The 288,358-nt window shown below is 39.8% G+C and overlaps 3 protein-coding genes across 3 annotated transcripts in view; all 3 read right to left on the bottom strand.

Annotated features, from left to right (window-relative positions):
- Window positions 1-86,216: 86,216 nt before the first annotated feature.
- SMOC2 (SPARC related modular calcium binding 2) lies at window positions 86,217-234,240 on the bottom strand. Its single transcript, XM_086627135.1, has 13 exons — window positions 234,166-234,240; window positions 185,509-185,680; window positions 171,793-171,899; window positions 170,574-170,673; window positions 163,131-163,178; window positions 158,687-158,770; window positions 157,819-157,893; window positions 131,750-131,936; window positions 123,669-123,751; window positions 92,745-92,847; window positions 91,581-91,855; window positions 88,995-89,038; window positions 86,217-86,240 (listed from the first exon to the last, which is right to left on the bottom strand). Exons 1-13 carry the CDS (start codon window positions 234,238-234,240, stop codon window positions 86,217-86,219), a joined length of 1,377 nt encoding a protein of 458 aa, XP_086483261.1.
- Window positions 234,241-274,860: 40,620 nt separating this feature from the next.
- Window positions 274,861-280,714, bottom strand: LOC104371287 (sulfotransferase 6B1). Its single transcript, XM_009977612.1, has 7 exons — window positions 280,513-280,714; window positions 278,626-278,771; window positions 278,076-278,165; window positions 277,243-277,369; window positions 276,713-276,807; window positions 276,134-276,290; window positions 274,861-274,991 (listed from the first exon to the last, which is right to left on the bottom strand). Exons 1-7 carry the CDS (start codon window positions 280,712-280,714, stop codon window positions 274,861-274,863), a joined length of 948 nt encoding a protein of 315 aa, XP_009975914.1.
- Window positions 280,715-284,808: 4,094 nt separating this feature from the next.
- The window catches only part of LOC147529257 (sulfotransferase 6B1-like), a 3,744-nt gene continuing 194 nt past the window's right edge, over window positions 284,809-288,358 (bottom strand). Inside the window, 6 exon segments of the mRNA XM_086626016.1 lie at window positions 284,809-284,947; window positions 285,334-285,365; window positions 286,215-286,290; window positions 286,748-286,878; window positions 286,880-286,890; window positions 288,351-288,358. The exon segment at window positions 288,351-288,358 is cut by the window's right edge and continues 194 nt beyond it. Of these exon segments, the coding sequence (XP_086482142.1) occupies window positions 284,809-284,947; window positions 285,334-285,365; window positions 286,215-286,290; window positions 286,748-286,878; window positions 286,880-286,890; window positions 288,351-288,358 (397 nt within the window).

The following is a 288,358-nucleotide window of genomic DNA, read 5'->3' as shown; positions in this document are numbered from 1 at the left end:
AGTGGGACAGGTGCCATATAGGGTTGGTCAGGACTACTAAACCACACAATATTGATTTTTCTGTAATCTATTATTTCCATCTGGTTTTTACCTTGCAAATGATAAACAAAACGTAATATGAAAAATGTAGGCTGGATGGTGCTATTGCTAAACCTTTGTCACATTTAGACTTCCAGAGTTCACATCTTTGCCTGTAACATTTTAGATGGATGCCTTCTAAAATCCCGCCAAATGGCTTCTTGTGACTCTAATTCCTGTTTTGGTTTTAATTCTGAACTCCCTGGAGAAATAGACTGCCACTATGCAGAAAAGCAAAGCAGTAAGATAGAGAATGTCAAAGCTGTAGTGTATGCAGTGGAAGAAGTGCATACAGTCAGGATGTGACCTGAAGAGATTTCATAAAGGTGCCAACTTATACTTTTTCTGATGGTTCGACACTGATGAGTCACCCTGAGGTCTGATTGGTGGCTGATGAGAAAAATCAAGGATGTTCCTAATGGCCAAGTGTCAGTAAAATCAACAGCTCTCTGCATCAATATCCTTTGAAAGAACTCAAGGAATGAATCAATGAGTGATTTGAGCTGATCTGTACTCTTCAAGACTGATCTAGAACTGAGGCATTTAGCCTGGAAGCTTGATATTATGAGAAAAGAGAGGAGAAGAGGATGCTGTTTGATTTGTCTCTAATCCCACATGGCAAAGGTCAGAGATACAGAAGAGCCTGCTGCTCTTGATCCTCTGCAGGGAAATAACCATTTCACAGGCTGCATTTTAAAATGTTTCTATTAGGACGCTGACAGCTCCTGAGCCCTGGCTGCTATTTTGTGGCTTACAGATTTATGTGCATGTGACTGCATGCCTGTGTAGTCGCCCACCCATCCATGTTTCACCCGAGCTGCTTACCTGTCCAAGAGAAAGCCATCAGATTGCTAATCCTCATGGAGGTTTTCCTCTCATTTCTGCAGCATACTTCTTGTATATTTTGGGGTGCTGTCTCCTTCTCAGAAAGCGACGCAGGCTGTGATCAGTGCTGAGGCAGCAGCCCTCACAGTGTCCCCCATGTTGGTTTCTTTTGTCCATTCTTCCTCTTCAACAAAAAGAAGTGCATTGCAAACTTATGCTGAGTGACTTCACTTTCTGATTCAAGCCAAGTGTTCATGTTTCCAGTGTCCCGTGTAGGCGATTGCATTTGGATTGATCATACAAGGCACTGCAAAGGCAGTAGCCGCACCCTATGGAGCTGTGGCCTTCTCCAGCTTCATCTGTGCTGGTTGAGCAGGCTACCACCTCTCCCAGAAGCTGCTCACTACTCCTGCAGTGGGTTTCTGCTCCCTGCAATCTGCCTAGCAAGCTGTTTGCATGAGTGCTCTCTGACATGCAAAAAAAAAAAAAAAATCCAAAAAAGTCATCACAACTTTCAGTTTCAATCGTCTCCTTTTAGCTATAGCAGGTTAGGGGATGCTTGTGTGATAATGTCTGTTGAATTTGGGTGGTGGTTTTCAAGGCAGAAGAATGAGTAAAGAAAGGTAGATGAATTCATCAGCTGACATAGACAGTCCTAAGACAGTCCTTGTGCTCTTCAGGAGTAAGAAAGCTCTGTGATTTAATCATATTTTTAATTGTTCATTTAAACTGACCTTTCAATGGTTCCTGGACAAAGTTATGGCACTCCACTGGCTGGGACATGTAATTAGATGTGCATTTCTGCACATACTGATGTGTAATTATGGCATCCAATCATTATTACCCAGCTGGACTGAGTTGAATATAATGAACTTGATACCGGCTTGATATGAGCCAGCAGTGTGCCCAGGTGGCCAAAAAGGCCAATGGGATACTGGCGTGTATCAAGAATAGTGTGACCAGCAGGAGCAGGGAAGTGATCCTGCCCCTGTACTCGGCACTGGTGAGGCCGCACCTGGAATATTGTGTCCAGTTTTGGGCCCCTGGCTTTAAGAGAGATATTGAGCTCCTGGAGCGAGTCCAAAGAAGGGCGACCAAACTGGTCAAGGGGCTGGAAAATAAAACTTATGAGGAGCGGCTGAGGGAGTTGGGGCTGTTTAGCCTGGAAAAGAGGAGGCTGAGGGGAGACCTGATTACGGCCTATAAATACTTGAGAAAAGATGGTGGGGAGGTAGGGGAAGGGCTCTTTACATTAGTGACGGGTGATAGAACAAGAGGAAATGGGTATAAGCTTAGTCAGGGGAGATTCAGGTTGGATGTTAGGAAGTATTTCTTCTCTGAAAGGGTTGTCAGCCACTGGAATAGGCTGCCCAGGGAGGTGGTTGAGTCCCCATCCCTGGATGTGTTTAAGAATAGGGTGGATGAGCTACTTGAGGATATGGTTTAATGGGGATTAGGGATGGTTGGACTCGATGATCTCTAAGGTCTTTTCCAACCTAGAAATCTATGAATCTATGAATCTATGAACTAATTAACTAATTAACTCAAGGTACAGACCCTGCCTACAAAAGGCAGGCCATTTCTTCCTGGCTGTGGAAGATGCAACAGTGTCCTTGGTGCTGCAGCCCAGGCTGGTGAGCAACATGTAATATCTGCATGTTTAGTATGGAAAGCCTTCAGCATGCAGCTCCAGGTGTATGGATTCTAACAAAACTCCATTGAGCCCTGAATTTGTTAAATGACTGATTTGTACTCCACCCCCAGCAGCCACATGATGTGATATCCTCTTTTCCTTGCTGTGACCCTGTATGCCAGGTAAACACAAACTGATGTATCGCAGCTCTATCCATAGTCCTGACTAATTCCAAAGCATGAAAGAGGCTATGGCTCAGGGGTTACAGTGCCTAAAATGGCAGAGCTGAGGCTAATGTGGGATGTTTCTGCAGAGCATGAGTTTTAATAAATCTACTTTCCAATTGTAAGGTGTTAATTTGAGTTTTCAACATGCATGGGAGAAAAATATCAGTGGCTTTCTGGGTTGGCGTTTCACTAACCATCAAAATTTTAGATGCACTAATGTAAATGACACCCTCACAGAAGATCATACTGTAAGAGGCATAGAATAAAATCTTAAAAAAAAATAATTAAGGATACAGTTTCCCATTTCAAATAGATAAACAAATCCTGTGTCTTACTGACAGATGTTAGTGAGGAAAATCTTCCTATCTGAAAGGAGCCTCAGAAGAAACTCAAGACACATTGGTGGTAACTACCAAGGCATGAGAATATGAATTTACAGCAATGACAAGGGAGTATGTTTGATTGTCTGTGCCAGTGACCCCTGATTGAATGACTTTTTAAAGTGTTAAGTGAAAGAGAAGCTCTACTGGGCATACATTGTGACCTGGCCAAAATACAGACTGTGACAAACTATTCAAAATCTTTTGAAGAGAAAATGTGGGCTATGAACAAGCCGTTTCTTCCAAACAGAAAACTGATCTACTAAGTCAAAAAAGTTGTCAGAGAAATAGAGTGAAATGACTTCATGATCCAAGTCATGAAATTCTGATCCAGACTTCAATCTTCAACTGACTAGAGCATTCAGATCAGTGATTTTTGTTATGGAGGTGCTAAAGCATACAAGAACTCTGTTAACTTGTACCTTAAAATATTGATATAACGTATGTGATATGAGCTTGATGTATCACCTTTTGACAGAGCTTAAACGTTTCATTTGATTTGGTGTATGAGATTCCTAAATACTCAGGCATAAACTTCCTTATATGATCCATTTTCCAGTCATCATAAACTTACATTTTACTGTGAGCTATTTGGGTTTTTTTCAGGTTGGGACTAGTGACTGGGCATATTGTAATTAAAAAAAGCTGAAGTATTATTCCGCATTACTGAATCTGTTGAACTCTTTAATGTAAGCTGAGGAACTATATCTCAAAGAGAAAAGACTTTTTGCCTTTCAGTTGGAAGTTCAAAGTATATAGAAGGATTTTAAATGTCTATACACCCTGTCAAATGCTAAATCAAATGGAATAACCTTATGTACACATACTTTACAATCCTCAACAGCTTTCTGATCTCTTTCAGGATAAAGCCATAAAGCAAACAAAAGTTTCTTTCTCATCAGAGACACTTTCTAGTTTGAAGAGTTTCAACTCTGCATTCTTTTTAACACCTGTCTCCTTCCCTCTGCAGTTGTTTATACCTTGAAGTTAAAAATCTACTTGTTGAAAGTTTCTGAGCAAACACCAAAATATTAAAGGACTGCAAATTATAGTAAAATCTTACAGGATTAGGAAACTGGACAGAAATATAAAACTTGGTTTTGTTCCTTTCTATATTCTTTAGTGTATATATGCAGAAAATAGTCAATTAACATGTATATTTATAATCTATTTAATTATATTTTGTATGCAGCACTTCTATATAAAGAAAATACCCACATTTGCCTTCTGGCTCATGAAGAGCTATCATTAAAGCTTACTCCATAAAAAAAACTCATTCCCCAGTTATCTCAACCTAACACTTATTTATATCCCTGATCTACTTATTTGTACCATGTTATAAACTAAATGTCTTTGCGGGTTGATTTCTGTTTCATTTGTGTTTAGCTCAGGTACAGTATGACTTTCACCAGATGTGAGGACAGAGTCACTAATAGCCATCAGTATCAGTAATTAACGATTTTGTTAACTGCGATGGAATGAAAAGCTCCGGTAAATGTGTCCATGCATGGGCTAAGGGCAGCTCACTGATACTCCTGTGCACTCTAGCGTACTGGCCTGTGGAGACTTCTAGCTATAATATTAAAATTAAAAAATATTTTTTTTTTCTTAACTGAAGTCTGTTGTTTTGATTACTGTACAGTGCACCCTTGGGCATCCTTTCCTCAGGCACTGTTTTCTTGCCCTGCTACTGCAGAGGGGCAACTGAGGGACTCCTCTGCCTGTGCAGCAGCAGCAGTCCCCTGAGGGTTCATGTCCTTATCCCTACTTTGGTGGCCATAGTACCTCCCTTGGCGTATTGATCATTGCACATGGTTTCATGACTTCAGTATGTGAAGAAATCTACTGTTACGAGATGCTGGCACCCGTATTGGCATGACCTGCAGGGCTGCAAGTCTGCAGCAGGACTGGGCAGAGAATAGAACGTCTCCAGATCACCTCTCCCTACCTCAGCCACAAGACCATCTTAACACTGCAAAATATATATATATTAGCTTAAGCGGTCTATATTTGCTTAAATGATATTTATAGTATGTTTTCCTGTCTCCAGGGTTTTCTTTGCAGATTTTAATGAGTTTCAAGACTGTGAATATAAAAAGTGTAAAAATATGACTCACAGCCCTGACAACAGGATTATGACCAGTAATTTTATAACATCCTACATCAAATTCTGAATTAATTTGGAGTTAACATAGTGTATCTCATCAACCTTTGGCTGTACAGTTGATGAAAGCTGGAGTCTTTCCCACTCTGTGGGAGGTTTTGCTCTTTTGAAGGTCATTTCCACTCATAAATCACCCGTGTTAAAATGAAAATGACTTAAACATAATTCAAGCAGGGAATATTCTGTGATAGAAAAATAAAAGCTGTTTCAACCAATGTGAAAGCAGCAATTCTGTAAAACCAAAATGAAAGATTTCAACAGCTATGTCCTGTTACAGTATGTCAGCATCACGCAATACCACTACCGCTGACATGTCTTCTTAAATAATAAAGGAACAATATTGGCTAGAAAAATCCACTAGATTCTGAATTAAGAGCAAAATAAAAAAAATCAGAAACAAATGTTCTAATCCTTTGGGATTTTCAATGATGTTAATTATATTTCATTAAAAAGATTTTCTAATAAAATAGATTTTTCTCAGGGAAAAAAATATAATTTTAATATCATTTTAGTGTTGTGCTGGTTTTGGCAGAGATAGAGTTAATTTTCTTCATGGTAGCTACTCTGGCACTATGTTTTGGATTTGTGCTGGGAACAGTGATGGTAATACAGGGATGTTTTTCCTCTTGCTGAGCAGTGCTTACACAGCGTTAAGGCCTTTTCTGCTTCTCACCCCACCCCACCAGCGAGTAGGCTGGGGGTGCACAACAAGTTGGGAGGGGACACAGCTGGGACAGCTGACCCCAACTGACGAAAGGGATATTCCATACCATATAATGTCACACTCAACATATAAAGCTGGGGGAAGAAGAAGGAAGAGGGGACATTTGGAGTGATGACGTTTGTCTTCCCAAGTCACCACTAACCGTGATGGAGCCCTGCTTTCCTGGAGTTGGCTGAACACCTGCCTGCACATAGGAAGTAGTGAAGGAATTCCTTGTTTTGCTTTGCTTGTGCATGCAGCTTTTGCTTTACCTGTTGAACTGTCTTTATCTCAACCCACGAGCTTTTCTACTTTTACCCTTCCAATTCTCTCACCCTCTTCTCACATTCTCTCACCAGTGGGGAGTGTGCAAGTGACTGTCTGAGGCTTAGTTGCCAGCTGGGATTAAACCACGACAACTGTCTAATGTATACGTAACTCCAAGAGAAGAATTAAACAGTACGCAATTGAAAATCCCATCTGCAGTGCAATCACAATTTGTCATTCTCAACTTCCTTCATCTTGTAATTATCAAATATCTTTACCTGGGTCAGCATTAACCCTATCCGTGTGTATTAATCTGATGTAATTTGACAATGCAAATGTTGTTATTTTATTTTTTTTTATTAAATTTGTTGCAAAATCAAAAATCTGCTTTTGCTCAAATGCTTAAAATGTCATTTTTTTTCCAAAATGTTTAAAGAGACTTTTTGCTTTTAGTGTATTTTTCTGTGGTTTTATAGATCTTTTTTGTTTTAGTCAGCATTGTTGAAATGGTTTATGAACATTTTCATAAAAACTTAGTCACAGATTTATTTGATTTACCAGGAAAAAAATATTGATTTTCTTTCATATCATATGAAATAAATATATCATTAGCTATTAAACAATCTTTTGGTCATGTAATATATATGTAAAGGGCAACATGGTTATGAAAAATAAGATAATAATATCAATATTCTGTAGCTTTGGAAAAGGTGCTCTTAGGCTTTTCCACTTCTGCAAAATATAAAACAAAGAAACAAAAAAGCCCATAGTCTGTAATTCTAACATTTCATATGAAGATTACCTGTGATATTTCCACCATGTGAGAATGAGAATTCGTTTCTATATGGAATATCTCTGTTTAACTAGAGAAAATATACATGCATGAGAAAAGGCGACAGAATCATAAAAGACGACAAAATTTATGAATTTCTATGTATAAACATTGCAGAGAAATTAAATAATCCATGGAATTATATTTAATTTGTTAAATGTGGAGATAAATTACATTTGACAATGTAAGAGAGGTGTTAAATCTCATATTACTGTAACTGCAGTTACCAGATCGCCATTTAAAAGACAATGCAGCCTGTAGTAGAAGGATAAGAGGCTGGTGCTTGGCTTCTAGGAGTCATTTTGCATTCATTAAATAAATTGGAAAGACTAAACTGATTTGCATCATGTATATGATATTCATAAAATGCACATCTATGAAATTGTTTATCTGACCTTGTAATGATGCATGCCCACACAAGCAAGCAGTCATCAAATTCATTGTCCCCTGCCTAATCCCAAGTAAAAGAACAGAGGAACAGGACCAAAGTACTGCTGTTATGATTAGCAGGGATGCAGCCTTTCCCTCACCCACAAAACAGATCACCTTGTCGTAGAAGGAGATCAGACAGATCAAGCAGAACCTGTCTTTCATAAACCCCTGCTAGCTGGGCCTGATCGTCTGATTGTCATGTGCACGCCACGTGATGGCACTCAAGATGATCTTCTCCATAACTTTCCCCGGCACCAAGGTCACACTGACAGCTATCTACTTTATATGTTTATACCTGCATATGTACAAAGATCACTTAGATGAAGAACAAGTTTCCTTAAAAAAAAACCACACAAAAGAGTGTAAATGAAAACATGGCCATTCTAAGCAAGTCTGGAATAATAAAACTTATGAAACATCTGTGAATGGGTGCCTAGTGGTTAAACCATCAGTGGCCTGTTTGGGTACAGATGGCTGCTAACAACAAAACGATATTGTAATGGTGAACACCTGCATGCCTAGAGGCATCAGAGATACTTCAGAGCTTTGGAAAGAGAAGCAAGCAAATCAGCAGTGGGGTGGATTCAAGTAGGTGGCCCAGCACAGGGGATAAAACTCAGTCTAGGTCACTTACACTTTTAGGCTGATAGGGTAGGATTAATTAGCTGAATCTGAACTATCTAGCCTAAGCTAGTCAAATAAGGTCTCCCTATGACAGAGGAGAGATAAAGAAGAATTTTGTCAGGATCAGTACATTTAAACGTAGGAAAGGCTAGATAGCCCTTGACAGGTGCCCACCTCTCCCTTTTACCTTAGAAGTGCCAGGGATTGGCTTTGACTATATGACTGTGTCTTTGATCAATGAAAGGTGAGTGAGTTGAATCCCATCATGATTTGTGTTTGGCATGTATATGCTATTATGTGCCATAAAGAAACGTGAGGAACACTAGCTATCTGGAAGGATGCTGAATGTTACCTAAAGGATGGCAAACGGTCAGTGTGTTTTCAGAATAAAAAGATATGTTGATAATCTGTGTTAAGGGGTTTTTTCTTTTCTGAAAATTTGGAGAATATTACTCCCAAAATTTACTGCATACTGTTCAGTTCTGCAGAAGGATTCTCTTAAATCAAATACACTGACATTTTTAATGATGTGGAATTTTTTTAAGAGTCTTTTTAATTTGAGAGGTTCTTCCCAGATTGAGTATTTTAGGAAAATGAGGAGGGACAAATCCTACAGTACTTGAAATAATGTAGGCAAAATTACCATTGAATCCAGACAGGGCTGAGGATAGAATGTGGGATTTGGATGAAAGTAATGATCATTCAAGCTGCTGCTACTGGTGAAAGTATTTTCCAATACCTTCCTAGTTGCTTGATCTATTTGGTTTTGCATATTGCAAATTGTAACCATTGCAATGAGAAACTTGCAGAGCAAAGAAAAGCAGTGGGATGTCAGCCACCTCACAGGCAGGTACATACAGACTACTGTAGGAGTGTTTGCTAGTCGTCCAAATGGCACTTATTTCAATGTAAGCAACAATATTTCAGAAAGCGGAGCTTAATTTTTCCTCATAGACTCTTTTGACTCCCTTATGGATATGATTATTCCCTTGAAATGCCATTCATTATTTTTATGACTATTTCCATTCTCAGACATAAGAAAATTGAAGAAAATACACATAAACTGTAAGTGTGTTAATATCCAAGTTGACTTTTAACTATACTGCCCTGTTTACAAAGTGAAAGGAGCTTGCAACATTTCAAACCATTACTAGAGGCTCTCCATTTTCATTAAGGTGAGTTCACAATCAGAACATGCAAAGCATGCAAACATACTAAAAAAGCCTGCAAAAAATGTTCAAATATCCTAAAAGACTAAGCTACTCTTCAGGCTTAACTTTTCATTTACATTCTACTGTAAAAGCAGATGCAGATATGGAAGTCACTTCATGTGAAAATTCAGGAACTGGTGTCAGAGCTGAAAAATGCTCAGTTATATATATCAAATGGAATTATTCATGAATTTCAATGAGATTTATAAAAGAAAGTAAGTTATGAAGTTTCTATGTAATGCAGCTTTTTAATGTATCCAAGTACAACATTTCTTCATGCCTTTAATTATGTGCCATTACTTACATTATTTAGATTCCACATAGATCAGAAAAAAAATAGTGTTTTCATCCTTTTTTTTTGATTGACTTTAAATAGTTGAATAGACTGTGCATAAGGAATTAGAGCATGACATCTTTTCTTAAAGTGACATGACCGTTCGATGCTTTTAAAAATAGTGTAATTCTCTTGATGTGGACATTTCTGGTGCTGTAATATCTTTTTTTTTTTTAATGTACTGAAGCTCTGAGAACTTTGGCACTTTCAAATCTCCAGAGCTTAATATATTACCTTTTTTTCTTTTCTTTTTTTCATTTCATTTAGAGTGGGTTCACACACTCACTGAGTTTGGCTTTGGGACTCTGGTGTCATGCAAACCCAAAAACTCAAAGCAATACTCAACCATAATCATTAGTTTTCCATGGTTTGGAATAAAACAGTAAGTTTTCTTGGAGCTCGGAGAAAGGATTAACTTGACAGTCAGTCTATACTTTGTAAATTCAGCCTGAGTTCATTTCAAGGGTTGACAAAACTTGGAAAATCTTTTTGACAAATCTGGGACAAATTGAGGATTATGAAGACAACTCAAAACATACCCATCTCAAAAAGAAAAATAATCTCCCCTGTGTTTCCCTTGTCCCTCAAAAAGCCTCTAACAAACCAGTTGCTACAGAAAGAAGACAATTTCACATTGCTGTGAACTTCACAAAAAATTTACACTATTCATTCAGATGAGAAAGGCTTAATTATTCGTATGCTCTTTACAGTTTAACTGTTACATCTGTCCCACATTCAGCTGAAATACTTCTAATTCATGCTTATTTACATTAAAGGACATTCAGGCCTATAATTCAATGTCAATCAAATTGTATAAAATATCTCTAACTCTAACAAACAGGTCTTTATTTCTTTCATGTCTGAATGTACCTACCCATATTTGACCCCATTCAAGTCATTATACGTTTAAGTCTAAATCTCAAAAAAATTAATCTAAGTTAAAAAAAACCCTGAAAAATAAATGTCCAGTCTTTCATTATTTACATACTTAATGTTGTTTGATTCAGAAACCACAATATAAATATTTTCTTTTAAAAAAAATCTGTAAGTACCAAGATATATATAAATATTCTACAAAATGATTCAGTGTGTTTTCACCAAAAACAGATGCCTTGGAAATATTTGGCTTGCTTTTAAGAAAAACACTTAAATAATTTTTTGAGGTCTAGCCATCTATACATTGAAAGACCAAGTGCTTTCAGAAGAAATAGTTCTAAAATATATGTTTATACATATTTCATACATGTATGTGAAATAGAAAGTCTTTACTTAATATTCAGAAAATCCACTGCGGTGCAGGTGCACAGGACTTTCCAAAAAAGACTTGGGAATGAGATGAATTTACCTAAATGGCCCCTTTTACAGCAAAGTTTATTCTGCTGTTCACAGCGTCCTAGCAGCGCAGCAAATGCCTTCAATTCCCACCTCCTTCCAAGAAACTAAACATCTCCAAGCCCACAGGTCTGGACGTGCTCGCAGCCTCAGCCCGCTCGCACCGCCGGGAGAGGACGATCCGGGGAGACCGCCAGTGGTGCACCCTTTTGGCATGGGGGACGATGCTCGGGCTCACGGCTGTGCAGGGCTGCTAAGCAGGGAGATCGGCCCTAACTGCAGCTGGTCTTTCCACATCTGGGGGAGAGACTGGGTTTGTTGCAGCACTTGGCCAATATAGCAGGTGCCAGAAAGAAAAAAATGCATACAACTAAGCCTTCTGTTTGGTAATTGTTGATCTGGGTCAGCTGCTTGCTGAGGAGTACAGGCTTCAACTTGGCATCTGTCCTCAGAGCAGTGCGAGTCTGTGCCACTCAGCTTTGCTTTTTACTGGGATGAAACATAGTTCTAGTATTCCAGTGATTTAAATGTATGAGTTGTTTTCTTCCCCTGGCTTAACTTTCCTTAGTTTGCTGAGTTTTCCATGCTTTGGGAACACTAAATGATCTACACTGGAATGTGGTCCTTTGTTTTTATTATTTACTATGTTTATTTTTGAGGTAGCCATTTCAGGTCTCTTGCCACTAAGCTACAGCACAACTAAAAGGCCCTTATCCAAAAACACTGATTGAGTTAGGAAATGTGGGAAAAAATCACAACTAATTGTGAACAGATTAGGCGGGATTCATCTCTCCTTAATTTGACAGACTAAAATTTAGGTATCTTGTCTAAACTACTCCATCTAGGCTCCTCATCTCATCAGGGGAGAGACTTATCTTTCTCCAAAGAACAATTTAATTCACCATAGGTTGGGCAGCTAAAGTACATGTTCCTTATAAGATTCATATGTCTCCCTTTCATTTTTATAGGAAGCCTAAATGGCTAACTGAAACTAGATGCCCTTTTTAGGTGAAATGCAGCCCACCATTGGTATTTGTGTCTAACATGAACCTGGCACTCTCAAAGTTATTTCACTGAAGGGTTTTTTAATAACTCTGCAAGAAACAAATACTCTGAGCTGGCTAACAGCAAGCAGCCTCCACTACACAGAGAGTTTCAGCATAGTTTTAGTTAACACATTTACTTAGCTGTTGTGAAATATATGACTATACAACAGAGCAATTATAAAATGGCTTTCATGCAGAAATACAAATGTGTAAAGAAGAGATGTTAAAAACAAAGACAAATGAATACATGATGAATTAATTAGAAACAGATCACGCTATAGTGCTGTTTGGAAGGAGTGTTTTTCACTTGGTACTATTGATGTACTGAGGCCCACAAAGCGTTTAAACATGGGAGAAGCTTTCTAGGACTTATTAAGTTGCAGAAAAGAAACAAATAATTTAAAAAAATTCTTCCACTGCTGTTTTAGCTGAGTATAGTGCTCTTTTTCCGTACGTCTCTTAAATTAAATCCAATTACAAAGTATAAACAATACGTTTTACATGAAAACGTAGCGTATATGCAGAATTATTTGTACTGTGGAAGACAATGTGCCAGTACTTTCAGTGCAAGATTCAAAAGGTTTTTCTTCTAGTTTTGTTGGCAAAAGTAGTATTAGGCATGTACCAGGATTTAACCACATTAAGTTGAAATACTCTTGACTCAACTGCGCTGAAGTCAATGCAGATTATACTTTGTGCTCCTTTATTCTCAAGGTCCTTTGATATGCCAGAGGATGGCTTACTGCTCAGACCTCCTCTTCCAGAAATCAAAATAATGTTTTAGCATTTCTCCTTCCAATATGATAGTAAGTCCTGGATTTCCTTTTGTTAGCTCTCAAGGGTATGTGAGGCAGGAGCCTCTGCAAGTGACTTTGTCTGTGGCTGATTTTTGCCCACTGAGTTTTATAAAACATCCATTTCTAAACATTACACAATAGTGTACATTTAATTCCAGCTTTTGGGTAGAAGTCAAACATGAGAGTTTCTGGTCAGAGAACAGGCAGGATGGTTTCCTGGCAACTTAAACCATTTGGTTTTATAGTTAAAGTTCATAATATGTAAAAAGACTCTTCAACAATCTTAATTACATTCTTAGCAAGGAAAGAAAACAATCTCAAATACTTGGATTAAATCCTGGAAATGGACAGTTCTAGCAATACACTAGATAATCTCCCTAAAGTGGGTGAACTGTCGAACAGAACAGTGTAAGGAATATTATCATTTATTTGGCCATGGTCCTTTACCAGAATTTGTGATGTGTTACATGAAGAGCCCAAACCGCACAGCACACACAGTCGTTTGTAGAAAACTTTCCACTTCTTCGTGCTCTGAGACTAACATTGGGCAGAATTCTCATGGATTTCATGAGGCAGTGACAGCTGACCACAGATTTGGCTCAGAGATCAACTCTGTTTTTACATCAGGGTCATTCTTTTCTAGAGGGCATGTAAACATTTTCACAGGCATGAATGGAACTGGACACAAGAATATCTGGGCCATCACTCAAGACTAAATTACCTCTTAAGTGAGATGTGGAAAGAAGAGACTATTTTCCTCATTGTTAATATTACGGTGCATTCTTGCAGAAATCAAAGGGTCTCATTGCACTAGAGAAAGGCCATCCTGCAGAGAACTTACAATCTAAGTGACAAGAAAGGCTTGAAATTTACATTTCTAGACTCAGACATGGTCAGAAGATGTACTTCAGTGAATCCTACTAAATGTTGATGGCTCATTTAGCAAACGACAGCAAAGGCGGCTATCAAACTTGAGCTTTGTATTTGTTTTTGTACAGAAGGTCCAAATACTGAAACCTTTATATAGCAAAGTTTGCATGTAAATTAGAGGCAATTTTGGCCTTGCATTTCCAATAAGAAATGAGAACTTTGTCTGAGACTATGGCACCCAATTATTATTACCCAGCTGGCTTGAATTGAATATAATTAACTAAGGTACAGACCCTGCCTACAAAAGGCGGGCCATTTCTTCCTGGCTGTTGAAGATGCAATGGCATCCTTGGAGCTGCAGCCCAGGCTGGTGAGCAACAACTGGTGACCCCGATGTGATATGAACATGAGAGACCCTGAGGACAGCGACGCCAGAGCCAAAAGAGCCGGAGCGAGAGTCCTTTGGTGAAGAAGGTAAAGCCACAAGCTCTGACGCGATATTCGCAGGAGGAAAGCGAGCTGGAGTTGGAATGAACGGACTGGGTCTCTGCTCACTGCAAAGCCTTCTTGAAAACACCTTTGAAAACAAAAAACTGTAAAACAAAAAGGGGGAATTATGGCACCCAATTATTATTACCTAGCTGGCTTGAATTGAATATAATTAACTAATTAACTAAGGTACAGACCCTGTCTACGAAAGGCAGGCCATTTCCTCCTGTCTGCGGAAGATGCAATGGCATCCTTGGAGCCGCAGCCCAGGCTGGTGAGCAACATGAGACCTGTAAGGTGTAGTATAAAAACATAAAGAACTTGCAAAATCTGATCATCCTGTCTTCTTTTTGATCCAAATTCATATCAGAAAAAAAGCGTCTCATGGCTGTGTGTATGCATATGTACTTCAGTCTTAAAAGCTTTTAAACTCACAGAATAGCTTAATAGGTTGTAAATCCAGTTGCAGATTTCAGTCCGTTTTGCCAGAACAAGGTGTAGACTGCCCAAAGACTAATGCAATCCTATAGATTCTACGAAAATGAGTGTTTCCATAAATATTTAAAGAATCATTAATATAGCCAAGAGAGAGGCAGAAGATAGAAAACAAGTATTAAGTAATGATAGTGATCCCCGAGATAGTACATAGGTGTTGAATGGCTTGAATATGGTGAAAATTAGTGGGATTCATTTGACCTGTCTGTGTAAGATGAAAGCCAAGATGTGGCTTTAAATAGTTACTTCTTTGATGCTAGGTTTCTGACTTTACTGATGCCTGTCTCTTCGCATCATTCCTTGAGTCTATTGCTTGTTGCTCAAGCAGTGTGAGGCTGCTTAAACAGGTATTCTTGATCTCAGTAAAATGGAGAGAAATCAGTCCGGACCTAACAGCCCTGTAGGCTGGATGGTTTTGTAGCTGTGAGTATTCTCACTTTATGCTAAGCATAAGGAAATTTTGCCTAACCTGTACTTTTCTTGAAGATATTTCATCTTCTGTGAGCATGGAAGGGGAATGCATAAAGCTGCAATGTCACTTGGAAAAGCCTCAACAACTGAGGCCAAATTTGCAAGCTTTACAGCTGCTGGGAAACACCGGATTCAAGACGTCCTTAAAACACTGGGGAAAATGTCCTCTTCTTATACTACAAAGTTTACACAATTTCTGTCCCGCCTTGTTTGTGTGATTCAGACTCAGTTGCTGCTCTTACTAGCTGCCTTTATGGGTGGCATATCCAGGAATTGTGTGGGAAACGATCCCACGCAAGTAGAGGATAGACAAGACGACCTAGTATTTTTAAGCTTTTTTCTTCTAGCTGTGCTAGCTGACATCATTTGTGGTATGACTCTCTGAATTCCAGACTCTCTATATACGAGACACATGAGTGTACAAAATGTTTAGTGGACAAAACACAAAGACTAACCACAACCAAAGTCTGCCTCCTTAGGGTCTCTTTGTAGTCCATGGAGTGAGAGAAACGCTCCTTTGGGGGATATTTGAAGTAGACAGGTGTCCTCTGGAAGTGTCACTGCCCTCAGGGAGTGAATCTAGATAGACAAGGTTGCCAGGGCTAACATTAGGCTTCATGAATACCTTCCCCTAATGGTTGTTTTCAGTCCTTTTGATACACAAGAACGTTTTAGTCCAAAGAAAACCAGGGCATCTGGCCTTCAAAAAATTGCTCGTTAAAGGACTCTGAGTGGGTGCAGCCTGTATGGCCTGAAGTTAGAATGGGTGTCTGATAGATGAATGCTGTATATGGCATGGGAATTCCCAGAACAGCACGCAGGAAACATATTCATCCTAAACATCTGAAAAAGATTTGGTTTTTTTAATCAGTGGTTAAAAAGTTAGTTATTTTCACTCTTTAAAAGAAATAAAAACTGAAACTTGCTAATGCAGAGACTGACTTGTTAAATATAGCTTCTGGAGGAGCAGGTGTAAAGACTCATAATTCAGAAATTTTGAGGCCCTTTTTGACAATGCAACCCAGCTGTTGGGAATAAGCAGCTTCTGCACAAGACAGTGAGAGGTAGAGAATTATAATCAACCCCTAGTCTCATAGGCAACTTACAGTTTCAGATGAGGAGCATCATATACTGTGTAGGCAGGCCAACCTGGAGCCAGAGAGCATCATCAGTTATAACTTTCTATAAAAGCTAATTGAGTTCAACCAAGAGTTTCCTCCAGTTGATGCATGCAGGCAACTAGCAACACAGTATTTAAGTCCCGTTATCCTAAATTGAGACTTTGAACAGTTCTGGATGAAATTCTTCATCTTTAATTTATTCTTTCACAACCCTGTGTAAGGTAGGTCTAACATTGCCTCAGCAAGCATGAAACCAGAGACACACAGAGGCACATAGCTCGGTGTTTCTCTCATGCACACACGTGTAAATTGAACATCACAATATTAAAACCAATGGAGTAATAGATATATAATGCTCTTCTCTCCTGTGGTGGGAGGAGAATTGAGCCTTGCATAAATGCTCCAATTTCAATGTATATGTGAAACATGCAAGCTGATTCATATAGCTGTATCTGCCTATGTAGTGATCTAAGCTCGGGAGAATAAGCTGTATTAAACAACAGCCATTCTTCCTTCCTTCCATTTGAGGGAGCAGCATTGGTGGAATAGGATGACACCTAGGAACTTAGCACATCTGAGCTCTTCAGGGCTGGAAATAACAAAAGTAGAAGTCCTCAACACAATAAAAAATAAAATATTATTTAGGAAGAATATGATTAGGATTTTTTGGTGCAGTGTTGGATTTAAGTGTGCTTCCTTTTTTACTTTTATCTAAATCTATCTCTAACATAAATCAGAGCAAAAGGAAGCATGAAAATGTATTTTATTATCTGCACATCTTTTGTCTTGTATTTTGAATGTATTTCTCTGCACTGTTACTTGCTTGAACAAGTACTTTTCATTGTAAACACTTTTGATTGTTTATCTGAGCTAAATGTCAGCCAGTGCTATTTATTTATTATTTGCAACAAGAAATATACCGAATCAAAATAATGGCAGATGTATCTCAGGCAATATTAAAGGACTTTAAACTGCAACTGTATCCAAAACAAAAAGTCTACATTAAAGATAGAAACATATGGTTAATCTGTCACATCTGTTTAGTTAAGTGATGGATTTAATTACTTTTAGTCACCCGTGACTCTCATGAACTAGATTCTACTTAAATTTAGATTCAGACATTTTTTCATTTCTCTAAGATTTTTTCATGTATAAACAAGCTCAACATTGGCTTACCCGCACACATTTACATTTTTTGATTGTGTGGCCTTGAAGAAAAAATCCTGCATGTTTTATGCATGTTCATATAGTTGGCCTCCTTGTCCCACATGTAAACTGCAGCAACAGCTTGTTGAGCTGTGGCTTTCTTTTTTTCCATATATAGACTTCGAAAAGAATATCCATAACTGAAATCTTGATTTCCAGAACCATCTTTCTGGTAAGCAGAGAGGTGTTTTTTCTCATGCACCCCTTCTTCTGAGTATCTGGGATGGAAATATGTTTCTTTGCTGTTTTTTCCCTCTCCTCCACATCATAGTGGTAGTGGATGGAGCATGGAGACGCTTCAGCAGGCAAATGAAACTTCCAGGCAAAATTGCCCATGTGACTGTGTCTGGACGCTGACATAATAATCAGCATGAATTTCATTAAGGGTTACACTTTTGTGGATATGGTCTTTTATTCAGCCATCTCTGGAACGATCTCTCTCAAGCACAGGATAATGCAGGCTGAGCACATTCCTTCAGGTTTGACCCTTTAACTAACTATATTAGACGCAGAATGATTATTTGGTGGAGTTAATGCTACTGAGAGTTCTTCAAGATAACCTATTCCAGGGCATGGAAAAGCGATTTAAGCATGTTGCCAGAGCTTCTCTCCTTACGGTGTTGTCTCAGTGACCTTTGTTAACAGGCAGAAAAGTTTTTTTAAAGAACATCCACGTTTTCCAAATGTCCCAGAAATATGATTTACCATGTGTTCAAGACCACCATTGTCAATTTACAGAGAAAAGAATTAAAAAAATAAAGTGACTGTTTCACAAACTCTCAGCTGTGTCAAGGGCTCTGCAGTCTTCTATCACAACAGCAATAGACAGAAGCTGATCCATTCAGGTGGATGCTACATCTCACATGACACTTCACAGCTATAAGCAGATGTTGTAAGCAAGTAAGTTCAGAGTGCTTTGTAGTATTTTTCTCATCTAGTTTTAAAAACCTCAAATTTTAACTTTTTTACATTTGCTGTAACATTGTCTACATTTATGTCCACATTTTAGTATAATCGAGTATACAGTATATCTATTGTATAAACTATACCATCACATGCTGTTTTAAGTAAACTAACAAATCATAATTAGAATAATATCCGTGATAAAAAGATTAGAATTTGCTCTTTAAGAAATAATCCTCATTTGGAAAAAAATGTTTTATCTCATGCTAAATAATATCTCCTCCTTTTTGTCTTTTAAATATAACCTTTTTTATGGGCTACCTGTAATTGTAGTTTAGCCAGGTGGTAACTGGTTGCCACAGCCAAGCATTATCTGAACATGATTAGAACTGCTCAAAACTAATTCTATTGACAGTAACTGCATTATATGCATGTCAAACAGATACAATCGTGTTGAGACAGTTTTCTTTATAAACCACATTTATTTGTATCTGGATTCCCTCCACTGTCACTGGACTTACACAGTATTTAGAAAGTGAAAATCTGCAATTTAGATTCAGCTACTATGCTATTTTTGAACTATTGTTAGCAAATAATCCTTTCCACGCCCTTAACGTCTGTTGATGTAGCTCTTAAATTTGACCTAGATCCTTCAGTCTGTACTATGCATTTTCAAACCCAGTTTTATGCATCCAGCTTGAGCAGACTGTACACATAGTTGCTCTCTGAAACTCGACTGACAGAAGGCAGCCTTAGTTTATGAGATCAGAAGGAATCCAGGTTATAAAGAAACTTGCACATCCATTTAACATATGGTGGGCATTTTATCTGAGTATAGTCTCTTTAAAGTTGCTTAAGGAATGGAATTTAGGGACAATTTAGATCTTACTAGCTCTGCTAAAAGTATTACCAAAAGACTATTGGTAAGAGAAAAGGAGAAGCAAGGACAGTGGTTGTGGTTATCTTAGCGTCAGGATCTGTGATGGGAGCACTTAACGTGGTTGTTTTGCAAGATGGGAAAAGCAGTTGAGGCAGGCTTCTAAAACTACAAAATTCAGAAAGCGTTAGAAAGATTTAAAATGGGAGAAGAGAAAGCACTTAATGGACAAAGAGTCATTAGAAGAACCATGAGCAGGATCCTGCTCAAACATTTGATTTTTTGGCAAGGAAGGGGACAGAAGCCTTTTGACAGAAGATTTTAAAGTCACTTATAAACTAGCTTAGCCCATATCAAACTATCGTGGCTCGCAAATTAGCATCTTTGTATTTATACTCCATCAGAGTCTTTCTTAACCCATGAAGAGAAGACTGCTCACAAACAGTGAATGCTCAGAATGAGCACTGGACCACAGAAGGAACGGGAAACAAATGCCCAGGTTTTGTCTGTGGGGGAAAATAAGCCTACATATTGTCAGAAAATCACTTGTCAAAAATACAAATAAATTTTAAAAAAAGCGCCATTTAGATTTTTTTCTTCCAGACACGGTTAATACTGGCCTCCTATTTCAAAACAAAAGAAAAAACCCTTTCTCCACCAAATGGCTATGATCAAACTCATCTTCTATATTTAAGTGCAAAGATGTCCAGTTTTTGCTAGTGGGTTCTATGTATCCACCCCTGCTCTCCAATTTTGACTGTATTTTTGAATGAAGATTGTACCAACACCCGCTTTTGAGTGAGGAAGTCAGAGCTATACTTGCTGGGAATGATTAGCAAGCTGCTTTAGTTTTCAGTTTCATGTGCAGATTTGCATGTATTTACACAGCATATTTTTGCTTATTAGCTCTCGGATGGCTGGTGCCTTCCATATGTCCTAATAGAGGTGTGCAATGATGCTTTTAAACTTACTGTGATTTTTCTATGTAATTTTTTTCCCTGAGATTTCGTCTTTCTCTGATGCGACATTTATACTATGGGGATTTATTTGTTTGTTTCTTTTAGGTCAGAAGTCTGGCTCCTCTAAAAGTGGCTCTGACCATCTGGCCTTGCTTTTCTACCATTTTTCTCCTGATCAAATCATCATGGGTAAAGACCTGAATGTACTCTATACAATCAAAAATGTGTTTCATTTTCTGGTGAATCACTGTGGCTGCCAAACACAACCCAAAAGGCAGTCTGAGGAACACTGTCTCCAAACGCTAATAGAGAACATGCAGAAATGTTTCCTTAAGGCACCTGCCAGAAACGTGTTGATGCAGCACATGTAGAAAAAAATTTGGCAACAGTCGTTTCTTGGTTAGTGAGAAATATTGTCTTTACAGATATTTGCTTAATTTCTTTAGTCTGTCCATAAAAAAAAAGTCAGTCTTTTCTTTCTGCCAATACCAGTGAGTGTACCCACTCAGCTGACTCTTCTGGTCATTTTAATAACTCTTGGACAAAGTTTGCTCATTTATTTTGCCTCTGCTTAAAAATAAAATAATCTTACACAAGGCAGGAGTCACAGGCTCCTAGTAACGCTTGAGCTAGTAAACACTTTGCTGAAAGCTTCCTTAGTAACTCAGACACCTTGGCATCTTTAGTTGTTTTTTTTCCTTCCCCTTTCAGAGAGTGTACCTTTAGATAAAATCATCACATAATCACATTTTTAGCACATTGATGAGCCAATTAAGCTTCTGCATAATAGCAAACAGTGAACAAAAAAAACAAATGCAACGTGCCACAGAATGCTTCTTTAGGTGAGAACTGTCTATCCTGAATAGGTACAGGTTGTGCAGGAGAACTTCTCAGCACTCATGGCACTACCTGCTCACCTGGTTGGTTAAACATACTGATAGCATCTGTCAGGCCATGGTTATCTGCTGCAGCTTCCAGTAGCTAACAGCTGCCTCTAACAGCTAACCTAGGCCCCCATCTCCTCTCCCGCCTATCCTTTCTCAACTCTTTAGCCTTAATGGAACATGAAAAGGGTGGCTGACAGCAGAATGTGTTGATCTGAGTGAAATGTGGGTAGGAACAGCAGGCAAATGATTGCATAGTTGATCATCTTAGTGAACACCTCTCTGAAGACAAATTTAGTTTCATACCAATATATCCATAGCAGGATATGGCTGGGATGTATTTCTAAAATGATGTGACATTTTCTGCCATTTAAGGTCACAGATTAGTACAAGGAAAAGCACTGAGAAAGGTTCAGAGCAGAATTATCTGTCGATCTGAGTAAGAATGGCATCTGCAATTACTCATGCTGGGACAAAAGTCACAAGAACCATTAATCCTCACGCTTCAGGACATAATTGAGCAACAGCTGGAGTCAGGAATAATTTTCCTCTATGATAGATCATTGCACAATTTTATGTGTTAAGGGATTTTATGTCTACATTTGAGATGGACGGCACCAAGACAGAAGGTCAAATTAGATGGTCCTCTGGTTTGGTCTGTAGCAGTCATTATGTTTGTACACTGATACAGTCACTGTAACAAAGCCAAGCTCTCTCGGGCATCATGTAGGCGTTAATGGCTGCTTCTTCATTCTCCATTTTCCATCTGCTTTGGATAACCTGGAAATTAATAGCAGTTGAGTCTGTGGTTAAATCTTATACCAACAAGTGACAAAATGAGGATATGGAAGTGCAAGAGACCATGCAACAAATAAGCATCTTCCACATCAGCCTGTTTGCCTTTACCAGTACTCACTAATTAGTAAACACTCTCTATTAAGAAGACTCCTCTAGGGGGGAAAAAAAAAGTTTCAAGAGCTTTAGCTCACTTCAGTGCCTCACTGTGAATAGCTGTATCTCTATAATTAGCTCTAAGGCAAAGTGCTAGCAGGATTTTCATGAACCACAGAATGGAAATGACAGAAATGACAATTCAGATAAGAACGAATAAATAACTTAAATATAACAGTTATGGAGGTTCAGTCCTGCACTCTGCTCTTCTCAAAAGAAAACCTTGGTGATGTTGATTGTTCAGCTAATTCAGTATGCAACCTTCTGTGAGTTAGAAATGCAAATTCAGTGCTAGATAATTTGATTCATACTGATAATGCAAGGAAATTGGGAAAAAGAGAATTCAGTCTCCCCCAGGTATTTCCAGTCTGCCAAGTGTGCATGATTTTAGGATTTATATTGCCACTCTCATTAAGACAAGGGAGCTACAGCCTAGTCTGAACATTAACAGAGAAGGGATATTTTCAAAATCTGTCCCACTTCAGACTCACCTATTGAACAATTCTTTTAGCTTAATCCTGTCTTCTCTGTCTAGTCTGGGCAGTAACAACCAGACTTACTCATTGCCCAGTGTAAGCATGAGAAGCCTGAATGAAGTCAGAGGAAAGCTCTGTAATCATCTAGTATAATGTCTGCCTAGGTAGTCTTCCCATTTGAAGCTGATAGTTTTAGTCTCTACGTTTGCTTAATCAAGTGTTGCTTGGCTTTCATTCTGCTCCTTCAGAGTACAATTGAACTCTATGTAGATCATAGCATATCTGTAATAATAAAAAATACTTCTGAAACTATTCTTTATATGGAATATTTACACAGGGGATGACTTTGGTGTTTCTGAAGAGGTGAATTTAATCTCTAGAAAACAGCTATAGTTATGCAGAATGTACATTCTGTTATCATAGTAAAAGACGTGAAAGAAATTTTATACTATAGAAAGTTATTTACTGAGAAGTTTCTGAGTAACTTGAAGTAACCTTCCTCTGATAGAATAACAGGACAAACTGAAGGAACATGAATTTAAAGAATTGTCCTTGTACTGACTATCTCTTTCCAGAGGTTGCAGTGAACAGAAATAGAAACAAAGAAATTCAAAGAACTTGCAAATAACATAGATGTTTCAGTCATAAATCAAGTCACTTTACATTTATATAAGGCACTTTGTTCAGAATATTTCCAGGAAAGCTGTTGTGAAAGTCTGGAAATTGAGACTTAATTTATATGCTATTCTTAGTATTTCCAGGTTTATGTTTTTCAGAACTGAATAACTGATTGCTGGAGGAAAAGCATTGAGAATTTAAATTTAGTAACCTTTGAAATACCCTATAGAGGACATCTAATATAGACTATAAAATTATTTGTGCTGTAAATTACCTTCTCCAAGGAAGTAATCTACAGAGAAAGATTGATCAAATATAATAATGTTTAAATGAACATTTCTTTCAACATATCAGATACAGAGAAAAGGAATATTAAGAGGAAGAACAGTCCATAGTAAATTTTTTTTTTCCTCCCTGCCCTCTTCTTTTTTTAGCATTGTGGATGTTCGCGTCGTCTGTTCTATACTAGATACACACCTTGATATGTTCTCTAACCAGTTCTTGGGAGAGATAAAGGGAGAATGAAAGAAATGGGAGGAGCATAAAGTGAAAGATGGTCACATCGTAAATCAGAAACGATAAGAGGTTTTGGAGCTGTGGAAGCACAGGCCTAATACATGGGAGGTGCATTCTAACTGAAGCCTTGCTGTTTAATATCTGCACTATTTTCCACAAAAACTTCCACAAAAAGTGACACATAGAAAGAGTTAAAGTCAAGTCTATACCCCGTTGATTTATTTTTTTTTTACTTATACTTTGTCATTTGCATGTCATAGAATCATAGGATGGGTTGGAAGAGACCTTAAAGATCATCTAGTTCCAACTCCTCTGCCATGGACAGGGACACCTTCCACTAGATCAGGTTGCTCAAAGCCTCATCCAGCCTGGCCTTGAACACATCCAGGGATGGGGCATCCACAACTCCTCTGGGCAATGGGCACTATGCTGCAAAATCCTCCATGCTTTCCATAGTTCTTGATTTGCTCCAAGAATATTTTATTGCCTTTGTGTATTTTCTAATTATAAACTTCTAATTAGAAGGCTAAGTGGTATCTCCTTAAATTGAATTGTGATGAATAACTAACTGCATTAAGTTAAATCAGCTGTTTTTATTTAATTTACATATCACAGACTTTAGCGTTGAAAGGAGGCTTAAGCAGCTTGTATACAAAAAGCCAGGAGTTTTCAAGGAGGAAGATTAAAAAATTTTTACTGACATATGTTCTCAGGCTTTTTAGAAAACTTCAAAGAAAATGATTTCCTGAAATATTCTAAAACCCATGTCAGAGAGTTATATTACTGCTTGAATGCCAGTTTCTCAAACTGACCAAAGCCAGCTTATTGCATCCATACTTATTAACTTTAACCACTTTCATCACATTATTGATGCTAATCAGAACACTTTGTAATTAGCTAAAATAAGTAAATACCTGTACAAAACCAGAAATACATTATACGTCCAAATAACTATTCTGGTTTAACTCTGAAGAGAAGTAAAATGAAAAAATAAACCAGGAATAACAGAAATTCAATTATAATCTAGATATTTTTATTATTAGTTCTAATGATTTTCAATACTAATAATTCTATTGGGTAAGTAGCTAAAAATGGGTATGCCATTTGTGCTGAAAATCTAAATTTGTTGAGTCCAACACTGAAATAAGTGTCTTGAAAATATTTTGCAACTATGAAGAAACAGCCCTAGAGATAGGGCTCCATAGAGATATATGGATGGTATCCTTTTTCTTCTTCCTTTTGGCCTTGCTCATTAAAATATTCCCCATAAGGCTGGCTCTTACCCAAATCCGTACTGAGGCTCAGCTTTGTAATTCTTCCACTCTCAGACTGTAACTCTTGACCATGGTAATCCATGCCAATCACATTCACTACAAAAGTTCACCTGGCTTTAACACCTGCAAATCTTTCCTTCAGAAGGTGGAATTAGTGCTGTGCTATGGTCAGACAACTATCTTGAAGGAATTTAATGAAGAAATACAAAATAGTAATTCCAATAGACTCAAGGCTGTACACATCTACCTCCCTTCTTTTCCTAGGTCAGTCCTTTCACCTCGTCTCTCCCTGCTCTATAGTTTGGCTTCTTCTTAGCCCTATGACCTGTATTCTGCATGTCAAAGAAGGCATGCTAGAATCAGACAGCTCTTCCCTCTTGTGCCTTTAAGCCTACATGGACTGGTTTGAGCAGATCACTGATGACTGAAAGTTAGGGTGTAAACCAGTTGAAATGGTATTCTATACTCCCTGCATACCAACCCCTTCTTAAATTAATCCTAATGATAAAAAAAATATCCCAAACCTAACAAAAAAGTCATACAACCATATGGACCACATGATATAGTTAACTTAGATTCAGAACTGACTCGATACACAAAAACAAGATGTCTTTTGGAACACCGTAAGTAAATAGAAAACCACTATATGGAAATTATTTGTTCATCTATCATTGAACAATAGCTTTATTTGGAGTGGCTAATAGATGTGAGAGTTATGTTAGGCCTCATTCAGATTACAGAAAATCAATCAATAAAAAAAAATCGAGAGTCTTCACAACAGAGATGATTGAGCTTCCTGCGTCAGGAAGTTAGAGACGTGCTGCAGAAGATTTATGCTTGTCCTTGCTTGAACTAGCACATGTAAACCACACTAAGAAAATAGCCTAAAATTAATTAATTCTGAGTCTGTATGTGCTTCTTTACAAAAAATACAGTGCAAGTCTGAAAATTATGTAAAGACAGTTTAATGAAATCTAGCCTTTATCAGCTTGCTGTATCTCTGTGGTCATGTCCATGCTGAGCATTTTCCTTAATTGTTTTGTCATTGAAACAGCACGTCTACAGCTGCTGTGCAATGGTATATAAAAGGCAACCAAACTTTCATCATCTCTTCATCTCACCCTACTGACAGCAAGGCTGGATGACATAGTAGGAAGGAGGAACAAAGATGAATGTCTTCATGTCTTTGTCAGTATCCCCACCACTGCTTCTGCAGGGAGTGCTGTGTTTCTAAACTGGATGGAGAACTAAAAGCAGACAAAGATGCTCAGGTATAAGGGCCCTATCATTTGCTAGACCTGTGAACTGGCTGTACATAAACTGTTCCTGAACTGGAAGACATATAGGCTCTTTACCATGGCACTGTTACCATGAATCATCCTGTAGTCAGGCACTTACACAGAAGTGGGTCTGGACCTTACATGTGCTCACATATTTCTAGACTTTGTAGACGGTTTAGCATACAAATCCAAATTTTGTGGCAGAGTAGCCTGCTTTGATCTTAATCAAATTCTTGCCTCTGAATGTACTTGTTCAAAGAAATTGAGACCTGGACTTTATTCTCCTGCAAGACTCATTTCTAATCTTTGCAAAAGGGACAGAACAACTCAGGATTTTGATGGAGAAATATAATTATGTCCATTTACTTCTTGGCCTCAGCTCTTAGGAATAGCTCTTACTAATGTAAGGAGGATGAAAATTGTGCACACATTTATTCTGAGTTGCGGGACAAGAGGAAAAAAATTCAAAACTGTACTCTCTTTTACAACCAACTGGCATAAATTTCACAGTTTCCAAAAGTAATATAAGTTACTGATGCATAAACATATTGAGAATAGTCTGTGCTCTGTTTATTTCTGGTGGAATGATGAAAACCATTGAGTGAAGGCCAAGTATCAATCTTAGTCAGCCACACTGTGGTGAAATAATTGCAGCTTCATTGATCCAACTCAATCCATCAGTCACGTGTACTGTCCTGGTAATTAAGTATTTAACAATCTTTGTTCTTCTGCCACAAAAGGCTGTGGCAAAGCAGAATTTGGATCAGGCTGCCTTGAAAAAGAATAGAAAACTGTTTTTGTGATTATTTGCAAAAATGAATTCCTTATTTTCGCAAAACTTAGTGAAGCAATTATGCATTTCTGTGCCACTGCCAAAAATGTGGCACTTCGTTTTCCTCTGTTCAGTGACTGTTTTTTCTATGTAGGCATTTATAAGTGAGAATATCTACATAAGGGGTCTTTGTGTCTGTTGTGTCAATGGTTTAAAAAAAAAATATAGTATGTGGGGTGAGAGTAAAATGATTACTGTGAAAAGATTATCTATTAGACAGCAATATTGTTTGATCAGAGAAACTAGAGAAACTGGGTCCTTACTTGAAAAGGTTACAATGATGAGGCAGAGATAAACACATCCTGCATTTTAGCTTTTTCACACTATAAAAGAGCTGTGATGGTGTAAATGCCCCATTTCTGGCTATGTGAGGATCACTTTGCCAGAGAAGCTGTGAGTCAGACACAAAGAGTCTCTGGACAACATACCTGGGAAAGTGAGTGCAAGCATCATCTGCAGGGACATGAAACCCAGGCATATGCAGCAAATCTCAGCAACGACAGGGATGAAGCAACCCCAGGAGGCTGCTGCAGCTCAGTCTGCCTAGGTGAGAGATCAGGAACCAGGGATCACAGGGAGGATTTAAAGCTATTTTTGACTCCACTAGCCTGGCTTGAAAGCTCCTTGCAGTACAGTAGAGAAAGACACAAGAGGATTTGATGGAACACAGGGATGGAGTATTTGCAGGATTATGTTAGAATCATAGAATCATGGAATCATAAAATCATAGAATAGTTAGAGTTGGAAGGGACCTCAAAGATCACCTAGTTCCAACCACCCTGCCATGGACCGGGAAATCCTCCACTACACCAGGTTGCCCAAAGCCTCATCCAACCTGGCCTTGAACACTTCCAGGGATGGGGCACCCACAACTTCTCTGGGCAACGTGTTCCAGTGCCTCACCACCCTCAGAGTGAAAAATTTCTTCCTTAGATCTAATCGAAATCTACCCTCTTTCAGTTTAAATCCATTGCCCCTTGTCCTATCACTACACGCCCTTGTAAAAAGTCCCTCTCCAGCTTTCCTGTAGGCCCCCTTTAAGTACTGGAAAGCTGGAATAAGATCACCCCGGAGCCTTCTCTTCTCCAGGCTGAACAGCCCCAACTCTCTCAGCCTGTCTTCATAGCAGAGGTGTTCCAGCCCTCAGATCATCTTCGTGGCCCTCCTTTGGACTCGCTCCAGCAGCTCCATGTCTTTCTTTTGTTGGGGACTCCAGAGCTGAACACAGTATTCCAGGTGGGGTCTCACAAGAGCAGAGTAGAGGGGCAGAATCACCTCCCTCAACCTGCTGGCCACGCTTCTTTGGATGCAGCCCAGGATGCAGTTGGCTTTCTGGGCTGCAAGCGCACATTGCCGGCTCATATTGAGCTTCTCATACACCAACACTCCCAAGTCCTTTTCCTCAGAGCTGCTCTCAATCCATTCTCTGCCCAGCCTGTACTTGTGCTTGGGATTGCCCCGACCCACGTGCAGGACCTTGCACTTGGCCTTGTTGAACTTCATGAGGTTCTCACAGGCCCACCTCTCCAGCCTGTCAAGGTCCTTCTGGATGGCATCCCTTCCCTCCAGCGTGTCCAAAACACCACACAACTTGGTGTCATCTGCAAACTCACTGAGGGTGCACTCGATCCCACTGTCCATGTCACCAACAAAGATGTTAAATAGCATTGGCCTCAGTACTGACTCCTAAGGAACACCACTCGTCATTGGCCTCCACTTGGACGTTGAACCATTGACCACAACTCTTTGAGTGCCACCATCCAGCCAATTCCTTATCCACCGAGTGGTCCATCCATCAAAACCATGTCTTTCCAGTTTAGAGATAAGGATGTCGTGTGGGACAGTATCAAATGCTTTGGATAAGTCCAGGTAGACAATGTCAGTTGCTCTTCCCCTATCCATCAGTGCTGTAACCTCTTCATAGAAGGCCACCAAATTAGTCAGGCAGGATTTGCCCTTAGTGAAGCCATGTTGGCTGTCACCAATCACCTCCTTATTTTCTACGTGCCTTAGCATAGTCGCCAGGAGTATCTGCTCCATGATCTTGCCGGGCACAGAGGTGAGACTGACTGGCCTGTAGTTCCCTGGGTCTTCTTTTTTTCTCTTTTTAAAGATGGAGGCTATGTTTCTTCTTTCCCAGTCAGTGGGAACTTAACCAGACTGCCATGACTTCTGAAATATGATGGATAGTGGCTTATCAACTTCATCTGCTAGTTCCCTCAGGACCCGCGGATGCACCTCATCAGGTCCCATGGACTTGTCCACCTTCAGGTTCTTTAGATGGTCTCGAACCTGATCTTCTCCTACAGTGGGTAGTTCTTCATTCTTCCAGTCCCTGCCTTTGCCTTCTGAGGCTTGGGCCGTGCCGCTGGAGCTCTTGCCAGTGAAGACTGAGGCAAAGAAGTCATTGAGAACCTCAGCCTTCTCCATATCGAAGGTAGCCAGGTCCCCTGTTTCCTTCTGGAGAAGGCCTACATTTTCCCTAGATCTCTTTTTATCACTGACATATCTATAGAAGTTTTTCTTGTTGCCCTTGATGTCCCTGGCCAGATTTAACTCTATCAGGGCTTTAGCTTTCCTAACCTGATCTCTGGTTGCTCGGACAATTGCTCTATATTCTTCTTCGGCTACCTGTCCTTGCTTCCACCCCCTATAGGCCTTCTTTTTGTGTCCGAGTTGGTCCAGGAGCTCCTTGTTCATCCATGCAGGCCTCCTGGTGTTCCTACCTGACTTTCTCTTTGTTGGGATGCACTGCTCCTGAGCTTGGAGGAGGTGATCCTTGAATATTAACCAGCTTTCCTGGGCCCCCCTTCCCTCCAGGGCTTCATCCCATTGTACTCTACTGAGGAGATCCCTGAAGAGGCCGAAGTCTGCTCTCCTGAAATCCAAGGTAGTGAGCTTGCTGTGCACCCTCCTTGCTTCCCTAAGAAAGTTGAATTTCACCATTAGCTAAACAGATTTGTCAAATCCCATTGATTTAGTAGGTTTAGCACATTTTAGTGGTGAGATCTAATTTTTCTCTTTTGTTTTTTTCTAGTGTCAAACCTGTGCTAATGATTTGAACAGCAATGAGTCTCTTCATGCTTAATTTTTTTGGAAATACCTAAAAGAGACAGTTTGCTGTTGCATCAGTGCAGAGGAATCTTGTGTCAATTGCAAATTCACTGATGCTCTAGATATTTCCCACTGATTGACTTTCCTAATATTAAGAAAGACCCTACAGTGATACAAACCTCCTTCAGAATCCATGAGATAAATGAAGGTAAGTAAAACAAGCACTTACTCAGCACTTTTGTCTTTTTAGCAAAGGGTGAGTAGATAGGTCTTTCAACTCTGATGCTCAAATTCAATTCATTTATCTCCATTTCCATTTCATGCAAAGAGATTTAATTGCTTCATTCCTTTCTCCTGGAGCACAGCCAGGGTTTGTTTCCTGGATTGCTGAGTTACAATGTTCTCTTCTGTCTAAGAGCAAGACCAAGGGCAATAGTTCTAATACAAAGATGCTCTATTCTGTGGGAAAGAAATATGGAAAATACATTTGATTAGGACATTTCTAACTTTCTGTATCAAATATAGTGTATGTGGCAATATGGCACAATGTTAATCCCTAGTTGCTATCTCTATGAAACAGCCACTTACAAAATTTTTCTACTTCACCATATCATCATAATCTATCTATATATTTTATTTATACGAATGGATGTGCATATGTACTTATGTATTTCTGTGCTTTCAGCAGTTGTCTCATTATCAAATAACTACTTATTTGGGGGAGTTGAATTTATGACACTTCACACACACCTAATTTTCAGAAAATGCTGAGCATCCAGGGTTTGAGGCTGTAAGGCAATGTAATAAATTCAGCACTTAGAATTGCCAGTCACCTCTACAGATTTTAGCCATACATTACCAAAAGAAAGGCTTTTTTGTTGTTGTTTTTTTCTAAGTGCAAATAAATAGTGTCAGTTGTAAAAGCCCATTCCAGAGTGATTCCAAGGAGGAAATTGATACATTAATTTATGTTTTGAAAACATAAGAATGTGAAACCGATACTTACCAGGGATTTCTTGCAAAAGACTGAAATTTAGCAAATAATTGGTGCATCTCTTTCATAGTTTGGAAATAAGTTTTTTGGAAGACTGGTCTTTTTTATCAGAATGAAAAATGTAGAAAGAAAAACACTGATATGCTGATTCACATATCTTATTGTATAGCAGTCATTGCTTTTTTTTTCCAGCTATATTTTCTTGCTGGAGGAATAAACGACTGGGTTTAAGCTGGCACTTAAACGTATGTGCAGACAGGAGCTGCACACTGTCTTTCTCATGTCTTTCAAACAGGACTTTAAAATGGTCTTAACCTTGTTGTGGAACCTTTGCTGTAAGAAGTATTTTGGTAAAGCTGTACATCTTGCTAGGAAGACACAAGACATGGCTTTCCAGGATTTAAGTGTGAATCCAGAGTTCAAGCCCATCTCTTATGTTTGCCTCTCCCTGTTGCATTTAGAGATTCAATCAGGCCCATACATTTATGAGGCCATTCAGGCTTTGGTGAGGTTATGATTTGTAGTTTTTTCTCTTTCTGGGAAAATTTAAGACAAATTAATCCCTTCCTATTCCTTCCCTTCCCTGGTTTTGTTTGTTTTCTTTTTTTTTTTTTAAAACTATACCATATTTTAAAAGAACTTGGAGCCAAAGCATATCCATATCTCTCTACTAAGAGCCAGTAAGAGGTCCACAAAGGTGTGGGAGCTGCCAGTGACACTGTCTCTGTACAGCCTATGTGCCATTGCACTGCCTTTGCCACTTTGTTGTGTCTCCCATGTTCACTGACACTGAAGAAATTGTGATATGGCCAGGTTTGGTCTAAGTGGGACACCAATAAGTAGGGGACAGGCTTGACAGTAAGGTTGGTTTTGTATCTGACTAGGAATACCTTTACACCTACAGCAAGTGTGTTCAACTTGTGCCTGTACCTGCTCACATGCGGATCTCATCTCCACAGAAAACCACCCTCAAAAGCCACAGGAGGGATGAAGTCAAGGGAGTGATTGACAGGGTAGGGAAAAAGACCACAGCTGAAGAGCCTCTCTGCAATGGAAGACAGCAGGGTCACGATTTGGCCTGCTTTTATATCTCTTGTTCAGTATTTTTGCCAGGCAGATGAACTCCTCCAGGCTCACAGACCCCCACAGCCTTCCTGGAGTTGGGAGCTTGATCTCAGACTGAGTCATACCCCTTGTGTTCAGCCCTGGGGTTTAACCCAAGCATTGCATAGCTACTGAGCAGGCCAAAATGCATAAAAAGAAATAATTAACAGCTCAATGCACCTATGGGGATGCTTCTGTGCTCTTGAACAACAGAAGAAAAAAATATCCGAGGTTTGTTCTCCACGTATCATATGTGTATCCTGGCAGTAACTGTAGTACTGTGACTGCTTTGATGGCTGAATGGGGTTTTATAACAACTACAAGGTAGCCTTAAAAATCTCTGCATGACTTTGAATTACAGTAACTATTAAAGAGTTGACAGCATCTGTAGCAACAGATTGTACTGGAGCAAAGGTTCCAGCATGCAGAGGGAAAAGTATGTAAATGACCTCATTCCTACAGTTGATTATAACCGTTTTCAGGACTATCATAGGCTTTCCTTTTTGGATTTAATTTCTGATCCGCACATTACTTACATATTAGCGAGCTGCAAACTACAGATAGAATTTCTTTAAGCAGCGATACCCGTGCATTCAGGTAGCTTCCTCTCCATTTTGAATCTAAAGCTATCTTGTCTGCGGTTGCTTGTGAATTGAATTAGAGGGACAACACTCATTTCTGTTGTTTTCCTGTCTGATCACAGTGTTCTTGCATTCCTCTCTTCAGTAAAATATAGTGTAACCTGAGGGTCATTTTGGTGCTGCTCTTGCCACACATTCACTAGTGACATTTTCACAGTGTGTCCCCAAATTCTGGTTATATAGTCTGCAATGAAGCTTGTTTCCTTCAATTATTTTCAGCTACTGTTACCCAAAGAGTTAGTCTTTTCTAGTGATACCAATGCTTACAGGACAAGTATACTATGTAGGAAAAAAGGCTTCTATTCAATGGAGGAGGAAGATCATTGATTTGAGTCACATGATGAAATTGTTCATGGAGCTATTAACAAAGAATCCTCAGAATGTTCCACCAGCACCTATAACAATTCCCAGGTCAAAAAGTTTGGGAAAAAAGCTAGAGATAAAAACAAATTATTCTTATAGTACTCTAAAAAGTTGTGCTAACCCAAACACCCAATCCCTCATAGGCACAAACAGAATAAAATCCTTATTAGTGCTATATGGGGCTTTAACTCTACCAATTTCAGAAAGCTCAAAACAGTTCTGAACAAGATCAGCTTGCAGGAATAATTTTAAGCAGAAAATTATGAACAATACTTGGGAATTACTTAAGAATATTTTCATTTATTAGTCAAGAAGCTGCAATCCCATGATCCAAAAGGAAGGTCACACTGATTAGAAAAACAGCCTGCCTGAGAGTGAAAAATAAAAGCAGTTATTTAAAAATGTATCTAACTATTGGAAAATGAGGTAAATTGGCATAAATTAACGTAAAATAAGAATAATTTAAGACTTAAAATTGATTAGGGAAACTAAACACTGTAATGAACAAATATAATCCTTGCAGTATTAATCCTTTCTATTTGTCAATGGTAGAATTGTTAATTGCAGTATGAAAAGGACAGAACTGTTAACGAGACATGCTGTCAGATAAAGTTTAAATAGAACACTAAAATCAGAATTTCAACATTTTTCCACATTCAGTACATAAGGGAAGAACAGAGGCTCTATTCATACTTTACAGCTATCATAGAAAAATCCTAGAAAAACATCTTGATACGATTTTAAGAGGTTACCTAGTCCATTTCCTGAACCCCAAAATACCTTTGTCTTTCATGACAGCTGTTTGTCTAATGTGTTTTTACAGACCTCCAGCACTGAAAACTCTGTTGTCTCCTTCAGCAATTTGTTCTCATGTTCTACTATTCTTGCCCATATAAAGTGGTTTCCCATCCAACCTTTCCCAATACCTTTTATTTCTTGTTTCATATTAAGCCCACTGTTTATCGTTCTATCCACCATGGTCACCGAGAACAGATTATTCCTTTCATCCTTGCAAAACTCTCTTACTCACTTGAGCAGTCATTCTATCCACTTCAGTCTTCTTTTTGTCAGGCGAGACAAATCCTCTTATTTCATTCTCTCATCATAGGTCATGTTTTCTAGACCTCTGATCGTTTTCGTCACTCTTATTTGGACTACCTCCAACATTTTCACATCTTCCTTGAAATACACTGCTCCAAACTGAACTCCAGCTGAGGCTTTAACAGTGCTAAGTGAAGCAGAAGGATGATTTCATGTGTCTTGTCTTGTTTATACGTCCCACTCTGTTGTTAGCCTTTCTGCAACATCGGAACATTTCTGACTTGTGTTCAACTTATGATTCACTCATACCCCCAGATGAGCTTCTAAAAAATGGCCGCCATCCCGGTTTTTTATTGTTTGGATTTTTTTTTCCCCCATCCTATATCTGCGTGGCTGATTTTTTCTTACACGTTTTACTACTGAATTTCATCAAGTCTTCTTTTCAGACCATTTCTTCAGTTTGCTAAGATCATTTTAATTTCTGTTCCTATCCTTCTGGCTCTACTCAACTATAAATTTAATCAGCATGTTCTCTTTTCCCTCCTGAAAATCAGTCAGTCATGAAAATATTGAGCACACCTAGATCCAGGGCAGCACATGACTGCATATGTCCTGTTACTGACCGTGGACTGTACCAACTGTCTGGAACTGCTATCCATCTGATTTTGCATGCGGTGTATAATCAACACAAGATTTGTTCTCCCTAGGATCTTCATAAGACAATCAAAAACTTCATGAAAAGGAAGATATACAACATCAGGATAGGAAGATATACAACATCAGGATAGGAAGATATACAACAGCTCTCAAGGGTAAGAGGGCGCAGGAGGGATGGTTACTACTCAAAAAGGAAATTCTGGAGGCACAGGAGCAAGCTGTCCCTGTGTGCCGGAAATCGAGCCGCCGGGGTAGAAAACCAGCTTGGATGACAAAGGAGATTTGGGAATATCTCAAAAGAAAAAGGGATGTCTACAAGTCTTGGAAGAATGGGCAGGCATCCAGGAATCAATACAGGGAGGAAGTTAGGACATGTAGGGAGATAATCAGGGAGGCAAAAGCCCAATCGGAACTTAGACTAGCCAGCTCCGTAACGGACAACAAAAAGTCTTTCTATAAATATATTAATAACAAAAAGAGGGCTAAAGATCACCTCCAGCCCCTACTGGACTCAGGGGGTACGTTAGTCACTAGGGATGAGGACAAGGCTGAGGTCCTTAATGCCTTCTTTGCCTCAGTCTTTAATAATAAGGTCAGCAGTTCCCAGGTGAGCTGGCCTTCGGTGTCTGAGTGCAGGGAGGGAGAGCAAATCGAAGCTCCTGTGATCCAAGAGGAACAGGTCAAGGATCTGCTCCTTCGGCTGGATGCCCACAAGTCTATGGGGCCTGATGGTATCCACCCGAGAGTCCTGAGAGAGCTGGCGGATGTCATTGCCAAACCCCTGTCCATTATCTTTGGGCAGTCTTGGCTCACTGGGGAAGTTCCGCTGGACTGGAGGCTGACGGATGTTACCCCCATTTACAAAAAAGGGCGGAAGGAGGATCCGGGGAACTACAGGCCTGTCAGTCTGACCTCGGTGACGGGCAAAGTCATGGAACAGGTTATCTTGAGTGCTATTAATGAGCACATACAGGTTAACCAGGTGATCAGGCCCAGTCAACATGGGTTTATGAAAGGCAGGTCTTGCCAATCAAACCTGATCACCTTCTATGACAGGGTGACCCGCCTGGTTGACGAGGGAAGGGCTGTGGATGTAGTTTTCCTAGACCTCAGCCTTTGATACAGTTTCTCATAGTGTTCTGGTTGAGAAACTGGTAACTGCTGGCCTGGATAGGCACACCCTCCTTTGGGTTAAAAACTGGCTGGATGGCCGGGCCCAAAGAGTGGTGGTAAATGGGGCTAAATCCGGCTGGAGGCCGGTCACCAGTGGGGTTCCCCAGGGCTCAGTGCTGGGTCCAGTTCTGTTTAACATCTTTATCAATGACCTGGATGAGGGGATTGAATGTACCCTCAGTAAATTTGCGGACGACACCAAGCTGGGAGGCTGTGTCGATCTGCTCGAGGGTAGGGAGGCCCTTCAGAGGGATTTGAACAGACTGGATCGTTGGGCTGAGGCCAATGGCATGAGCTTTAATAAGGCCAAGTGCAGAGTCCTTCACTTGGGGTATAAAAACACCAAGCATCGCTATAGGCTCGGGGAGGAGTGGCTGGAGAGCTGCCTGGCGGAGAAGGACCTGGGGGTGTTGGTTGACTACCGGCTTGATATGAGCCAGCAGTGTGCCCAGGTGGCCAAAAAGGCCAATGGGATACTGGCGTGTATCAAGAATAGTGTGACCAGCAGGAGCAGGGAAGTGATCCTGCCCCTGTACTCGGCACTGGTGAGGCCGCACCTGGAATATTGTGTCCAGTTTTGGGCCCCTCGCTTTAAGAGAGATATTGAGCTCCTGGAGCGAGTCCAAAGAAGGGCGACCAAACTGGTCAAGGGGCTGGAAAATAAAACTTATGAGGAGCGGCTGAGGGAGTTGGGGCTGTTTAGCCTGGAAAAGAGGAGGCTGAGGGGAGACCTGATTACGGCCTATAAATACTTGAGAAAAGATGGTGGGGAGGTAGGGGAAGGGCTCTTTACATTAGTGACGGGTGATAGAACAAGAGGAAATGGGCATAAGCTTAGTCAGGGGAGATTCAGGTTGGATGTTAGAAAGTATTTCTTCTCTGAAAGGGTTGTCAGCCACTGGAATAGGCTGCCCAGGGAGGTGGTTGAGTCCCCATCCCTGGATGTGTTTAAGAATAGGGTGGATGAGCTACTTGAGGATATGGTTTAATGGGGATTAGGGATGGTTGGACTCGATGATCTCTAAAGTCTTTTCCAACCTAGAAATCTATGAAATCTATGAAATCTATGAAATCTTATGTGTATTCTCTGCTCTGTTACTGCATTAGAGAAAGAAATTAGGCATGATTTGTTCTTGGCAAATCCCTATTTGCTCTCAGCCTGATGAAATAGTTTCCATTTTGACAGAAGATACTAAACAAAAACTACTAAAACTTGACATTTCAACCAGTGAATAAAGGTTAACTCGCATCCAAGATTTTAAAAAGAGCTGGTTGACTGTCTGTTTAAATTGCAAATATTATTTTCCCGTAAGTTTGGAAAGAGTAGGGAAGTTCCAATAGAACAGAAAAATCCTAATCTTATGCCAGTATTCATAAAAGATAAATAGGACGAACCAGTATAATACTGGTCTTCTCAAACATTAGTCCAGCTAACTAAACAGTTGATGAAGGAGTTCATTAATAAAGATTGAGAGAAGGTGATAGAGGTCAAATAATATGGCTTTTATGGGTAAACGCATTTTCACAAAAGACTTTGTATTTTAACATAGTAACATTTTGATTGATAAAAATAAAAGAATTCATACAATACTGTAAAACTTTTGTAAAATGTTTGATATGCTAATATGTTCCACTTTATTTTTAAAAAAGCCAACAACAACAAAACTCATAATATAAAACTACTTACTTGAGTAATAACTGAAATGTGATTGTTCACAGAAAGTCTTCTCTGACTGGGCAGATTTCTGTGAGAGTCCAGAGAAGATGATCTGACACTAAATTGTTTTCCATTTGTATCAGTTTTCTGGAGAAGCATGTGAAGTAATTTCTGACAAATTTTCAGTTGATAAAATGATAATGGGAGTACTGATAAGAAAGAGGAAATTGTCTATGCAATTACTAGGAAATCAGAAGAGTTTTTAAAGATACTGCATATAAAATGCCTTTAAAGTAAAAAAAAAATTATCTTAGAATTATATGAATGTGTCAAATGTTTCATAGAGTCCTGACTTTGATCTGCTGGAAGCCATGGTGGTAAACAGATCGTATTGCAAGTCTATGGGTAAAGAATAGCATGTTCCATAACTGCATGAATAAGAATATATTGAGTTAAAACAAGGAGGGTTTTATTTCTGCTCAAGGAATTCCTGTATTTGGCACAGTTCTAAAACCAGCGTATCTGATTCTGGTCATTACATGTGTGGTTAAAACATGGGGAAATATGCCTTGTTCTTAGTCTCAAGAATTTCTGAGATTTATTTTTGCAAAAAGATAGTCAAGAAATCACTTGACTGGAGCAAAATGTTTAAAAAAATCCCTACTTTCATACAGTGAGAACTGTAAGATTATTATTCTCTGAATAACTTTGTCAAGCTTAGTGATTACAAATAGTATAAGGAAAAATGAAAATGTGTAAGTATATGAAATGTAAATATGTAAATAGTGTGTCTGCATACTAAGGGGAAACTGGCTAAACTTCTGATGGGTTTACAAAACTGGAAGAAAGTGTGGAAAATTAAAAACTACATTTACACTCCCTAAACCTTATTTTGCTATATAACGTGTATTAAGAAAGGCCTGAATTTCAATCTCTACAAAACGGAAATAACCTTTTATTTTCCTCATTTTTTTTCCATATTGCCTCCTCTTTTTTCAATGAGTTCTGCTACAGATTCTTACTCACTTTCAGATGTGCTCTTTCACAAAAATTAACTAACACAGATTCTTTAGTTTGTTTTTACAGTTTCTCAGATGTGCCTGTAGAGAAGGGGAGAAAGCTGGCCAAGGCACAAGCTCACTGTCAGTATAATTTGTACATTACTAATACATGTCTTGCACAATCTCACACAGGGTGAGCAATCAATTTGAAGTTGATTTTTCAGGCACCACAGAAATAAACTCCATACCAACTTGTGAAAAAATAACTGTAGAGATCAATAGTGATGGTATTTGTGCTCAACCTGTTAGCTTTTCCATACAAGAATGGATAATAACACCATCTCTGATGAAACCACAAATAGTGCAGCCCATTCGTTTAAATGTGCCACAATAAGTCATGTAGAGAAGTACATTCTTTGGAAACAAAAATGAGCTTGCAGTTTTTTCTAACCTTTTACAGACATAAACCTTAGTGACTTTCTGAGATTTTCCTGTAATCTGTCCTAATTATATATGTACAGTATGTTTTCATCATTAAGACTATGAACTAAACTTGTGTAGAAGGGTTTTTAAACTGCCAGTTTTGAAACAAAACCACATTGATATACTGTCAGTGTTCTCTCTGTTGAATTCTACTTCAATGCTTCATTTATGAAAGGCATATTTTTATGAACACTTACAACTTGCACAGGATTTTTGTTGTTCATTGTGACTTTTGATAATTTAGAAGAGTATCAGTTGCCAATTTTTATGGTTTCCATCTCATCAGTGTTCTTATAAGACATGATACACTGAAAAGATACTTCTCTCATTTACAGAAAGCTTTAAAATCAATAGATGAAGAACACTGGTTCTCTTAGAACTCCCAAACACTGCTGAGTCAGCTGTAGCTCTGGGAACAGGAGATATCATTGACTGATTAATCCAAAAGACTACTGATGCATTTTCACAGCAGAGATAATCCATTTCTGTGAATCATGAAAGAGGTATTAGGTTTTGTTTTCAAAGATAGCTGCAAAGGAGATGAAAGGAAAATACAGGGTTGGGCTGACTGACAAGATGACAGTATTTCCTATGCTGCTTGAATAGCATTCCATAGTTGTAATGTTAATCTTGGGAGATGCCTTTATTAATATGTTTGCAGTAGAGATGACAACAGAATGTCAAATAAATATCTCAAGTTAGACAAAGCCTGCTGAAGCTAGTCCTTAATGGGTCTATTCTTAACAGTTGATCATCCATTTAAAAACTGGAATTCACCAGCACAAAAGCTCTAAAATAGACAAGAAGATTTGATGGGAAATCTCTTCATTTTCACTATATCTAGGAGCTAAAATTCACCACAAAGTAAAAGAAAATTATTTTTTAAAATGGTCATCTAGGCTTTGGTGCATCTGAGCTGTTCCAAATATTTTGAATGAAAGTGAATGAACATGTGCCCAGGTCATTTAAATATACTTTTACATTCTAGTGTGCCATATTTGGCTATTCAAAAAAAAAAATCCCTGACCATTTTAACAGATGAGAGGTCACATGATACGTTTGCTGTTTGGGAAAATAGTGTATCTTTAATACGTGCCTGTCCTGGGACATCTGATATACATTGTATTAGATTTTAAAAAAAAAAAAAAAGTTATTGTTAGTAGGTTATGACTGAAGTTGAAAAGTTAAATGCTAGAAAGCCAGGAAAGAGAGATAAGGCACTTGGCAAATGGCTCCCACTGCTGCTGCCATCCCCTCCTTCTTCTCAAGCTATTGCAAGCTGAACATCTGAATTTCTGCTGTTTACTTAGTTTACATGGTCTCTCCTCTCCTCTCCTCTCCTCTCCTCTCCTTCCCTCCCCTCCCCCTCCTCTCCTCTCCTCTCCTCTCCTCTCCTCTCCTCTCCTCTCCTCTCCTCTCCTCTCCTCTCCTCTCCTCTCCTCTCCTCTCCTCTCCTCTCCTCTCCTCTCCTCTCCTCTCCTCTCCTCTCCTCTCCTCTCCTCTCCTCTCCTCTCCTCTCCTCTCCTCTCCTCTCCACTCTCTCCTTCCCTCCCCTCCCCTCCCCTCTCCTCCCCTCCCCTCTCCTTCTACAGAAGCAGATGTCTACTATCCTCTCTCATAAACAATAATAAAACAAGACAAATTTTTGTCTTACAAATAAAGAAAACATTTGCCTTTAGCTGTATGTCACCCTGTTTATTTCTGAAAGATTTTTGTAAACCAGAACAAACAATGACCAGATTTTGTAAAAAGTCCTTTCACACCTACCCAGAGGGCTAGACTGCTAGAACAAATTTGTCGGCATGGTATTGTAAAGTACGTTCCTGGAAGCTGCTGGGCCCCTAATCCCACCATTTAAAAGTACCAAACTGCAAAGCTGAAAGACTTGAATTAGATAGTTTAAAGTTGCAAGGTTTTAAATCGTTACAGACTAAAGTCTAACTACTGAAGAGAAAAAAATCATCCAGCCCTCCCTTTCTTGTTTGTACCCTTTGCCATGCCTGTCTACGGCTCTTAACCACTACAATCTCCACATCTGTCAAAAGGTTTTCTGAAAATGTCTGTACTGAATGACTTTCTACTGTAGCAATACATTGAAATGTATTTCTGATTTGAGCTGATAGTTTACATGCACATTTTCTGGAATGAACTTAAATAGTAGCTATCAAAATGCTTCTGTTAAACTTTTCATTTTCCAGATGTCTTTTTTATACAAGACAGAATTTTTTTTTATTTTTTATAAATAGTTACACTTTTCAATATCTTCTCTCCTCAGAAGTATAAAAGCTTAGAACTACCGGATCAAATTCAATTTGGAAAAAAATATTCTTTAGTAAAAGAAAAAGGAGATAAGAGAGGTGAGGTCAGTATGAAAAGTGGAAGATGGGGTAGAGGGGAAGTGACGATGTAAGTTTGAGATCATCCCTGATTATTTTCCATTCCTTGCATTTGAGTACTTTGAGATTTTGGCTAGGAAAAACATGCTGAAATGCCGTGACCAAAGCTGAAATTGTGGTATTTTTGGACAGAGTGCAAACAGTAAGGATTAATAACCTTACAAACCAGCTCTTTTCTCTTGATACTTCCAGTTTAATTTTGTGGTTCCAAGTTGCTATATTCTTTTCAGCTTGAAGATACACAAGACAACTATTGAAAGACTATATCGTATTGCAAACTAAAGCAATGCAGTTTTGCACAAGAACAATGTAAATGGTTATGATCTCATGCGCCAGGGAGATGTAGCTGTTGTATGGCAAAACTCTGAGAGATTACATCCCAGCTCTAATTTGAGAGCAGATGCCCACAGATAAATATTCAGGGCTTTATTACCTTTGTCCTTACAGCATCAGAGGGAATAATTCAGCTGTTATGTTACCAGCCATTTTGCCCAGAGCCTCGTCTCGTTTGACACAGCCAAGCTTGATATGTTTTGATGTATCTAGATGCACAGACATTTCTCTTCCCTGGACACACAAAACCTTTGTGGCTACATGTATATTAAAAAGAAAAAAAAAAGCTAAGGCCCATTCTCTGGCCCTGAGACTAAGTATGTTAGACTAGCCACTCCTATACTTCCAAAAACAGGCTGGCCACATCCACCTTGGTTATTGATAATGTTTGCTGGCCTGCACTTGCTCCTGACTGTGCCTAGTTATGTCCCAGGAGCTGTTCTGACAATTTCATAGCACAGGTGATCAAGGTTCAAAGCTTGTGCCCATCCTTGCTTATGCCCGTTTGATCTACCTTGTGTTTCTTCTTTAGAGCGGGAGGCAATCAAAATGTCATCAACTCTGAAGGATCGCGTCTGCTACCTGGATATAGGCACATGATTTATGGAACTTGGAGGGGGTGGGGCAAATAAAAAGTCACATATATTTCAGGGGTTTGTTTGTTTATTTCTGTGGTTTTTTAGATATCTAGGGAGATCAGAGAAAAAAAATCATAGAATCATAGAATCATAGAATGGTTAGGGCTGGAAGGGACCTTCAAAGGTCATCTAGTCCAACCCCCCTGCAAGGAACAGGGATATCTCCAACTAGATCAGGTTTCTCAGGGCCTTGTCCAACCTGGCCTTGAACATCTCCAGGGATGGAGCATCCACCACCTCTCTGGGCAACCTGTTCCAGTGTTCTACAACTCTCATGGTAAAAAATTTTTTCCTAATATCCAACCTGAATCTACCTCCCTCTATTTTAAAACCATTACCCCTTGTCCTATCACAACTGGCCCTCCTGAATAGCCTCTCCCCATCTTTCCTGTAGGCCCCCTTGAGGTACTGGAAGACCGCTATCAGGTCACCCCGGAGCCTCCTCTTCTCCAGGCTGAACAGCCCCAACTCTTTCAGCCTGTCCTCATAGGAAAGGTGCTCCAGCCCTCTTATCATCTTCGTGGCCCTCCTCTGGACCCTCTCCAACTGGTCCATGTCCTTCTTATGTTGGGGGCTCCAGAACTGGACGCAGTACTCCAGGTGAGGTCTCACGAGGGCAGAGTAGAGGGGGAGAATCACCTCTCTCGACCTGCTGGCCACGCTCCTCTTGATGCAGCCCAGGACGCGGTTGGCCTTCTGGGCCGCAAGAGCACATTGCCGGCTCAATTATCCTCACATATTGTTTAGCTCCTCTGGAAACAAAATGCTTTTGCTTCTGAGCACACTTAGTGAAAGCCAAAGATACAAGCTGCAAGAAAACTGAAGCACTGCTTACCCAGAATAGGTGTGCTCTCCCTTTCCTCCTTATATAGCCCCAGTTAAGGAGATTTGGGTTGATCTTTCCTTATTCTGTGATCAAGAACAGTGATATTTTTGAACTAAGGCTTGTCATGTGGTAGCAGAGTGTTTTTATCCCAGGCTGCTGAAGCTATTCGACTTACATACAACACTGAGGTGCCTTCTTTAGGTCAGGGTGACTATAAGTTACTGTGTTCTGGTTGGTACGATATGCTCTGCTGTTAGGAAGGACCAGTTTGGAGTCCCTGTTCTAGCTGAATATTTGAAATTCCAAACTGGTTATTTTTACAACTGTATGTCCTTTAAAAAAAAAAAGTTTGCATTTGCATGAAATTACTTTTCTGGATTTAGACTTGTTCTTCAAATTCATCTGAAGATAGAATTTGCAGTAAAAGTCCTCCTTCTTGCTGTCTTAAACATCATCTGTTATCACTTTCTTGTCCACACAACATACCTGAAGCCATTGGAGCACTTCATAGAATCATAGAATCATAGAATAGTTAGGGTTAGAAGGGACCTCAAAGATCATCTAGTTCCAACCGCCCTGCTGTAGGCAGGAACACCCTCCACTACACCAGGTTGCTCAAAGCCTCATCCAACCTGGCCTTGAACACTATCAGGGATGGGGCATCCACAACTTCTCTCAGCAACTTGCTCATGTAAGAACCGATTTGGGTTTACTGTGGTGGGTAAACAAGAATTGTGCCATGCCCAGGCTAAAGGTTCCCAAATGCCAAGTTGTCAACATGTTGTGCAAATTGTCAGGTGGCCCCAACTCGTTGCTTGCAGCAGGATTCTTGTCTGCCACTCTACATCATTGAATTAAACATACATTTGGCTGCCTTTAATGCAGTGTAGCAGTGTAAACAAGGGTAGTCAACAATATGAGGCAACAGCTATTTGCAGACCACTCCCAGTGCATGGACCATAGTTTGAGAACCACTGGCTTAACCAATGGTTACAAAGGGCTCTGAAGAAGTAATTGCTATGTAAGTGCTAAGTATTATTCTTATTTTGCTAGCTAGCAAAAACCAAAAAATAATGATATGATACACAATACATCATACTATACCGGAAGACATAATTGTCCTTGGTTTTGGTTAATTTTGTGGAATCAGAAACGGAGGGGAGCCATATCTTTCACTGCCCATAAAACAAGAACAACAGAAAGAGGGTTCAGATCTAATACACAATTGGTAAAGAAACACATATGAAAATGTCAGGGGAAAGGACACTTGTGAACAGTAACTGGCCAAGATTTGGATCCTACCAACCCCAGCTTGTCCTCCAGCAGCATGGGACCTGGGGCATCCCCCAATCCCTCACATGCAGAAGCACTTGCAGAGAAATCTATGCTTGAGGAAACTCGGAATCTCTGTCTCCTCATATAGTTGCTCCTCACCCTGGAGACTGACATTTACATTTACCAGCATATACTGGTGAAGATATTTTTGCCAATTAAGTTAATAACTTCTGCATTTCTATTTGATGCATATAATTTTCTATTCCAGAAGATTCCTGCATTGAGGTATAAGGGTTCATACCTCAACTCTGCCCTGAACATGAATGGTCTACATTCCCCGCTTTGCAGAAAAGGAATTGCACCGCAGAAACAAAGCCCAGATTTGCAAACTGGATTAGTCATTTCATTCTTTGCTGGATTCCAGTGTGTGGTAGGTGCTTACATATCTCTGAAACTTGAGTGATGGTCTGGGGATCACACAGAAAGCTACTGCGACTCCTTGGAAGAGTTCCCGGCTTTTCTAAATCCAAATTGAACAATCTAGCAGTGGGATATGTTCATTGTTCCCAGCCTTGATCCTTTAAATTCATATTAGTAAGCTTTTATTTGCAAGCAATAAGGCCAAGGAGCTCAAAGGTTTTAAACGTTGACAGCAACGATTTTACTGTAACCACAGAGCTACATGCCCTAATGCTATAAGGAATACATAAAAAAAAGGTATGACCTGTGATGAAATTATTAGTGTTGGCTCTGTGGTGGATGTACAGGGCAATATCAGAAATGATGGTTAAATGCTGTTTGCATACTGCACCCCTCCCTTAAGCACAAACCTCTAATAATATATCACAAGACACCAAGTCAGCATACAGATGTCTGATAATCAGTTATTTTGTGGGTTGTGTATGGCCTTGCTGAAAGTGGGTCCAATCCCACACAGGCAATACTAATCCTTGCAAATACAGTCGGAATCTATTTGCAGATAAGGGCAGGAGCAGTCAGTACCAGTTCAGGTTTTTATGATTATTTAAAAACCCAACAAAGATTCTGTAATCCCAGTCCTGCAATTACCGTCACACGAATGGAACTCAGTAATAATGCCTTATTCTTAAAGGACACTTTCCAGCAGTGCATCCTGAGTGGCCTTACAAAAAGAGACACATATCTTCACCCTTTTTTACAAGCTGGGAAACCAAAGTGCACAGAGATGCAATAGTACAAAATGAAAAACCAGTAATCCAGACAAGAATAAATCCCAAGCAACCTGATCCTGATGTGCTTTTCTCCAGCATAATGGGGAACCTTTGAAGAGCCATGCAGGAGTAGAGTCATGGTTTCTGCCTTCAAACCACAAAAATCATTATACTCATATTCATTAAATTCTATGCATCATATGGGCTCATTTATATCTTCAGGAATTGTTTTTCAATCAGCAGCTGTGAAAGCATTTTACCTATTTTTTTCAAAATCTGCCTGTGGAAGAAAACAACATTTACAGTTACAGAGACACCAAAAGTGGAGAGACATGAGTTCTGTCTTCCCTTACTCTTAGGCCCTGATTCTTCCCACATATGAATAAACTCATACATACATGAGGAGTCACAAGCATTTTATTAGGGTATTTCATACTTCAAACTAAGTCAGTGTATAAATGAGGAATATTATTCTTGTAACTCTGCTTACAACAACATTCAAGTGTTTCTGAAGTGACTGAGAGAGTCAGGGGTACAAGATCTACTGGAATTTGGAAGCTGTGCTCATTGACGCTTTTCTGCCATTTGTCTGTAAAAAAGCCACCCATGATTGAGTACAAGGTGGAAGAGCATGAATCACGTATTGGAATTTGTAGTTTTGAGTAAGTAGAGAAGATGTGGTTTGTTTTGTCAAAGAGGTACTAAATAGTGACTTCTGAAAACCACATTCCCCTCCCCTGCCCCACCCCAAAGTTATTAGGATTTCTTCCAATTGTCGTTGTAATGTCTGAATGCTTAGTCTGGCTGAAAAAATCCATTTAGTTTTGGCTAGGGTTTTCAACGGGAGCTGGGTGGCTCAGGCTCCCGGGAAACTCTAAGCTCTGATTAAAGTACTTGCACTGCAATCTTTTCTAGGACTTGGAAGCATTAGCTCTGACCCATTTCCCATGAAACTGGGATGAAAAGTCAGCTTTGTTTCACACTTTTGCAGTGCTGTCTGGTCATCTTATGCCTCTTCTATGCCCAGTACTGCAGATAGATACAATTTTTTGGTGACAGTCATCCTTCCGCATCGGGCTACATCTGTATTAGCTATATGGGTCAACTCATCCTACTCATAGCTATCAGTTCACTCCACTTACCCCACTTCTTCTCCAGGTCTTCCCATACCACATACCCGCAGCTGGAGGTTACTGTTGCATCTAACCTGTTTGCCTGAACTGTTTCAAAAAGGAGTGACCTTTCCAGGGAAAAGGAACAGTTCTTGTTTAGGAGATGTACCTAGCTGTTCTTTACTAGTCCCTGGCTGAAACAAGGCACAGGGCATTTATAGTCATGATGTCAGCACAACTGTGGAGTAATGGACTGGAAGCAGCAATTTTTTGGCGTGCACAAAATCACCTACATGTCACCTTTCCCTTGATACTTCACTAGCCTGGTTTTCTATGTATCTCATCTGTAGATAGTTTACATATATGTAGTGTACATACAGATATGTGTGTTTATTTTGTATATATATATATAAAAAAAAAGATACATATGTGTGTGTATATAGATACACGCACATATATAAAAAATATGTATAAGATTGTTTTTTTCAGCACACCAGTCAGGAAAGTTAGCCACAACAGAAGTGTCTTTGCTTAATGAAAGGAAAAAAAAGATAAATTGAAAGAACTCAAAATTGCCAGGCAGAACGGAAAATCTTTTCAGAAGACAACACAAGTGTAAGCCCCCAAATGAAAGGGTGTGTTGCCAGGAAAAATTACCTTTGAGCCAATGTAACAATGACAACAACATGCAGAAACCAGTAAGAAAACAAATACACAGAGAGTAAAAGAAAGGCTCTAAAGACTCAGAAAGAATAAGGGTACAAGTAGAACTGACAAGCTAACTGCTGTTTTGTAAACCTCTGAGCTGAATAATTCAAAAGTAAATCTGCTAAAAAACTGCAGATGTTTTAACATCAGTTCATTAACTTCTCTTTTCATGCACTCTCGCAAAAGATACAGAACTGAACCTGGATCCCTAAATAACACGAGTATCATCATAGAATCATAGAATCATAGAATGGCATAGGCTGGAAGGGACCTTAGAGATCATCTAATCCAACCTCCCTGTCATGGGCAGGGATGCCTCTCAACTAGACCAGGCTACTCAAGGCTCCGTCCAACCTGGCCTTGAACACCTCCAGGGAGGGGACATCCACAACTTCTCTGGGCAATTTATTCCAAAGTCTTACCACCCTCGTACTGAAGAATTTCTTCCTAAAATCTAATCTAAATCTGTTCTCCTTCAACTTCAACCCATTTCCCCTTGTCCTATCAGTGGACACTCTTGTGAAAGTCCCTCCCTAGCCTTCCTGTAAGTTCCCTTCAGGTATTGGAAGGCAGCTATTAGGTCCCCTCGAAGTCTTCTCTTTTCAAGGCTGAACAATCCCAGCTCCCGCAACCTGTCCTCGTAGCAGAGGTGCTCCAGCCCCTGGGTCATCTTTGTGGCCCTCCTCTGAACACACACCGACAGATCTATGTCTCTCTTATGGTGGGGACACCAGAACTGGACGCAGTATTCGAGGTGGGGTCTCACAAGAGCAGAGTAGAGGGGGAGAATCACCTCTCTTGACCTGCTGACCATGGTTCTCCTGATACATCCCAGGATGCAGTTGGCCTTCTGGGCCGCATGAGCACACTGCCAGCTCATGTTGAGCTTCTCATCTATAAACAACTCCAAATCCTTCTCTTCAAGGCTACTCTCAACCCACTCTGTGCCCAGTTTGTATTTGTGCCTAGGATTGGCCCAACCCAGGTGAAGGACCTTGAATTTTGACTTGTTGAAGCTCATGCAGTTAGCACTGGCCCAATTCTCAAGACTACCAAGGTCCTTCTGTACGGCATCTCTTCCCTCAAGTGAGTCCACGGCACCACACAACTTGGTGTCATCGGCAAACTTACTGAGGGTGCACTCAATGCTGTCATCCATGTCGTTGACAAAGATGTTGAACAGCACTGGACCCAGAACAGACCCCTGAGGGACATCATCAGCTGCAGGGAGTATCTAATGAAGAAGCAAAAGAACAAAGCTGTGGTAACACTCACTATCTATCTTCTCTGTAGGCTGGAGGCAAGCTAGCTCATGGTTCTTTACAATAGTCACCTTGCAGTGAGCTTTGAAAGAAGGGTAGCTGATGTTTAAAGTTCACACCTGAAGGAGTCCATTGAAAAGGAGAGAAGTTCCTACAAGTCCCACTGTGCTCGTATTCAGCTGGACACTGCAGACATTTCTCCACAGGCATCTAAGTTTCAGTCCCAGTGGACACTGAGGAATTGGTCTGGTAGCAGGGAATAAAGTGGCAATGTGGGCAAAGATATTAACAGCACCTTTCGTCATGGTGTGCTCCCTTCTCCTCACAGACAGGCTGCAGAGAGTTTGCAAAGCATCCTTATTGGCATGCTAACCTGACCAGCATGCTCAGGCCTGCAAGATCCTGTATGTTCTTGGAGGGTGTGTTTAAGTCTCTCCCTGCACAGACTATGAGTCTGGCCAAGGCGATGCTGACCTATCCCTGTATATTCTTTTTTTTTTTTCTTGTGCTGTGAAGCCTCCCCTGAGGGGCCGCACAGGGACTCAAAAGGTGTGCAAAAATATTGAGGCAATCTCCTGGAGGGACAGAGATACTTAAGGGGAAAGTATATTCCTTAGGCACCAGCAAGAGCCAGTGAGGCTCAGCAGCTGGTGTCTACCCCATGGACCCCTGAGCTCCAGCAATGACTCTTCCAGAATTTCTGGCTTCTTCCATGCTCTAGCAAATACCAATTTGAAGAAAATGAGGAAAAACACAGCCGTACTTCCCCTTAGGGGAGAATACAAGGTTTATTATCACCTTTAGTCTGAAGAATTATATTCTTATTTGAAACTCTTCTGAAAGGTGGAACCCTTTTGTGTCTGCACAAATGGTCTGGAAAGCTCATCGTCTGTTTCTTCATGAAAGTCTCAGGGATTCTTGCTTCTCTTAGGCCTGCATGTAACGTGATGTTTCCTCATGAAACTGTACCCTTGCATGTGTTGAACGCCTCCAAACCTCAATAGCTACTATTGGTTTGGGGCAAAATTATTAGAGATGAGGGATAGAAAACCTCTGGTTTTCAACCTGAATTATCTCCCCACCAAATCCAATAGCCTTCAACCGTTCAGCCATTGGCTAAGCACAACTTGCCTACATCAATGCCCAGTTCATTCAGATTATTGTTATTTTCTGTTTGTCTTTTTTTTTTCCTCAGGTCAGTTTAGATTCTCCTCTACTCTTAACCATACAAGCAGATTCTTTAACCTTCATATTTTTGTTGGCAACTAGTATGGAAATCTTACACACCCAGCCTCTTCTGAGCAAACCTCCAGGACAGGTTGTCATTGCCACTGGTATTTAACTGTCAGTGGCAAGTACTATGGTGATACATGAGGGACAGTAAATACTTAATTTGACACAAAACCTTACTCCAGGAAGGTTCTTGACATTCTGGCCCCTGTTAAATGCCTATGTTTGTTCCTTGGTAGCTGAAGGCCCTGCAGAATTCTGTATTTTCCTTGGAGTCAGATTTAGGAGGGACGTCTGGCTCATAGGCTGATTCAGGCTTGTTTTCCAAAGTTAACTTCATGTCATTTGGAATATATTATTCAAAAAATCACTAGTCTGAGAGAAAGAAAGCCTGAGAGTGATTAAATACTTTAAATAAAAGAAGACAAATAATGTGAGAAACTACCACTAGCCTAAATTTTACTATCCATTACATTTCATGTTGGATGATTTAATTAATGAGCTTGTCTGCAGCTAGTTCCATACAGAAAACGTCATGTGTTTCATTATTTATTTGCTCATTGGTGTGGTTTCTTTGTTTTGATTTTTTGTTTTGTTTAATTTTCTTCTGTACCCCCAGCCCACTGAAGGCGAAGTATGATGTTCAAAAGGCTGTTTATATTAAAAAACAACAACAAAGCAACAGACCAAAACCACAGTCCTGTGCTCATCTATAGCTAACAGTTAATAATAGATAAACAAAGTCTAATAAAATAAAAGCCTACATGGCCACTTGCCCAAAACACAAAACAAGTCAGATTTAGAGGTTTGGAAAAGCCAAGTCATTTATTCTCCAGAGCACACCTCTGGAGCTAAAATAATCACCAAGGAAGGGAAGTCACAGACCAAGTTTTGTAAAGAAGGTCATCCCACAAGATTTCTGAATCAGCCAGGCAAAAGCAGAACTGATTACCAAGCATACAAAAGAGCAGCTACATATTTCTGTTAAATAACTTTTTATTTACTCTTATGGTTAAAAATATTTTCAGAAGTGGCTAAGTGATGTCTGTATTAGGTTTGCATGGCAAGGTTTTGGTAGCGGGAGATCTACAGGGGTGTCTTCTGTGAGACGCTGCTAGAAGTTTCCCCTATGTCAGATAAAATGAACGCCTGCCAGCTCCAAGACAGACCTGCCACTGGCCAAGGCTGAGTCCATCAGTGACAGTGTTAGCAACATATTTAAGAAGGGAAAATAACTGCTGGGGGAGAACCTGCAGGTGGAGAGAGGACTGAGAATATGTGAGAGAAACAACTCTGTGGACACCAAGGTCAGTGAAAGGAAGGGCAGGAGGTGCTCCAGGCACCAGAGCAGAGATTCCCCTACAGGCTGTGGTGAAGATCACGAGGCTGGCCCCTTGTAGCTCATGGAGGTTAATGGTGGAGCAGAAATCCACCTGCAGCCCATGGAAGACCCCACACCAGAGCAGGCGGATGCTCGAAGGTGACCGTGACCCCATGGGAAGCTCATGCTGAAGCAGGCTCCTGGCAAGACCTGTGGACCTATGGAGAGAGAGAGACTCACTCTGGAGCAGGTTTGCTGGCAGGACTTGTGACCCCATGAGGGACCCACACTGGAGCAGTCTGTTCCTGAAGGACTGCATCTCATGGAAGGGACCCAGACTGGAGCGGTTCGTGAAGAACTGTAGTCCGTGGGAAGGACTCACATTGGAGAAGTCCATGGAGAACTCTCTGCCATGGGAGGGATCCCATGCTGGAGCAGGGGAAGAGTGAGAGGAGTCCTCCCCTGAGGAGGAAGGAGCAGCAGAGACAACATGTGATGAACTGACCGCAACCCCTATTCGCCCTTCCCTTGTACTGCTGTAGGGGAGGAGGTAGAGAAATCAGGAGCAAAGCTGAGCCTGGGAAGAAGGGAGGGGCGGGGGGGGGGGAAGGTGCTTTTAAATTTGGTTTTATTTCTCATTATCTTACTCTGATTTGATTGGTAATAAATTAAATTAATTTTTTGCCCAAGACGAGTCTGTTTTGCCTGTGATGGTAACTGATGAATGATCTCTCCCTGTCCTTATCTCAACCCACGAACCTTTCATTGTTCTTTCTTTCCCCTGTCCAGCTGAGGAGAGGAGTGATAGAGCAGCTTTCATGGGCACTTGGCATCTAGCCAGAGTCTAACCACAATGTCTTAACTACAAATAGGTAATCCGTTAAAATAAATTAAAGGTGAAGTGTATGAAGACTGGAATCTCCAGGCCAATCTAATCTCTTCAGTTTATTTTTTTTGCAGAATACATTATATTTTGAGAATAGAAGCCTGGGAGTTGGCCTACATAAGGTCTGAATACTGATTTAACTAAGTCAGTCTAGAGTTTGTATGAGAAAAGTCAATTAAATATATATTGTGCAATAACCTATTCTGGAATAATTTTCATTAGAAATGCTATTCTGAAATAAAACCCATTTTATTCCACAATCATTTGGATGCTGTTGAAGTGGTGGGTTCTGGTTGCATTCCTCAGTGCCAAAATGCACTTAAAAACCTCACTTTGTAATGTGCAAGAGATGGAGAGAAGTGGTTTATTGTTGAAGATCCTAGACAGATTACAAACATCACTCTTTATTTGCTTGTTAGCAGTTAATTGTCTATAAAAGTATCAAAAGCATGAAAAATATGCTATATTTTAATAGCTGTGGCTACATGGACTTGATATTGAGATGCAATCTCACACTTCTCAGTCTTTAATACTGGACCTAAACTGCTTCACTTCTAACCCATAAAATTATGGCAAGAGAGTCACAGAGATGCACATCCATAACAGGGAACAGTTTAAACTGTCTCCACCAACATAATTAAACCTATTCTGAAGCTATGCATAGGGACAGTTGCTGCCATGTCAGGAAATATGTCACCACTGCTCCTGACACGCTCTTGCTACTTCCACTGACTTATTCTTCAACCTTGGACTCATATCTCAGTCTTTCTGTTTCATAAAATGTACTTAACTCTATGAAATGGTTTAAAATTGCTTTAGGAAGGATATTGCATTAGGACAAAGTAGTCTGTATTATAAAATCTTCTCTTAGTAATGGCCTAGACAAATGTCCTGAGAATGGTATTGTTTTTTCTTATTATTGCACAGGGGTGTTGGGAGGGAGCAAAGTGTTTCTTAGTCCTGCTTATCTCAGCATTTCTGTTTCAATGCTACCTTGAAACAAAACAAAGGTGGCTGTGAGCCCAGGGATAAACGAAGCCAGACACAGACCATGGACAGTAGGTCAAATCATGTCAAAGACTTGATCATAATATATGCAGGAGAGAAGGAAGAGGATTTAAACTGGTCTAAAATCCTTTACAATCTAATGCTAGGCTTATATCAGTTTGTTTCTGCGATGTGAACTACTGAGAAGCATGTTCACATCATTTCTATCCATCATTTCCTGTTATTGATGTATTTATGGGGATGGTTTCTGAACGATGCAGACAACCATAGAAATTAGAGAGGAAAGAAGAAAAAGGACATGCTCTGTCCTTCGTCATCAGATGATCTTTCCACTATCATGTTAAGGAGATACTGCCTTTCTGTTAATTCACTTACTTTTTCATGTGTGGATGTCAAGGAACAGATTTTTGCAGACAACAACATGCTGAATTAATCAAAAAGTCATGCTGTGTAATGCAGAGCCTGTATTTAAAACTGGAAGCCCTAGGCTGTATATGAGGGAGAAACATCTTGCGTGTAGATTTTGGAACAAAGGTACACTCAGTCTGCCCTTGTGCCCCAAGTCTTCATTTGTCTTCAAAGTCATAAAAAATAACAGTCAAAAAGACCTCTGCCATCTTTTGCAGTTGCACCAGAACTGTTCAGAGAAATGTAATGAAATAATGTGATTGTAGTAAAGAACTGGAATATATTGTGCTGGAAAACTACCAGGTGAAGCCAGGAAGGGAACATCTGGGAGGAAGAGAGAGAGAGGCGTATCTTAAACCCTATTCAGTGTATCATGATAAAAAGCAACATTCAGAGACCAATATAGTTAATCCAAATTATTAATCTCGAAGAAGAGATGCCACTTATGGAAATAAGAGGAAAGTAAACATGCTTTGGACAAACACTAATTCTGACTCTATTGAAATCAATAGCAAAACTCTTATTGTCTTCCATGGGCTTGCATTTCATCCAAGGCACTCTTCCAAGTCTGCTAATGTGCAAACCATTTGGGCATGCAAAGAATGCTGAACTAGCAGCCTGTCTTTTAGCATTACAAAACTTCTACTTGCTGAAAGTAGAAGGCAGGTAAGATGAGAGGAAATAGCAAGTAATTTTGAGGGAGGGACTATTTAGAGGCAAATAAGGAGAAGGCAAAGTGGAAGAGGAATATTTAGTTATGATTTATGACAATACCGTGAGTAGATAAGCAGCTCATGATGATGGGGAAGAAGTGACTGGCAGTCACTTCTGTCCCAATGTCTTCACTGGGAACAGAAATGCAAGTGTGTGTTCAAGTGAGCTATTAATGGAAGTGTTAGAAGTCAGCACCTACAGTATCTGGTGTTCATGGTTTAAAACCAGTTTATCCATGGTGCTTCTTTCATTATACCAGATTAGAAAAATGCCAAAGTAACATTTCTCAGATGGCCCCAGCAGAAGTAAGTTTTGCCATATAAACAGTCATCCAGGTTCCAGATTAGAAAGTGAGGAGTGTGGTGGAAATCATTGTGAGATACATAAAAAATCATGGCAACATCCATCAGTTGTAAAAGTGGAGTGGGTTTATGTCATCTGCAGGCATCAAAATGCAATCAGATCTTTTCTGAGTCTCTTGGCTTCATATATTTCTTTAATAGATCATAAATACTAGCCGGTACATGTGGATCCTCTGTGGAGGGCAGAGTTGGGGATGAAGAGGAGGGGTGAAATGAATGCACTTGATTAATTCACAATAATCTTTTGGATCAGAGATCTGGTTGTGATGGAGATGCCACAGTTCTCAAACCAAGGAGGAATTCTGCATCTCACTGCCTCTCCATTACAGTCAAGTTGGATAAGAGTCAGACCTATTTTGTGTTAAGCCACAGTGCTGGCACAATTTCCTTAATTCTGGATAAAATTTTCCCAGGAAACTTCACTGATGTGGACAAGTCCCCAAAACACAAGGGTCATACATTAAAATACCCTTTGAAAATTTAGAATTGGGAAAAGGAAAGGAAAAGAAAGATGAGACACTCCCATTTGTCCTAAATGGATCCAAGAGTGGCTCTTGGGTTTGTTTTGGTTGGTTGGTTGGTTGGTTTGAGTTTTGGGTTCTTTTTTGGTTTGGGTTTGTGGTTGGTTTTTTTTTGGGGAGGGAGAGAGGGGGAAGACACAGAATGCAGTATTTTGTCTGTCCGGAAAAGACCAACTACAACTCAAGTGGCAAGTAAAAAGACCTTAATTATAGAAGCTGTTGGAGTTTTCCCTGAATTTTTTGCATCATTACCAATGATGGTTCAGCTCCTCTGATAGGAGCTCTGTAACAGATACAACGCCAGGTTACACTATATGCAACGTTATCTCAGTATGCTCAGAGGAAACAAGAATAGAAAAGATGTTAAAGTTCCAGCCCCAGCTGGTGCCATATCTACACTAGCACTCTAATGGCAGCACTATGATAGGAAAGAGAAAGAATTATTGCCATAAAAAGCCCTTTGTTTACATAAACCCTTGGAGAGTTCTGCAATGACGACATTTAGCTGTTGTTCTGGACACAAAGTCAGCAATGTCATTCTGGAACTGGACCATATACCAATAGGCAATAAGTTACAGAAGCTGGATACTGGGAGTGGACTTAAATATGTTTTTTAAGTGAGAAAAAAAAAAAATAAAAAAAAAAGAAAAAGAAAAGGAAAAAGAAAAAAGAAAAAGAAAGAAAAAGAAAAAGAAAAAGAAAAAGAAAAAGAAAAAGAAAAAGAAAAAGAAAAGAAGAGAAAGAAAAAGAAAAAGAAAAAGAAAAAAAAGAAAAAGAAAAAGAAAAAGAAAAAGAAAAAGAAAAAGAAAGAAAAAGAAAAAATCTCATTAGCCCCCAAAAGTTAAACTCTAACAGCCTGAAAGATCAAAGAAAACAGATCCATAGAATGGTAGAAAAAGAGGCTGAAAAGGAACATGAGATGATGTTTGCTCTATCCTCTTGCCTAGGTGGCAATCACTCATGTCTGATTCTTATCCACAACATCTACAGCCTGCTCTTTAAGACACTAAGCACCAGCTTTTCCTGTAATCTTTAGTCCTTCACTGTCTCTAATGCTGGAGAGGTTTCTGTGGTGTCAAATCTGAATCCTTCCTGCTACAGTTAAGTTCATCATTTCTGTTCCATTCCTTGGTGGAAGACAAGAACAATGCTTTCCTCCATAGCAACATTTGAAGTGTGTGAACATCACTGAAGTGTCTCTCTTCGGCTTTTTCTAGTCTCACAGACACTAAGCAGACATAATTCTATCAACCTTGCAGTCAGTTTACAATCTAATAATTGTCATTTAATGAGCTATAAGTAATTTCAGATACTTCACTGGGACAGTATGCCTGTTTTTTTTTCTGATGGTTTTACATTTGCATTTTCCCTGTTGAAAAGTAGTACAAGAATAACAAAACCCCTCTCCTTGTAGTTTGAAAGACCCATACAAACAAAAGAGAGAAATTGCTAACATTATTCACCAAAAAAAAACCCAACAGTTCAGCTGACTCATTAAGTACTGTTGAGATGTTGAAATCAGGGGAAAACTCTTTTAAAGCCTTTTGCATCATTTAATTGTTTCAAATGGGCTTCAGATAGTGACTTGTCAGGTCTCTCATGCACAAGCCTGGACAGCAGTAGCCCTGTTGCCTCCAAGCCTGCTTGTGTTGCAATGGGCAGACTGGTCACTGCCAGGCACAGTAGATGGAGATGTCCTTCCGTGTCCCTTTGACAGTTCAAGCTAGAAATGCCCAGGGCAGCAGCATGAAATTTTGAACTTTGCAGTGGAGCAGGGTCTCTGGGAAAACTATGCTGCCACTGTGGTGTTTAAACTGTCTGGATCTCATATGCTACCCTGGTAACATATAAATTGCTAAATTCTCCATTTCAGGCCTTTAAGAACCTATTTTTCAAATCCTGCTTTCTCCCCCAGGGTCTGTATGTACCAGCACAGCAGAGCAAGTATGTGTGTGGTTTTTTACACTATTTCATGATTTTGTTTCAAGCATCCCCATTCCCAGGTCTTTACAGGCTGCTTTTGCCAAATATTTTCCTATTTCCCTTTAGAAACAAACATTGAACAACCCAGGTTGGAAGGGACTGCAAAAGATCATCTGGTCCAACATTTAAACAACATTTCCTATTCCTCCTTTTACCATTTGCCAGTATTTATCTACCATTTTGCAAGTTGTCAATGATTATGCAAATCCTAAAAACTGCCCAAACAAATTCTGAAGTCTTTGTGGCACTTGAAAATAGATGTTAACAGGTAGTGGAAAATTTGTGGTAACGTGACTACCTACCACTGTGCAAAAGGCAGCGATGATTCCAACTTTACTGATTGCTGCAGAAAGACCAACCAAAAAACTTTCAAGTTCTCCAGCTCCTGGTTCCAGTAACCCAGTTGGCAGTCTGTTAACACAGTAATCAGCTGAAGAACTGCGTCTGGCAAGTTCCAGTGCCTTTGCTACTGTACAGTAATTGTGCTTACTAACTCTCAAAAATACTTGACTTTATAAATAACTGCTTCACTAAATGCCTATAATTTCTCTATCTGAGTTTGGGTGGAAATGAATCTTTGCACACAAACTATGTCATCTCATATGGCAGGCCAGAGTCCTACACCTTACAGGAGAGGTCTTCATTTGGAAAAAGACTTTTCCACTGTACTACGTCCTGGCTAGGGTCCTCCTTGCAATGAAGTGGTCAACAGGAATCTCCTTTGTTTATCTCTCCAGCCCCTATTCCTGTCTGAGCTTGCACTAGACCTCTGCCAGGCAGTTCATAATTGCTGTTGCTTGATTTCCTTGGTTAGACCCTTCTGATGAAGCATGCAGCAGAGGATGACTATGTCTTTGCTTGACACTCAGGTGTCAAGTAAAACAGTGTTAGGAGATCTTTAGTCTTAATTTAGGATTTTATGGCCTGATACCCTGGTCAGGACTATATCTGAATGCATCTAAAGTTCAGCCTAAAGCCCAAATGTGAGTCAAGAGTTGCACAATAATTTACTTGGATTTAGTTAAACTGAGGTAAATGTCCATACAGACTTGCTACCAAGATCATAGAATCATAGAATGGTTTGGGTTGGAAGCGACCTGGAAAAGTCATGGAGTCTGATCCCCCTCCCTGCAATCAGCAGGGACAACTACAACTAGATCAGGTTGCTGAAAGTCCCATTCAACTTGACCTTGAATGTTGCCAGGGATGGGGCATCTACCACTTCTCTGGGCAACTTGTTCCAGTGTTCCACCGCCCTCATTGTAAAAAATGTCTTCCTTATATCTAGTCTGGATCTACCCTTATCCCTTGTCCTGTCACTACAGGCTCTACTCAAAATTCAGTCCCCACAAGATATTTCATAAAATTTTTTATTTGTTTCTAACGCAGAGGAGGCCTGGCTTAGGCTGAATGGAAACTAAGTTTAAACTGAAGCAGGACAGGAGATCCACAGAGCGTGAGACCACAAAACACCAAAAGACCATGTCATCTGACTAGGCTTATGCGTTTTTAACAGTAAAATCATATATTCTGGAAAAGTCACACAGGATTCATTTGAATACTATAAAAATATAGAATATTCTACTTCCTTGAGTTGTACTGGGGCTGATGACTCTAAAATTTATGTCTTATTTCTCCATGTCAGCATCCTAAGGAGCAATGACCTTAGTCCTCCATGACCCTGCTCACCTCCAGGATTCCCCCCACCCTGCCCGTGGCCCAGGGGGGCACCCGGTGCCCCAGGCTGAGGCTGCCCCGGTGACTTTGTCTGCCCCGCTCCTGCCCAGGGCAGATTCAGGAGAGTAGTACTGGGCACTTTTTGCCCCAGGAAGATATCTCCTGCTAGTTAAATCACTTCTCTGTCTTCTGGTTGATCATCTAAGCATATTGTACTGTTTATTTTTCTCCTCACAAGGTGATCTCATGAGCGTTCAACTCAAATATTTTCATGCACCTTCTCTGGTTCTGAAAAGCCTTTACAAAGCTGTGAATATCCAAGCACACCCCTGCTTTCCTATAAACTGCACCCATATCAGAGATAGAAATAATATTACCTCTCTGTTCTTCTTTACAGGTAAGAAGCCAAAGGTCCTTTCAGAAATGGCTTCCCTCAGGGGCTCGTATCTTCCAGATAGACCAATGTAAAAAATACCCACCCTGACATTCATGTATGCTTGACTAATGTGTTTTAAAAGTCATATTGTTACTTTAAAAAAAGTGCGTTTTGCTGTGGATACAAGGTCCAGGGCTCAGTTTTCAAGTCCCTTTTATTCTCATTGTGCCTTTGTTAACTTTAACGGTGATGGCCTTAGGCTCCCAGACCTGGCAAATACAGCCAGCTTTTCATCTTCATAAAACTGAGCTGAGATTGTTCACTGACTTTTCCATTGTTTATTAGCCCTAGTAAATATTTGTGGGTGTCTCTATTCATAAACTATTTCATATTTGCAAAGGAGTCTTTCCAAAAGAAGAGAGGAGGAAAAACAAGGGGAAATATCTGGAATGCCAGCGGTAGCAGCAGCCCGTACAGTGAGTGCCAAGGCAACTGTAACGTTCTCTGTGGTGGGTCCATTACGTCTTCCTATCCTGTTCACATTGTCTTTTCTGTATCAACATCGCCAATTAAAACAAAGCCTTTACCTTGCAGCTCTATTTGCAAACAAGGTTAACTCAAGTTTATTTCTGGAACAGTTTTAAGCAGCCAAGAAACAGACAGACAATCCCAACTGTAGTAGATACTGTTTAAAGAAAGGCTCGGAGCCATTTTTTCTTGGTCCTGACCTTCCCATCATGTAAAAGAAAGCTGAGCTGTTTCAAGAGCATGCTCTTGTTTAGTATAGAGATTCCTGAGTATGCCATTCATAGTCTTCCAGTCTCTGGTGGAGATTTGAAAGCACTGACACTGCCTTTGCTGAGAATATATCCAAAGAGTCCCGTGGCTATGCTCATTTCTATGGCCTTTTAGATAACAAAAGTGTCATGCTGTAGATGGAAAGAGACAAAAAATGTGTTACTGAAAGCTTTGATGTTCAGTTTGGGCCAAAAAATCCACAGTAAATGTGGATATTGTTGTTGGGAAATGTCATCTTGATTTATCATTTTTGATGTTTCCTTTACTTTCGTTATTACCGGTCAGATTAGGTCTCCCAAAGCATAAAGTGGTATATATCATAGAGGATTCATCTCTTGTGCTACCACCCTTATTTTGGCCAGAGAAGACCAAGATACCCGAACCACAGCACCTATGTGACAACAACTCCAAATCTGATCTTGCTGGATTCTTTTTTTTTTAATAGAAAGTTCATTTTTCTATGTAAAACATATCCTTTTACTTCTGCTGCAGGTGACTTTTTTTTTTTTTTAAATAGTTCCAACAGAACATTTTCAGCTAGTCTCCACACTTTGCAAAAACCGTTATGCTTATGTTTGTTCTTTTCTGGCAAATACAGTTAAACTTTGGGTAAATTTTTCATCATTCTCTTTTGTCTGTGAAAAAATATGTGCCGTTTCTTTTAATTTTGATTTTCTGTTTATTCTGTATTCCTATCTAAAAGATGACTCCAATGGAGGGGGCCACACAGGAAGTTATAAAGCTAAATTTGTTATGCCAGTCATTTTAAATCTTGGGTAGTTAAATTATTACTACTAAAATTTTTTTTAATTCATTTAATAAAAATTAATCCTACTTATGGAAAGCAAAACAACTAAAATATAACCAAACAGAATGAGCTAGAAAGACCTTTCAAGAGGAACAAATGGAAACCTTTATTACATTTTTCCTTTTAAGCTTCTGTCACTCGACAAAACTCCCACAATGTGCTGTCCAGCACTGGTCCACACTGTAAATGTTAGCACACCACTGCTACCAACTGCTTGGTAGTTCAAAAGGTATGGGTTTATCCTACAGATTGAAAGGTCTGATGTTCTCCTTTCTCATATTGTTCAGGTTGGATTCAGCTATTTTTACTAGGTGGAAGTGCTGTTTTCACCTTGCTTTTGCTGAATAAAAAGTAGGAGATCTATGTGAAGAAAAAAATGATACTCAAAGAATATTGCAAGTGTCAATCCCAGCGCTCTCAGAATTAATTACTATCATGTCTTGACTATGGGACTAAATCACATCCTTCTGTGCATGCATGCACAATTACATGGGTTTACATGACAGCACACATGTTGCTTCTTGGAGATCTGGTTTTATCCACTGCACAGACAGCAAGGTAGAGAAGAAATAATTAAAAATATATATGTATATGCAAATGACATTTTTTACATGATTTAAAAATATTTATATTTTAAAGCACTGCTCTGGGACTCAGAGGACTCAAGTTCTCTTTCTAGCACTCTCACAAATGTCCTGTTCAGCAAGGCTATAATAATGCCAGCATTTGAGGATGTCAGAGTAACAGGTTGCATACCAACCTCAACCACAGTATTTCCTGATTTTTGCAATCTGTACATGGTACCAATGTCTGGCATTTTTGCATGATTTTGAGGGAAGGTGGGAAGGAGGGGAGGGAATATTGGGAGACAGAATTTTGGCAAGAGGTGTGCAAACTCAAATTCAGGAAGGTAGAAATGAGAAGCTCCAAGTCTCACTGTAGATCAGAATGGGAATAAAACACATTCATCTTCATCATCCTGTCCCTATTTATGAAACAAATCTAAGTCTCACCTCTAGCCACATAGTCTGTCTGCTTGGAAATATAAATTATTGTCACAGCTTATGTTGGCTTAAAATATTTTTGTTGCTCATGCTGAAAGGAGTCCTTTTAAAGAAGCCCAGGTAATATTTCTCTTCTTCATTATGTTCTCCTCCAATCTCTTTCCCAAGATGATAATATTTGTAACACAACAGTTGTCATTCTGAGTTTTTCATTACTTCTCTTGGGATAGCTGTCAATGCAAACAGCCAAAATCATGTAGCAGAAACTGCATCGCTGTTCTTCAAGAGAGCCCAAGTTACCAGCATGTGGTTCTCATTTGGAAAGACTGAGAAGGAGCAGTGTTCTCATAATAGCTTTGAACAAAAACATTTACTTGAAACTGAAGAGTACAGTGAGAGGTGATGGCCTTAAGAGTACTTTTTTCCACTTTTAAGTCAAAAGTGGTACAAAGAGATGAATTCATTTGCTAGCCTCAGTACCTGACAAAATATAGAGAGAGGTCTCCTGTATGACCTCTATTAGTTAAAGAAGCACAACAGAAAATGGGAGCATTTGTATCCATGCATCACGGTATCAGGTTGAATAAAGTGTATTTAAAGGTTGATAAATTTTAAAACAAGAAGTTTAATATTTTCCAGGCTGCTGCCGCACACAGCAACATTAAAACTATACTTATCTAATTGTCTTACGTACAGCCATGAAGCCACTTACAACATTCTCTAGTGTCTAAGCATGATAATAAAGTCATAATAAATGTTACCATTCCAATATGATTGATGGTTTCTATTTGATCTTTTTGGTTATACGTAAAACATCAGTCATAATTCTGAAACCTCCACAATGCTACTGTTTAATGTGAATGTAAATTCTCTCTGCTACAGAATATCATACGCACAAGTTTTATGTGCCTAATCCTTTTCTAGAATAACAAATATACATAGCCTGAGTTGAAAGAGTTTTATTGGCCAGCTTCACCATATGAAAGATTCAGCCCCCAGACCTAAGTGGGTTTGGTTTTCTCCTAAATTATAGGACTCAGAAAGCAGAAATGATCTGACAGAGTAAGTAGGCAGAGGAGTTTATATCACAGGTAGTTTACTCTTAATAGAAAAAATCAGTGACTGTGAAGTCCCTTAAGGAAGTTTGGCAAAATAGAAGGAAGTGTAGATCAGAACAGAAATTGTGGGAATTAGCTCTAGGACCTGCTACTGCCTTAAGCTTATGGCACTGGAATGTGTGAAAGAGGCGGTCTTGCTGGATATAATATTATGATTTCCTGACAGCAAAAGACAGAATAATGGAGATGTTTGTGAAGTAAATGGAAAGATTTGTAATATGTGGCAAAAAAAAAAATCGCTTCTTATGATGTAGAAGCAGAAGAAAGCCATATTCTTTTTTAAAAGAACCACATTTTCTGCTTTAAAAAATGGTGAAAATCCAAAAAAGTCTAACTTTTGTAAAGAAAGTTTGTGTTTCTAAGTAGATATCTGAATCTGCATTGAAATTAACTTCAGTATTAATAAAGTCTTCTAATAAAAAAAAAATCTGCCTCGAACAACTTAATTTGTTTTCTTTTTTCTTTCTCAGCGAAATTTCCCCCAATTTATCCAAATAAGGGTAAGAAAGTTTTAAAAATCTCTCTTTTTTTTTCATAAATAAGAAAATCGTTTCCCATGCTGCTTGTTTTATTCCATGTTTCTATTTTAATTGGGTACTTTTTAGTTCTTTGATTATAATGAAAAGGGAAGATTTTCAGCTTTCACAGAGATCAGAATTTCAAGTGACCATTTTGTTGCTTTTCTTAGCATTATTGTTTATTACTCAACTGACTAATCCCTTTTGGCACTAGCATAGATTATTTGCCAGGGCCATGGCTTGAGACGAGAAGTCAGAGAAAACCATATATTCTCTATGACGGTAGGCAGGAAACCTATTTTTCTTGTGTGGAGTTCCTGAAAGCAGCAACAAGCAACAGTTTCCAAAAGCTTTCCTGAATGTGCTGAGGCAGGGTGCAAATTCAAGCACATCCCACACAACTAAGATTGTCTAGTCAACCACCCAGAGTCTAACTTGCAGACGTCAGACTTGTAGAGGTTTATGGGAAGCTAGGCACAGACAATGGAAGCAAGGCAGGTGGTGCGAAATGGAGCAGATCTGTAGATATTCTGCCTAGTCTCTTTTTGAATTAACTAAAACAAAACTCTAACCACTACAGAACAACTGCTGAAGAAATAAATTACTTTGAATATAAGAAAGTCCAGAATCTCAACCTTTAGATGGATTCAGTACAGTATTTATTGGCCACTCAGGTCATTTTGCGGTTCAGGAATGTTATAAACTATGACAAACTAATAAATAATAAATGCTAATAAAACATGGTTTTGTTATTGAATTTTCTCTCAGTGTCTCACTGTACTGTCATGTACAGTCATGACTTTATTACGTTTCTGACACTCCATGAGACAGTATAAGTGCAGTTATCCCAATGGCATACAAGGATGGGCACAAAAGGTATCTTCAGACTACTAGGTATGTATTCAGAGGAGAAATCTGGGCAGAAGAAGGAAGAAGCACAAATAACTAATTACAGTCATGATAAAAAAACAGGCCTCCGCATAGGTTCCACTGGGAGGTAGAATAGGATGGGGTGGGAGTGGCAGCAGGGATTCCTGCCAGATGCGGGAAGCAGAAAGAGGACAATGCTGGCTCACTGCAGGATGCCTGTTTTCTTCCTACCAGTTTTGAATGACTGCCAGGAAAAGAATATACTCAAGAATATCTCTCCCTTGAGCGCCTGTGTTCCTGACAAGTATGAAATATAGGTAGGAGGGTTTGGCTATACCTTCAAAATGTAGAAGCAGAACTAGTCAAAAAGCATGAGTGTAATCTTTCTGCTAGTAAAGGGGATTTTGTCCAACAGTTATCATGAAAAATGGTTTAGGTATTTTGTTTTGAGGTTCCCAGCGGAAAGACAAAATATCAAATTAAGTCTCAAGCACTCCAAAAGTAAAACTTTTTTATTCTTTTTTTTTTATTTTCTTGCCCAGTAAAATGTTTGAAGTAATTTTTCCCCATCTTTTATTTTATTTTTTTTCTAGTGTGATTCCTGCTTTCTTTTGTTCTAATAGTTAAAACATCCAAAGGGAAAATAATACAGTTTACAGTCAGAAAGACTTTTTACATCACCTCTACTTCCAAAAAACTTCAGATTAGAAAATAATGCTCCATTTTGTTATTTGTAACATTTCAAGCTGAGAAAAACAACTCCCTAAGAAGGCAATGCTGTGACTAGAATAAGAGGAGCCAGATTGTCTGACTCTTCTTAATATGCAGAGAGCCCTCACAGGCTACCGGTGCGGTTGTGCCATTGCCTTGAACGAGGGACTAGGAAAGCGACTGCAGTCTTTTCCCTTTCTCACACTCCTGCCACCCATGGTGCAGAGTTAAGTTAGGTATCTTCAAAGAGAAAAGGTTCAAACAGAGAGACCATAAATCTAGCTGAAATTGTTCTCGTGGTGGTAGATTGTTAGCCTACTGGCACGCCACTGGGTTTGGCTTTGTTTAACAGTTTGGCATTCTACAAAAAAAGTAAATCAGGCCTTTAATTTAGACGCTAACTTTATGCCTTCAAGTTTCAATATTTTCATCCAAGACATTTAGAATATACCCATTATTTTTGCAGATCACATAACCAGATAGTACGAATAACAATACCACCTAATTGGCTTGTCTTTTGGCTGGAGCATACTTCTCTAGTCCTAAAGATTATAATAAAATATAATACGTGTTGATTGTTACACAAGAAAAGAATTAAAGAACCTTTGATACTACAATGGAGTTTTGTTCCTTCTGAGGTATGAAACTACTTATTCTGACACAAGTTTGTGGAGTTGGAGTTCAACATTGCCCTAATTAAACTAAACCTGCCATAACTTAATCAGAGCAGTGTTTGCAAGTGACTGGCATTTCTCCTTTGAGAGTAAACATGAAGCAATATTTCTCTCATACTCAAAGTCTGGATTTGACTTACTATGGATCAGGTTTCTGTGGCTGTTGTATCAAGCCCAAGTCTGACTAGTGAAAAATGTCAGGTTCTGCGCTATCTGTGAATCATAGGTCTCAGATTAGACTGGATCTCTGTTGCCCATATAAGTATATTGTATCTCCATAACAACGTAACAATTCTTGGCAGATTAGTAATAAAAAAAACCACTGTGCATGAATCTCTCTCTAAATGTGTCCTGGGAGAAGATCTGGCAGTTAAGAGCAAACATGCAACAGGAAAAGTGAACCATCAGTATAATACCAACACAGCTGGCATCTTTTATTTAGAGAAAATGCTATGCTTTCCATAGCGCAAATGCAAACAAGCTCATGAGCAGTTATTGTACTTCAAAAAAATTATCTTAGCAGATTTCAAACAGAACAGCAACAGAAGAATTAGGGCAACTGTTCAACACAAGGTATGGAAAGAAAGTATGGAGATGTTGGAAAGAATCATTTTGTTCCATCGTCCTTCTGTCCCAACAGAAGAAAGTTCGCATGAAATTTCTTGAAGCTTGATTTGGCTGGGAAAAATAGTTGTACAGTGTTCTCCATAGGCTGATTATGATTTCAAATTAATTATCTATTCAGAAGAATTAAGCAAACCACAGACAAAATCTATTAATTAGAATTTGTCGAAGAATGAAGGTGATATTTTCTAGCTCCACTTAATTATTGAAATGTAGTAAACATAGGCAGATGGAGAGGAAGGTAACGTGGACAAAAGAAAGCCAGGCTTCTATTTCATGGTGTCAGACTTACTCTTTGGGCAAATTCCATGACTACTTATTCTTTGTTTCTGTACAGAATGTAGCTATTCTTTTAACTGAATTCTGCTGAGCTGCTTCAGGTCTTAATTCGTTTCAAAATACATTCAGATTTTCTGATTGCTTACATGTTCTTGGCTTATGTGCTCCGAACTGCCTTGAGACTGAGCAAAATTTGGGAGTGAAATGGACCCGCCTTTTGGCAGATTACAATTAAATTGTGCCAGTTAATGTCATGTCTGAATTTGGTCCACTGTATGCAGAGACCTCCAGTACACTTGGCTAATTGTATTACAAAATCATAAGAACAGGACCTTGTGTGTAATACAGAACAGACCCACTCTTTCCGTATTGGGGAATGCTGAGCCTTGCCATCAAATTTTGTCCAAGGCCTGGCTGTACCCACCTAACAGATATAAACAGGTCTAGCTATGAATTACACTTGATTCTCCTTTTCCTCTGGCTCACACTTGCTGCCCTCTGCTACTCTTAAACCTGGCAGCTTTGTGGGGTAAATTGTCTTTAGTGTTCAATGATGGAATGAAGCTTGGAAAAGAAAAGGAGAGACAAAATGTTGTGGTTTAGTCCATCCAGCAACTAAACACCACACATCTGCTCGTTCACCCTCCCCCACTCCCAGAGAATAGCGAAGAGAATTAAAAGGGAAAAAGGGAAGGAGACTCGTGGGTTGAGAAAAGAACAATATAATAATAATGCTAATATAAAATTAAAAGTAATAATGATAATAACATATATATGTGTGTGTAATGATAATTATATATACAAACAAGTGATGCATAGTGTAATTCCTCACCACTGGGTGACCAACACCTGTCCCAGCCCAGCTAACAATCCCGAAACAGATAAGTCCTGACACTGCAATCCTGGACGAGCGAGAGACATTGAAAGGGAGAAAGAGAGAAGGAGCACTCCAAGAGTCCAAGAGTGAGAGATCGCAGAAGAGCAAAGGTCCTTCTTTCCAGTCAACTCTCGTCTATATACTGGGCATGATGTTTCACTATATGGAATGCTCCATCGGTCAATTTAGCCCTCAATCCTAAGTCTAAGTTCAAATCATAAGGGCAGTTGTGGGCCTTTTGTCCTGGCCATGCTCCCCCCTATCCTGTTGTGCTCCTGCACACTGGCAAGAACATGACAACCTGAAAAGTCCTTGAGGCCTCAGTGCCAACTACAAACATCAGTGCATTATCAACACTCTTCTCATAACGAGTCCCAGACTAAAACCAAAACACAGAGCTCTTCTAGCTGCTAAAAAGAAACCTAATTCTGTCCCAGTCAAAACTCGGACACAAAATCATGATCTATTTGTAGCAAGAAAATCATCATTAGGCAACTCAAGCACTAAAGTAGGTTTATAAGTGTTATAAAATACTCAACTTTGGAACCCAAATTGACATGTCCTTGTCCAGGTGACAAATCTCATGCCATGAATCGATTTGAAATTAATGCTTCTGTCTAATGTCCTTTCCTTCTCTAGCAAAGTGTATCCTCAGATAGTCCTTACTGAGGGAAAAAACATGAAGTGCAGATGTCATTTAAGAGAAATGACTAATTTATGGAGAGGCTTCTCCCTCCGCTGGAACGGCTGTATTGCTAGAACAGATACCAGGCATAGGATCTGTTCTTAGCAGTCATGGAGAATTTAGATTTCTTATTCACAAATTGAATTAGATACAGAAGAGTGATCAGGCACTCTAATTAAAACTAAAGCAAACCTAGCCCAACAGGAGATAAATCATGGGAAGTCTTAGCTGAATAGCTGAGTTCTGCTGCCTTCCAGTGGGTAGAAGACAATAGATCATTTCAAGTGAAAAAGTTTCTCATGTCAGTGGGTCAGTATCTTTAAAAAAAAATATAGTGACTTTTGATTAATGTTTCTTAGAACTTAGCTGAGTAGATTCCCTTCACTCTGGTTAGACAAACACCTTGTCAGCAACTAGGAAAGGTAACTTTGGCAGCAATGTTCTGGAAATGCTGTTATAGTCTAAATTCTCATTGATTTTTTGGGTCTGTGGGATGGTAGGAAAACAGTCATTTCCACTAGCCTAACAAAATGTGGGGAGAGATTTTTATCTAGAACTTTTTATCTTGAACATACCGGAAGTGAACATGGAAGCTACTTTTGAGGTCCTGTAGCTGAAGCACAAAGATGCCACATCCAGCCAACTCCCTGATGAGTTCATTTCATAATTTACACAGGGAAAACTAGAAGCTAGATCTCACTCTCACTGAAACCAGTGACAAATCATTTTCTCTACTGAGCAAGACAATTAGCACAGGATTAAAGCACTTAGTGCACAAGCTGAAACTCAGCTCTTCACAGGGCCAGGTGGAAGAGATATGTTTAAGTCCTCATTAAACTCTTATGGATTCTCATGAGATTGAAGTTGTTCACTTACCTCCTGTCAGTCCTGAAATCTTTAAGTCTCAGACAGAGAACCATTCTGACTTTCCTGGATGTAACACAGCATAACTTTGTAGATGTGAACAAAAGATTTGGCTCCACGAAAGTTATATCATACTCCTCATATATAATTCTTCACACTATGACAGTGAGAACACAATGTTTCTGAGGTGGCTAAAGTGTCTCCAAGGAAGCCCTGTGCCATGGCCTCACTGCTGCCACGGGATGGGAATGGGAATGAGATATTCCATCAAAATGGCTGAATATAAGAACATGTCTTCAGGTGACATATGTAGAAAGTACACATCTAGGACACATCCATTCTTAGAGTTTTAATACCAAAGAAATACACACTAGTGAGGGCTTGCCTACTTTTAAGGGTTAAAAAAAAAAAAAAAAAAAGAAAAAGAAACCTGAAGGCTCCAAAATAACTGCACAATAAGTTTGCAGTTGCATTGCACAAAGCCAGGAAGGAATGTTTTACTAACTTTACTGACTTAAACTGATCATCCTATGTCAGGTGATGGGGAAGGAAAAGAGAAAAACAGAAAAGGAACTGTTTGATTTTTCTTTTTTAGTTGAAAGGTAAGGCATTGTATGTTAATATTGGTTAGGAAAAATATGTAGCCACTTGAACAGTATATGAATGCTCCTTGCTGAAGACCAGTAAGAAACAACCTTTAAACCAACATATTTCTTCCAGAGTTGCTAAGTAATCATTACGAACACCTCTGTAATTCTAGTGTTTTAAAATTATAAGATCCTAAGCAGCTCGATACAGACCAAATTCTAAAGAACTGCTGTGTTACTATCCCCCTACAGCACTAACAACTGTAAGCTTGGAGGTAGTGTGCAAGCCAGCTCTCATTTAGTAGTCCTGTTTGGGAAATTATGCTTATTATTAATAAACGAAACAATAATCTAAACCACAACAGACTTCTGGTTTCATTTTATGCAATAAAAATCCTTTGTGAGCTAGTGGTAGTGCACTGGGACAGCAGCAGGGGGACAGATGCTTCATCTGGAGAAAAGCTTTGAAAGATGTTATTATCAGCACTTTCTGGCTAGCTGAGCTTTGATATTTTGCTATAAAATCAATCAGTGAATGCAAGTTATGCTTTCAGACAAAGAATTCATATTTGTGGTGCTAGGCACCACAAGAAGAGACCTGATTTTTGTTGAAGAGTACTCAATCATGCCTTTTGTAGAAAGCCTTTTGTAGAAATGGTTACAAAATCTGAGCATCACAGTCTGTCTTTAGGTAGTTGGTTTTGAGGGTTTGAGTTTGAAAATTTTTGTTCCTTCCTCTGAATTGTTAGCCAGGTTTCCTAAGCAAATGTGGTATGTTTATGTGTATTTCTAAAAAATTTTGAAGTTCTCAGACAATGTCAGGACAAAGGAGTGAGGATCTTCAAGATACTTTGCACAGGTCTCTTTAAAGTCATATGCTATTAGATAACAAATTCAATCATGCATGTCAAGCCATCAGAAATCAGGCCCTATCCACTGCCCATAGAAATACTGACTTTTTTTATAAGTCTCATTCCAGTATTTACCTGGTTCTATGTCTATTTACATAATTAGTTTCATGAAACTTGTTTAAACTTGTCCATCAAATGTCAGGTTCTTTTTACATTCTTGGGAAACGCATAAGCAAGTTAATGTAAGATGTGGGGCGAGATTCCCACCTCACCACACACGGGTGAGCCCAGATGTAGGATCTCGACTATTTAAATCTGCAAGCCCTTCCCAATGTGTCTGACTTAGTGCTTCAGTGAATTTGTTTGGTTTGCTGAGTTGCAGTGAAGGGTTGCTCTCAACAGGATCCAGGGCAACTTGGACTGCTTACTGGCAGGGAGCAGGGGAACAAAGAAATTTTCTTTGATCAACTCCATCTCTGTCAGTCGGCGGATCCCAGGCCAATCTCTCTAAGCTTTCGTGGCAACACAGTTACAGGTCATTGCGCGAACGCAGAGGAAATGAGAGGCAAAACAAAGATTCACAGTACCAGTTGAAACAAGAATGGCCAGTGTTTGTTTTTCCCACTTCTACCTTTCACCTAACAAGAAAAATAGTGCCATTGGACTTTGGTAACAACCAAATAGCACAACACTGTGCACATTTTTAATCTTCATTCACTTTAAAGAGAGGACGAAACAAACATGAAATCTGAAGTAGCATGCCTGAAACTAAACATTGGAGCCAATATTTCCCTCTGGAAAACAAACATTAGTAAAGTTTGGCAGATCTAAGTCCTACAAGTTAATCTCACCTCTAATTAAAAGTTATGTTGAAGAGTTCATTTTAAATGAGTGGCGTTAAAGGTACTCTACCTTTCCTCCTCTGTATTACATGTCTGTTTTGAAATCCACAATCTCTGAAAACAGCTTGACTGCTCACAGTCTGACTTCCTGCCATAGGGATCTACATAGACCCTTGCCCAGTCACTACTGCTCCAGGCTCAGCATTCTGGCTGAGTTAGTGAATATCTTCAGAGATACACCAGCCTTGATTTAGGAAGTGAAGTCCCCACAGAAGCATATGGAAAGTTTTTCCTACATCCTGCCTATGTAATTACTATATAACCATTTGGCTGTGACAAACTTTTAGCAAATACGAAGAAATACAGACGAACCTGGTGATATTTGCCTTGCACATCTCTGTGTTTGGGATCTGCAGTGATGTTATTTGATGAAGTGGTTGGTCTCTAGAGCTCTGAATAATTCTTCATTTCATTACATATGACCAGAGATAGATTCAAAAGGACATACAAGCACACGGTAATCTAGGCAATCAGCAGCGCTGCTACAGATAGGATAACACAAACCAGCAAATTGACTAGGCTGCAGTATCAGCTAATTTGCAAACTGGGAGAAATCAGATTTTCCAATAGACCACATGGCAGGACTGATTCTTTTCCAAGGTGTAAGAATAAGCATTAGCAGACGAAAATGAGTTGTATTGAATTCATGAGTAGTATTTGTGCTACCAATACTTTCTGTCTACAGTGGTAGCCTCAAACTTAGAGCTGCAGCTGCTCATGGTCCATGGTCTGTTTCTAAGAAATCCATGAATCATAGTCAAGGAAGTTCCCCTGTCAGTAGCTTGTATTAACTCAAAGAGAGAAAGCATCTCCTTTGAAAAAAATTAGAAGATTTACAAACTGAAAGAAGTTGGAAACTACTATTTTAGAAGTCTGTTGTCCTGTTACCTGCATTAGCAAATTAATAGGACAGTTGACTCCTGAAAGAAAAGACAAGCTGAGACAAATGGAAAAGGAACTGATGTAGATCTAACAAAGGAACTTCAAAATACCGCATAAAAGGATTATGAAAAAATAGCATTTGCCCTAAGAATGTTACAATAAAATTAAATATCATTCACTATATTTTCCAATATATGTACTGTATATACATATATATGTACATATATACACTACTATATATGGTACCGCCTGAATCCATATTTGAGTTACTAATCTGGTGGAGTATATGGAATTGCTTACTATAAAGTCACAAAAATATAACATAATTTCACATCTGCTGGTGCAAGAACATTAGATTCCAATCTAGAGAATCCTCTGTGTAGTGTTTTAAGTGTGGGACTTAACTATACTATGTCCCATGCTTGGTGACCCTAGTGACCATAGTAGGTGAGAGTTTACGTTTGAAAATGTAGATTATATCATTAAATTAGGAGGAAAACAGGATAATATAGGACAAGGGGCAATGGATTTAAACTGAAAGAGGGGAGATTTAGATTAAATATAAGGAAGAAATTTTTCACTCAGAGGGTGGTGAGGTACTGGAACAGGTTGCCCAGAGAAGTTGTGGGTGCCCCATCCCTGGAAGTGTTCAAGGCCAGGTTGGATGAGGCTTTGGGCAACCTGGTGTAGTGGAGGGTTTCCCTGCCCATGGCAGGAGGATTGGAACTAGATGATCTTTGAGGTCCCTTCCAACCCTAACCATTCTATGATTCTATGATTCTAAAATTGATCAGCACTGAGGGTGTCAGTCCATTGCCCAGGGCATTAGAATTGGCAGATGTAACTTCAAAATTTGCAAGGAAAATGCATTTTCACTGCAATGTTTCTGCTTCACTTATCTTTTTCCATGTGTTTCTTATACTCATAATCCTGTTTGAAATAATTTCTAGTGTTTTGCACAACATCTCAGGTCTCATCTCAGTTCATGACCTGGAAAGTTACCTAGAACTCGCTGCTACACATCTTGTATTTCAGTTGTTCCCAGACCGCAAGAGGAAAATATAACTAATCATGAATCTCCTGTGTGAGTTATGTGCTTGTTAGGCATATAAATAAACTAAACTTGCATCAAGTTAGGTGAGACAGAAGTTAATGATCCTTCACTTTTATTTTCTGGAAATAGCCTTTTCTGCCTTCTGGTGCCAACGCTCTTTGTCAAATCTGACCAGAACTTGTGCATAGCTTTTTGGGGGCAAGTTTACTATTCACCACAAACCTCACCACAAGTCTACACAGTCAAAAAGCTTTATGGCAACCCTTCAGTCTCTCTACTTTTGCTGAGAATTTCAGTATGAAACTGTTTTCAGAGTAACTAACTAAACTAAAGCTGAAAACCATTATAAAACAACCCATATTGATATTTTTTTTCTTCAGAATCAGTGCCCAAGACTTTCTAGAACACCTGCAACCCAGTTTCTGATGCAAACTGCAGATTTCCAATGCTCCTGGAAACAGATGTATGTATAGTTTGGGCTGCCAACCTCATTTTGTTACTCGAAACAGGTTGTCAGAAGACTAGTACAAGGATGGTGAAACTCAACTAGGATATAAGCACTGTGTATAATTTCTGTGGCCCTGTTCGGCATGATAGATTGTATCCACTATTAGAAACAGTGGATAAAACCAATTTGTTGATTGACCCTTAAATTTTAGATTATACACTTGCTTCTAACTTAGATTTCTTAAGATCTCTCACTAAAACTTATACTTTACTGACTTTTCGCAATACATGGATAAACATTTTTTCCTTCTGATGATGGCCTAAACCATTACATCAGTACAGATGTCGGAATTACACATTAGATACTTTGATTCTAGCTTCACCCATGAGAAAAAATATAATTAAACTTAGAAAAATATATCTGGTCCATAAAGGCAGCATTGCCTTGTTCTTGAAATCCCTATCTTGGATTCGCATACTACTCATTACTCAGAAAGTCAGCCAATAAGCACAGATACATTCCTTTGTATCTGGGGCCAACTATGCCCTTGTCTGAGGTCTTAGTGTGAATTGAAGTTGAACTAATGGTTGCCCTAACTTATTACTGGCAAACAACCATTTCTCCTCCCTGCTCATGGAAGCCAGTCCTTGCACACTTTTGCATTACAGAGCAGGTCCCATCTGTTTCATCTGTTTGTTCATGCCCATACTTATTAAGCCTGATGGAAAGGCTGCTCTGAGCCTGGCACCATTTGTAGGGATGGCTCATGCTGGGGCTTGTCCAGAGTCTCGCTCAGTCTCTGAACCCACAAAGCCATGATTTAAAGTGATGGCACTGGAGCCCTGCTTTGAAATGGACCCAAGCGCTACATTTAAACCCGGCACCTAACCAGATGTGCATTTAGCCCATCTAGCAGCACCCTCCTGACAGGTTTTTAAGGCAAAGAGCATAAGAAGGAACTTCACAGTGAATGGAGTATCACAGAATAACACACTAGCTGCACTGTAGGCCGAGCTGGAAGGGGAAACAGTAGCAGCACTTTGCCAGCAGTCTAGCTCACAGCCTGCACCCGTTGCGCTGTCAGACCCTGGCTGCGGGGAACTGGGCATACTCGTATTTCAGAGCACTTTAACTCACTACCTGCAAGAGCATTCGTATGTTGACTCTCACACAAACAAGACGTGATAAACTGATGCTTCCATTCCCTTCTCAAATCTGGCTTACTCTTTAAACCCACACTATGCTCATTAGAGTCCCAGGCTCTGGTCTTGAACACTGGCTTCATGTTCCCAGGGAACCACAGCACAGCTGGGCTGCACAGTGTTTTAGAGAAAGGTAGGGATCTTTATGTGGGAACAGAAATCTGACTATGTGTTAGGTTGTCTGAATAAACATAGGTTTTGCTATTAGCCACAGCTCTGAGTGTTTATTGAAGGCAATTCACAAAGGATATTAGACAGAGAGCATTATCTTTATATGCAGAAACATCTGTACACATTTTCCTGTAGCAAATGTAACATACTTCACTATGTGTTAAATGTTGTTCTTAAAAACAATGAATTGAAAGTTCACCAGAAGGCAAGCTTAAGAATAGCACAAGAAGGCATTTTACAAGTTTCCACACGTAGCTCTGCCTTTGCACTTCCACCTGGATTATTTGTATTGCACTCCTTGCTATCTTCAAAACAAAGGATGTCAGCCACATCCAATTATCTCATAGTTTTGTGATATATTACAACCACATGGGGGTTAGGACGAAAATAGTCAACTCCTCTGTATTTATGGCAGACGCACAAGACATTTCTTTTGTGAAATCCTGTAGCATGACAGAACCATGTAGTAGATCATCATGAGCTGAATTTTGCTCATGGAAATGTGTGTAAAAGATGATAAACATTAATAAACTTTGTGATATCATGAATTCCCTAGGAGAACTTAATTTTCCTTTTCCTAAAATAGATGGGGTTTTTTTGTTTTCATTATTTCTGATTTTTAAAGTAGCAATTAGTACAATTATGATAGAAGCTAAATATAATCCAAATGTATGAAGAGCAAAACGTGAAAATCCCATCAGCAAAGCATTATCATCAATATACCGATGCTTCATGAGATATCCTCTTAGGTCTCTCTCAACTGTGTTTTCTGTTGTCCAGTAGAAGATTGGCAACGATATTCAAGATAGAGAGCAATTGGTACAAGTGCGGTGTTTCACAGTGTAAAAGACTGTTTCAAGCCCACAATAAAAAAAAAAGATAAAATAACAAAATGAAAGATACACTAACAGTTGCAATCAACCAAGGCTGAGAGTTGGGGCTGTTCAGCCTGGAGAAGAGAAGGCTCCGGGGTGATCTTATTCCAGCCTTCCAGTACTTAAAGGGGGCCTACAGGAAAGCTGGAGAGGGACTTTTTACAAGGGTGTGTAGTGATAGGACAAGGGGCAATGGATTTAAACTGAAAGAGGGTAAATTTAGATTAGATCTAAGGAAGAAATTCTTCACTCTGAGGGTGGTGAAGCATTGGAACAGGTTGCCCAGAGAAGTTGTGGATGCCCCATCCCTGGAAGCGTTCAAGGCCAGGTTGGATGAGGTGTTGAGCAACCTGGTGTAGTGGAGGGTGTCCCTGCCCATGGCAGGGGGATTGGAACTAGACTTTTTACAAGAGTGTCCACTGATAGGACAAGGGGAAATTGGTTTAAGTTGAAGGAGAACAGATTTAGATTAAATCTTAGGAAGAAATTCTTTCAGTACGAGGGTGGTAAGACTTTGGAATAAATTGCCCAGAGAAGTTGTGGATGCTCCCTCCCTGGAGGTGTTCAAGGCCAAGTTGGACAGAGCCTTGAGTAGCCTGATCTAGTTGAGAGGTGTCCCTGCCCATGACAGGGAGGTTGGATTAGATGATCTCTAAGGTCCCTTCCAGCCTATGCCATTCTATGATTCTATGATTCTATGAAGGCTACTAAAGTACCTATTACTGGCTTCTCCCCTGTGACAAGACCCATATACTAACAATACAAACTAAAGACATATAAGTGAAAATATTTCTTAAGTATACTGTTTCATTTCTGTGGCTCAGGTTGTAAATTTTTAAGCAAAATCCATCAAAAGTTGTGTTGAAAATTAAAAGAAAAAAAAAAGCGGGTAGAGTAGAGTATGTGATGATTGAGTCTCTATGCTCCAGTATTCATTGGTGTGTTAGCTTCTAGTTAAAAGCAATGCTCAATGCTTCTGACTAAACAGCCATGGCATTTGGACCATCTCTTCACAGAGATGCCTGGCTCATGCTGATGCCTTGATCCCTGTTTTTTACTGTGAAGAAGATGCCAAGCCCTGGGAAGTTGCATGTCACACGTTTCAGGAGACGATGAACCTTTCATTCTATTTTAAAAAGGTAAAATGGAGCAGAGACTGTAGAATTTAAAACAGGTCATCAGTTTGGGGCAGTTAAAATCTCTGGGCTTTAAGTGATGTGGCAGACACCCTAGGGGTCAATCTCCTCCTCTTCACTTGGTCACTCTCCCACATCCTCCTCCAAGCTGTGTGTGGGCATGTAGCTGGATCTCTCCCTCTCTCCCACCTGTGCCCAGGTGAAGACTCTTCCCAGCCTCTCCTGAGAGCCATTTGAACCTGTGCCAGTTTGCTATTTGCGTTAGGACAACTTGTGATGGACTTGTTCTTTTACCTTCTTTACTGCAGCACTGAAAATCTGAAGCATGAGGCGGTTTTTGTCATGAGGAAAGGCTGAGGGAGCTGGGTCTCTTTAGCTTGGAGAAGAGGAGACTGAGGGGGGACCTCATTAATGTTTATAATTATGTAAAGGGTGACTGTCATGAGGATGGAGCCAGGCTCTTCTCAGTGGCATCCAATGATAGGACAAGGGGAAATGGATATAAGCTGGAACATAGGAGGTTCCGCTTAAACATGAGGAAGAACTTCCCAGTAAGGGTAACAGAACACTGGAACAGGCTGCCCAGAGAGGTTGTGGAGTCTCCTTTTCTGGAGATGTTCCAAACCCGCCTGGACGTGTTCTTGTGTGATCTGATCTAGGTGGTCCTGCTCTGGCAGGGGGATTGGACTAGATGATCCTTTGAGGTCCCTTCCAATCCCTAACATTCTGTGACTCTGTGTGATTCTGTGATTAGCTATTTTCCAAATTATTTTCCGGATGACTATTCAAGGCTAATGAAGTCAAACTTCTTGTCTTCAAGTCATTACAATATTTGTTACCTTGAAAATAGTTCTAGTCTGAACCTGTGATATTTTCCATAGGCTCCAAAGTTTTCTTGAACATATTTCTTGCACTCTGTTTCTCTTTTTCACACACAGATACAAACCTTTAGATTAAAGATTAAAGATTTTGAGAAGTATTTAAATAATTAGTTTTTAGCCACCCCAAGAGTGAACATAAAGGCAACCACAAAAAAAGACAATGAGAAACCAGCACTCTCTTATAGTTCTTTGCCATCAATGTGTTGATTAAAGAAAATGTTGAACTGTAGTGTATCAGCCAAGTCTGTAGAGGATCTATCGGTACAATGAATGAAATAAAAAGCTTGAAAAAATATATCTAATTACATTTTGCTTGCATCTTTGCTAATAAGAAATACAAAAGGAAGTTTATCTTTGTTGTGGTTCAGATTTCCTCATCCTGCTCAAATCTGCTCTTAATTTAGAAATATGCTGGTTTCTGTTTTCACATTTTCATTAAATGTTGCTTAGACTTCCTGGATCTAAAGGAAGCCTTGGGATTGGCCATGAAAACAAATGTCTTTTGGAACGAAGCATCGGAGCCGCTGGGATACAGAGGACCAAATTCGGACCTTATGCATGGACAGAGAAGCAATCCAAGGGTGGGCTGAACCTCTTGTATAGGTCAGAAAGTGATGCTGTGTGAGAGAGATGCTGTGCCCAGGAAAAGGAAATTTGGGGTCTCCTTTTCAGCTGTGTCCCTTCTGTTCTTTTTCTCTCTTGGGTGCCTCAGGCTTTTCCTCCTCATGAAAGTCTTACGAGCAGGTCTCTTTCTGTCTTTACTATTTCTATCCTTACCTTTGTGATGGTTTGATGTGGGGGGGCGGTCCTGGTGGCAGGAAGAGGGGATTTGTTCCCTGTGACTTCTCTGGTTTTAGAACTGGGTCAGACCTGGTTCTGGCCACCAGATCAGACTCCCATCCCCCTTGGGGTTGAGCCAATCGGCGCCTCTGCGAATTGCCCTATTTAAGCTGGGAAAAAGGAACCAGAAAAGGTGCTTTGCCCAGGAGTGAGAAGAGGGGAGGAGAGCTCTGCCCCGCTTCCCGGCTCTTGGCCGGGCAGCTGCCCGCGCCAGGCCGGCATCACCCGCTGAGGATGGTGGCAGCGGAGCCACTTGGGGAACTCGGGGAGAGCCCCGCTCCCGGGGTGCCCACTGGGCTGAGTTCACCCAGAGAGGACTGAGATCTGAGAGAAACGGCCACACAGACACCAGGTCAGTGAAGATGGAGCAGGACAAGGTGTGCCAGAGCTGAGTTTCCCCTGCAGCTGCTGGCGAGATGGCAGGTGGCCTCCCTACAGACAGGACAGACTCGGTGGAGCAGAGACCCACTCGCAGCCCGTGGAGAAGCCCACGTCGGAGAAGAGATGCCTGAGCCTGAGGATGGTTGTGAAGCATGGGCGTGACAAGGTAGAGATGCACTGGAGAGTCCATGGGACGACCCACGCCGGAGCGAGTGGCAACAACTCCCTAAGAATCCGAGACTGTGGTAAAGCCCGCACTAGAGGAATCCGAAGGGGAAGGATTGCATCCTGCAGGTAGGACTCACGCTGGAGAAGTTTGTGGATTTTCCTTGTGAGTAGGGGATCCACTGGAGCAAGGGAAAAGGGTGTAAGGACTCCTCTTCCTTTAAGAAAGGAGCAGCAGTAACAACATGGGATGAACTGACCTGTACTCCCCCATTCCCTGTCCCCCTGCGCCACTGGGGGAGGAGGTAGAGCCGGGAAGTAAAGGAAAAGGGGGGGTGGTGGTGTTGCTTTTAAGATCTGACCTTGTTTTCTCTTTATCCTCTCAAGTAACTGGTTTTGTTTCCCTTTGTTTTTTTAAATAACTGTTAATAAATTGTTTTGCTTTGAGAAATCCGAGTCTGTTTTGCCCGGGACCATGGTTGGTGGGTGTTTTCTCTCTGTTCTTGTCTCGACTCTCAGTCCCTTTATTATATTTTTCTCCTCTTCATTTCACTGGAGAAGGAGTGAGAGAGCAGCTGTGTGGAGTTTAGTTGCCGGATCGGCCTAAACCACAACAGCCTTCTTCCATTCCTCTTTCCTCTGTCATTCCTCCTCTTTTACCCTCTCCTCTCATTTCCACCTGCAAACTCTCCTTCCTCATTTGTTCTATCTGCTCCTCCTTCACTCCCACATGAGGCTTTAACACAGAGCTCTGGCCACCCTCCTCAGTTCCCCATGGTCTCTCCATGATCTTTCTTTCATTCCTCAACTCCCTCTGTTCCTCTGCCTAATTTTTTCTTTCCTCTCTCTTTTTAAATTAGTCTCTTTTAAACTGCATATTATTTTTTTTCCTTCCACTTCAGCATCTCATCCTTCATATATTTTGTCTTGCAAAATATTTCTTGAAACCTGTGTAAAGCAGCAACAATACAATTCAGGCTCCTGGGATAACAGCAGGAGATGGGCTAGACGCAAGCTTCCTCACTAGATGCTGAGTGTTTAACACAAAGAAATACACTACAGACTGAAAAGCACACCTCCCATCTGCAGAGCATTAAAGAGCTGATGTGTGCAGACACTGCTCCATCATATGGTGCTGAGCAGAAACAGGAATTGCTAGATGGGAGTTAACTGAGCACATGCATCTGTTGAGGGTTCACAGTATTTCTCAAATACTCCTCAGCTGAGACTTGCATTGACTCCCACTCAGTTAAAGCACAAAATTCTGTTGCTCTGAGTGTGGATTTGATGGATTAAGAAGCAAGAAGTTAGGGTTTGTCATTGATGACACAGGGCAGGAGTTTGCAGTGGGTCACAGCCCATCAGGGTGAAAATCTGAGCTATGGAGTAATATCCTGTAATTTACAGTGTCTGTCATCGTGGTTTTTCTTCTGTTCTTCTCGGTCTTGGTCCCACTGGTATCCCAGCCTGGGGTCCCAGAAGACTGAACCCAAGCTGCGGGTTCAGGAAGACTACCTGGGGAGCTATGTGACAACAGAGCAATAGCTGCTCCCCAGGTAATGGTCAAAGTAGGGTTTGGCATGCATCAGCCTTTGAGTGAAATGACTGGTAAAATACAGAGATATGCTAGGACATTATTTCAGGTTTGAACGTGTTTGCATTCAGTCCCATGGCAGGCTTGTTTTGCAAGGTAGAAAAGTGTCCTATATATTTCTGCAGGTCACTAATTCACACTGCTTCAATTGTGCTGCATAGATACAAACTAGTATAAATACCCTTACCCCTATTGTACTTTTTTTCATGTTTTGTGTGCATACAGTGCTAAATCCACCAGTTCATCAAGCTCCAGTCCTGTTAAAGGACAATGTAGCGTTTCTTTGCCTCATACAGGGATAGCAAGGTATTCAAAGACTGTAAAATGAGACTTAGATGAAGCATGACCAATTGATGTTCAGAAACCTGACTTCTTTCAACAAAAATGTTTTTTTTAAAAAAGTTTGGGGAAGAGCAAGAATGCTGCTACCTTTGACAATATCTAATTTTGAGATAAAATTAGCGTCAAATCCCCCTTTCCAGTGTTGACACTTCATGCTTTTAAGATAAAGGAAAAGAAGTTTCAACATAAAAATAACCACTAAACCAAAAAATACTTTTAAAAGTGAAATTTCATGGAAACCCTCAATCACATGAAATTGGTCAGTCACAGTTGAGTAAAAACAATGTTTCTCAATGGAAACTTCATTCACCATTTTTTTTTCTTTTTTTTTTTTCCTGACTGACTATTTAGAACAGATACAGGCATCTTCATGCATGTTCTTCAGGTATTGAGTGGGCTTTATAAATAACTTCTATTTGTGGTGTAATACAAAATTGCAACCTTTCACCTACAATCTCACAGACTGTGCTAATCTTTTATGAGTGATTTCCTTCATGAAGTACTCATTCAGCCAAGAATGGATTCCATGCCTGTGCAAAGAAGTATTCTGTGTTAAACAAGAAACAAGCAATCCTATGCATTGATTTGACGTCAAGCCAATTGAAAGAGAGTCTCCAGGGAAAGGATGCCTCAGATGACTGTATTTTATGGAAAAGATTGTTCACACGCACAGAATGGACTCTCATTTCACTATCTTCCCTTCCAATAGGCTTTGTATTCCAGCAATGACATCAATCAGAGGACAAAGCGTGTGATAAAATGGGGAAAGTGAAAATAGGAGAGGCAAAATATTGCATATATTTTTATTGCTAACCTAGAAAAAAAACACATAGCCTTCTCTCCCTGTCACCCTCCTCATTGGATGTTCTGGACAAATGCGTTGTTCTGAATGTTTTTCACATGAGCTTTTGTTTAAAGAAAAAAATAACATGCATTACTTATGCTTTTTAAACAAAGGACATATTTTCACTTATAAAACTTGAACTGAAACAATTAAGTGGGACAGAGTATAGCTTGTATCAGTAATTTACTATATTCATTCTAATGTTTCAGATACCAATAAACTTAGTTGGTTGCTATTTAATATCAAAGTAATTACTCTAAAATGACATCCATTTGCTATCCTAAAGAAAACAAAGGTAATAAATCTTTCACTTCCTGCATTAAAGACTCTTTCAGATCAGTTTCTTTAACCTAGTTATATAATATGCTAGTGTAAATATTTAAAAGAGACAACTAAATTATCTTTGACAGGGAAGATTTCTTAACCTTTATTAATCCATCTTTTATTACTACTGTAGAAGGAAAATATTAATTAAATCTATCAAATCTTGGACACACTTAAGTGTCTTCAATGATGCAATCTATATTTTTCTTTCTCCTTCCAGCTTTCTAGGAATGCCTGCTTTCTCCATTGACTTATGGAGGGCAAAAGTCTGGTTCAAATGAGAAAAGTACAGTGTATTCCTTGATTTATATGTGGTGAGTATTTTGTTCTCTTTTTATCCAAAATGACATTAGCAAGAAAAATTGTCATTTCAAGCAATCATCTAGGCCCCAGTTCTGCAAAATGAGGATCTGAAAACTCGGCATTTTGTTAGACTGGGAGAAGACTGAGAATGAAGTGATTTTTGTAAAACTGGAACGAAGTTGTCCTACTTGTAGGGCTGGGAACAAGATGAGAAAGTTAGCCAAAGTGTTGACAAAACATGCAACATTTCTCACTGTGTGGCCTGTTGACTAATGGACGTTGCAGCAGGCTGGACAAATCACTGAACACATACACATTTTTAAAACGTAATACTACTTACAACTCTATAAAAGCTCTAAAAGCTGTTCAGCAATAGCTGGAACTAGAACAAATACTGGTCAATGAGAAGCAGAATATAAGTAAGTTGTGCTTTCAATAAGAATAGTTAAAATTGAAAATAAATTGTTGCACATGGAATAGGATAAAAACTAGAACTAATTAATTACTGTGGAACTAAATAAATACTGGTATTGTACTGTGAGCCTAAGGGCCTACGCACATGGATTCCTTTTTGGTATAAAGGCCATGCTTGGTTACAACTAGAAGGGTCAAGATTTATCCGAGTTTAACTATCCTGTTGGTATACGGGAGGTACGGGAGCCCAAGGTGAACGTAGCAAGCTTTCAAGTGTGTTCCAGTTAGAGATCTGGACTCTAATATGAGAAATCGATAGTGCATATAGCCAAGTGGTGTAATAGCTGGAAATTGAAATGAACCACAAATGTGACGACACGGAAATACATATAATGATGAAATACCTTATGTTTCAGTCATTGTAGAGTCATTAAATGACTATCTTGTAGAAGTCTTTGGATACCTAAGAGAATGCCTATAGCATTCACTTGTGATTTGCCAGGGAAGTGACTAGTACAAATTTGCTTAATCACATACACTCCCAGTTTAAATGGGCTGCCATTGCAAACCATGGACGTGGTAAAATATCTGATTGTCTACATTTATGTTGTCTCTGAAGGCCACAGTGATGGAATTAGATGCTTCTTAGAAAATGCTGCTATTAACCATACCATGTCCGCCTAACCAGGTGCTTAGTATCTCTCAGGATTTGCCTCTTTCCTCGTTGTTTCCCATCATATTGAAAGTTGCCCAGCAGCTCACACTCACACCAAGGGGAAAAGTGTGATCTCCATCTGTGCCACATTGCACTTTTCTCTGAGAAGAGGCAAGAGACCAAGCTGAAGATATATGGAGACAGTAGTAACAAAGGATCTGGCCTCAAAATCACTATTTTGAGAAAGCAACGGTATGAATAAAGCATAAACGACCTTAGGAGAGAACTCAATAAAGGAGCAAGGGAAGAAAGGAAGATGGACACATGCGGTTTCTTGTAAACTTAATACAGTGAAGTGACTCTGTGTACCTGCTTCCGAACATGGCTGTGTTGTTGAAGAAAAAGCATGAGCATAGTTTGATAACATACTGACCTTTAATCTATAAAGAAGATTAAATTCAAAATTTAACAGTATAAAAGAATAACAACTACATTTTAAAACAAAAACTCAAGATAACACACAGTTGCATCTTGGTTCCTCCTGCTGCCAAAGCTCAGAGTACACAATTGCTGGGGTACAATTCCACTGCATACAGTGTTTCCTAACACCAGCATATGTTGAATTGAAACGACACACTTTTATTTGCAAAAAAGCTTTTCCAGGTACAAGCTCAAGCCAGGGTGCTATTATGATTACCTAGTCACATGTCAGATCCCACACATTATTTAAACAAACCAGAATGAAATCACTGCTTGCTACAACATTCCTGCCTTTTCATGTCAGTTCCTAGATGCCAGTAGTCCATCTACCACTGCATCGATCAACCCAGCTGCTTGTAACTCACACTTGTTTAAGAGCTGAGTCTTTTTTACTTGGGTCCCCTGCTCTAAAATCACATCCACAAGTTCTTATTCCCCTCAGGCACACATACAAAAAAGCATTGGGGGGAAAAATGACAGAGAAGTTATGAAAACTTGTGAGAACTTCCTTTAGACAGCAAGGAAAAAGCCTCAGGCAGGGGTGATGTGAGTAGCCTCTCCTGATGGCAACTGTTCATAATTTGTTCAGCTTTACCTCTAGTGGACCCCAAGACAAACCAAAGAGCTGATGGAGGCAGCCAGGTGCAGGGGAAGAAAAGGCTGGTCAATCTGTTTAGCCTTCCCTCTCTCTTTGTAGTTAGATTTACAATTCTGACCCATATAAACTCTGCTCCTGCTTTGCACTGACCACTGAAACATGCTTTTAAGCCCAGGCTGAACCAGCCTGGAGTGACATTACAATCCAACTTATTCCCTGTTGGTTTGCTGTATTAATAAGTCAAGTGAAAAACAGGGGAAAAAATCCTACTAAAACTTATAATGGAAGGCACCTCAAAAATGGATAAAAGCATACATTTTTCTACAAGTATCCTAACTGTAGAGTAACTGTTTTGAATCCATTAGTGGTTGCATTCTCATTGCATGATCTTTGGAAAGCATAATAATAATAATAAAAACAAAATGAAATAAAATATTGCCACCAGTGAAAATTCTGTTCAGTCAAAACTGCAAAAACAAGTCAACAGCAATTTACACACTTCCCTCAGTTGTTGCATATCTGAAACATTCAACACTGCTTGGACAAAATTGAGAATACAGTAGACTTTTCAGCATAACTCTACTTAAATGACAGTTTTGGTTAAGAAAAACAAGGCATACTATTGAAACCAAAATACATAGAATTGGGTTTCTATGCTACTGTTTGCCAAAAAGCTATTTTTAAAAAAATGGTTTAAATGCGAACTTTTACATCTCCAACATGTTTAACATATTTCAGACAACAAAAGAATACACATACATTGTATGTGATAATATTTCAAAACTAGCCATTACATTTTCACAGATTAAAAAAAAAAGTCTGTTTAAATATTTCATTTCTACAAAGTGAATTTACATTTTTAAGTACAAAGTGCAAATACTACAGTTGTTTTTATTGCCTTTTGGTGAGGAAATCTCCCACATGTCAAAAAGATCTGCCTTGCATCAGGAAGCTGTTCACCCTTGCTTCTTAGAAACTTGCTGAAAGAAAGTTGGGAAAATTTGCATTATTACTGATGTTTTCAAGTAATCAAGTATAAACATTTATCTCTTTTCCAGCAGTGTCCACATGCCACTATCAGAACAAGAGTTCTGCAAGAATATATATATGGGGAATAAAATCCCTGCTCTGTAGTCCTTCATGGTGTCTATGAACAAGGGTATGAGCAACATATTTACTATTTCTTACCTATAGTCTCTTTAAATCTATACCTGTCAAACACAGTTTTAGCAACTGCCTGGGGAAGTCCCTGGTGCGACATATCTTTCTATGGCACGTGATGTACAGGAATGGGCTGCTGGCCAAAGTCTTATGAACAATCTATAGTTTCCTCGTAAACTTTTTAGTAGGCTGCAAAAGACCCTCTGGGTCTCATTGGCAGTGTGTGTGCATGTACATGTATGTTTGTTGGACAGGGTGGAGCTGAGCAAGGGAAATATACCTGGCCACTACCCCAGTTCTGTCAGATCCATCATGTATTTGACCTCTTCTAGAGCAACCACAGCTGAGGCTCTGTATATTAGTATGTGTATCTATTATCTGCTTTCTTTCCGTAAGCTTCTATGTGTGTGTACACATACAGATGTGCACATGTGTAAGAAAAAAAATTCAGGCATACATGCCTAAGCACACACAAACAACTGAACCACAATAAGCTAGCAGAAAATGAGCTCTTGAGTGAGGCAAACCTGATCACTCCTTCTTAGATGGGTGGTTTCCTTTGAGTGGCTCCTACCCAGCCCAGTTGCTTTTCAATAACTTCCTTTCAAGCGAAAACTTTTTTGATGAAAGCCACCTTCTACATTCGCAGCCTTGTATTGTTCGAGTATGAAACTGCCAACAGACGGTTTGCTGAGCCAGCCTTAATTCAAGGCTATCATTTGTCAGCAACAGCTTTTAAAATAACTGGTGCTGAGTCAGCAAAATTATTAGACAAAATTAAAAAACATAGGCGTTCTAGGACACTTTTATTACAGATTCTGCAAGTCAGGATCAGATTACAAGAAACGGGAGAGAGCTTGTCATGCTTCAAGTGTAATGCACGTGTGCCAGTAATTGCTATTATATAATTAAAATAACCCCTTTGAATGTTTTTGAGTTCCGACAGGATAATTGTTTTCAGGCTGCCTTATTTAAAGCTAAAGTGATTTGTGGGGGGAACTTGAAAAGTTAAGACCACAAACATTTGTTTAAACAAACAGAAACTTATCACATCCCTCTAGCTGTGAGAGTATTTTATATTCCATCAAAGGCATGTAGGAGGTCTCTGGTAGAACCCACAACCAATGTTGAGCTTGCCTTAAGAAGTGTGAACCTAACATCAAACAAATCAGAGATAAAGCAAGTAACAAATTGACTAGCAACTATGAGAGGAAGATTTCTCTTGGCTTGTGGGGAGGTTCAGCCCGGGTTCAGTTTTAAACAAATTAATCTAGCCTTCTGAAAGATGGAAGACATTAACCACAACTATGATTTTGTGATATTTTTAGCCAAATTCCTATTTTTGCAGCTGTAGGGTTACCTGAGCTGTTCTTATAATATGTTTATATGAATATTTTTAAAAACAATTCATAATTTACTGATACTTTAGTGGGATTTAATCATTTAATTTCTCTAACTAATACAAAAGTGAGGCAAGAATAGTACAAAGATCATTCTTTTACTAGACTATTCAAATAACTAGCAGACCCACAAGTCCTTGTCCAGACCTATGCAAAAGTTCCGGGAAGTTTTGCCTATGTTGTCAAGAAAAGTGAATCTTTAGGATTAATGATTATGAAAATAGACACAAATGAAAAGCCCTTTTCTAACCTTTTTCCTGAGCTTCCATTAGAATTGCTCCTTTTCAATGTGCACCTTTCCTTGATTTAAAAATTCTGCTTTTGTGTCTTTGGTAGCTCTGAATGCCATGAATAGCCACACCACCATGAATGACATACGGTGGTGTTAGAAAAATAAAATCAAGACTTTGCAGAAAATTGCTGCAAAAACAAATCACAGATTACTTTGTCAGGGCTCTTGACATTTTGTTTGCTACAATCACTCTGCAGATCTAACCAATTTTAGTTTTAACATACATCAGCAGACTGATGCAAATCCTAGTACTTCAGCATTATTTTGCTCAGCCAGTAAAGGTATTTGAAAGTGACAGCTCTTTTCTCTATACTAAGATTTTAAAAGGTGTTTAAAACCACCATACAATAATTCAATGGGGTTTGTGAAATGTATAGATTTTCATAGGGCATGGGAAATGCATGGCTTTTTTCACAAAGAGTCATTTCAATCAAAGTTTTTGTCTACAGTATGACTCACAGGCAGCCTAACAGAATTCAGTTAAAGCAAAAGGTAAATGAAGATAAAGCAGTGCACATTTAAAAGTGTATGGGAATGCTGACATTCAGGAACGCAGAAGACTCACATGAGGGCTCAATGACACTCATTTAATTATTTCTAATCTAGATGGCAATTACACTTTACTAGGAACATCCACATTGCAGGCATAATCCACTTTGCATTTATGCATATTTACCCTGCACCTGTAGTTGACTAATTTAGCCCTCCTTAGATAGAACTTTAGTCAAAATTTGTTAATCAGAATGCTGCTCTGCATTTTCCTGGCAAGTCTTCACAATGGTAGATGAATGTAGTTGGAAGCTGCAATGATAACTGCTAAAACCCCAAGAAGTTCAGCTGGACAAGACAGGAATGGAGATGTTGCTCTCCTCAGCACTCACCTGCCTGCTTGATGAAGTGCTCTCAGTGTTGGTTTTAGGGGCTGCTACAGGAGGGAAAATAAAACATTATTAATATAGTTTGCAAGTTATATGTAGGATCCTGAAGAACTGAAGCCCTCATTCTAGTATTGTTTAGAGCAGGGTAACTGCAATTTATTTTTCAATAAATGAGGTAAAATATTTCAGATCTTTCACTGAAACATCCAATTTTTTCTTTCCTCAACACAGGTGTTGCTTCTATCATGTTGCACCAAAGTTGGATGACAGCATCTCTTGCCAGTTAATATGTGACATTTGCTTGGGACAGATTACATCTAGTCAGTGTTGAGCATTTCAAACTTATTAAATCTTTAGTAGTAAATATAGCCTATTATCCTTGGTGGGAAAGAAGCATGGACATGCTGACTGTTTAGAAAGCATTCACTTTGCTTTAAGACATTGCATATGAACAGCTCTATCAACCAAAGATGTTGTTCACATTTAATTCATCAAACAAGATTATCATTGTTTTTTAAGTTTCTTAGTGACAAAGTCCAAGACAGTACTCTAAATGAGAAAAAAAAAAAAAAAAAAAACCAAAAACCGGCTACACGAGACTGCCTGCTAATTCAACTTCACAAGCAAACTTGGGAGGCTAGGGAGGAACCCGGCCTCTCAGTTTTCCATGACAGTTTGTTAGTCAATCAAGCTGCACTGAGACAAAAGGGAATGAAACTGGACCTTGAAAAACCCTGCAGAAACTACCGTTCCCCTGAGAAAGTATGTTTTGCAGGTCTCTGGCTCTTATATTGCTTCAAATAAGTCTCACAAGGCACTTGGGGCTCAGACAGAATGATACAGAGCAGCCTCCTTATCTCAGCTGTCACACCTCAGGTGACAGCATCTCACCTATTCCTGCAAATACAACTCCAGCTTTAGTGACGTGGTGACTGATTTCTTTTGTGCAAGTGAAAGGATTATCAGAAAGGAGATCTTAAGTATCAAGCAGGAGAAACAAAACAAAATGCTGATATTCCAACAAAAGCAATTTTTATTGTTGTGTCTTTAAAAATATGTATTTCTAGGAAACCAACCAAATTATCTGGTTTAAAATTTTTTTTCCAACTGGATGCCATTAGTTTTTCAATGTAAAAGTTCTGAGATATTTTCCCCTTCCAAAAATTGCTGCTTACATTATTGAATACATTTTTTTGAGAAGATCTGTTAAATATCTCCAGTTACAGTCAACATATTTTTTTCTTTAGCTATATCTGTGTGTGATCTTCACATAATATCATGCCTCTCACAACTTTTTCTACTGAAACAGCAGCTTATGGGAAGCAGGAGAGTCCTAATCTTTGGTTTTTTTCCACTGAAATGGGCACAGGAAAAACTGGGTTTTGGTTTGAGTCTTGCTATAGCTTTTCTTTGCGTCCTGAAGCAATGGCTTCAGACCCAAATTTCATCTACAATAAGACCAAGGAGTGCCAGCTACTGTAGGACAGAAGTGTCCAGATATTAACATATGGAGTGCCATAATGGCCTCCACTTTAAGACACTAATCTGCCAAATAGTGTAAATGAAAAAGATGTTACATTTCGGTTTCCATATTTATAGTATAAAGATAACAAGTCATCCACTTTCATATACAGTTTTTTCACCTCCCTCACCTAAGTGAAAATTGAAAGGTATTATTGTTAGGTCCACAAAAAACAGAAAAAAAAATCCTGCATTCGATGTATTTGTTTTGAGAGATCTGTTTCTGTGAGACATAGACAATTTACTTTCTTAGCACAACATAGAGCTATTCCTTCTTTCTGCAGTATTCCCTTTCTAGGCTTGAATACAACCAATTTTGTGGAAATCAATTTATTTCTGATTGCATGTCCCACTTGACTTGCTTTTCATTTCCTACGACAATTTTGTTTTAGTGCCCTGGCTTCATTTTAAGGTCCCAAGCAAACAAAACAATTCGCCTATATTCATGTTCTACAGCTTCTTACAGTATGGAGATCTACTGTTGTTCTTCACAATTTTTAAAAAACATTCTTCTTCATTTTCAGGAGATATATGATTGAACTCTGAGGGGATCATTCCGCACTTTAGTTAGTTGTTCCCCTCTCTACCAGTTTGGCAGCAAGGTAGGATGGCTGTGTACCAGCAGTTGTTCCACCTGTTTGGCAGATGACCACATTCCTCACTGTATCTCTAAACCACATTTGATAAATTAGAAGTCATTAGAAAGCTCAACAACATGCTTCCTTCCCAGCAGAAATCCAAAAAGCACAGGTGTGATACTTCCATTCATTCAGGACATAGTACCATAATAACATTAAACTGAGTTTTTGATGACTGTTAATGTTATCGTATCCTCTTAGGTTTCCTACTGTAATACATTTAATGGTCAGAATCAACAGGAAGTTTTTGAATCAGAGCAAAGTGATGATTTGTCTACATGGAAGCAGCTTTCCTGCCATCTGCCCTAAGCATCAGCTGCATTAGCTACAGACAGGTGTATTCTTTTATTTTGTATACTTCTGACATACACAAATATCAGATTTCGTCAGCTTTAGAGAATTTCGTGAACAAGGTAGAAAAGGTTCTTACTATGGCGTTTCTTTGTTTCTGCTTTACCTTCTTCTTTTGTTACTCCCAAGCAGCCCATTAATTCTTGAACTGATAAAGACTTATCGTTGTTCACATCACAGTATTCCACAAACTTCTTCACACATTTTTTGGGTTTTGATTTCTTTCTTAGGAATCTCTTAAATGGCTTGATTTCTTTCTTGCCAATATCACCACTGGAATTTTTATCCAGCTGTTTGAAATACCAATGGACCACTCTCTCTTCCAAGGTATGATTTGGATCAGGCTCTGAAACCCTGAAACGGAAAACAAGAGTTTAGTCTTAATTCTGCTACATAAACCTCAGTTTATCCTTTTATTTCAGAATGATAAAATCATTGTCAGATGCTTTGTTACATAAACCCCCCTGCTTTTGGCCACTAGCTGCTTATAGCGAATCCCTCTTTTTTCGCTTTGGCCAACTGTATCCTAAATCTTACATTAAGGGCTAGAATCTGCTCTTCAGCACCATACTCAGAAACCAGTGCTTTCCCCTTTCATTTCCTGAAAGAGAGCAAAGTGAAGAGAGAAATAACAGAGAAAAAGAGTTTCATAGATGGCATACACATTAAAAAGCATAATATACCCCACTGAAGTAGGTCGACAGTCAGCGCCACCAAATAGCTAGGCTCCAGTTACAACCCATGATGGATGCTCTTAGAGATAAAACACCTAAATGTATTGAATTATAGGATAAGTTATAACAATAAATGCCACCTCCTCTTCAGATGGAAAGCACGTGACCTGCAGACACCTAAAGTTTGACAGCACTTACGCATTTTTAATTCTACCTGTGACTGTTGATAGCATTCAGTTGTTTTACAAGCAACTAGGCAAAATATGAATCAGGAAGGTAGCACACATTCATCAAGCAAAGCCTCAGAGGAGAACAAAGATTGACATGGTTGCATCAGCAGCTTCAAATAAACTCTAAGCCATGCTGCTGCTGAGAATTCAGCAATCAAGTGCAGATCTGTTTAGTGGACATAGTTCGCAGAGGTAACTTTAAGTAAACTCTCCTACACAGGTTCTTGGAAATTCACCTTTTGTGAAGGCAGAAGAATAATTACTTGTCAAAGCCCTCAACAATTCATTCACCACTGACACAATGCTTTTAAAGACACACAGAAAGGATCTGAAACCCACCGGCTAGAAGACAATGATGGATCAGAGACTGCGTGCACCATATCTGTGGACAATGCATCCAAAACACTAGTCAGGAACTCATTCTTCTTGGCCCCAGGACAACCTAGAAAATCAGATATTTTTTTTTCCTTGTTTCCTTTTTTGACAACATTTAAATTTCAACAATGGTTCAAGCTTAAAGATAGATGTGACTCCCTGTACACAAATTCCCATAAATTGTAGACAAGTTCATAACAGAATTCAAGACAAACATCTAAATTCAGGTAAATATATGTAACATAGAGCAGGAATATAAAAACATCCTTTTGAACCCAAGCCAGTGGGAATTTGATTTGCATACCTTGGGTCACTTTCTTTCAATTTTGGCCATTATTTTTCCTTCTTTAAGATATTTTTTCCATGGGTGTCACATTTTGAAAAGGACAGCTTTCAAACAACAGAAGTTTGTACATGACACAGATCATCTGAAACACCGACGAGAAGCCCATAGCACAACACTTCTTTCAGATTTCCACTTTTGCTCCTCTGAACTACCATTGGCTTTCTCAACACACTTTCTCTCAGTGCATTGGTTTTCCTCTCTGTAAAATGACAATCAACTCCTTTCCTCTTTCACTTTTCTCTTGGACAGAGGTTAACTCCCACTATATGGCACCTAGCCCAATCGGATGCTGTTGGTACTTTGGTTCATACTGTTCCTATGGTGATGCTAGATCATCTTCATAATTACACTCCCTTTGCCACAAAGCTCTCCTCTGAAAGAAACTGACAGCACATTTCAGAGGCATAATATATCAGATAAATATATACTGAAAGATCCACTCTTAGAGCAGTGCAGCTGGAGCAGATAAATTAATCTGACAAGAGCATGGATGTTGACACATGGAGGTTTGCTTATACAATACACCTGCTTCCTCTCCTCTTCCCTAGGCTGCTGAGCCAAACACCAAGTCTTCCCCTAGCCCTGTAATAGCTGAGTTAAACTCTAGGATGATCCACAAGCAGTGACATAGAGATGACAAGCTTGAAGCTGGAGCCCACGGAGGGACTTTCACAGACAATTCTGTGCTGGAAGCCTGCTTACCCACAATTATGTTCTTAAGTGAAAAGGGAAATGCTTTGAAGTGTTCTAGAAAAAGAAGATTAGTCAATCAGTAGGGTTTCGTTATTTCATTACACTTCTCAGTGACCTCTGGAGCAGGCAAGAGGATTATCTGAGCCTGAAAAGTCTCATCTTGCCCAGTAAATTATTTTTTAATACATCCCATGCTGATTCAAGGAAGTGAACCTGTGTTATATTAGCCCTTACCTGTGTTGCAGTAAGAATAGCTCAGCTAGTACGTATAGCAGTAGTACTCACTACATGCTATTGTCTAACACATGCATGCAGTTATGAGTTCCCTGTCTCTTATGCGTTTGCCTTTGGCACCAGAAATATTTTATTCCAGTAAAAGGCATTTACATTTATTCATGTAAAAGGCATATAACAGGAATTCACTGAAGGAGGTTTCACTGCACGAAAAGTACATATCTGATACTAGATGTCACTCCCCTAGATATGCTCCTCTTCCCTTAGCCTTTAACAATTTTTTTTTTCTGTTACAACTGGGAAAAAAAGAAAAAAGAAAAAGAAAAAACAACCCAACAGCTATGACTACAATCCTAAATTTAAGTTCAGTGAGACAAGCACTTGAAATTTTTCTGTAAGGCACAGAAATGAGAAGGGTGGCAAGAGATTAATAGAGAGGGACAGAAGACTATACCAATAGGTTCCTGGCAGCATTCAGTGCATAATTCAAAAGTATATTCTCTAGAGCAAAGAGTTTGCTGGTAAGTACAGCCCAGACATTGTGACTGTTTAAACAAATTGTGCATTGTGATTTAAATGAAGCCACACGATCTTGCAAGTCAGAAAAGCACATTTGCCCAGAGATAAGCAGGAAGAGCCCAAGCAGTTTGGATGCAGAAGGCGCATCCAGCCAGGTTAGCATGGCAACCTGCCTGAATCAAACAGCTAAGTCTCTGAGCAACCTACTAAGCTCAGCACTACATCTTTCTAGCAAGGATACTTGGCCTGTGGACCAGAGCTGGTTCTCTTCAAAGACAGGCAAAAAGAGGTCTGCCCAAGGCTCCCCATGTAGACCTATCTTAAATGATACAAGCTTTATCCATTTCATGCTAGGGTTGTGTTACTGTTATCAGGCAGAAGCCTGAATCCTGCTTCAAACATGAGTTGTGAATTGATACAGTGCTCATGGAAAATGTAGACAGTAATATCTCAGCGTATAACAATGCAGCGCAATATGGAGACAAGATAATTTGACTTTTTTTATTTCTTTGTCCTTTTTTGGATAGATAGTAAAGTTAACATCCAATTTGATTTAGGAGCTCCACCTGAATTTTTCGTATTAGTTATGAATGTGTTCCTGAAACATCTGGAAGAAACAAAAATGTATGCTTTAGGTAGTTGCCACTGCTGGCCAGTGTACATACTCAGCTGCTGAGGGTACATATGCTATGGATGTAGAGATCAAAATAACGACTTAGCTTGCTATTTATGAGATACAGCTAGGTAGGGGAAAGCATCAACTTCTAAATTCATAAGAAATCATGGGCAGAAAATTCCATAGTTTAAAGCTTGTCTCTGACTATTTTCCCTAAGATTAAGAAAGGTTTCTAAACGTGTACAGCATGAAGTTGCAATAGCTGCTGACAGCAATAGATACCTTCTCTTAGAAAAGAAATCTAGATGTTAAACCAAACACAATCGGTCGCTGTGAAACATTCTAAATTATAACTCCACTACTTAAAGTAAAATGACACCCTACAAAATCCTCACCAGTTAAGCACAGAGAAAATATTCAGTTTCTCTCAATTATAATTTTTGCTGATGTGTGGGCAATCATACAGCAATTTACCTCACAGTGAAATCTCTGTTCTTTGCAGGTGTTATTAACTCAGAATCGTTCTCTGGAGGCTTCACACTGAGCTTTAATTTTCAGCAAGCTTGCAGATGAAATGGCAAGACTGGGAGAGCTTTACCTTGATTGTAATGAATAATTCACTCTTAGTGGACTAAATACAGAAAGGGAAAGACTAGTCTCTTATGGGAGTCTTATGCTTCTCAATATGGTTTATGTGCTTCAGTTTCTTCTGCAGCTGCTAGTCCTGTGTGGATTTGACAGCTTACATAAATAATAATTTTTTGTTAAATGGCTGAAGTTGAAACCACATGGAGTTAACCTACAGGTTCAGAGATGTAACACAGAGTTGAGTGTTTGCTTTAAGGATAGTTTTACTCAGAGTAAATGTTAGACCAACAAATACATACCACAAATTACGGGAATATACAAACACCTCATTTCAGCTATAATATAACATTATATATCTCAGAGTACATGTGTCTTTCTATAAATATATCTACCTTTAGTACTGAGGATGGATTTTTGGAGTTAAATCTGTGGGGCAGTTCTCTATAAACCTTCTAAAATGTGCATCCAAGTGCCTTGGAGATCCCTGCTTGGTTGATAATAATCTACTACTATCAATCTTGGAATATTATCTTTTACAGCACATCTGAAGTGATGGCTAGAAAAGTATTTTGTTCATTTCTGTAAAAATTTGAATACAATAGATAAGATTAATTACTTTAAAAGGGAGTTTACATTAATCTTCCTGCAAGCAAGGAAACTATCTGGAGTCAGTCACTCAGTAATTAAAGGCATGAAAACTTCTAATTAGCAAATCTAAAGCTTCTTTTTATTCCCTATTTGTTAATATGAATATCAGGCTTAGCAATGCACTCAAATACAATGACCACTGAAATACCTCTGAAGATTACAAATAAGTTTTGATCTACCAAAAATCAGAATGATCAGAAATATTCATGTTTCTTTTGCAGCTTTGACTACATTGAAATGTAACAGTATACAGAAGAAAGAAAAATTAACAAAGTTTGTCAGTGCTACTGGTTATACTGGGAGAGCAGACGATATGAGGAAAATATTTTATCTTGGACTTTTTTTCTTTTATTCTTGGACATATATAGACAGTTCATGAGTTTATTTCTATTGATCCATATAAATCACAAGTTCATTTTTGTCTAGATATGCTGAGGGCCCTCAACATTTTTTTGAGGATTTCCTGAGCTCTTCCTGAGACACATTCCAGTAAAAAAGCCCTTCAAAAGATGAGCCTGGGAACTGAAATTTGTAACTCTGCTGGAGAATGAAAATCATGGCCTCAACAGAGTCAGTGGTTTTATGGCTCATTGCAGTTTTTTCCTCACTGCACCTCCTGGTAACTTCTCGCAAACAGTAATTATCTACCTCTTAGTTTCTATCCTAGAGGGGTTGAGCACATTATCATTTCTCCTTGTTAACATCCCTCAGGTATTACCTTTTTTTTTTTTCTTTTATTACCCTTTTTTCAATTTTCTTTTTTTCTCTGAAATATTCTTACCGATTAAAAGAATTAAGTTAAACTCAAAACCGAACTCCTTTTTATCTGTGTATACCCACATTCCACAAATAAAAAGTAGAACAGAACAGACGTTAGCTGAGGGGAGCTACAGATCCATTGCTTTGTAGGCCCAGATCTCTATGTCTCACAGGGAAGAAGTATTCTTTCTGCAGAATAGCAGGAAGCAGATTTCAGTTCTACACACATATTTAACTTTATTTTTCGTACTATTTTAAAATGATCTTTCTGTTCTAATTTCACGGGAGGCGGGGAACAAAAGAGTTAACAAAGGATGGTCTTTCAAGGCCCTACCCTTCAATCCCAGGCATTCATATCATACCAAAGTGCATTGAGTGGGATTTGCTGAACTTGAGCCTGCTGAAATGAGGTGTCTCACCCATAACGGTTATTTAAGCTCAGTATAAAGGAACCCATTCAGAAGGCATTCATTCCAACTACCTTAGACTTTTTCTTAGAATAGGATAGGATCTCCCTTAAAATGTATCTCTTCTTCCCCATTAGCTACTGAGGAAGCTCAGACAGCTAACTTACACTGCCAAGTGGTGCAAAACTGCTTGTGATGAATTCTACATGTATCTGTCTTTTAAGTTCATTTAGGCTCAAACAGCTCTGTTATTCTTTGGGTAAATGTGGGGAAAGAAGCGATAATGTTCACAGCAGAAACACGTATGATCCTATAAACAGTTTTCACAGGCAACTGAGTGACAAAGTTAGGCTAGGGCATTTTGATAGGAAAAGCAGTTCATTACATTCATTTCAGTTCTTGTAATATTATTGTTAAACAAGAAAAGGAGAATCAGAACATCACAGTGCAACACAGGCAATGTTAAACGACTAACTTTTGAGTACCACTTTTTAGTCTGCTTTTTCCTCCATGAGAGTTTGAAAGGGTTTTGAGAAGCAAATTTCTTGCTGCTAATGGTTCAGTGATGTCACTGAGAACAGGCAGGGATGAACCAGCTAGAACACTGTAATCATCTCAGATGTCATCCAAAACTCAAAACAGAACTTGAGAAGTTCTGTGGACCTTATTCTAAACATTCTCTTGTGGGCTCTTACCTTTCTAGTTTTGAGTGGGAACAGGAAAAAGGTCTGAAAACTCAGATGATAAAGAGCTCTTGCTCCTTTGCTGTCTAACTGGACACAAGGCAGTTGAAGTTTTTATTGGGTAATCACTGCCTACACAATATCTACTCTAGTTTTGGAGGTCAAAGACATTTCAGTATGTTGAGAAGAATATGAAAATCTGAGCATTTAGGTTCAGCCTGTGCCAATTCCAACTCCTTACTTTAGAGGCTTGTCACCTTACGTTTAACATGATCTGCAATACAGCCCTGTGGGCCCAGCTCCAGTGTAAGAAACACTGTATTTGTCCAAAGCGTTGGCGCAGTGACACAAGTCAATCAGCCCACTGATTAGGACACAAAGAGAAGAGTTTCAGGATTAAAAAAGAGTCCACAAATAGTCCAGAACAGAAAGGCAACTGGATCCAATTCTCAAAACGTTATGATTTCTGCTTTACATACCAAATTTCATGACTGCCTTTCCCTGAGATATACAGCTGGTACTTCTGACTGCAGTAACACATTCAACAAAAGCTTATTAAATTGAAATATTTTGGAATCCAGTTTTGTAGAGTATGGCAGGCGCCTGAATCTCCACATTATCACTCTCAGAGTCTTAACAATTAATAACCAATATTACTTAGGGAGTCAAAATGCAGTTCTTTTGAGTAGACATTTATTACTTCCAATTTACTTGTATTTTCATCATGTTGTTATGTTTCCTCTCAGGAGATGGGTATGAAATAACCATATTTAATTACCTCAATTTAAATATCCATTAAAAAGGAAAAGCTATTACAAAAAAAGTATGTTGTTGCAATTATGGAAGTGACCTCAGAAATAAGGTGCATAATTCTGGTCTCCTGCTGGAAATATTAAACTATTGAGAGTTGCTTAGTGGGGATGTTTTTTACATTACTTAATTAATCTAAGAAGCCTGCTCCTTGGAAAAGTGAATGAAAAACAGCCTTTTCTACAAACTGATGCTGATTTTAACCTTTCTAGATATCTCTTACTGAGACTTTTGCTATTGGAGGCATCAGCTGAAAATCCCAAAAGCATTCACTCTCAGCTAAAGCCACAAAAAAGCTCTCTATTCAGACACAAAGAACCAATGGTCATTAAAACAAAAAAGATGAAGGAAATTCAGAGCTGAGTAAGAAACTGTCAACCCAGCAGCACACATTTACATGAGAGCTATTTTCAAAGAGTCCCTGCCCACTGAGTGGTACCAGGTTTTCAGAGAAAAGAGCAGAATCTTCATGCCAGTCTGTGGTTCTTAAACTGTCATATCATGGAATGGACAGAGATGTAAGGCCAGCACTCTTTAACGATACTTTTCGGTCCCTCAAAGAGTATTACATATATGGCAGATTTTTTTCAAATGTACCTTTGAAACATTGTGATTTTATTTTTTTTTAAATACAAATGTAGGTGGCACGGAGCAACCCTGACCTGTGGTGCCCTGTGTCCCACAGATGCAGTGACTTGGTGTCTTTCTGTCCTGGAAATGAAAGTAGTGGCAGGATCATCAATTACGAAGCCAAGTCACTGCTACAAGGGCACAAAGCATATTGTTGGATGGTGTAGGATAAGCTGGAAAAGGAGATGGGGAAAGGAGGAGCAGAAAGGAGGGAAAAGATCTAGCTATATTGCAAACAGTCAGGTAAAGCATCAGAATTTTTACTCATGTTTATTTTGCTTATAGAGATACCTACAAGGACTGAATTTGAATTAGAAGACAAATTTTCATCAATGTTATCTGATTATTTTTTCTTCCTCCCACAAATGGCAAATGAAAGATTTAGAAATTGGATTTCCAACACAGAGGGAAGCTGGGAATAAGGGGAGGCAAGCATGGCTATTTCTTGGAACATTAACTATATACTGATTTTTAACTCAGAATGAGTTTTTACAGCAGTGATTAAGAGAGGTTTATAAAATGGAAATTCTGGAAGTAACTGAAGTGAAACAAGAGTCAGCAAGAAACACTAAAGTATTACTTGAACACTATGGAATGAACCAGTCCTTGGAAACCTGACATCACGAAAATCTCTCTCTCTTTATGTAGTAGTTAATTTGGGATTGGCAGTTGTGTTACCTTCCTGTACACTTTCCATTAAATGTGACAGATTTCCTCTGAAAATACCATTTCAAATTTCACTGGCTCATCCTTAGCTAAATAAAAAAGCTGTAAAATTACTAATACGAAAGCATAAATGCAGCCTTACAATTGCTAAGTATGAAACTTTTACAAGGTACGATATTATGCAAGAATGAAACACCCTTAGTTCCTACTGAAGGAAGAGGGCATACTATGACAGACTGAAGGCTCAGGCCTTAATAATTAGACACTATTCATTTAATTTAAAAATGAAGATCCACTCCTAATTCACTGTTACCCAGTTCATTTCTCCAGGGTTAACAGAGACAGATCTCTGTAGCTACAGCAGGTTTCCAAGCCAATTTTCTTTGCAAATTGAACTCTATTTGGAATGGATCCCCCAAGCCAAACACAATACTGTGTACCTCATTAAACCACAATAAACTCATGTTCAAGTAATGATGAGCTTGACTTCATACCACAAAAAGCAGGGGAATTCAGGGTTAATCATGACACCCTTAATTTGCAATTTACAGTAAGCACTGAGGAAATGAACACACAGCGCTCTTGGTAGCAAAGATCCTGCAATGACAGAAGCACGATGGAGTAAATTAAAGATGGACATGAATGTAATTATGGTTCTAAAGTGCCTGCCAGGAAGGATGCAATGCAGCTGACCTCATGTAAAATAGTTTACAGCGTGTGGTTTGATTACAAAGTGCCTTGGGTCACTTTACAGCAGGGAGATCCAATTACGTGATAGCACTCCATTATGGATTATGAGAACAGTTTCCTCACTGGACCACTACCGTTATGCTAGTTTCATTGTGCATAGCGTGGTCTGTTTCCCTCGTGTGCTGCACGTCCTGCGTTTGGTTAGGAACCCAGCTAGGAATATCCTGCAGCTACGCCAAGGCCTGGGTTTCCCTGTATTTGTGCAGAAGCCCACTCTGTCAGCTCCAGTAGAGGTTGCAGAGTTTAATGCTAATCGGATTGCCCAGAGTCAGTCACTTGGTATTAACAGATAGTATCTGATAAGGCTGAGGAGAGAGGCTATCAAAAATAAAAACCATCTATCTCAGGTTTACTGACCATGGGACTCAAGAGGAAGCAAAGAGAGCGAGGAATACCCTATCATACCCCTCCAGCAGTCAGGCTTGGTCTGCAAAATAATCATGACCTCATTTTATACCCAGGCTGACATGTCATGGACTGCTGCAAGACTGAGAAAATGTACACAATTATAGGAGTGGATGTGTCCCACCTCTGGAGCAGGCCATGAAATCTCATTTGTTGATAACACAGCAACAGCAACCCACGAAGTGGGGTCTCATGCATCTTGCTGTCTGCTGCTGCATAAACGGAGAGATAGAAACAAGACATCATATTATATCTTTGCACCCTGGGCATTGCAGGGGATAGGGGAAAATAAAATCTGAATGTACAACAGAGCATCCCAAATGCTCATACTCAGCAAAACTGAGTCCCTCTTGTACGTGTATATTAACCTGATTTCCAGTCATGCATTTTGCAATGGGAAGTGCTTGCCTGTTGGTGAATGGAACTGAAATAACGACTCTGATTATAATTCATACGCCCCACATTTCCATTCTAACTCTCCTGTGAATATTTATTTGGCATAAATATGCATGCTCTAATGTTGATTTAGGAAACAGCGGTCATTTTCTATCTCAAGTGGATGAACATAAAGCACTCTTATTCAAAATCAGAGGTCCACACTCCATACTTGGAGATACTCAACACTGCAAATTCCAACAGACACAGATTTTCAGTCCATGAATTTTATATGACTAAACTAAGCCCCCTACAAATGGCTGTAAGGTGGTTCACAGGCTGGATTGTCAAAAATCAATAGGTGGTCTACTGCTGGTTAAAATCAGAAGGCAGAAGAGAAAGTAATGAAGAAAAGATACTTAAACCTTTAAAAATGCCTGGGATTTGATTAAGAAATTCAATATGTGTGTGTGGATTACAAGGACAAGATAAACAGTTAAAATCCATCCATTTCTGTCAACTGATAAGCATATTCACAGAGGGTTTTGCACCAGAGTTCAATTACGTATGCCATCACAAAGACCAAAGCTTAAGTCAGAAAAATTTCTTTGTGGGAAGCAGAAAGACATGAATATATGGTAAGGGTAGTGAAAGGAGGAGACAAGCATGGAAATTACAGAGAACCAGGTAGAAAACCAAGGGGGAACAGAGAGGCATGGAAACCAGTGGGGGAAAAGGCTGCTTCAAGTTTCCAGAGAACTCAGATGGACAGCCTGCGCTCTGACACGGACACCTCTGGCAACACTGATGCTGACAGAGTATTAATCTTCCTCCCCCGTTCTCCTCCAAACAAAACTGTAGTTCACTGAGATAGCTCTGGCATTCACATAAGTAGGCTTCTAGGGGTTTTGCTTTCTCTGCTTCTGCCAAAGCCATGTGGATAACATGGCTGAATCTCTTTGCATCTTTAGCTGCATTTGCAGAGATAGAGTGGTTTTATATGTTCCTATTGCTTCTGGCGCTCGTGGTATGTGACCATGAAGTAGCTCTCTCTAGGTCTGGCCAGGAAACAACAATTATATCACGTGGAAAGTGTCAGGATTGGGTAATTTAGATTTTACTTTGGTGCAGAATGAGCTTCCCCCCTCCTTTTTGAAAAACAAAACCAAAAACAAACAAACAAACAAACAAACAAAAAAATCCCATCTTGGTCAAATAGCTTGGTGATGAGAGCACATAGCCGAGAAGAGGGAGACCGAGGTTCAACTCCCTGATCCAAACCAGACAGAGCAGGGAGTTGAAACCTGGCTTGCTGTTATCCCAGCGGAGTACCCTAATCTCTGACACTAGAGAGTCAGGTTCAATTCCCTGCTCTGTCTGGTTTGGATCAGGGATTTGAACCTAGGCCCTTTGCTCTTCAGCTGAGTGCTCTAATCATCGAGCTATTGTGTGTCCACAGAAAGGTTCCTTTTGTTGTGAGCAAACTCTTCAGAACAAAGAGAGTATCAGAAACCACTTCTTCTGCTACATTAAAACATTTTCTTCAGAAAAATAACAATAGCATCAGACTGCATAGCATGTTCTTTAAGTTAGGGCTTAACCCTGCATGGTGCAGAGAAATGCGCATCTTCCAAAAAGCCTGGCAAGTAGGTCTACAGAGTGCTCTTACTGGAATCAAATGAACTCATGAGCTTAAAGAAAAGCATAGGCTTCAGTGCCTTGCTGGATCGAGGCCACTGCACTTTGCACACTGAAGAGTCAAATTCTCAGTAAATAAGTTTTTTGCCTTGCATGTTTTGGACTCAAGGCTTTCTGCCTTACCAAACAACAGAGTTGTGGGAACTGATGCTTAAGTAGCACTTTATCATTTTGCCATACTGTAAGACACTGTTTAAATTTTTTTCAGCAGTGCATATACACAAGAGAAGCCTGTTGTTTGATATAAGAACTCATTAAGTCTGTTGGATTTTATTTTCTAACTGTAAGTCCATCCTATTTAGAATTCAGTATTTAACTTGTCTATTATTGAAAATAAATGTTTCACTTAGGAGACATAAAGAGGGTAGACAATACAGCTTTCAGTGGGATAAAGTTGAATTCAGAGCACAGTGGAAAAAAATAGGGGAGCTGGAGGGAATCAAACATTCAAACACCATGGGAAAGAGAAAAAAAAAAAAGGAAAAATCATTCATAAGGGCAACAAAAAGCATAGAGTACTTCAGTTGTTCTATCTCAATTTGATAGTTGTATTTCCGTTCACAACACAGAGTACAAGCTTCATTTCAGTGGCCTCTTTTCTTTTAATGAAAAAGGTTTCATTCAATTGTCTAAACTTTAAACTGAAAGGGAACTCAGGGTTATCACACAGTACCTTCAAAAACATCACCAAACTTTGTGCTTAATGACATGACTTAATAAAGCACCTAGGATTGTCTGTAATATTAAGTGTATCTTGTGTTGTTCAGATGCCTGTGAGCTGCTGGAGCAGAATCAATATGACCTACGAATTTCAGAGATGTGTAAAGATAGAAACATCTATCAAGACAAGGGGAGATAATGGGAGTTCCAAATTCAAGTTTTACAACATTTTTTTATTGTCCTTTAGTTTTTCTGGGGTTTTGGTGTTGTTTTTCTTTTGTACAAAGGGTCACTTTTCATCTCTCAAGTATTTGAGAGATTCCATTAATGCTGCTCATGTGTTTCGAAATTGTTACCAGGGAACACTGCAAAAGAATATAACTGCCTAGCTATCAAAGCACGTTTTGAGAATAAATTGTTCTTCTTTATGACAGGCATTTATCTGTAGCCTCTACTGAAAATATAATGAGTATAGAATGTCCTCACTTTATCTGTCCTCTGTTACAGTGTTCTACTTTATCTGTAAACAGAGATAAAACACAAAGAAGGCAACTGGCGGGTGGAGGGATTGGGGAATGAATCTTTTGCTGTTGAAGAAAGGAGTTCTAATATTGGTTTGGTTACAAATAAATTAACCCAATTAATTCCTACTTGTCTCCAAATTACAAATGTTACTAAGGGAAAATGCTGAATCTAAACAGCTGAGAGAGAAAATAAATCTGTGAGGGGAAATTTGAAATGAGCCTATGCACAGGGTATGAATCCTTACTTTATTAAGAAATACATTTGTAAATAAATACTTCAAAAAAAAAAATTTATTCCTCAGTATGAGGACTGAAACTGGGCCCACTTATGAGTGCCATCTGAGATACAAAGCATGCAAGGTACTCTTCTCTTCCTGCACAGTGAACAATCTATAGAAGAGAATCATAGAATCATAGAATCACTCAGGTTGGAAGAGACGTGGAAGATCATTGAGTCCAATTGTTAATCTAACACTGCCAAGTCTACCACTAAATCATGTTCTTTAGTAGTATATCTATACATCTTTTAAATACCTCTGGGGATGGCGATTCAACCACTTCCATGGGCAGCCTGTTCCAATACCTGCAACCCTTTTGGTGGAGAAATTTCTCCTAATATCCAATCTAAATCTTCCCTGGTGCAACTTGAGGCCATTTCCTCTTGTCCTATCTCTTGTTACTTGGGAGAAGAGATCAACACCCACCTCGCTACAACCTCCTTTCAGGTAGTTGTAGAGAGTGACAAGGTCTCCCCTGAGCCTCCTCTTCTCCAGCCTAAACAACCTCAGTTCCCTCAGGCACTCATCATAAGATTTGTTCCCCACACCCTTCACCAGCTTCGTTGCCCTTCTTTGGACACGCTCCAGCACCTCAATGTCTTTCTTGTTGTGAGGGGCCCAAAACTGAGCATAGTATTGGAGGTGTGGCCTCAACAGTGCCAAGTACAGGAGGATGGTCATTTCCCTCTTCCTGGTAGCCACACTGTTTCTGATACAAGCAGGGATGCCCTTGGCCGCTTTGGCCACCTGGGAACAATGCTGCCTCATATTCAGCCAGATATCAACCAATAGCCCCAAAATTTCTGAAATTCATTGTTGAAAGAGGGAAAACTTCAGCATCAAGACATTCACTGTACCCTACAATGAGCTCACTTTCTGTATATCAGCTGTATCTTCCTGAATTCAGAAAATGGCATAACATTACAGTTAGAGTAAGATCCAGTGAGTCTAATGTGTGATTTTTTTTCACCCTCCCTCTGGAAGACCAGATTTGATTTGGAACAAGGAGTCCAGGTTTAATATACCCATTCAGGTAATAGTTTCATGACAAGAAATGCCTGTCTCTCCTCTTAGATAAACCAGAGTTTTCTGACTTACTTCCCAGGGTGACTTTCCTCGGGCAGATTGTAAAGAATCAGAGCAGTGTGTATCTATTTACATTCCTCCTTCCTCCCCAGCCTTCCACATAAAGCGACTATCAAGTGAAGCCTACCCACAAGGCACTCCACAGCCAGATATGAGCGAGAGCTAGCAACAACAAAGCATTCACCCGAACGCATAGCTAGGTCTCCAAGCTTAAAGCTCAAGCAGCTGAGGAATTTGACAAAACAAGGTTTCACTGTAGAATAAACCATACAGCTTTTACTCTCCCAAAAGAGTCCTGCTTTCCCAAATAACCCTAGTTTCACCAAGGCACCTGCCTATGTCAGGGAAATTAATGAACTTCAAAAGTAAAAACAACTCGTGATCAACAGTGAGCCTTGTTTCTCTAAACATTGGAAATGTCAGCACCACAGCACTGTGCCTTCTTTTCTACCAAGTCATACAGGGAGCTGTAAATTAAAGCCCGATTCCTGGACCTTACATGTCCAGCGACTGCAATGCACATTAATCTCTTTCCTTGATTCAGGTGCCAAGTTTGCAATAAGGTTGTGTGATGCATGCCTTGAACCACAAGCTTCTCCAAGAGAATTGTGCACCCTGTTAAGACAGGGATCAAAATACATGTTTTAAGAAATCGATTTTTTATACAAACTTCAAATGAGTGGTTTTTTGTAATCCTTATTGGATTAACTTTTTCCTATTGACAAACATATCTAGTGCACAAAATGTTACATATAAATCCTGCACAGCTCACAGAATTAATGAAATGGGCTTGTAAACATGTGAGAGACAGATGTTGTGGCTCTGATTTGATTTTTTTCAAGAAGCGAGAACAACGGAAAATGAAACACAGCAGACAAAGCATGAAATCAACATTGTGTCAAAGAAAGGGGACAGTCAAAACAGAGAACATGATTTCCATCAGCTCGTAACAGGTTAGCAAAAAAAATAAACTTAGTTCAGCTTACCGTAGGAAAGCTTTACAGTTTCAGTAAAATTAGAGTAATTTAGGAAACAAAATCATTTTCTTTTTATAAGAGAGACTAGCTTCCTTTGATTCAGTAGGAACCAGACTAAGTTCAGTCAGAGAAACATATTTCCTTTCAAAATCCGACATCAGGATTGTATACCTTGTATTAATTATTTTTATCCATGACTTTGGTTCAAATCGATATTGCAATGTCAACGACATCTAGACATGAACTCTCCGTAGGTGCTGTTTATGTAACTTAGATTATCTTAGTCTCTACAGGCCAGTTGGTGTTCTAATTATGCTGAAGTATGCTTTGCACAAGCAGATAGGAAAACTTGGGTTCCACTAAACGATTAAAGAGGAAGAGAGATATTTACCAAAAGTTCTTAATTAACTAAGTGTCCTGGCTTACCAGGGCAAGAAACTTCATACTATATACAGAAAGTAGTCCTTCGAAATATATATAGCACAAGCTGCATCAATCATATTTTTTTCCGAAGCAATCTTCATGCTTTTCTAAGAGAAAAGACGTTGAGACATAGTTGTAAGGGCCGGAAAGTTAAATTTTCTCTCATGCTTAAGTAGACTCCAATTTGTAAATAGATCTGCATGACAAATCTAAAAGATCAGTACTCAGAGCAGATACAAAGGGCTGGAAAATGTGGCCATTTCTAGTGCTGTACATGGTAACCTACCACTCAGTAGCTTTAAGATGCACAGAAATCATTGATAAATGAAGAGTGTGGATATGCTCAAGGAGCCACATCGTATGTGCAGTCAACCTGATATCGCCTGAGGCTTTTGAGCTCACAGCATAGAGTAACTGTTCCCCTGGAGGAATGTTTCACAGAATAACCTCTAGGCAAACAATGCAAGCACATACATGTGCCTACAGGAAAGGTGGGCTGGTCAGAGCGGTTCATCCCACTTCTGGTACAGGAACAGTTCAAAACCCCTGTGAGGTCTCACTGACAGGAAAAGATACAAAGAGCTTATTCATCACATCTTGCCCTCAGCCCAGATTCATGCTTGGGCAAGCTGGCCTAGCCTCTGTCACATGTAGAAGGAGTTGATTGTCCCAACTCATCTCAGCACAGGCGTTCACACAGCTGGTGTCACCCCAATCTCACCTCCCACAGTCCCTCCAGAATCCAACAACTGAGCTGCCCCATTCTGGAGCAGGAGAGGAGAAGCAGAGGAATGAACCTCTGCTCAGATGTTTGAAGAGCAAAAGACATGACATCTACACTCCACATCCCAGCATCACTCTTTAGGAAATGTTAGTATTTGTGAGAGATACCTGGATTGTAGCACTGACACTTCTTGAAACCTTTTAACAACCCATGCTACTGAACCTCACTTATTTCTTCACTTCTGTGAAATAAAAAGCAATAAAAATACTAATGAAAATATCAGAGTTCTCTACTTTATACCAATCTCTTTGTAGGAAATGGTAAGTATACTGTCCTGGTTATCAGTGTCATTTGTATCACTTTAAACCCTAAGAGAACCGGTTATAATGAGATTATTTTCAATTCAAAGCAATGAATTAGAAGCAGAATTTGAAATGTAAATTTACAGATTAAATAAAATAAAAATCTTATTTAGATCAAGTAACTGTCAAGCATATCAATAAACTATTATTTACTAAGTGAATTACAAAGCTACTTTTAAGCAGTTATCTTTATACGCATCTGGATGATATCAACTAATGTTAGAGGAACACTTAAAAAAATTTCTGATAGCAAACCACTGTTTTCTTAAATTTGAATAGTACAGTCAACTTGAATAAGGCTAAGGAAAATGTTTATCTGTTTCTCTAAAGTATTTCACAACAGTTCATTACAAGCAGCAGAAACAGGATACAGTTCACAGAATGGGTTCGGTTCAATTCAACACATGAGAAAACTATAGATCTGGCTTCAATATATTCACAAGCAGAACCTCTTTAAGACTCTTTCATAGGAGAGTGAGTTGGGAAGCATAAGAGGATCTCTGTGTGTACACATAAGCATGTTAGTATAAACACACATTTAAACTTAAAGCTATGTAAGTTATCATATAAAAGCTCTTGATCTGTGTAAATCAGAAACACATTACTCCTGCATGGCGAAGCTACAAGCGCACATCACTCCAAACAAACACTAGTAGAAACTATACCCCAATGCACCTTCACAAACCCTGTACAAGCACATGTTATTTGGGGAAAAAAGAATCCAAAACTCTCTTGTATTAATATTTTAGAGTTTTAAAACACTTCAGTAGGAACTTTTTTTTTATCCTTCCAGCTCTTTCTTTGATACTGTGAATTCAGCTGTACAGATCTGAGAGGCAGATAAAAATTCTAACTAATAAAATACTTCTTTAAATAACTTAAAATTGACTTTCTGCATCCAAAGCCTAATGGATCAAGTACCAAATATACTGAAAAATTTCCAAGGGTAGAAATATCTGCTACATATCTTAATGGAAAAAGAGTAATCTTTTCATTGGTTCAGAGATCTTGTTTCATGACCATTTAAATATTACTTCTCCGAACTGAAATTAAGGGGATGGAAATCTCTGGTATACATGAAGGATTAACACTTTTTATTCACTGGTGATAATTTAGATGCACACACACACACATACAAAACTAATGGAGCTTTTTATGAAGTCTTCCTGCTTGAAATGTTGAAAATGAGACACACATAGGAATAATGGCAAGAGAGATTGTAGAACTGAGTGCGAAAGGAAGTTATGTGTCAAATCCAAAATGCAGTATATTCTTTTCACCACCAGATATATAGTATATATAACAGTTAACTACATAGTTGAATATGTCAGTCAATAGCTATGCCTAGATTTTGCTTTTCTCTTCAGAGAGCTAGCTGAATTTTCAAACTGTGAACAAATCTGCCAAGCTCTAACAAACATTTTCTGTTATAACTGTGGATGTCTACAAAACCCACCTAGGAAATCTTCGGTTATCAATACTTTTCCTCATTATAAAGTTCACAGCACAGAAGGGTCAGTAATGATTAAGAAGTCACTAAAAAAGCCAATGAATATTCACTCTGATTCTTAAATGAATTTGATTCAGTAACCTTTGCTTTGCATTTAACTGTGTTCCAAAGCTAATTTCAAGTTGGATCACTACCAGTAAATCTGGATTATGTACTCAAAGAACCCAAAATTCAGACTCATAAGGATGGATTCTGTAACTGTTCAGTTAGAGAACAGAAGTAGTACCTTGGGACTGAAAAACCTTCCATTTCCAGAAGTTCTGAGTGCCTGCATCTCATTTAGCAATCAGAGACTACGCAGCACATAGAATATCAAGGGTTATGGAAACAACCTAAACCTTCATCCTACCAACATTTATGCCTGGACTTAACTTTACAACCACATGTAAAGTTTCCCTTGATTTTAATGGGACTAATCAAAAGAAGAATGTGGGTAAGTGTTTGCAGGATCAGGGTTCTGTAGGTCATGAATTGTATTTTAGGAATATTTGCAATGAATTGCTTGTGGATCACTTACAGAGCAAGAGGCTTTATCAGAAGACATTTCTAGATAGCAAGCAAATTCAAGAACTTCACAGGCATAAAGAGTAAAATTTGTGAATAAATTATTTCCCAAAATTTTTCATGGATTTTTGCCATATGCTAACATCAGGAAACCATGAACAGTAGCACTCCTGCTGAGCTATAGAGAAGCAAATTTCTGAATCTTGTGAAGCATTCTGAATCCTTTGTAAGAATTCCCAGATGTTTGTATGGTGTAATTTCATTTCCTCCTCAAGGGCTCTCAGTTGTGGAGGCCTACAAGTTGTATTGAACCCAAGGAATAACATCATGTATTTGAAAACCATTGAGATAGTCTTGTATACACTGTCATCTTTGTTAACAAGAATATTTGTTCTACATCTCTCCACTGAGCCCAGAGAAACACATTCTCCTCTGTCTAAATACCTGAGGCAAAAAGAGACCTGGAGGAAAGCCAGCTGGCTTAAGCTTAGCCAGTGCAAAACGGAGGTGACACATGTTGGCAGACTGAAGCATTTTGAGGAATTGGCAGGAACTTTCACTGCCTCTTCAGTTCATGGCATCTGTCCACCCATTGTCCAAGTGCCTTTGCAATCAGCTAGACTGTAAACTTGCCAGGGATCATCTTGTTATTCTGTTTTTGCACAGTGCCCAGAACACTGGGATCCCAGACTGTACAACTATAAACTATTGTGATACAATTAACTACATGAAACAGGGAGATTTCCCAAACTCATCTCTGGTCCCAGGTTCTCCATATTAATAGTTGCAGGTATGCCTTCCGCTAGCTGTGACTGCACCAAGGCTTGCAGCACTTCCTCACCAAGACATAGCATGTAGAGTCAATCATGTCTTTGATCCCACATGACTAGGAGGACATATCCTGGCATCACCTTTGAGCCTTAACTGGAAACTCTGCTTCATGTTGATACTTTATTTTCTAAAATACAAACATACTCAGTGAGAGCATGCAACACTGGTGACCAGTTCCAATGGTTTTCTCAGGTAAGTCGTGCTAGTATCTAGAAAACATGAGCATCAAATATACTCTCTGATTACCAGAGACAGCCTTTTCCTCAAAAGTAAGTGAACAGAAAGATTAATGCAGCAGCCTAAACCCCCAATATTTTCTTCAGAAAAAATATACCTATTGATGTGAGATCAGAGGATCAACAATTTTGACTTCATCTTGTTCATTTTCCTTGACAAGTGAGCTAAACTCATTGCTTGACACTTTCAGTCATTACTCAGCAGCCAAAACTGCTGTTATTTCTATATTATACATTAACTTACTCAAAAGGTTAAGAAGTGGGAAGTCTTGCACCGGCTTAATTTTTCACAAGCCCTAACCCTATAACTCTGCCTGGATTTCAAAAAGTCACTGTTTGATACACACCAAAAATTACTAGAGTGATTCATTATCAGTACAAGGTTTTCAAAGTTGCTGGGAACTGAAAATCTCACTGAACTCACTGGAAACTAAGTGCTCATTTTATATGAAAATTAGAAAACTTCTCCAAGTGATTAAATGCAAAGAGTAAATGCCTAACCATCGTTGTTCTCTCTTGAAAATATAGTTACAGATATATGTTCATTCAGAAATGAAAACATTTTTTTTCCCCTGTCCACAGATTAAACGAGAGCTGTTTCTGCCAGACAATCAAGGAGAACTTGTATCCAAGTACGAAAACACAACAAAGCAAGATATCCATTTTGCAGAGAACAGCCTTACAAATCAATGGTATGTTTTTATTCAGTTTATACTCTATCAGATGAAAAAGGAGAAGCCGCATACCATGCATCTTAGAGGAAATAGTGTCTTATTATGTGACTCCCACTCACCGTCATGATAAGGTTCAGGTGTCATTTTTCATTATGATTACAGCCCTGGCAAACTAAAAGGTTTTCACCTTTTCCATTCAGTCATATGAATTTTTCCTGCCGTGTTTCAGTTTGTGAGATGATAATGATTGCAGGCATTCTGGCAGAAAACACTTAGCTTATTCTACATCAATCTTCCTCTCTTCTTTTGTTGTTTTTTCCGCTCCTCACCCAAGAACTGCAATGCAGTTGCCCGGAGTTATTATGAGATACCTCTCCCATGTCTTCACTGTACCAGAAATTATTTCAAGATTTTTAAAATGTGTTTCTTGAAGCTTAGTATCTTTAGAAAGTTTGTTCAATGAGGGCAAATATTTTAATCCCTTTTAGGTTCCAACGTGATCAAAGTTTCACTCTACTTATGCTAGGATTTTATAGTGGGCACAGACAATACCTCAGTATCTATAGTCATGTACTTGCAAGAAGCTGTTTTAAAAGGGTCTGAGGTATTTTTCTTGTAAACTTCAGACTTCTTTTAAAAAAGACAGTAAGTATCTTTTTTTTCTTAATACTTATATTTTCTGCAGAGCCCTTGCTAAAAGAAACAAAGCTATTTCACATTCACTGTTTTGCACTTTCAGATTTTTTTATAAGACTAATCCCTGCATCAAAACATTTTACATAAATTCATTTCATTCTTCTTTTTGGTACTAGAAAAAAAGAATAAAGATAAAAGGTGAGCAAATGTAGAAAGGAAGGGCTCACAGCTCTCAATTCTAGAGCATCTCTGTTTATCCCCAGGGAGAGCTAAATACTATGTGCCTTTGAGCAGCTGAATGCTGACCAATAGGAATCTCTTGAAGTACAGAGTATTAATCCATGCACAGAGGCTTGGGGCTTGTCATCAGTAAGCAGGGCCAAGCAGTTTACATGAAGTGCTAGTTTAAGGAGAATGAAATTTATTATTTCATTAGACTAAATTGGTTACAGGGGGCCATTAGTCATTCCTTTTCCCCTCCACTAACCCAATATCAACAGTGTAGGTAATATTCCAAATACTTGTCTTAAGTGAGATAAAGGATTATCTGAAAAAACATCATTTTTCAAACCCTTTTAGTATTGTCTTTCATACTCTATTAATATTGTCAGACTTATTTCCCTGCTAAAAGCACTTCAGAGTGAAACAGTGCAAGAAAAAATGTTGCTGCGTGACCCATCTCAGCTCTGCTTGTAGAATACTACAGCTGTTCATTTTCATGATCTGTTCAGGTAAGGTGGGAATTAAGTCATTTAACTTGAGCTATCAAAATATATTCAACTACTGATGTTAGCCATACTTGCTCCCTCTACAGTCAAATGGAGGCAGGCACTTCCAGAAAGAGATTCAACCTAAAACAGAGATCAATGGGACACAGAGACATAATTCTAGCACAAGGATCTGAACTCATTGAGTATTTATGTATCAAAATCTGTAGTCTACTTCTAGATATTACAAAAATGACGATTTGCTTGAATGGGTAAGAATGAATGCCTTGAGGATTTTTTTCCCCCTCTTTGGTGTGATGATTACAAGCCTATGATAGATTTTCCTGCTCTGCCAAGTATGGTTTGACTAGTTATGCACCCTGAGTTTCATCCAGGACAACTGTGTATTATATCTTCTTGTTATAGGCTAATCTGCCATGGCATTACGAAGTCTGTCCAAACCTTCACTGTCTTGCTAGACAGTATTTGCTTTTAGGTGAGAAGTCCACTGTCTTGTTCATTGTTAGTGGGTGGGTGTTAATGCCTCTTCCTATAAGCAGTTCAGAGATATCCAAGCAAAATTACACCACGTGGCGTTATGAACTGCTATATATAAGCACAAATTTATAGAGCAGTTAGAAACTCTTCAGTAAAAGGACAAAAAAAATATTAACCCCCTCTACATCAGCTCCATGGATTAACAATGCTCATGATAAGGGATTGTTATCCACAATGCTGTTATGTTTTTTAAAAGAAAAAGAAAAACATATATGTTCATCCAAAGCTTTTTAATTGCTGGATTTATAACACTGTACGCATTAAATTATTGATTAAACATATGTATCAAAATGTATAGATAAATTAAAGCTAAGAATTAAAATATCTTTCTGAAATGTCTTTTTTCAGCTTTACTGAAGTTTTATGGTGGAATAGGCTTGCCTTATTTTATTACTTGTCGCTGAGGGGAAAACAAATATGTGTTTATATATATATGTATGTATACATACATTCAATCCAAAATATTCATTTCCCTAGTAAAGATGGAATAAGAGGGTCCATCTTTATCAGAATCAATGGCAAAATCATCAAGTGCAGGGGCAGCATTTGTCTACATATTTATATCACTGATGAGTTTAAACCAACACAGATTCATGAGAGTCAGTGAAACTCTTCTGTGCACTCGGACTTAGAAAAGGCATTTCTAGGGGAAAAAAAAACGCAACCAGAAACTCATTAGGAGAGTGCTGGTGCAGACAAGTGACTGTATCTCCTAGGAGGTTGTCACCTCCCAGGAAGCCAGCCATACAGAGGAGAACATGCCCTTCTGGACACGTCCCCTGAAGGTGTCCCGCTGCAGGGACTTTCTCAGCTCCCACCAAGGGCAGGACCCAATGGCACAGAGCAGCACAGCAGGCAAGGCTGCTGTACTTAACAGAGGATTCGGCTGGAAAAAGAAGACAGCAACAAGTGAGGTGAGAAACAGAATTTATATTCTTTGGCATAGTCTCTAGCATTTTTTTTAATGCTGAGAAGCAAATGAAGTCAGTGTTTATTAGTCCTAATATAGCCTTTTAAAATAAACATAAAATTATAGGTTAATATTAAATAGTGCAATGAATGAAATGCTATTGCTGAGCCAGTAGCATCACCTTTAATTAGCCAGCTTTTCTCTTTTGCTAGCTGTGACACAGCTGTGTCTTTCACTGGTGCTTTACTAGTAACTCAAATACTTTCACTGTATTTTTTTTAGACAAATTCACACATAACTGGAAGTTACAGCAGCTTTTAAGTTATGTGCTTGAGCATTTTTTTGTTTGGGATATTAGTATTTCTGCTTTAGGCTGGGGGGAAGATATTGTTTTGTTAAGAAATGACTACAAATTGAGGCAAAAATAAAGCAATATGATGAACTGTGGCCAGATCATTATTAGTTAAAGACAGGATGGGGAGATGGACAGAAGAGGGTGTGCAGGAAATAAATGTAATCTGCAGAGCCTTGAAAAATAACTTGCAGGCCTTCCTTCCTCTGGAGCAAAACTGCCCACTGGGAGACTACAATCATGTAGCCAGACAATAGGGAAATAATACTGAAGCTACTAAATCCAAAAGCTCAAGTGAGGCAGAGTCCTCTTTGGAGGTCCAGCTGCTCTGAAGCCACACTGATGGCCTCAGGACTTAGTGCTGCACACCTCCCTCTTTATACAGAGGTTTGACCAGTAGACCTATGTAGTCTTGAGAAGTATTGCCTTAGCCAAACGTCCTCCCCAGGCCACCACTACTCAGGACTCAAATAACCTCTCATGTTGCAGAGTGGGCACTCTGACTGAGCCAGTGCTTGCCATACTACCCCACCATTTCCTCTTTGACACCCACATCTTCACCCGGTCAGTATCTGCCATTGCTGCCGTGAAGGTTCGCACCAGCTTTGCAGTAACATTTCCTGGTCACAGTTCGAATACTTAACTAGGCAGTATAGTATATAGGCTTCATATAGATCCTTTTTGCCAAACATCTCTTGGTCAATAAAGCAGTATAGGGCTCAGGACGATAGTTACAAACTCAGTCAAAACAGCCAGCAACATCAAACAGTTGTTTGACAACTCAGAGCTTTAAGATTCAATAGCAGAAAGGGATATTTTAAATATTAGCTCATGCAGCCAAAAAGCTGGTTACATCATAAAAATATAATCCTTTTAAATCACAGCTCAGTGGAGAAAGTTACATGCCAATTGACTTAGCAATCTCAAGTCCATGGGAAGGCAGACATATACATATTATCTGTATTTTTATCAGAAATACTCAATAACTGAATTGATACTTTTAAAAACAAGGAAATGTTTAATCATTTGCATGTTTAAGAATGTGTAGTAAGGTAAGATTATTTTCTACTTGGTGCTAGTACTGGACTCCACAGTGGAAATGAAGAACTGTGTGAAACTACAGCAAGCAAGATTAGGTAGACCAGTGGTGGTACCTCAGCATTTTAGCTGGGAAATAGTCTGGTACCTTCTGAAATCTGATGTGATCATGGTCAAAAGCAGAGCAACTGTAAAAGTATAATGGATCATACCTCAAAAGGAAAAGTAGTTAAGCCTCTATCTCTTTCTTTTTTTCAAAGATGCCTTTGAAGTAAGACACTTTATATGATGGCTGTTTGGCTGTCGGTCTTGCATCATCGTGGTTTGAGTGCTTCCAACTATTTATCTTTTAACTTTGGAAAAAGAAGATGCACTGCCAACAACCAAAAGCAAACTGTACTTATCCATGCATAATTCGCCCATAACTTAAATCATGAGTTTTGCTCCATAAAATATAAACTGTTCAGGGTCAGTGCTGGAATATGCCATCAGACACACAGTAAATAAAGTCTTTACAATAGGAAGAAAATTGGGCAGTTAGAACACTTTTGTTTCTCTTAAGCAACACAAATGTGAAATAAACAAATCAGTTAAACAACTCTCATGCACGATTTTCGGGAGAAAATATTAGCTGCTTGAATGCCGAGGTTAAACGAAGCTTATGAAGATCCATAGAACAAAACAATAGCTGAGAGCAGAGTCACTAGTAAGCTGTGAAATCAGAAAATAACCTGTAGTTCAACACAACCATATTTAAGGAAGAGTTTTAAAGGAATTTATTTTGTTATTAAGTAAGTTGGTTGACTATATAAGAGACATGCATCAAGACATTTCAATTCAGTAACATTTTAACATTCTCAACTTGACTTAAACTGTAGACCATCATGGTACCAACACAGCGATCAGCAGAGCTTAGGCCCTGGATGGAAAGCACTGGGTTTCGGTTTGAGGTTGCAGGGAGAAGGGGGCAGTGATGTATACTCTTGCCCAAACTGAGAATTCAAAATCTGTCTCACAGAGGCAGAGCAAAGATGCTGACTTTTCTAATTTGGATCCTCTTCTGTCACTGAATAAACCTCAGACATGAAAAATGGAAACTTACCAGATGCTTATTAACTCAGTGCTATCAAAACCCTAAAATACTCATCTTTTTGGAGAAATGCTCTAGAATCGAAAATTGTAATGAGAAGCATTTGAAGTGAGGCTTTTCAGAGAGCTGCGGAATTGCCAGGAAGGATAAAAATAAGAATGAAATGCTGATCTTATTTCACCACTAGAAATCTACAGTAACTTCAATGCAATTGATGCATTCTACTGGATTCCAGCCGGGTTAATTGAGATCAGCATCTCAGGAAAAGAAAATATTCAGCAATGAAGAGCTATGCTATTTTGAGAAAATAGAAAAAGGAGACATTCAGGACTTTTAGTAGATGGACTTCCAGAATCTGCACATTCACCCAAGACAGCAGATTGTATTACTGTTACAGTTTATAAGGCACTGTTATTTCCAAACCAGTTTCCCCTCACAAATTATCCTTTTGTATGAGAGGAAGTATCACAACTACAGAAACTTAAAAAAAACTACTATGTTAAAGAAAAGGAGACACTTAAAAACAAACTAAAATGAAATGGAACCAAAATTAATGGTCTGACTTAAAGCCACAAAACCATAGAAACCCAGTAAAGTCTGAAAATCCAGCTTGACATTGTGACATTGTGTCCCTCTCTCAAGCTTGTGTGCCTTTTACTCATTTGGATTTCCTTTTTTTTTTTTTTTTCTTCACAAAAGATAGGGGTACTTCTAATTAAAGAATGTTATGTGAGCAAAATCACATTTCCCAAAATACTTTTCAAATTTTTCCACTTACTTTTCAAATTACAGTCCTAGAAATGAAAAATTGTATCACAGGAGAAACAGACAAACTCCCAGGTTAAGTAATAATACAAAAATCTTAAACTATATAAAGGATTATCCAAAGTTTACCCAGTCCTCACACACAGCGGAGCCTAAAACAGAGCCTTCTTACATTTTGATGCATACTTTTTAAATAAGAAAAACATTTGCCTTTGAGGCAAATTAGATGAGTGGTCTGGCACTGTCTCAATATGCTATCATGTCTTGCTCTCTTACATATCAAAGTCTCTTTCTTTCTTCTCTTTCTCATAAAGGCAAGACTACCTTTATGAACAGGTAGCTTATCCACTAAGGCACTGGCCTCCAAAGTGGAGTGCATGTACCCCAGGGAGGGGTAAAAGACAATCAAATAGAGTACAGGAAGAAAATATTTTTTGTACTATTAATAAATAAAATTTAAAAATTAAAATTGTGTTTATTTCATTATTTTTTAATTTCAATATTTGGGGGTGTTTTACACTGTACTTAGTATATTAGCATAGTAGTATATACATAATTTTTTAATAAATACGTATTTATTGAGGGTGCGTGCAGAAAAATATTTTACTGATTATTAAATACTACTGAATACATATAATGTCTGAAAATACCTTCACCCATAGATCCAGTCTGAAAAAATACAGTTCCAGGAACTGATATTTCTTCAGCTTGGCTGAATTTGACCTATTACCACTCGTAATTTCAGGAAAATATGGGGGCACCTACACCTCATTCCATCATACTAAGTTTAGCTTAACTAGCTTTTATGCTATATACATTTTTAAATGCTCTTGACCAGCTTGTGTAGAAAACTGAATTTCTGTTTAACACACCAATTATCCAAAAGAAATAAACTATTCAAGATTCTTTACAGAATATGTCAGTTCATCACAGGTCATCCATTTCACTGTATAACACAGAGGAGAACAAAAGGTCAAAATATGAACATTTGGAAACTCTGACCATGAGAAAAGTAAAAAACCCTTCTGCTTCCCCAGTATGTGACATTCTCTAAACTCCTTTTTGGGTTCATTTTCATTATCTCGGAATAACTAGTTTCTGAGAAGGATCAAAACCACAAGTAACCTCAGAAAAATGCTTTGGCTTTAAAAAAAGGACTAGAAATCTAAGGGGAAGAATTATTATTATATAACTTCTAGTGCAATCTAACAGATACAGGTGGCTTGGATTGTTCTTACAAACATTAGATTAGCTTTCAATTTCAGATGCTTTATATTAAGCTACCCTTAGGATGTGACGATATATTCTTAGCTCAGTTTAAATCAGTGGGAATTTTGCCACAGACTCCAAGGGACCCTTACCTTCTACAATTTTGCCTTAATAAGATATCAGTGTTTGCCAAAAACTGCATCTTGATTTATTTGCAAATTACTGCTAAAAATATTTGGCTGAACATGTAATGGGTTCAAATTTTCAGGTGGTATAAATCAGTGTAGCTGCAGAACTACGCCAATTTAATACACCTGAGGATATACCAGTGGGTTTTATCCTATTCGTAGTAGTAAAATAATTGTTTTTAAATCTTCCTGCTTTACATGGCAGGCAGTCACAGTGGTTTCACCCAGAGCTACTGCATTTTTGTAGGTATAAGCTGCAAATCAAGCTAACCCATTCTTTCAAAAATGTATAATTTCTTGAAAGTAATTACACAATTAACCTACATTTTTAATTCAGTTCTGGCACCACTCAGCATTCAAATGGTATTTTTAAATTTAGACAACACAATGAAAACATGCCTTTGCAACATGGTTTACAATAGAAAAACTCCGAGCAACAGTGATTTCTTTCTACTAAAAACTGATTTGTATTAACCATTTGTGCAATTTTATGTGTTGCTTGTTAATAACTAGCCACATACGTGCAAGACCCCTTTTCAACTTCCTTTTTACAAAAAAGTATCTAAAGTAAACTCAATTCAGTTTTTACTTGATGTATTCTTTGTATTATAAGAGAAAATTTTGCCAGTTGAGAGAAAAGAGAAAGCCTTAGGAGAGTGAAAGAAAAATAAACACCTTAACACAACTGAAACTGTGAAGTAACTTCTTCCCTGTGCTCCTTCTACAGGCATGTACCTACTCCACGCTGCTGTAGAGTAGAAGAGGGAGATTTTCTAGATAACCTATAAGTATTTATGAAATGTTAGGAAATTTTGCTATTTGCCTTATTTTAAAATAATACAGAATATTTGCAAGTCAAAGATCAAGCAATGTAAGATATGGGAGAGCAAATCCATGTCATATATAATAATCTCTGATAATTATGAGCTCACATTGCTGCAGTGGTTTGTTGGACTAAAGCTCACATAAGGCAAAATATCATAAAGTAGAAAAAGAAATTCAAAAGACAATTGCCTAACTTAATGAAAATGAGTTTATCAGGTCTACAGCATGGAAAGTCCCTGTTAATTGTTTCACTTGTAAAGTATCTTGACTTTGGAGAAATCTTTACTGCTGTACTGTATAAAAGCAATAACAGTTTGGATAAGAAATAGATGCGTGAAATCTTAAAACTGTTCACCTGCTCATCCTCCCTCTCAGATTCCAGCTGGCAAATGAATGCTTCTTCAAAATTTTTAGCAAAAGGTAGGAATGACCAACAAGTGATATCTTCTAGTGCAAAACTTGTTTCTTCAGCTTCCACTCTGCTATATTCTCTTTTGAGTGCAACTTATTTTCAGTCAGAAAAAAACGCACATGAAATCAAGTAATTATCCAAGTCTGTAACTATGCAAGTGCAGTTTGAAATAAATTGTTGAAGATGGACAAGTTTCCGTTGGTTTCTTTTGAGTAAGGATTGTAAAATATCATAGAAAAGTTTGGGTTGGAAGGGACCTTCAACCATCATCTAGTCCAAAACCCCTGCAATAAGCAGAGACATCTTCAACTAGATCAGGTTGCTCAGAGCCCCATCCAAGCTGACCTTGGATGTTTCCGGGGATGGAGCATCTTACCACTTCTCTGGGAAACCTATTCCAGTCTTTCACCACCTTCATTGTAAAAAATTTCTTCTTTATATCTAGTCTGAATCTACTGTCTTTTAGTTTAAACCATTACCCCTTGTCCTATTGCCCTACTAAAAAATCTGTCCCCATCTTTCTTATAAGCCCCTTTAAGTATTGAAAGACCACAATAAGGTCCAAAATATTTCTCAAATTATCTCTGAAATACCTGATAACTTCCCTGAAGTTACAACAGCAGTAACTTCAGTAGGTACTGACTGATGAAATGATGGATAAACATCATCAAACTGAGTGTCAACAGAGGTATATATGCCACTAAGTTTCACATATCTGAGCATTTATGTGGCACGTATGATTCTTGCTGAACTCTGTAACCAGCTAAACAGCTGGAGAAAAAAAAAAAAAAATGGAGACAATTTGTTAAGAGCTGTGAAATTCATGCTCCAAGGTGAATTTTTAATGTAAATCGGCTTTACATGTCTTAGTATATATACATGTCAGTATCTTAAGTAACAAGCCATAATGCAGAGCAAGTACCTGTCTCCCACTCTCTCTTTCACAAAGTAATCAAAATCTACCTAAAAAACTAACCAGATTTTCTGTTAGTCCTTTTAGAAGGACTGTTGCCTCACTGCTTTAGTAGTTGGAAACCACTTTATAGCTCCCCAGTGAAATTCATTCAGGGTAGTTCTTATCTATTTTTCTTGTTCCAAAATTGTCATGGAGGAAAACACTTTCTCTCCCTCATGGTCTCGGAGGAATAATATCACCTCTGGATATTTGTCTCAATGAAGCAAATGCTAGCTGCCTTCTCTTGGAAAGTAGCTGCTTTTCCTGATATGTTAATGTTAGTTAACTTCTCTTGTGTATCTGTTTTCCTGAACACAGATGACCACAACTGTACCCATAGTTCCAGATAAAATCCAGAAAAAATAATAGAGCTACCTAAAACGGCATGCATGTTTCCTTGTCTGTCCTGTTTCTGTCTGTCTGTCCCATCATACCTAACTAGATATATTTTTGGGCCACACTTGTCATTTTTACAGCCACAGTAATTGGACAGCTTACAGTTAATCCTATGATTGACTTCTTTCTATGTAGAACACAACATATAATTATATATGGTATAATAATATATTATTCGTATTTCTTACATCTTTTCTTAATTGCACCTTGTAATTAAATTTGTTTCATGATAGTATTAATGTGTGCTTCATTTATTATGCATTTCAACACTGATCGGCATGTTTAGTTGAGAATTATTGTCTATTCTCTGGGTGGTTAAATGGAAATATTTTTCATGACACAAAAAATCTGCCCACATTAGGGTTGTGAAGTATTGGAACAGGCTGCCTAGGGAGGTGGTGGAGTTCTCATCCCTGGAGTTTTTAAAAAAACGTGTAGATTTGGTGTTGAGCAACATGGTTTAGGGACCCTGACAGTGCAGGGTGAATGGTTGGACTCAATGATCTTGGAGGTCTCTTCCAGCCAGATGGTTCTGTGATTCTGTTTGTGGTTCTTTACAATAGCTGAAAGTGATTCACAATTCCCTCATAACGTGCAATATCACTAAACCTGCTACACCTCAAGTTATTCAAATGTATTAAAAGGCCATTTCAAAAATGAAGCAAGTCATTTGATGACTTCTGTGTAGCTCAACTATTAGTACATAAGATCTCTCACACGCTTATAAAAGTATGAAAAAATGAAAAATTTAACACCAAAGTTTGTTCCTACAACAGAGAAGAATAAAATAATACTATTCTGAGGCAAACTGACAAGGGTACTCTTGGAAAAAAGTAAGTAGATGATAATTTTTTTAGACTGATTTGAAGATAGATGCCAATTTCCCATGGATTTTGCTAGAAAAAGGATTATGAAGTTTGGGCCAAGTTATTCTGGACATATTTGCTGACTTCTCTAGTGTGACAACAGCAAGGAGCAATTCCAGTATGTAAATGTGACTGCCTTTAAACTACTTTGAGTTTAATGAGCCTTACTTTCTCTGACAACATCCCAAGACCCATACTTGCACACACTGTTCCAAAGTCAAAGACTTCAGTCAATGACAAATCAATATAGCTATATCTAAATGATATATTGTTTTGATATAGGGTAAGAAATTGCTTTCTAATTTATTGCAGTAAATAAACAGAGCATTGGAATGCATGAAACTAAATTTATCTATTTCACTGACCTTGAAGCTGGCGCCCTTTGTACAAATCCTTTGTTTTGGTTGGGTGAGCTCTGGCACCATTATCACACTTAGGTTGTTCATATCTAAAGAACAAACAGAGAGAGAATAAAACCAGCCAAGGTTAATTGGATTTAGAACTAATTAATTTCCAATTGTGTAGTACAAACTAAACTTATATCTTCTTTTCTTCAGGGAATAACCTTGTTTTTCATTCAGAAAGGGCAATGCAAATTCATCTGCCTATTTCTCACTTACCTCAAAGACGCCAGCACATTTTATTCTCCTGGGGTTGATACCAAACTAAAAAACTCTGACCTATTCCAAAGCACATTCTATAGGGATGAAAACTGAGGAAGGAGAAAACTGTGAGGAACTGCTATAAAGTAATATATAACAAAAAATAATTTTGAAAAAACAGAAAAAAAAAAACCACAAAGCCAAAGTCAGGCTCTCCTCTCACCTACCAAATCAAAAAGCCATATCAATATGACAAATTCTGAAATCTGACAAGTGTTCACATTGGGAAACACTAGAGAAGCAGCTTGAAAATCACAGCAAGGCAGGTACTCTAGTCAGTTAGTACTGCAGCTCTAAAGCCATGTGCTACTGTATCTTCTCAAAAAAAAATTCGTTTACATGAGAAGCGTTAACCACGAACAGCTCACATTCTGAACAAGAGTGAAGAACTGACAGGGTTTCCAAGAGGAAGGGTCTTGGGCTGGAACAGCTTGAAATGGATTGGGAGAAAGACTGAATCTCCATCTACTACTGGAATATTCTGGTTCTTCTATTCTTCCTGAGTTTATTTAAAGCCACTTTGTTGGTCCCGCTGGTAAGAAGAAACTCTGCTATTTGTACTTCTAACAAACTTTGACTTAACACCACTAGCAATATCTTTTATGCAAGACCAAGAGGCATGGAAGCATCTGCTGCTGAATCCATTCTTTTTTCTCACAATGCCTCTATTGATGCATGATTTTTCACTCAGCTTGCTGAGAAATTTTACTTTTACTCGTTTTCCTAAAGTAGCTTGAAGCTGTAGAATTTAGTGTGTAGCATTTCAGAAAAAGTTTAAATTATCAGTTAAAAACACTTAGTTCCCCAAAATGACATTTACTGAGTAGCATACTAGAATGTCTAATTAAACCATACCAATCCAAATTTTTGGAACAAAATATTCTTTTTAAAAGCATTAAATGGTGGCTATGTCCTGGGTCTGGATCAGACTGCCCCTAAAAACAATACTCAAGTATTCTGACCTTAATTACCAGGTAGAATGAAAAAAAAAATCTTTTTTGATTGGAGTGCTTAATTTATTTCCACATCCTCTAATGAAACTGCCCACTGGCCCATCAAGTTTTGGCTGTTGCAAGAAGGTACAGTGTTGTTTCATGAACATGGGAGAGCTACAGGCACTTTTTTCCCCTAAAGAACAGCAGGAATAGAAGCTGCTTTGATAGCATGGGCCGGATTCAGACACCTGATGGATGATCACTTCAATCAGCCAAGAAAAGAGTGAAAGAGAAATACTCACTAATGCAGTATCTGGCAAACAGCCTGGTCTCTGGTTAATCTGATACCTGACTCTCCATTCCTCCTCTTCCGTTGTTGTTACTGCTCTGTGCCTACACTTTCTTTTTTGGCCTCTACTCTTCTACCTTTTTGGCTTATATTTTTGTTAAATACACATGTAGTTCCTCATATACAAACTAAATCTATTAAAGTCCAATGAGTGTTAAAATGCTATACTGTGAAAAGTCCACATTTAACTCTTTACAGCAACTGAAGAAAGACTAAATGAATCATTAGAAATTTACCACACAGGCACAGCCACACTAAGAACTGATAAGAAAAACACACTTGCCTCAGTTTTCAGGGAAAGAGTGGGAAAGGGATAGTATGTCAGAATGGAGCACTGTCAGGTTAAAATAATGTAGTCAATAGACATCCCAAGTTACTCTTCTGAATTTTAAAAGGGAAAGAATCTCTAGCAGTGAACGTGTATCTAGAGTCAACAAGAGCTTATGAAGACTGCTTTATACCTCTGAGCAGTCTGCTGAGAAGTACTGAGATTTACAGATGTACACAAAGCAGTGGAGAATGGAGAGTTTCACAAGAATTCTACAATGTGGGCAGCCTCATGAAGCAGCTGATTTATGTTATTTTTTAAGTTTGGAGAACCTTGTGCAAGCGGATTGGGCATTTCTTTGCCCATGATCCTAGTTGCCAAAACGTTGCGCGTGAGAACACGGACTTACGTCCCTACTGAACAAAAGCACTGAGGGTCATGCTATGTTGTTCAGGAGGCGTTGGAAGACAGCTGGTAAGGACCATACTGATAGACTTTCAGGGGGTCTGGTTTTGCACCCTTTAAATGCATTGCCTCCTTTTAGTCAAATGGATGTTTCTTCTAGGCTGTCATAAAAGCCAGCTTTATACCACAACTTCACCTATTTCTTGTTTTACTGTCTTAAACGTCCTAGAGTGGTGCTTCATTCACATATCTTTATTTTAACTCTAGAGATATATGGTTTTTTCCTGGAATATCTTCACTGACAAATGATTTATCTTTGCTTCAGATGACAGGACATTAGAAGGTAAATGAGTATTAATAACTTCCCTTCTTTTGGGGGGTCTCATTTAATGGGACTGCTATTTATTGTGGTATTCAGCGCCTGATGATATGACAAATTTCATCCTCATGAATGTATTCAAAACAAACAACATGCAAAATGCTAAGCTCTTCTGGCAACAGCTTCCCAGATCTGTATATCCTTTCACTGTTGTTGTCCCCTAGTGATTCGATCCAAATTTGCAGAAGAGAGATTCCAGAATGCAATGCATCCAGGAGTACTAATGTCGTCGGTTCCTGAAAGAGAGTTTTAACAGCTACTCTTCTAATATGTATTTTGCAGTGGAAAGCTGGAAGATAGCACACACGATTTTACATGAGCCCCTGGTTCTTTATACTAGGAAAGACTCACGTGTTCATCCTTTTCATTATATAAGCAAGAACTACAAAATTACAACTGCATATTTCTCATCATATTCTGATCCCCCTTTACTTCCCCCTGTTAGGGAAAAAAAGTTTAATTTTATCAACATAGAAAAAAAAAAACCAAAATAAAGAAATAATTAATAGGATTCCAGCCCACCTAAATCTTTCCCAGAAATGAGGTCTAGACACTCCTCTTAAACTCCAGGCAGTATTCCCACCTGCTTGTTTACCAGGACTGTAGATTCCTAAATACACCAGTCATTCTTTATTCAGTACGAAACTCCTAAAATTGAGTACTCTGCTTACCCATTTGTGCTCAGAAATGTCCTCTCTGGTCATATTACGAAATATTACTTCCTCAGAGCTCCACTGAGGACTCCACATAAATCCAGAAAAGCTGAACAAATTAAAAATGGTCAAGTCCACAGCAGCTGATCTTTTGAGAATTAGTCATCAGGCAGAGCACTCATCGAGCAAAAGAAAGATTTGTGTCTAAATCATATACATGAGATTGAATCCAACTTGTCAGCCTTCCAACTTCGGAGACAGGCAGCACAGTGAAAAAACTTCCTGCCATCCCTTCTCCCACACCTGAGTTACCGTGTAGTTGCAGAACACAAGAGGCCAGCAGACCAAAGAGGGAAAAAAAGATTAAGGCTGATTCTAGATCCATGGGTGATTCATGCAGGTGTTGGGAAGACCTAGTATTCCAGTCAGTGTGACAGTAGGAGCCAAAATCACATGCACTGCATGCACACTATAAATATGAATAGGAGAGAGAGCTGGTAGATTTTCAAGGATCGACACATCCACATTCATGAATGTTTCATCTGATGTGCAGTACATGGCAGGAAGCCTGCACAGATGAGTAAGGAGCATGTAACAAAATTCAGACATAAAAAGGAAGCATACGAAAGGTGGAAGCAGACAAGTGACACGGGAAGAATATGTAAACACAGTCCAAGTGTGCAGGGATGGCTTTAGGAAAGCAGTTTGCATGGCAGTTCATGTGGAAAAGCGCAGACACCCTGCCAGCTCAGGAGGTGAGTTTAATTGGTGGCCATCACTCTCTCAGAAGGAGTTTAGCTATGGTATCCACCCAGCAGAAAGCCATGTCCTCTCTACTTGCCAGAATGGCTGCGGCAACCCAGACAGAGCTCTCAGGAAAACACGCAGCTGTCCAGGTCTCGGGCTGCAGGCAGTGCTAGAGCTGGTAACAGATGGCAGCAGTGAGGACAGCTGTGTGATGTGTGACCGAGTGGACGACCTGCTCAGCCTGGTGGCAGAGCTGTGAGAAGAAGTAGAAAGGTTAAGGAGCATCAGGGAGTTTGAGAAAGAGAGAGACTGGTGGTGTCATGCTCTGCCCTCCCTGAGACAAGAACAGGAACCAGAAAAAAAACAAGATGAAGAGAATTCTGCATCCTCCTCCCACCAGGCTGAAGGCAGTAGTTTAAAGGAAAGGAGTGAACGGAGGCAAGTCCATGCTCAAGGCAGCAGGTGAACACCCTGCCTTCCCAGGTGCCTCTGTACAACAGGCATGAGGCTCTACAGGTGGAAAGTCAGTCAATGGATGCTGTGAATGATGGTCCATCTATACCAGAGATGTTGCCAGGGTCAGAAAGGCCTAATCCCCGTATCACAACCACCTCCACGATGAAGATGGGTAATAGTTGTAGGCGACTCCATTCTGAGGCGAACAGAGGGTGAAAAACAGTGATGTGTGACATTCCTCAGGGGTCAGTATTGGGACTGATGCTGTTTAACATCTTCGTTGGCAACATGGACAGTGGGATTAAGTGCACCCTCAGCAGGTTTGCTGATGACAGCAAAGTGTGTGGTGTGGTTGACATGCTAGAGGGAAGGGATGCCATCCAGAGAGACCTGGACAGGCTGGAGAGGTGGGCCTGTGAGAACCTCATGAAGTTCAACAAGGCCAAGTGCAAGGTCCTGCAACTGAGTTGGGGAAATCCCTAGCACAAGTACAGGCTGGGTGGAGAATGGATTGAGAGCGGCACGGAGGAAAAGGACTTGGGGGTGTTGGTGGATGAGAAGCTCAACATGAGCCGGCAATGTGCGCTTGCAGCCCAGAAAGCCAACCGCATCCTGGGCTGCATCAAAAGAAGCGTGGCCAGCAGGTGGAGGGAGGTGATTTTGCCCCTCTACTCTGCTCTCGTGAGACCCTGCCTGGAATACTGTGTTCAGCTCTGGAGTCCCCAACACAAGAAGGACATGGAGCTGTTGGAGTGAGTCCAGAGGAGGGCCACAAAGATGATCCGAGGGCTGGAGCTCCTCTGCTATGAAGACAGGCTGAGATTGTTGGGGCTGGTCAGCCTGGAGAAGAGAAGGCTCCGGGGTGATCATATTGCAGCCTTCCAGTACTTAAAGGGGGCCTATAGGAAAGCTGGAGAGGGACTTTTCACAAGGGAGTGGTAGTGATAGGACAAGGGGCAATGGCTTTAAACTGAAAGAGTACAGATTTTGATTAGATCAAAGGAAGAACTTCTTCCTTCTGAGGGTGGTGAGGCACTGGAACAGGCTGCCCAGAGAAGCTGTGGCTGCCCCATCCCTGGAAGTGTTCAAGGTCAGGTTGGATGAAGCTTTGAGCAACCTGGTGTAGTGGAAGGTGTTCCTGCCCATGGCAGGGGAGCTGGAACTAGATGATCTTTAAGGTCCCTTCCAACTCAAACCATTCTATGATTCCATGATTCTATGATTTTAGGAAGGCTTTTGACACTGTCTCTGATTACATTCTCATAGACAAACTGATGAAGTATTGGTTAGATAAATGAACAATGAGGTGTGTGGAAAAACAGCTGAACTTCCAGTCCTAAGGAGTTATGATGAGCAGCAAAAATTTCATCTGGAAAACCGTCACCAGTGGAGTTCCCCAGAGTTCAATACTATAGTAAATATTGTTTAACCTCTTCATTAATGACCAGGATGCTGGGACAGAGAACAATTTTAGCAAGTTTGCAGATGATATAAAATTGAGAGGAGTGGCTGATACACCAGTGAGTTGTGCTGCCATTCAGAGACACCTCAACAGGCTGGAGAAAAGGGCTGGCAGGAACCTCATGAAGTTTAAAAAAATGTAAATGCAAAATTCTCACACGTGGGGAAGGTTAACCCTCTGCACTAGCATGAGATGAGGGCCAACTAGCTGGAAACTAACTTTGTGGGAAAGGCCTGGGATTTCTGATTGACACTAAGGTAGTTATAAGGCAGCAATGTGCCCTTGCAGCAAAGGTGACCAACAGCTTCCGCTTCCTGGGCTGCATTATGAAGAATATTGTCAGCAAGTCAAGGGAAGTGATCCTTCTCCTCTCCTTCACACTGGTGAGACATATCTGAAGTGCTGGGTCCCGCTCTGGGCTCCCCAAAGAAGAGCGACATGGACATGCTGGAGAGGATCTAGCAAAGGGCTATAAATATGACTAAGAGACTGCAGCATTTGTCATAACAAGGAAAGGGTGAGAGAACTGGGGCTGTTCAGCTTGGGTAAGAGAAGGCTCAGGGAGGATCTTATTGATGTCTATAAATATTCAAAGAGTGGAAAATAAAGAAAACGGAGTCAGACTCTTCTCAGTGATGTCCAGTGACAGGAAAAGAGGCAATGGGCACAAAATGAAATATAGGAAATTTCATTTAAACCTAAGAAAAAGCTATTTTTTTAACTGTGATGGTGATCAAACACTAGAACAGGCTGCCCAGAGAGTCTGTAGATTCTCCATCTTTGGAGATATTCAAAGCCTAACTGGACATGGTCCTGAGCAATCTACTCTAGCTGGCCTTGCTTTGAGTAGAGGGGTTGGACTAGAGAATCTCCAGAGGTCTTTGCGAATCCCAACTATTCTGTGATTCTATAATAAAATGATACTCATAAAGAACTACAAAAAAAATCAGCAGAAGCCCTATTACCTGATGAGCACAAGAACATTATTTGGACTCAAATTAGAGAACAGGAACTAAGGCTCCATAAAATTATTTAAACTGTAATTCAAAGAAGGATTACCACTAAACCCAAGAAACAGTGAATAAAGCTAGGGGTGGAGAACAGAGGAAGAGCAGAAAAGGGAGCCTCTGGAATCTCTACAGAACATCTCTAGATCCTCCCACAACATGTGTACTGATCCTACAGTTTCAGAACCAAATTTGGACTGTTTTGTTTTGACAGTTTATGGATATCAACTTGCCAGAAACAGCAGATGGTCACTTCAGCTGGTACTGTAGTTGGCATGTTCTATCCTATGGTATAAACAGCTATCACAGCACTTGAAGAATACATGAAAAACACTCACCAAGAATATAATACTTTACAGCAACTTACTTATAATGTTTTTTCACAAACCTTATGCAAATGATAAAAAATGATTTAGCTTAAGCTTGAAAAGATTTCCTATTGCATCAAGATATCCATACTGCCCGCCAGCTTTATATGAGCTTCTGCAGCATTCCTTCAAGGGCCAAACCTCAATAACCAGCCTAAATAACATCTTTGGAAACTGATACTTGCCTTGCCTACATCTGCTTTATGTGGCTAACAACACTTTACCATGTATCCGGTTCAACTGAGATGACTGAACTCCAAGCTTCTATTAATAACACACTAAAATGATATTTCCTCTCCATGGGTTCCCAAGCAGTTGATCCATCAAAGCCAGTCATATGAAATAATTGAGGAGGTTGCTGGAAAAAAACCTGAACATTTCTGAGGTTGGACATGGTTTCTGTCATAGACCATCTTACTTGGTTCTTCTATATTCAGGCTAAGGAGTGTGAGTTTTCCTCTGGACTTATTAACTATCTGTTCCAAGCCTTGGCTTCCCACTACAAAACAGAAAGTGAAAAAGAGGACTAGAGCAGCAAAGTGCCTGTGACATTGCAGTGAAACAGTCTTTGGCCATCTGGAGATGGCCTGTAAGAGCCACTTCTTGTGGCTCTTAGAAATATTTCACTTCATCTTCACAGTGAAAGAAACCTAGATGATATAATTCCACTAGCAATAGAAACCTAGCTGCTAGTATATGCACACTAAGGCATCTTCTTACTACAGCTTTTGAGCACTGAACGTGTATTCCCTTACCTGGTTGATGTACCAGGGATGGGACGTCCCGTATCCACCAGAACACACCAGCAGTAGCCTGTGGAAGGATGGCACTGCACTGGTTTGTAGAGGCCACCCTGAGCACACTCTGGAATGAACACATTATCTTTCTGGGGCTGTTTAGCTTCCTCCAGGGCTGACTGAAGTTCTTGATCACATGATGATGCTTTTGGAAGGAAAAGAAAAAATACTGAAGAAGCTATACAGAAAGGACCCACTAGATTTATCAAACAGTTTTTATATCTTTTTTTGATTGCGTATAAGGATTGTATTTGAAGAGGCTTGCTACAGCTTAAATGCCAGCTACATTGGCTTATGCTGTGTACTGTTAGGAACTTTAGTTTCCTTTTCATGCAGCTGATTCACAATAGAATCCTAACAATATCTTGACATCCCCTTTCTTATACTAGATATAATCTACTGATAACCAAATACTTTCTCTGACACCTTAAAAAAAACCTCACCCACTCCACAGTCTCTAAACTACTGATTCTTTTCAGAGGGAACAGTAAAAACTCAACTTCTTAGGATTCCTTATATGAATTATTCAGCTAGATATTCATTTAAATGTTTATATTCTGCTCTTTCTTTCCAGTTTTGGAACAATCACTTCTTATAGTTAAAATTCTTCCACCTTCTTTTCTGACAATTCTGGTATTGGCAATGTATCATTTTCTCTGGAGACCAAAGACCCACAAGAAAAAGTAATACCTTTTTATCTCTGCATTAACAATATGTCCCAGATCTCTTCTGGATGTGAGAAAAGCTTACATGTTTACACATTTCACGCCTTTACGTGAAACTATGAACCACGGGGCAAAGAGCAGAAACTCTAGGGCCTGAGAATGCCAGTCAGTTGAAACCAATCAGCAAAAAAAAAAAAAATCCTTTGCTGAGGATTTTTGATCACTACTAAGCTGGTATATGTGGCACTGCAGAAATAATAAATGAGACAGACTACTCAAGCCATTATTTCTCTAGGAACTTTAAAGTCAATCTCCTATGATGTGAAATTTTGATGGTTAATATAATAGCTTCTGTATATTCCCGAACTAATCCAGTGAACAAAAATTAAATATTTGAAAAACAAGAATGTTGATAACAATAAGCACTCTACAAACACACAAATTACTGAAAGGAAAATTTCAAGTTACTAGAATTTGAATCAATAAAAGCTTCTCTTCAGTTAAAGAAAAGTCGGTTTAATGTTACCAAAAAAATCTGTGGGTAATATTTGCTCTTCTTTCAAGTCAGTTAAAGACTAGTGACACACTTGTTCTCTGAATCTCTAGCAGGATTTACTTCTTGATTTTTCACAGTTCAACACACAGAAGAACAAGCTGAATCCTGACTGGATTTTCTAGTGCATTTGTTACGAGTTTCAGCTTCCGTCTAATCTCATTTACTCTTATTCATAGGGTTCAGAAAATGCTTTGCAAATTGTAGACCAAAACTGATATAAAGTAACTAGTCGTGTCCGGAATGCTACTGCTCCTTGCCAGCTTCTTGCAAATGCACATGATCAATATCAGTAAGGATTCTGTTGCAAGGGGAAAGGTGGCAGGAAGTTAAACACCTTCACACTTCCAACAGCACACAATTCCATCTACATAATGGCCTAGTTTTCAAAACAGTGTATTTTGTTCCAATCCATGCAAAAGGTTTAAAAACCAACCATATCACTTGCTAACTTGATTATAAGGCACAGATGGCCTGTTTTTTCAGTTCTTTGGTTGTTTTCTTTTTTGCCTCTTTTGTTTCGTATGGTATTTGAGCAGGACAGCTAGATAAATTGATTGATTTTGCATGTGTTTGCCTTGATCTATCCACTGACATAATCAGAGATTGAATAGCTCTCAAAACACCAGTGTTTAGATAATAAACTGTACTGAGAGAATCAGTGTAGTGAAGATAGAAAGGCTCCTTTAAAAAAGGGAAATAGCTAATTATTTGCATGTTAAAACCTTCACAGAAATAGCTATGGTTTCACAAATTAGAAATCCATCACCAACATCATCTTAGAATAGTCAAAATAAATCTTTCCTTCAGTGAATCTGGATTATGATGATTATCAAGTTACAAAACACGACAATCCTGGAAAACACATCACTTAGCTTAGTTGTTCACTTTTTATGTTTTGTATATAATCAAGTAAAAAGGAGCAAAAGAGGTGAAGCAGCTGCAGTGAGAGGGAGGAAGTCATTACTCCTCTTGTAACTTTGCTAAATTCTTTTCTCATTCATACTGATAAACCTTGGGACCATTCCATTAGCTACTGTGACCTTCTCTCATTTTACATCCTCGTAACTAGCAACATAATCTGGCAGATGTGCAGGTATTATTATTTCCTGCAAACCCAGAGGAGCGATACATTTTCCTGCTCTCAGCTTTGTTTAGAAAATACATTGGCATACAGAGACTACATAGTCAGGTCATCCAAATAGACTAAACGTACATGCACAGAGAGGGTGTGATGGAGAATTCCCAGCACAGAAGCAGATACGGACTGTTTCAGCTGTGAGCATAAACTACACCACCTAATTTCTGGGCAGCTCTAGTTTCCACTGACTGAAACAACCAGCAAAGGGCTGCACCACTGGCTCAAAACCACTGGAGCCATGGGCCAGGGCAGCCACCTGCATTATGGTGGTTTAGGAGCAGGTGTTACAGACCTAGATAAACAGTCTTTACTCTCCTGGGTGACTTGGCAAGGCAAGGTTTTCTACAAGCTGCTGCTCAAGCTAGAAATTTGTCTCTTGTGCACTTGCTCAGGTTTGTCCTGGTCCTTTTTCCCCCTTAAATCCGGTTTTAAGTTTCGTAGGTACAGAGAAGCAGTATTATGGGAGAGATGTCAAAGGAGGGTGGTGGATGTGGCTTATGGCCTTAGGAGGGACAGTCAGAAGACTGATGGAACTTAACATTTCAAGTGAGACTGGAAACAGGACAGCTAATGACAGTAATCAAAGGAAGGTTTAAAGATAAAAAGGAATGTTCTTACTGGAAGAAGTCTATGAAAAACAGACAAAAAAGTAGGATTCATACCAAACACCAAGGTAAAAGTCCTGTACCTGGGAGGAGTCTAGTGATGAAAAGTCTGCCTTTGAAGAGCAGCATCAGCACAGGCATTCAAGACAAAAAAAAAAAACATATAAAAGAAACTATGGTATTTTCAGGAAGGACTTTCCCCTTCTTGGAACCCTTAATTTCTTACTCTTCCCCTACAGATGGGAAACTGTAACAAGAAGAGGAATCTATCATTAGTCCTGAATTAGTTGTCAGACAAAATGTAGATTATTTTTGACAAATTGGAAAAAAAATAAATTAGTGTGATGGACACCAAGTCTGGCATTTCTCTATGTGCCAAATCACTCAGCCTTATTACAAATCCGCTGAATCCAGTTCATTCATTTTATTCACCAGAAGTGCAGAGTAGTTTATTATTTTCCTCCCTCGCACAATGGCTAATGAGCTTCAGGTCGGCTACCAGGCAATCTGCTTAGTGACTGCCCAAGAGAGTCATTTCTACAGAGTCCAATCCTTTTGTACACTTTTGGCATGACCATTTGTGCCACCACTACTACTTCCCTGTTTGTTGTCCCCACTACAACACTGTAGAGGAGGAAAACTGCTCTAAAGTGCTTACTTATAATCCTGCCTGCTTTTCCCAGAACCAGAATATTTGTCCTCAGTGTAATTTCCTCTTTGAGGGAACCGTTCATTCCCTTTCAAACTTTTCTTTCAATTATTTACAAGAGGAGTACTGGAAAGATGCAATTGTAGCCTTGTGATAAGTAAGAGCTCTTATCACAGAGCTACCATACCGCTGCAAATAATTGCCTTTGTAATGTCAGAAGAGTCATGGTCAGCAAATGTTCATTTGCCAGGAGAACCAGTGATAAATGTCATTGACTTAGAAAATGTCAGACAGTTTGTCCAAACAATCTGACAACAACTACGATCTGGAACCATAACAGATGGATGCCAGAAGTTCATAAAATGAACAGTACAGAAAAAGATCTATGCCACAATAAAAGTAGGATAAATACCTTAATCGTTAAAATACATCAAACTTTCTACGGAATGTGCTACTACAATAACATTCCTTCTGGAAAGAGAAAAGTACTGACACTCCAGCTTCTTCTTTTCAGGGAATATGCTTACACTGTTGTTATTTCACTTAGTTCCTTCAGTTTTGTCTTGATGAAAAAAAGGATGTTTTTCCAAGCATGTTGGTTCAATAAAATAGTTAGACATGCCGAAAAATCCTTTCCCCATAGTCTACCATGTTAGCCAGCCACACTGTAGCTCAGCTAGGATCCTTAATTTCAGGTTGATAAACCTTCCTGAAGTTTCTACGCAAAACTGTGTTTTACTCTAGGTTCATAAGCGTTAGTGATTCAACACACAAATTTTAATCATGTAAGGAAACACACCTTTTTGCCTAGTTTTACACCAAGAGCCTTTGTACCACCCAATGACCACCTACTTACTCTGAAAAAAAAAAAAAATTAAATGATGAAGTAAAACTTTTGCTCACCACTGAGTTCAAAAACCTGCTTTAAATGTGACGTATGTTGCTTTTCTTATGTCATATGGCTATTCCATCTCTTCCCTTTTTACTTTAAATGTTAGTTACTAAATACACTTTTCCTGTTACTAAATACACTTTTCCTGTTCTGGTTCAAGATACCTTCATAGTCCATTACAAATAACCAGCTGAAATGCTGCATCTTCTGTCAACGAGACAGATACTCCAGCTAATGACAAACTTTGTGGATAAGTTTCATGTTTTGTATAAAATCTTGAGTCAGTTCTTGTTGCTAATGATCAATTCTCCCTAAAAAAAAAAAAACAGTCTACATTTCAATCAATCAAGTTAATTTACATGAACAGAAAAAGACTTCAATAGTAGTAGGGTATAACACTTATTATGAAGCACTATAATTTTATCATTTATTATTAAAAAGTCCTTATTTATGAAAGACTCGGTTTAGTCATCTCTGATAGGTTACTTAAATTGTTAATTAATGTTTACTAAGGGATGTACTGGAGGAAAAAAGAGGTGAGCTTTCTGGAAAAGTCGACCTGAAAAGAACATGTAACCTCCCATTTCTCTGTGGCATATATAAACACCAAGCACTGTATTATGTAAGTTATGATAATTATCTTGTTAAGTCTTGTAACCGGAGAGGTTTAGCTCCTTGTTTCAGAAATTCTGGCAATTGTTGTGCTGTGTCTTATCACAGCTTTTCCCAACACGTGGAATTTTGATGATTATAAATTTATTTTTTTTTTTTGCTTAAATGTGAGTTGCTGTATTTAGGTCTAAATTTCAGTGTGTTCTGCAGAAATGAGTTGTCAAATCTGCAGAAAATTATAAAGGCGTGTGTATGCTACTTTAACATTTCCTGCCACTATACAAACATTTCCTTCCAATTTCCTCAACCCCACAATGTGTATATGACAAACAGAATCCTTTCCAAGAAATTCTGTTTCCAGTTGATTCCTTCTCCCTCCTTTTCTCATTACCATAATAGGTCATGAAAGGACAATTTAAACAGCCTGGTTTCCAGGGTAAAGGGATCTTTTATTAGGGCTTGAAGCTCAATGTCACCTATAGAAAGCAGGTAACAAGAAACCTGTGAACAAAAACACTCCGAAAAGTGATACGCATGCTCTGGAGGAGTGCAGTGTAACATTAGAGAGAGTTAATATTGCAGTTCTCCCATGTTTCTGAGAGCGTATACAGAGTATATTCATGTCCACATTTCAGTATAGAGAGACTTAAATTGCATGACAATTTCTGCTAATTAAAATGTTACGCAAATCATCTGTCTGTCCTAGTTAATTAAACCTAATTTAGGCACCTCTTCAGAAGACTTCAAATATTGATTTACTCAAGTTCGGTGCTAGTTTATTTCAAAACCATAATAATTAGGATGCATAAACAGTCATCCTATTGACACCCATACAACCCTCCAACAAATTCACATCTCACGGGGATAAGAATTTTATCCATTTTCTTAGGATGAACCTTCCTTGAACCAGCGAAGTTAATAGGCCCTGAGGAAACTGATTACAATGTGTTCTTATATTTTCAACTAGTTTTCATAGTCTTCAAATTTCATTGAATGGATTTCCACTTACACTACACCAAATTGTATTTCCACATATGACCAAAATGTTCACTTGAGAAAGGCAGTGGGAAGTGGGATAATTTCTATTCAAGCTATGCTCTCCCTGCGGAAGAATTTACGTTGACTGGATGGCAAAATGATCCATTATAGCAGTAGCCCTGTTATTCCTTACTCCATCAAACATGCATCTTCAAGGTAAATGAGCAGGTTCTTTACCATTCACTGACCAATTCCATCACCCAGAATGCATCACATCTGTTCCTGCTATACACAGCATCCAAGGAAGCATGTTAGCTAATATAAATGAAAAAAAAATCCTTAAATTATTTCATTCTAGTGAAGGAGAGGTGTAACACCACAGCTTCATATTCTTTCAGTGTTTCCAGTCTGTGTTTAGACCTTCTGTAGCATGACAGATTTCTTCTCTTAAGAGGTAGATGAGGTGGTATAATGCAGTTTAAGATGTCAATCTCATACTCGTTATGCACACGAAGTTATTTTCTCATCCCTTATGGCCAGAGTATGGGCATCCCACACTAACCTCACTAACCTTTCTTAAGAAGCCCTCTTCTTACAAGAATTTGCCTGCCTGCCCTCTCTTGATTGTTTCAGATAAACTCATCTCTAACAGAAATCAAGTGCATCTCAATGCTACAAACAAATGCAGGAACAGCTTTACTCCTGCTACTAGATTCTTATAAAGACTATTCATAAAGCTAAATCAAACAAAGATTATTGCTGTGGCCCAATCTTCCCCTAGTCTTCCCCCAGCAGCAATCCATGGAAAAATACCCACCAAATTCCATGGACAATATATCAGTCCTCAGCTGAATATATTCACATGCAAGTATGTTTCCAATTAAGCCTAGTATTTGCTCATGGATCAAGTACTGATTGTAAGGAATAGGTAACATTAATAAACACTCAACCTTAGTCCCAACTTCTAGATGGCAACCAAAACCTAAGACTAGATTACAGTATTAATACTCATCTGGCGCCACATGTTTTGGTTTACATTAGGTTCAGATACATATCAGCATGAGGGTTCTCAAGGCCTGGAGAAAGCTGGCAACATTCCTACCCATACTTATTCTTGTTTGCAAAAACTTGTGGGAACCAAATATTTCAGGCCCCTTGTGTGCATTTGCAGAGTACTCTCAATGTACAGCTGATCACTGTTTAGCACTTTTGGAGCTTGGGTAGATGCTTGTGGCTAAACACAAAGCTCATGGCTTCAACACGGCCCTAAAGATTAATTTATGTACTTTACTCCACTGAACAAAGCAGGATAAATTACAGACAGATGCTCTCATTCATCTATGTGATTTCATGTGCAAAGACATTGTAAATACACAAGAAGGATCATCTGGAAATGTACATAAAGATCCAGAACACAGAAACAACCAGATCCCATAAATAAGAAAATATTCTTATTTAGATTGAATAAAACAGTAGGGTGAGATCTGTCCACTAACTTGATGAAAACTCAGAGAAGCTAGTCTTAACTCACAAGCACAACAGAATCTGAAAATATAATACTGTTTAAGTATTAGCATTTACTCCTCCTGTAGATAATTGACATGAAGTTAGTATAAATTAGATTATAAATCTGAGTTATTTCAAAGACGCATTTTGCATTCGAGCCAAAATGTATATTCTCAATATCCTGAGTTAAATATTTATTATACCATCTACAAAATGTGAGAAAGCAGTGAACCAAGAGTAGCACATTTTTGTTAAATCTTTAACAGCAGTGTGTGAAAATGATAGCAAGTCTTTGCAAAGCAGATTGCATTAGCCAGGCTTGATCCAAGGTCTGTTTACACCCTGCCCTCTATGCTGGATCTTTGAATGCAACCTTAACACAAATCAAAAATCCTTTTAAGCCAGCTGGTCAATCACATGGCATCAAGCTTCACAAGGACAGTGAAAAATCTTCTGGTCCTCTGAGGAGATGAGGCCCCTCATTCCCTTTTGCTTATGAGTTGAGGACATTCACTCAATTACAAGGCTGAACAAGGATAGCTCATCATCTCCGGGTGCTCTTGACTTTGTTAACTTGACTCCCGTAAAATACGAGAGGATACTGCCCCATCCTGCAAGGATACAATTGAAAGCAGTTATTTGCCAAATGGGATGAAAACTGGTTTTCTTACCCAAGAGGAAACATCAGTTGCTATTATTGCTAGACATGGCTGTCTCAGCCTTTCGAAGCAGAGCAGCACCATGGTGCTCAAACTGCAAAACCAACCAAACAAAAAAGCCACTGCCCAAAATTACATCAAATGTAAATCACTGACTTTTCCCAAACACAGTGGCTAGCTGGCCAGTTTGCTATAGCAATCTAAAGGCTCATTCATTAAACAAAATTGCGCAAAGCTACCATTCTTTCTTTATGAGTATATTGACCAGCAAATGTTAGTCTTCTGCCAGTGGAAAAATCTCTCATTTTTAAAGAAATATTTGAAGTGAAAATAAAGCTGGATCACTTTTTCCACAGAGCTGTGAAAATGAAAGTCTTTGCCAGGTGAGCTGAGGGTAAGTATTTGTTTGAATAGCTCTACTAAAAATTACAAAACAAAATGTGCAAGCTGGGGTGCCTAAATTCATACTTTGGCACTTAAATAAGTCAGCCAGCTTACAGGAATGTTTATCAACCACGCACTTCCCCTCACAGAAACAGGGGTTGTTTCTGTTCACCATTTGGGAAACTGAGATACTTACATCAGCGCCTGGACATGACTTTGGATACATGACCTTAGGAACCCAAATAATTTTAATTTCAGAGGTGTACAGTGGCATCGCTGGCTGCAGTTTGTGCCACATTACTGCCATTGGTCCACACTGCTAATGCTGTTGGCACCACGTAGTGTTTTCCAGCCTTATTGCTTAACTGCTGTCTGAGGTGGCTGCACTCCATCTATGCTTTATTTCCTAAGTAGCAGCTCATTTCCAACTACCTTACAGATAGTTCCACTGCGTAAATACTTACTCAAGAGGTAAACAAGATTGACATAAGAATCAAGCAATCTTTTTAATTCACATATTTGTGAATTTTTTTTCATAATTAATGTAATTATTGCATAATTCTTACATTTGTTTCACTACACCATCTACTGTGACTACGGTGCTTGCGACGTGGGCTGCAAAAAACAGCAATCTCAACTCCCTATATTGGCACGTGAGACAAAAATTGTCTCCCCATGTGCTGCCAGGGCACCTGATTGCTGAGGCGAGCCCTGGGAAAGCACAAGCAAAGTAGGTATCGCCATGTTCTGCCATGGTTTCTCCACAGAAGAAGGAGAACAACTCTAGGCTGAGCTAGACCTCCCTAGGTTCCCCACTCAGAGGGCTTGCCTTGTGCAGGCACCCTCTGCAACCTGCTCATGTGCTCTGCACCCCATCCATGTGTGTCCCACAGACTGTCTCAGTTCAGTGGTGCTGGTGGAAGGCTAAGCGATAAAGTGTAGTGGGATTTTTGATTGTTATATCTTCTCAGATTTCACTGTAATAATCTCAGACCACAAGGACATGAATCCTGGCTACTGACAGAGAAGCCAGCAGGAGGCAGCAGGACTTTTGACTGGTTTATGAGAACGTGATCCGAGGCACGCAGTTAAAAAATATGCAGATACATTAAAAAAATGAGACTTATTTTGCATTTAGGTAGTTCTCCTTTACATGTCTCCGAGTATCTCACAAAATGGTCAATATAACATGCACCTCTGTCTAATTCATAGCAGATTGGATGGGCATTACCGAATGGTAAGGATTTGGCTCTTGACACTTAACGGGAATATAAAGATTAAACAGGCTATTGAAACAGAAATTCTCCTTTCTTCTTCAGTGTTTCAGGGAGTGTTACTTTGACAGCCATAATGCAAAAGTTTATGTTACCATCATTCCCACAGCCTCTTCTGTGGCTAAGCAGCACGATTCCACCTCCGTGGCTCTCAGATATATACCCTTCAAACCTGCTTGATTTAAAAAATCTCAATATTTAAAAATCATACTAATGCTGATAATTGCACCCCTAAAAGCTAACTAATAACAGATTAATCAAAAACTGGCCACTTTTACACTGACTTGCTTTTCTTCATCTTTCCCAAGAGAAGGCAAGAAGCAGGTGGAAAACGAGCACACACATTATTGCTTATGTCTCTAATTACAAGAACTGTGTTGTGCCATGAAAAGTCTTTTAACAGCAAGAAGCAATTTCTGTAAAGTGTTGTCATCTGTTGAGTCACACTGCTTCCAGAACGCAGTAAGTCTTGTCCTCAGTATGAGATTCGAGAAATAACGTGAACATGAAGCCTGGTCAAAAGGTAACTGCACTGCTTTAACCCTGCACAAATCCGAAGGCTCATTTTAGATTAAATGCTGTACAGGTCTTTCTCCCCGAGCACACTATATCCAAACCACACTATTTACATGGCACGTAAGAAGTCAGGATTTGTAACAGGAGAGGTACGGGCTTCAGATAGAAGACTGTTTACTGATTTTGGACGAGTTATGCGTGCAATAAAGAAGATGAGCCAAAGAAGAGTAAAAGCCAATAAGAATACTCTAATACTAATACTATTTTAATATAGTTTTATGTAGCTCTTTCTTTTTTTTTTCTTTTCTCATATGGCCATGGTTAAACAGCTCAGTTAGTGCTTTGGTTTCAAGAGCAAAGCCAAATCTTTGGCTTGGCTTTACCTTCAAACTTTGAGAAAAAACAAGGGCAATCTGAATTAAAAATAAAAATGCTAATTCCACCCTATTTTCATCTCTGTTTTCAAAAATAAATAGTTCTCTGAAGTGTAGATAATGCTAAATATGGTGTGATAGTGAAACATCCCTATGCTTTTGAAGAATATCCTATCTTACTGAAAATCCCAGGCCACAAATTCTGCTCCTGTAAACTGGAACCGTTCTACTGTACACAGTAGAGATCACCAACAGAAAAGTCAGTCCCTAACTTATCCAGAACAACTTTAAAGGCTTCTTTGCCTTTGCAAAGTCGCAAAGCCAAAGACTTTTTGAACCAGTAAAATCAGAATTTTAAAGTGTGACTAATGATCCTTAATCCTTTACAATCCAGGGTCACTTTAAGTGCTCAGAAGATTATTAGTTTTAAGTGTTTAACCTACCACAGAAATGACCTGTAACAATGGAATAAGCCTTGCATAAATACTTCCTAACAATCCATTGTGTGTCAGAGAAAAGAGCAGGTTTCAGAAAGTGTTATTTTTCAGTGTTTGCTTAGCTTGTTTTCCCCAATATTTTCAACCTTTTCAGACCTGCTCCCATCCTCTCTCTCCACATACACATGCACATCTACCTCAGGCCTCATTTATTTTGAATCTCTCTACAACAGAGAAAATCTGAAGGACTGGTTTTGGCAGAACTGTTCAAATAAAACAGATTCTAAATATTTAACTTTTCCAGATAACCAGCATCACAGGAAACAGCAATGTTGGCGTTCAGTCACCTAATAAGGAAACGTTTTTATTATTGCTTACGTGAAGACAGTTCTGTTATTCTTTCTACATGTTATACATTGTATGCTTTGTTTTCTTTTTAATTTGGGAAGTTTAAAGGTTGTTGGATGCCTTGAAAATAACACAAAAGGAAGCTCAGTGCATGATGCTCCCAGGGGGCTGTGAAACTGTTGCAACCAGAGCTGTTGCTGATTAAATCTGTCTATTGTTATAAAGCATTCTGGGCCAAACCAATCAACCGCTGGCATAATTAATGAAGTCCACAAGGGACTTTAGTGGGACTTGTTTTCATCAATCAGAAGGAACAAACACAGGCTAAAGAAGAGTGGAAAAGTCTCTGTATTTAAAAATCTACTTGCCTTGGGTCACGCTTGTGAATAACTACAGTACACTCCCATAGCAAGTACCACTGAATGCTAGAAATTTTACCTCATATATGTAGGCTCATTTAGATAAAGATAACATGGAAGTGAAGACACAGGTTCTCCCTTGCATCCAAGTCGTGGGCATCCACTTTCTGCTTGTGTTCTACATATATATTTATTGCAATCATGCAATGGCAGGTACGGTTTGCAGAAAGAAGGGAAGGAATCTTTGAACTTGTCAATCAGTTGCAAGGAAAAAGGGTGAAAATCCAATATCATGATTTACATTACTGAAACAAAGAAATCAACAAATAAAACAAAAGGCAGAAAGTCTAGATTCAAAATTGCAACTGAGAGAAAGGGTTTATATTGTGCCTTTTCATTTAGATAAATGGAACTATTTCAACTCATTTTTCTTCACTTCTACCTCCTGTAATACATAAGTCTGTAAAGCTTCTTACTGTATTCAATAGACCTGTACTAGACGCTATTTCAACCATCTCTCTGCAAAAACTTCTTCTTCTGCTGGCATTGATCTGTCCAGACTGCAGCAGCCCTCCCAGAAGCAGAGGCAGAGTTAGAGCCCTGGAGTTCCTGGCTAGCTGCCACAAATGTAAGCAATGAAACCACACTGTCTCTCTGCGCTGGCTGACGTCAGATGCTTTCGCATACAACACTTTGTAGGCTGCTTAAGTCTCCTCATTGTCATCCTGAGGAAGTAAAATTGGCATAGAATATAGGCCAAGAATCTGATAGCACTGGTCATTCAGACTCACGGTGTTGATGTTATGACACTTGCATTGAGTTCTATTCGAAAAATACAAATGAACTTCCACAAAAAGCTCACAGCCTTGACTACAGAAACATTCTTACTTTAAAAAGCACTGGATTAATGATGAGCATATACCCCAGTAGCTTTAGAATTACACACCTAGTTGCTCCCCATGTTTGGTATCCTTCACTATGGATACCACAACCAGACAAGATATCCCTGAAACGGTCTCTGAAATCCTACATAGATGCGTAATGATACCTTTCCATGCTTATTCGATTTAGAAATCAAACTGTCTGTCCCATCCATTGCATTGTTCGACTGGCAGCTCCTACGAACTCTCAGCTTGTTTTTGGAGTCACTGCATTTTCAGAATACAATCTGCAAATGCATAGCGTGATCTACAGCCTTCATTCCTTGGTGTTCAATCTAGCCTTTGGCTGTAAGAGTCAAAAACAGAAGGTGGAAGAATAGAAAGATGAGAAATCAGTGTTGCAAGAAAAGCCTAAAACAGCAGCATTTGAGATTGCAGAATGATAGTTAAGCAAAAATGGAGAAACATGCAGTGAAGATCAGCTATTGACAGAAGAGAAAGCAGACTGCAGAGAAAGGACTGGAAACATAACAGGGAATAGTGTGTGCAACCAACAGTGAGGATGATTAATTATGCTAGAGATAACAGAGAGTCTGATAAAATTGCATAAGGCTCCAATAAAAGCACGTTTGAAAAAAGGTGAATTAAGCTTAAAGACAGTGTTCTGACCCACAAGCTTTCTTACTCAATTGTACAGGGGAAAAAAAGATCCGAAGGAAGGCATTTTTCCTCTAGCCTTGCTGTGAACAGGGGATGCTCCGTATAAAAGTCACATAGGCTCATTTTAACAAGTGTATTGAAAAGGTAACTGCACCATGACATCCTTGAGGCTAGCGCTATGGATAGTTAGGTGATATTATATTCTCAGACATGCATGAAGGTATTCATGAATATTCAATGCTTCTGAATATGACTTCAATGTGCAAAACACATCACCTCATCTAGAGAGAATGAAGTTGTACAGAAAGGTAATAAAGAGAAAATACTTTGTTCACTCTTTCAGCTGACAATACAAGTGGAGTAGCTAAGCCCTTGTGCTGACAGCACATCCATTAAAGTCGAGAGGAATTTCAGCTATGCAATAGCAGAAGGATTGGGGTGGATCGTCCTGTTATCACTGATCCAACAGACTGATCTACCACATACTAGCTACTTAAAGAAATTAGTGTGCACTGTGATTCCAAAAGAGGCAATAACATCATTGGTCCAATATCACTAATGTCCTCATTTAGAGGAAAATTAAAATAAAAATAAAAAAAAAAAACACCTCCAGGCCTGATTCTCTTCTCTCCTTATGAATCTTCCAGTGGTGTTACCCTTCTGACTGCAGAGTCACTCCTATTTACACTGCTCTGAGTAAAATGAGGCTTCATGCCTGCTGAAACTAGACCATCTCTTCATACAGTCATTTGCTATTATTGCATTGAAGTGTTTAGTTTAAGGGATGAACCACAGGATGTGTGACTATATTAGAAGTCACTGTTTCACACTCGGGATGTTGGTAAGGAAAGGGGGAAAAGTGACCTTTCAAGCCACTGACATTTATACTGATATTTTTGGGTTTGCCGCTTCTCTGTTGTATCAACTCAAAGGAACTAAAAATCACTTCCAAAAAATGATCTTAAATTGCTTTTTAAACCTGATCAGAAACTGCAAGAACACTAAAATTATAAGTCCCTTAAATCATGTGGGATGTAGCCTTTATTCAGCCAAACAGGAGAGCAATGAGAATAATGATTCAGTCATTACCTTCAGGCTGTAAGGGCTATTGAGATTATGGCTTTAGCTACATGGTGGTAGTTTTGGGAAAGTCAGAGACGAAACATCCAAGATCAGAAGTTACTTACACTTCTGCTCCCTGAACCAATTAGGTAAGTAAACCCAACAGAAACCCTACCTCCTTGCCAGCCGGAATAATTGGGCACAGTTGTGAAAGACGGGTGAACTGCACCATGACAGGGTGTGACGGTCATGAACCTCTGCAACTGATCACACCCCTGCCTCTGTTGAGAGCCTCCATTGTAATGGAGTCTGTGGATGAACACCCTAAATGACAAGCAAACATAATCAGACAGGATTAACTCTTGTCAGCCTTTACACTGATGTGAGTTTGCTCCAATATAGACCTGAAAATCCAGCCTAATGACTGAGGGGGAGCATTGCAGACACTGAACCCTTTCTGAGATTTGAACCTAAACAGATCTTGCAATCCTGAACTATTTTCTGCTTTCTTTCCAAAACTGACTTTAAGCTTTTGGGGGCACAAGAGGCATTAATTTTACTTCATACTCCTCTGCTCCTAGACCAAACACCAAACAGTCTGTTGCCCTCGTCTAACTGGGTGCACTGGAAAACAATTCAAGGGCATTACAGGTCACCCTCATTTGAAGAATTTATGGATTTATAATGCATTCTAGTCCAACAAAAGCTGCATCTAAGCAGTCATTCAAATAGAGGATAATAAAAGTCCTTTCCTTTTGGTAAGCTGTCTTTACTCACTGAAGGACAATAAAAGTGGTAAGTTTAAATAACATCAGGATCTCACTGGGAAACAATGGAACAAGGTAACTCACTGTTTTAGTGACGATAATATTTTTTTTTTCATAGGTTGTTATGTCTATAATAGGATTGGTTGAAAAATTTCATTGTGACCAGGTCTTTAAATGAATAGATGTTTTTCATTCAAAGTGTTTGTTTTTCATAAACTCCCTGATTTTTAATGAGAATAAAACAAAAACAAAACCCCACAAAAAGTTGTTTCTTGTGTTGAACTTCCCAGAGAAACATAAAATCTAAGATGCCTACAAGTTTTCTGAGATATCTCCGAGTTTTTAAAAAGGGGAGTCTATTACATCCTGTATGTATAGTCAGCCTGAGGACACCAGGCCTTGAAAAAGAAGGAATTAACGGACTTTCAAAAATACAGTTCCAACAAGGCATTACAATGACCAATCAAGATTTCGAGTTTTGAGCCAAAACTATTCAGCTTTTGAAGATTTTTTTGTTTGAATTTTCATCTTGAAAATACAATTTTTTAGCTGAAAATGAATATCTTTCCAAAAGAAGTTTCTTAAGACGTCATTTTTTTTCCATAGAAGGCTGAATTTTCAACCAGTTTAGTACGTTAAGCTTTGCCTTCTCTTTTCTCTTGTGTTTTGTACTGCGCCAAGAGAATTTAAGATCTGAAATTTAATTTACAGCCTTAATCTTATTTAAACATAGTTTTATTTGTGGTTGAATGCAGATACTTGGCCTGCCGTTCTTAAACTAAAACAGGTATTAAAAATAGTTTAATGAAAAACAGAGGTCTATCTCTTCAACCACTGCTTCTTCTCCAGTAACACAGAAATCTAGTGCATTATAGCAACAATAGTTAATGTTATTTCTAGGCAGTGTAGAGTGAAGGGAAAACAATGTCTAGCATTTATCTGGAATAGTCTTATGAGAGAGGACAGAGCATGATGGACAGGGGGGAGTGAAGTGCAAGACAGTATTAATACAATACTTGGGGTATATAAAGCATCTCAGAGATGTAAAGATCTCAAAGTAGTTTTACATACTTTAGCAATGTAATTTGACTAGAATAAGTTCCCTTGCGCCAATTAGGACCCTTGGTGTGGCTCTTCACGGGAAGGAGACTCTACACTGTCCCAAACAGAAAAGCTAGTGTACTGCATTAAGGGCAGGCTAGGTGAAAGGATCCATGGATGACAGCATTAACCTGCAACCTTAACAGTGCATAAAAGTAGATGCTGCAGTAAAGGCTTGGACTGATGCAATAGCTGCATTGCACACACCTGGCCAACGCACAGGTTTTGGAGTGAATTCCACTCCTTCCATAGAAGTCCCTGTAGGAGCTTAATTTATCTTGCTTTTGTATCAAATGGAAAATGCTAACGTTATTGATGAAGCCTCAAAAAGCTCCTGCATCACATGGCATTTTTTTTCAAGAATCAAAGGAAAAAGTCCAGAATTTATTGGAAGTAATTAAGCAATACATGAACTGTAACATGAGCTGTCAATCTTTTCAGGGAGTTTGTTCACAGGTACATGGTTTGGTAAACGAGAAAGTTGGAAGAGTCAAAAAGTCAAGTCAAAACCTTGACTCCAGCCACCAAGACTGATTCATGTTACATGGCTACCAGTCCTTCCGTGGTCCTTATTTTCATTAACAGCAGTCAGAGTTTTTTGTGCAGAACATGTTCCGATCAAGCAGTAGAATTCCACAGTTCATTTAAGATATTAACGAGAATATTTTGCAATAACTGGTTTTGGCTTTTTTTAAAACACTTCTTACTCAATTATTGGAAAGGTGGACAGTTGGTCATTGACCTATCCTTGTGGAAGAAAGAGAAAATTGTTTTTGTCAGAACAGTCTAGTCTGTCTTACAAAACCAGAATAATCTTGTCAGAACAGTTGACTGGATGACTTTGATTAAAATTAAGAGCAAAACTTGAAATTTTGATTTTCTTAATGTTAGCATTTTGAAGAGTTTTTATCAGCTCACAGATGAATACATAAGGAGTTCTTAACCTTGCAAAATGTAGGAGTTTGGTGGATATCCTTGGAATGACGGAATAACTTTCTTCACCATCTATATTCCAAACAAGGTTTCCTCTTGTTCAAGAGCATAACCACCAATTTACTGAAGTTTTGAAAATATGACTCTTAGAGCTTTCTGACATTGCAGGCATTATTTTATTTTGTAATAAATTTTTTTACTGGCTTGACTTCAAGAGCAGTATTGTATTATTAATATTTCAGAAAAAAAAAAAGAAAAAAAAACAGGACAATTGTTTAGATGTCAGTTTGCAAATTTATGTGATTTTTTTGTATCTGTCATTAAATATAGACTGTTAGCCTGACATCCCTCTTAGGATTTACGAAGCTTATTGATGCTTTCAGGATTATGCAATCTGATGTCTGGTAAACTGTGGAAAGCTACGGCTAGGTGGAGGAGTGCATGTCTGAAAACTAAAGGAGAACTTCAAGCAGGACTGTTGTGTCATTTACTTGCTGCAGAAAGTAATGTGATATAATCAAAAATGGTCAGGAAAGATTACTATCTTTTGGCATCAAATTTTAACACACGCAGTAAAATAGAAATTATCAACATAAAACAGATCTTTTCTTCTTTTTTTTTTTTCTTTTTTTTTTTTCTCCCCACAGTGAGTGTCCAATAAAACCCTGGAACATCCTGAGCATAAAGAACATCAACTGGATGTAAAACAGAACCCTATTTTTTGATGGTTTAGGATGGGAGGATCTTCCCTTGCAGTGGGAGGAAAAAACTGGAAATGTCACTGCTTGATCTTTATAAAGGTTTTGAACTAATATATAAAATTAAAATGAAGATAAATGAAAATGCTTGTGAAAAGCAATACTAAAGATAGGCCAGTACTATAGTAAGCATGATCCAGCAGCCTGCAAATTAATAATGTATCATAATATACAAGCACCGTGGGGAGGTCTGGAAAGTTTTAGCTTCTTGGAAGAGACTGAAAAAACTGAAAGAAAACTGCAATTTTCCTTTACAAACTTAGGACAGGCAAGGCAACGCAAGGCAATGCAAGGTAAGGCAAGGCAATGCAAGGCAAGTAAAGGCAAAAGGATTAAAGAGTATGAAGACTAATCTTTTTCAGAGGTGAAGCGGGTGAAGAGTACTGTTCCCTCTTTGTATAATAGCTAAATCAAGACTAGGATATCATTAAAAATTGCTACTGAAAAGTAAGACGAAGTTCTCCATTAAGAACTAAGATAACCATTTACTGATTGGCCCTAATGATGTGAACAATCAGTAGTTTCAAAGCCACCGCTTTTTCAGCTGCCAAGGAGTATCTTGAAACCAATATTCTAAAAGAATACTGCTCACACTATTCTGTTTCTTGACAGAAATATAACAAAAAAATGGAAGAGAGAAAAGAGAACTACTTCTTACTCTTAACAATACTTAAAAATAAACAGTAGGGGATATAACAAGACGCGTCTTAACAATGCTGGTTATATATTAAAATACAAATCACAAATTATAGTTCGCTCCAAATAATTGAGTTCATTCAGGAACTCATTTAGTGAGTTAGCAATCAAAGCCAATGCGAAGAGTCTGAGGAGGCCGTAAGACTGTTGGCCTGGAAGCTTCCAGTCCTCCTCTGTATCAGTTTTTCTTACTTAACTTCCTCACAATGCTTTGCTCTTTACCTTCTCTGCACAATTTGCTGAGATAACAGGCCAAACAATAAATATATTCTACCACCCTATATCTTCCAGCACCCACAAATTTTACGAAGCCCAGAAACCAGATCTGTGGCCATCACAAAACTTTCAGACTTCAGCGGTAGATGGAATGGAAAAAATCCTAATGCCTTTTCTTTTGTAGAGAAACGACCTGTAGATGAGCCCAAGCTATAAAGTTCACATTAATAATATCTGGATTTGATCTCATCCAAAATTTGGCAGAGACTGACTGCCCGTCTGTAATAGACTGTGTTCCCATTGACAGAATCCATGTATGAACTTAATAGCCAATTGACATGTTTGAAGAGTTATATAAAATCATTAGTTCTGCCTTCTACTTTCCTTTCAAGGCTTGAATTGAGGTTCTTAGGGCTCAATGTAATGCCATTTGAGGTATTCTGCCAGAACATCACAGACTTCCAGTAGACTGTCATATCTCCTAGCCCATGCAGATATCAGATACCTTAAGTCATATGAAGGCATGAGATATCTGTATTTCAGCAACATAGTCCCATGCTCTTGGTTTCTCCACCTACAGCCAATGGCTGTATTTATGAGACAAGTTCGGAAATGCAAATCCCATCTTTGAGTGTGGCTGATACCTCACCAATTGTTGGAAGGAAACACTGTCTTTAGGGGTGAAATGGGGTACTAATGGGGAAAAAAAAAAAAAACAAACAGTTTTTCCTATGTAATTCAGTGGTTTGCAATTAATGAAGCACTGCTACTCAGGCTACTTTCCTATGCAAATCTACTTTATATATTCATTTAAACTCAATTTCTGAGTGTCCAATATAGAAGTAATGCACTCAGAGTGAGTGGGACTCTTTGGACATATGTGTATATTCTGCTCTAAAGTCCTCACCTGCCCGCTGAATATAAGCAAATTTGAGAACAGAAGACTGGCCAGGGTTCTGTTGGCCAACACAAGACTCACTACGAATCCCTACTGAAAAATGAAGGCAACAAGCTTTTAAAACACCTTCTTTCCCCTCTTTCCTGTGTTCTTTTCTCAGTTTGCTATGATACTCATTTTGATTTTCTTCTAACTGCTTTCATACCTCAAATCTTCACATTTCGAAATAAGCCTAATTCAAAATAGTTCCAGAAAACTTCTAATTAATTTGTAATAAATGTGTAACTGGGAACAGGCAACTGGATCTTATTTTTTATCTTCAGTATATATTAAAAGCAACAGCTGGAAAATGCAACAATTAATGAGAATAAATACAAAGTCACTGAGCTGTTACTCATTTTCCTGTCTGTAAGTTACTCATTTTCCAATGCTTAGAAAAGAATGACTATTAGAATTAATGTGATTGGGCAGACACACAAATGCTTACATTTATTTCCTTTGAAAGAAAATGCTACTTTTGTTTTTTCATGCAGGCTTTTTTAACTTTAGGGCTAAGTTTTGCCGGGAAAGACATAGCACGAGGCCATTAGCCAGCTTCAGTCTGGAATGAACGTGAGCATTGGAGTACGGAATAAGGTTCATCTTGGTCTTCTGTAAGAAGGTGACTTTCAGGGAATGATCAGTGCACAGAGATCCCACTGGAACAATTGCCTCTGAGAAACAAAACAAAGCAATCTAACAAAATAGAAACCTCACTGACAACCAACATAGTTTCCATGTGAGAAAAACTCATATGTACAAACTCTTTAAAGCAGTCAGATGACAAGGCAATAAAAGCTGCATTCAAATCTTAGAATGTCACTGTCACATTAGACAGTCTCACTGGCAGACTTTGCCGTCAGATTCAAACTAAACAGACAGATAAACGCAAGGAACTATTTGGTTTAGATACAGACACATAATTACTGGTTACATTATCACTTTAAATTCTCTACTTTAGTCTGTTAAGAATGTATTCCCAGTAGGCGTTACACTAACTTTTTTCATTTGCATTTGCAGCCAGTCTACACTAGACTACTCTGTGCACTCAGCATTCTCCCAGCTGGTGTTTTGAGAATGAAACTCCTGTCCAGTTGAGTCCTGTGGGGCTAATTGATAAAATCTCGTAACAGATTTTTAAAGCCTTGAATCTGATGGTCTGTAGTAAAATGGCAGCAATAAAACACTACTCTGTTGTGTCAGAAAATTAAATAAAAAGCTATGTGTTCCTTCCATGTGCGCACAGCCAAAGCCAAAGATGAAGATGATTCTACATTACCAGAATACCCAGGTACAGCGGCTGAAATCTAGACACTCTTTTAGTCACTAAAGCCATAGTTTGAGGAGACGATGAATTCTGATTTAGGATTCTTCATTCTAGATGAAAAATGTCATAATCACATGACCCACTACTTTTTGCGTAGATGCGTTAAGAATTTTGACAACCTGACTCTGCCTCAGCAGGCTTTATGCCAGAATAGGGTTTCCTCTGGGCCAACTCTATTTTATGCTGGATCATGTAGGACTTGTCCTCTAGCACCTGCTTAAAGCACATAAGCATAAAGCTGGCAGAGAGCATGAAGCTGGCACAAGCATGAAGCTGGCACAAGCACTACATCACGTGTCGGCGTCTGATCCAGATGAACTCCTGGGTGAACTAGTAGTGTGTAGTCAGAATATGAATGGTTGTTCAACCACTGTCTGGGAGTTCCGCCATTGACTGCCAGGGGCCCTAAATTTCTACCCGCTCATTTCATGTGTTTAAAATGTAACATATGAATCAAAGTCAAGTTCAGTAAAGTATAAAGAAATGCGACAATTTCTTCCTGTTGTCTATTTTTCCAGTCATATCAGATTATCAACAAAACAAACACCAATTTTTCAATCACTTTACAATGCTTATTAAATAAACTACACAACTGATCAATGAACATATAAATCATTAGTGTTAATAATGCCATACTATTCAGTCTATAAGGAAACACAATACAAAAGTACTAATAATAAGAGACTAGAACTGAAAAGTAAATACATTAAACTGTATTGTGTCTTAGTCAATAATACGTTATTTAACCTTGGCTCTTTTAACTTGAATTATATTATCATCAGAATCTCTAAAGACCTTAAACACGTATGTAACTACATTCCAGATTATGGATGACTTTTTGCATCCTGTATTTGCAAAATTAATGACATTTTATACCGAGTATTATTTATTCTCATTCGTGTGGTGTACAGATTGTACTTAGAAATTACTCAGTACTTAAACAATTTTTTTTTTTAACATTAACAATATTATCTTACCCTATATTAAACTCACTCTATTTATTTTTCATGGAAGTGCTCCCACAACAAACTACAAGTTTAGCTAAATTCAAGATAACAAAATGAATCCTAAACTTCACTGGCCATTGTGAAAAGGATTAAACTACCCTTTCTTTGCCTATACTCAAACTCAAAAAAGGGCATTCATCCTTTGAAAAACGTCACACTTGGTTCCCAAGAATCCCACAAGGATAAAAGCTACTGGTAGAACAGATGTAGCAAGGAGAACCTAAGAGATCTACAGTCCAACCTGAGCTCTCCTCAAGGAACTTCATTTTTCCTGTTAGATGATGGGAAAGTATCTGCACTGTTATGTAGTGTTCTCCACCCACATCAAAGTTGCACCTAGCCCTGAAGCTATAGTAACTGGCAACTACTGAAGACATAGTCCAAAATATCCAGTTTCTTCAAGACAAAAACCTTCTGTCCTCTGGTCTTTATAAAATTCAAAAGCTCTAAAAGAATACTACCTGCATTTTAAACTGATTCTGAGGTGAGATAAAGTTCATCTAAAGTCTAGATACCTTCATACAGGCTAGAAGCCTAAACTAGTCACTGCACTCAGTGAGGTCCATCTATCTAGTTATCTAGCTAAGTACAGGTGTTGGCTTTACGATGAGGTGGGTTGCTCTCTGGGCTCCACTCACTGCGCTGTCTGCATCTCCACAAACTACAGCAGGAGTTTAGACACTGAGTTCACATACAGACAGCAGCGTGTAGGTGGCTACATTTGGATATCTTAACCAGAATCCATATAGTTCCATGTTCAGTTCCTTCAATGCATTTCTGTTTATTTTCGATAGCTGTTGCTATAATTCTTAATTTTTGTCAATCTGATGTGGTGAACCCACAATATTTTCTGTGAAATGGAGGAAGCAATGAGGAGTGCATGAGTAAAAAAGAAATACAGAAGAAACAAAAAATTCACAGAATATGTGCAAAGGTACCAAGGCATGTGTATAAAACATAATCTCAGCAAACACTATGCTATTTTAGCAACCAGATACATACCTTTTTTTTTCTAATTCTTGAAAGAAAAAGTCTTTACAAAAAATTTGAAAATCATCTTCAACATACAAAAAGAACTAAAATGGACATGTTTCTACCCAAATCCACCACTCTAAACAGAGCTATTGCTACATGGCCCGATGTTGATGGGGTTTTTGCCAGCAGTAACTTTGTCATCAAAAGCTAATAGGTTAAATACCACTCTACAGATGCCTTTAGCGAGCAGCAAAGGCCTACTTCTTTGAATCAACAAAAAGAATATGCACTAGAAGTCATTACAGAGTATAGATATGTAATCCAGTAATTTCATGCCCTGCATCTCTAAGTCTGCCAAATGTCATTACTTTGTGCTAAATTACTTTAGGCTTATTTAATCAAATGAGAGCACTGGATAACTAATATAAACTAGAATTTCCTGAGCCATTATTTTTTATCTTCCAAAACCTAAAAGCTTATGCTGATTTTACTGGCTAATTGTAACTGGCAGGTCATTTGCAGAGTAGCAAAAGCAAGCCACTTTAGGATGAGTACAATAAATTCAATGTATTCATTTGTGATCCTTAACTCACAAAAACATCCTCCTAAGGAGGTTGATTTCTCAGGTCAATACAAGTTTCCTTATGACCATGACTTGTTGACCATGACATAGTGGGACATATATTAAGGTAAAAACTAGAAAAAATAAAAGCAATACAGACTAAAATGGTCAGCTTTTAAGTAGGATGTTTGGAGTTTGCTGAAATTTTTAGCATTCTTATTTTTCTTTAGTTATTTTCTATGGGCAGGGCTAGGTCATAGTGTTACCTGTACCAGAAGAATTTCTTTGAAAGCACTTGGGTTACTATAGAACAGGAAAAGAAAATTTAGCCCGTTAACAATGAATTTGGTTTCATCTTTTGTTTTATAAATGCAGGTCATATGCCAACGTAAATTCTCCTCATTTTACTCAGACAAATGCATTTCAATAATCTTTCTGGTGTTTGTACGACCAAGTCTGAATCAGAGTTTGCTAAGCAAACTGAGTAAAGAAGACGTCTGTATTTATCCTTTATACTGAAGCCTGGGTGTCCAAAGGTGCTTAGTTTACAATCCAGTGGATTCAGTCAGGAGGTCCTTCCTATTCCATACACGTAGCAGCCCAGGGTTCATTTTCTGTGGATGTTCCCAAAAGCCTTGGCATCACTCTGAGTGAGAGGTAATAAGGGGAAAATCTAACCTATTTTTTTCAAGACCTTAAAAGACCTATTTACTGAGTATCAGTGAGGCTCAGCCACCAAAACAACTTATAAATATACAGTCATTGACACACATTATATTTTTGGAGTCTAGAAGAGAGGTACTGCCTAGCACAACTGGTGAAGACACTCTTTTTAGCACTTAGATTCATCTTGATTGATTATGTCATATTGCATACACAAGAGAAGTTGCAGCAGGGAGAGCAGTGGTCCCTTCTGGCACATCAGGTTTGCCTACAAATTAAAGCCAAGCTGGCTACATAGTGTCTGCTGACTTACTTCTGCTAGTCCGGGTATGGCACCACAGACTGTGGCATGTGCTAGCCCTGCAGAGATCCTCTGTACATAGCACAGTTGTGAGCAAGTCCTGTTGTTAGGAAATCCAGCACAGTCATGCTTTTGATGCTAATGTACCATGGGCTAGCAATCATAAGAAAGGTAGACTATGCTTCTGGTTTATCTTCCTTTGTAAATATGTCTTTAGATGGACAGAAAGTTAAAAGTTCCCAGTTATAAACACACCTTTTCTTTGGCATTTTTCTAATTTGTGGGTGTGGGTGTGTGCGTGCACACGCACTTTGGCTTCCAGCAGGTGCGTTATAAACGCAAGAATTCTTGCTTTAGATCTAGTCTCTAGCACTGTAAAAATTAAATAAACACTCCTAAAAGTGGCTTATTTCTATACACATTTTACACAACAGAAATCCCAAAGGAATTCTGTTCTTGCTAACACTGACTAAACAAATGACAGAATAAATCTCCAGCACACAAAGTGTTTGCTTCAAACTCTTGTCTACATTCTGTTTAAGGTCCTTTCCTTAAGTGCCTACTGAAGTATCAAGGAGAAGAAAAAGTATTAATAATTATTGCTTTGATGTTAAAAATAGTTTATATAAAGGAATCTGTAAACCTCTTAGTAAGGATATGTCTTTCATATGGTGACTGCTTGTCTTTTTAAATCCTTTTGGGCCTTAATTCAGTAAAATGCTTAAGCACGGTACCTGACGTAAAGCACAACCTCAATTTCCACTGGATCTGAAGTGTGCTTCTGAGTGATTTACTGAGTCGTAGCCTGTATCATTAATGTTTCCTTTCAAATTAAACATTTTTTCCATAGAAAAAGAAACCAGGATACTCAAGATTCCGTAAAGTTTGCTACACATCACCCCAAAAAATAAGAAAATACAAGTAAATAACAAAGAGGCAGAGAATTAGAGAGGATGCAAAAAATAAATGTCAGATCCACTCACAGACACAAACAAATGTAAGCCAGAGATTTTGTGGAGTAAGGTCAATTTACACCTAGTAAAGCCTGGCCAAAAATACGTCCATATAAAAGGAACATATGGCGCATGAGTCTACAAAATCATTACAATGCAAATCATTAAGTCACTATCATATGATGAGAGCAGAAGCATAATGGTTATTAAAATGGCTTTCACATAAATGCCTTCAGTTCTAACAAGGCTTAATGCATGTCTTCACAGGAGCCTTACCTGAGCTTTTATTAGTTTTGTTTTGTCTACTCTTTACTTGCTCAGTCCATAATGTAGGATAACGAGAAGCAATATCTAGAAAAAAAACAGCAGAACAAAGTTCGCAAATGTTACAATTTTTTTAAAAGTTACTAACAGCTGAATAGTAAGTGGCTACTTTTAAAGATACATGGATCTAAAAAATAAAAGGGCGCACTAATTTCTATTAGAAAGTTAAAATCTTTATATATGCAAAGGCATGAATAGTTCTTTCCATACCCAATTCATACAAAAAGTTGAAATAAATACTTGTAGACTAAAATTATGTTTAATTAGAATAAACATCTCCCAATGTGGACTCAAAATACGTAATAACTTCAGATTCTGTGAGATTTGCAGTGAGTGGTAAGGCAGCCACAATATAGGACTATCATTGCACGTAGTCTTTGAGCTTTCCACGTACAGAGCACTGAATTTCCCCAGAGGCAAATAAGCCTGACAAAACATCAACCTTAACATTACTAGGCAATATGCTGAAGACAGAATTTACCCTTTAACTTCCTTATTTGGCCATACAGTTTTAATCTGCACTCTAGCTCGAGTTTAAAACCTGTCTCTGCCCTGTGCAGTGACAATTAACATTGCTAAATAACATTGCTCTGTAACTACAACATCGCCTCAAAATCATCACATGAAATTCATTGCTTGTAAGTAAAGGATCTATTGTATTTGCTTTCTCTGGAAAAAGGTTCAGATGCTTTCAGTTTCTTGCAATTTCTTCCAACTGCTCCAGCAGTTACCTTAACTTTCAGGTAGCATTTGACATTGTGGTATATGGTTCATACTGCATAGTTCAATACTGTACTGTTAAATTCCAGTTGATGCTTACCTTCTTCATCACCTTGAGGCTGAGTCTCCAGCGCGGGAGCTGAGGCATCATCTGAATTCAGAATGGAAAAGATTTGCAAGGAGACTACAATTATGAGAGTAAGCTAAATAAGTGTACATACGTGACTGATACTAATGATTTGCACATAGCCCCGGCCGGTAAACAAACAATAATTTAAACATTATTTGTAGGTACTACACAGCATAGATATATGACATCTACAGACGAAGGATTATAAATGGATGGTTTTTGAGGTATGGCTGATGAAATGATTACAGGGTCTTTGATGAGGCATGAAGTGATCAGGTCACTCCCTGGACACTAACTCTTCATTTTTAATGCTGCATATTGATAACTACAGATTATAACTGATCAAATCAGCATTTCTAAAGAATTACATAAATGTATAGAAGGGGTAAGACCTGTGAAAGCAAACGCAGTCTGGGGTGAACAGGTGGCTGCAGACATGCTGACACCTTAAAATGAAAGGAGAGTTTCTTTCTGCACAGCAGGATCTATTTAACAGTCAAGCTGATTTTATAAGCAAGATTCACAGATTAAAGAACCACAATATTGTTTGCGTAGTTCTTATCCTCCAGTCAGCCATCTCCGTCCATCCACTACCAACAATCACTGCAAGAAAAGAGGGAGGAAAATTTACAGAAATGATAAGAGGATATGGATAATTTTAGATTCAGTAAAACACAGTGGAAGTAGTGCTGGAAAAGAAAAATTCAATATGAAAAATTATTTAACTTAGCATTCTGTGAGAAAGAATGGTACTCAAAGGCCAATCTTTACCTTATTACCTTTTTACTATTTAAAATTATTTCAGGTATTGGGTAAATATGACATAGTAGGCCTTGCCAGTATGTACTTTCCAGTCATTGCTGTTTCCTGTAGTTTGGAGCTAACTCCAAGACCAAGATGTCCCGCAGTGAACAGCATCTTCCGTGCAAAGGTTTTACTAGCATTTATCGCAGTTTCATAATTGATCTCAGACCAACATAGTTTCCAGATTGTTTTCCTGACATTTTCATAGAAGCTGGAACGGAAGGTAACTGAGAAGCTTCCTTTTGCATGTAGCTCTACTGGGGTAAAAGTGAGCAGCAGCTATAAGGCTAATACTCTACCTGTTTCCATTCTTTCTTGCTACTGCAATTCAGAAGTCTCCTCCCGGTCTCTTTGTTGTCACCATCACAGTTTTTTTTTGTAAATCTGTATTGTCTTTATGCAAATCATGCAGAGGATCTGGAGGCACTCTGACCTTCCTCTGGATGCCACAGTCTAGTTCGCAGCAAATACAGATACCAAGTAAACACAGATAGCAGGTAAAACCAAATCTGCAGCCATGGAACACTAACCTCCATGCTTTTCATAAAACCAAAGCAGCAGCAATAGAAAAATATTTTCACTGCAAAATGTTTTAACAAAAGCATAAGGAGACTTCTTTTAAGAATGCTCATTCGTCATGTTTACACAATGACAGGATACTTTGCTCGAAGATCATAGCAGGCTGTCACTTCTCATTAGCTTTGCTAACATTTTTGTGGTGTCCTCTGGGTGGTGGAATAAGACCATTGATTAATTTCAGAGAGGCCATCAAGTATCCTAGCGTACTGAGAATCAAGACATACATTTAGATCATCAATCAGTATGTGATTCAGAAAACCCAGATTTCAAAGGGTAGTTTATGGTAGGTAAATATATACCAAGAGTTAAGCCAGAAACTTGGTTTTGGGTTTAAATGACATTATTCTAATCATCTTTTGGTACACAATTTTATTCGTGACACATTTGATCTTATGTTATTACCTGAAATTTAGATATAATGCTGCAATTTTAGCAATTATCAAGCCAAACAAAATTAGTCTCTTGAACTTCGCTCAAGTAGCATTTAAAACAGTTTATGAATTTTTTTTTTTTTTCAAAAACAACTCAACAGACATTTAATGGTTGAGTTATAAAACTGGCCTCAGATTTCCCTATTCGAAAATAAAGAAAGAGTTTAGCTTTTGGTCGTCAACGAACCAAAGATTTGGTATAGGATATCTGTATAATATAAAAGATATTAACTGCACTCTAGAACTGGAGGAGCTACAACAGCTCTTGAACTACTCTTAAACTGTAGGAAGACACCCACATTAATTTTCTGTTTGCACTCTGTCAGGTACATCTTGTTTTCATAAAAACCTTTTGTGTTAAGAATGAAGAGGCATATGGCATTTTATTACTGTTCAACATTCAATAGAGAGTCACAATTGCAGTGCAGTCCATCTTCACGTTAATTAGGTATCTCACAGGTTAATTGCATAGGTCTTCCCAGCTGGCACATGCATATCAGTCCATGTGCTCACATTTAAACAGAAACCATTCTGTTTGCTGTCAGAGTTCAGTTATCAAGAACATAGTCCTGCAGTCAGCTAAGAAACAGAAAAAAAGGGATGTGATCCCATCTCTGACACCTGTGGATTTCAGACAGTCTGAATATTTTCCTTGGCTAGAGGAGGGAATTGCGGTGCCAGGGAAGATACATTAGGAATTATCTTTTAAGCTTTATTCCTGTTTGGTTTAATGTGAAAATTTGCAAACATGCAAACAGAGCTCCTGACCCCCAAAATCTGCAGCTGGAAATTTTCTTTCACTCTTGGAATACCCAGAGAAAGCGAGGTGCACAACTGCAACAGATATGGCCCGCTAGGTCATCTTCTCCTGTGAGTCTCTGCGGGACATCTTGGAAGAAGAGACTGTCTCAGGCTAAGTCTTTGCTGTCTCTTGAGTAGAGTCCTCAAGACCATGCTTGAAGGTCTGGAGTATGTCCTCTGCAGCAGTGAAAACGTCATGAATCTGCCTAGCAGGTATCCCCATCCAGGCACCCCTGGTTAGTCCACAGGAACACGCAGAGGAAAGACGAGCAGGGAGTTTTACGGTTATTTCAAAAACTACCGCTGTGACCTTTGAAGTTGAGCTACAAAATACTTTTTACTACACTAGCTGTGAAGCCGAAGCACAGCTCTTTAACTAAGATAGTTGATTCTGTTCACTACTCTGTGATGGTCTCTAAAGAGGTTGTGATGTTTCTGACAACATGACTTTATTTAAAGCATAAGGCAGTGACTGGCTGGAAGAAGGGTGGGGAGAGGAAGGTAGCAGCATCTGAGAAGAGCCAGGGACCACCTGGGAACCAGGTCAGCAGCCCTTCATGCTGCAGGCTTGTGCTAGACAATAAAAATAGGGCACGAGTAAAATGCAACTATGTCACTTTAGACTCAAATACATGTGAAGTGAAGGGAGATTTGATAAATTGTGTTCATTTCAGTTCTTTGTTCTATGATCATCCAGGGTTCAGCAGCTCAGCTGCCACAGTCGCAAACAAAAATAAAGGGTTCCAGACAAGTTTTATATATAGAATAGTTCATTCAGTTCAAAGCTGAAAATGAAAGTCCTGACCTAAAGCAAATGGGTAACTTAAGGTTAGTGGAACCCACAATTTGTCTGGAAATACATGAAGGAACAATTTTCCAGTACTTGTAACTATTAGCCTTTAAAGAAGTACTGATTTGCTTAACCTAACAGCACAATAGTTTATTTAAATGTTTGGTATATTACAATGCTGCAAAAGTTCCTATAAAAAAAAAAAAAGATTATATTTACAGTGCACCAAACTAAAGATAGTCATTATCATAGCATGAATATGAGTAACTTCTTTAAAATTAATTTATGTCAGTGTAACTGACAGCAACCTTTAGTACGTTATTTTTAGATAAATTTAAAACTCTTGTAAGTGTTTAAAGAGTGTAAGCTTTAATTTTGTTTAAAGCACAGACATCACCCTCATTTAAATCTACCAGCTATGCTGGAGTCTCATCAGATTTTGTCCTGCCAACAAGATATACACCATGATCTATCTCTAACAATAACAATCATCTGGCCATGAATGTAAGCCATCAGATGAATTAATCACATATAGAGCAAAGTGCTGGGTCCAAGATCACTCAAGCAGTGATTGTTATGGAAATAAAGTGAGGACTTCTGAGATTTTGGGACTGCAGAATGCTGTCTTTATCAAACAGACAGAATAATCTGTCCTCCAGGGCAAGCGAACAGTATGGGAAAATATTTCAGAGTATAGCTATGGGAAGAAAAGTTATTTTCCAAACAGCACAGAATAGAAAAGTCTGTAGGACCCAGATTAGCAAAACATAATGTCTATGCATATACAGACAAATACATGCATACATATATATCTGTTTATACTCGTAAGTTTACTAAATATCTACAATGTAGACATAAAATGAATAGCATGTATGCATGTATACATATTATAGATGCAGCCATATAATATATGATGACTATATATTGGTAATTTAAACCAATGGAAAATCACAGTGGTGTATCGCACAGATATTTTAGTTTCTATTTAAAGGCCAACTAAGATATTTACCTGTTTTCCCTGCACCTTCTCGTTGTGGTAGCTTCTCACTCACTGAACCTGCAATTGGAAAAAGGAATTAACCAGAAAAACATTATTTTCACTTTTAATATGTTTTCTAAGGAGCATAGTTCAGCTTTAATTATTCATTTCTGTTTATTACAGCAATAAATATCAGCAAATTCTTCCCTTGCAAACCAAAGATTTTAGCTTTGCCTAGCTTCTGCATTTGCGTACGACAGATTTACTGTCAGGCGCTACTTCTTGGCCACCATAGAACCTGAGAAAGAGATAACATTAAACACTACATAGACACAAGTGCAAGAACATGCTCACATGCTGCAAAGTCAACGTCTCCCTTCTCCACTGACCCAGCAAGGACAGGTCCTACAGTAAGACGCATCACCCCAGCACTACTCCCTCACCGTTCCTTGTGCAGGGCAGCACCTTCCTACACACAGAGTCTTGCCCATGCACCTCAGCTGCTCTGTAGGCCTTCTCCAGCCTCTATCCCAGACCTGGCTCATATTAAAAACTGCCCCTTTCTGCTTTAAATACCTGATGCAAGGCCCTCTGGAAACTCTACTCTGGTGTGGAAAAGGGTGCGTGTTGGGGGAGGCAGGGACAGCACCTTATTCTGAGTTTGAGCCTGAGCTGGCTGCAGGAGACATCCTCAGAGCTGTGGCCCTTCGGAAAGCAGACAGTAGTGGTGGGAAAGGAGTTAGGAAGTTGGCAGGAGACATGTTTCAACAGTTTATTCTACCAGCCTGGACTCCAACCCAGCATCCAGTCTTGATTCCAAATCATAAAGAAATGGAGAATCCACTGGTTTTCTTAGTAGTTTTTACAAGAGTTAGCTGTCCTTAGGGTTTTAAATAGAAATATTCCCTTGTTTCTCACTTATGTCTCATTATTACAACCGTTCGTAAGATTCTAACTCCTAGAGACTTCTCATCTTTAAAAGTGGTATTTTTCTCTCTGAAGAGAAAATTAAAAAGCATAATGTCTATGAATTCTTATCACATCATCTCTTCTTACATACACCTGTATTAATGGGGGGGGGGAGAGAAGTGAAAACATCTGACATGCTCAGAAGTGCGTGAAATAGTTTGGTTGTTAATTTATTTCCCTCTGGAATAACAAAATCCACTGGGTTTAAAACAAAACACACAAAAAAATCAATCCTTGCAGCACAACAAATCTGTTCTAAAACAACAATATAAATAAGAGAACCCACTAAATCACAGGCCTTGTTTACCATGCTGAACTGATTGTTACTTCAGCATGAAGTTTAGACACAGGAGTTTGCCAGAGGGAAGACAGTTAACATCACAAACTGGGCTTGCTGATTTTAAAGCCTGCATAAAAGAATACACAACAATGCAACCAAGCTGGTATTACCTTTGGACGGATTCAGTTTTTATACATCCATATAAAAAATATTCTACTTTAGACTTGTTTCCTTTTTTGGTGGTACTGTATTTTGATTGCATCATGTTTGAATCACTAGAAATTCAATATACTTAGGGATGCATCAGCATTAATTCAGACAGGAAAAAATAAAGCCATTATCATTGTAGGAATTACATCCAAGGGTGTTTGGGATAGCTTGCTCTAAATAGGCTGCCATACTAATCCATGTTGCTCACTCTGAAGAGGAGGCAGATTCTTACATTTACGCTAGCTGAAGACCGATCTGAGCTTTTTGATGCTTGGCTTGAATTTGATAAGAGGCTTAGCTTGAACTCAAATGAGATGTTCCAGTTTTAGAAAGTACTGCATACAAAATTACAGGTTTTTCTAATTGCGCTAAATACCAGTGACCCAATCTTTCCTCAAATTTCATCCAATTAAATTAACTCTGTAGTTTCTCAATTTAATTTTGATGCACGGGAGTATAATTTTAATTCTCTTGCAAATACAGAGATTTTAGGTCTGAGTCTCATCCACAGTAAAGTTTTACATCAATTTGTGAGTAGAATTGAGGTCTGAGCATGTGGAATTTGTGTGATGAACTGTCACTGATAGTCCTTTTGCACTAAAAGGAAAGTTAAGTAAAGCCTCAGTTGGACATCAGTGTTGTGTCTCTATGTACATTCAGAACAACTATTATAAATTGAACTTAAAGTTCAGTTTATACCTAATTGATTTAACACAGTGGTGAAATTTATACAATATTCCATATATTAAAACAAAAGCAGAAAAAACTTTCCAGTTAGCATCAACACCAAGATGCCTTCAGATTACTCCATTTGTATGTGAAATGGTGAGAAATAATGACTATATGATATTCAAGTACAGACAGCAAGAATTGAATTCTATTATCTATGCTTTGCTTGGTTTTTTTAAACCTAAATTTTGAAGGAAAATTGATGGACAGAGGAAGAGAGTGGCATTCACAAAGGCTAACTTTATCATAGTGAATCTATTTTCACTATGAAATTAGACTAATGCTATGAAAATTAGGATAACTGGGCTAACATTACTTTTTTAATAGTCTAACAAAAATATTTACAGGATTTCCTACAAAGGGCAATCTGTGCCTTTCACATAGTTGCACATGAAATTTTCAAATTTCTGCAGCAGAAACTTTTCTTTTCTCCAAACTGGGGGCGAGGAGGGGTTATTGAGCTTGTATCAATTTTTTCTACCATTTTCTGAATACGCTTGAGCTAGAAGTACTTCTAGCTTAAATAGTGATAGGAAGTTGCACTTGTAAGTTTCTAGGAAATTGCATCTTCAATACTCACGATGAATGCACACATTTTCAGCTAGGCAAGAAACAGAAACAGCAACTTATAACTTATTTGAAAGTTAGGAAATACAATCAGCTTTCAAGTTTTCAGTGTGCTGTAAACAACCAAATCACCACATAAATATATTTATGGAAGGGGACATGGCAAGGAGGGTTATCGATTCAGGAGCATTATTTTAACAAGAAGAATTTAGTACCATTCTAGTTTGTACATTTCCTTAGCCATCTATACATTTATGTTTCTAAAGAATTAAAAAAAAAAATGCAGAAATATTTATGCCTTAGTTTATTGCAAACCCCACAATTCTGCCCACTTTCAGTCTAACAACTTCTGAGGCACAATAAATCTTCCAGGGAATGTGATGTGAGTTTTGTGGCTTGTGATTTCAGCATATCTGTTTTCTATAGTTCTGATCATATGTCACTGGGCTTTAAAAGAAAAGGTGAGAGTCTACTATTACTCAGTTTAGATAATGAATTCTGATATTCTGCTACAGAATATTTAACACATAACCACTGAATGAAGATATCAAGAAACAAGACAGTAAACTTCCCATGTTGTTCCGTATTTCACATATGTGTGTGTCTGACTGTATTTATCAGCAGAGTACTATGTCTTAGGACAGAAGAACTAGAAAATTCAAGGATGGATGTTTTTCCCACCTAACAAAAGCAATATAATGTAAACTAAAAAAGTTTATTGCCTTCCCAAATATATTCATTTTCATCATATTGTCTGATGATAATACTATACAGACAGGAAGAGTTCTGAATATCTAAACATACCTGAGTTCTGGCTTTAAAAGATGATCAGGGCATCTTAATTGTAAGGTAGCAAAAGTACTGCACAGAATAATAAAACATTTGCTCGTACATCTACGATCTCACTGGCAGAAGCCCAGAAGAGTTAATATGGCATAAAAAACCTACAATAGATGAACATTTTCCATGTATTTTCCAATGATAACACCTGCTTCTCAATTTCTGTCCCATTTCCCAGGACTCAGTGCCTGTGGAATTTCTGCAGTTCCCTGTGGTGCTGATAACAGAGATGGGGAGTTGTAAAAATGTCTTTTTTATGTCTAGTGTTCTTTAGTGAAAGTATTGGGAGACATTCATCATTTTTAAGGAGCTTTCTTTTTAATGCTGTCATGGGAATGTGTTTGATTTACTTTCCTTCTCACCACTGCTCCTGCAACAGAGGAGATTATTTCCATGGAGTGGAATGGCACTCCAAGATTTATCATGTGTGTTTTAGCAGTACCAAGAGTTGGTGCAGGAATAACTGGAAAGGATGGAAGAGCCTCTTTCAGGTAAATATGTAGTAATTGAAGGAAAGGTTTTACATAAATCAGTTGGAGAGTCCTGCATTTTTTAATGCTGCTGATAACCTTCATCTTTCCACACCTTGTGCCTCTAGCGAAAAGATAGCTTCAATAAGAGCAACCAGAACACCACAATGAGCAAAAATTGGTTCATACAGCTAGTTACATTAAAAGTACACGTGACACTTTTCTGTTCCAGGACCCGAGATAGCTTTAGGAAGCATCATGTTATGCAGCTGACCCGTATTAACAGTTAGATAAACTTAGAGGTTGTTTCACCTATCCAATTTCACACAGTAAATGTGAAGCACGGATAGGGGATGCAATTGGGAAACCAAACTCCTAACTGCCCATCCTGAATTCTGTTCCATATATCCTCTATTAAAATCCAAGTTCTTCCAGATTGTCGTGCTTTTCTTTCCTATTTCTGGATATTCACTAAAGTCAAAGGCGGTTCTACTGGGAGAAAAAGTAAGGCAAGAAATTATCCCATAGTTTAGGAACAGCACAGTTGATTAGACATGTATTCAAACCTTATCTGAAGTTACTGAAGAACTAACCTAGAATTGAAAACAAACACTGAAAGAGAAATTTTCACACATTCCACGGTATCACATTTCCTAAGAGAAAATCATTACAAAAGCATGTTCACAATTGTCTCTACCTGCTATTTTGATTGTCTGTCCACGTTTTGCTCTAAAGGCAAAAGGTGGCAAAAACTGATACTGGGAGAAAACAGTCTGGCACATGCAAACTGAAAAATTTGCGTTAATGTCTTTAGAATAGCTATAGCATCATGCCTGCAGAATACACAGAAGCAAGTGAAAATACATAAACATGCTGATGTCGGGATGCCACCGCTACAGAAGATCTGCCTATCTGCAATATCAAAAAATAGCAAGGCAATGCCTGCCACGCAGTGTATTAGACTGACTAGGGACAATAGTGTTAAAGAAATTGCATCTCTGAAATACTAGTTAAGACAGGAGTACATCTACTTAACTTGATCATCATTCCTGTGCATAGTGGTACTGAAGGAAAAGTATGAAAGAGAATCAGTGGTGATCTGGAAAACATCAACAGTCCTTCTAGGGGAAAAAACTCTGTTATCCTAAACAGATGGCAATTTTGAACATATACTGGGAAATGGGTGCAGTTGTGCTTCAGGCTTTCGTTCTCCAAAATAAGAGCAAAGTTTTGTCTTATTATACCACACAACTTTCTGAGAAAATCTGTACCTGCCTTTTCTGCTGAACAAGGTTTCTCCAGACCTCTTAAAAAGCTGATCCTTTAGCCACTATTACTGCAAAATCCCCTAGCACCCTAAATCTATTTCCCAACTCTGCTCTAGCTGGACTTCTTTCCTGAGGGACAAAGGAGAAGTGGTGAGCAGTGAAACATGAGAGCACTGATACAAGCAGGGGAGGAAATGTGCAGAGATAATCCCAAAGGATCTCAGAAGAATTGGAAAATTACTCATGATTTTCCATGAGGTAAAATCAGACTCTGCATACTCACCTGGGCCCTGGAGCAGTCTATTTATCTCTGAGCTACTAAATTAAAATCAAGTGCTGCTCTTACCTTCTCCTTAGCATTTCTTTAAAACAAACTCCCCTTACCACCCCTTCAAAAATGAGCTGAAGTAGTCTGGCAGTTCATGTGCTAGGCACATGAATATACCTTTGAGAGGAACTGGGTCTGGTTCCCGTAGAGGTAGGATAATCCTCATCAATCTATTAAATAACCTGGAATTACACTGCAGCTTCTCCTTGATAATACTGAATACAAACAGAAGTGAAAGTACAGTATCTAACTCAGCAACATTTTGAGCCAAACATAATGCCATATGTTGTGACACATCTGCCAAACAATTACTTGTTGAACTTACTTTCAGCATAAGCATAACCCCTTTTTCACTGATGTCAGTGCAAGAGCAGAAGCTACAAATTGATATTGCAGAGAAAGCAATGAAGGTATGCTTTCAGAGAAGCCCTGGCTCTGGACATGCAAAAGCACCTCTGCTCAAGAACGCACTGAAGCACAAAAATGTTATACTAACCATGTGTCTTCTGAAGATGCGATCCAGTTATAAATAACAATCACACTAAAATTAATGCACATTTTTCTTTATTTTAAGGCTTACGAATATTTTATATTATTTTTCACAATTGACTGACATTCCACAGTGACTTTTCAGACTGGATCAAAGGATTAGTCTGAAGAGTACTTTCTGGCTAAAATTCAGCTACAGACAAGATGCATGGAAGATTCAGCAAATCATTTACACTTAAAAGTGGAATTAACTTTTTAGAATCTTTGTTGAAACCTTCTCAGTGGCCAAACATTGATATTGTGCTTGAACGATTTAAGTAGATCAGACCAGGTGAATTTCCTCAAAAGTCCTAATGCACTTTTTGTCAGCTTCATTTACCTTACAGGGTTAGCTTTTTAAGGCTATTTCTTCCGCTCTCTGACAGAGAATGGTGCTGCGGCACAAATAGAAATGCAATACATAGAACTCAAGTATTTTAAGAGCTATTTCTGTGCAATTCTGTCAGCCTCAAGGACGGTGAACAGCAATTCTGGCAAATGTTCATACACTGGTGATTTATATTTATTATCAATGTCAATGAAATAGGGTCAGAAGCAAATTCCTAAAATCCAGTGAACCTGTTAATTGTCCTGATGAAAGACAAAGGGCAGTACACATGGCAGAGTTTGATTTGCCAATTAATTTCTACAGGCAACGATTCCATTATGTTTAATGCTTTGTTTCATTTTTATTTCTCCTCTGGATTTGATCATTCATGAGATTTGCAGTGGGAGTTCTTGCACTGGGCTACGTTACAAATCAGGACATTCACACTCCATATTTTTTTAGGGAGTGGGTTTTTTTTTCTATTCTCTAAATACTTAAAATACCAAAAAGGCAGAGCTCTCTGAAATTTTTTGCAATGAATTGACGTGCAAGGGAGTTTCAACTTAAAGGACTACCTCAGGAAGTCAGTTGCACGGTTTCATATATTGACACATAAATATCATACAAATAACCACTGCAGAAAACTCCTTTAATAGCTAGATTATAAAACAATAAAGTAGATGGATCATAGAATCACAGGAAGGTTTAGAGTGGTAGTGACCTCAGGACTCTTGTAGGGGCTAGCTTAAAAGTCAGACCAACTTTCTCAGAGCCTCATCCAGTCAAATTTTGCAAATCCCCATGGATGGGGCAACCACAGCTTCTGCCAGCATCTGTTTCTATGCTGAACCACTCTTCCAGTGAAGAATTTTCTTCTAAAGCCTAATCAGATGCCACAGATAAACTCTACTGTTCATGAGACAACACCATAACCTGTCCATCCAAAAAAGTCTTACCTGGGCACCGGGGAGTTTTGTGGGCCACAGCAGTACCACTGATGGGACGACCGTTGGGAGTGACACACCAGCAGTATCCAGTGTAACTATGGCACTGAACCTGTCAGAAATTACATGAACCACGTGCAATTTGTCAGACATATGTCTGTTATCCCACAGTGTTCATGACACATGAGTATAAAAGACTAGTCCAGCACGCTATATTGACAAAACCTAGAACAATAAACCATAATGGATCTAATCTCAGTCCTACATATGATTCTTTAGCATAAAGAAGAGCTTCTTTCAAGTAAAGTGTGACAGGTCCTTCAGAATCCAATGGAAAACTATTGAAATATGTGGTTGTTTACATCCTATTTGAGAAGAGTGAGGTGCAGGTGCTATGAAAACCTCACAACTAAGTTTCTCAAGGGATGCATAAACTGTTCCTGAAGCAAGTAATCTGGAGCTTTTTTTCCACATAGAGAACATATTGTTCCACCCACTGAAGGAGCAGGACAGAGTGCTTCTGCCAGCATTATTCATATCCCAAGCTGTCAGAAAGGAAACTCTTGGAATTCCTCTAAGAAATCAATTGCATTATATTTCCTGAGAGCCAATATCACTTCCTTCACCATGCTTAAAATGAGGAAGATTGTCTTCTGCACAACTCTGCAAGTGAAATGCAGTACAGAGGCAGCAGAAGGTGATCCTGGTTGGGATACATATCACAGGGTAAGCTTCTAACTGTGTCCCTCTGAACTCCATAATCTAACCTAAGTAAAGTAGTCTTAGATCATACGCTTGTGCAGAAATTCAGCTGAGAATAGGTAAGAATCCTGCATGATTCATGCTTTAGCACTAAGATATGGACTCTGGTCACAAGATTTCTGGTTGGGATCAGGAACAGATCAGAAATTCCAAGCATTTTACCATCTGATGAGTATTCAGGGGGCTACAAGAATGACTCAGCTGCCTCAGCCTAGAAGAACAGGGAGTTTATCACATGAACAATGGTAACGTTTAGCTCTTATGCTGGCCAACTCTGAAAAAAAATAACAAGGACTTGGCACAAAACATGAATTTTCCTCCCATTTTTTAACATTAACATTAGCACTAGCACAAATTACATTTCATTTTGAAATTACATTTCACTTCTTTACATTTCTCTCTTCTTCGTGCTCTGGAAACACACATTCTAACTTTTCAGCCATGTAAGATACTGATGAAAAATTTCAACCTGACTGTATGTGCCATCGTCATTGCATTCTGGGATAAACACTTGTTGAAATTCCTTGCGAGCTTGTTCTTGGGTGTACTTCCTCTCAGCCACACATCTGGAAACATCTAGAGAAAGAGAGAAGACAAGTCAGTTGGATGATGCAATACGAAGAAAAGATAACCTAAATTTAAAAAAAAAGGAAGAAGGCTCTGAGACCCACATAAAGAGAATCAAAATTATAGTCAGGGAAAATGTACAATCACTAGCATTTTTTTTAGAAACCAAAACCAATGGAAGACAATAACTTCTGGGAAATATTGTCCTAATTCACCTCATTCACCTGCATGATAGTAACATTTTTTGCTGAGTATCATATGTGAATCATCAGCATAATCATGTTCTTCCTCTGACGTTTGACTGTCTAACCTGTGAGTCCTTTTGGTTCGCCCAAAAGTACTCATGCTGCCAAGCAGAGTAAACAAAACTGAAATTTTGCCACCATAAAGATGAGAGGCCACAAAGTGAAGCATAGAGGGGGAAAGATAGAACTGGGAGACGAGATGGATCAATTCCTGGAGAGACAACCTTGCTGCTCTAACTGCTGCCAAAGGGCAGAAGCCCAAACAGGGTTTCTCCTATCAATTTAACACGGCAATAGCTGCCACTTTGTGCCCCACAATATTATTTCAGTGCTGGTGGCAGCATCAGCTTTCTAGCACTTCAGGAAAGGCAAAGGAGGCAGTGGGAGTATAGCTGCCTTTTATTTCCTACTGTGAGTTTACACACCATTTACTTCAGACAGGCAGCGATCTCAGCTGTGACTACAGGTGTGCTGACCAGGCTGGTAAAAAAAAAAATATATACATATACTGTACAGCAGATAGGCTTGTTGGTGAGGTGATTAAATAATAATTTTGTACAGGCTTAACTCATATTATGCTAAAATTTACTATAACATTTTATGATTTAGACGTGGCACAAGTCAAAGCCTACCACATGGTCCTTTTTTGTCTACTGTGTGGTTTCTTGCACCATCTCCTGCGTCACTTGGTACTGGTCTCCATCCAAGACAAGGCAGTAAACTATGCAGCTTCAATTCAGTGGAGTTTCTGTAGCTTAATATTTCATATTGTCTAATACACATAATGCATTTCAATAAGGCAGCCAAAGGGTGATAAAAGAGATATACTATATACTTTTTTTTGTTTGAAGCTGCTACAAATTTTAGCATGTTGATGATGCAGAATCAATACTTCAGGATCTACTTGAGCTAAGCAATTTCAGGATAAATGAGAATACCAGGCAAGCTTAAGGTAGTATTAATGATTTCAAGATGTGACTGTAACATCTGAATTAGAATGATCTCAAGCATACAAGCAGAGAAATTTGCTGCTTCTGACTCCCTGCTTTGTTTAAGACTGTTTGACAGTAACTGGCGAGTTCCTTTCTAGGGCTAAAACAGTCCAGCAATTACCTGTGAGACAGGGGTGTTGTGGTGATTTGTGAATGTTTGTGCAGTTCTTATAAAGCATAGGGACAGGCTTTCTCATCCATGTAAGTTGCACATTGAAGAGAATCTGAACAGTGAGACAACAACGCTTTCACTTCCTCATTTGATACCAGCATATCTTGGCAGGGTTTTGGCATCTAACAATCCTCAGGAGCATATAGGTGAGCCAGCTAAGTTCCCAGTCCCCCAAGCACCCTCTCTGTGCCAGCATTATCCAGACACACATGCACAGAACCAGCATGGAAGCTTGGTGCTACTGCAGAAATCCTTTGTACAGGACGAATCCTTCATTGGTCCTCTCCACCCAGCTTTGGCCAACTCACCTGGCAACATTAGCATAAAAAATTCCCTTCAAGTCCTAGGGAACCTGGTGTGGAAGTGTAGCATAATGAGGACAGAAACCGGTCCTCAGCATCTGCATCCTGAAAACAAAATTGGGGCCCCTTAATTCTAATCTTCGTATTGATTTCCCTTCTGGTCTTGGATTTGTGTGCACTACTTCTGTGCATTAGTTTACTCTTCTCACAGGAGCATTATGAGAGTTCATGTTGGTAAAATGCCCAACAGTCTTAACAACTTTAATCGTACTATGCTGTTTCAAGATGGATATTCACAGAGATGCTTTACCTAAAACAGACAGAAAAGTTTGACCATCCAGAAATGTGAGAAAAATAATAAGGAACTGAATTAATTTGTACTCTGGTACTCTAATAACTTGTTTTGTCAAGGGAAAATTACAGCCAATGTACTACGCAGCTCAGGTAAAGTCTGTTAATGTATGCACTGCCAAAGTTTTTTGGGGAAAAAAAAGAAACATTCTCAGCAAGCTTCAGTGTCGTAAGCCTTCTTCTGAGCATGGTTTGGTTATACAGTACTTAATAACATGTGGTTTTAATGTAGCTAGTATTTTAACTGAAAATAAATCACTCCTTTGTTGGACCTCTGTCCTCGTTTTTCTAGAATGACATGTGGTTTAAATGTCTAAAAGGAAAAGTGATATAAATTCCATCACATAAGCTCTCTGGTATAGTACCAGCAGAGTTGTAAATTATCTCCAATATTTGAATTATCATAAAGACATGCCAAGAAGAAAGAGAAGTTCTCCAAAACTGTCCACCATTTGTTCCTAAACAGTCTGATGCTCTAAAGGCCTCCTATTTGTGGATGATCTAATATGCTTTAAAATCAACAACGACCAAATTTAGTGGAATATAAAATTCATGTTCGAAGTCTTATTTTGTATTATATAACAATAGAAACATTTTAAAGCCATTGGGCATTACTGTGTTTTAGTATACCCAAATTAAACCCATGAGGAAGATCTCCTATCAAGTTGGGCATCTGGAACTGTGTATAGTCAAAACATTATTGCTAGTTCTGTTTTTTTTAATTCACCAAGGTATTGCCACAGGGCAATAACTATGATACAGAGATGTGGTCCAAACCTGCTAGAAGAAATGTAATAGGGTGGTCAAGAAAAAAAGAAGACATATAAAAATTTTATTCCTCAGAATAGTAATGAACACTAGAGTATTAATTCAGAGGAGCTAAATTCCTTCCAAATAAAACATCATTGAAGCCAAAAGAAGTTATAATATTTTTTTTTAATAAATTTGTAAGATTACACCATCTGAGCATCTGCCTCTGTGTCCTGGTTGCAATACCTTCTAAATCTACTGGGTGATTTCAAACAAATTTTCCAAAGGAAAAGAAGAATTTAAGAGATTTAAGTGCTAGAGATTTATGTAAAATAACAGCTGAAAAAGGACAAGAAAATTAATTCTTGCCATGACTGGGAGAAAGGCTGAAACATGAACTCACATCAAAGTATCAGACGAGATAGAGGTAGGGAGACCTTACAGCTCCTAACAGGTGAAAGTTCACAATGGGTGAGATACTAATCCATAGGGGAATGAACCGTCCACATGACCAACACTCATGCTTTCAGTGAAGCCAAATCTGGGACTCGCTGTGCAAAGTCCTTTGAGTGCACCCAGACAATTCTTGTCTACACACCCCTCTGTGCACCTTGCACAAGTGTAACTAATGAAGATGACTGACGTGAATCTCAAATTAGTTTGATGACTGTAGGATGAAGTGGCTTGCCAGAAGGAGTTTTATAGGAATATTGACATCTAAGAGGATGCCAGTGAAATCTGTCACATACAGATTCAACTTTCCTCTTTATCTAGAACAGGAATAATTCAGGTCAGGAGGGACCCTGATTATTTTGAAATTAAGATGAAGAATGAAAGGTGGTGGAACTTCTCTGGTACCTCTGTGCTGATTAACCAGCCCACAGCTTTTATTTTGCTTATCATGGACCCTGACCAAAGCAGGTCAAACTCTTTTGAGCTGAATGGCGTCACACTGGTGACAACCAACCTGAGAGCAGAGAGGACTCCAAGTATGCAAGATTTTGGGAGGATGAAAAGCATTGTGCAACACTGTGCATCACTGGAACTTGACTTGTTCGACTGCTGTTATATTGGATTTCTAGCTCTAAAAAAAACAACCAAACAAACAAAAAAATTCTTTTTTTATTTTTCTAAAATCTGGTTTTGTTTAAACTTTTGGAACTATCTAGTAGAAAAAATAAGGGGCTTGAAACTGTTACAGGTTTCTGACTAGAATTCCCACTATACTTTATTTCTCTCCCTAGCATAAGTATTAATAAAGGAGCCTGCAGGCTCAGGCCAGAATCTGGTACATGACCTGGTTCTAAGACCTGTACAAAGCTGGCTGAAATGAGGCTTTATTTGCCTATACTCAGACAATGGGAAAAAATAATTTTGCAGATACATATGCGCAGCTGTAATTTTGCATTATGCCAATTACTGACTCAGTGAGACTTATCCTCTCAACTCCAGGCAAATGGGCTTTTACATCCCAGAAGCCTGTTGGGAAAAATATTCTCCTAGCATAGAAACTGAGCATTAAGATGCATGAGTTTACCTTAAATTAGCTCACTTGGACTGTATTAGCTGTCAAACTGGGTTGGAAAAGAGCTCGGTGCATTTTAGAACAGTACGTTGGCCAGTGCCTTGATTGTACCATTGTGACTTAGCACCAGACTGCAAAGGCAGCTAGAGGTTTTAGAAGACAAATACATCTTGGGGTGTATAACGGCAGACAACAACAGGTGCATGGGAGTGGACAGAAAAACACAGAACTGAGGAGATTACGGAGTTCTAGCTGTTTGGGCAGGTCTTTCTGAGTTGCCCTGGTGACAATTCTGGCTTCCAGAGGAGACCCGTGTCTGGAAGGCACAGGTGAAATATAAAGCCATCTTAATTCTATGCTAAGCTTCTATGTGCAACAGGTAAGATTGTGACCTATGAATTGAAGTATCGCTGGCACACTGCTGCAGGATCCAGAAGCAGGTTCTGTCACACATGACACCTGGGAGCACGGGACTCTGCAATAACACTGAAGTTAATAGGAAATTGCAGTATCCATGGAAATTCTGAAAACATAAATAGCCTCACAAACAGCACAGGACCAACTTGGAGCTACTTCCACTTTATGCCTTATTTCCAACAGTACAGCACCGAAAACACTGAGCTTTTGAGAAAAAAGGAAAATAACCATCAAGTTCAGCTCTGCTGGCTAATCCTTTAATAATATATCACACAGAGAGAAGTTTATTACTGCAAAGTAGAAGTTTATCTTTAAAACAATGACACAAACTCATCAAGGGTGTAAACACCATCTCTAAAGTGACATTTAATACAACTGAATTTACAGCAACTTTGGGGCTCCACAGGGAGATCTAACCCAGATTCTCTCATGGAAAAGTAAACAGCTTGCCAAAAGAATAGATAAATCTCCTTCAAAGATTTTGATTTAGTTCATCCGGTATTTCTTGGTTTGCTATATATTTCATTATGAATAAAAGTGCCTTTCCCAGTCTCAATACACTGAGCAGGCTTTGCTTGCTTTCAAAGAGATTACTGTGTGTGACATGGGCTCGTTATGTATTTATGCATAAAATATACTTCACAGTTTATTTAGTTATTTTATTATTGATGGAATATCCCGCTGAACAGATCAGAAACATTTACCACTTTGTTAAAACTGCTTATAAAGTGGTTAAACTTAATCATTTGAAGAAAAAGTTCCCTTGAGGGCTTTCTGCAAATACTTAGCTGTTCTTATGCTAAAGAGAAAGCTTTTCTAAAGTCACATGGATGTGAACAAGCAGACCTAGTATAGACACACATAATCTAAATACCTCTCACTCTTTCTCTGTGGGTTTCCCTTATCGTCCTTCCATTATGCCAGAATACCGATATACACTTACTTGCCCTTAAATTCAGAAATACACAGTGCAACAAGCTATTTAAAGTTAGCTATCCACCTGAGCACTTTACTGAATTGTCCTAACAATGAACCAGAATTTTTTTCTACTTCCATGTTTCTTTCCCACTACCATAACTTTTTGTTAACGGATAGTGATATGATGAAAGTCAAATGGTCTTAATTCGTAGTTAGTTTAGCACAAAAACATTTTATGCTGAGCACAAGACATTATTTGGTTTTTATATGGCATAAACTACTCGTAACATGAAAATTCTCTATGAAATTTGACAGAGGTCAATATATATTGCAAAGAACTGATCATGTCTACCAAGAAAGCATATAAATAGCTGTAGCCCCTAGTGATAGGAAACATATAGCAAGCTATACGTGCTCAAAGTTTCAGTTTCAAAGATACAGAGATTATTTGCCTCTTGGGTTAGAAAGCATGTCAGCACAGACATTTAGCCTGGCACAGCCATAAAATAAAGACTTGCTGCTTCGTGACAAGGGCTGGTTGACTCACTATTTATTTTTATTGCTGCATTCTGGATTCAAGCAAAACAGCAGAGCAATTTTAACCTAAACTCTTCTCTACTGTCATCTAACAGAAGCAGGCAGTGTGGGGTTTCTTTGCTGTGTTGTTTGGGGTTTTTTTTTTTTACATTTTGCAACCTCCCAGTAATTTAGATAACTAAGCTTCAAGATAAAATAAGGAATGCTGTGCTGGATTCCTTCTTGGCACAGCAATATTTCTCTTGATTTGCTAACAGTCACACTTGGAGAGACACAGTCTGACTACAACTGAATCCAATATTTGCAAGTAAAACTAAAGCTACAGCTTTCTGATTTTTTACATACCAAAGGTCAGACTAGTCTTTCTAAGCAGAATAGAAATTTGATAGTTTTGAGAGGTCTAATACAGGTCAATTTATAATTCTTGCACTGAAAATATGAGAAGACTTGCAACTATTTGTGGTTGCTAGTCTTCAGTGCAATATTCTTGCTTTAGCAGTAGCAGTTTCTATTTCAGTTGCTTTAAGATGTTAATTTTACATTAAATCTGAAACTTAAATTGAAAATACATGAGCAGAAATGAAAACTCCACAAAATGAAAAGATCACTTTCATACAATTGCAGTAGTGCATATTTGATTATAAAAAGATACCTTTTCTGTGCCTAAGAATGCTCTTATAAGCCTTGTTTATGTGCAGGTTGGCTTAGGCAAATTTTGCTTGGAGAAATACTACCAAGCAAAATTGAGTATTTTAAAAGAGGAGAAATTCCATCTCCAGCAAAATGTGGATACGATTTCAGTGTTACCTGTCCTGTGTTCCATGTACCAGCAGATACACTTTGAAGAGCAAAGGATATTTCACAAAAAATATTCCAAACATACTTAAAACTTTAACCACCCCCATTAAATATCTACTAGAAAGCATACTCAGAAGTCAACTCCTCTTGCTTTCAGAAACCACATAAATTATAACTTCTGTATGTTGATGCATTTTGTTCATGAAGATGTCAAATATTTTGCTTCTCAATTTAACACCTTTACTACAATGGCTTAATACATAAAGGTTTGATACATAACATAAATGAAGGCTCAGAAACAGAATTAGGTTGAGGCTGAACAGCGTTTGTATCAGGATTGTCAGCATTACAGTCTGGAAACTTGCAGTCATCCTACAGATTGAACGAAGTGCCTACAGTGAAAAAATATATATGAAGAAGGAGGAGACAGCTCCTAGCTAAAAGTATTTTAAGATAAAAATCTGCCTTACAATCAATTTTTTTCCCAACAAGTTTATTTTCAAAAAAAAAACCCCAAAAAAATCTGATACTACTTCTCAATACATTCTCATTTTAATATATTTTTCCCAAATAATAAAAAGCCCCTGCATCCTTCTTTTCATTTTTTTTTCTTTTTTCTATTTCATCGTAAAATATAAAGAAAAAAGAAAAAGGAGAGGAAAAAAAGGAGTAGTGATGAGCACAAGTGAAAACTGCTCTGCTCTCAATCTGCAGACTGTGCAAGCTCTCAGTGTGTGTTCAGGTTTATTTTATAGACTGATGCCTTGGTCCAGTCTCACTTTCACTCATTTCAGATAGAAAAAGAACCAAACCTACTCACTACATCTTTCCCTCTCAAAATAAAACATCTTGGGAGCATGTTCTGCCTCCCAAACGCAGCCCACAGGGCTGCCTTCCAGGCAGCAGGTGGAACGGCCAAACCAACATCCCTGCCCACATGCTGACCTAAGAGACGTGCTCAGGCACTGTGAGCACATGTCAAGCTCACACCTGGCTTGCAGGCAAACCTGAGCTTGAGGGCAGCCTCTGTGGGAATATAGGATAAGGAGTGCACTCAGAAACCATGCCCAGCATTTACAATCCAGTTCTTTAGCTAAGAGGCAACAGTAACATTTCCCCAAAGGATGCTTAGGTTCATGAATTATGGGACCAAGATTAATTTATGAGCCCAAAACAACTACTGCTCACTGATGTCCTCCTTTCTTTTCACAAAGGGAAAATTGTATCAACATGTTTAACCAAGGACAGAAATATACTTGATTCATAACATCTCAAATCCTCCGAGCATGTCCTTAATTCATTCATTAACTCATTGTACTAATTATTCAAATGAGTGAAACATTTCACTATGGCTGAAAGCTCCATTTTAATGAAACAAATGCTGGGTGTTTTTCTGGTTAAGGAAAGTAAATAGCAAATAGTAAAATACCTCTTTATGGGAAATTCCACTCATATTTTGATGTGCTTCAGTTTTTTATGTGAATTGTGAGAATGAAGATAGTACCTTTTGTTATGTCTATGATAGCCCATAAAAGAATGGCATTTTTAAACAGTCAGGATCTTTAAGATACCATAAATGAATTAAACTAAACATGAGCTATCTAGGGTTTCCAATGGAGAAAGGAGATCTACATAGTTATAGAAAAACAATGACACTACTGTGTGTGATGGCTATCCCTGGTGTGCTCACGAAGCAGCAAGGCCCTGCTGGGGCCACCTCTGCAAATACTGAATACATACTCTGAGTGTCAGACAGACTAAACGCCAAGCCACTCCTGACTTAAATACCACTCTGTGTAAAGCTGCTTACATTGCCTTTTTGAGTATGGACTGCTCAGAGATGTGTCCCAAGTCCAGTTTAATAGTTACCTGTAAACCCAGGTTGCTGCTACGTGTTGACAATGAAGTAGGGAAATATGATGCGAGTTGGCAGTTGCAATTTTACAGTGATCAATAATTTGTATCAAACCTCCAGCCATTAGAGAAGTCTTATTTTAGTGAAGTATCGGTAGAAAAGTCAAGAAATCCAAGCACCTCAGCTGGGATGTTTCAAGAGCTCTAGGTCAAGGCAGAGGCATGCTGTCAGGACAGTACATGAGACTTTATTTTTCCATTGATCACAATGTCAGAATTCTAAATATTATTTGCTTAACACATTCAGAATATTAGTCTCCAATGCCCAAATTATAGGCCTGGTATGTTCACTTGAAAACAAACTGAGAAAGGGAACAAGTATTCTTAATGTTATTTAACGAATAAGAAGAGAAAAAGATAAAAAGGTATGTTTGAGTGCATTATCCTGCAATGCTTGCAGACCACTTCCAAGGTAAATTTCAGTTAAACCAACAGGAGGTCCTCTTAGCTAATTCTAAGAGGGACATTTCCATGGGAGATAGAGGCTTTGTTGTTCAGGTGAAACATTCCTAGAAGCCATAGGCATCCAAAACTCAGTTACAAGCACTGCACATGCTCTTCAGCTTCTACCGGACAAGTTGCCTAAATCTCAGCAAACATTCATATAAAGAGCTTAAATGCTTAAATAAATAAAGATCAAACTACCCCAAATGAACTACAGTGCCACCTGTTCCAATTCACCCTTACACCATTAGCAAAACTGAACTGAACTGCTGCTGACCACTTGTCACTGTTCTCTTGATGGTCCATTTGAGAGAAAACTGTGGTCCCTCCACTAGACACTCCTGTTACAGATATTGCTCACTTCGAACAAGTTGCAATCAGCCAGTAGACTTTCTACCTTGAGACCTGAAGTTGCTGAGGTGGGAGATGAAAAGCTGTCCAACAGGACCTCTGGAAAAACCTCACTGATCCTGTAGGAAGATCTTCCACTAACCTAGCTAGGACTAAAGCTTGTTGTCATGTCAAAAAAAGGCACAGTTTCACTGAAAAAAACCTTCAATCCTACTCACTTCCACCTAGCATCAAAATTTCAGGTTTAAAAGTTAATACATGTCCTGTAAGAGCACCTAGGCTCAGTTTTCAAGTTGAACAGCCTTAAACCACTAAAAGAAGGTTGCTCTGTGTATACATACATATGTGCAGCAATACAGTGTCCTGGCACCGCTTAATTAATTAGTGTAGACATATCCTCCGTGTCTTTCTGACCAGTTTAAAAGCAATCATATTGCTTGTCCACTTCTTGTATGTTTTGTTTCTTTGGCTATGCTGGGCCAGATTTATTGTGACGCATTTGTGTGTGTGTGTGTGTAGTGGATCCCACTCACAGGTGACACTTTTAACAGTCCACCTAACACAATATTTCTCAGTTGTCAGCATATATGTATTTATCAGATTAATAATCTTGTTGCACAGTAAACGTCTGTGTCAAACAAGTGGCAAATCTCCAGAACTTCAGAGTTTAAATTTTGTTTGGAAAAGTATCCAAAAATGTGGATGTTCATCTACAGTGTACGCAGATTATTTGAGGCCTTTGAAACTGCAAAAGCAGGCTGGAAATTTTACAAGCTTGTAACTTCTTACAGTATTTCCAAGCTTAGCAATGGATTCCAGCACTGCCTGGAAGTGGACTGCAAAAAAAAAAAAAAAACAACAAAGATTTTGTAATGTCTTCAGAAAAGTCCACTATCAGAACAGTCTATTTTGATACTTATTACTTCAGAGGTGAGTTGTTTTTCAGAACTGAGGGAAAGGTTCAGGGTTCATTCATTTTCAGGTTTGTTTAAGCTGTTTTGATGCCTGCTGCAACCATCAGGAACTAGAAGGAAAGGAGTGCAAGAAATGAAAAAGGTTGAAATTCTGCCAGTTTTCTGTCATTTAGTTTTAAGATCTTAATATGGTTTCCTTTGCAATGCTAAAGAATTACCTGGGTTGAGCACTGTTGCTGTGAACAAAACTTGAATTAAGAAAGGAAAGCAAGCATATTTAAAGCAAGCTATCCCTTTGTAATTTTAGTATTGAAGTGATCAAAACCAAATAGATGAGACAAATGTTGAGAATAGATGAGGAGGAGAAAAGATCAATCCAAATTTGTCTTTCTCAGAAAAAAAACACACAGAGAAAGCAGTCATCAGTCTGGTGGTGGTGGTTCAAACTCCTTTATGGGTGTAAAAAGAAATCCCAGTTCCAAATGCACAAATAAAACAAGAAATGATGGACTCAAAATTATTCCAAAAAGTTGACAACAAACTGTCAAGGTGTTTAGGTTTCTAGTGAATAGACTGAACTGAAGAAAAAGCTGGTCACCATGTTTTCTACTAATTAAAATGGTACCTGGAAGTATTTGATTTTCAGACAAGAGTTTTATAAAGTGAATAGGGTTTTTTACCTGAGAAGAAGACAGAAGGAGACAGACACAGACTTAAGACTGCCTTTTCTGATCAATGATGGATGAATATCAGACATAGATTTAAAGTTGTGAATCCTGTACCAAGAATCATCTCTTTTCTCCCTTCATAACTTCTACATGCAAACATGCATGTTTCTTTCCCTTTTTCCTGCATTAGCAACCTCAAAACTTGTTTCAAAATCAATGTTTTCATGAGGGTAGCGGATGTCTGATTTTTTTGTGGGGACAGACGAACACTTCCAAAAGGATTTGCTTTCATTCCAACACGGAATGAAAACAAATTCTGAAACCTTGAAAGTTGCCCTGAAATGGAACCATCACTTTTTGGTTAGCCTTTCTAAAACTATCCTCTGCTCTTTGGTCAAGAATCACCTGCAACAATAAATTTCACCACTCAAAAGCAACTGGCTCAAAAGCAGTCTTAATGACTTTCTTCGCTCTTTCAGAAGAATGTTTGATGCGACTGTCATGAAAAGTAGCTCTAGCAATGCTAAAACTGAAACTGCAACTAGGCCAATAAATCGTCTTTTTCTTCTTTAAAACTTGTTTTTACAGCTTGCAATATTTCTGATGATTGCAGCCATGAGTAGGAATAAAGACATTGGTTACTTCAAAATTTAAGACTTTTGATTGAATAAGAAATATTATCAAAACGTAAAATTAAAACAGCACTGGTCTCTTGCTGATACTGATCAAGTATATTATTGGCAATCACGTGTCTATTGCCAATCAAAGGAAAAAAATATTTAAACATTAGAGTGATGTTTGCATTCATTTAAGTGAAAGTTTAAAAGCATCTGATTGATGAGGTCATGATGTATACTTGCTGTTAGCAATACTTAAGCTGTTTAAGGTGTCTAATTTCAAGTTTACAATTGTACTGACACACTATTCATTAATAAATAAACAGCAAATGAGCACTTCTCCAAACAGTAGTTGACTGCAGAAAATTTGCCAGCACTGCCGGGGACATCTTTGGCAGGGCAATTTAATGCATATTTATGGAAAAAATTTCTTGCAGATGACATTGTCAATATGGTAAGGAAAAAACAACAAAGAAAAACATCCTCTAAAACTAATTTCCATAAAAGTATATAATGCTGTAAAGTATAAAACGAGCAAACACAAGCACAATAATTTTCTCTATCATTCACAAGGGTAACAAAAGCTTTGGCTCAGGTAGCTTCATTATGTTATTCTTGTCCAGAAAAGTAAACAGACCCATCAGCTAATACAATGGCTTATTATGAAAGGGCTGAAGAACGAGCATAGTGTTTCATCTAGGCAGAAGATGAGACAGAATGTTTCTTTGAAGCAGTCTTGATGCTTCAGAGGTTTGCAGGAGCTAATGGAGAGAGATGATGTGGAAAATTGCCTCCTAGAGGTTGAATCAGTGTGGTCCCTGGGGTTTTCTTCCCCCCTCCCCATCTCTCTTTTCTGGACAGAGAGAAAGGGAAAGTAAATCTTTATGACCACTGCTATTCTTACATTTTAAAAAGATGATCATTTTGTTGTGAATCACGCTACGCTTCAGTAAGGAACTGCATTCACTAGCACCAGGCTACTCTAAAAGTGAAAAGACTTAATTGAATACTTCGTAAGTATTGGAACTGAAGTGTTAGGCTTGCATGTCACACAGTTTCTCTAAACAGAGGCTGAAAATAAAAGAGCGAATGATGTAGGTAGGAATAGCCATTTCACTGAAATTCAGAATTACACTATCTGAGAGTAAAACTGAAAATTTCAGTTACATTAAATAAAAATAATTTCAGTTACATTAAATAAAAAAATCCTATAATTTCTACATGTTTATGTTGGGAGATTACATTTTTTAAAAAAACACAAACCAACAGTAACCAGTTAGATATTTTTTTTTCCTCCCTCCAAACAAAGGATTGCAATTGGGAAACACAAGCCTGAACTTGACCATCTCTAACTCGAAATACTAAACTACAGTAGACAAGAAACTGAAGGGAGATCACAACCTTGAGAGTTACTCTGTGCCTGCCAATGATATGGTCATTCAGAACAAGGACCTAAGCTTACAATTTCCTTAATAGTGGTTTATTACAGTGTAAGTGGGTGCAGGAGCCATACTTCTGCTGATGGATAAAGATTAATTTATCTTTATGTAGCATATCACTATGGAATTAACAGGATGGATTTCCACCTACTTGGTTTTAGACAATTCTTCAAGTACAGCACTCCTAGTTTTTAATACATAGACATTTTCAAAAACTATTCTGTTATTTTTCATTACAGCGAAGAGAAATTTTGATTTGCTCACCTTTGCAGTTGCCCCGGTAGGCTATTTCCAGCTGAGGGTCTTTGCATTTTGCTCGCTGAAATTCACATCGGGACAGAAAAGTTCTTCCATCAGATGCACAGAGTGATTTCTGAGGGGAACCTGCACAATCCAGGCTGCATTCTCTGTCTTTGTCTTGATCCACTCTCAAAAACTAGAAAAAATGAATTAATGCTGTAGGAATGCTATTCCCATGTGAAAACTGCTCTGTGATCCCCTTCCCCAGAGAAGACATATAAATATTACCCAAAACTGAAAAGAAAGCTTTGCCTTTTTAGCCTATTCAAATAATAGCCGATTCATTATATTTGGAGTTATTCAGCTGCTGCTTGGAAATGGTAGTGATTGCAACACTTCTGTAACATACGCTAAATCCACTGTTGCAATTAGGAAATCTGTGAATCTCCTTCAACCATTATGAAACTGCAAACAGTGGGTTGGAGTCTTGAGAGCAAAACCAGTGATGCCAGAAACATTCTTCACAAAAAAATGAGACAGCAATGGAAACTTGTCTATTTTATCAGCTATGCATTATCTAGTCTACAACAACAAGCTGAAAAGTCTAAGATCCAAATAGGACTTTTAACATCAACGCTCATCTAAAATTATACCCATAATATGTCCAATAGCCTCCAAGCAAGAGGCCTGAAGAGAAAATGAGCAAAGTAGGAGAACCTTATGAAAAGCCTTATGAAACACAACAAACCATTTATTCTTGTAATGACCATCTTTAAAATCTAAACACTCCTCAACAAAATAGAAACTTCAGATATATTTTATAGTAATATTTGTATTTGTGCATATGCTTGCCTATAAAAATACATATCAAGACTGAAGAGGGAAATGCTATAACTTGCAATTTTTCCACTGACACCACTCTTACAACACGCATGATGGAGTCTCAGCTGCCATTCCAAAGTGTCCTACCAGAGCTGAGCAGAAAAGACAAAACGTGAACCACGGTGTGTGCAAAATAGTCTGGAGTCAAATAATGTTATTTAAATTGTTACCAGCTAACAAAAACTTCTGACTGCTGTTCTGAGGTTGGTCTGAGCCCTGGCATGTGTTCTTCATGGCTGCGATCCCTCAGGGGTGTCCCCACCCCAGCATGGGTTGCCCACGGGCCATAGTCCCTGAAAGCTGGTCTTGCACCAGTGAGGGACACCCATGGGCTACTAGGGCTTTTTTCTGAACTGGCACAGGGCAGTTTGTATCCTCCTCTCACACCAAAGAGCCCTGTAAAGCCCCTGCTACTCAAACCCTGTCAGTTCTGCCCACTGCACCACACTTTCCCCCTTTCTCAGAAATTCAATCTCACCTCCTCCAGAAGACAGTGAGTGGGTACAGGCTGATAGAAGTAATTTAGGTTTTTCCCATTATGAATTTCAACAGATGCTCCCCTTTCTACTTTTGCCACGAAGCCACACTGAACCTGGTCTAATCCCTCCTCCCCCAAGACTGCAGGCAAGGCTGATGAGTTTGGCATCATCCTTGGCCCTGTGAAAAGCAGGAGCTGCTCACCCTCAAATATGCCATCAAAAAATTATTCGGTTCTGATGCCACTGCATGCCAGCCAAAAACAAAGATAGTACTTTATCTTCTGAGCTCCTGAAAAGCAGGGACTAGGGAGGAGGTGAACTCAGTAAGTCCCCAGATGAATTTCTCTATCATTTTACTGTTTCTGAATAAGCACAAAATTAAGCAAGGCATATAGCTACCAGAAGATAATCATTCCTCTAAGCACAATGAGGCGTCTGACAAAAGGTCTTCATTCAGCTGAAGCACTGGTCTCATTGATGCTACTTCATCATCATAAACCTCGGACACAGAAAATTTTGAACTTCGGGTTAGAAACTGAGATCACCAGGAGGAAAATTTCAAGCAAAAAAGAAGATAGAGTAGTATTTGAGCAGGAAAGAGTAGTACAAGCTAAAAAATTCAGAAAACATTTGCTACATATAGTTTCTCTGCATTTTATTACACAAGAGAATGTATAAAGAGAGTCATACATCTCTGTAATCTTCATACTTAAACTGTGGTCTAATTGATTTCTTATCACTTAATGTGAGGAAATACAGATACCTTTCTGGAGACTATGCCTGAAAATAGAGAGACAATCTCAAAGGTATCATTTTAAAATAACAGTCATGTGGCTGGATTTTGACCAGAATTTTTATGTTTTAGTGGCACAGTAACATAAAAAGGAAAGCTTCCTTTTCTCAATGTTTCTTCATTTTTAACAATAATTAGCTTCAGAAGCAAATTACTCACAAATTACACACAAACCTCAAACCTTTATTCCTGGAATGTAGCTACAGAGCTCCAGAAGTGGGGCAGAGATGTTCCTTCCCTGCCTCCCTTTGGTGCCATTTTGCAGATCCTTTTGCTGACCAAAATTAATAATTAGCTGAGCTGAGTGGGAAGGGAGAAAAACTGAAGTTATCTTCCTTTACTGGCAAAATGAGCAATGGTGAAGCCAGGCTTCCATGACTCTGACCAATCTCCAAATAATATTGGTCTCCAGGGTCTGCGCAGGTGCCCTGATGAGCTGCAGCACGGAGGTCCCAGTGGGTGAAGTCCTCCAAGCCTCCCTTTCTTGCCTGGGAGGCAGCTGCAGGAGTCCAGGTTTAGGCCTAGCTAGGACTGTGAAAAGGACTTTTCAAGGAAAAATGGACCACATGGGGCCTCTGGCAGAAAAACTGGATCCAGTGCCCTCCTCTGCCTCAGACTTCCCCTGTGGATTTTGTGATGGCAAGTCAAGTGATCTCCCTCTTCCTAGTTTGTGAAAGATCTGAGTAGAGCCTTTCTGTGTGTACACTACCCCTCTGTAATGGCTAGGCACTTTGCCACCCTTAATTTATCCTCAGCAACATCCCTGTTGAGCAGAGAATTATTTTTCAAAAGCACAGGAAGGCTTCATTACCCACAGAAGATCATGCGGTAGAACAGCAAACCAAACCCAGGCATCAGGAAAAAAAAAAAAAATCACACAGAGCAACAACAGTTTAGCCTCTGTCCCATTTTTCTCCCAGTCTTTCCTCATCTTTTCTGTTTTGAGTTGTTGCAGGAGTTTAGATGGGTATGCCAGATCACAGTGGACAAACCACAGTAACACAGTGGACAGAAAATCCCCTTTATTGTCTGAGGAACAAAATCCAGTCCCTTGAGAGCGTGATAGTTCACAGATAAAGCTACATTTTAAAGGGCCTTTATCCAAAGAGTTTTATTTAAGTATTTTATTATTCCAAAGCCTTAGAGGAGATTAGGGTAAATTATGGGTTCAAGGATATTCAAGCAACCTGGAAAAGCAGAGGATGAAGACATACCCGGGAGACAAAACCACTTGAATAGCTTGTTGGTTAGCCAAACCTCACTGGAGAATTTGGGTTGTACATTTAAACAATTTCTACCAACCTAGGGTAACTGAGGGATTTAAGAGCAGGAAGGACAAAAAGGCAAGCAACTATGAGAAAAGATAGCATACAAGAGAGACTAGCAAATGTACTTATAAAAAAAAGAAAGTATGTGACTGACATCTGGAAAATACTCCATTATCATCTTTACTACAGCAGCATTAAGTTGAAATCAGCCTTGCTTGCTCACATGTAGCCAAAGGAATCGATAAATATGTCAAAACTAATAGAAACACTGAAACAAGCAAGGGCTATGGAATTTCTCATGGGATTTGGTATTTGTTTAAACAGGAACAGTCAGTGACACAAAAGCTGGGATCATACTGATGCACATCTTAGAGCTGTACTTTGCTGTGAAAATATTCCTTGTGATTAAAATGGGACAGTTTAGAGAGAGAAAGATGGTTCTAGATGGACCAGATGACTCACCCTGAATACCGGCTCATCTATTTTCATGTTTAAGTTCATTTAACAAACAAATATGTTATTGTACAAACATGTGATTCACTGAAAGACAAGTTTAAAGCAGCAGTTTTGTCGAATGCTGGTAGCAACTGAGATGAAGTCAATAATAGTTGACCAACCTGAACTATTTTGAACAACTAGCAAAACATGGACAATTATGGTTAAACCCTATTTAAACGCAAACCACTTTTAACAGAGAGGTGTTCCTGCCTCTAATAACACAGAAACCAGCCTAGTCAAGTTTCAGAAAATTATTTTCAACTACAAATTTGAGCTTATGCTACAGATTAACAGACATGGCTCCTGAACTGGATTTGCTTTAACTTATCTTCCGCTTTATATTTTAATGTCATAAGAAATTTTTACAGCCTACAATTTATTTCAGCCTTTCCAAAGCATTATACTTTACAACACCCAATTTCCAAGGGGCCTACTATTCTCTACTAGGCACAGCTTTAAATTCTCATGCAGCATTTCTGAGAAGAAAAAACAATAATGGGATTATATGAGAAAAATTCTTCATTATTATGTTTGCCTCAGTGAATAAAACCAGTCACTATAAACTGCATATACCCACTTGACAAATATAAGCGTTGATAAAATATTAATTACTCCAATGTGTTTCAGGTGTCATGAAATTCCAGTATTTTCCTTCGCTGTCTCACACACCAAAGGCTCTTAATACTGATTGAAACGTGCTCCCCTGTAGTGCCGGTGGTCCCAGTGATCTTTCATCCCTCTGTTACTGGAGTTTGGTAACACTAGAATTGTCAGAATACAAACTAGTAGATATCTGAAACCTTGCTTATAGTGAGGAAAATTAATTCTACTCTGTTTTCTGCTCTGCTTTATCTTTCAGCTTTGTTCTTCTCATTTGTTCCACATATGGGCTGTGGACAGTCAGGATGCTTATTTCCTCAACCACAAGCAACATGTTGCAGTCCGTGAGGAAGTTTTTTTAGTACCTCAAGAGCAGGCATTCGATGGTTTCTTTACTGTGCTATTAAACCATTTACCAAGATATCATGTCCATTAACTTGTTCACTACTATGGCATAACACATATCTTCTCTGTATCTTACACCATCCACTTTTATGCAGGTATTCTGCGTCATTCCTGCTGATCTACATCCTGCCTCCACATCACTGCTAGGGCAGAAAACGTCTTAAGGTGAAGGTAGTCACGTGCACATTTGCACATTTCCAATGCACAAATCTGGGATCCCACTGTCTATATTGCAGAGCAATTCTCCTTCCACCCAGATCAGAGTATACTGGGAGAAAAATGGTGTATGGCTAGAGAGTCAACAACTGGATACATCTACAAGCATCTTGTCAGTGCAAGAAAGCAGAAGAGTCAAGACTAGTCTCACAGCCTGATCATGGGAAGCAGTCATCTCTCTCTATTGGAGGAAAAGCTGACGGCAGACACACTTCGGCTGAGGCATAAAGATTAGTTATTGAATCTGGCTCACACACTTTTAAACAGTAACAGGAAGCACTCTACATTTCACAATATAGTGCACAGTTGTGGATTGCCTTTGGTCAGAGGCCACTGTCTGACTAATCTGAGCAAGGTAGGGGAGTGTTTCCCAACTTTTCTTTTTTTTCATTTGGGCTAGCTTAAATCTAAGAAAGTTTACTTGCAGTCCTGCAGAGACTCTTAACACAAACAGGCTGTACACAAAGCAACTCATAACTATGCTAAACCTATTTCTAATTTGCCCTCACGTAAGTTTTCCCACTACAGCTCCCAGAAACTGCTTCTTTTCTGTCTGTGGAGAGAAACATCATCCTCTTCTGTGAGAACGGGTTGGAGTCTGTGCACTAGGAAAAAGACCGACCTTCAAGTTCATGGATTTGCTTTGTTCATCAGAGGTTTTTAACCTTTCTTCAATTTATAGACCTCTACAATTTCCACTGTAACTATATACCCTCCACTGACACTAGGCATTTAAACATACTGACAACAGGTTTTTATTCAGTTATTTTTTGTAAGTGATATACAGACTTTCCCTCTGACCAAGTGAAAACTACTGCCTCAGAATCTAAAATGAAGTTCAAGCCTGCTTGCAAAACAGGAGAATAACAATTTATCTTGGGGAGCTGAGGGCAGAAGAGAAAAGATGGATGCTAGACATCACTGTTTTGCTTGGAAAAGCTTAGTGCAGACTACAGCTTTGAAAGGCAATTTCTTTATCCTGCATCTGGTTACTGTAAGATGTTGAATAGAACAGTCTGACTTCCCTGTTGCTGGCATGGGAGGTCTGCGAACAAACTATGGAGCAGCGTGCTCTAAAGTGGCTCTGTGCTTAGAGCTTTGTGCTGTTGAAAAATGTGCTGATTTACAGTGATTTATGTAGCCATGCTGTTTCTGTCTGATAGCTGCCTGAAGGGCAGATGTGGAAATCTCCAAGCTAGGAATATTTTGTTCCCTCTGGGCTCATCTGCAATGGGAAAATGAGTTAGACAATAGTAACGTATATGTGTGTGTGTGTGTACGTATACATGTACATGTGCATATATATCCACACCATTGTGTGTAAATATCCACACATGCAGGCTGTAATATGTAAAGTTCTATTCCCATGTCTATTTCAGGCAAAGGTAATGATGCTCAAATACAACATGCTACAGTCTGCTTTAGAGAGCACTCTAACCAGCTAGTCTGTCTCAGTTAATCTGCTTTATTAAAACGTCACTAATTTTTTCAATATGTATTTCATCAGTCTTCTGTCAAGGAATGAAGCAGAAGGTATGTTTACAGAACAAACCCTACTATCATCCCAATGCCATGGAAAAGCATTCAACCCTAGTGCTGAAACGTATGAGAAAATCTAAGTTCTCTTTATCCTTATTATTGAGTTATTTAGAAGAGCACTAGAAGATACCTTCAAAGTGACAACTCTGTATAACTGCTGTACTTAATCTGTCTTTAACAGATTATTTCACCTTGCACTGTCCCGCTGAAGCAAAACAGTGCTTCATGACTATTCCAGGACAAACCCAGAGCTGCCTACTTCAAACTGTGACCTCCTTCTTTGTCCAGACATCCACAACAACACCATTAAGGTTAAGCTTACATGGAAGAATTTACACAGAAAGCCATCACACACAGGACAAATCAGACACCATTCTGATGAGCTAGAATGTGCCAATTCCTGCTATTATAGTGGATAAGGCAGTTTGCACTTACAACAAAGAACCTCATCAAAATGTTTCTGTGTCTCTTCTCAATAGTAAAGTTTCTTGGTGTAAAATAGAATCTTTCCACTATATTCCACTACCAGACAAGTGAGCAGACTGTTGAATTCAGTGGTTATCTCAGACATCTAAAAATGAACACTTGTCCTTGAAAATCCATTTATCCCTGTTCACACAAAAAAAATTAGTATTCCAGCCACAATAGTGCAACTCTCCAGGGCAGCAAGCCATGATAATGATTTCATAATGTGGAGCTAGCTGCATGGACTAGAGAAATTAGAAATCAGCACCTTTAGGATAAGATTCACCTGATTTTGGATAAGATGGATCACATGCTAGAAACGTCCCTTCCACTTTATGAACCAGAGAGTCTGATCAACTAGCTCTCCTATAAATAATTGAAGTCCTGTGAAGAAACATTCAAAGTCCCAGGTTCCAGATGACTAAAACAGAGGTGGGGTCTAAGTTTCAAAAATAACTTTATCAAAGGTCTCCAGTAGGTGCCTGTGCATCTGCAGGGGCACACAAGAGGGAGAACTGTCTCTGAGCACACAAGAATTGTCTCTAACGCCTGCTGAGACACTGTCTATCGCAAAGGACCCTGTTGTGGGTTAGGCCGATCCGGCAACTAAACCCCACGCAGCTCTCCCACTCCAGTAAAATGGAGAGGAGAAAAATGTAATAAAAGAGCTGAGGATCGAGACAGGAACAGAGGAGCACCCACCAACCACGGTCCCGGGCAAAAGAGGCTGTTTTCTTAAAGCAAAACTATTTATTAACAGCTACCTAGAAAGACAAAAGCAAACGAAAATGGTTACTTGAGAGAATAACAAGAAAACAAGGCCAGATCTCAAAAACAACACCACTCCACCCCTTTTGCCTTCTCTTCTCGGCTCTACCTCCTCCCCCCAGCCGTGCAGGGGGGCAGGGAATGGGGGAGTGCAGGTCAGTTCATTCCAAGTTGTTACTGCCGCTTCTCTTAAAGGAAAAGGAGTCCTTACACCATTGTCCCTTGCTCCAGTAGATCCCCTACTCACGGCAAAAGCGTGACTCCTACCCGCTGGGGGAGCAAATCCTTACCCCATCGGATTTGCCCCAAGTGCGGGCTTTACCAGTCCTGGACTTTTAAGGAGCTGTAGCCACTCGCTCTGGCGTGGGTCATCAGCAAACTTTAAATGCGCTCCGGCGTGGGTCGTCATATCGACCTTCAATGCGTCTCCGCACAGACTTAGATGCATAAATGCGCCTCGACCTGTGCCCATGATTCACAACAGGCTCAGGCATCTCCTTTAACAAAGCACCTCCCCATCGGCAGGGGTCATCCCACGGACTCTAGATGCGTACCGTACTCAGGCTCTGGCATCTCTTCTCGACGTGGATCCTCCACGGGCTGCGAGTGGGTCTCTGCTTGCTCCACCGAGGACTGGTTGCAAAGGGGCCGCTTGCTAAGGGGGGACTCAACCGCAGCATACGTTCCGTTCCATCTTAACTGACCTCTCTGTGTGGCCGTTTCTCAGATCTCAGTCCTTTCTAGGTGAACTCGGCCCGGCGGGCACCCCGGGAGCGGGGCTCTCCCCGAGTTCCCCAAGCGGCTCCGTCGGGGCCATCCTCAACGGGGCGGGCACCGGCCAGGCCCGGGCCGCCGGCTCGGCCGGGCGCCGGGAGCGGGGGCCGTGCCCCCCCTCTCGTCTCCTTGCTCCTGGGCACATGCACACCTTTCCGGTTCCTTTGTCTCGACGTAAATAGGGCAATTCGCAGAGGCGCCGACTGGCTCAAGCACCGAGGGGGATGGGAGTCCGGTGTGATGGGCAGCTTCTGCCACCCGAACCTCCCCCCCCACTTCAAACCATGACACATTAAACTTCTGAACACAGACACTTCCCCGTTTCCCTTATTGTGTTTCATGAAACTCTTCCTGCATAACTTACACCACCAGACCTCTTTCCATGTAAACTTCAGCAAGGATGGTTGAAAGAAACAGCAATTTCACTGAGTGGGAAGGTGGGGTGTGGGGTTGTTGAGTTTTGTTGCTACTGTTGTTGTGGTGGTATTTCTTTTTTTTTTTTTCATCACTCTTGGGTCAGTACTCAAAGTCAGCTCCAAACAACCTATCAATTAGGACAGTGTTGTGCTTTACTCCCTCAGTGCCTGGAGTGCAGTGGAGCTCTTGGAGGTTCACTGCCAAAACTACAGTATCATCTTTTTATGACTGACCAGCACAGAAAATATTAAACAGGGCTGTGCTTTGATTGATATGTTTTGCTTTGGCATGTTATTTTTTAAATGTTTATTGCATTAACAGGTGTTTTTTTAAGTAAGCTCTACTTTGGTGTACTGATGGAGGGATGGCAGGGCTAAATGTCAGCACATCCATCATTTCTTTTTACTGCTGCTTCAAAAATGACTAAAAAAGGCAAAATATTTCAGTTGTGCAACCATGTAAACTAGGAAGGACTGAGCTGAAATTGAAGCAAACTGAGTGACACACGTTCTTTCCTGCTTTGAAGAAAGGATGGACATCAATTTATTATATACATGCAATCCCAAGTTCCATCATCACCATATCACAAAAAAAGATTCTTCTCAACAGCTCACCAACTTAAAGAGATTTCAGGTGATTTGGTGGCTTGACAGTATTTCAATATTTTTAATTTCCTATAGATTAATTATTTTAGGGGCTTGGGAGGCAGGGAACCACAACCAATTTAGAGAACAGTTGGTAGACGGGGAGTAAACGGACTCTGTAAGGGATTCAAAAGCACCACTTGAGCAGATTTTTCTTCTATTTATTATAACTTTTGATCAAAAATTAACTGAATTGTTTTGGTTTCTGGAGGCATAGGGGAAGTTACAGTAAAAGCATTCTGTGCTGTTTAAGCATTCCAAGTATAGTATACCAGGAATCACTACAAGAACAAGGGGTCCAAGATATCCTCCTTTTCTCTTCATTTGGCTTTGTCTTGAAAAGAAACTTCAGGGTAGTGCAATCATACCTCTTGAAGGGTTATACTCTTTAATAGCTTAATTCTAGGATCTGGTTCCATTCCTACTAAGGTAAATACACAGACTTCAATAGTAGCAGGTTTGGACTCCTATTGAGTAGCACTCAGCCCTGGTGAACCACCCTTTCAGAAAGACCTTTCACTGATTCGTTTGAATGCTCCTACAATATAGTCTTTGGAAGCACAAAGCGGTCACTCCAAATGAGTCATGCCAGAAGCTGCAAAGCCTAAGCATCAGAAACAATGTATGAACGATTTGTTGGCATTGTCCCCATATAGCTAAAAATGAACTAATGATCTTGATTTTCAAGACATGATAAACACTGTCAGTGACACTAAAACATCCATTATCTAAACATCCATTATTTGACTACGTTCATTCACTTCCAAGATTAGGAATCCTCCATATTTCATGAAACCACTCACTTCCACAAGATGAGCCCAGTGTATTCACTATAGATGAAAACAGCCCACACACTTAATACTGTAGATATTTAGAAGCCATAAAAGCGCACCACAGCAAGGACAAATAGATTGCAACTTTTTTTTTTCCTTCCAAAAAACTAGTTTACTTGGCTTTTCAAGGATCAAAAGATTTTTCTGTGATTTTTAATACAGTTATTTTAAACTCCAGTTTAATATAAAGAGCTGGTTTCTTTCATTTTGCACCAAAAAAGTTAAATGGTATCTTAACTTAAGGTATCAGTTTGCTGCATGTGTTGCCTGAAAACTGAACTGTAGATTGAGATGGAAAGCATGACAGTCCTAAGTACAGCGAGTACAGCACTGAAAGCAGCACTGCTAAAAATGTGGTAAAGGAAAAAGACAAGTCTTATCAGGAAGGTAGTGTCCTCTGTATATATGTACAACTGATAATTAGAGAGATCTCATCCTTTTTATTTCTTCAGTAAAGATATAGTTTTTCTTTCTCTGTGTCCAGTGGCATTACTTCTCTTGGTTTAGGAGTATTACCAGCAAAGTATAGGAGTTCAACAGTATCAAAATACACCTACGGATAAATAGACCTTGGGTTACCAGAGACAAAACAACCTACCAAACATTTATACTGAAACTCAAATTGAAAGTTTCTAATTTGAAGGCATTCTGTACTACAGTCCACTAATTTCTAGATGTGGCATGTGCCCAGTGTTCTGCATTTTTCCCAAGTCACTGGTAACTTTATGCCCTTCATTCTTGTGGTGTTGTTATTCATAATCTTTTTTTTGGCGGGTTGCTGTCATTTATATTGTTTCTTCTCAGTTGCCAGAAGTCACACAGGGAGAAAATAAACAGAGAAACAGTGGGATGCATTGTCTATGTATTGAATTATCCTCTAGTTTACTTAAGCTTTCCATGAGTACTGACCCAACTTTCAGAATACAACCGGGCTAGCACAACCATCCTGTTAGCCAGTTTTCTCATACACAGCTAATCTGCCTGGTTGATGTCTTTAATAACCACAGCTACAATTTGAGAAAATAGACACATTTTACTTTTTAATCTTGTTCAAAGGCTGCTCACATGAAAAATATTTTGGCTTCTAAAATGTTGAAAAGCTATTTTAAAGCACAAATAAAATCTAAGCCAGATCAACATTTCTATGTTTGAAGGGTTTATTTTAGGATTAAAGAATATCAACACACACCCTTAAAGTGTCTGAGGTAGCTTAAACCAATAAAACTAAGAGCAATGAGCTGTAACTCAAAATAAGAAGCATTAGGTTGAACCTCTGTCACAAAGGCCAGAAACCTCCTCATCTACTGGTACAGAATATAGGACATGCAAAACCCTTGAAATGAGCTTCTAGATGGTCTTAAATAGTCGTCTCCAGGGCAAGATATTGCCATCCTCTTTATTCCCTGGAATCACGAAAGAGACTTCCTTCCCAGCTCACCTCTGCTCTCTTCTCACCACACGCCCAAGCAGCCATCAGCTCTCCATACCAGTCCGGCAGTAACTAATTACACTGTGGGATGTCAAAAAGACAACTTCATAAGAAGCTCTTACCTCAGTGAAAAGGAAATAATTTATTAAAGGAATAGGATCACCCCCTCAAAAGCTAAAGTAAAACAGTAACTGGATGTTGTGTTACAGACTTGTAGGGAACAATCTCCCTTTGTGGGGGGACAGAAAAGCTCAGCTAAACAGGGCTTTTCTATATCTGAGTTTCTGCCCAACTCTATTTAATGCCTATCATGATCAGCAGGCAACTGGCCACTCTCCATATGGCTGGTTGCCTTCTCTTCCTGGGGAACTAAAGAACACAGAGGGCATCTCAAATGACGAAGACACAGTATGAGACAATATCACAACAGAGCATTTCTTTTTATAATTTAAATCAAGTAAGCAACTGATTCACGCAGGGCAGAAACTCGATAAGACATCAAAGGTCTAATCCCTAAACCATAAAGCTGACTTGCTGACAATAACTTCAGAGCTCTAACTCTCTTACATTTATCACTGCCATCAGCTTCTTCAGAACAAAGTATTTTGGAAGGAAAGCAGGCAGCTGAGTCTGGGAGGCAGACTTCACTCTTGTTAAACTGTTGATCTTAAAACAACATGTTGCTAGGTTCAAATACAGTAATCTTTAAAAGGAGAAATCATGCTAAAAGCAAACAGTTAAATAGTACACATTTGGAATACACAAGTGTTTAACAAGCCAGTCTTATTAGAAAAAAAACACTTTCCATAGGGACACAAGAACCTGGCTGTGGTTTTCTCAAACCACTGGCAGTTCTACTTCCTCCCAACTTTGGGGTTTTATGGAACTCTTGTATGTTTGTTTGTATGTTGGGCAAAAACATTTTTCCTTTAATTTAAACCATTGTTTTCCAAGGAAAAAAGTCATTAGGAAGCCATTTATTTCTAATTATTATGAGGACTTTTGCAAAAGAAAAACCTTTGAGTATGAAAAACAAAATTTTGTGTGTATCTAGAAGCGGGTGGGAGGAGTCAACAAACCACGATCCCAAACAGGCAATTTACCAGAATAAAAAAGAATTTTTCCAAGTTCTGTGTCACATTTTCAGTGGCCTCTGCTTTCTTTGTAGCAGAACACATTTTCCTTGCTGTTCTTTGCCTTCTACAGACCAGTTGGCCAGTAGCTTTTAAATCTGTCCTAAAAGATTACCCAGCAATACCAGAGAATGTTAAAGAATTGTCATACTAACAGTACAATTCATTAGATCCTTTCCCCTGTGGACCCTTGTATGTGAGTTTTTCAATAGCAAAAGGAATTGTTAGCAATGAGAAACCTGACAAAAGAGAATTTGCAGTTTTCATTTGAGTTCAATAATTAAAGATGTCACCATAATAGGCACCATATCAAAAAAATCCCCAAAGAAGCTGTAATGACGTACTGTATGGTGGGTGAAGAATCAACAATATAAGAGAATTCTGCACTCCACAAGTAAAAAAAAACAATGCTGTTTCTAAACACAGTAGAGTTGAGAACACACAGAAGATTATATCAGTCAATTGAGATCCTTTGATAAAAATCACCCATATCGCAGATTTTCTTATTTTTGAAATAGGATGCAATCAGAACCAAATTTTACACACTTAAAGTCTAGACACACTGTATTAGTGATTAGAAAATTCTTCCAAGTACTTTGAAAATACAACAGAAAAAAATCCAGAGCTCTAAAGCACAAGTATTTCATTTTAATCAGACTTTCTCGCACTCCCCAAAGTGGAAGAATTGAGGCCCAGCAAGTTCCAGCTCTTACCAAGAACTTCTCTAAACATCATATTTCTACAACCCAAGAGTGAAGATTTCTGGAGTCCAGTCTCTGATGCAATATTTTATATTTGTGACTTCTAGTTATACTAGAAAAATCAGAGAATCTTATCTTTTCAGATTATTTTTGTTGGAAGCATATAATTACTCCATATTACAGATACTGTTTATATGCAGCAGAACTGACCAACAAAATATGGACAGAAGTGGCAACTATGAAATATTCTCCTGTTTCACTGTGGAAAATAGCTCCCTGATACTGTTTTGCACAGATTATAGCATTTGGAAGAGTATTTAACAGAGCTCATCTTCTTCTAACAGACATGCACATCCCACCAATTCCACGTTCTCTTCCTCCCTCATGTACAAGTTGTTGTCTTGGAGTCTGGGACCTAGCTCTTGCAAATCATATTTTGTCTTCTGATGTTTGTGAGCTCAAGCAGAGCAACCGTAGCCACAGCTTTGTTTCTCTGTTGTGTGTAGCAGCTTGGAAAGCCAGCAGTGAGATGGCTAATTTTGAGCAAATTTCATTGGCATGGGAAGACGAAAAGAAATAGCAAAGCCAGTTTTTGAAAGGCTTAATCTTTGCTCCCTGCCCTCTGCTCCACAGAGGAAGAATAGATGCCACAGCAGATGCTGAGGCATTTTCACCTCCCCTTGCACTGTTGCCTGAGAAAAAGGAGAATTAGGTGACTGGCCCAAGGGCAATGGCTCATTCATATCCCTTCCCTGTAAGGAGCAGTGGGCCAAGCATCTGCCCAACACAGGATACTGATGCTCTCTGTGGACAGTGCTTGACCATATTAAGAAGTCATCTGGATGAATATGACAAATGTCAGTCTAAACATACTCTGTCACAAATATGGCTTGCACTAGATGAACAAGGGGATTCTTCAGGCTCCTTGGCAAATGTAATTCACAGTTTAACAGTTCAGAAAACAGAAGAGCAAATGTTTTATGTGAATTCAGTGTGCCCATATTTACCACTAGAGAGGCCTCCTTCTAGTTAAGATGCAGGCCTGGGGACCTAAAATATTTGTCCCCCATCAGATCTAACACAGATTGCCTTTGGTACCTGGACTAAGCTATTCTGTCATTGCACAGTCTGCCACTTGACCTTTTAGATGTCATCCACTAGGCTGATATCCCTAACCATCTCTTACACCAACCAAAGGCCAGACCTTCCTGGTTTATAAAAGATCCCTGAGGCCCATCACTATTACAATCTACATCACAGCTTATTCAGAGGAGCATCTCTGCTCTGACACATTTGCCATAGGTTTGCTGTCACTTGCTTGGAGTCAGGCTCCCAGGTAGGGAAGTATGTGCAGCTGCAAAGCTGTCTGACAGAAAGAAGTGTAAAAGGACCACGGATTGCTGACACAAATGACTCCAATTACTTCGTGGCATTTTCCCATTATCAAGACAATCCACAGAAAATTGCCACACCTTTAAATAATTCTTTCGGATTCACACATTTAAGAATGTTAAAGACCTAAGTCCTCTGCAGCTGCAGTTGATACCTAAATATATGTTCTCCTCACAACTTGCCTCTAAAGAACAGCAATTCCACTAGCATACGTTTACAGCCAGTGACTTTAGTCACAGAGATGTGGTGGCTTGTCCAAAGTCACAGAAGTCGTCTGTGGCCACGCTGGGAATTAAACCGAAGACTCCGGAAACTCATTCCTGTTTTTCAACCACATGCGTCATCCCTCCAAACGTTCTTTCCTACAAAAAGATTTAGTCATGGCTGAAAAAGGCCCGACTCATTAACAAAGTAAGGACACAGCAAGAGAAACTGTATGAATCCTTCAAAATTGGCATGTGGATTTCCTTGTTAAGAACATTTGAGGATGTTTTGTAAACTAAATTATGACCTTCTTTGTTTCCATTAAAAAAATCTTTGCTGAAGGTCATTTTTAATGGGATCTAGGATGATGTTCCAAAGGAAAAGCATGGGCTGAACTGTTTTGGCTCTGTATGCCATTAATTCTCTCAAGTTTTGAAAAACAGCATGGTACTGATTGGTTTTTTAGCTCTTTCAGGGCAAGTCCTGAATTCAAGATCTCAGAGTTCTCCTCCACTTCTGAGCCTAGAATAGAGGAGAACAATAGCACATTTAGTTTGAAAGAGGTATATACCTACAACGTTCCTTCCTTAAAAGAACCAGGTCTCCCTAAAAATGAAGGCAATATTTGGAGTCAGGACTTTGCTCTTACTTCCAGCAATGAATTAACTAAATCACAGACAAGCCGTTTTATCTCTTGGTGCATTTATAGTCCTCACACAAAAAAAACAATTCAGACTGTTATTATTTGTCTTTGTAAAGCATTTCATAAACCATGAATGAAAAATGCAATATAAGAGCAAAATATGAAGTAAGTGCCAAAGCCACAAGATCAGGCTCTGAATGAGGCCACAGACTTGACTTTCACTTTAGTTCTCTTGGGCTTATTTATTGCTGAGCATGGATTACTTGGATTTTCTATGACAGCTTAGCACAGTGTTTTATTTAGTTATGGGTGTTTTCGCTTTAGGAACACCTCAGTTTTCAGATACTTCTTTGATGTAGCTGTCAGACATGTAGAAACAATGACAGCACTGTTAACATATCCATCAAAACACAAAATAGATACGATACTTTAATGTTTCTATAGCAAACTGACGCTGTTAAAGCAGAGGTATACTTTTCAAGGGTTTTGTAAACATTGTTCCTTACTACTAATTTGTCTAAAAGCTATACCATAGTGCTTCTGAACAGTAATATTTCAACAAAATTAGAAGTTTACCAGAGAAAAATAGAAAATATTCCAACCAAGAAGGATATGTTCCTTAGTGTGGCTTCCATACCCAAATACTTCAATCTTTTCTTCTTCCAGTTGGAAAAGCAGAGAGGATTAGCACAACAAGAAGTTGATACCATGATTTATCTGCTGCATACCATGCTTTTAATATCACAACATCTATCAAATAATCAAAATAAATGACAGTGGAAAGTCTTGAACACAGATTATGCAAGATGTATGTCTGCTAGCTGTTCTAAGAGGAATGAAGCTGTAAATTGGCTAAGCTCCTTGCCCTCTTTGCACTAGAAGTTTTATTAAGGAAACTGGACTCTGCTTCAAGTTGAGAATGTTTTGTTTCTGTAAAATATTGTTGAACCACAAAAGGATCCGAGCTAACTAAATATGGAGCAAGAGATGTTTTTGTATACCAGCCCAAAATATTCTGTTACTGATTCATTGGTAACTTATGACCGGTTTGGATATAATCTTAACCAACCATCATTGGTTTTGGGAGGTGAAATGACATGAGTCAACTGAAATTAATATGATAAAGAACAGCTCACTCTTACTGCTTAAGTAAGTCCAGTCAAAGCTTTGCTTCTTGCAACAGTGTTCCAGTCCTAACTTTTGAGAAAAGGCAAATACAAAGAGGCATAGCAAGCTCCATTTATTATATGATTCCTTTCTCCCTAGCTCAAAAGCATAATAACCTTGCACAGATGGAAATGAAACATAATATCATGTTTTCATGTGCACAGAACACTCAAAGAAACAATAGACAAATGCAGTATTTTTTTCATATGGTAGCTGTACTGCATACACAGCTTCATAAAGTGTTGCTGCCCGTTACTAAACATTCTTCTTTCTTCTTCCCATTTCTACGCCTAAAAATCTTGTCAATCAAGGGATACTCCAAGCTCTTTCAGCAAGGCTGACATAACCCTACACAAGAATCCAATCAAGACCTTGTTCTTTGGCTATAGTAAAGTCACACCCAGAAAAAAAAAAAAAAAATAAACTCTGGAAGTGACAGTTATTTAAAATAGAGAAAAATGCTATGAATAAATTTAACCAGTGAATTTTAAGACTATATCTAACAATCTCTGCAGAAGTAGTACAGACAAATATGAGGTTTTCAGCTGAATCGTGAACTCCAGAGCAGGTGACCTTGTGCCACCAATAGGAAGGAGAGGAATTCCAGAAGTTATTTACTGTTAAGCATATACAAAATTCCAGTAGAGAAAGGGAGCGATAAGTCTAGAGGAAACACGATTCTCAGCAATGAACAGTCTTCTAATTTAAACCTTTAATCCCTAACTTGGATTGACTTAGTTGCCAGTGCGAGAGAATATGCACCATTATCTAACCACTATAAAAGTGCATAGCTTTGAAATTTTAGAGTTGTATGAGTTTCTCCAATCACCCTGTAGGTTGCCTTTTACCTTAAAGTTTTCCCCAGTTCTGTTCTGCTTTTGTTCATGTGTAATATGTAAGATGAACACTTTTTAAATCAGTTTCAATATGATCCAACTCTGATGAATCATATATCATGTATCATGAATATCATAAAAAACCAGAGCCAAAACAGACTTGGTTTTTCTATGACATCTGTTTAAGCTGCTCTCAAGAGATTGAAAGAACAACTGGTAACTGCTACAAAATTCGCCCATGTTCTCAAAAGGCTTTAACTAGTCATGTATTTTATGCACACAAAAAGAAGCCTCCCACTGTTCCTTAAAGGATTCACACTGTCTGCAAGCTTTGAAATACTGCTGTTCTCAAGGGGAGGCAGTTTACGATTGCTCATCCTTGCCTGTCTCAAAGTTACAAACTTGAATGGCAACTTAAAAGGAGGTGTCAGGATTTCTATGTTCCTTAGCCAAGACCTAATACTTTGCTGAAGAAGAGCTTGTAGATCTACTCATTTTCTTGCACTCTATTTTATTACTGGCTCAGAGCTATCTGAAACACCAGTTTCTTCTGATATGTATGCAACATGACATTCCATGGGCCTCACTTTTCTCTCTTGCTTTGTTATATTTTCATTATATTTTCATGCTAAGTATTACTGAACTGGTAATTGCATGGATCTTATCCTTGATTCACCCCGGTTTATATTGTTCTTGGCTAGAAGAGGTAAGAATGAACAACCCCCAATGAGAAGTCTGACCATCTTCCTCCTGGGGAATCGCAGCTGTGGCCATTGAAGAGAGCTGCCATTCCAACTCCTTTATATTTTGTGTTTGCTAGGGTACCTGCATGATGTTCATGCACCTGCAAAGACTTGCAGGCAGTTTTCTCCCAAAAGCTGATGCAAAGAATATATGTCATTTCTCTGTTATTAGCATACAGAGACATCATATGGAAAGCACAGACCTTTCCTCACACATCATCTACTGGCATTAGTTGCATTGACTTTAGCAAAGTTACTCCTGATTTACAGCTGTGTAAAAATAAGTCCAATGTGTTCAAGGAAATACTCTGCACAGCTGGGACAGTTTAGACACATGAAATAGATGTTTGTAACACCATGTGATTAAAGAAAAATCCAAACCACAGAGTTTAGATCTGAATCCAAATCCTCCCCAAGCTTGGTGTGTTTTAGATCGAAATTTTTGATTCAGATCCTTGTCTATATAAATTGTAGCAATTCGGAATTTGCTGTGATTTTAACTAAGATATCATGTTGAATAGATCAGCACCTATTTTGGATTTCACAGGCTTCGTGGTAACTGATAAACTAAGTTGCGGACCATGAACACTAATGAGTACTGATCTAGAACAAAAAAGAACCATGGAAAATAAACACGTTAACAGGCAAGTGCCAACTTGATATTTCATTGAAATTATGATTTCCATTGTCCATGACTCAGATGCAAACATTAATTTGCTATATCAGCAAATATGTGATAATTAGAAGAACTCACTCCAGAGTTAAGGAGTAGGAACATCTATGAGAGAACCCAACAATTTTCAGAATGAAAAAATTGCTATGACTCCAAATCCAGTTTCTGCTTAAAGTTAGAACTCTATTTCTAAGAAGATTATCCATGAACCTCAGCTGTTTCCTTGCTCAAATATTTGTGGGAGGGACTGAACTCTGTTAATGTCATTAACAGCAGCAATCTCATTTCCTTCCATAGGACAAATCGTTGATCACTTACACATTAGAAAGCAGAACTTATCTATTCTGAAAACACTTGAAATGCAAATAAATTTACAGAAGGTATTAAATGAGAAAAATACCTTCCTCATTCAAGGGGTCTGCCTTAACTTCCAGCAAAGGCAAAGATCCAATAACTTGAAGCTGAAGTTAGAAATATTCAAAACACAAATAAGATTCAGCTTTTAAAAAGAAAGGTGGTTTTATCAGATGGATTTACATACTCAGTAGTATGAATGACAACAGGCGTGACCCATCTACGAATATGTACACTCTTAATACTTCCTTTGCTAACAGCCTAATATTTTTCTGAATTTGAAAGTGTGCATTTTTAAAATGTATATACTGAATCTGGTTGTATAAAAAGTCATTAATCCAGTAATAAAATGAACTCATCTTCCCACTCTTGAGAATCAGTGCCCAAACCAAAATATGTCAACTATGCAGTTAGTTGTGGGAAAGAGGTTTCTTTCCTAGAGTTTAGGCCGGGAATCCCAAGTTTGAGAAAGTGCTTTCCAATTAAGTTAAAGGTCTACTGACTCCAGCTGCAGATGTTTTCTCTCAGAGGTGGTATATGCTGCCAACCAAGTTGACACTTCAGAAATATCAGTAATATGCAGAATAAGCCTTCGCTTCTCCTTTCACTCTGAGCTATGACAATCCAGTCATTTCACAAGTTTTCATAGTACTGTAGTCAGACAGCTTCAGATCCTCTTCTTCAGCAAGCAGTACCAAAGAACAAAAATGCAAAATTCAAGCTCTATGCTGGATGGTAGTACTTACAGTTACTAGACGCCAGCCTTCTCAACACAACATTTTCACAATTGATCAGTATTTCATCTTTTCCCAGTGTAAGACTATCCTGCCCACTTGCTCCCACCCAGCTGCTTACACCATTTCCATAGATTTCCCTGGGGCAGCAAAAGGAACAAGTGTCTGCGGGTAAGACAGCAACCTCCAAAGCAGATCTCAGATCCCTAACCTCATGCCAGACAGAAAAAACAGTACCACTTACAAGGACATGAACTGATTTTTGTCAGTCCCAGCTGAACGATCTTATATGACAAAACTATGTCTTTTAATCAAAACCAAGTAGTGTTATGCCTCTTACTGCACCTGAGCAGTAAACATGAAGAGAGTGAACAGAAGCACGGTTTTATGAGTCTCCATATCAACAGTGACACCATTCATTAAAAGAAAACTATGAAAGCTGTACTTGTTTCCAAACATCCACAGATTAACTCTGATGCCTCAGAGTGACCCATACTGCAACATCTGTCACATCTAGATGTTTTTGTCTGCTTTTGTAGCAGCAAACTCAATGCTTTCACAAGTTGGGAAGACTGCTTTGGTGTTTTTGTTTAAATAGGGGATTTTGATACATCAGCCTGCTTATCTGTGTATCTCCATACTTATCTACCTCTTCAACATTAGCTTATGTGTGAAATTAGAAGTTTGCTGGTAGTTTTTGGGTTTGGGGTGCTTGGGTTTGGATTTTTTTTTACATACAAACCATATGCTTTCCTACAGTCACCCTTTTGAGTCCCTCACTAAAAAACTCTGAGCCTGGAAGGATTTAGGGATTAAACTATTTCAGCTGGAGGATACCTGAGTCAAGGTCACATTGCCAAGCAAGTGTATGGGAAATTTCCTTTACTAGTGCTCATACTGCGATTCTTATATTAAATACAAGAAAAGCATACGAAGTCAGATTTTATATAAAATAGATTATTTCAGTGACTTCGGTATGCTGTTGTTCAGTTCCATTAAAGAATAGATTGTTTATTATGGGAGCAGGGAGGGAAGGTATTGCTTTATCCAGAGAGTGCATTCAGTAAACTAAATTATCAGTACTTTTTCTTCAAACAGGTAGTTAGAAAGTAGGAAGCAAATTTGTCTCCATTAGGCAGCAGTGGGAAAATTCACCTATATTTGATTCATTACTGCAAGTAACACTTGGATCTTGATGAAAAACTTCAAGTCAATACTGAAATAACCAGGAAAACATCAACTGCTTCCAAGAAGACCAAGCAACCTTTTGTCAGCTCAGCTGTATCTTAAGAACACACACAGATAAAATACAGGCTTCTGGAAGTAGTTGATTTTGATTTTTCTGACCTCTGGCTGCTTGGAATTTTCTTCCTGCATTTAAGGGGGATAAGCATTTCTTATGAAAACCCAAACATGTCTGCAACAATTCTTCACTCTGGCACAGACAGGAGACTCTTAACTGCTTTCATGTAAATAAAGCTACAGTAATGAATTCACACATTAAGAGTAATTGACTGAACAAAAATTTCTATGGTCTTCTATTGTGACTCGGAGGACCAGGGAACTGGAGTCCCAGCTATGTCTGTGACTGATGGGCACAAAACACAATTTTTTCAAAAACTATCAGTGTGCCATCTGCAAAAACACAACTGTGAAGTGGAATAGTCCAGCTGTGTTACCCTGTGTGAAGAGTTTTATACACCACAGCTACCTGTTAGACTCAGAAGACCCATCTCTGTCTAAACGTTAAAGGTCTTTTTGGCTATTTGTCATTAGAGAAGATAATTTGTCAAAGTGAAAGAATTCAATACATTGGGAAAATATTTTTCCAAATAACTGATTCATTTCAGTTTTTATTTTAATTCTGGGTTTTGGACACCGTAACAAAGCCATTGTAAACTACATGAGTACGTGCAGCTATTGCTTTTTCTTGCAATTTACATAATTCAGATCAGCAGTACTTAAAATGCCCAGCACCAGAGGGTTATTTTCTTCTAGTAAGCTGACAATCTTCCCCACACTGTGCTCGTCTCAATGGAAATAACCTCATACCAGATACAGTTAGAGAGATTTGCAGCTTGTGTTTTACATTTGACTCCCTAAAGCGTAAGTCATTAGGCTAGATCAGTCAGTGTGTTCATGAGTCACGTTAATTGGAATAAACAAAAGATAAACAAACACTGGTAACTCAAAATCATTTCTTTCCAAGATGAGGAGTTGAAAGTTTCCAGGTGACATCAATGTCCCAGGAGTTTTGCCCCAACCAATGGCTACTTGTTACATTTAATAGTGAAAAGCATTAGCAACACACTGCACCTGCAGAAAACCAGACCTGAATATAATGAACCATACATCATTTCAATTCAAGATTTAAACCTTCTCTGAACTGTAGATTCAGCACAGAAAGGCATCCTCATCTACTTTTGCTCTTCTAATAACTCATAATAAAACCTTCTTTGCCTTTATTTTGCAGTTTGTTATTTCTAAGACCCAGGCATCACCTGGGATTTTTATGAACTGTAAGCCTACCCAGAGAAGCTGTAAATTACTTAAACTATATTACAGCATTTCAGTTGGTGTGTTTTAGTGCAGGTAATAGAATTTCTGCTTAAAATGCTCAGCTTCAGCAATTTCCTAGCAGCCTAAGAGACTAAGAAACAATTTACTACTTTATCCTGTGTTTTATCCTTTTTAGATTCTATTAATAGAAAAGCTCCATGGCCTCAATCTTAGTGTTTTTCTGAACTAGCAAACTCAATCCAGTTTACAGGAGTCAGTAAAATGCTGTTAACAATAGTGCCTTTCTTCTCAAATATCTTCATGTTTTCAAGAGCCGGTTGGTTGAGGATCTCCTCTGTCATTAACAGACAAGAAAACTGAAGAGGCTGATGAACTTTCCCAAGGACCCATTTTTAATATAACCTTCAGTAGCATTTATTCTCCCAATCCTAAAACAAGCACAGACAGGAAAGTGTTACCTCTCTTCCTTTCAGGAGAGGTGCATACTTCATCCACAGACACTATAGAATATTGTACCTTTTTTCCTCTGGTGAAAGTCCCTATTTAATATAGGATCTTCTAGGACATTTTAATTATTTTAGTTTCATCCTTGTAGTTGAATGGTTTGACTACTAGCTGAATAATACGGGCACATCAGGAATCACTAAGGAACACTGCTTATCATCACTAAACACAGCAGCATCTCACAGAAGACAAAATAAATAGCAAATGTTGCTAAGCCATCACTGTGATCCCATCTGTAAATACTATAGATCAAACTCCTCCAAGTTGCAGCTGTGCAACTACTTCCATTTGAATAAAGAGTCACTGCTATAATAGGGAATAACTAACTTTCCTCATGTTATCTAACATACATATACAGCAGCTTTTATCACAACAGTAAAATAAAAAGTGGATGGCTTGAGGGGTGTAGCAGGGATGGCATTCAGCAGAATTCCTCAGAGTTCCTTTGGGGAGATGTGCTGCAAATTCACTGCCACAGGATGCCCCAGTATTCAATAAGGACTATGTAACTTAAATACACAGCAGTAGCTTAGGCTAACAATATTGGCATTGTGCCCACAGCAATTTTGAGTGAACTCACAGAAACATACACAGGGGATATAATGGCTTGAGCTGTAACTCTTCCTTTTTCCACTGTTTCTACTATGTGGTTTAGGGAACATCTTTTCGACATTCTTCACATGCTCCCCTTCCCATCATCTCCAGAAAGGGAGGTGACATTTAGTCCTCCAACCATGAAGTTGTGGTATGAATCCCACACAGTGCTAGTGGGGGAAAATTCCATCTTCTGAGAAGAACTGCAAAGCTCCGAGCACCAAGGTTGTGTTGTGGCGTTCAAGCTGGCATCAAGTCCATCTTAAAGTTCAGCTCCATGGTCTTTTTCACCTTCCCACCATAGAAGATTTTCCTGATGGTTGCTCGACTTGAGTGACACAGTTACCTGCCTAACAAATCCTCTCCTCCACCCCATTGCTCCACCTGAGAGAAGACTACATGGGCAGTAGAGCTTTATGCTCAGATTATCTAAACCAAAAAGGCAAGGTTGAAGAATTTCAGTTTCCTCTAGACAAAGAGGTGGAGAAATTCTCAGTTGCTCCTGCCAGATAGACACAGGCTTCTGCCACCTCTAGACCAAAACAGTTTGACAGAGGTACTTCGTATGGAAGTCCCTGAGATGATGGGATGCTTCTCAATAATTCTTTCCAACTAATTCACATGTCTCCTCCACATTCCACAAGCAGGATTTCAACATCTCCCTCCACCAGGTTTTACCACACCAATCAACACAGCTGAGCAGCATCCTCAACACCACTGCTGCCATACAGGGGTACACAGACCACCTCACAACAGCACTTCCAGGAGTTTCACAACCTTACGCTTGAGAAAGTCTTACCTCACACATAGATGTGAACAGGACAGGGCATGGAGGTGGCTGCAATGCTTCTGTGAAAGGAGCTGCCCCTCTCCAAAACCTCACTGCATGAGAGGCCTTCCCTTTAGGTAGCACAAAGCAAGAAGAGCTCAGGCTGTAGCCGCATGCTCAAATAACTTCTCAATGCTTGTACAGTAATGACAGCAAAGACACGACTGAGACCACCAAAACTGATATTCTCCTCAGAGAGACCACTGCATGGTAAAGGGCCTGAAAGATACTGGATGGCATCATGAGAAGAAAGAGTTTAATTCCTAGACAGAATATCAATCTACACTTTCAAGATTCCTGCAGGATAGAAACACTATGATTTTTTGACCCTCCGGATTCCCTCCCTGTTGCCACCTTGAGCTGACATGTTAAACTGTTTCCTGAATTACAGTTTGCTAGTGCTGTACAACAGATCATAAACAGCACCTACAGAAGGCATACAAAGTACAGGAGGAACAGGAGACTACTCCTGTTCAGAGCTGCAGTAGCCAAGTTGCTTCCAGCTCTGGAGAGCAAAGGGAGGGCAAGCATTGCTTTACAGTTAGGCAAAGAATTATTTTAAAGTCACCTTGAGAAGAGCCACCACCTTAATGACAGCCTTCATTAAACATGGTCACTCTGCTAGATTTTGTTTCTAGCCTGAACACTTAGTTCAAACCATAACATACCAAATATTGCCTTGATTATTTAGGTAACAATCACTGCCCAGTGGTGCTGGCACCAAAAGAAGCTGTTCCCACAGCAGATATAAACCACCAGTCACAGAGAAACAACCCATTGAAAGCCTACCTGAGAAATCCCAGTCTGTCCTGTCATCAGCAGCACTGTACAAAACAGCAGCTGAGAGCCAATGCCCCACAGAGTATTTAGCCAAACACACATTAATAGACTAGACCCTTCTTATACCACAGCTCTACCAACAGGTCACCCAGACCCCTCCCAAGCTAATACATCAGGCTCCCTGGCACCACCAGCTATAAAAGGCCCGGGGGGAGGGGCTAGCTAGTTGCACAGCTGCAGCAGATCTCCATGAAATGGGGCTTATGTAAATGGGAAATAGGTTTTATTCCTTTTATTCCTCCTTTCCCTCATTAAACCTGTGTCATCACTCCATTTGACATGCTACCCAAAAGCGTGTGTTCAAAAAAAGGTACAGCTCTAACTACACTGTTAAAAAATAAGGCTACTGCAATGAGGTGACAAAATAGGCACCTCTTAAAGAGAATCTCAGTGAGGAACTGGATGGATCACTCAAGTTTAATACACTTATTGTGAAGACAGATAAGACTTACTGATCCAATTTTGTCCTCACATATACTCTTACCAAGTAGGTCCTGTACAAAACCTTTAATCATTTCATGAGCTAATGCCTATATCCAAGAAAGACATCGAAGGAGGTCAAACGAGCCTCTGTAGCAAAAAAAAAACAGCAATGCAAATTTCCAAGACAACTGTAAGATTTCTTCCTATCATTTTACTAATTCAAAGTGATCTAAGAGATATCAACTATGACTGGACAATCTTCAACAAGTCCTGAAACTGAGTCTGATTTAGTGTCCACCCTTATGGCCAGATATGACATTAACACAAATTACTTTGCAAATGCTTTCAGTGTAAAGGTTTCTCCTAAAGTCCAGAAAAAAATTCTGATATGGTGAAGTAAGAACGTAAAAGCAGTGATTTGTTAGATGATTTGTTAGAGCAAGAAAAGAAAAATGGATACTCGTTTCTTTGTTTCTATCTTCAGGGAGGAGGAATTGTATTTCAGGGTTTTCTTGTTGTGTCAGAAAAGCTGATGCTGGCAAGCACCTTTTGTTTCATAACTGCAAATACAAGGCATGAAATTTGATCTTTCGTCAACATGAGATCAGTTCTTATGGTCCCACAGCTATTTCTGACCAGACCTTGCAAGATAACAGAAACTGATTTCACTAAGGCACTTCTGGGCTGAACATTTGAAGGCAAGTCACAGGTCTGTTAGTTACCTGTAAGTTGCTTATTCTGTTTGTCTTCTGAAATTTGAAAACATTGAAAAACGTATCCCATAATTACAAGCATAGTAATCTATGGCATCCCTGCACTGCCTGGTGGAGAACTGTACTGCCACATTAGTGTTGATGTAGATGGGTATATTTACTCAATGTTGCATGGCTCTGAAAGCCATAGTAGCTTCGGCACTGTGCAATGACAACACCGTTATGCTGAGCTGTGTGATCTCCTACAACTCAGGAGTGTTTGCACAATACTTAGCTGTGCAGTGGAGAAAGAATTACAAAGCACTCATCCTGCTTCCTTCACCTGTACGGACATACACAGGCATGCACACAGACAGACAGGGACATGTCCCCTCTGCAGCTTCTGTCTCTGGCAGCCTACCCATGCTTTCACAAGGTTTACTTACACTCCTCAGTTTATATGGTGTGGAAAACAGGGAAAGCAATGTGGAAAGCAACTTATTCATTTCCTGTTAAAGCTTGTTCCAGCTCACACCCGAGGAGATTGTGGATGGGGGAACTTTATCTGCATGCTGGCTATCATGTCAGATGAGTGGTCAACAGTCTCGTAACAGCTGTCTCGCAAAAAATATTCAATATGATGTGGGAACCTTCAAAGACCAGTGCTCCCTAGACATAGTTGGTGATCAGGTGTAAGACTGCTGGACGTACACTGCTTCCGCAGTCTGTTTGAGGCAGTCCTCTATACAGATGGTCGCATTTTTCTACAGTTTTCCCCAGATTCTCCCTTCAGACTGGTCTCTGTTTTCATTACTTAGGAGATGATGAGCTCCTTAGGTTTGGTATTGTGCGAGCTTCTTGTTTGTAATTCTCCTCTGAGGGAAAAGTCTTCACTCATGAATAACAAACCAACTTCAGCAGAACATATGTGATCAAATCAGAGGTTTATTTTCTCTATTGCCTGTGCATTTCATAGCCATTTAAAGCTATAAAATCTGTCTTATACAAAGTACAAAGCTACACAACACAAACTAGAATTCTTACACTGCCACCAACCAACACAATTTCTGTCCTGTAAAACTGGAAACAACAACTTGGCCTTTGCTTGACTTAAGCTGGTTTCTATCACCTTTCCCAGATCAAAAATGATTTTTCTTTGGAAGAATTACTTTGCAGATTATACAGCTACTTTTTAGGGTGCATTCTGGATTGTTGTACTTAAACATGATGGTGGATCTCCATGTACAGGTTCTGAGAGCATGCCCTTCATAAAGGTTTGGCTGCCTGGGCTCAGGATCAACAGAGAGACAGTACGGCTGCGGGCAGCCCCTTTCCCCTGGTGTCCCTGGGAAGAGGATCCCAGACAATGCTGGAGAGGGGACAACCCAGCTGGGTTTTGCCCCCACCCATGGGAACTGCTTTTAGGCTAAATCCTTGCTGCTTGCCCTCTGCCTGATCCACTGCTCCCACCACATTGCAGCTTCACCATGGGCTCTGCTCATCCAGACCCAGACCCCAGCCTATGAGTGACTTCCCACCAGCCATCACCAGGGAGGTGCCCGATGCCCAGGGTTAAGGCTGCTCCAGGCTCCCATGGCTGCCCTGCTCCTGGTTGGGAGGTGGGACGGGCTCTGGCTGCCCACAGGAAGCCCTTACCGCTCCCACTCCCTGGTCCTCACAGTGCCTGACGCTCTAATGCAGACTGCTTGCCTTTTGCATTACATTTTTTACCATATTAAGAGGTTTTTGGCAGTTGTAGTGGTTCAAGTAGAAAGGAATTGGTCCCCCGAGAGGGATGTGTAATGATTTGCTTTGGACTGAAGAAGGGGAAATCATTTTTAATTGAATAATATGAGAAGAAAAGCCTTACATGTGCTAATTTGTTGGATTCAAATGTATTTAGACTGGGTTACAGGGATGTTTTGACATTGGGTAATTAGGGTAATTAGAAAAGACATAAGATTGGACTATTTTGACACTAAAGATTTTGGTAAGAGTAAGGTCACTGTGACACTAAGATAATGCAAGTGATATAAATGTAAAGAAACTGTGCTTACCCATTGAAACAAGCAACCTGAAATGTAATTTTCTATATAACACTAAAGATACCTTTAAAAATACATAAATTAAACAGCTTGGGATTTTTCAAAGGCATGTTTGAAGAATGCGTCTTTGGAGACATTCCCCAAATCACATCTTTAAACTTCTATAGATGATCTTATTTGCCATGCAAAGACGACGGCGAGTATGAAACAGATAAAATGCTTTTATGTTATAAGAGTTTATATTTGATGATAGCTATATAAAGATAATTTTTTTTTCCCTACTTACGCAGGGGTAAATCTGAAGCTGTCTGTGAAGATTTTAATATGCCTGGTCAGAAACAAAGTTAGCAAAAGTAACAATCAACAACTTGACCTGTATTATCTCAGTCTCTTTTCATGCTAAATAATGATTCAAAATTCAGATGTCAATTTTGCCCATACTTTACATGTACCTGAGAGATATTCCTGTATTGACACAACAATTAAACAGTATTTATTATGCCTTTAAATGTTTCATGAATAGAGCCTGGTTGTATAGGCTATTTCAAGGCTGAAAAATATTTCGTAAAATCTGCAAAATCCTTGGACATTTTTGCCACTCTGTATTGAAGCTATGGATTTATGAAGACAGCTCGATATACCAGTTTTTAAATGAGCCATGTCTTTGATATACGCCAAATCTTTTATCAGAATGTATATTCTCATCTTAAAAATGGTAGAGGAATTCTCAAAAGGAAAAAGGGTAATTGCCAAAAAAAAAAAAAGCAACACTAAGTACTGCTATATTGTCTTCAATATTGAAATAAGATGGTGTGATCGCTAGCTAACAAGGAGCTAAATCAGAGATGTTGAAGAGTTTGCAAATTTTGCAGAATACCTTTCAGGTTAGAAAAGGTTCACAGAAGTGGACTCAGTTCATGAAACTATTAAAAATGTATAAGCTCCAGGTTAGCTATGGTTACTGATATACCACAAACCTATACACGTAACTATAGTAACCTGTAGTTGCATCCATGTTACACTATGCATGAAATACTACAGCTGCTTGAAGTTCCTTCCAATTAAAAGCATCTTCTACTTAAAAATGGCTAGATTTCCTGCACTTTTATCTTCTCTCAGCTCTTTTAGGAAACACAACTCCTTTGCATTACCACACGTTTCTAGAGCACAATAATGCCTAGTTCTCAATCTCTTTAAGAACATCAGCAATATAAACCCAGGATTTCAATAAAACCCACAAAGTTTATAGAAAACTTTCAAACAAAAGAGCTGTTAAGAAATGTTTTCTTTAAAAATGCAACATTTCACAGGCAAATTGCCTTTCAAGAAAACTTATAAAAAATTTGCCCAAATTTCTTCATTCCTTCCCTCTTTATGCTAATATCGTTTTTAATCACTTGTAGCTTTGCTTCCACAATTCTTATCACGAAAGAAAATATTTAGCCATTCAGCTAATCAGATTGGCTAGCAGAGGTTTCACTTGTTTTGCTATTGATAACAACTGTTTTTAAAACTTAAGTAATGAAAAGCCATCTATCCATTAAAAAAAAAAGGAAATTAGTTTAAAAAAAAAAAAATCACCAAAGGAGTCAGTACAGGCATGTACATGACTTGGGCAAGAGGGGAGCATTTTCTCTAGACTGCCTGGAGCTAGATAGCTATCTTGTATATGATGCTGATTAAAACATTCTTCTCTTGTGCTTTTCTTTTTTCATCCTTCGAATATATATGCACCCTATCTTTGGATATATGTGACTCTTCTCTACCTATTTTTTCAGCCTATCTTAGAATCATAGAATCATAGAATGGTTAGGGCTGGAAGGGACCTTCAAAGGTCATCTAGTCCAACCCCCCTGCAAGGAACAGGGATATCTCCAACTAGATCAGGTTGCTCAGGGCCTCGTCCAACCTGGCCTTGAACGTCTCCAGGGACGGAGCATCCACCACCTCTCTGGGCAACCTGTTCCAGTGTTCTACAACTCTCATGGTAAAAAATTTTTTCCTAATATCCAATCTGAATCTACCTCCCTCTATTTTAAAACCATTACCCCTTGTCCTATCACAACTGGCCCTCCTGAACAGCCTCTCCCCATCTTTCCTGTAGGCCCCCTTGAGGTACTGGAAGACCGCTATAAGGTCACCCCGGAGCCTCCTCTTCTCCAGGCTGAACAGCCCCAACTCTTTCAGCCTGTCCTCATAGGAAAGGTGCTCCAGCCCTCTTATCATCTTCGTGGCCCTCCTCTGGACCCTCTCCAACTGGTCCATGTCCTTCTTATGTTGGGGGCTCCAGAACTGGACGCAGTACTCCAGGTGAGGTCTCACGAGGGCAGAGTGGAGGGGAAGAATCACCTCTCTCGACCTACTGGCCACGCTCCTCTTGATGCAGCCCAGGACGCGGTTGGCCTTCTGGGCCGCAAGAGCACATTGCCGGCTCATATTGAGCTTCTCGTCCACCAGTACTCCCAAGTCCTTCTCCTCAGGGCTGCTCTCGATCCATTCTCCGCCCAGTCTGTATTTGTGCCTGGGATTGCCACGACCCAGATGTAGGACCTTGCATTTGGCCTGGTTGAACTTCATGAGGTTGACACGGGCCCACCTCTCCAGCCTGTCGAGGTCCCTCTGGATGGCATCCCTCCCTTCCAGCGTGTCGACGGCACCACACAGCTTGGTGTCATCAGCGAACTTGCTGAGGGTGCACTCCATGCCACTGTCCACGTCACCGACAAAGATGTTGAAGAGGGCCGGGCCCAACACGGACCCCTGAGGGACGCCACTCGTGACCGGTCTCCACTTGGACATTGAGCCGTTGACCACTACTCTCTGAGTGCGGCCATTGAGCCAATTCCTTATCCACCGAGTGGTCCATCCATCAAACCCATGCCTCTCTAGTTTAGAGAGAAGAATGTCGTGCGGGACAGTGTCAAAAGCTTTGCACAAGTCCAGGTAGATGATATCCATTGGTCGACCCTTGTCCACCGATGCTGTCACCCCATCATAAAAGGCCACCAAGTTGGTCAGGCACGATCTGCCTTTGGTGAAGCCATGTTGGCTGTTACCCACCACCTCCTTGCTCTCCATGTGCCTTAGCATGGTTCCCAGGAGAATCTGCTCCATGACCTTGCCAGGCACAGAGGTGAGGCTGACCGGCCTGTAGTTGCCCGGGTCCTCCTTGTTCCCCTTTTTAAATATGGGGGTTATGTTCCCTCTCTTCCAGTCATCGGGGACCTTGCCAGACCGCCACGACTTCTCAAATACAATAGCCAGTGGCTTGGCAACTTCATCCGCCAGTTCCTTCAGGACCCGCGGATGGATCTCATCAGGTCCCATGGACTTGTGCACCTTCAAGTTCCTCAGATGTTCCCGAACCTGCTCTTCAAGTACAGTGGGTGGTGGTTCATCCTCACAGTCCCTGCTAGTTCTTTCCACAGCTTGGGCAGTAAGACAAGAGGCTTTATCAGTGAAAACTGAGGCGAAAAAGTCATTGAGTACCTCAGCCTTCTCTATGTCCCGGGTAACCAGAGCACCAGTATCCTTCCGGAGGGGGCCTACGTTCTCCTTGGACTTCCTTTTGTCCCCTACATACCTATAGAAGCTTTTCTTATTGCTTTTTATATCCCTTGCCAAATTCAATTCCTTCAGGGCTTTAGCCTTCCTTACTTGATCCCTGGTCACTCGTACAGCTTCTCTGTATTCCTCCCAGGCTACCTGTCTCCGCTTCCACCCTCTGTAGGCTAACCTCTTCATTTTCAGTTGGTCCAGGAGCTCCTTGCTCATCCACGGGGGCTTCCTGGTCTTTTTGCCCGACTTGTTCTTCATCGGGATGCACCTCTGCTGAGCTTGGAGGAGGTGCTCCTTGAATGTGGACCAACTTTCCTGGGCCCCTCATCCCTCCAGGGCCGCCTCCCATGGCACTTTGCCCATCAGGTCCTTGAAGAGGCCGAAGTCCGCCTTCCTGAAGTCTAGGGCACAGAGCTTGCTGTATAGTTTCCTTGCTGCCCCATGGATCTTGAACTCCACCGTGTCGTGGTCACTGCAGCCAAGGCTATCCTTAAGTGTCACATCGCCCACCAGTCCCTCTCTGTTGGTGAGCACAAGGTCGAGCATGGCACAAGGTCGAGCATGGCACCCCTCCTTGTCGGCTCCTCTATCACCTGCAGGAGGAAGTTGTCATCCACGCATTCCAGGAACCTCCTGGACTGCCTGTGCCCTGCCGTATTGTCTCTCCAACAGATGTCAGGGTGGTTGAAGTCCCCCATGAGGACCAGGGCTTGTGACCGCGAGGCTGCTTCTAGCTGGCTATAAAGCACCTCATCTGCTCTGTCCTCCTGGCCAGGTGGCCTGTAACAGACCCCTACTGTAACATCGCCTATCCGTCCCCGTCCTCTAATCTTGACCCATAAGCTCTCTGTCAGCTCCTCCTCCAACCCCAGGCAAAGCTCCACGCACTCCAGCCGGTTGCTGACGTAGAGAGCGACACCCCCTCCTCGTCTCCCCTTCCTGTCCTTTCTAAAAAGCTTATACCCCTCCATGTTGACACTCCAGTCATAGGAGTCGTCCCACCACGTCTCCGTGATGCCAATAAGGTCGTATATCTTATAGCTGATATCTTTTTTGGCCTTTCACAAATGCTCTTTCAGTAGGTGAGGGACCATCCTTTTTACCAACTCAGTTTCCACTGGCTCCTAAAGAATCAGGCTTCATAGAGACAGTGGTAAACAAGCAGGTAACTGGGCAACCGTAACTGTGCCTCACATGTGAGCTTGTTCTTAGATTCAGCCGTCAATCAAAAACACAGCAGTGATTTACCAGTCACCTAGGAATAAGGTAGAAATATCTGCCCAACTTTTTTTTGAATCAAACCTATCTCCTCTGGTTCTGAGAGGCATTATAGGCATACTATCACCAATTTGGCCAGTACCAGAGCTTCAGGACTAGTTCCCAAGCCCTAATACACACTTTCTAGGAGGAAGGGGTCCCCAGACACATTCCCAAATGACCTACTATGTACAGTGGAACTCCACTTCTCCAGGAGACTGATCCACCACCCTCCGCAGGGTAAGGGAAGGGTCCATAATGAAGCTGAGTGCCACTGATAAGTTATCCCTAGGGTAACAAAGTACTGGGTATGTGTTTTATTAGGTGATGAGGAGAAGAAGAATAACATCTGGATTCACAGTCCATCAGGCTAAATCTGCCGAGTGTTTGACTCAAGTTACAGTGTATTTGAACATCACCATAACAGTCAAATGGATTCCCATGGCTCAGATCCTAATGCAATTTGGAAAATGAAATAGCAATAGTGCAATGGTGTTCACCTTTTGACATGAAAAGCGTGATGAAGAAAAAAGCCTATCTGAGAGACAGCATATAGTCAACAGCTGTTTGAGAAAGCAAAACAGTGAGCAGCAGAGATCTCTGGGCTAGAAAAAGCTTAAAACCTTGATCAATGTGCTGCAACAACAATGCAAGGGACCCATTCACTGAAAGACCAACCCTTCATTTCCTAGCACCATTCACAGCTTCAGGTTAATGGACATGAGGGAGTACTGGCCACATTAACTGAAATAACAGCATTAACTAGTTTCATGCATTATACAGTTACGAAGTCAGAGGCTGGCTGTTGAAAATACAAACTCCCACATTGTATGCTTTCATATGCAATCTGCACAAGGAGTTTCAACAAAATTCTCAAACACTTCTGGACCGGTTTTGGAAAAAGAAAAAGAAAAAGAAAAAGGAAAAGAAAAAGAAAAAGAAAAAGAAAAAGAAAAAGAAAAAGAAAAAGAAAAAGAAAAAGAAAAAGAAAAAGAAAAAGAAAAAGAAAAAGAAAAAGAAAAGAAAAAGAAAAAGAAAAAGAAAAAGAAAAAGAAAAAGAAAAAGAAAAAGAAAAAGAAAAAGAAAAAGAAAAAGAAAAAGAAAAAGAAACTGAGACTCGAGCTTTTTTCTTCCCACACTTTCACACTTTTGGCATGAGTACAGCTCCCTGTTCTGTTGACCTTGATTACTGTCTCTTCCAGGTACTGCTCATTTCTTCTATTCCACCTGAGCCAATGCCTCCACCACTTTCAAGTATCTTTCAGCCGATCTTTGGCTCCCAGAACACTTCTTGGAGCCTTCAGACAGCATGTCATTTAAGAATAGCTGTCTCTCACAAGAGATTTTCCCCTTGCTGCCAAGATCAAAAGACTTTCACAAAAAACGTTAAACTGACAGTCTTGTAATAATGGGTTTGGTGGATGTGGGATTTAGCTCCAACTTACCAACCTCCTATCAAGAGAGTGAGCTATATTTGCCCTGCAGAGTGAAAGGTAGACAGGATTTTAACAAGTTTTATTTCACAAATTAGTGGCTATTTCAGTGGAACTTTAAGTTCTGTAGTCACATGCATTTGCTAACAGTATGTAAGAAACACAAATGTGATGACAAGGTTGATTCAAGAAAGTAAATACCACTCAGTAGCAACAGAGAGTAGGGAAAAGTGATTTTTTTGTCATTCTTCTCTACAGTATATGCCCAGTGGTATCCTTCTGTTGATGACCTTCTACCTGTATGTACAACAAGCTGGCAATATATCTCTGTTTTATTCAAGGGGCAGGGGTATGAACAGTCTCACCACCCAGACACGTACAGATTGACAGAGATTTTATCATGTCTCTGAGGCTTCACATCCAAACATACTCATTGACAGTATCAGTTTCAGATAATGCAATCATTTCCAAGCTCCTCTGCATGCTTGGATTCATAGACACGTTTATTCTCCTTCAATCCTTTCAGGAGAGCAAATAAAGTTTCAGTTGTTCTAGAGTCAAGAGGACAGACACATGTGCAACTTTGCTTTGCTCAAACTCCCACTGGACTCAGGAGGATCTAGTGGAGAAGGCTGGACACATCCGTCATAAAGAGTGAGGAATATCTGAATGGCCATCATACAAACCCTCTGGCACCCATGTACAGCTGCACCTGCAGCTCCTCCATCCATGACACAATCAGAGACCTTCAAACTTACTTCTGTCGAGTGCCTGTCTCAGGCATTTCTGCTCTCTACATCCCATGAGAGTGTACAAAAGCACACTGATATTCCAGAAGTCCAGGACAGAAGCTGCAGTTATGACCTCTTTCTTTATCAGGAAGGACTGTAGCATGGTGAGGCAGAATCATTTCTGATCTCTCAAAACGGTGTACTAGGGGAGCAAACTGTCTCACTTCCCCTCATCCATGCTGCTCCACTATTTGAACTGCCTTGCAGACACCTGGCACACATCCCACCACTTTTTAAACAATGCAGGACACAAAACGTGTGCATATGACATATGCAGCCCTCAGGCCATTTTACAGTCACAAAGAACTGATATGAAATTAAGTAATCAAATCCAATTATACTTTGTTAACAAGTTCTAAATGCCACTCCACCAAACAGTAGTGTTCTAGCAAAAATGGAACCTTTAAAAAAATAATCACAAAGTTTTCAAAGGTGTTGACCTATATTCGAACATGAAACATCAGGTTCGAGAAATAGAAAGCATCTATTTCTGCCTCTCTCAGGCACACACGCACACCTGCTTTGCAGCTGCTGACAGCAGATAGCTGCGGGGCTCTTCCTGAGAGACATCCTGCATACCACAAAATAGCTGTAGAATATGAACTGTGACTCCCTTCAGCTTTGATAGATCTGTCATTTCTCTCAAGCTTTTCCATCCATCATGCACGCTCCTTCTAACGTTTAACTCGTTTATATGAAGATCCCTTGAGGGAATTTCATTGCATCTCTGACACTGCTTTAATTGCTGTCAGGTGGAAATCATGAGTTTTTACATGTGATTAGTCCTATTTGTAACCACCTAATTTCATTGAACATTTCTGGTTGCTTCTGACTTGTATTAAGTGAGCACGATTTCCTGGCATGGTTGTAAAACGAATCTCACTTAGGAGTTTCCTCACCCCCAGATGCGCAGACAAGACTCAGGATAGCAATTTTAAAGAAATAATTTACTTTTGTGTCAAGGAGAGAAACTGTGTAACTTTGTGATTGCTCCTGTCATAATAAGCAATTTAAGCAAAAAAAGCTCACTCTTTTCTCTCTCCATTTAGGATGACAGTCAAGGGAGCTACTAAAATAGAATCAACTATTGCCTGAGGCAGTTCCTGAAGTAGACCTAATCTGAGATTTGAAGGGAGATGATGTTCTTTTCAGTCTTTAGATAACAGAAGTTTATCAACTGCTGAACACAGCTGCCCTGCAGCATCTCCTACACAGTCAAAACTTAACAACTTAGAAATTTTGTCAAATGAAAACTAACATTAAACTTCTATACATCATCCTCTTTCTTAGACCTAAACACAGAAACAAACAAATAAAAAAAAAAATCAGATCAAAGTGGTCAGACCAAATTGCATAAACTTCAGGAAAAAAAAAAAAAATCTGAAATTCTGGTTATTAACCCCAAAGGAACTTGAGGCTTTTATGAGGGTTTTCCAATCATCACTGGAAAACAAAAGGAAGAAAAGCATTGCATGGGAATGTATATAGTCCACCCCTGCATACATATATATGACTGTCATGGGTAGGCTTAAGACAGGAGATGGCAATCTAGGGAATTTATTGCAGCTGGTGGATAACATTTTGAAGCCCCGGGTAGCCTACAGGAAGAAGATCTGTGCTCCTTGATAATGCTTGACACCTCTTTGAGGTTGTGAACAAAGCCTTTGGGCCAGGTTTCCCAGAGGGTTCTTAGTGCTGCTGCTACAGAAAAAGAGTACATTCAGAAGGTGGTGGATGTAGCAGCAAGACCAGCTCTCAGCTTTTTCATCTGCATCCATGGGATGGAAGTATGATGCATCTAGACTCATCTTCTTTTCTCCCTCCAGAAAAAGTAGGGAAGGGCAGTGGTTATAAAAGCTTCCAGCTCCATGCCGAGTGACATGCTAAAATAGTAAAAGACATCCAAACATCCTCTTTATTCATTGCAGGAAAGACCAGACTGCATTGGTTCAAGGATTTTTTTTCTTTAGGGGAGAGAGTTTTGCACCATGAAAGGAAACACATACCACAGCCCGAGAACCCCAGCTTTAGGGCAATGATAAGGTTGAAACACTAAGCTCTCACAAGTCAGGAAATACCAAGTAGATGACACTTGGCCCTCTGCACTATGCAGATCCCCTTTGGCCAGCAGCATGACAAGACCAGGGAAAAGACCCTTTTGCTCATCTCTTCCTGTAGAGCTGAATTCATTGCTCCATTTCTTTACAAAAGGTAGACTAGGTTGAAAAAAAAAAAAAAAAAAAAAAAAAAAAAGACAGGCAAATCTATACAAAGTAGCCAGCTTGGATACTATGGAGAGGATGATGTAAAGAACCAAATCGTGGCCACAACTGCCTAATTGACTCCACTATTTACATACCCTCTATTATCTGTGTTCAGCCTTGTCTGTAAGCAGGTGTCATTCAAGATTTATTTATTACTGAACTTGATAAGAATGGTAGACCAAGAGGGCCAACCAAGAATGAGGCTCTTTTGCCCAAAACATGGTACAAACTGAATGAGCTCACAGCTTATAAATAGGCAAGGCACGTAAACACTGGGGAAGAAGATGTACTAATGAAGGAAGATTAACTGTATGGGGAAGAAGAAGGCTGAAGCAAAATCTGCAGAAGGCACAGACAGCCCAGTCAAAACTGTGAATCAGAAAGGATGTCAGCTTCGAGGTCGTCTGGGCTTGCTCCTGTCAGGAGGGTTTCTGCTAGCTCTTTTCTTTGGTTTTACCTCAATATTACACATATTGTGAATCTGTGATTATCTCACCAGTTACTCTGTCAAATCAACAGTGCTGTGTCTACTGTGCTTCAGTGGGTTTGCCACGAGCCATTCTAATGCATAAAGCAATCTCTATCAGCCATTTCATGTTGGTGTCAGATCTGGTTTGCCATCTAGTAGGAAATCTGACTCCCTCATTGCCTTGCATCTCTCCGGGTCTTGCATCAAATGTAAACACTCACACTTCAGAAGAGCAGCACTGTATACCCATTTTGCACTGGAGAAAATAACTGCACTAAGTGCAGACAAATAGACATTTGAGCTCTGTTTTTTGCCATTTTTCCTTCAGAAAGAAATCAATTATCTGTCAATGCATGAATATTGCCTTGTAATTTTATTGCAAACTAATGGAAGTCCATCACCAAGCAACGACAGAACTTTTGCTCTGGGAGCCATTCAGCACCTGGAAAGGAGAAACTTAGAGAGAAGAGCAATTTACCAAATGAACACTTCTTACAAAAAATCTTTCCCTTTCTCTCAGAAATGTAATTTATGGAACCTTTCAAGGAGGAAACAAGATGGAAAGATAAAACCTGCTGTTCAAAGTTCAGATTTGCAACTAAATCCACTTAGGCTGAAATCCATCAAAAATTTGACATGCTTGAAAACCGCCTTCCCAGGAGGACGCAGTCTGAAACATAATCCTATTAAATACAGTGTGGAAAATAAGTTGTCCACTTTGTTTTGTCTTGCTCACCAGAATTCATGTAATAAATGTTGCAAAAAGAAACAGCATGGATACATGCACTGAAATGAACAGACCATACGCTTTACACAGGCTGAACCTCTTCTGGTGTCCCACAGTCAAGAGCAGCTCATTTGTTAGGCCATATTTTCCATCTTGTCCACATCAGCCTGCTCTGAGCTCTCACCAGTGCTAACGGTTAATTAATGTCAAGGCAAGCCATGTCACTAAAGACACTTCCTTTTTACATAACTGTATTCTACCTTTCAGTAGCTTCTGTTGAGACTTTTCATTGAGATTTTTCCCATTTGAGGGCCTATCTAACGAGCAACTGAGTGGCAAGTGCTGAAAAACGAAGGTCCCCAGTTTTCCCCCTCCTCCCCTCCAGACTTACGCCGCGGGGTAGAGAAACAAGGGTTTCCCTTGTTTCAGCCCTTCCCAGAGGGGACCGAGCAGACCGTGCTGCTCTTGCACTCCCTCCCGTGGTGGATCCCTAAAGTGTCATAGAGAAGACAGGTGACTTCCCTGACCCTGAGGATGCTGCTCACGGGACGCCCCCAGACTGTATTTGCAACGGAATGGACAGGAGGAGAAGTGGATAAAGATCTGTACAGACCCCCCTCTCTGCTTTTTAGCTTAAGTCTCTGAAGTCTTTGATGACTGCCTCGCAAAAGAAAGCCGTCCTACAGACCAGAGATAATCTATTAATGCATAAATGTACGGTCAACTCAAAGCCTTCTTTAGTGTCTTTGTCATCAGTCTTTTTCATTTCTGTATCCTCTTGTGGGGACAAAGATATCTTTAGAATATGTGTTACAACATACCATGCCTGGGACCAGGTTTCACTTTTTTGATTACATTAACTTGATAGACATTTTTACTTTAAAAAGTGACGCTTGTTACAGTGATGTTTCATTCTAACAGGCCCATCAGTCCACACGACAGCTACTCGCTGGCCTTGAGCAATGCTGTACAGCACTATTGGCATAAAAAGGTGGCACACAATGACCACAGCACTTGACAAATGTAACCTTACAGAGCCTGGGTCTGCTTCACTGGCACCCCTTTGGCTACACTAAGTGGCATCAATGTGGATGCTAAAGTAAAGGAGAACTGATTAAAATACTGTGATTAAATGCATTAAATAATTCTTCATCTACGCAGATGGACATGAGGACAAATACATTAACTAGGGCAACTGAACCAGAGCCAGTTCGGAAGCCACCTCCAACGTGTCCTTACGATACCTGCCTCTGACAGTAACTCTGCTTTTAAGATCAGCAGGTTCACCTCGTGGTCCCAAATAGGAATCCATTGTGTTTGGATGCCTATAGAAAGTCAGGATGAAGGCAAGCACTCTGCAACCAGCACCGCACACACGTATCAGCCTCACTGAGAAGAGATTCTCACATTTTAATATCACTGCCTTTCTGACATGCTGTCAATGTCATATTTCCACTTTAAATTCTCCAAAAACGGGTCTCAGATCCTAAGCTCTACCATTAGCAGAAAAATGCCACTGTAAAGAGCAGCACCCAGCAAAGAAAAAGGTTTGGGAATCAATTCTCTAGAATCCATGATCTTGATCTCAGGCAGATCACACACTTTGTGCTTTGTGATACTTCAGGACACGTGGTCTTGTTTAACAGCATTTCTGTTCACATAGTCATATTATGGTTAAAATATGGTTAAATGTGTCCACCAAAATGTCACACTCCCTTCTTCCACCCCATCAAAGTAGTAATGAGACTCAATGGCAGACTTCTACTCAGACTAAACTCCACCACTCCTCCACTTTACTCCAGATAAAAGCAACAGAAAGATAAGGAAACTGAGTCATTGCCTTCCCTCCCTGACATCCATGCACGCCAGCATTCTGCAGGTTTTCTCTGTACTGCAGCTTGCTACATGGATCATAGTGAGTCCATCCTGATTACCATTAAAATGATTCTTTATCTGACATTACTTTCATTTCAAAAAATGTACAGACCTCTCCTGAGCATTTACGCTGCTTATTCACTGACAGTATCCTGCTTCAATACTGAACAAAGTTCAGAACATTCATAAATGTATGATAAATCTAGTCTGAACAAAAGACTGTGAGCACTTCATGGCAGCAATTGTATCCTAAAATTCTGTAAAATACAGCATGCAGCCATGGCATAAATAAAGAAAGCATTTCAGAGCAATGGAATTTTTCTTTGTTATCATGTAAGTACTCTTTAGGTGCACTAGGACAGAGAGCCAAAGATTTATAGCATATATATGACAGTTAATTTGTATACAGTTTAAAAACAAACACCTAAAAGACAGGAAAGTATACTATTACATCCTCAGAACAAATTTAAGGTAACACAAAAGAAAAAAAGATTTAACTCAGTCGTTCAAGATGACAGCACAAGTAGCCTAAAGGAAAGGAAGAAAAAAAGCTAGGTTTTGGGTAAGTATGAGGTAAACATTCTTGAGCAAGTTTTCTAGCAGCACACTAAGCAAGCCAGGGAGAGAGCTGGAAAGGATCGCCTTCAGGAAATGTTTTCTCTTTCCATCCTGACAAGAATTCTAGGACGTATTCTCTATTAACCTGGATTTTCAGCAGCTGATGAAATACTTAGTGGTCATTTTTAAAAGCTAATAAATTAGAAACGGGGAAAAAAAAATCACTGAAGGGCAGTTATTAGCTCATCAAGGCAATTTCTTCTGCAAGGACTGGCTAAAACTTCAGTTTGGGGGATTGCCTTCACACAAAGTTCACGGGTTCTGTGGTAAGACATGCATTAACTTTGCGTCTTTGGAGACCATTCATAATTTGGTAAAGTCATATTAAGAAACCCTCTGATACTAACTGTTACCGTACCAATCTATATACCAGTCCATATGCTTTTGCGTAGCTTTCACCTCCCTGTAACCAAAGTTTGCATCCTTGTATCCCATGCACACTACACCACTGCACTACACCAGCAGCTGTCGTTCACATCAATTCCCTGCGTACATGGGGCAACTAGGCAAAGATCAAAAAAGTGCAGGGAAAAATGTACTTATTTATGCTATACCTGCTCATCTCTGCTCAGTTGTTTGCTTATGGCCAATTTCTTGCTACATCTTAAGTTATCCCTCCTTTTCTTTTGACATAAATTATTCTGTATAACATCAGCACACTGTAAACTGTAAGTTTTTTCCTGAAGCATTTCCTCTTTTCAGGTCCACAGCCAGTGTTGCACTGGAAACTTTTATCTACCACTGTGTATAAATATGAAGGTAGTGATTATCAATTAATAACCAGAAGTGAATACAGAAATGTCAACAGAAGTACATCCCATGACACCACGCAGGGCCATTGAGACCAAAATGATTGGCATCACCAGAATTTTGTTGTAGAAGACAGTAGAGGGGTAGAAGAGGGGAGGGAAGTACTCACACAGTCAAGAACTATTTTAACTATACTATTTCTGAAGAAAGCATTACAACTTTTCATGTGAAATAACCTTCATCATGAACCTTTAATCTGAATTTTTTAAAAATCTACCTCAAAACACAATATTGAATCAACCAGAAAATTAAGAAGCATTTGGGTTTTGATCCTAAAGAAAAACACAAAATGTTTAGAAATCCCTGACTCCTTTGCAAAATGTAACCTCCATTCACTCTGCAGCTTTCTCAAGAACGTATGAATTTGTTCAGATAAAAAATGCCACTCCTGAACCAAACTCTGACCTTCATTTGCCATTCAAAAATAGGTCTTTGATCCCAACTCTTTCTTACTCAGTTTTTAATTTTCAGGCGCCTCTGCACTTTCCGGTCTCAGGCCTGAGAGGAAATGGCAGTACCAAAATACCGTGAAAATGGCTGTGCCTGTGGCGAGGCTGGTCTGGCTGAAGGAATGGAAACACTAGCAAAGTCCTGAGCAAGCCAGATCTTGAAATGACTCGTAGCCTGATTTCCAAACCAACAGGGTTCAGATAGGTTTTGGATAGCAGCTAAACCTTTGGAGGCTTCTCAACATGAACCAAACCTTGAGGCTTGCCAACTGTCGAGGAATACACATGGCTGTTCCTCGAGGTATTCAGTGGGCAACAGGGGATGGACAAAAGCATCACAACTGGCCAAAATATGCATGACCTACTTCTTTCTGTTTCCTCTGTCCTGCTCTTCCCTCCCCACTCACATTCACTTCTACTCTCCCCTTCTAGTTTTACAATCTTACGGGTGGGTATGCAGTCAACCTGACATCTCCATTATGTCTGTCACATTATAAGGTACAGTTTACTTTGACTGCATGCAGAAAAATTACTTCTAAGCCTTGATGAAAAGTTTTGCTGACTCTTTCAATAATAACTCTCACAGGTTTTGTTTTTGTTTCTTTAGTGAGAAGTGTCTTGAGAGTTTACTGCAAGGAAGCATTGTTGAAAGTGTTTTATTTTCAGAGCTGATGTACCCTTGGTTGTACCAATGCCCATTTGCAGTAACAATGCTGTTAGGATCTGGAGCCACTTACAGTTTTATTTATGGTCTTGGTTTTTCAGTCACAATTAGAGTAACTTTTCCAAATGTTTGGGTTTGCAGGCGCCATCCAAATGGGTCCTTAACTCAGAAAGCTTTGATTGTGTTTAGCTTCCCTTTACTGAACTACCTTAGTGGTTCATCTTATATTGGTGAGTGTTGTGGAAGCTATCCAGCGCATTAAATGCTATTGAATACCCACAGCGCCTGTGCCAAGGGAGAAAAAGAAAACAATTGTTCCCTAAAATATTCAGTCTCTGATGAAAGGAACTTTTAACAGGCAGAGGTGTTCATTTCAAGAAGTGACTTCAAGCAAACTTTCTTCCTTTGTAAGATCTAAGATCAATATTGTATTGAGAAGGACATATGGTTCAGCAAGGCTTTGAAATAATAAAATTAAATAGTTTGTGGTATGTTACAAGTCATCAAGATTATAAAATAAGAAACACTTGTGTCCTATTGTTTGTACAAGTACATGCACACACACAACACAACTGAGATAAAAGCTAAGCTGATGGTTCCAAAAATACAGCACTAACAATGCCAAAGTGTAGTGGTAAGTGCAGTGATCATAAACTTACTTACTCGAGGAACAAAATGAGCTTTCTTCAAAGCATTGTTATTTCAAAACAAAAGTACCTATATCCTCCAAATATGACTATTCCCCTACTACAATATGCCAATAAGGCTCAGCTGTCATCGATTTCATACATCCAGAAAGAATGGGTGCATCTGACAGAGCAGAATAAAAATACGTTCCAAGAGCGTGTTACAAGAATTGCAGACTATTACCTGCCTTTCCATAAACAAGGTAAAAGGATAAGGTTACTTAAGATATTTTCTGGAATGTAAGAATGTTTTACATTAGTATTTGTCACAAGGGGAGGAAAAATCAGGAGCAGCCAAATTGGCTACAGTCCCTCCAGATCTCATGGTTTCTTACGAGACAGCTCTAGACTACCTTCCCAGAACGAAAACCATTGTTCTGTTGCCAATGTTTGTTTATATGAAATAACAACAAATATAATACTAAATAATGCTCTCCTCCTCCATGCATCCCTGTGGCTCAGTTAGCAATTCAGAACTGGAATATTATGTTTCCCCTTACTTTGTCTATTATTGCAATATGCTCCTACTCAGGAGACAAGAGTCCAGGAGCAACTTTAGCAAAGAGCATTTTTTGACAAAAAGAGGCCAAGATTGGTACCAACTCAAAGTAGCTTTGGGCTATCTCTAACCCAGGAAACTCTTGGACTCTGGTGCACATCCTGGCTCCCCAGTAAAGATTCAGGTGCACAACAGCCCACCACTCATGTTCCTTCTCTACCCTGGCATACAGACAGGGACCCAAATGAGTTCTGACTGAGCCCACAGCTCGGGCAGAGAGGGACATGTTACAACACTCATACACTCATGTTAGATACAGCCACGAAGCCCAGGGGACCAGATTCTAGACTGCTGAATGCATCTCAGCTACCTGCTGACTACTCTGACGCATCTGCCAGAAATTGTTCTGATGGCTATTATCAAGGTTGCAGGAAGGCATATGTTCATCAGTCCCTGCAGACCTACAGTCACATAAGACTGTTAGGCAATCAGAAATCTCTTGTAGATGTTATTTGTGTGAAAACTCTGCAATTTCTTACTATTGGACTGTTGCAGTTTCCAACATCTGAAAATCACATATTCACCTGAACTATAGATATGGGTGGTTGTTGTGAGTACAACAATGTGTGTTCCCCAAGGGAAATGCAAAAATATTATTCCTAAGTAAATAAGGATACAGCTCTGTAAACTACTTAAAGTGTTATACTTGCTCCGCTTCTGGAGCTAGCAAGGACATAACAGATGAAAACCATAAAGATGGACGCTGATATCCCCCTCTCCACCCAGCCATCATCCAGTTTGTTGCTTAGAACCCAGAGCTGTTCAACACCCAGACAAGGAAAAAACCTATCACTGATCTATGTAGTCATCTTTTGGAAAATTACCTGAACTTTAGACTTGTTTTTGCTAGAGGGAACTTTAGTTTTATTATCACATCATTGCTAAGGTTCATCATATGGCAGATTTACCACTGTGGTTAAGGAGACTGTGCCCCTGATTTTCCACCACCTGGCAAGCTGCATATACCCATGACAGTGCAATACCATCAGGGATGTGCACACTTGCCCTGTAAGGATCCTGCAGTTTTCATGAAACTCAGGTCCAGAGTGAAACATGCTTTGTCCCCATGGCCTCTGGTTATTTATGAAAACATCAGTCTGTCTGTGTTATTCTCCCCACCACAAATAAAAAGAAAATCTTCATCTGATGTGTAGAAAAGAATGGTAGTTCTCTGTCATCACACACTGGCACAGCAGGTGAAAAAACTCATACATTTTCTTGGTCTTTCTACACAGTCTGGGTTTGGTTTTCCTTATAATTATGCAGATACTATCCACAAATGTTTGAGAAAGGTACATGTGGGAAAGGATTCTACAGTCTGTGAGCTATAAGCAAAATGACTGAAGAAGCAAAGAATGATTTAGTGCTGTGGTATTTGTTGCTGTAAAAGCATTGCGCTTTTCTTGTTTAAATAGGGAAGTACACAAATAGTAGAAATAAACCTGTCTCATTCAAAGTTTAGTCTTGCGGGAAGATGTAAAAAGTGTGGGTGCATGAGTGTGAGTGTGTGTTGTTTTCTTCCTACGGGTGTCTGATAGTTCATTACCCATTTTATGGAAGGATTTCTAATGTAGTCTAGTATTCATATGAGCTAGACACCTCTGCAAGAAAAGCACAAGCAGCACGAAAGATAGCAGGGGCTACAGACCTCTACTTATCAAAATGTTCAAGTTTAAATCAGTCCAAAAGTTTAAAGTCTCCAAAGCCATTATCTTTTTGGTAGCAAAGGGTGGGAGTTCCACCAGGACTGACTTTTCTGGTCATGATTTGTAAAGATGCACACTACTATAACGTACAGAAACGAACAACACACACTCTGGATGGGTGAAAGAAGGAACAGAGGGACTTCAGACACCTCTCAGCTAACAGAGAAGTCAAATACATCTGCATGAGTCTACGACATTTAATTTTTAAAGAGTTTGTCCAAGTGCCCTTGGCCAGATTTTTCTTTCCTTTCATGAGTCAGGCAACCACTCACTGAATGACAGTTACATTCAGCAGTGACTTATATACATCTATTGAAAGGTTTTGGCATCATTTGAGTCATGTATCATTTAGAGATGATCTAACAGTCACAATACTCTTATTTTACATTTGGACAAATTAAGTTTTGGTAGCATTTCCAGTTTACTTCCATGCTACTATTTGTAACTTTTTTATGTACAGAGGAAAGAATATAACACATAATCTCTTGTAAATTCTGTTTACACATGTGTGAAAGTGAACTTGGAATCAAATTGCAACATTAACCTGTTGACTAAAATAGTATATATCACCTGACAGTCTAAGAGTGTTTCAAATGAGGTTCTTAAAAAGTAAAAGATGAGAATCACTTGACTTTATCTGTCCCACACTTTCAAATGCCACACACTATAAAATTCATGCAGCAAACTCATTTCTTTGAGGTTTTCAATTAGCAGCTTCTAATCTACAAATCATTTAAAAAAAAAAAAAACTAAACTAGAAGGCAAAACTTTTTCTGAAGAATTTCAGGTATGAACAGCTCAGCCATCCCCCACTGCCATTTCTCCTTGAGCTGTCCCTTTTCCCCCCTTACTCAAAAAGGGGGGGGGGGGGGGAAGTAAAAAACCCGATTCTCGGTATTTTACAGAAATTTTTCTGAAAGATGAGACAAAAATAGGGTCTATTTCACTTTGCAACTGCCTGTAACTTTAGCATAATAAACTCTAAAGGGCACAGCCCTCACCAAAACACTTAAAAACAGCTTGAAAGGGGTACTCGCTGCCCGTTATGTTTACTCAAGCACTTGTTTAAAAACACATTTAAGGAAAATGTTTTTATTTCTACAGATTGCATTAATTATAGCTTTGCAAACACTGCAAGCTCTACATGAAGACTGAACCGAGCTATTAGCTGCAAACCTCAGGTCTTGGCTAGAGAAGTGGTTATGGCTTATTTAGCAAGCCTAATGAATTGGCTCACCCATCTCTACGCAGAGTTCCATGTTTAGCATCATGGAGCCTGGAATAGCCGAAGAGACTCGTTTCACGTCACTTTATAAATAAAAATGAAGTAAAAATCGGTCAACTCAAGACAGTCCAAACCCAGACCTCACTGCAGCAATATTCCTCTTCGGGAAAATAAAAGCATTAACACGGACATTAACATTGGCCCGAAGCTCTGCGGAGACCCACACTAAACTTCCACTTAGGTGCCGCTGGCCGTGCTCCCCCCCCTGGAAAAACGCGAAGCGGTGGCGGTGCCGGCTGCTCACCGCGCCGCGCCCCGCGGGGCCGCATAAGCCGCGGCGGAGCTCCCCACCGCGATGGGCTCCTCGACGGAGCCCCCAGCTCCATCCTCCACCCAAAGAGGGGAACAGCCCTTTGCCCGGCAGCTGAGGGACGCGGGGCGGCCACACGCCGCCCGGGGGGAGCGCATCAGCCCGCTCAGGTGCGCCCCGGGGGACCGACTCGCCAGGTGCCCGGTGCCCGGCGCCCATCGCCCAGCGGCGGGGCGTCCTTACCGTGAGGGCGGAGAGCTTCTGGGCCGGCACGACGGGGAGCAGCTCCAGCAGCAGCAGCAGCAGCGGCACCCACATCCTGAGGCGGCGGCAGCGGCGGGCACGCAGCGGCTCCGGGAAGCGGAGGAGGGGGACTCTCCTTGGGATGTCGCTCCCCCCTCCGACGCCTGCTTTCGCTCCTTTTCAATCGCTCCCGCTGGGAGGTCCCAGCTTAGGTCGTCTATTTATTTTTTTCCCCCCCTCACCCCACCCCTTGAAATTTGGGGACGGGAGTGTAGCAGAGAGGCGGCAGTTTCTCCCTCTCTCCGTGTCCCTCCCTCGCTCCTGGAGAGTCAGCCCCGACTCGGAGATGCTCCCTAGCCTCTCCTCTCCCGGCGCCCTCCCGCCGCGTAGGCACTGCCGCGGGGATCCGCCGGACCCCGCCGCCTCCCCCGGGGCGCCGCGCCTCCCTCCGCCTCGGACGGGCTGCTGGCTAGCCCTGGGGGTCGCTTTCCTTCCTCTCCAGCCTCGTCTACGCTGTGGCGGGGGAAGCGGGAGGAAAAGATTGGGACGGGAAGGGAAGACCCTCCCACGCCACCGCTCCGGTGTCCGCCGCCGGCGGGGGGCCGCGGGCAGTCACTGCCGCGGCTGCGGAGGCTGGCGGTGTGCGACCTCACCGAGCCGCTCTTCCCCTTTTCCTCTTATCCTCCCCCCCTCCCCAGCCCGGCCTCCGCTTTCTCCTCCCAGACCCAAAAATCCTCGCTAATTAACCCTCCCCGCTGCTCCCGGGGGGACGCCGGCTTGCTCCCCCCGCAGGGCTCATTTTCCCCCCGCCTCCTGCTGAAACAACACGTACAAATACCGCCAGTCCCTGAGGTGGGGGGGGGGAGGGTGGACGAAGAAGCGCCCCGACTGCCGCCCAGTACGCCCCGACACCGGCCCGGCCGCTCGCCGGGTGCGCCGCGCCGCCCGCCCCGCCGCCCGCCGGGCACCGCACGGGGCTGGGAGCAAGGGCTGAGGCAGCTACAGTTCTGGCGGGGGCAAAAGCCGGGCAGCAGCGCCCTGTGGGGCGAGGTGCGGCACCGGGTGGCCCTGCGGGCTGCCAGGCCCTCGGGCACGGCGAGGAGTGGGCACGGCGTGCCCGAGGCGGAGCACCCCGGGCAGATGCAGGTCGCTGCGGGGCTGCCGCTACGCGTGCGGTAACTGCCGGGTGAAACCTTCCTTCCGACAGTTTTGCGCTTTTCTCGCTTATCTTTTAGCAGCCAAATAGAGGTATTTTATTATTTCCTTGCTGTGAATCGCCAGAGGATCTCTTTCCCCTGGCTGCCTGAAAAAAAAAAAAAAAAAAAAAAAAAAGAGCTCTTTTACTGCAGTTTTGTCAATGGAAGGGTCCCCCACTTCTCCCATGAGACCCGCGGCGGGCTGCCAGCCTGCAAGGATCCCCACGGTTCAGTGGTGCTACCAGGGAGTCTGAAGCTATCAGGGCTTGCTTTATTCTTAGGGTGTTCCTGTTTGTGGGAGAGGACCCAGGCATGAAAGGGCTTTAAAGAGGCTGCGAAGTGCCACACTTCCACCTCACGAGTGAAAATTTCCCCAAGCACACAGATCTGACCTTGCAGGCTTGTCACACCCTTGCAGTCACACAGGGCTTCAGCCAGGGCTCGGGATGGAGCGTGCTCTCTGAGGCAGGAGCTGCACACACCATGAACAAAGGCAGAGGGAAGTAGATACTAATTGCAGACAGACATGGGTGCCCTAATTGAGACACCTACTGCTGACTTTTCCAGATCCTATGATGTTCGAGGCATGCAGCCAACAAATTTGTCACAGCTTCTCCAGGTCTCAACTGAGCACCCAGAGTCACAAGAATTTGGAAAGGCTTCTTTTCAAAAAGTTTGGTTTTAAAGAACTCAATTATCAACACAAAGTATGTGAACGTGTGTGTGTGTGTGCATGGCCTGTAATATTTCCTGGGCTTTTTAAATGGGAAAAAGAAAAAGCTATCACATGGCATTGCCCAGGTCAGAGCGTGTTTGAGACCCTTCATTGCACCACACAGCCCTCCATCAGTCTCAAACTACCAGCGTCTCACACTGTGACAGCAGATTGCCATTTGCTGCAGTAGGTAGTGCAGGACATTTTGCCAGCATGGGCTTCACAGCCCTTTCCTCTCAGCTGGAAGTTGGTGAAACTTGGCAATGTTGAGGTGTCTGTCAGGACCAGAAGGAGCTTTTATTCTTGTGACCATGACTCCAGCCTTTTTCATACCTCAAAGTTATTCTCCATATGTACCTAATCCTGTTTTCCCCTCATCAAACCTCTCATTCCCATTGCCTTGTCGATGCAGCCAGTCTCACCTCTCCAGAGTCATCTTCCCAGTCCTTTTCCTTCTCCTCCAGTCCATCCCAGTCTGCCTCCCAGTTCAGGTCTGGGCCGCCTTCATCACCGAGCAGCCCTACAGCCCCGTGCCTGCTTTCCCTTCTGCCGTGCTCTTTGTAGCTCGCTGAGCCCCTGGCCCCTTCGCCTTCAGCGCAGCATCCCCCTGTGCACCGCCGGCGTGCAGCTGGGCAAAGGCGGCGGACAGGCCCCTTGCTCTCGGTTTATCTGTCGGGACCGACCGACTAAACAGCACAGCAGTTTGGATTTGACGTTGCAGGAAAATATCCATGCTCAGAATAGATGAGAAACTTATCTAATAAAAACAAGCTGCAGGTTTTTGAGGGTTTATAACTTAGTCAAATTTGAGCGGATTTCCACAGAGTTGGCAATAGCCAAAAGGCCAAAACTCTGCAAAATGGGAAGTCTAGAGTCCAGAAACTGGTGGCATTATGGTTTTAAAATAAAGATGCCTTGCCAAAGTATACACTATTATTTTGTCTACTGTCATTTCCCCAGCTTTTTTTCTCAGAAGAGGCTGGACTATGCTGCTTAAAATTTCTTCTTCCCTTTCTTTGCCTCCATTCCGGAAGATAATTCAGCCTAAAGTAAATGTTTTTAAAGGAAAGTGGGAGACCAAGTGATAAAAAACTGGCAAGGTTTAAGCAACTGAAAATAGTGGTTTATAATGTAAAAGACAGAGTGGTTTTAACAGGCAGAGTTTCCAGCCAGCAACGTGGTGGTAAGAAACCTACCTGCTTCCAAGAACTTCCAGTCTGATTAGATAAGGGATATAAAAAGGGAAAGAAATGTTTTTCGTCATCATATGATGTGACTATGAGAGAGTCACATCAGCATTCCTTCAAGGTGTTCATCTCCCATTTAAAAAGGGGAAGGACATTTCCAGAAGGACTCATGTATCCACTCACAACAAGATATTGTGAGTGTCCCCTTCGCATAGATGCCACTGAAGGAAAATTTTGTTTTGCATAACTTGCTGTAGTTTGTCAGTGGGTTTATCCTGAGCGCAGCCCTCAGCCCCTACGGCCATACACATTTTGAGTCAAGTGTGGGGTCAGTTTTGATCAAGCTGCCACCTCACACCAGGACTGTGACAAGACTTCATCTGTGCTACATTAGGAATTGTACCCAAGTTTCCTGAGGTCCTATACTTCTGCTCTCGTAATGAGACCTGCATTTTCTCCTCTTCCCCTAAGTCTTTCTGTTGTAGAAAGCAACTCGTTGCTTTCTGAGTGAGTCTCAAGGAGCAGTCTTGTATAGTTTAACAGCAGCGGATCCAAATGTACAGGAAATATTCAGTAGAATTTACTAGAGCGTGAATGCTTTTAATCAGATCAGAGAAAGCAAAAGGGAATTATCTCTCTGCTGTAGAATTGTGCAGGCTGCTTTAAACTCCTGTGGACACTTGACCATCCTGCATTACATTCAGTAGGATTGTTCCAGTAAGGACCTTGGAAATTCTAACTGTGAGAAGGGAAGAATTATCTGGCTCTTAACTATCAAGGCTACAGAAAGTAAATCCTCTTAGGTTTCAATGCAGTACTGTAACCACAGGGATGGACCGCTAGATCCAAGCTGTGTTACTTGGCTGGGGTATGTAAGCGTTCAGGAGTCTGCTTCTTGTAGCAGGATCAGGTGTTGTTTGGCAGAGGATAATGCAATTCTTAGATCTTTTTCTCCTATGGATTCCTGCCATCCTCCTTTAAAGAATTACTGAGCAGACCCTGTGCTCTCACCTGCTTTTCAAGTTTGCTGTTTCTCAAGTAGCAAATGCATTCTGCAGCCTTGCTTGAGCTATACCAAAGTGCTTGATTAATTTTTAAAGTTTGGAAAAATAATGGGAAATAATATTAAAAGTCAAGTGAGCAGTTCTTGTAATACTTAGATAGTATACAGGCATTTACAGACATGCAAACAAGTACAGAACAGTTATTTCTATGCTCTGTGGCTAGGGCCTACCTTCATCTCCTAGGTTTCTATATTATTGAACATCCTGGAGTCTTGGTCTGTGACAGATACTGATTTGGGCTGTAGCAAATAATAACAAAATAGAAGTAGTTGGTTTTTTTTTTTTTTACTTGGAAAGCATTATCACTTAGCTTCTTATAAACAAAGGTACTAAATCAAAACCAACTGACATCAATGGCAAGTCTCCCATGGCTTTAATATGAATGTGAATGAAAAGCTCACAAACAGCAACTTGAGACTCCAGCCCTCCCGTACTTGTGGTATCATTAAACTGTATTCACAGGTTTTCATATTTGATACGGGTGATATTCATGGAATATATACCATATGTTTAGTTTAAAGGAATAATAAAACACTCTGCTGTCTTACTTCTTTGTGCTTGCTCTGAGTACTAGGGAACATGGAGTCCAAGAGATAAGTAGGAGTTTGTGGGACTTCTTAAGCAAAAATAAAAAATGAGTCATTTATTTAACTATTTTTTTAAGTAGAAAATGGTTTTTGTAAACTTCTTTAACATGCGGCTGTTGTAACACAGCTATGAGCAAGCAGCTGATGACTGAGCTGTGCTCTGTGCCACATGAAATATGGAGTGGAATTTTAAAAAGTGTTTGTGGGAACTAGGGGCCAAGATCCTGTTTTTTGAGAGCTATGCAGGTGAGTCAAACCCTCATTCCAAAACACCAAGGCCCACACATTATTTGATCATTAAAAATAAAGTCATGAAACTGGCCTTTTAGAAAGGGAACAGAATGTAGGAGTGAAATCAAAATTGAGGAGGAATAGGTCCTGTGTCCTCAGGAAACACAGATAGCTTTGAAAAGCATCATTCTTCAGTTAGACTTTCCAGTTTCAGCATGTTGCATTTTTCACCATTAGAGCTTTCTGTGTGGAGTTTTATCGCACTTTAGTGAGCAGACAGTATGAGGAAGAAGACTTAATCCTTCAGGGCAACAACAGCAACAACAAAACCCTGCTCTGCGTCTTCTGGGGTGAGAGCAGAGCAGTGCTGGTACCTTTCCCATCTCTCAAAGACGCACTTCTGCCACGGTCTTTAGAGGGCTCCGAAGGAGGTTGCTTGTTGCAACGCAGAGTGAGGCATCACTGCTGACTCACTCGCTCGGTCACTCATCTCACACCAAATCATCCTCCTGGATGGCCACGGCTCCATGGCCAGAGGTGCTCCTCTTTCGCCCAATTGTAGAACTTGAAACGGTGTGGTTGGAAGCTGGAGCAAACCTTGAAAAACTGGCCAGCTCCTGAGTTAAAGGAGCACCTGGGATGGCAAGAAGAGTATGAACACAGATATAAGGAAGAAAGAAAAAGAGAAAAAAACCAGCCTTTTGGAAATGCTGCTGACAAACTCAATCTGCTGCCTGATTCTCTGGAAACAACCACGGGATTCGGCACAATTCTCGGAGCCTTGGAAACAAATCATAGTGTGGAGAATGTCAGCAGGAGGAGCTCCGTCTGGGGAGGGATAAATTCATCCCCAATGCTTGTAACTGGATTTACACCAACCGTGAAAATCATACAGGAAAACAGCCATTACATGAAGTAAAATGCTGGCTGTATAATGCTTTTCTAAGTGTTTGTGGCATAGCTGAAGTGATGTAGAATGCAGTAGAAAATCAGAACACAGAATAACACCAGAAGGTATAAGTCAAAAAATGGCTTTGAAGCCATTAGGCACACAAGTAGAATGTGCTTGTCTCGTATCATTATTCCCTTTCCTTGACCAGGTTTATTTTGCTATCACTACTTGTTTGCTGTATGGCTCATCATTTTCTGGAGGAAGTTTTTTATACTTGCAAATAAAAGAAGGAGCAAACAGTTTGATTGTGAAGATGTAGGAAGTCTTCCTGGGCAGATCCTGGGCAGCTGTCAGAGATGTGCTAATTCAGCATCGCATACACACTGCTTCTCAAAAGAATAGGGAGAGATCTGTTGTGGAGCTAAATGGAATGCCTTCATAGGAAGTGTGGTATTTTAGCAGTGGAAATTTTGTGCAGTCCTAAATGTGGAATAAAAAGCTAGGTAAAGTGCATGAATATTTCTTATTTCCAGTCCCTAGCATTGACATTTCTGTTGTGTACAGCTTGCTATTTCAGATTTATAAACCTGTAGTAACCCAAAAACCATTATGTTCTAATGCCTCTTCCTCAGCCCTGTGTAAAGTGAGCTCCGTGGTTGCAAGCCAGCCGCCAGTGGGCACCAGGAGTTTGTGAAGCCTTCACCACAATGAGCAATCTTAGCCCAGATGCCAAAGCCTAAGTGGGCCCAGTGCCCGAGCCACACTGTCACCACTGACAGAGATCAACCCAGGACAGGATGGAGGCGAAGCCACCTGAGAGCACAGGGCAGACACTCGTGTCCTTTCCCTCGTCATTCCTGCCTCATGCACAAACAGAGGGCTTCAGTCTCCAGGGCTGTTACTGTGGCACCCCGCAGAGAGTTTAATGCCTTTTAAGAAGTTAGAATCATACAATCATAGAATGGTTTTGGTTGGAAGGGACCTCAAAGATCATCTGGTTCCAACCTCCTTGCCATGATCAGGGACACCTTCCCCTAGATCACGTTGCTCAAAGCCTCATCCCAGCTGCCCTTGAACATGGCCAGAGATGGGGCATCCACAACTTCTCTGGGTAACCTGTTTCAGTGTTAAGAAGTAGGAAGCAAACAGGCACAGGCTAGTTGTTCCTCACCCCTTCTCCCCTTCCTTCCTACCCCATCCTCATAACTGGCACACAGGGAAGAAATGTATATTTTCTCCTTTCTACCCTCAATGACTGTTCAAGGAAAGCCAGAACAAATCTATGCTAGGTGGGAAAACATAACTCATGACTACCAAAAACAGCCTCATCTGCAGGGCTGAAATACTGGAAATGTGAGCAAGAGAGTGGGGCGGACCCTACAACTGGGGGAGGGCAGAAACAGCTGCCCAACAGGCCCTATGGGGGGTGCAGGTCTGCAGCAGATGCCCTCAGCCAGTTTTTGAGGGCTTCTGAGGGTAGGCAGAGGAGCAGGCACTTCTGATAGGGAAGTGGCATTATCAGCATGCTGTGGTCTGTGCAAAAGTCGATATGCTTGACCTAGCAAAATTCTGCTTTACAATGGGCAGCAGTGGTTTTTAGTCCATTGAAAGTCACCTTTTCTTACCAAGCTCCCTCAGAAAAAGGAAAAAATTGATAAAAAATGCAAGAAGCCCAGTTAAATCTTCAAGAAAAAAATACCAAAGTTTGGAGAAAATGCGCATTTGCCTTTGTGTTTATGATTTTCATTAGTTGTTTTTGCCCAGCTGGTAAGTACAGGTACATTCTCATAGATACGGTGGCAGCAGTGAAACAGGAGGCTGTCATGGTAGTGGACATGGCTACATTTCTGCTTTTAATTGTTTCTTTCCTTTTGGATTTATTCAGTATTTCAGAGGCTGTGATTTTCATGGACTTCCCATTGCTTTACAGAAAGCCACTGGTTGCACCTCCTGCCACCAGTTTTGTTACTTTTGCTGACTACTAAACTAATTAAGTCATACATAGTGGAGAACATGTTGATAAGTGCCAAAGTTTCTTCAAAACCCTCAAAAAATCCTGTAGTGTAATGTCAAGAACTTATTTGGGCATGTGTTGCTTCACCACTTTAGAGAAAAGCCAATATTATTTTTTTGTTTTAAAGTGAGGCAAAAAGCAGCAAGTTTTATGGGTTTTGGCAGACTGGTCTTTGTTGCTAGCAGTTCCCCTTGGGCTGAGTTCGTGGTGAGCTGCTGGCTCTGCGTGTCTCTGAGGCACACCGAGGTACAGTGTAAAGAGAGTGGCAAAGAGACAAATTTATAGCAAGAATTAAGTGGAAAGACATCATGAGCATTTGAATAAAGACTTGTCTGCTTAGACAAACAACCTGCCAAGGCTTTTTCAGCGTAGGGCTGACGTTAGACAAAAAGTTCGTTTCTCAGAGCTGAAGAAAACCTTTCGTTCTCGTTGTGGTTTTAAATCTCTGACAGGCTCCATAAACATTAATCCATAAGGTGTTTAAAATTTTGTGCCTCAGCAAAGATTTGTGGTGCAGGTTCTGTGGTTTGTATTTATTTCTACAGAGTGACTATGGCATGAGAAGAAAGATCCTTGCTTTTGAAGTGTAAACACTGGCCCACTTGAGAGACAGAGATATGAATTACACTAAATATTTAGTAAATGATTGGTTTCCACAGGGAGAACAAAGTATTTTGCATTGGAAGAGATACAGAAAAGAGTAGGGAAAGAAAATCCAGTAGTTTCATAACTATTTTTCTAAGAAAGAATGTGAAACGCTATCTGTAACTGGCACCTTGTAACCTTTAGGTCATTTGGCCTTTCCTGAGCTCACAACAAGAGCTGATCAGAAATTCTTCAGCAAAATACGATTATGCGTGTGCTGTTGGAAAACAGCAACTTTTAAAAAAGCTATGCTCTTCACAGAAGCAAGTCAGTTGCAACAAAATCCTTGTCGGGAAAGATTTCTTGAGCCCCAACGAGCACTTCTGCTGAAAATCAGACAAAGCTCTGCCTCTGGGGCCAGCCAAAAGGCTGCCATTCGAGGGAGACCTCTCTTTGAGCTCCCGCGTCACCTGACTGATGTCCAGCTCTCCCACCTCCCATCCCTATCACCAGTTTATCGAACTGTCCCGGAGCACCTCTGACAGATGAGCATGGGGGGACAGAGGCATCTTTTGGCAGCTGGCAGGACCAGGGGAAGCGTTTCACCAGAAGACTTGGATTTGATGCAGCTGATTTGGCGCGGAGCAGGGACGTGCAGATTTGTCTCCTGCACTCCAGGTGAGCATCCCGAGCAGCTCGTGGAGTTCCTGCTTGGTTTCGCAGAAGAAGCTTTTGCCGGTATTCTGTCTCAGCAAAAAAATGCCTTGCAGCTCTGTTGGCAAAAAATGCTCGGGTTGCCAGTATCTGTTATTTCATCCTTGGAACCGGTGCATCGCTGGGAGTTGCACCACCCCTCAGGGGTTTATTGATATAAAAATTCCAGCATAGCTATACTCGCAAGCTCTTCCTGGTATACACTATGCCTGTGAAAAAGGGTATTTGAGAACATTTGGCATTAACAGATTTTTTTTTTTTACACATTTTTACAGAAACGTGGCATAAACAGTAAAAAAAGTTAGGCTAACAAATTCAGTGCCTAAGCAAATATTATAGGGTGCTTTGTTAGACTGAGGCTAACAGTGGAGTTAAGGAAGAAAAACAAACAACAGTGTTACTTTCGTTGAGATTTGTCTATGGCCAGCCCTATTAGCTGCAACTAGAATCTAAATGTCATCTCACAAAAACCCAAACTATGTGCTGTCCTTAATTCCTGTAAATCATATTTACTTCAACCACATTCCTCTGGTGTAACTGAGAGCAGAATTTGGCCAAAAAGTATCAGTAGTGCTCTTTTGCCCGTAGGCATTACATATTTCATGTGGATGGCTAACTAAATATCAGATAGCTGATCATCTGCCACCTTGGCAGCTGGCATAGATCAACAAGGTCAGGCTTGTTGTGGTTGAGTCAGTACTACAAATCAGAGGGAAAACGTGCAGAGATAATCTGAAGGGAGCAACAGAGGGCAGGTCTGGCTTTCCAGGTGTCGTTACAACAGGTCTGGTCTATACAGATGTCTCCTGGCAGCATGGGCAGCTTGCCTTCAGCGGAGTGCCTGAGAAACCATGTGTGCCCCATGATTTGGTACATTGATGCCTGATGCACACCATTAGGATGGCTCCAGAGAGCAAACTCGTGCTCACAGACAGGGCAGCACCCGGGAATATCAGCTGTTCTTGAGCCATCGTTTGTGCCCCAGCCATTACGAAACTTTTCCTGTTTCCCTCCTACGCAGCTGTGAGCTATTGCTGTTTCTCGACTGTGCCTTTCTCTGGTTGGGAGGTAGAACTTGGCTTTTCTCTCTGAGATGGCTCATTGCTGCAGGTGCCATTACAAATATTTTATTAGTTCATTTTCAGAAACCCAGAGAGTGAAAGAATCTGAGGTAAAACTGAACATTGCTTTGCAAATGCTTGGGAAGGTATATCCAACTTGGCACTGAGCTTAGTCATCCCAGTTGGCAGGAGAGCAGAAAGTCCTTTTCTCTCTAAAAGATGAAGTCTGTATCTCTGCCAACTCCCTGTAATTACAAGCCCCAAAGAGTGTCTACTCCAGTGTAACTAGAGATCTATGGGTATGGCATTTCATGTATCAGTTACCACTTAGTGCTGCATCACCAGGCCAAGATGGGAATTTCCTTTGTGGGGAGACCTCTTTTATTAATAAAAGACGAATCACATTTGTTCTCCAACATCAAGGTCAGCTGGCTCATTTCTTTTCTGTCCCCCAATACAGAACTCCAGTTGAATGCTCCCGGGGAGTATCCCTTCTCTCTTGCTTGTCTCTTTTCCCGCATTTAATTCTACATCAGTATACACAGTCATCTTTTTTAGTCTGTGCAGTTAATTCTCATTCCAAAACAATAAAAGACCCCTAAACAGCCTCTTGAGGTCACAATGGGTTGAACCAACACTCAGGTTCCTGGGCTTTGCCATGCCTGCCCCTGACTATCAGCACCCCAAAGTCACACCTGACCATGTAGTCACACCCATAGCATGTGGCAGTGAGATTTCAGGGGGTTCCTGACTCGTGACCAGCTGGAGTTAGGAGTTAGGAGGCATATCACTGGCTGCAGGCTGAACCTGAATCCATATAAAATTTTCAAAACCTGCTGAGAAGCTGTTAAACACTCAGATGGTGAGCCAGTGTTGAATGCTGTCTTGTCTGCACCATACAGCAGGTGGCAACAAAAACAGCTTTAAACTGGAGTGTCAGTGGCACAGATTTACAGGTTGTGTCTGAAAATTGATTCACCAGGTATTATGGGAGAACTCCAACTTCATGGGCCCTTATGGAAGAGTTCTCAGAGGCTCAGAGGCTGATATAATGCAGATAATTACTGCCCTTCATGAATTCACCTTTCTCCCTTCTTGCCACTCTCAGGTGTGGATCCACTGCTGGAAGACAAGTCTTTTCCTGCCTGTGACCAAAATGTTATCACAGGAGATTAAGAGAGAGAAAGATTATGAAGAACATTTTACTAGGAGCCTTCTGGTCCCTAGGAGGAATCAGTGAGTCTTGGGGAGGAGTTCAGCCTCACAATACTGTCAGAGCAGTGGCTCCTGCAGACACTGGGAATATGTAGCTGGAAACACTGTGGAATAAATAATGCCTGGAAGGTGAAAGAGAAAGCAATACAGCAGCTATTACAAAACTACCTGGCTGCCCAAATCCCTGTGTACTCAAGGGCATTTGCTCAGCTCTTGTTCTTCAACTTTTCTCTCAAGATGGAGCTTAAGGAGAGCAAAGTGACAAAAAACAATATAAGAGGAGGGCTGAGAGTGATCAGAGGTTCTTTCCCCAAATATTACCAATGGTAACATACTGAATCTGTTCAGTGAATCTGTTCTGAGCAGCAGACTCTGCCTCTGGCCTTAATTCTACAGGTGAAACACCCCATGCCTGGTAAGCTGTGACCTCCAGCTGCAGCTTTCCCTGCTGTCAGTACACCATGGGTCTCACCTCTTTAGTGATGCTGTTGTCCGGTGATGCAGTCAATCTCCTGCCACAGCTCTTCTCTGTCTATTTGAGCCTCTCTACAGCACCTGGGGAGTGACATTGACAAGGCATTTAGGACCACAATTTCTCCGAGTCTCCAGCTCTCTGTCAGCTTGGGCTGAGTTAGCCAGCGGGGATCAGAGAGATTGAAAGGACTGAGAGCTACAGTAATATTACATAAATCTTATTTTCTTATGAACAACTTCAAAAAACTGTATTCAAATAAGTCAAAAGTATGGAGAAACAGCCTTCATGTGTTTGCAACTTGCCAGTTAGAAACCTCTATGTGCAGTGATTTATAGTTTATTGCTAACCGCACTCTCATTAAAACTTGAAATTATTTCACACCAGAAGGTTTTTGCAGATTTTGAAAACATTTGGTTTCAGTCTGATGAGGCATCTGAATCTTTCAGGGGGTTGTTGGCTTTGTGTTTTGTTTCTTTGGTTTAGAATTGCAAACTGCATCCCTTCCTTTAGCCTCTCTCATCACTTGTTCTCATTATTTACAAAAATATGGGTATTATTTTCCATACTTATAAACAATTTTTCTTCTTATGAACCATAACCAGAAGGGATTTCTCTGGCCTTTAAGGATTCAGCCTAGGTGGGTTTAGGATGTCTGTTTGTACTGGGCCCTGAGGTCCACAGCTAATTTTGAACAGTTGAAAATTAGAAGGAAAGTGCAGCTAGAGTTTTGGTTGTTTTGGGTTTTGAAGCAACCACAGATGGGCTCAAAAACCTTGTATGGCAGTTCTTTTACTTGCTTTGACTATTTGAAGAAGGTAAACTTTTACTTACCTTGTCCAGTCATAGTTTCAGCATCTATCCATGAGGTTACTTTATGTGGATTTGCCCCCCAAAAAAGAAAAGCTTATGTTAACGGCCTAAAATATAGCAGGAAATAGAATCATAAGCATATTTATGATTTTATTTGGATTGTGCATTGCAAATCAAGGTAATTTGTGCCTTGATGGGATCTTGTTAGGACATGACTATATGTGAAAATGGTAACATTTGGCTAAATACAATTATCCTTTGTCTACTAAGCCCCTGCTCCCAAAACTCCTGAGCCGAAACAATGCCAGAAAGTAATTGTTCTTACTATGAAAACTGGGATATTTTTTAGATGTTGAAGATAAACACCGAATATAAGATGAAGGAAGCTTTCTTGCAGGAAAAGTTAATCATCACTGGAATAAGTATTTTCTTGTTATGACTTTAACATACAAAATCGTTTCGTTTTTTACAGTATTTGTAGCCCGGTCAGTCACTCGTGATAATCCATGACAAATCTGCTGACAAGAGCTGGCAAAAATAACAATTATTCTCAGAAGTACAAACATCTATTTTCTATAAACTGTATGTCATGTTCAGTGATAAAATTAACAAACATGACTGTTTTGAAATAGCTTCTTTTTTTTTTTTTTTTTTTTTTGTTACAAACGAAGTATCCCCCAGGAAATTTAAGTGGAGTTGAAAAATTCCCAGAAAAATGTTTGATTTGGTCAAAAAGCCTCTTCAAGATTAGATTAAAGTATTTCAAGCAGTTCTACTGTAGACTCCAAATTGTGTCTTTAATCCAATAAAAACTCTATTTAATGAAAGCCATCTGCAAGTCATATCATTGTTACTCCTCACCCCATTTTACTGCTGCTTGAAGCATCTTTGTATTGGCAGTGGCCACTCTATCGGTGGCCACTGGTTTCCAGCAGAAGCCTAGTAGTTAAAACGTCGGTCCAGCAATTAGGACTTTCTGCTTCTTGCTGCTTTTCACATTGGCTTGCCCTGCATGGCTGAGCCATTCGTGGTCACTGTGCAGCTCATTTTGCCCATCTGATAAGAGGATACTCTATCTGCCTGCCAGGTGTGTTGTAGGGACACAGCACTTAATGTTTGCAAAGAGCTGCTGTGGTACTTGAATAGAAATCCTGCAGAAGGGCAAAGTTGCATAATGGAGTGCAGCAGAGACCCAAATAACCCTACTTGATGCTTCTTCAGCCTAAAACGTTTTACTTAGGCTGCAGTAAAATGAAATGCTGACTAAACTAACTTAAGAAATGCAAAAGTCTTTGTTTCCATCATTTCCATCCCTGTCCTATGTCTCGCAGCCTACTTGCTTATGCTAGGATCTGTTGATAGGACCACACTGCACTTATCAGTACATTGACCTGAATGAGAAATGATGTTGGTGAGGGGAGATTTTTTTTAACTAGATAGGTTTCCTGAGCTGCTTTCAACATCTTTCGGCAAAACTTGGAGTGGCACAGCTGACAGGGCAGTGATTTGCAGTACACAGGCAGAGACAAGCAGATGGCATGGGCAGGAGTTCTGAAACTGCTGTTACCAGCAAACCACGTCACTAAATTGCATCCCAGAGAGGCCCCCTTTCCATGCTCAGTGCTTCACAGCAGTACCTCCTTGCACACTAAAAAAGCCACATTGCAAAATATGCATGAAAGATGGGAGAAAGGAATCATAGTGATCCCCTCTGCAGAGCTGGGGATCCAGAGACACTGAAAGCAAATAACTCACCAAAAGTGAATCAGACAGTAGTAAGAGAGCAAATCTGAGTGCAAGTGTCCTCCATCTTCATCAAAAATCTCATTCTCTTCTCGTCCTGCATTACACATTTTAAATACCTTTCCAAAGATTTTCATGCTTTCCACCTTTAAGAAATAGCTTTGTCTCAATTCTGTTTGAAATTTCCTGTGAGTGAGGTGCTGCAGGTGCCCTAGAGATGATTGGAGCACAAGCTGTAATTTTACAGAGATCAGGGAGTTGTGTATGGCACAGAAGTACAGAAACCAAAGCAGGACAGTTTGCTTGGAAAATAATTTATTTTTGTGTGCATTTAAACTACCACAAATAAAGGAAGGAGTCTTTGAAATAATTATCTCCATATACGTTGCCATTATTACAAAATGCTCACATTAAAAACAAACTATGAGGATAGTCTAGAGTAGATTCCTAGTGAGAATGTCATTATTGTGTCAGTCTTGTAAAGAGAGCTTCAGATGTGTCTCTGAGGGTCTCTGGAAGAGTGAGGACCTAGTCTATGTGCCTATTGTTACCATACTTTTTAAAGATACTCCTCCAAACATTTAGAAAAAGGTTTTCGTGTGGCTGGAAATCTGAAGGAATGGATCTTATCTTTCAATTTCCTGTGTTCCAATTTTTCTGAATGTGATTTTTGAATATATATTTTTTAAATTTTCTTTAAATTCAGCTAGATGTCCATATTTCTGAAGAGGTGACTGTAGAGCCATTTTTGTATGTTTCAGTGGTTGTGCATAGTTGTCTACCTCTCAGCAGCATTTTCCGAGAGTTTTTGAAACAGAGAAGGGTTTGTATGGCAGCAACATAATTCTCCTCTTTTTCTTATCCCATCCCCCAAGTGAAAAAAAAAACAAACAACCCAAACTAAGCTAAATCCAAACAAACCTCAAAAAAAAAAAAAAAAGCCAAATTCTTCATCATCAATACAATATGCTGTTGACCAGGAGGTGTATTCTTCTTGGGAAGGGGAGTGCTTTCCCCCTGACATCAAAATGACAGCTCTAATTACCCCATGCATTTGTGATTTGCTTTGGAAACTTATTTTGACACATGCAAAGCCAGAAATTGGAATAGCTTAAGGGAGAAAGGAAACCTGTCACAGATGTGAGTGGCAGAGCAAGAACAAAAGATTGTGATTTCCTCTTTGCCACCACAGATCTCTGGGTTGCCATCTTTTTTCATAGCAAACTAGGAAAGAAAAATTCCTGAAAGTGACGCTTTGTCTTATCAAGTGTGATAACATCTGACAAACTGTACAGATCTTCCCTTCTCTTTCGCAAAGGTTGGGGCTAGGCCAACGACAGAGTAGCAGGTCATTGACCTATTAGCCTCTACGATCATTTTACCTCAGGGCCTGAATGATGTCTGCAGACAGGTCCATTGGGAAAGAGAGGCAATAAGGTCACCACCTCCCCATTTCCTTTTCACTGCTATCTGTGCAGCAGCAGCTTCTCCAGGCTTGACTTCTCCATGAGTAATTGATGTGTTGAAAGTTAAGCATGTGCTTAAGTGCTTTGCTGGAGTGGGGCCAGCATGTGCAGCACCTGAGAAGGTCTAGTCCCTGGCAAAGGGCTGGCTCAGAGCAGCTGCCTATATCTCCCCATGAAGCTGCTGAGAAGGTGGGCTTGAAAACCACCATTTGCCTTGGGCTTTTCCCTGCCAGTCGAGGCCAGGGAACTGTATGCTACCTATGCAAAATTTGCAGAAATCCAAACTCTTTTAAAAATGTAACATAATAGCTGATTTTCTCTCTGATTTCCTAAAGAAATGAGACCTTTATCATGTTCTGCATATTTCTGGTTGTGTCTCACTACTCCTCCTGCCCCACCACCTTTGAATCCATTGATCAATTTGATAGAGGAATAGCAATCTCCGAGAAAATTAGGATCCTCCGAATTTCACTGAAGTAGGTGGCCAGAAATAGAGGCTAAGACAGAGAAAAGAGCCAAGAGAAAGCAGCCTCCAACTGCTGAAGTATCAGAATCCTTTTCAGTGATATGACATGTTATTGGGAAGCCAGGCAGTATCAGCCTTAGTGCTTCCAAAAGAACTTCTAGGTCCTGTGTACCTTTAATCTCAGTGCATCATATATGGACCTGACTCTTAGAGCTGAAGAATTCTGGGAAAGAAAACTTAAGAAAAAGGCACCTCCTCAGTTCCCCAAGGCTCCCAATAAAGCTGAAAGGTACCACCGGTATTAATAAGAAAAGCAAAATGAAGGGGAAAAAAAAGTATATTAAGTCTTCCTGTATGACCAGCCCTCAGCAATACTGAGCAAACCAGGGTAGTTCTTTGCATTATGCTAATTGAACAGCTTTTCTGAGTCTGAGTAAGGATTATATACACATTTTGTGTTAAGGAAACAAACCCACTAAATATTCCTTTAAGAACTTGTTTTAAATATTAAATATACCCTAAGTGATTCATTCAAGTGCTCTTTTTGCAGGCTGAAAAAAGAGTAGCAGAAAGATTGACGTTACTTTTACTGTAAAGCAGACTCGAAAATAGCTTCGCTGATCTTTTAGTTGTGGAAATTGCTATGCAATACAAACTCCTTGATGCTCCTGAAAAAAAAAGGAGTATTTTAAACCTTTTTGAACAGCTCAAATGCAAACTCAGACTCTGAGTTAATAAAAATTGACAGTGAAGTGCTTATTTTGTTCTTGTATTGTCTTATTTTGTATTATATTGTTAGAGAAGATACTCAGGATGGTTTTGCCCACCTTACAACTTAGGCTTTCTGTGGAAGTACAGTAACCATTAATACTGTGAACAGTAAACAAAATGTCTCTAAGAAGCTTTGGCAATTTCAAGAGACAGAGTAGTGAGATTTGATGCCTCCCTACTTGTTACAGCCCCCTGCAACATCACCATGTTTAGAGACATTTATGTGAAATGCCAAGTGCAAGGCTTGGAAGGCCCTGGAAGACTCCAGGTGCTCCTGCAGACACTGAGAGCCATCCAAGAGCCAGTAATGTGCTTCAGCAACATCTATATAACATTACCTGAACCAAACAAGGGGGATTAACTCAACCACTTGGTGCGTGGAGCAAAAGGACAGGAACAAACGACTTCCACTTTTTAAGGTTTACTGAGCACAAAGCATGCTTTAAATAAACTGGAACCTATAGCGGTTGATTTTACCTTTAGTTGTGGATGTACTGAAACGAGCAGCTACTTCTCTTTCTCTTGGAAGGAAGGCAGAAGTGGAAGCAAATACAATAGTGTTTTCTTTTAATGTTACTTTTAAATTCCTCAACTATGTAGATAAGTCAGTTTCAGCCTCTGGTTTCGTGGCTAGGAGCTAAGGGAGCCAGAGCTCTAAGGTAGATAAAGAATTGATCCAAAATCCATTGAAGACAATGGCAGCACTTCCACCAACTGTGGTGAATTTTAGATCAGGTTGCATAGCTATAAATATGAAGATTCACTTGGAGATGAAATATGAGAATTCATGTGAAGTTGCTAAGCACAGAAGGAGAAGGTGAAACTAAATGGCATTATCATTACCTCATGAAGTACCAACAAGAACTTGCATTTCTTAAAGCAATGCTTTTTTTTCTAATTTTTCCCTCTGCACTGTGCCTCTCTGCAGAGCACACATGGCACACTGCTGTAATTATGTGTCTTAAGCCTCTGGTACCACTCACCGATAGATAAAGAGGTCAGAGGGGGAGTCTGGGTGATGATAGTGGAGAGAAATGTTCCAGAAGAAGTCTTACAAAGGGCTGTGAACTGTGGAAATTCACTCTCTCACTGTCACCAGCTATAAGCAAGGCCATTAATAACACAACGTCTGATGTATAGGTGCATTAGCTGTTGTCATGCTCTAGTAATGGACCTTCTATAGGAAGGAGTGATGGGTGTCTTTGTACTAAAGGATAGCGATAGCCCTGTGCTAACTTCCCTCTTCCCTTCACTCTGACTTGCAGAGGGAAAAGACAGATCAGGCACACTTTTCTGAAGCAATCATTCTCGAGAAGCTTTTTAATCCTTTTACCCAACAGTCTTCCAGGTTGTTTGTGGCAAGTGCTGTACCCAGTTATTTTAACACTCCTGCTTCCAATGTTAACATACTAAATGTTCTCCATTTAGGAACTTGTAAATGTTTGCTTCGATTTGAAACTGAGTCATCTGATACCATTTCCGTTCTCAATTGGGTGATTTGTGTCCCTGAAGAAATTGTATAATTTACACTTGCGCACACAGTGAACACTCCTCAACACGGTGGTGATATTTCAGCCTGAGACTTGCAAATGAGCCAATTTCAAGCTTCACAGCAGAACATCCACTTCTGAAGTTTTGAAGTTTAAATTGTGTGAACTGGCAACACTACAAGAAGCTTTATATATAGAGTTGGATAGAAAATTACTACCAAATTCAAGTGAACCTTTAAAATATATTTTTTCTTTATTTATATGTATACATATATATGTGTATATATATATACCTAATCCAGTGTATATCCTGTTCACAGATGATAGTCCATTCTCTAACCAAAGCAGGCATTTTTTTATTGTAATTATCATTCTTTCTTCTGATGAGAAGTATGTTTTCTTTACAAGAGAAAACTGTCATTACGCCTCTAGAAAGAAGGAGAAATAAGGAAATTGGAATGTGGCAATGATAAAATGCAAATTTGTGGTTAAAATGCAGAGATGTTTGGCATATTTCTTTGTATGTCTAGTGAACTCAACAGAAAACCAATCAGTCTTTAAAATACCCATGGCATTCAGATTTCTGTCCTACAGATTCTAGTGCTGATAACCTGAGTTGAAATATGAAACTGATGAAATCTGTGAGGTTAAATTACATTTCTATGACCAGCTAAAATGAGATTTTGTTCTTTTTGGGCATATACAAATTCATGAATCTATTTAAAATTCCAGAAGATCAGAACTGAAAAAAAATAATTCAAGAGTCTTCTACAACTACAAGGAAATACATATGCTTATGCCGTTGTCTATTTCCCTTCAACATTTCGATCTTTCCTTAAACATTGAAGTGATCACATTTCACTGACATGAATGCCCAAAGAAAAGGAGTTACTGAAGTTGGGTGAATATTATCCCATGAGACTATTGCAAAAAAAATGCATGTGCAACAATTCTTGCAGGAAACGCTTTCCTGTTTATCAAACCCAGATAACAGAAACAATATCATATGATGCCACAAGCCTGTCAAAACCAGGCTCAAATTTTCCAAATAGGCAGTTTATGGAATACAAATTTTGAAGACAGTATATCCAAAGGAAAGTATCAGTGTGAAAACTTTGGTGTTTCTGTGGATTGTCTAAGAATTGGAGATTATGCCCGCAGCAATAAATACTTGGTATCTGGAATTGTTAGCAAGGGTCTAAAAACACAGAGTTTAAATCCTTAACAGGATTTTTTTCAGCGCCATTCCATGATGTGTGCACATGCATGTCTGGAGCACATGTGCAAACCTTATTGTCACTGTAGTTTCAATCTATCATAAACACTGGGAATATCATATTTGGCCATGGCAGAGGCACAACATTGGCACACACTCAACTTCTTCCTGCAGCACTCATCACAAAGCACCACGGCAAGACAAGGCAGCAGATAGAGTTTGTATGACTAAAAACAGAAGAAGCCTTATGACACAGCATGTACAACAAATAAAGCTTTTGTGGCTCTTAGGGAGGACTAGGATTTGATGAATAAGGGGGAGCTAAACACTTCCTGTCATGTTTTCATTAGACGAGTCTTTTTTGAACTTCTTTTCTTGACCAAGGACTCGGAAGAAATCTTCCATGTGTTGTTTAAAATGGATTCAAATAAGTAAGACAAAGATACAGGTCTGGTGGCCTGATGAGTAGAGAAGAAAGAGACAGGGATTCATCTGGAAGGAGGTGTCTCTTGACAGGAAGTGAGTGGAAATATGGTACATGTATGTGATAGTGCCTGCTCTTTTTGAAACTCATCGGACTCTCTAGCACCTCTCCGTTATGGAAAGCCATCAAGAAGAATGGGCTGAGATTGTAATTATATTTCCTCTCAATTTTATCTCAAACGGTAATACTGATGGCAGTGTCTTTTTTCTTGGGAAAGTTATCATGGCAGGCTCTGTGCATTCCTTCTTTTATAGATGAAGCCATTACAGAAGCACATCTGTCTCACTCAACTTGATCTAGATCTTCTCTTCTTAGCTGCTATATGTTGTTGAAAAGGCAAAGTATTTAAACTCTATCATGTGTAGTCCATGGTAGTGCTCAATTGACTGCTGGCTGAGGGCTAGAAAGAGACTATACATCTGGATTACTACTTTATAGCCAAAATCAAGCTCCATATTTTGATTTATCATATGATGCTCCTACCTAATATGAAAGCGGAGAGTTCTATTATGCTCCAAGCTAGAGGAAAGAAGACAGATAGATAAATATTTTCCCTCTTATCCTGGAAGAGAAGTAGTCAGTGTCTTTCCACATGCTCTTTTTAACCTTTACTGTTCACCTTTTGGTCCCTAAAGTTATTATAAAAGCTCAATTCCTCTTATGAAATCACTGTCTTATGTCTTCAGTTTTTCTGGGCCTGTGTCATGTCAGGTCCTTTGACGCTGACTCTCAAACTGCCCAGGGTGAAATCAAATCACAGCTTTCTAAAGCTACTTGTTCAAATTCTCTGGCTTATATAGCTGCCATTAAATAACCATTCTTTGTGAAGCTGCTAGTCCAGTACCAGTGGCTGGGAAAAATCAAAACAAAATAAAGGCAAGTCCGGTGGAATGACATCACATGTGTTTGGTGTCATGCTGGGCATGTTGAGTGGCAGTTTGTTTCCCTTTGAGTGCCTGCTTTGGCAATCATGAGGTGCTGATGTGCTATTGTGTGGGGATGATTTTAATGAGAGATTCAGCAAGACTCAGATATTTACAGAATTGACCCTGGTGAAGGAGAGCTTGTGTTTAAGGAGAGGTGAAAAATGAGGAAAGCTCATGAAGTTTATTGAAGAGACGTGAACATGACCAGATGAAAGAAAATAAGCTGCAAAGAAAAACAGTAGACCTCGCTATCACTGAGCTAGTCAGAAGAAAGCAGAATACCCGTACTCTATAGTAGTGATGTCAGAAGGAGAATTCTGCAAAATGCTTTGTTTCAAGTTTTTTGTGAACATTCACCTTACTCAGAGAACTGGAGCCTGAGTGTAGGCCTTGACATAAAACAGCACAATCAATTACCAAAAACATCATTTTAAGCTAAATTCATGTTAACTATATGATCTTCTCTCCCAGTAATTATGTACACAGTTGTTAAACTGTAAAAAAATCCAGTGACCCAAAACTTTCCAGTTTAGCTCGGCTCACATTTAAATCATTTTTTTTTACTATTTCAATAAGGAAAAGACATAGTCTGATATTAGCTGTGTGTCACAAATCTTGTTATTCACAGCTTATGAATAATTGCCTGTCATCTGCCAGTTTACCTCAGTTATGGTCTGGACACCTACAGAGTTGATAGATTGTCCTGTTGGCAGCCCATGTGGCATGTAAGTGCCTCTGGTCAGGCTTGACTGAGGAGATCTGCATTTATCAGTCTGCAGCTCTTTAACCTGCTAACACCCATTCTTAACAGGATAATTTTGCGCTTGAAGTATCTGGGTGAGAATAGATGAAGTTTCTAAACTAAACTAGGGCAAATTCAGTAGGCCACCATGAGGTCACATTCTTTTCTTAGAGCGCTTTGATCCTACTACAATGTCTTTGAACTCACTGGTTTTTCTCCTCTGCAATGGTGTAAATCAGAATCACGACTTCTCTGTCTTTTCTCTGTAACATAAGCTGTGAATCTAGGATTTAGAAATAGGAAAGACTTTCTGGATCATAGCATAGCTGAGATGGGAAGTGGACATCTAAATGTCTCTAGTTCAGCCTCTCTACTCAAAGCAGGGTTAAGAGCAGCTCACTCAGGGCCTTGAATCTGCATCCTTTCCTTGCAACTGCAAAATCAACAGCCCGATCCTTTGAGCTTCACCCCTGCAAGGGACCTTTGCTTGATTTCCCAGCCATTTCAGTGAAAAGTACTACTGTCGATGGGTGATGTCAGAACTCAGCTTTGAGTCCACTGTTGGGAGAAGGCATGGCAGACACCAAACTACCTCCTGACACCTGTCTCTTTCTTTACAGAAGGTCAGCAGGGATATTCTTTTAGCTGTCATTCTTAGCAGGGACATTTCAGCATGGAAATGCCTCCTACCAACTCACTGGTAGGAGATTTGTCTACCTGTGAATTTCATTTCCTCCATTGGTCTGCCAGTATCCCAGCCTGTTGATTTTTTGGGCAGGGTACATGGCTCATCTGTTTGCTGAGGCCCTTGCCTGAGGACATGGTGGTGAACACATCTAGTTTATCCTGGACAGGACTGTGAGCTCAGTTGACGCAGATCAGCAAGCCTCCGGTTTTATTTGCAAATTTCTAATGGTAGCCAGAGACTGTCTGGACACATTTAATAAATAAAAAAGTAAATAGAAAGCCACTACATTTCATTTGAACTTAATTGGCATAGGAAGGACTCACAAGGGAGCTATGTAAGGTTTTATAGGGGGCTATTTTGACAGAAGCCATCATTTGTTAAAAGAGAGAAAAAAGAAAAAAAAAAAACATTGCCAGAACTTTGATTCTCATTCACGCTGCTCTTCTACATTACAAATCAGCAGATGATGAAATCCAGACATGAAGAAATACAAGGATTCCTTGGCTCTGAGTCCAAATTTGTATTTCTTACTTGTCACTCTCATTTCTTCAATTCACAAAGTTTGCAATTATTTCACAACACATTTAGATTGGAAGAGTAGAGGAGATAGGGATATTTAGGATGCAAAGGGAAAGGAATAGGAAGAAAAGGTTAAAAAGTTGAAGAAAGATGAGTGAACAAGGAAATTTGAGGTGTTGGAGAGGTATGGATGTTTTCCTATAGGCTTGTTTCTGTTTTAGTATGCTCTGTACTTCCATATTGGTGTTCTCTAACCCTTTGTGCCCCACTTGTCTTAAGTTGTGTGAAATGAATACATCAGTTATCTAAAATTGCTGATGATTAGGGAAATAGTATATTGAGCAGTTTCAGTACAGCAGACCTTTTTGAGGTGAGAGTCTTCAGCTGGAACAAGGTGAGGGCTCCATCACTGTGTGTTGAAGATGATGATCCTGGAATAGAATGCAATTTGCCGTACGTATTGTTTCCTTTCTGAACAAAAATTTGTATTCTATATCTATACTTATATCTGTATTTATAACATGGTTGTCTTTTATTTCTCTGCCACCATCGAAACCTACTTCTTCTCAAATGCAAAAACAAACGTGACTTTTCCCCTGGCGATTGCTGGGGCCGTTGAGCGGAGGCCCTTCCCTTGGGCCGCAGTGACACCTAGTGCTCCTATCCCGCTTGGAGCGAGAGCAGCCCCTGCTTTTCGCTGGTCGGGTTTCGAATGTGTTCTCGTTATTACGCAATGCCAAATCACAGTGCTAAGATCGTTAATGTAGTCACACCACTGTGTTTATATTGGTTTGGATCTGCGGGGGAAAGGGGGGGGGGGGGGGGGCGTGTGTAGCGGGGAGTCCCTTCAATGCGAATATTTGTATGTTGGTCCGTGTTGAGGTGGTGCTGGGCAAAGGGGGACCAGGGGCAACAGCAGCTTTGTCACACAGCCGGGATGTTCCCACGTCTCAGCCAAACATAAAAGCATAGTTTGGGTTCTTGGCTTAGGGAGGCTTTTCACACAGCATTGCCCAGGTCTAGCCTTCCTAATGGCCACATATAAAGCCCTGAATTCAAGTATGTTTCAAAGACTGCCACACCTGAAGGAGTATCCAATCCTTAATAACATGAAATGAAGTATATGGAGTATCTCTAAATCAGTTTATCATGTGGTTTACAAAGAAATAGCTCCAGTGGGATTCACTGTGTGCTTGGTGATGACTGTGCTACCACTGCGTATGTCAGACACTGGCCAGTCAGAAGGAGCCTCACAAAAAGCAGGACACCACTAATCAGTTGGTCTCCTCTACCTTGCATCTCTGTAATGCACAAGCACTGCTGAGCAACCACAGCCCTCAGTGCAGTGAGAATAACGTTTGCACCACTGCTGCAGCTCAGAGCGTACATTCCTGCAGTTTCCCTTCTGCCTGTTTCTGCAGTCTCCGCAGTGCTGCCATGCAATGCCGTGCAAGCCACCAGGAATCTGCCCAGGGCAGGCAAAAAACAGCAGTGTCTCTGCTCTGCTTTCAAAACCCGCCACAAACAGAATCAGGAGCCCCCCACAGCTTGCTGCCTTCATTTCCTGGGATTAACAGCTGGCTGGCATCCTAAAGATGGGTAAGGCAGGAGAGCTGTAGTCTGTATTCAAAATCATATAGCCACAGAGATCTCATAGCAAGCATATTTTTCTGCCAGAGCTGGAAAGTCATTCTGCAGGGCACTGCCTTTTCCCAATGGGACTGAAGGCATTTACCTCACCAAGCTCTGCCTCCTTCATAGAACAGTTCTAGAATAGTTTGAGTTGGAAGGAACCATTAAAAGTTTCCGTTCCATAGAAACAAAATCTCAGTGCAAGATATTATCGCCAACAGTTAGGTGCCATTTCCTCTGATTCTGTTCTTTTTGGGAATGACAAACAATTCCTTCCCACAAAACTCCCCCTAAAGAACTGGTGTAACTGGTAGCTTACTTAATTAGTAGGTTTTGATAATACAGTCATATACAGAAATTGCGTATTGTCCCTTCAAATGGATTTTGAACCCAGTATCTGCTCTTGCATTACTTCCCAAACTTCACAGGAACAACAATGATTGCCTGTTGCCAGACATTGTTTGTAAAACTCACCTGTGCTCAGACCGTTTGCTCACACCCCTAACACTGTGAGAAGGGCATACACTGACCTATGTCCAAAAGAGGGCTCAGTCCTTCAGGAGAGATTTTTTTGACCCATACTCTTTAGCTGTTGGCTCCAGAAAGCTGTTCTGGGTTTGTAAACACTTTCTCTCAGCCAGTTTGAGATTGTGCCATTTGCCAGTGGTGGGACTTGAGAAGGATCTGGGAGGCTGTCAGCCCATCATGGTTATTATGGAGTGTCAGGGCGGCCCTGGAGCCCATCCACCACTGTCGTGATCATCCTGGCCCTGACTGTGGGATCTCTCTCTCCAGCTGCCCGTTTCCCCACCACACATACGTTGAGATATATCTCGATTCAGACAGAAATCCCCACCACTCTGCCCTACAGCTTTTCATCCTTACAGCATGGGTAAAATTGAACATGACTGTTTGATGAGTACTGTACATGACTGTGCTCCACATCTTTCACCTTCAGCTGGTAAACCACCTCGACACATCCATGAGACCACTCCTTCCCATGCAGGAAGACCAACACATCTGTTCACAGATGTTTGACACCCCTCAGGTGTCAAAAGTTTTGAAAGAAATTTGAACGTCTTTTATTATCAAGATCCTTTTCAAAATCTGTTTCTTTTTAACAGCCTCTAAGCTCAGACTAGGATCTGGAAGCCAAGCTGCATTCCCCTGAGCTTGGTACTCCGTTTCCTAAACATTTGTCAGGGCACTCACTGCTCTCGTGTTAACCAGAGCTGCTCAGTGTCTGGTTGCTTTCGTGCATCTCTAGGCAACAGTGAGGGTTGCACAGGCGTGATAAGGCACAACTTCTAAACGTGGAGCAGCACCAGTTGCTTCACTAAAGTCACGTAAACTACACCAAAATGTTGGTACTGAGAAGCCTTGGACCTCCCTAACGGGGTCCCCAAGCCATATCAGAGGGAAACTTTTCTCCCAGCCATCACTGCCCACTGAGCATTGCAGTGTCTTCCAGGGACAGAGGGGACTGCCATGTACATGGGAGACATCTCCAGCCTGGTCAGTCAGCGGACCACAACCCGGAGACCTACACCAAACATCCTAGCTGGAAGCTATATGACCTGAGAGTAGCAGAAAGATCCTGTTCACTTTCTCTTTCCATGTTGCTCATAAAGAGATATGGATGTTTTAAAAATTGATTCTGCTAACCAAAGAAAGAAAAAATTACACCGACTCAGGTGGCTATGATGAGCCTCATAGAAAATTGCCTTTTTCAGAAAACTCCACCTCTTTTCTGAAAGGGATTTCAGCTTTAATTCTCAACAACAGTGATGCTTCTAATTCCAGTGGTTGTGGATAAAAGCTAAAAATATATTTTAAATGTATCACACAGAATCAGAAACTAGAAGGCAAAAGAGAGAAATATCCTTTTAAAAAGAAGCACACAACCTTTAAAACAATCTCCTCCTTTTTGAAGCCCAAATAATGAATTACATGAATTTATGCCTTGTGTGCTTGGAATTGGCAATTGCTATTAGATACCTGTGAGAAGGAAATCTGATAAGAAATGTGTTTCACTTCTCATTTTAGTGCTATAAAGCACAACACTGCTATGAACTGTTGTTTACCATCTCCTCTGAATTAGAAACAGTAGCTCCACAAAATGGTGTTACGGAAAATAAGAGATGGACAGGTTTGCTGCTTCACATGCTTGGGTTCTGCTTCCCTCTGGGGCATAAAATATTTTTGTTTCCCAGGGGCTAATTGCTTATCTTTTCTGTGCCAATCTCCCTAGCCATAAACTGGAGATAATAATGCACCCATGCTGTTAAGCTAATTACATGTAACAATATTTACAGAGCTCCATGAAATCTTCCTTGAGTAACACAGATGTTCAAATTTGTGTAAAATACATTGAATATTTTCATACATTTGGCAGCGTTCCTTTAGATTGTCATGCTTTGGCCTCAAAGGGCTTTGTTTGAGCTGTGATGAGGACTTGTCACACAACGTCTGGAGACGAAACAACATCCATCATGTTCTTTCTCAGCTCTTGGCTGAACGAGCTGTACAAATGGCAGGCTCTGTCTATGGGGTGCCAGCCACCAGCTGCCAAGGGTACAAGTCCGACTTGGAGAAAACTGGTTTCACTCCTAGAAAACCCCTGGTTTTAGTACTTAAGAATTATAAACAGTGCATTTTCTGACATAAGATTATCAGATGTGGCTATGATTTCTCTTTGCATGTATCCTTCAATATGAGATTGAAAAATCACACTCATCATGGTTGATATTTGTATTTTCCATTGCTACAACAGAATCAGTCACTCTTGGTGATAATAATAGCAGAGAAGAGTCCCCTCAGTTCTTTTGGCACAGGAAATCCTACCCACATGTTGCACTGCAATGCAGAAGACAATGGGAGAATATATCCAAAAGCCTCTCCAAAATTTCTTTTTACGGAGTACCCAAAAGTGTGAGCAGCTATGCTGTTTGTTCTCAGCTGCCTTAGAGAAAAAAAAAAAAAAAGAAAACATTTGGGAAAAAAAAGGTATGCGAAATACTTAGTGAGGTTAGTAAAAATAGTACAATCTGTGATTTCTGCACTTGACAAAACTTCAAAGGGAAACTGTACTCCTTTCTTTTTTCCTGCTAAGACTATTTAAAGCTGCCTGATTGTTTATCAAGATGTATCTAACAAGCCTTTTCATAGTCATGTGATTCCTTTGCCATGGGACTACATTTATCATGCCGCTTTTTGTATTGTGCATTTTTAACATTTTGTATGGATTACCCTTGCGCTAAACAAAGAAAGAAGCATTTGTTCACTTTGGGAGGTACCATCTGGTTTGAGTTTAGTCAGGAGGAGGAGGAGGAGGACCAGTCTTCAGTGCGATGGGTGCAGGAGGAGCCAGAGCACCAGGTCGGGGGAGACCTGTCCGTGCAAAGCAACCCCACCAGCCCCATCAGCCTCACCCAAAACACAGCTCGCACGTGGGCAAGGGACACGCAGGGCTCTGCAGCCCCACTCCCGCTAGCTTGGCTCTGAAAAGCGGAGAATAATTTTTGCCCTCTGGTGTCCTTTTTGAAACACTGCAGCAAACGATTTAAGAACACAGGAACGTCTCTTAAAAGCATCGACAATTATGCATGGTTGTTTTGTTACTGCTGGAACATGGAGCAGGCTGTAGTGAAATCAGAATGCCAGCAGCTTATCAAAGGATGTGGAAGCTACACTACAGGCCTGTGTCTCTGCCTTGTTCAAAGTAATGCAGATCCCTGAGACACGAATATTAGCTACTGGTAGAGCAGAAACGAGAGTCACATCCACTAGATTCAATAACTATGGCCTGACTGAAAGCTTGGGCTAGCCATTTTAATGGGCTCATTTCCCCAGTGTGCTCGTGCCCTCGTTCTGTCAGTGTTGGTGAGAGTTATGTATGTTCAGCACAGCTGAGAAATCTTTTACTTTTCTATGTTTTGTCTAACTTAACAAAGTCCTAAAGATTTTTTTTTCTGCAAGTATTTAATAGGAAATTCTGTTCTTGTTACAGAATTCGATAGGGCTGACCTTTTAAAAAACAGTCAAAGACTCTGGAGAGGATATATTTTCCTATGTGTTTACAGTAACTTCAATAACTCTCCTATTTAGTTTAGGGAACCCTTTTAGTTTCATCCCTATCAAATTCTATGAACATTTTCTATATTCAATCAGTACCATCATCTTTTAAAACTAAGATAAAATTAAAAATGCATTACTTGAATATTCCATCCATCTCTGCTAATAAATAGATTTATTAGTACCATAAAAGCGCTCAGCTGATAAGCTTAATTATAGCACCAAGAAAATGAAACCCACCTGGAAAAACTGAAAAGAGATAACATAAGAGGCATTTTAAAAACTAGTTTAAAAATATTAATACCACAGTCTTTCTGGGTAGAGACTACATAGTGTGGCTTATCCTGTCTGCGCATGTGTGGGACTGCAGAACAGGATAAAACAGTCATGTGGGGCTAGAAGTGTCCTCCCAGGCCTTTGATTCCAGCTGGGAGTCCCAAGTGGCATCTTCAACTATATAAAACTGAGTTACCAAGATAGCTCCAGCACAATTCAACTCCTTGCCAAACACTATTCCGTCATGTCTGAGGAGATACGTCTCCTGGGGCGAGTTATCTTACCCATGGCAGAGTGATGCTATACCAGCAGAGATTTTCTGTGTCTAAGGCAGGGAACAAGCCCTTCCTCTCAGAATACACTACCTGTAAGGTCCTCATGTCCCCTGTTAGCTATAAGTGTGGGCACACGTGACAAGCAGACTTTCAGAGGCTGTATAGATTAAGTGTCTCTAAAGTACAATGAAGCACAGCTGAACTGCAATGTCTGACAACACACATGCAACTGGAAGTACACTAAATATTTGAAAAGGCAGTTTACCAGACATGGCTTTGCAGCAGTGGAAAATCCACCCATTTCAAAAGAAAGATTCTTGAGGTAATATGTTCCAGCTGATTCTTCAGGTGAGTTCACTTGTCTTTGAAATCATTTTACTCCATGCAAGTGTGGATGTATATCACACAGGCTGAGCGGTGTGACTTCCCCGGATCTAGTATGCAGCTGGAAGCTGTTGTTGACCATCTGCTGAAGCTTGAAGGATGTTTCTCTGGTTCCCTTCTTCCTCTCATAATGGGAGAAAACTAGGCAAGAATGTTTCTGATGGTAAGCTGAAAATATCTTGGTGGATGCTGGTGAAAGTGACTCTGTGCTGCTGTAGGACAGGTCCATACTGCCAAGAAGTTGAGAATAAGCATGTGAGGGATAAGATCTGCTCTAAATGATGTATTCTCAGAGGTAAGTTGCAGCAAAAGCCACACAGGAAGATTGAAAACCAAACATATAAAGGGGATGTAGCTTTTACAGCTAGATATATCTTGGACTTCTAGTCTCCTGACAACAAAATTCCTAGTGATCTGCCTTCTTGTGCATGTGGGGCCCAATTGCTTTCCCTTTCAACCCAGCAGTTTAAACCATCCCCGTTCCTAGTGGGATGAAGATAGGGTGAGTCCGGTGCTGGTACTAGGCACAGCTTGACATAATTCATTCCCTTCTTCATCAGCATCTGCAGCATGTCAAGTTCAGTTGCTGTAGCACCAGTGAAGACTAAAAGTTTATTCAATCCATCTAAAATCAGACTCAATCTTTGCTACTCAGGGGGATTTATTGCTTTCCAGTAACTATAGAGAGGGCTTATAATGCTGTCCCAAGCACATATTACTCAGATAATCTTTAAACGGGATGAAACTGGAACTCCTGTGTGGAACTGCCCAGCACTTCTCAGCATGCCAGACAAGGAGCAGCTGAAAAATTGTGCTCAGATACATCTCTATGTAAAATGTAGGCTGTGTTTCATAAAATCATAAAGATTTAAGTGGCCTTTAAATTGTTTCTGCGGGAAGTCTGTAAACTCAGGTTCAGGGAAGAGAACCTGCTAGAAATGGGAAAGTCGTCTTTTTCCTGAATTTTTCTGCAAAGAACAGAGATAATGGTGCTGTGCTATATTAACCAACACATATACACAATTTCATACACCATTAGCTTTCGAATGCCTTCCCGACAGTGCCTTAGCCTCCTGCCAACGTTTCCCCTCAGGCCACCAGAGGACCCTGCTTCCCAGGTTGGCATGTTTCTCCTCAGACCAATGCCAAGAGTTTTGAGCTGGGTTGCGATTACCAGAAAAGCTGTTGTGAGCCATTCAGCCTGCAAGTAATTCTGAGGTGAAGAAAGCATTGTAAAAGTGACAGCCTAAAAATAAAATTTTAGTAAACTCAAGATTGTTCTTTTGGACTCATGTAGGCAGACCAGTATTAGCAAGTATTTTATTGTACTGAATGCTGTTCTGGAGAATCAACACTACATGCTCTAGCTTTGCAAAAGGTTTGTAAAAATTATTAGCGTTTTCAGCTGTTTCCATCTGGAGAGGCCCAGATGGAGGCTCATAAAGAGCACTCATTCCAAAAGTGCTGAGTATGAGGGAAAGATGAGATCTAACTGTGAAGTTCAACGAGCTGTACATAGTTTCAAGGAACCCCAGGGCTCAGTGCCTGTTAAGACAGAAGAATTCTTGGGCATGTCTTGAAGCAGACTTTGGGTGTCTAGAGACCTTTAAGACAAAAATGCAGTCATTTCACCTCTGGAGTTAGGCGGCACCTGAGCTGTGGTTCACAGGATGAAAAATATTACATTTGTGCAATTTAATTCTTGCTTAAACTCGATTCAAGATATTAAATCCTTCTTCATGTCCAATAAGTCACATAGAGCTTCATCTAAAAGTATACATAACATTTGAGGAGTTAATAGAACCACTTTGTTTTCTCACAAAGTGGTTCTTTTTTCTTCACAGAAAATTTGTGTCATATTTACCAGTAGACAAAATTGTAAGATTTCAGCTCATTCTGCTGAGCTCAGGTACAGTGGGTCACCAATTTGCTTCATCTTGGTGAGGAATACCTAGGGTTAATATAATGAGGAGTGTGTACTAATTGACAACAACATTAATTCACTTTTTTAAAAAATATAACCCGTCTTCCCCTAACATAACCCTCCAATAGATTATTCTTAAGTAAGTGATAAATGAAGGTAAAACAGTCTCAGAAAAGCATGAGTGCCCCTGGAAGGTAATACATCAAGACAGAGATCTAACAATAGAGTAATGAACTTTCTCCTGGAAACAGGTACCTCTCTCCAGTAGGAAGATACCTAGACCTCTAGCCTAACTTAGATATCTAGGTTTTAGGTAGCTGAACCTAGGTAACCTCAATTCTACTTCATATTATTCTGTAAATGCATCCACATATTTTTCTGTATAACATGAGCAATCTAAGCACAATTGTGATACCTATTATTAGTACTAAGAACTAGAACAGATTTTTTTACAGCTGCCTACAAAGAACTGTCAGCTCACCTTTTCTGAAAAAAAATGTTTCCAAATGTTCTTGGGTTTCTGAGGGTTTCTCTTTCATAGCTTTGAAATCGGTCTTTGCAGCCGCTTCAGTCTTCATCAGTCAAGGAGACTCAGGGAATTCATCTACCCTTCTTATTCCCAGCATCTAATTCTGATACAGAATTTGTACATAATTATATTTTGGCTGTACCTTTGGTAGAGTTACAGCAGTGTTTCTGTAGATTTCATAGTTTTCCCTGAGAGAGTTAACTGTGAAAAGTCTTGGGTCCCAGCTCCTTTGAAGAAATCTAAGAAGCAGAATAAGTAGGAAGCAGTGGGCAGAGGCTCCTCCTAATGCAAGGTTGTTTTGCCCATACAAAATGATGCACACCGAGGACACTGTATTACCACTAATCTCCAGGGAGCTCTCGTAGGTTTGTTAACACAGCTTATGAGTCCATATTTGTAAGACTGAGTGTGCTGGGAAGATACAGTGTCATGAGTAGGAAGCACAATTCCTGGGGAACTGACCCCAGTGATGCAGAGATCAGGAAGCAGGCTGTCTGATGGCAGTGGAGCATCATCTACATGTCTATTTCAGATGGTTTGAAGAAGACACTTAGAAGACATTTTTAATCTGAAGTAAGATCAATGGGAGAGGATACATGTAAGCAGTAGTTAAACACTTTTGCCAAATATGTAATGTTTCATGTTACTGCCGTGTAGTTTTCAATTCTATATAATAAATATATACATACTTTACAGTTATTTCCGCAGTTCACTCTTGGGAAGTTTAAATTCCATTACAACATATTGGACCTTTTCTTTTTTTAAAAAATTTTGCCACATTCAGCAAAATTCCCCTCTAAATTATCTTTATGTATCTTTTTGATGATGTTAGCTGGTCTGATTTTGAGCTATTCCATGCTATCACTGTCTACTGATACCTATGGAAAATAAATGCTCTGTAATTTTTAAAATGAGGCTAGTACCTCTATTCATACATGGCCAGAATTGTTCAGACAACTTAGGACTGAGAATGAACCTCTAATAGTTGTCCTGATTTTTCCGGAAGAATGAGTGTGTAGATGTGCATACTTTTGGCTGCGAGGATCGTTGTGGAGAGCACTGGACATAAGTCTTGTTAATACAAGAGTGCTTTTCTTTGTGAAGGTTAGACTCTAAGCACATTTTTGTTCAATTTTGGCAAAATTCCTCCTGTGCAAAAGGATTTCACTAGAATTATGTCATATCCAAACCCAATTTTTAGTCCTTTAAAATACATTTCAATGTATATGGTAAGAGCTACTGCCAAAATGTTTTCCAAGAAGAAAACTTTTTTTCACTGGATAGAAAATTTTATGTAAAATGTTTCACCTTTTTTCCAAAATTATGTTCTGATATTTCAGGTTTCAATAAAATGCAGGAACTTCACTACATAAATATATATTATTTGAATTTCACTTGCAGGAACAGCAATTTCCTGATTGTTTCTATTTTGAAGCATTATTGAACTGATCTTCATGGGTCATTATGAACTGTTGCATATGATTTCAGTAATACACTGACTAAAAGGTAAAATATGCTTTACTTTAAAAAACATTAAGCCCACCTCCTTTGATTCCTCATAGCTTATTGATTTTAAATATTCATCACTGAAATGCCTGTTTCATTCAACTGCACAGTCAAGACAATTCCCAAGCCACCATTGAAGAGAAAAAAGTATTCAGCAACAGTGAAAGCAAAGATGCATTACGTAAAGAAGGAAAGGTTTCTTCTTCACCCCCATTACTTTCCATTCATGACTTTAGGTTTAACTTAAACTGTGGACCTGGACTGTGAAGCAAGGACTAAGGGACAGAGGACACCGAAGCATAAGGTCCAGGCACTAGCTGGGTTGAATAACAGGTTGAATTCTGATTTTTTCCCAACTCTTTGGCTGTATTTAATGTTCTTTACAGTAAGCTGAATATAGAGGAATAAGATGGAAGACAGATTTTCTGTATAGCAGGGGGATACTCAGAGGTGCTTTATTAGATTTCAATTCTGGAAAAACCTTCTAACTGAATTCTGCAAATGTTTTAGTATGCATGTCTGTGGTACAGCACCATTTATGTTCATAAGTACATCATGTTCTGTCAGAACCTTTGATTTCTGTATTTTTGAACATAGCATGAGCTTTTTCATCGTAACAGTCTTTCTCATTGTCATGTTATCCCTTTTTCCCTCAGAAAAATGCCACTCAACAATTTCACTGCTCCATTTTATGCAGTATATGGTACTCAACGTGTCTCATCTTGGATGAGTGGCTGGAGAGCTGCCTGGCGGAGAAGGACCTGGGGGTCTTGGTTGACTACCAGCTTGATATGAGCCAGCAGTGTGCCCAGGTGGCCAAAAAGGCCAATGGGATACTGGCGTGTATCAAGAATAGTGTGACCAGCAGGAATAGGGAAGTGATCCTGCCCCTGTACTCGGCACTGGTGAGGCCGCACCTGGAATATTGTGTCCAGTTTTGGGCCCCTCGCTTTAAGAGAGATATTGAGCTCCTGGAGCGAGTCCAAAGAAGGGCGACCAAACTGGTCAAGGGGCTGGAAAATAAAACTTATGGGGAGTGGCTGAGGGAGTTGGGGCTGTTTAGCCTGGAGAAGAGGAGGCTGAGGGGAGACCTGATTACAGCCTACAAATACTTGAGAAAAGATGGTGGGAAGGTAGGGGAAGGGCTCTTTACATTAGTGTTGGGTGATAGAACAAGAGGAAATGGGTATAAGCTTAGTCAGGGGAGATTCAGGTTGAATGTTAGGAAGTATTTCTTCTCTGAAAGGGTTGTCAGCCACTGGAATAGGCTGCCCGGGGAGGTGGTTGAGTCCCCATCCCTGATGTGTTTAAGAATAGGGTGGATGATCTACTTGAGGATATGGTTTAATGGGGATTAGGGATGGTTGGACTTGATGATCTCTAAGGTCTTTTCCAACCTAGAAATCTATGAATCTATGAATCTATGAATCTTTGGAATATTTGCAAATAGTAACAACAAAGCCTCAAAAATAGATAATCAATATTTCCTCAGTATTGCAAGCAAGGAAAATGAATGAAACTGTCCATACCATAAACCAGTCTTAGCCGGTGAACATTTTCTTTTGATACCAGGGCTTTAATATGCTTTTACTGAATCATACATAACCAGCATGTTTTTAACATGTTTTTAGTTTTTCGGTTTTTGTTTTTATTAATTTAAGCAAGTTTTCAGGCAATTACACCAGTCTGATTGCTGTGCTGTTGTGCTTTGCACAAATTGTAAACGATTACGTGTCCATAATAGGTAGGGCCTAGAAAACACTGTACAACAAGAGGCTGAGGACTATGTCCAACCTGTCCTGATGTTTCAGTCTGGTCTTCCCTTTTCCCTTGGAGTCCAAGCACAGCGATTATCTGATAGGCAAACATTGCTCAGGCAGCCCAGATCCGCTTCTTACCAGCCACCAGAAAGTTGCTAAGAGGTAGCAAGGGGCATGGAAACCACTGAAGAGTGTACAGTGGCCTCCCCTCACAACTCCCTTCATCAGGTTCCAGCTGCAGCAGCCAACGCGTACAGCATTAGCCGGAGAGAAGGAGCCAACTGCACCAAGACTTGCACAAAAACAGCTCCTGTCTTTAAAAACTGGTTCAGCCATTTGCTAAGAGAGGTTCACTGTGGAACCACATCACATCTGTCTCTTTGGAACCTTAAAAAATAATACATGAGAATTATTTCAAAACCTGGGGGAATTCAGGGCTAAACTGTTTGCATAACTACTTTTCTGGTAGAAAGACATAAATAACAGTGTCAGAACATGGAGTATCTGCCAAACACAAGGTCAAATTCTAATTTGATGTTCAGTGCCAAAAACCTAACTTCACTTCAGCTACAACGATTTTCGCCTGTACACATTATTAATCGGAATATCTTTCTAGACAATGGAAAGTACCTCTTCCATTCGTAAAACTATGAAGTACTCATCCCAGGAGTAGAAACAAAAGTAGAAGTAGAAGATGGCTGCATCTTTGATGTTCTGGATCTTATCTGAAAAAAAAAACCCATAAATATGTAACTGAGAGACCAGGAAAAAAAGATGCTAAATACTCGGGAAATATGTATTTTTAATGTTTATTAAAATTGTCAATACTATTTAAAAAAATAATGAAACTACACCTTTGCTAGCAAGCTGTTTCTTGATAGCAAAGATACAAATTCATTATTTTTCACATAATGAATTAGTTTCTTGCTAAAACAACCAGAGGGAATGTAATAAACCTTAAATGATTACCACTGGATTTTAGATCTAAAGTTCCCTTTACATAAACACGTCTGGTTTCCCCCCTAGCCTAAAAGGCTTTAACTTCTGGCATATCTACAACTGGTCAGCACTGCTGCCCCACTCCAGGTACGAGAAAGAGGGATGCTGTCTGTCGGTGCATGTACAGAATGTTGCACCTACTCTGCTCCCTTTCTGTTACTGGGCAGGGAGTTGCCTCTTTGCCTTGCTGTGCCTGCTCTGCCCTGGTGAAGGAGAGCTGTGAGCTGGGAAAGCCGTCTGGAGGGGGAGTGCATGACCCAGCAGGCAGGAAGCCTGCGACAGGGGCATATATTAGGAGATGCCTGAAAGAAGCATAAAATGACAGAGCCAAGCCTGTAAAGCAAGAGGAAAATTCTTTCTTTGAGACCCAGAGGCACCGGGGGTGAGGTTGTGCAAGACAGCTGGGACAATCTGACGGCTTGCTGCCACCAAAAGTGAGTGTTTCGTGCTGCTTGAAAAATCTGAGGTTGTCAGACAAGCACAAGAGCTCGTGCAAAAGAAGGAACAGACAACTACAGTCAGAAGACGGAAGTAAGCCTAGCCTTTGGGGCAGCCACTAACTCAAATTTCTCAGGAATATTCAGCCTGTGTGGAGCCTGCTGCAACCCAGAATGCCACGAAATGTTGCTGGACTGAAACAAAAAACTATGAGGAGAAAGGAAATTTTCTTAAGAGGTCTGTGATAGAGATCTTAGATTAAAAGATTTAGATTTAAAGAGATCTTAGTCTGTGATCAAAGAGGCCAGGGAGCAGCTCCCTCAGGAAATTTGAGGGAGTAGTTGTCTTTGACAGGGATGAGCTGAAGGCAGCAATAACCTATGAAGCCATTATAGTTGCAGCTGCAAGAGAACATGTGCCCAAAGTCTCTGTAAACAGCACTTTATCACTTCACATTCAGAAATATATCATTACCCCTCAAAAGTCTACATATAATCTCAGAAAAAAACATTTTACAAAGGAAATGGAATACTAATCTGTATGAAAATACTAATAATAACAGCAGTTTCAGATTGGATCAAAAGGAAGATTCACCTTAGCCATGCTTTGAAAAACCATGAGTCAGGCAGGACATGAGGTTGATACCACTCTTCTGGAAGAGAATTTTTTCAATCTTTTTAATGCGATTGGAAATGAATACAAACAAACATTTCGCTAGAAATGGATAGTTCCATGAACTATAGACTAAAAATCAAGCAAGAAAAAATATTAAAAGCTGTGTGTCTTAGGAAGGGGCTGTTTTATTATAGCCAAGGCTTCCAACTTGTACATCCATAAGCATTGTTGTGGTTTAACCCCATCTGGCAACTAAGCATGACTCAGCTGCTAGCTCATGGCTGAGCAAGCCTGATGGGATGAGGGAGAGAATCCGAAGGGTAAAAGTGAGAAAACACATGCATTGAGATAAAGACTGTTAAACAAGCGAAGCAAAAGCCATGCGCACAAGCAAGGCGAAACAAGGAATTCATTCACTCCTTCCCATTGGCAGGCAGGTGTTCAGCCATCTCCAGGAAAGCGGGGCTCCATCACACATAACGGTGACTTGGGAAAACAAACACCATATCTCTGAATGTTCCCCCTTCCTTCTTCTTCCCCCAGTTTTATATGCTGAGCATGATGTCATATGGTATGGAATATCCCTTTGGTCAGCTGGAGTCAGCTGTCCCAGCTGTGTCCCCTCCCAACTTCTTGTGCACCCTAGCCTACTTGCTGGTGGGGTGAGGTGAGAAGCAGAAAAGGCCTTGGCTCTGTGCAAGCACTGCTCAGCAAGAATGAAAACATCCCTGTATTATCAACACCGTTTTCAGCACAAATCAAGAACATAGCCCCATACTAGCTACTATGAGGAAAATTAACTCTATTGCAGCCAAAACTAGTACAACATACATAGACTGAGAGGCCTGGAGAAGGAAATCCTTTAAGTAGGGTTGGGTAGCTTTAGTTGGGAAACTGTAAGATATGACATATCAGAAAAGATGGATGACTGCATCTGTAGAAACAAATGCAAAACAGTCTGAAGCGATGACTTAGTCAAAAGGAAATATAATTCATCAATTTCTGAAAAAAAAAATGGACAAATCAGTCAAAAGTAACAGTCTTCACAAACTAAAAGAATTTAGGTCCCGTCCAAGGTTTTTTACTGCTTTTCAGAGGTGTTCATGTGCAACAGCTACATTACCTCCTAATGACCAAATCCAGTTTCAGCCTTTTAACCAGCAGGAGAGTCTGAGCTCATCTCCAAATTCTATTGCTATAATTTCTGTGAGAAATGTTGTTTTAGAAGCCAGAAGGCCTTTCCCACTGCTGAGCTGAAAGTTAGGCTGCATCTCTCTCAGCTTACTCATCATTCACCACCACACCATCTAATTAAGTGTGTTGAATCTTGGCCATATCACATTCAAAATGAGTCACATAAGGCATTTTCTAACACAGTTCTTTTAAGATTGTTTAGAACTTTGAGATGTTACGACTCAAATGCCAAATGATATCTAAAATACTTTTGACATTTGTATGAGACCTCACAATTTTATACCTTTCCTGTCTCCGAAAAAAATTCAGGTTGAGCATGAAGTGGATGCAATGCAGATCAAACATCACTTCCTCTTTTTCTCTTCAAATGACCTGTTAAGATCTTTCTCTAAGTGATTAAGGGAAAACATGAAAGTATCCAGTAATCTCAAATGCTGGGACTGGAAGACATGGGAGCTGAGAGGAGAAAGGTCCAAGAGTCTAGGTGGCCAATGTGCCTGTACGTCCATCAGCAGACAGGAATGACTTACCTTCTGCAGTGGAGGAAGTTTATGGAAACACCAGTCCTCCTGTCCTCCTCCATGGAACAAGTCCTACTTCTGTGCCTCTATGCAGGCTGAAGTCATCATTAACCTGTCATGGGTGTTATTGCTGTGTTACATGCAGTCACATGCTTCTGGACTTTTCATCAGCAAGCAAGACTAGCTCGTTTTAGGAAAGATGGTGAGAATGTCACCATCACTTCTGGTTTCAAAGGATTTCAGAGCTTCCAAAGTTTCTGGTCTAGGAGCCCTTAGGCCACAAAACACCTTTGCAGGAAAAAAAAAAAACACAACGGATCTTCAGATGCCGTCCTTTTATCCTAGTAAAGGTCTTTTAAATATTTCAGTGACTGTTCCCACATTTCTGGTCAGTCTTGTTCCCTTGTTCAACTCCTTGCAGGCACTGGGATGCACAGTGCCTTCTGTTATTGGACAGCTTTTGATATCACCATGTATGAGTCCAGCATACGTGCATTCAGCTCTGGATTCCTCAGTTCGGGCAAGTCAGGGACCTGTTGGAGTGGGTCTAGAGGAGGGCCACAAAAATGATCAGAGGGATGGAACACCTCTCCTGTGAGGAAAGGCTGAGGGAGTTGGGGTTGTTCAGCCTGAAGAAGAGAACACTCTGGGGAGACCTTATTGTGGTCTTTCAATACTTAAAGGAGGCTTATAAGAAAGATAGGTATGAACTTTTTAGCAGGGCCTGTTGCAATATGACAAAGGGTAATGGTTTTAAACTAAAAGAGGGTAGATTTAAACTAGATATAAGGAAGAAATGTTTTACAGTGAGAGTGATGAAACACTGGAACCGGTCGTCCGGAGAAGTGGATGCCCCATCCCTGGAAACATTCAAGGTCAGGTTAGATGAGGCTCTGAGTAACCTGATCAGGTTGAAGATATCCCTGCTCATTGCAGTGGAGTTGGCCTAGAGGACCTTTAAAGGTCCCTTCCAACCCAAACAATTCTATGATTCTGCGATTCTATGTAGGAAATAGTAAGGGGCGTGTATTAACGAATAGATTGAAATGTTGCCTGTGCACCATGTCCCTTCTGGAAGGATGCTAGGTATTTGCTCAAGGTATACACACATTTTATTTGGTTGCGTCAAGCAAAGCACACACCCCAGGCCCAGCACACGCCCAAGAACTACCACCCAAATGCTTGGAGGTTCCAGGCAGATCTCTCAGGATTTTCTCTCATTTCTCATATGGACGAAACATGGGGACTGCCCATCCTTGGAGAATCCTCTTTGGAGCAAAACTTGCTGTCATGCTGCTCATCTGCTTATTCTCAGGCCTTACAGTACACATCATATTTCATCCTTGCTGCCAGCTTTGTTCCTCCTAGGCATTCTTCAAATTTTCGGTCCATTTCTTCATTCTGAGCTTTAGAGAAGTGGTCTCTCCAGTTCCCAACAACCCCTATGTGCAACGAGAAGTATCAAAGACTGAAGGCAGCCACTCCTGAGAAAGAATAATACCTAGGCAGTAATGGGGCAGAACGCTGCATACATGAGGCAGTAAGGATCTGATTTATGTCCCTGAGAGGTCTGATTGCCTGGGAGAGGCAACATAGCAAAGATAAGAAGTAAAGAGTGCAGCCAGGCCACAAGGAACATTATTGGTGAGCTGCCTGCATGCCTTCCCTCTCCAGAGGGAGATTCCAAGGGGGTTTCGTGAAGCTTTTACATGGAAGAGAGGGGAATCTTTTTTTTCACAAGGGAATGCTCATTTGTGAATGCCTCCCTCTGAAGGGGGAAGTTATTTAGGGCAGAGTGGTAGGTAGTGAAGAGGAAAGCGGTTAAATCCTTCCTTCTCCAGGGAGTGGTGAAGGAAAGAAATTAAAGCAAGACCATGCCCATGGTAGTCAGAAACAAAAGACTCTTGATGCTATGCGGAGCACCTAGGCTGCCAGAGCTCCATATCTATGAGGGACCATCTCTGGGGCCACCACTGACATATTCATTGAGATGAACCATATTGAGACTATTCTTCCGCTCTCACTGACAGTGTAACAAGAAGACACCTGTGAGGTCAGAAGAGCAGTGAGCAATGCATCCCCTTGAAGTTCAAGAGGCTCTTGTTCATTAGCATATCTCCTCCCAGGATGGACTTCCATGAAGTGACATGTGCAGCCTGGATCCAGGATCCAGGATCAGTCTCATTACCTGTCTGCCTGGCAAAGGCCACATCACCACCACTCTGTAAAGAGCAGCCATTCAGCCCAGGCAGATTTGGTGCATAATTGTTGGCATAACCTACACCAGTGTTGGCCCTCACCTTCACACCTCACTTGTCTAACTAACTGAGACTGCCACAGGGAATCAGAGCAACATGGAAGCAATGGCTGAAGACCTTAACCCAGGATAGGTGAAGCGCTCCAGTGTGTTTCTCACAAATAGCCCTGAAATCCTACCAACAACAGAGGCTTTTTGTACAGGATGCCACAGGAGAGACCTCAACCACACCTGTTCTTCTCAGACAGCCCAGAAAGCTCACAGCTAAGTAAGGAGACCCACTCAGAGGGATACTAGAAGGCAGATTTTCCACTTGCAGAGACTTACCCTTTCGGAAGAGGATGTCCCCAAACTGTCCATGGGTTTCTTTGGATTTCTCTTTCATAGCTTGGAAAGTGGTCATCTTGGCAATTCTGAGAAAATCTTCCTCACACAGGGAGAATCCAAAGAAGGCAGCAATCCTTTTCATTCCCAGTACCTGGTCCTGACCAAAGGAACATAAGACAGAGGTGAAATCAAAAGACTTGACACAGTGGCTGTGGCATGGACTCAGCAACTAATGGGAAGCCTAGTAAAGAAGGCTGTCTCCCATAGTGTCACCAAGGAATTCTAGGGCTGTGAACAGAGAGTCAACCTACATATGGTGGCCTCAGCTTCAAAGCCTTTTCTTCTCTCCCAAAAGCAACCCTACCTATACCAGATATGACTCCTTCCTTGGACAGGCAAGGCTATCCTCTTTCTGAACCCCATGGGCCTGCCCCAGACATGAAAGAGTAGCTAAGAAAGGCACACCTATCTATAGAGGCAGACAGGCTTGACCCAAGAGTTTCTTCTTCCCCATAGCCATACATATCAGGAGGGGTGCACAGTGCACTCATCAAGGAAGAGCTGGGTGAGATGCCACACCTCTTTGAGTTCCTCGTAGCTTATGATCATGACCTTCTCGTGGTCGATATACTTGTTCCATTCCACTAAGTGGTCGAAGTAGGATCCCCAGGCCACTGCAGACAAAGAAGAGACATAGCTGTGTAGGGTATTCCCCAAAACAGGCCCTTACCAAATCAGAGGATTCAGCCCAGACAGCTCTCTATGCGTGGTGCTAGGGTGGTGAAGTGGAGACCAGCTCAACATATCTGTTCTTTTGGCTGAGATCAGTGCAGGATCCTCCAGCTCTGGCCACTAGGCAGCACCGAATCACAAGCTCTATTGTGAGAATGGAAAAGTCAGGCTAAAGCTTTCTCACCATCTCTCTGTTCTGAGTTAGAGACTAAAGAAAATCTGATTCTCTGTTCCTCCCTGTTTCAGCCATAACATAGGCCTATCTGTCTGTCCTGGGAGTGCCTTAGTAAGGTATGTTGGGGTAGGATTCCCATGCACAGGATCCTGTGTATGCCCCTCATGTAAGGAGGAATGCCAGAGGATGCAGGGCAAAGTACCTTTCCCATTCATGAAGGCTGCAAAGTACTCATCCCAGGAGGCGAAGGATGGCATCACTGGCATGTCGTTGTAGAAGTGGTAATAGGAGACAGCCGTATCTTTGGGATTCCGAACTAGCACAAGGATCTGGAGGAAGAAAACACATAATTTGGTTGTGATTTGGTGACTGACCAAAACGCCATCTTCTCAACACATCAACATATCCACTAACAACCAACAGACCATGCAATGTTGGTCTAATTCCTTTTCTTGAGCAAGAAATCAGAGCTTTAGCAGGCCACTTGCTGCTAATGTGAGCTTCAGAGAGAAAACAAGAAGCTTTTCAGTGATGCCCTTGGGACATAGCTCTGAACTAGCTCCAATCCAGAGAAATGAGCTCATGGGCTACTGAACAGGAGACTCACAGCAGGCTGTGGGTGCACCGTTGCTTCAATATGCAGCAATTTCCATTGAAGACTATCTTAGCCCCAGCCTGTGATGGGTTTTCCACAGGTACTCTGGTCTTGGAGGCAAGTTAAAGCAAACAGAACAGCTGCTTGCCTTGCTCAATTTTCTGACACAAACCTGGAAGCATCTTTCTGAAGGTGATCTGAAGGCACAGTGACACCCAGCAACAAGCCCTTTCACAATAACCTCTTCAGTCAACAAAGCTGTTGCTGGGAGATGTTTGTTCACAGCCTCAGCACGCAGCACTCTGTCTCTTCAATCTTGGAAATGTGTCTGTGCACTGACCAGCCCAGGTGAAAGTGCAGAAAACACATCTCACACAGACTGAGGAAAGCTAATTTGAGGTGGAAATGCTTTTGCAGTGTGATGCAAGGAGAAGACTCACTTTAGCCTTGCTTTGGAGAACAGATGGAGGCAGGAGATGAGGTGGCAGATGAGTTAGTATAATTCTTCTGGAAGGCAGTTTCTTCAACCTCTGTAAAGCAAGTGGGAAGAAATACGACAGGACAGAATTAGCTTATTCAGTGACATGTGCCTTTTCAGGAAATGTGGGTAATAAGAAAAGATGAAACTAAAGAAGGAGGATCTTATCCTTTGGAAAACCCACATGGATGCACTGGTGGTGTAGGTTTCTGCCACCCTCTGCCACAGAACACCATTTCACATGAGATAAGCCTGAGGACAGGGCACCTTAGAGAAAGAGGTTATTGGTCAAAACCATGGGGTCTACGCTGGAACCCCTTGTGGCTTCTCAGCACTCTGAGTGCACTGAGACCCTTGTATTGAGTTACCAGGGGCAAGAGCACATGCTATTTGTGCTGGCTATAGCAATTGTTAAGGCTCTGGGCTCTCCATTGTCTCTGCGATCTATCATTGTCTTCCAGCTATTACTACCTGTAGGAAGAGCATTGCCAATATTTTCAGTTCCCGCCAACCTCATATATCCCAGGATCTCCAAATTCTAGACGTGGAAATGTCTCTAGCTTCTTTTCAGCATTTATTCTCTCTTTCATTTCTTCTTCTGTATATTTGGCATCTGTTGACTCCAACTCCTTCACCATTTGCTCAAGCCAGTTGGTTCCTGAAAGGATGAAGACACCAGTAACACATCCATTCACCTGCACTTTTTCATGTTGACATGGCTGTCAAGATGTCCTGTCAAACTGGTTCGCACTTGTGCAAACACTTGTCTCTATATTGTGCCTTAGTCTGCCAACAGGCGGGTGTGCTGGTTTTGGTTGCAATAGAGTTAATTTTCCTCATAGTAGATGGTACGGGGCTATGGTTTGGATTTGTGCTGAAAACAGTGTTGATAACACAGGGATGTTTTCATTCTTGCTGAGCAGTGCTTACACAGAGCCAAGGCCTTTTCTGCTTCTCACCTCATCCCACCAGCGAGTAGGCTGGGGGTGCACAAGAAGTTGGGAGGGGACACAGCTGGGACAGCTGACTCCAGCTGACCAAAGGGATATTCCATACCATCATGCTCAGCAATAAAAGCTGAGGGAAGAAGAAGGAAGGGGGGACGTTGGGAGTGATGGTGTTTGTCTTCCCAAGTAGCTGTTAAGCATGATGGAGCCCTGCCTTCCTGGAGATGGCTGAACACCTGTCTGCCAATGGGAAGAAGCGTATGAATTCCTTGTTTCGCCTTGCTTGTGCGCATGGCTTTTGCTTCACTTATTTAACTGTCTTTATCTCAACTAATGATTTTTCACACTTTTACCATTATCTTTCACTCCTCCATCCCACCGGGGGGGAATAAGCGAGTGGCTGGGTGTTGCTTAGTTGCCAGCTACAGTTAAGCCAGGACACTGGGCAATAATCAACAAGAAGGGCGTGCCAAAAGCCAGCAGGGACAAAGCTGTCGGTCAGACATGGAGTGCTACACTGCTCACTTCAGAAGCATATTCCATCCCTCAGTGGAAACAGAAGCAAACTTCTATTGCTCATTCCAGCTCTAGCACTTTTTAGTCACCTCAGACTACTCCCTGTGGAAATTACTCAAGAGCAGTGGAGCACCCAGCACAGGGCCAACTGAGTCATCTCTTGGTTGTTTCTGTTCTCCTGCCACAGTGCTGTCTTTGGGAATACTCCATTCTCACCTCCCAATGAGCTTCACTTTATGGTTTCTTCATGATCATCGCAGTTTGGCCACATTCCCAGCCCCCATCCATAACTGACAGCAGAAGGGGTCATCAACCGAGCCACCAGGCCATCAAGATCCTGTCACCATCTTTGCACTAGGTTTAGCTGTCTTGGCCTCTGCAACCTGGTAAAACTGGTGTGTGAGGGACCGGGCATGGAGAACCAAGTCTCAGTTTTTAATTAACATCTTCTGGGATGTGTACGTGGACCCTCACACTTTTAAACCATTTATGTCTGTGCAGGCTGCACACAAAGGGGATGTGATAAAGATCAATAATTCGTCTTTTTCTGCAAATGACCTATTAAGATATTTCTCTGAAGCAAATAGGGAAAAATGAAGGAATCTAAAATCCCTATAGTGAAAGGGAGAGGAAAAAATCCCAGAGTCCTGGCAGCATTCATGTATAGAATGAATAGACACTCCATTTAGATACCTGGGAATCACTTGCATTCTGTGATGCAGTAAGTATCTTTGAAGGTTAGGTCTTTCTCCTGCTTTGAGCATGAAGTTGTGCTATTTGACCTCCAGAGATGCCTTACAACTTAAATTCATGATCCTATGAAGTCTGATGTCACTATAAGCTTTTCTCAGGTATTATAGCTGTGTTAAATGGTGGCACAAACTTCTGAATTGCAGCATTGTGCACTTGACTACTTATCAAGAAAACAACACTCACCTGTTTTAGGATAGCCTGTTATAATCACATCGTCGTTCCTGGCTTCAAAGGATTTCAGAGCTTCCATAGTTTCTGGGCTGCTCATTGAAGCAGGGTATAAAATACCTTTGTAGGAAAAAAACATGGCTTCTGGAGGACGCTTTACACCCTGTGAAAACAAATTTTCTGTTATTTCAATTATTCTTCCCCTATTTCTGCTCATGATTGTATGCCTGTGGAACTCTTTTCAAACAAACAGATACAGGCTGTCTTTCCACAACGCAGAAAAACTTTATGCAACGTATTAGCAACTTGGGTAGGGCATTTACTCAGGGAGGAGGGTACAAGTCACTGATTAACTCTGTACTCTGTTAACTCTTTTTGAAATTACAGGACTGAAGGTTGACAATAGTGGCATTAGAGTCTTTTTTGCAGCTGATACTTGGAACAGGAATCTGTTCTCTACAAAGCATTGCTATTGGGGCAACAGCTAAAAGAAACCGAAGAAAGACCTATAAATGATATTGCCCAAAATATTTTTAACTGGTGAGCAATGCAGTGCAATTTGCGAACTGGACAGTCAGCATGTAGTGGACACATGGACAGTGGATCTCAACCTGGCGCGCTATTGACTCCACTAACGGTTACACATCCAAGGGTGCAACTTCCTTCTCAGTGGCGGCTCTGTCCTGCAGTCAGTCACTGTAACATCATCACTGCAGACAGTATCTCCAGAGCTAAGGACAAGGACTGTCTAAGCCATACTTCTCATGGTTAAACACTGACACTTGAGACTTCTACTTCACCAAGCTCTACAGGAGGGCTACTTTTGTATGAAGCTCTAATATTTAGGTTCTGCGTTAACATGAATCAAATTCTACCTGTATGACTTTAGTTCTATTTCTCTCTACATCTGTCTTTAATTTAATCTCTGGGTTAAGTAGTTCTTGATGGGGGAGTTATTTGTATTCTGGCTGATGCCTTTTCAGAAGATAAGGAGTACTGAGATGGAGAAATAAGTATCTCCACAGGTCAGCCCAGCAGAGACATGCACTACAGGAAGGCTGAATTACCCTGTGGAAGGGCCTTTCACTCTTTCTTTCTTTCTTTGAGCCCCTGAATATAGCACGGGTCTCGTTCACTATCCCTATATCAAACACACAGAGAGCTCCATACTGCTGTGCACCACGTCCTTGTCTCTTTATTCATAAACGGATGTTAGACACTTAGCAAACCTATACACAAGCTTAATTAAGCATGAGGAGGTATCAAATCAAAAGCACAACTGTAAGACCTGGAAGATTGCTTACAGTTATCTACAAAGGATCACTTCAAATTATTTTTCTGGTCTCTCAAAATGCAGAAGTATTAAAATAGATGATTTTATTGGAAGTATTTTCTCTACCAGTGCTATTTTACTCATAAAAACTGGAGGCACCATTCATATATTATGCCTCTTGTCAACTTTGTTATTGTTTTCAGTTTTCTGTCCATGTGTTTACTCTGAGTTGCAAAGGAAAATCTCCTTCTATTTGCCAATTCTAAATAGTAAGAGCACCAAGAAATCAGCAATTTTCCTCCTGCCTCCAGAGCCAGCTGCCTGAATCCTGAGGGAGCCAGATCACTATAACGCCTCAACATGGAATCTAACAGCCTGTCACCTGAGCCACTGGAGACATGGGACACTGCCATGTCCTTTAACCCTTGGACCCTGATCTCTGCTCATGAGTGAGGCTCCAGATGCTGTCACAGCCATCTTGGCAGGCTGCTCAGGAGCTACAAAGGTGAGGGCTCAGAGTAGCCTTGTCTCTCTGGAAAGTGAACCTGGAGAAACCAGATGTCCTGAGGATGCCAGGAGTCCCAATCCCAGCAGCCCAATGTCTTGGGGTAAGCAGGTGACCCTGCAGGGAAACTACAACTGTGGCACAGCTCACATGGTCCCAAGGGAAAACCTTGAGTTGTTCAATTCATCTACATTAAAAACTGCCTTGAGTGGAAATGATGTTAGCAGGAACATTTGCAGTGCAACATAAGGAGAAGATTCGCCTCAGCTAAAGATTCACCTTAGCCTTGTTTTGAAAAATGTACTGGGGAAAGGACATAAGGTGGGAGATGAGTTAGTACAATTTTTCTGGTTTCTTCATCCTCTTTAAAGCAAATAGATAGAAATACATGTAACCATCCTCTTCAGTGGAAATCATAGAATCATAGAATGGTTTGAGTTGGAAGGACCAATTAAATTTTTAAACATTTAAAATGTACAATGTACAACAATGTACAAATGTAAAATGTACAACATTTAAAATGTATTTTTAAAATTATGTGTATCCTCCTCCAGGCATCTGGTATCTTTCTGGGTTCTTACAGATAATTTCTAGTTGTTCAAAGATGGCTTAGGTCAGGACTTTCAGATGCTTGGCTTTTGAATCCATTCATTTTTTCTAAATATTTTAATTATTATTTCTAGCATTCCTATTTCTTTGCAAAACTTACATTTCTACATGTTCAGATAGAATTAAACAGCTGCAGAAGAATGAAGCAAAATATCACTGAATACTTTATTCTTTCCTAGTGTGTCTTTTTAACTTCTTATCTGCTTAGGTGATGGTTGTATAAATTGGGTGTGCTTTTTTCCTGTTTTTAATTCAGCTATGCTTAGGAACCTTATTTTGCTATTTTCCAGAACAAGTAACTGAAGTGTAGTTGGTCCCTGGACAGGTCTGAAATATGTGTCCACAGTGCCAAATACCAATGCTAGCACAAAATAGCTGAATATAGTAATGTCTTGCATCATCACCTTTGACAATCCCCTTTTCTCAATAGAGGTAGTTGAAGGGAATTTTCACATCTTCAGTTTCAGAGAATTTCCAGTCATGGAAATCAATCTAGTATTAATTTAAGTTAAAGCTTAACTGTAGGCACATATGTAAATCAAGAATGAACAGGGGGAATGTTAACTGTAGTTGTGTTGTAAGAGTGCTCCACTGGGATTAATGGTGGGAAACGTAATCTTATTCATGACATTTTCTTTTCCTATTTTATAGCCAGAGCATGGAAAACATATGCAGTTTTTACAAGTGGCACATAGGTGTGTAGATTAAGGACTCTCTTCAAACATGAGAAAAAGACAATATCTTCATGATTTTGCTTTTTACTAACCTTTATACAGGTAAAAACATGGTCTTCAGTGGCACAAGTGCAAATTTATATGATAATAAAAAGAAAATTATTTGGGATTTTTGTGATACAAAAAGAGAATTATTCATGGTTATACATAACTCAGCACTTCTCAAGCTGCACCTGGTGAACCATGCTTGGTTCTGGTCACCACAATTCAAGAAAGACACAGATAGACTGGAGAGGGTCCAAAGCAGGGCCACAAAGATAAGAAGGCTCACTGAGGACATCATCATAGGATTCTACTATTTAAAGGGCAGCTACGAAGAGGACAGAAGCTCTCCATTCACCAGGAGCCACATGGAGAAGACAAGATACAGCAGGTACAGGTTGCACCAGGAGAGGTTTCATCTAGATATAAGAAATGAAGTCATTACAGCGAGAACAATCATTCACTGGAACAACCTCCTCAGTGATGTGACAGATTCCTCATCACTGGAGGTATTCAAGATGCCATAATCTCATCTTGGCCCCCTTTCCCATGAAAGGTTGGACCAGATCATTTTTTGAGATCTCTTCCAACTGGGGCTATTCTACGATTCTATAAAAGTAGTGCTTCAGAGTGGATCTTGCATGTTAACACCAGCCTGTAATCTGAAATACATCTTGAAATTCTGCATTCAGAGAGATTAAAATCCCTAAAAATGCTGATCCCCATTCTCCTTCATTCTCTTCTGCCTAGCTTTGATCCAGTTCGTGCTGAAGTCATGGGGAAGGTATTCTTTATCATTAACTAAGGTTGTGTCGGATACATATTTTTGCTAGTGATATTTTCTATGAAGATGTTGACTGATTTAAAACGTTTGGGGAAAAAAAATCTACATATTAAATAATTATAAGCAGTCTAGAAAGACTTAGTTTGGCTAGAAAGATGAAAGAGGCATTTCCTTCCAGGTGACAGCTACTGTTATCTGAATATGGTTAGTGCCATTTTATTCAGCAAATGAGTATAGCCAAAGCAAGCCAAAGATCTCACCTTTAAAACAAAAGCCTACTATTCATCATGATCACAGTAAAGGCTGGATTATTACAATAATGCTAAGGTGCTTGGATCATTTGATCTGGTTTTCTAGTACATAGCATTTAAATAATCTGAGAGTGTATTGGAAAGCTCTTGCTCTAACTACGTGTCGTCACTCTTTAGGCTTTACAGTCCACTCCATACTTTAACTTTGTTTCCAGTTTAGTTCCCCCTTTATGTTCAAATGCTTTGTCCATTTTCTCATTCTGATCTTCACTGAAAAGATTCTTCCAGTCACTTACATCACCTTCAAAGAAGCTAACATACTCTCGAAAATGAAGAAATTTTATTGCTTTTTATTTCATAGGTCTGTCATTCTTGTTACATTGTACACTAAATGGAGTTGGTCCATTTTTCAAGATAAAACTTCATTCATTTTTGCACCAATATAATTTTGTAAAGTCAGCGGAACTACAGATCTGTGAAACTGCTATAATGCAAAAGAAGGTACTCCTCTTCAGGTGACTGTGTCCAAACAAGCAGCCTAAAGTCCTGTTTCCCTGCAGCTCTCTACTCCAGTCTGTTATGACTGATGAGGTGGAAGATCATGAATCATAGAATCATAGAATGGTTTGGGTTGGAAGGGACCTCAAAGATCATCTAGTTCCAATCCCCCTGCCATGGGCAGGAACAATTTCCACTACAGCAGGCTGCCCAAAGCCTCATCCAAAATAGCCTTGAACGCTGCCAGGGATGGGGCATCCACAATTTCTCTGGGTAACCTGTTCCAGTGCCTCACCACCCTCTGAGTGAATAATTTCTTCCTTATATCTGATCTAAATCTGCCCTCTTTCAGTTTAAAGCCATTGCCCCTTGTTCTATCACTACATGCCTTTGTAAAAAGTCCCTCTCCAGCTTTCCTGTAAACCACCTTTAAGTACTGGAAGGCTGCGATAAGATCACCCTGGAGCCTTCTCTTCTCCAGGCTGAAAAGCCCCAACTCTCTCAGCCTGTCTTCATAGCAGAGACGCTTCAGCCCTCGGATCATCTTCGTGGCCCTCCTCTGGACCCGCTCCAGCAGCTCCATGTCCTTCTTGTGTTGGAGACTCCAGAGAAGGTGAAGTATTTCACTTTGCTTCAGTACCTTGTGAAAATGGTAGCCTATAATTATTAAAATATCTTTTACAGATTAATCACATTAATTATGCAGAATCTAAGTATGTTTTGCTCATTACAAGCATCATTCGTCATTTAGGTAGCGGGGAAAAATCACACAAATACAAATTCTCTCTGAAACTTGACACACTGAAGCCCTCACTTGTGACAATACCATAAAATGCCTGCAATAGGAAATTGTGTGAAAATACATTTTGTTCCTCACCCCGATCTCACTTGTGGAGACTGATAAAAAGGTGTCAATAAGGATGAAGTAAGATGAATGGCAGTACTTAAACAGGCATGTGGAAATGGCCAGGTGAAACACTTAAGTATAAGAGTGATTCTGAAAATTGGCAGAAGTGTGCTAAATTGACTTTAAAATATCTGTTGGAGTGTTTGCTTTCAATACACTAAAATCAGTACTCACCTTGGATTTATTTCTGAAGATAAACCTAGTGAGATTTTCAGGAAAGAGATGAGCAATTATAACTCTTTGAGAGGGTAATTTGTTCATTCACTTTAAGAATCGGAAGGAGGAAAGTGGACAGTTCAGTTAGTACAAGTATTCTTTCATCACCCTTTGATAAAATATTACCTTGATAAATTTATCAACAGATATTGGCTGATAGAAGCACTTATTCTTTGTGAGTGTTATCCTGGGATCTTAGTGGACTGCTCTGAGTAGCTCTAATCTTCAAAAGCCCCTAAGAATGAGCGTTTGGAATAAGATTATCCATTGCTAATTCTCTTCAGTGATACTGAATTTAATGTGTTCTATTAGACAAGGGATCAAATAAAGGTAAGATCCAGATTCTAACTGGGGGTATGTGAAAGCTGAAGGATATCAAGGAGAGAGGGAAAGGAGAGAGTTTTTATCAAACGTTGGAATATTTCACACACTATATATTCAGTATTCTAAGTACAAAATTTTGACATCTTTCATATCTATTCTATGCTGACCTCATATTTCCAGTATCTCCAATTTCAAGGTAGGGGATTTCTTCTAGTTCTTCATCATTCACGCTGCTTTCTTTGTTCTGTGTTTTCTTTTCAGATATGGCTACTAAATCACTAAAGATTTGACCTACCTACCCAGTTTGTGCCTGAAAGGGGAAAAATATAGAATTGTTTGTAAATCCTTTAAAATCTACAGAAACGAATTTGCCAGGAAAGCCAAGACATAAGTAGTAGTACCAGGTCAGTTGCCTGGGCTCTTTTCATGTGATTTAATCACACATGACTACCTGGGCAATCACCTCTCAGGGCGACCTTTGCTCTTTATAAGGATACGTTTCTCCAACTACACAACGGCTCAGTACGCCGTAAATTAACTTGTTTATTGTAAATTAATGAATAAAGGAGAAAACCACTAAGATTCAAATAGGAAAACATGCAATAATGTAATAAATTTTTATTGTGACAAATATAAGGAAGATTGAGGTGGTAAACCTGTACCTCAGAACCTAGTTATTATCCGTGTTTTCTGACGTGCTGCACAGGATTATCTTGGGAGGAATGACAGGTCAGAAAACTGCAACACAGGAGCAGAACTAGCTCTGAAAATTGTGCTGTATGTGCTCATTTTCTTTACCAATATGTAAAAATTCTCTAAAGTGACATTTCCTATATACATTTATTGTATTTTTATTCATAACATAAAAAAGAGGCTGTGAGAACTCCCATCTCCAGTTTACCATTTCCTGACTTCTAGACACCGGGTTCCTACATCTTTGTCACTACAGTCTTATTAAGTGCATTCTGGTGTAGTGCATAGTTTTCTTCAAAGAGAAAACATGATAAAAAGCAAAAATCTTACAATCCTGAGAACTATGACTATCTACTGTAAGACACTGTGAATCCAATTGCTGGAGGAGAAAAACAACTACATTAAAATGAATATGTGACATGTCTAATCCAAGCCTGTAGCTTTGTACAGGCCGGTATAGAATGCTTTCAGGCAGCAGCAGCAAAGATATAGGGTAAACTCACAACCCCAGCAAAGATCTCCTCTTGATTTCCCAATAGCCAAAGATCAGTGTGATCACTTCAAGTATTACAAAAACAGGTTTTTGATAGTTATGGATTTCAGATATTCTTGACATCTGTGTGAAATAAACTAAAGAATATTCAGCATGGCATGTGAAAGTACCAAAAGCTCCATTGTGTGTAAAAACATAAAGTTATTAACTTCACAAATATAAATGTGAGAACAGGTCCTACAATATCAGGAGATCTAGTTATCCTTGGTGGGAGAACTGTATTTTAATTCTCTCTAATCTGTGCATTTAACTTCACAAATATAAAAAGTAAAGATAACAAAAACCTTGACATGTTACAGAAAGGAAAATCAGATTTTTTTTTCTCAATCATTTAAAAAATCCCTATATGAAATCTTCATAGTTATATTTGTTGTTCTTTTTGAGAACAAAATCAGTTTTATAAAATTACTATTATTAGTATAATATATAATACTATATATAATATAATATTATATATATTTAGTACAAACCTACTTATTTGCCATTACATAACTTTATTTATGAAGAAAGCAAACTATATTAACCAGATTTA

Source organism: Tauraco erythrolophus, chromosome 2, assembly GCF_009769465.1.
Source record: "Tauraco erythrolophus isolate bTauEry1 chromosome 2, bTauEry1.pri, whole genome shotgun sequence".
Classification (NCBI taxonomy): domain Eukaryota; kingdom Metazoa; phylum Chordata; class Aves; order Musophagiformes; family Musophagidae; genus Tauraco; species Tauraco erythrolophus.
This window is presented reverse-complemented; position numbering and strand designations above follow the sequence as displayed.

Coding starts and splice junctions, on each gene's coding strand:
- LOC104371287 (XM_009977612.1), bottom strand. CDS start 280,714: ATGAGCAGAAATAGGGGAAGAATAATTGAAATAACAGAAAATTTGTTT. Junction 276,808..277,242: donor AGCCTTCATGAATGGGAAAG/GTACTTTGCCCT, acceptor CTTTGTCTGCAG/TGGCCTGGGGATCCTACTTC. Junction 274,992..276,133: donor GGACATCCTCTTCCGAAAGG/GTAAGTCTCTGC, acceptor CGTTGCACATAG/GGGTTGTTGGGAACTGGAGA.
- SMOC2 (XM_086627135.1), bottom strand. CDS start 234,240: ATGTGGGTGCCGCTGCTGCTGCTGCTGCTGGAGCTGCTCCCCGTCGTG. Junction 158,771..163,130: donor AGAAGGTGCAGGGAAAACAG/GTAAATATCTTA, acceptor TCATAATTGTAG/TCTCCTTGCAAATCTTTTCC. Junction 89,039..91,580: donor AGAAACAAAGAAACGCCATA/GTAAGAACCTTT, acceptor TCCCTCCTGTAG/CAGCCCCTAAAACCAACACT.